The following is a 262451-nucleotide window of genomic DNA, read 5'->3' on the forward strand; positions in this document are numbered from 1 at the left end:
AAATACCATGGGGAAATAGTTTTACTTTGTGTAATGACGCATCCATTCCCAGTCTCTATTCAAGCCTAAGTTAATTGTATCCAGTTTGCAAATTAATTCCAATTCAGCAGTCTCTCGTTGGAGTCTGTTTTTGAAGCTTTTTTGTTGAAGGATAGCCACTCTTAGGTCTGTGATCGAGTGACCAGAGAGATTGAAGTGTTCTCCGACTGGTTTTTGAATGTTATAATTCTTGACATCTGATTTGTGTCCATTCATTCTTTTACGTAGAGACTGTCCAGTTTGACCAATGTACATGGCAGAGGGGCATTGCTGGCACATGATGGCATATATCACATTGGTAGATGCGCAGGTGAACGAGCCTCTGATAGTGTCCCCTCAATAGATATGTGGGCAGAGTTGCCAACGGGCTTTGTTGCAAGGATAGGTTCCTGGGTTAGTGGTTCTGTTGTGTGGTGTGTGGTTGCTGGTGAGTATTTGCTTCAGACTGGGGGGCTGTCTGTAAGCAAGGACTGGTCTGTCTCCCAAGACATAAGCTCACGAAAGCTTATGCTCTAATAAATTTGTTACTCTAAGGTGCCACAAGTACTCCTTTTCTTTTTCCGAATACAGACTAACATGGCTGCTACTCTGAAACCTAGTGGTATGAAAATCACATTATGAAGACTTCAACTCTCCAGCAACTCATCCTTCTCAACCAAGGTCATCTTATATACTGCCCGATTGCAGTTAAAACAAAAACACGAATTAGGCTTCACCCTTAGAGTTCAAAGTAAATGTCAAAGCTTTATTGAATAAAAATGTTTCATACTTAGCAAGATTGGAAGAAAGAATATTTTACACCTCTATAAAAATATAGTTGACTAATTCTCAAGTGAATACAGTACAGAGAATAAACTACTGTAGGAGTAAACCCTTCCCCCCATTCAAATTATTTGTAAAATAAATCCTGTCAAATTTTAAAATGTACTAAAAGCTTTGCTAGAAACCAGTCCCAAGAAAGAATCCCACTGTTTGTCTAGTTCTCTTAGATTTTGTATGTGTAAGTCTCACAGTTGTAACTATTAAAAAAAGATCTCTAGCAGTTTGGTACAAGTACGGTTTAATAACGGTCAAAAGGCCTTACAAAAGTTATTTGCATTTTTAAGTGAATCAGAAGAGGGAATAAAATCTAAAAAAGTAGAAAAAAAAGTCACCTCAGAAAATGCACATGGAATGGAAGAGTAATGCCCTGCAGACTCCTGTGAAAGGGGTGGCTTGTCTTCAAGAGTACCATCAGTCATCATTGGCTTTGATCTGCACTACTGTTCCAGCAAGGGGCACACTGGTGCATTAGCCAGCCAAAGGGCTGTATTACCTCTTAATTCCAGTTTAAAATTAAATTAGTCGTGTATACAGGAGAGCAGAGTGCAAAGACAGACGTTTTCCACTCATCAAGAGCAAGCAAATAAAAAGAATTACATTGCATTCTGTGTACTTAATATATTGTAGTTGCTAGATACGAAGCACAAAGACAATTAGCGTTTTCATGAGGAAAAACATCCCAGATGTGCCCTTTACATGTATTAAAGTGCATTCAGTCACCATTTTTGAAGCAGGCCTGCAAGTCCCTTTGGAATTGGTCCCTAAGCACTGCAGTAGCATTCATAGTGGTAATAATAGTGTATTACAGAAAGTGTTTAATACCACCTTTGGGAGTACAGTGGAATCCTGCAAACTACTATTACTGGAATAAGTGCCAAAGCACAAAAAGATAAAATACAACAATGACCAGGGTATAGAATAGAGCTATGTTCTCATGCTGTAAATTGTGATTACCTGATGTAGGAACAGCTGTCCCACACCAAGGGATCAAACATGTTTCCATACAGCTAGATATGATCTTTGCAGGTTTCTAGTGTACTTTTCTACCTCATATCTGTACATTCTATTGTTCCCTAATGTGTCAATGTGCAGTATAGCATCACTTTCACAGAGAGCAGCTGCTTGTTAAAAACTAATACACCAATTTAAGGCCCAGCACCTTGCAGCAAGTTTTCTAGTGAAAGACCAATTTATTCTTCATCTTCATCCTCTTCCTCATAGTAACGATTCCTCTTGATCTGTTCTTCCACAGACAAATCTTCCACATTTTCACCTTCCCAGAACACATCATCTTTGGATTTGCTGTTCTGGCTAGGGGATAATTCCTTAGCAGTGACCATGTTCGATAAGCTGATACGTTTAGGAGAGCTGGAGTCAAATATTTCTTCATTTGGAGATGGCTGCTGCACTGTGGCATTTTCTTCATCGTCTGTCTCCATACCCACCTGACCATTCTGTATCAAGTTTTCTTCCCTATCTGCCTTGATATCAGGTACTTCCCTTCCTCTTTCTTCATCTAGTTCTTTATTCTTCTCTTCAGTGTTCTGGATGTTCCCATTCTCAGCTTTTTTTTCCTTTTGCTTTCTTTCCATTACTGCCTCACTCTCTAGTTCTTCACTTTGTTTGAATGTGACCCGGTCTGCTTTGGAAGGAGAAGATACATTCTCTGTTTTATGGCCCTTAACAGACATTGTTCTAAATGAGGCTGCTACTGTAAATGGACGACTTCTTTCCTTCAGTGAGGATGTTCTTCGTAGCTTTCTGAGATCCAGGTCCACATCCTCCTGCACATCTGGCTTTGACACCTCATCTTCTGGGGGCCACTTTGGCTTAAATACTTTGATACCCTCTTCCAATGCACTTCCTTGACTACCTAGCTCTGATGGAGGTGGCCATGCAATCCTCAGTTTTTTTGTTTCTGCTGGTTTCTCTTCCCTTCCAGGCAAAGCTGCAACTTTTGCTTCCATGCTAGCTGCAAGAACTCCCACCTTTGCAATTGGGGCATCCTCTACTCCTGGACTTCGAGGGTCTTCTATTGTATTTTCAGTGTGGACATATTTCTCCAGGGACTCTTCGTTCTCAGTTTTGCTTACCCATAGTTCCTTGTGCTGTTTGTGCCCAAAACCTTCATCATAGTTGCCTTTGGCTTTAAAGAGCTGATTGAAGTGAGGCTTGCAATAAATATTCCCACGTAGAGATGCATATGTTCCAAGACTGTTCAAGAAAACAAGATGTTAGCACTCCGTATGTCTCTCAATCAGTTGCAGATTAAAGGCCCTAATTTTAGCTAGGTCACTGAAAAACGTGGAATTAAACATCTCTTCAGAGTATTTAGAAAAGCAAGTTTTACAGTGTGTTGACCCCGTGTCACCAGAGGAAAGGTCCTAACCAATATAAAAAGGCATTTCTATGGGTTTTCCTCCTAAGTGCTTAAAGATCTTTACAGCAGGTAGGAATTATCCCCATTTTACAGATAGGAAAACTAGTACAGAAAATTCAAGTGACAAGTCTAAGGTCATGTAGCAAGTTAGCAGCAGAGCTGGGAGTAGAATCTGACTCCCAGGATCCTTGCTCAATCAACTAGACTACAGCTGCCTTCCTCACAGTAGATGAATATTTGCACAGTATCGTATTCTGCTTCCTGTTATGTTTTAGGAAGGTTGAATTTCCTTCTAAAAGACAGACACTCATATACCACACCCCCTGCACAGATTACCTGAGTTTGCTATTGCAATGTGAACAGCGGAAGCAGCCGATATGGAACACCTGCTGGTTGGCAAAGAGACGTTCCATGGGGTACACTGTCTTCTGACATGCAACACAGGTTTCCTTCACTGGCAACTGAAACTTCTAAGGGAAAAAAAGAGGGCTTGTTAACTGGATAAGAACTAGTGGGTGAGGAGACTTTACTTGGGTTTTGTTCAAGACTTCCAGAGTTCTCAGAAACAGCTTACTTAAATATTTAATGATTAGCAGCTCTGAGGTTAGTTCCTAGAGTGACCCCCTGTACCCTACTTGAGTGAAGCAGACCTATTACAGGCTCATCCCCTTGGTTTGATAGCAAGAGCCTATCCTGCATTCTCCCTCTCTGCTGCCTTATCACCTAAACCTCTGAGATAAAACAATAGTCAAGAATGGACAGTGGATGTGTTAAGAATTCTCACGTGGGTCATAAAGAAAGCTCTATCAAGCCATTCCCAAGAGACTGAGTACATCTACACTGAAACTGAACACCTGCAACTGGCCTGGGTCAGCTGACTTGGGCTCAAGGGCTATAAATTTTTAGTGTAGACATTCAGGTTCAGGCTGGAATCCAAGCTTTGGGATCTCATGAGAGGGGAAAGGTCCCAGAGCCTGGGCTTCTGCTTGAGCCCAAATGCCTACACTGAAATTTTACAGCTCTGTAGCCCGAGCCCTGCAAGCTAGAGTCAGGTGACACAGGCCAGCCACGGGTGTTTAATTGCAGCGTAAACCATACCTTGTATATCCTGTCCTATCCTCTCTGCCTCAAGCCTGCTGATAGGGAAAGATGAAGTGGGGAAAATACAAAAGGGGATACGTTTAAAAGAAACAGTGGGATGAACAGCAATACAAGAAGCTCAGTGGGGGGAACAAGAATGAGAAGGCCAAACAAGTGGGGGAGGGAGGGGGGTGGAGACAGAAAAAGAGAAGAGGGTGACAGGAGGGGAACAATTTGCTCAAAGGTTTAGGCTGAATAAGTTTTACTAAATGCTTATGGCTTTAGGAATGAAGGCGGCTCACTTGGGCAACTTTCAATACAAACTCTGATTAAGCCAGCAATTTATTCCTACAGCCTGCTTTTAGAAAGTTAGTCTCAGTAGTTCAGGGCAGCAAGAAATGTATCTAATCCCATATGAAAAATTTCAGAGCTCTAGCAAAGGCACTAGTTAGACTCAGCTTTTAGGGATTTGCAGTTTCACTAAAATTAAAGTTACACAACAGATAACTAAAGTTAACCCTGATGTTGACATACTAGTAACAATGCGTATACTGCATAAGAGGCAACATCCCATAAGTTAAGAAATGTCGTAAGGATAAACCCAAAACTAGTAAATATTAAGTGTCAGCATTGTGCTACTTGGGAATAACCTCAGAACACGTGTCCTGACAGCATCAGGGAGATGATATTCTATGTCCACCAAAGAGGTTACCTGATGCTCCTTACTCCTTAACACACGTGCTAGCGGTGACTTAACATGGAAGCTTAATAAAGAGGAAATGGCATATTGACTATCCAGACAAAAAGCTGGCCCTTCTGGACTGACCCAATTGCAACAGCTTTTCTAGCAATAGAATAGAAAGTTACCTAGGTCCTGTGTCAAAGGGGTACAGAAAATCATATTTAGATACTGTCAACTTTGTTGCAAAGGCATGTTCTACTACAAGTTTACTAAAAGCCTTTAAGAGAAGGATATGATGGTTAAGGGATACGGAAGCAGGAAGTGCAACATCATAGGAGACAGTTACAGGGGTTGGTGTCTAGTTTGTATTTTAAATAAAATGTGACATGGTTAAGAACTGAAGGTTATGACAGATGAGGATCAGGTTGCTGAACAGAGCCTGCTGATTTAAACTGGTTTGTCACAACTTCAATGTTGCACAAAATTAGGCAGTTTGCTATATATTATTTCTAGTCTAATGCACTTAGATTGTAGAGAGATGAGAACTTTAAAAATAAAGTTTGATATTAGGTATTTGAAATGACACTAAGGGCCTAATCCATACTGAGAGCTTGATAGAAAACCTCAAAAAACTCCCAGAGCCTTAAGTGATTTATTTATTTTTGAAAGGGAACTTCAAGGCACTGACCTTTTGCACTAATGTTCTCTCCTCTGCGTGAGTGAGTCAGTGCAATCTCTAACACACACCATTGAAGTTTACTAGCCCAGACAAAGATTTACTCACCCACCCTTGCCACAAAGAAACAACTTGCTTACCAATTAAAAAAAAAAAAAAGTTACCCTCCTTCCAAAGACAGCATAAGTGCAAGGCTGCACTGCATAGTGCTAGCATGTGTTATTGCAATACATGTCCCCATCTAAGAGGAGGAACTTACATCGGTATACAGTGACCCCTGTTTGTCTGCTGTAGTGATGGTTTTTGGGGTGCACAGAGAAAAGTTTCCTTTCTGGGCATTACTATACATAGCTACTACAGGAGGAGGGTGAAGCCCAGTTAAAAAAAAAAAAAAAAAAAAAAAAAAGAGAACTGGAGAAATAGCCAAGAGTTGAGCTCACATTAGAAGGGAGGCAGAAGGCAGGAGTAGAGATTAAGAACCAGGAACAGGAAACAGAAGCTGGAAGAGAAATAGGAACCTTACATGAAATCAGCAGCATCTGGGCTGTTCTCTAAAAACTGCAGCAACAACTATTAATGAAGGTAGAGATCCAAGCTGGGTTTTATCATGTGAACAGGATGCAGATTCTTTTGAAATAAGCACAAAGAACCATAAACTTAAAGGATAAGTAGCTTACATATGAACACACATACTGGAATACCTTCTAAATTATACAATCCTAAAGGCATTTTTGCCATCTCAAATTTTGCACATACAGCACCTTTCAGAAGAGATGCTCACAGCACTGTGATAAATCTTGCTATCTTCTTAAATACAATAAATATTATACCTACCCCTCTTTTACAGATGGGGAAAAATGCAGAGTGGTGAAGTGATGTGCCCAAGAGTCTGTGGTAGAGCAGGGATAAGACTTCCTATTTCAGATAGCATGTGTGAAGAGGATGCACCTCACATCACGTTATGAGATATCATTAAAGTGCCCATCATGTATCTGCGTGCCTCGAAGTGAGAAAATAATCCCTGTCCAAAAATTCTCCATTGCTTCCTCAGCTACAGTTATATTGGGGTTGTTCTTGCCTGTTTATATCCCAGAAAGTCACGAGCAGGTCTACAGCCATCATTACTGAAGGAAGGCTTGGGTAAAGAGAGGAGTAGCATACTGGGCTCTAAAGGTGATAAAACTTGGACTCATCGTGATCTCCAGTGGAAGGGAATTTCACATCTAAGGGCTTGCCTCTGAGAATGCCAGGACTCCAGCTCCTAGGAGTTGTAGACTGAGATCCCTCAACTATGAATACCTTCTTGATTGCAGCTGCTATCATGGTTGATGAGAGGAAGGCAGACAGCCAGGCCCCAGGGTGGGCTTTAAAGATTAGCATCAAAACCTAGATGAAAATCTCTAGGAACTCCGACTTAAGAAAAGCCCAGATCTTGTCAATGCAAGATCTACATCCAGACTTCTGTACTCAGAACTTCACCTCTCATCAAGAAGCAAAATTAGTAGTCCCATACTGTCATTAGAACAGTGCCCCTTTAACAGTATGGCAGCTGTCAGCAGGCAACTCACAAACTCCATCTTTGAAGAACTAAATTACAATTGTGTTGAGATGCTTTTCCATTCAGAACTCAAAACCCTGTGCCGAGCACTGGGCAAAGTTCTTTTATATCCAGTCTCTTTTCTGTCAGGAGTTAGTTCCAACATGAGTTTTTTGAGAAGATGTCAAAATAAAGACTTTACCATAGAGCAAAGCTGTGAATTTAAGAGCTCTCTGCTGAAGAAAGTTTGGATATTGGTGGATCAATAGCATAAAATCCCCTGGCAGTGCAAACACAGATTCATAGGCTAGACTGAGTCTATGTTACAATCAGATTTACTGAAGTATTAACTGTTGCTAGTGCTTAGGAAATAAATAGCTATTGTACCTTTACTACTTTTGGTGAAGAGGTGTCAGTCTGGTTGGCTGGTTTGGAATCGGAGCTCTGCTGTTTTGTGTAGACACATCTCTTGGCTTCAGTCTCACTCTGCGAGTTTAGTTCAACTGGGAGGGGAAGGAAAGTTCTATTAAACTCATTTTTAAAAACCATGAGAAGCTCCAAGGAGTTCAGTCTGGTAAGACCACGTAGCAATTATGTCAAAGAAAGGCTTAAAGGTCTGTCTGTTCCTAAACATGTATGACTAAACCATTAGTGCCAGAGCAAGCAAATATATTTACTCATCTTTTTCCTGCACTGAAATTATCAAATGATTGGAGTGGCTGTGTTGAGGGAATGAGATAGATGCCAGCTTCTCAGTATGCACTAACTGAGTTTCTGGGAAATATGGCTCCAGTTTAATAAATATGTTAAGCACATGCCTAAAGTTAAGCTTGAAGTCAATGGGCTATAAACGTGCTTAAGTACCTTTGGAAGGCACTTTAGTCAATAAATATATTAGAAGTAGCTGATTGTAGCCACAGATTAGCCACTGCTTGCTGTATTTGGCCCTGGAACAGTAGATCCAAATGGTGGGAGAACTGCACTGCTGGGGTTAAATTTAAACCCGTTATAAAGCAAGCATTAGAGCAACCTCAGTACTACAGTTACAAACCAGTTTATAAATCTGAAAAAAATTCCCAGATCTTGAGCTGGGCTGAGATTTTAGCACAAGATTTTTATCGGAAAAATCCCAAGAATCTGAAGGGGTTGCAAGTGTTGAATTAGGATTGTTATTTTGAATACAGTAATCTTTACAAACATTTTAAAAAACAAGAGTCCCTGTTTTATTCAAATTTTATGAAGATGATCTGTTTCTTTTGCGCTATAATATGACAAGTTTCATAATCAGCAAATTCTACCGTCAATTTCTATACCACTGGTAATGGGAGTTTATAAGACAAGGCTGACCATTACAGGGCCATGAACAATGTCCATTTTAAACCAAACAACTGGCTTATATGTGCTACAAAATTACAAGAAGGTGCCTAGATAACGTAAGTAGGCTTCCATTATGTGTGTTAGGATCCGAGTTCTTATGCTCAGATTGGATTTCATCTAACTTTAGCTGTATGAAGCAGTCATAACCAGCATATACCTTTGATTAAATGGGAAGCTTGACGCTTCCTCCAGAAGCTATGGGTTCTAAGGGCAAACTGATCTTGACATAAGCATGGCATACAAGTAGACAGTGCCAACACATCCTGCCATCCACTTGCCCACTCTATATTTATTGGGCTAGGAGAATGAGTGCTTACTGGTGTCATCTTCAGAAAGATTGGAGTGGAAACCCAGACTCTTCTCACTGAAGGAAACCTGCAAAAGAAATGTTATACTGTGAACCATATGAAAGTCAGCTGGGCTCACCAGCTAACAGCCTCAAATTTATAAATGGATAATCCCGGCATGAGTAGAAAAATAATGGGCAATTAATAGAACAATAAAACAGAAAAGCTGTTTTACTAGCCAGTATCCACCCTAAGCTAAGAATTTAGCAACGATGCTAGCACTGGCTACAAAACATTTTTCTGGATTTCTCACCTTCAAGGTCTCCATTGCTGCCACTTCTTGAGTAGTCAAGGATACATAGGAGCCTAAGTGACTCTTGATTTTGAAAATTTCCCCCTAAAACTACAAGCTGTGATGTAGAAGAAACATTCTTGGTCTGTATTCTACATCGTTCTTTAGAAAAGGATTTACAAATTTCACTGTTTTATGCCTTCTGCTCAGCTCACACATACTAATACTCTGAAGTACAGTATTCTTTCATTAACAGAACTGTTGACACAGCCTATTATAAACTTGGTTCAGGTACAGAATAATTTATGTACCAGGTGAAATGCCCAATGCAGGTTCTAGAAGGCTATTTTAACCTGGTTCTATCTATATATTAAATAAAATATAGCTTAAATATATTTAAACATTGAGGAACTAAAATGCCATAATGAGATTAACAGCAGAACTTCACTAATTCACACTAATGACTGAAAGACCCATTGCAAAGGATTGCACTTTGGAAATTAATGAGGAAGCAAACAAACAAGTCCAGATAACATACTTTGTTCATTTGACTAGTTTAATTTTATTGATGATACTTCCTAATAAGCATTCCACAGTTTACTTTGTACCCATAACAAAGATCACTTTTAACCACTGTTACTGAATCTTTGGGATATGCAGGATGAGGGCAGTGTTTTTTTTGCACTTGAAGTATGAGTGTACAAGTAAGCGAGGTTCTATTAACATTTCTCTTTTTCCAGAAATTTCTGCCATTTAATAGGTGTGCCCTGGACAGGGACACTAAATTTATCCTGCAGTGATGTCAAAGTGACCATCCTACTAACACACAACAGTCTATTCAATTAGGTTCTTACACTGTGTGCTTATTACACATCAAGTCAGTCACTAAAGGAGTGATTATAAATTAAAGTAACTTCACTCTATGAGCTAGCAGAGAGAGGGTTTTATTCAAACCTTCCGTTCATCAGTAGAAAGGTGAACTGAAGGAGAGAAACTGCTTTTATTTAATAGGTTTCCTTTTAAGAGGCTTCCCTTGATGGCTGCTTTCCCACCCCATAACAAGCTAAAATATGAAGACTCAGTTCCCAGCAAGAAGCTGAAAGCAACAGTCTGGCTGCCTGCGGAGGGAGAAAGCTTTAAAAGCCCACCCAGCATTAGGCTGCCACGTGGACAGAAAGCTTGTAATGCACAGTATTTGAATTATTATTGTTTGGCTAATTTTATTCCCTTCTGCCATCCCCCAGTTTAAGTCAGATGCCCTGAGACTTCGTTTTATTGTGTGAATAAGGGGACAGTAGTTATATGTTTAATTTTAAACTAAGTTTAAACAGCAGGAACAAAAAAGCTAATCAGGTTGCCAGTTACATTAACCAAGATCTGGCAACTCTGTGGCAGTGACCCACTTTCAATTCATCCGATGAAGTGAGCTGTAGCTCACGAAAGCTTATGCTCTAATAAATTTGTTAGTCTCTAAGGTGCCACAAGTACTCCTTTTCTTTTTACTTTCAATTCATCGTCACCTAGTACTTTGCACTTACACATCTTCTCATCTGAGGCTCCCCAAGCACATTACCAGAAATTTAAGTTCGCAAGCAAAGCACTTGCAAGGTGTTTTCCACCCATTTTATAGATAGGGAAAATGGCACAGAAGAGTATAGTGGCTTGACCAAAGGTCACTCAGGGAATGGCAGCATCAGAAATAAGACTCAGGAGGCTCCACTTCTTCCTCCCATGTTCTTAATATGCCATCATTATGAAATTCAAGGATTCTGCCACACCAAGAACATTTACCACATCTGACAGACTACAAGTGCAACCCCCTTTAGATAAAAAAGTTATAAAAATAGCGAGATATTCTGCATACAAAAGGTTTCAGAGTAGCAGCCGTGTTAGTCTGTATTCGCAAAAAGAAAAGGAGTACTTAGTGAGCTGTAGCTCACGAAAGCTTATGCTGTAATAAATTTGTTAGTCTCTAAGGTGCCACAAGTACTCCTTTTCTTTTTGCATACAAAAGGACTTTTTAGATTCTTATAAAAATTAAGATTTCTCTTGCCTGTCTGTAATTACCATCCTAAATTCTGATCTCAAAATCATGAGTCCCACAGCATGCAGATAATTTGCATCAGCCAATACAGCTCAATTTCCAGATGCCTGTTGTATGTCTTCAAGCAGTTCCATTTCAAGGAGAGTTCTTGATCCTCAATCAATATGAGCGCATCTTACCTTATCCCCATCCTGATGGGAAATGGAGTCCTCAGGACTTGGAGGCACATTCTCCTTCTGCTCAGATTTGTAACTCTTGATTTCACCGTCATTGGCTTGAATCTCATTCTATAGAGCAACAAAGAAATTGAGTGTTGACATTCTTTTTCTCTTAAAGAGAGAGAGCTTTCTATGTTTCTTCTTAAAGAAGTCTTGTGAATACTATATCCTGTAACACACAGCTGATGACTAAAGGGAAGAGGACAAAGGAGTCTACAAATATTTGATGGGTGAAATACACCACGGAGGGAGAGGAAATACAGGATAATAAAAAGAGAGTATAAAACTTCTATTCCATGCCATCATCACAGTATCAAAAATACCTTTCCACCAAGAACCAACCAAGTCTTTGCTTAAAACCAAACTTCTTTTTCTCTTTTTCTTGTTGTCACTGAATAATTCCACACCTTTCCTTACCTGAAATGCTGCCCCATGTTTTATTTTATTTAGGTCATAAGAACTTCAGGGCAAGGAACATGTATTATTCTCTAATGCTCTATGAAAGTGAGTTCTACCCTAGCTTCAATACATGTCAACCAACCAGGTGACAAACTGGAACTTCATCTTTCTCAAAGTTTGTCCCATTTCAGGAATGTTTTATAGAAAAAAAGTCTTGAAAATTTTCATCTAAAAAACCAAGGAGAAACCTCATGTTTCTTTTGCCGATCAGTCTGTAGACTCTGTGGCAATGCAAGGCTCATGCCTTTCATGAGACAGCCTTTCTGTAGCAGGTGAAAGAAGCTGTCAAGCATCAGCAGCATATTGGACATCAAAAGGCCTTAAAAAAAATAGGGACCAATTTGGAGGTAAGGATAGCTCAGTGGTTTGAACATTGGCCTGCTAAACCCAGTGTTGTGAGCTCAATCCCTGAGGGGGCCATTTAGGGATGTGGGGCAAAAATTGGGGATTGGTCCTGCTTTGAGCAGGAGGTTGGACTAGATGACTTCCCGAGTTCCCTTCCAACCCTGATATTCTATGATATGCTAGTACCTATCTTTTTGAACCTTGTGTTTAATATGACAGATCTTTAAATATAATGTAAAGTAATTTTTCCAAGTATTCCTTGCAGTGTTCTGAAGGGATTATACTATCACACTTACAACAGAAGAAAACATACAGCATACTTAGGGCACGTCTACACTGGCACTTTACAGTGCTGCAACTTTCTCACTCAGGGGTGTAAAAAACATCCTGCTGAGCGCAGCAAGTTTCAGCGCTGTTAAAGCGCCAGTATAGACAGTGTACAGTGCTGGTAGCTGTGCCCCTCATGGAGGCATTTTGTTTAAGGGTGCTGGGAGAGCTCTCTCCCAGCCCTCTGCCGTGACTGCACAAGCCATGTTAAAGTGCTGCTGCGGCAGTGCTTTAATGTTGCCAGTGTAGACAAGCCCTTAGTCCTGATCAGGTGCTGTCTACACAACGGACAACTCTCAAAAGAGTTCTCTCCAAAAAGATTAATAGTTCTGTTTTATAGCATATATGGGCCTGGACCTTACTTTAAGATTTTACTGGTATTTCAGCTGGATACCTACAGGATGAAGCAGGAAAGTACAAATTGCACACTTCCACACCAGCAAGATCCATTGTGCCCCCTCGACAGTGGGGAGTACAAGGAATTCATAGGGAGAGGATAGCTCTCAATGATTCTGCCAAGGAATAAGAGCCATAGCTTCCACTGGCTTACTTGAAAACTATTGCAAACATTGCTGTAGCCGTAGCCATTTGCATCCACACTTAGCTACAATCAATGTTAAGAGGCCATGATAGAATCCTGCTGGGAGTGACTGAGGGTGATAATCTATATAGCATAGGCTCAGCCAGAAGAGGCATTCAAAGAAGCTCTGCTCACAATGGCAAAAAAGAAAAGGAGTACTTGTGGCACCTTAGAGACTAACACATTTATTTGAGCATAAGCTTTCGTGAGCTACAGCTCACTTCATCGGATCTGATGAAGTGAGCTGTAGCTCATGAAAGCGTATGCTCAAATAAACGTGTTAGTCTCTAAGGTGCCACAAGTACTCCTTTTCTTTTTTGCGAATACAAACTAACACGGCTGCTACTCTGAAACCTGCTCACAATGGGACACCAAGCCAGGCTACTGTTCCAGCTGGTGTGGTTTGGACTTCACTGTGAACAAAACCTAAAGGAGCTCATTTGTTAAACTGATTGGCTGCTGACTTCTCGGGAATGGTTTAGTCAGTGAACTCGAGCCATCTCGGTTACAAACTGGAAAAGGCAATTTAGCAAACTGAATGTAACACAGGGAAGCATGATCTAAAATCTGCTCTTAGCAGTTAAGCAGATTTGTTACATTGGCTGCAATTACTTTCAGTTCATGCCGTTAAGTTTACTTCAATTACTGCCCAAGGGCTTGAGAATTAGACCCACACTGCATATGGCAGAGAGAAATCCCTTCAGCTTGCGCCGGGGTGTTCCAGCAGCAAGATTCAAAATGCATCTCTAGATACAGACATTTCTAAGAACCACAAGCACTTCCCAAGCTTAACTTGGAGACTCTTCAACTCTGGGGGCCAAAATCACCAGTCTAGTTTCTCTACCTAGAATATGGTCATCCACTTGGAATGTATAGCTAGAAAGGACACAAGATCAACAAAACATTAAACAAAGCTGATGGTTCCAATTGACACACCCCTTCTTTCTGGAGCATAAGCTTAGACTCTTGCTGTTTTTTTTAGCTACAATGCAGTTTGCTGTGGTTCAGTAGCTTCTTGTTTCTGTTCAGTTATCTGGCCAACCAGGACAGCTCAGATCTTTGTAATAGCACAGGTAAGAAAAAACAGGCTGAGTTCATACAAATAGATGAGAAAAGGGATGTGAAGAGGAATGGTTGCAAAGGGGAAGATGGCTGGTTATAAAGCACAGGACTGTGTGTCAGGAGATCTGAACTCTATTGTATCACCTTGGGTAAGTCACTTCATCTCACTGTGCCTCACTTTCCCCTTCCCCTAAATCACAGGGGGATCATAAGATTACATTTCAGTAGTGTTTTTAAAGCATGCAGAGATCCTCAGATACAGAGTGATACAGACATGCAGAAAAATTAAAGATGCCAGTTGCATTTCAAAGGAAGGTCTACAGATAGAAAGTATCAAGATTATTTCAGGAAGGGGCAAGTACACATCTGTTGCTGCAGTTCTCAATTCTTCAGAGCAGAAGACAGCTTTTAATTCCAAGTGAGACAATGAATACTGTTCTCATCAAACATGAGAACATTACATTTTAATAGCCTAGTTTCCATCAGAACCATTTACTAGCCTCAGGGCTACACCAATATGACACCCGCTACTTCACAGATAGAACAGACAGACGTACCATGTGGCCTTTGGAGCTGCCTTGCTTGGAAACAGCTGCCTGGTATTTTGCCATTCTATCCTTTATTGAAGTTTCGGTTAGGTGAGGCATCTCCAGGTTTCTTCTAATCTCTGGCTTGTCTGGGCTGAATGTTGGAGAGCTACACACCAGGTGATCTGGAACAAGGAGGTTATATGGTTAGAGTAACCTTATAAGTGAAGCACTGAACAGTAAAAATCTTCTGTTCAAAGAGATTCAGGTCTTTTCGTCCTCCATTCTCAAAACACACAGGAATCCCAAACTTGAGAGGTGTTCTACCCCATGGCTTATGCTATACCTGGAGGACCAGTCTACCCCAGCAAATACAACTGAATATTAAAAGCAGCACCTCAAAAAGTGCAGTTAACATCTGCTTTGGCACAATCCAGCCAGTAAACTCCTCAGCAGTAAAGACAGTAAAAACAATCTGTACTTGGAAGAACATATCAGCATTATCAAGCAGATAGCAGGTGAGAAGTGCTGAGGAGAACAAATGGGTTCAATTATATTTAACCCAGAGAAGAATGGTAAAGCAAGACTATTCATTACACCAATAATGTACCCAGGCTTTTTTTGGGAAGGTGCTGGAGGAAGAGAAGGGAAGGCACATAGGGTTAAGTAAAAAAGTAAAAGCTTAACCCTATACTACTAATAAAACCCCAAATATACCAGTCACATGGTGTCTTCCATCTGAAGATCTCAAAACAAAACACTTCATAAACAACTAAACCTAATTTCATATCATGCTGGCAAGATGGGCAGGAACTATCCATTTTACAGAGCAGGAGATGGAAGAACAGAGATTAGGCATTTTGTCCAAAGCGACAGTGGTAGATCTGTTAACTCCCAGTGCTCTGTCACTGATTACCAAGTCATCCTTTCTGCACATCAGTTCACCACCATCTTACAGCCTTTATTTTAGACAGGGAAAAGATTTAAGGGCCCAGCACCTCTGATTATTCGACTACCTCACTTCCCAGTTACATAATAGTTTTGACCACAATGTGGAGAACTAGAAATGAAGAGACCTTTCACTAACTAACCCAGCCTCAAATGAAAATTTCATTTTAATTTAGAAGGCACATTGTTTCAATAGGGTGTACAATGGTAAGAATTGGTACCTTTCATTGCTGTCTCTAGCCTGGCTCAGATAAGGGTATTGTTTGCAGCATTAGGAAGTAAAGTTTAATGCTAGCCATAGGCTGGAAACATAGGTGTTGCATTTAAAGCTATTGTTCTAACAAAAGCTGTTTGAAGATACCTGTACAATACAAGGTAGTGCTCATCAGTCAAGAATTCCATAGCAGGTGTATAACTTTTGGAGGGATTTAAAGCAACGAAGAATTTCGCACTACTGGGTCACAAGGGAAATACTGGCAGGCAGGGAATTAGGGAGAGGAGTGTTTATTTCTCCAGTTTCTAAATTAAGCTGCTTCTTGTAGAAAATAAAAAAAAGTACCATCTAATAGAACATGGGACTAGGAATCAAGAGATATGGCTTCTATTAGCTCTGCTATGAAGTTTTTTCCCCTATGCCTCAGTTTCTCTGAAGGATCCCAGAGAAAGATACAGGGTGCAAGGATATTATGTTAAAAAAAGTTTTAGTGTTCATAAATATCATCAATAATTCCTAGTTCTTATCTAGCACTTATCAGTAGATGTTAAAGCACTTTACAAAGGAGGTCAGTCTTGCATTTTACAATCTTGCAACTTGCCCAAGGTAACCCAGCCGGTGAGTAGCAGAGTAGGGAATAAGAACCCAGCTCCTTTTAGTCCCAGTCCTGTGCTCAAGGACCACACTGCCTTGAGCCTCAGATAGAAGCTGTTCTATTATTCCCCTCCTGTTACATCCACAAAAGGGAGTTCTTTTAATGCACAGGCCCAAATGGCTCGAGACTAAATCAACCTGAAGCATTATGACTCCTCTCTCCAGAGCAGATGTCAAGGTCCTCTGAAGAGAAGCTGTTTTCAGAGATTCTCCTGCTACCTGCAGTCCTACTCTGGTCCCGAAAAATCTGTAAGACAAAAACCCACCTATGAAGTGTTTGGACAAGGCAGAGATTGTTGTGCATAATCATTTAAGATGCATAGGTGTCTCTAGCAAATCTCCTTTACTGGACTAAACAAATCTAGCACATGATGTCCTATTTAAACAATCTCAAGTTTGGTCACAGGATACCTACCTCTCCAGACACATCCACAGATGCCTTCTGATTGTGAAAGACAACTGGAATGCCACATGTTAGATATCCTCTACATATCCTACAAGCTAGATGTCCAGGGAAAGAGATATGAGCACTCATACCAGTTTATAAATTAACAATTTACAAGCTCAGTAACAATCATTTCATCAAGATATGAAATAAAAAAAAAAAAAAAAAAAAAGAGAGAGAAATAGGTGTTAAGATACCAATACATCAGCATTACCATTCAGTAACTACAAAGGAGAACAAAAACTTTAGCTTATGGACTACTGTTACATTTGATAGCAGTCAATAAGTACAACCTATCAGAGTCAGACTGACCCCCAAATTAGGTCTGGTATTCAGGCTGACACTTCAATAGGTTGGTGCTAGACAGAAATAGCCTCAGATCTCCAGGATAAACCACCAACCACATGGTTGAGATGCTGGATGTAATGCCTCTATATAAATCCATGGTACAACCTTGAATACCATGTGCAGATCTGGTTGCTCAGTCTCAAAAAAGTTATTAGAATTGAAAAAGGTACAGAGAAGGGCAACAAAAAAAAATGAGGGGTATGAAACAAGTTCCATTTAAGGAGAGATTAAAAAGACTGGGACTTTTTTTTTTTTTTTTTAAACTGAAGAGACTGCTAAGGGGGGATACGATAGAGGTCTATAAAAATCATGAATGGTGTGGAGAAAGCGAATAAGAAAGTGTTATTTACCCTTTCACATAACACAAGAACCAGGGGTCACCCGATGACATTAATAGGCAACAGGTTTAAAACAAACAAAAGGAAGTACTTAGTCACACAACTCAGTGTCTGCCTGCGAAACTCACTGCCATGGGATGTTGTGAAGGCCAAAACTATAACTGGGTTCAAAAATAAATAAAGTTCCTGGAGGATAGGTCCATCAATGACAATTAGCCAAGATGGTCAAGGATGCAACCCCATGCTCTGGCTGTCCCTAAGCCTGACTGCCAGACGCTGGGATAGGATGACGAGATGGATCATTCAGTTACTTACTGCCTTGTTCATTCTGATGCATCCAACATTGACCACTGTTAGAAGACAGATACTGAGCTAGATGGACCATCGATCTGACCCAGTATGGCCATTCTTATGCCAGGGTCCCTATACAACTTTTTAGTGCACAATAAAAAAAAAATCCAACAATTATAGAAATACGTTTCAACAGCTCCTCTGAATGCTCTATCATGTGCAGAGTTTAGTTTGCCTACACCAAGATTGGATGTTTTCACAACTGAAAGTCGACCTATAAAAACAGCATGAGGTGATGAGAGCTCTCTTCTCCCCAGGAAGAGTTAAGTCTCAGAGCCCACTGGAAATTAAGGAGGTGCGGGGGCAGGGATTTGGCAAGACACTCCAACCACACATTTCTTTTTCTGCTTACAACACGTTTCTCATTTTGCTGGTCACCAAACCGATAGAAATTCCAGTTTTATACTAACAGAGCTGTACTGTAAGATATTCACTGTGAATAATCAGGCCTCTTTAGCACATAGAGCAGAGGAACTTTACCAGGAAAGGAAAACGCAGTTGGAAAAATCCCTTGTTTTCCATTAGCAAGGTTAGAAATATAAAATTTCTATAGTTTAGGAAATTGGTAATGTTTCTTACTGGAAAAGCATTTTACTGAGAAATCTTCTCCTTCTGGTGAAAGTACTGATAGATGCACCCAAGTGGAGCCTATGCACTTCTAGGAATCTGCAGACTCCACAATCATCTCCAAGATTTGCTTGCACATTCCTGTTGAGTTCCACCACCACACTGAGCCAACACTCTGAAGTGCCTGAAACCCTACAGTTTGGGATTTAAGTACAGACAACAGTTTCTCTTTTCTCCCAGTACATGGAACAGAGTATGTTAGGCTGAGATTTTTGGGAGAGTGCTGCTAAAGAAACAGTGCTAAAGATGGGGTGGTAAGGGAGAAAGTGAACTTCAGATGCATTAGCCCATAGAAAGATCCTAATAGCATAAATCTGGAGACATATCTGACATCTAGTCTGCAATGTTAAACACAAAGTTCATGCTTCTTTATACTGGGTGTGGTTGGCAGAAAGGAAGGTGGAACAAACAAGTTCTTACAACAGCACAATATGACCCAGGAAGAAAGTTTAATTGGTCAGTTAAGTGCATCTGGAAATATGAAAGAAGAAGCTCTCAGCTATATAACTAAATCTTGTGAGTATCTGGATTCCATTCTCATTTAGATGACAAACAATCCTTTTTAAGAACAGAGATGCATAAGTCTAGAAGCTTGCTTGAGTTCCTTAAGGAGTGGTTTCCTCCTCCTCTCCCCTCCCCACATCCCCGATCCTCCTTCCTGCCAGCAGACTGGAACCAATCTGAACAAACTTTCCCTGAAATCTTCATTCAGAGATTATGTAGACTAAACACATCAACAGAAATAAAATAAAATAAAAAGCAAAGGTTTCTTGAAGCTTAAAGGTAAAATTCTTTCATGATGCTTTTAAACCAGATTGGGCAAAATACTCCCAAAGTGTTGTAATTAATTCCATGATGCGTGAAAGCACACTGTACTGGCTATCCTATCAACCAGAGCAAAACCTGGTCACAGCCCACAAGAATCTTACAATCTAGAGACAGGTTCTAAAGAAACTATGGTTCTGGTTAGCAGGGAGTTAAGGGATTCAAAGTTTGAGAGGTACAGTCCTTGCTTTTGTTCATCTTATGTTATTATGAGAACAAATGGACACTAGTTATAGGGCAGTAAGTTTAGAATAGAGGGAAATACCGCTTTACTCAGTACATTGTCAAACTGGAATTCACTGCAGCAGGAAATCAGACTCAAATACTGGAAGTAGACCGTGTCATGACTGTAGCTATGCAGTAAAATAATAAGCGTACTAAAGTCTCAAGCCAATCATCTCTTCAGCCCTCCCCAACAATTGCACATATGCATTGGGGGGGGGGGGAAGGACTGGGGAGGAAGACCTTCACCTGAAGGATCAAGTATTGACTACTTGGAGGGAAGATACCTAACTGATAGCTAATGATCTGATTCTGTAAGGCACTTGCCACAAACTCGCTGTGACACCTTGGGCAAAGTACTATACTTTGCTGCACCTCAGTTTCCCCATCTATAAAATGGGGTATGCAAAACCCCCTCCCCCCACAAAAAAAAAAACCACACGAAACCCACCAATCTCTGGGAAGCTGCAAGGTTCTTGGATGAAAGATGCTGTAAGTGCAGCGCTGCCATTCCATTTGGTCTTTTGCCAAACAACTCATCTTGCTTTAGGCAAACCAAGTTTGCTAGTTTATATAGCACCATAAGAATAAAAGTCACTGCATAGTAGATTAACAGTGCCAAAAAGAACAAGTTCCTGCCTCAAAACAGAAAGGGACAATCGTATCTTAATGCTTAGATGGAATGTTTTAGGTTATGCTCCCCCGACTTTCTTCTACTACTTGCGCTTGTGTGCCTTATTTGATGTGAGTCACTGTGACATTCTGAAGTATCTTTCAGAGTAGCAGCCGTGTTAGTCTGTATTTGCAAAAAGAAAAGGAGTACTTGTGGCACCTTAGAGATTAACAAATTTATTAGAGCATAAGCTTTCGTGATCTACAGCTCACTGTATCTTTGAAATTACCAAAGACTTGAGACATAAGAACCAATAAGTAATAAAGGAAAGCTGGTCTTTTGCTTCAGGCACCACTTGGAGTCCCACACCGTCTTCTCAGGCAGGCCGCTACTGATGTGCTAGGAAGTACTTTCTTCCCAAAAATGCAATAAAAATTTGTCTTGCTTCTGAGATTCAGAAGCTGGATCAAAATCTGAATAGAAAAGAAGAAGAACTGGGCTCGTACAGGCAGTGCGGCATCCCTGGGCAAAATTTAATCCAGCCTTTTTTTGGTTCAGTTTTGAGAGTCTGGATAGTTTTGTTTCTACAAACAGATGCAGGTGAGGACATAAGGGGGCAGAGACAGTCAGGAGCATCAGTTTAGGAGCCATCCATGTTGAATTACAGAACTGAGCACATTGCACTTTGTAACTACCTAGACTTAGATTCATAGATACTAAGGTCAGAAGGGACCATTATGATCATCTAGTCTGACCTCCTGCACAGCAGGCCACAGAATCTCACCTACCCACTCCTGCAAAAAAACCTCACCCATGTCTGAGCTATTGAAGTCCTCAAATCATGGTTTAAAGACTTCAAGGAGCAGAGAAGCCTCCAGCAAGTGACCTGTGCCCCATGCTACAGAGGAAGGCGAAAAACCTCCAGGGCCTCTTCCAATCTGCCCTGGAGGAAAATTCTTTCCCGACCCCAAATATGGCAATCAGCTAAACCCTGAGCATATGGGCAAGATTCACCAGCCAGATACTACAGAAAATTCTTTCCTGGGTAACTCAGATCCCACCCATCTAATATCCCATCACAGGCCATTAGGCCTATTTACCATGAATATTTAAAGATCAATTAGTTACCAGAATCACGTTATCCCATCATACCATCTCCTCCATAAACTTATCAAGTTTAATCTTAAAGCCAGATAGATCTTTTGCCCCCACTGCTTCCTTTGGAAGGCTATTCCAAAACTTCACTCCTCTGATGGTTAGAAACCTTCATCTAATTTCAAGTCTAAACTTCCCGATGGCCAGTTTATATCCATTTGTTCTTGTGTCCACATTGGTACTGAGCTTAAATAATTCCTCTCCCTCTCCGGTATTTATCCCTCCGATATATTTATAGACAGCAATCATATCTCCCCTCAACCTTCTTTTAGTTAGGCTAAATAACCCAAGCTCCTTGAGTCTCTTTTCATAAGGCAAGTTTTCCATTCCTCGGATTATTCTAGTAGCCTTCTCTGTACCTGTTCCAGTTTGAATTCATCCTTTTTAAACATGGGAGACCAGAACTGCACACAGTATTCTAGGTGAGGTCTCACCAGTGCCTTGTATAACAGTACTAAAGCCTCCTTATCCCTACTGGAAATACCTCTCCTGATGCATCCCAAGACCGCATAAGCTTTTTGCGCAGCCATATCACATTGGCAGCTCATAGTCATCCTATGATCAACCAATACTCCAAGGTCCTTCTCCTCTTCTGTTACTTCTAATTGATGCGTCCCCAACTTATAACTAAAATTCTTGTTATTAATCCCTAAATGCATAACCTTACACTTCTCACTATTAAATTTCATCCTATTACTATTACTCCAGTTTACAAGGTCATCCAGATCCTCCTGTAGGATATCCCGATCTTTCTCTGAATTGGTAATACCTCCCAGCTTTGTATCATCCGCAGACTTTATTAGCACACTCCCACTTTTTGTGCCGAGGTCAGTAATAAGAAAAAAAAAAAAAAAGATTAAAATAAGATTGGTCCCAAAACTGATCCTTAAGGAACTCCACTGGTAACCTCCCTCCAGCCTGACAGTTCACCTTTGAGTAGGACCCGTTGTAGTCTCCCCTTTAACCAATTCTTTATCCACCTTTCAGTGTTCATATTGATCCCCATCTTTTCCAATTTAACTAATAATTCCCCATGTGGCATGGTATCAAATGCCTTACTGAAATCTAAATAAATTAGATCCACTGCATTTCCTTTGTCTAAAAAAAATCTGTTACTTTCTCAAAGGCGGCCATCAGGTTGGTTTGGCACGATCTACCTTTTGTAAAACCATGTTGTATTTTGTCCCATTTACCATTGACTTCAATGTCCTTAACTAATTTCTCCTTCAAAATTTTTTCTAAGACCTTGCATACTACAGATGTCAAACTAACAGGCCTGTAGTCAACCGGATCACTTTTTTTTCCCCCCTTTCTTAAAAATAGGAACTATGTTAACAATTCTCCAATTATCGGTACAACTCCTGAGTTTACAGACTCATTAAAAATTCTTGCTAATGGGCTTGCAATTTCAGGTGCCAATTCCTTTAATATTCTTGGATGAAGATTATCTGAGCCCCCCGATTGAGTCCCATTAAGCTGTTTGAGTTTCGCTTCTACCTCAGATATGGTAATATCTACCTCCGTATCCTCATTCCCATTTGTCATGCTACCATTATCCCTAAGATCCTCTTTAGCCTTATTAAAGACTGAAGCAAAGTATTTTAGATATTGGGCCATGCCTAGATGATCCTTAACCTCCACTCCATTCTCCGTGTTTAGCGGTCTCACTTCTTTCTTAGTTTTCTTCTTATTTATATGGCTATAGAACCTTTTACTATTGGTTTTAATTCCCTTTGCAAGGTCCAAGTCTACTTGACTTTTAGCCTGTCTCACTTTATCCCTACATGTTCTGACCTCAATTAGGTAACTTTCCTTGCTGATCCCTCCCATCTTCTACTCCCTGTATGCTTTCTGCTTTTTCTTCAATCACCTCTCTGAGATGCTTGCTCATCCAGCTTGGTCTACAACTCCTGCCTATGAATTTTTTCCTCTTTCTTGGATGCAGGCTTCCGATAGCTTCTGCAGCTTTGATTTAAGGTAATCCCAGGCCTCCTCTACCTTTAGATCCATAAATTCTTCAGGCCAATCCACTTCCCTAACTAATTTCCTTAATTTTTGAAAGTAAGCCCTTTTGAAATCAAAAACCCTAATTGCAGATTTATTTTTGTTAATCCTTCCGTTCTCCAATTGTTCCCTACTTGAATGCAACTAAAGTATATTCTATGCTGCATGACAGAATCTGCATATCATCACCCTCATATCCCTTAAAATTTCCAGGGCCAGAAAATTTATAGTAGTGCTTTTTAGTTGCAACAAAGGCCTTTCCCCTTCATTTAAAAAAAAAAAAAAAAAAAAAACACACACACACCTTAGGCATTTTACTTGATAAATTGGATTGAGGGGGAAAAAATGCATGTGCAAAATGAATTCTGAGTGGGCAGAGTTGGAATGTAAGGGAATGACAGGTTTCAGAGTAGCAGCCGTGTTAGTCTGTATTCGCAAAAAGAAAAGGAGGACTTGTGGCACCTTAGACTAAAATTTATTTGAGCATAAGCTTTCGTGAGCTATAGCATCCGATGAAGTGAGCTGTAGCTCACGAAAGCTTATGCTCAAATAAATGTGTTAGTCTCTAAGGTGCCACAAGTACTCCTTTTCTTTTTGTAATTTAAGGGAAGAATCCCTCAAAGTTTCAGGACTTGCTATGACAGTATTTCAAATAACGACTTATCTATGACATACAGTTACCAATTCCAGCTGTTAAAGATGAGTAGTTTGGTCAGCTCAAAAACACTTCCTCCCCCCCCCCCCCCCCCCATACTCAGATACAGTTACTCAAGTTTGCCTGGAAAACTGGTACTTTCCTGTGGAGTTTTCATGTGCTCTGGGAACTTGTGCCCAAGTCAATCTCCTAAGTCACACCTTGCTACTGCTCCTTGTAATTAGCACCATAGGGATGGAGTCAATAGCAAAGGCAGCTCTTAAAAAATATTAATGAAGACTAAGAACTCAGATTTAAACAGTTACTGTGAGAAACCGTTTTAATGCCTATATTCAGCCTAACCCAAAGATTCTGTCCCCCAAGATCCCCATTTATTTCATATCTAAAGTAAATATCTTCCCTGTCCAAGATTTTGCTTTGTTTTACTGAATGATCTAATAAAACCATCCCGAGTAAAACAAAGCCAGAAATATAAGGAATTATGGGAAAACTGGAGAATCCACCAGCATCAAGGCCCCAGGACTCTGTTGTAAGTCACTGGCATATGCAACTCATTTTCTAGTTAAGCAATTCTCCCTGGGGACAAAATCTGCAGTCCACATGCAGGATCAAATTTCATGAGCAATTGTACGAAAATGCAAGCCCTGTGCGTTTGCAAGTCAAAACTAGCAAAGGCATGAGCTCGTCTAGCTATTTTCCCTGTGAGAGGATTTTCTTTGATAGGAAACATTTATTAAGATACACACGAGAGGATAGCAAAAAGGAGATGGAGTTTCAGCTCAGTACACTATACAGTGAGCCATTAGATTTTTCCTATAGCTTTGGCACACCTTCCTGTCCCATAGCAGTGGGTGTTAACCTATTCACAAAGGGAGCTTAATAGTTTTTTTTTTTTTTTTTTTTTTTTTAAACAACTCACGTTTAAATGACTCACTGCTCAGTGCCCACAGGAGAAATTAAGAAGCAGTCAGCCCCACCTTGCTTAAAAAAAAAATTTTACTCAAATACCAGTCCATTCTGTGTTTTCAATTGGATCCAACCAAAAATGATAGAAATAATCTATCCATCCCAGATTAACATGTTAAAGAATTCACTGCTATTGTGGAACTGCAACGCAGAGTCACAAAAAGAAATGAGTAGTTGTGGCACCTTAGAGACTAACCAATTTATCTGAGCATAAGCTTTCGTGAGCTACAGCTCACTTCATCGGATACTGTAGCTCACGAAAGCTTATGCTCAGATAAATTGGTTAGTCTCTAAGGTGCCACAAGTACTCCTTTTCTTTTTGCAGATACAGACTAACACGGCTGCTACTCTGAAACAGAGTCAGTGAGCCGAGGTGAGTGAGGTAATATATTTTATTGGCCGAACTTCTGTTGGTGAGACAAGCTTTGAAGCCCTGTGTAAGCTCAAAAGCTTGTCTCCCTCAGCAACAGAAGTTGGTCCAATAATAAAAAAAAATAAAAAAGATTACCTAATCCATTATCTTGTCTCTCTAATATCCTAGGACCAACACAGTTACAAGATTGCATACATGGAGAGTCAGTGACAACCATAGAGTGTTCAGCTCTTTAGCACCAATCACTTCAAGATACATTTTTCAGCTTCAATAATAGAACAAAACTGCCATTTGTACAGTTAATAGCTCTGAACCACCCCATGCAGAGAGTTTTCAGATGCCCAGGAGGCAGTTAATTTTTAGCCTCTTAAGGTCTGAAGTTATACAATCCTTACCTTTGTTTGAGTTGCATCGCCCTTCTCAAACATCATCTTTAGTTTGTTTAGTGGGATGCTATATTTCTCTATCTTCCCTGAAGAGTCTGGGTTTTCTCTGGCCTCAGGTTTGCCTACTTGTCTGGATTCTCTTACACAATTTTCCATTTTATCACTCTCCAATGAGTGGATCTTAGACTCCTTGCTGTCAACACTTGGATATTTCAATTGGCCAAAGGCTCCAGAAGGCGATTGGAGTTGAGATCTATTATAGATCCTTGATGTTTGGTCAGTTTCTGCTTCAGAAGCAGTTTTGGTTTCTACTCCAACACTGGGGCTGGCGACCTTCTGCCTAACCTCAGTACAGTTGCTTTGTAGGGTTTCCGTTCCAGATTCTGTTCCCAATATTGGATTCTCCCACTTCTTCTTTAACACACTCAGAGTCCCCCTTTTAAAATGAGGAAGATTTTCTGTGTTCTAAAAACAACAAGAAGTTAATGCCAGTCAAACTGCCTGATGAAGCACTAAAGCACTTCTTTTCTGTACAAAAGGAAGTAAAGACTCAGTGCTGATCTTAGCCTGCTGCTCTTTCAGACAGCTGTGAATAGTTACAACTGTGCCACATGGAGAAAGCATCTAAGATAGGGGAGGGGGGAGAAGAGAAAAAGCTAGGAGCCGAAGCAGGAAGTGATCAAACAGGATGGCCTTATAAGGAGAAAAAAAAAGAATCAAGGTCTAATGAGAGTTAAGACAGACACAAAACGCTTGAATCCACACACTAAGGAAATCTAATAGAATCAACACTAGCAGACTTTAGAATGAGAGACTTGTTAACAATAGGAAAAGCAGCCACATGTGGAGGGGTGCTATGCCAAACCTTGCAATGTTTCCATCTGCTCTAAGGGAAGCAGGGAGAACAATTAACTATCTATTCCAAGAACTAAAGATTATCTTCCAGAAACAACTATTACTTTGGATTTATGCATTTCTACTTTCAGTTAGCGGCAGCATTTCAGTGCCAACAGGGCTCTAAACACTGTATTTTAGACTACCCAATACAAGTTACACATTACAATTCTTTTGCATCCATTTATAAAATCTGATCATACACTGGAATATCTAATTCTTCTACTAAAGGTAACATTGTGATCACTGAACGGCACATACTCATGCACATAAATTATGTCCTACAAGCATTGCCACACCACCGCCATAAGCCAACAGAACATATTCTGGGTTAGCTGATAGTGACCCACAGCAATACTACCCCTCAGATTCAAGTACCTTCAGACTACTTCTGCTCAACAGTGACTACCCCACATACGAACAACAGAACCCCGCATTTAGCAAATTCACATCCAACACCTGCCAGCGCTGCGTTTTTGTGGTCTGCTCTTTATGGATCCTACCATCAGTGAAACTAACTGCAAGTAGAACAGGTCTGCAAGGCTTTAAGGAATTAAACAGGATTAGCAGCTATATTGGGATTTAAGTCTCTCACCCCATTACTCTTCTAGTGACATTCTGAATGCTTCTTTACAAACTAACTAGAATTCACCTAATCTTCAGGAAAAGATCAGTTTATTTGCTCGCTGTATTTAAAGCAAGTACCAAAGTTGTAGGGAAAATGGCACAATGTATTAAAGAGGTAAAAAAGGTCCCCCGCATGAAGGGTTTTCAGAACAGAATTAGACACTGAAGTTCCTGCATCTAGAGTTTCCTTGAATCCCAGGTGCACTGCTGCATATGGAGTTCTGGCATGCCTCATACCATGAGTCATTCTGTGCTTAGGCTCTGCTTTGCCCTGCCCATACAAGTGATGCAATGGCTTCCAGTAGTGAGCTGGCATTCTTCCCTATTAACGCTGAGAGATGACATCCTACAAAGCATCCCACAACTTGCTCTTATAAATAGGTTTAAATATAAATGTTTTAACAAAGAATTATTGTCCTACATGATCATCCAAAGACTTACTGAGAACTGACAATATGGGAATGAAGGAGCACTTAAACAGGCTCCTGCCTGGTCTCTCTTTCCCTGGCTAGAGTGACCCAGAGACAAGACATGCAATGCTTACTAAGTGTGCTATCAAATTGCTCATCTATGACTGAGGAAGCACGTTCAGAGAGGGAATTGCTCATTCCTTCTGGGCATCGTAGTTAACCCTGTACATTTTAAATGAAGAATAAGCAGAGATTCTGCTTGTAAATGCAGACTTGCCTTCTTAGTGCATTCTCACCCACTAGAGTCCCCTGATCCCAAAACAGTGGGAGGAAGTGAAACTATAATAGCAGAGCCAAACAGAATGGCTCTCTCCTCTCCTGAGTGAAGTAAGTACAAATGATTTAAAATCTACTTCAGAGAAGGGTCCCCTAAATGGATTCTGCAGTTAGAAAGGAAAATAAATTAGAACTATTGGAAGCTGACAGCATCCCTTTAAGCTTCAAAATATAGGTAAGAAATGAGCAAACAAGAATAGAAACCATATAGCTGCCTACAGCTCAGAACACAGAGGTGGCCATTCATGTTTTGTGATTAGAACAGAGGACTCAGAGCCAGCTGCATCTTGGCTTCTACTTAGAACTGAACCAATAATTCAGTGTGTGACCTCGGGCAAATCACTTGACTTTTTTGTGCTTCAGTCAACCCAGTGCGAGAAGACAGGCCAAAAGCAAGCCCTTAGTGAAAAAAGGCAAACACTGCATCCGAGCCAAGTTTTCTTGCAAACACAAGGTACAAAATAGCCACAGAGCACATATGGGTTGTCCAGCTTCCCTCAAGAGCAGCAGTCTCTGGAAAGGTGTAACATAGCTAGTCATCCTAATTTACATGATGCTTCTCATTCCAGAAAGATCATAAATACTTACATTTCTTTTTTTCTCAGCAGTAGCTTCTTCAGCTGCTTTCTGATACCTTTTGGGAAGGGGAGGGGCGAGGAAATTAAAAAGAAAAAAAAAAGATTTAACTAGATTACAAAGTTCCAAATACTTTGGTGGGAGCACATTCACCCTGCAACAAGGATATTACATGCGTTCCAGACTCATGAACAAAAAAAATGGAGATCTCGAACACTTATCGGTATGGCTGATTAGTTGTCATGGAAAAAGTGGTAAGAGACAGAAAATTGTATGAACAAGGTACAGGGACATGTTCTTTTGAGCGATACAACTCTTACAGACAAATAAGGTATTTTAAAGCCATTAAAAAAACCAGCATCCACTCCACACTTCATTACCCTGGACAGAGAGAACCAAAGCTAAGAGATCGTGGAAGACCTTGCTCAGTTGGTTGCAAAGACTAAAAGAGAGAGCCCAAATATACTGTAAAAAAGCCCTAGGTTTTCCCACCAAAATGTTGTAGCGACAACTTTATTTATGGTCATTAAAGTTCTACTTTTCAGAAGCAATGGATGGTAGCCTGTTCCCTATTTGAGTACATTTATATTCTGCCTCAGAATTCCCCAGTGTACCATTCAGGAGCCTTACAACTCCAGCTGTCTTGCAGTCACATCCATGTCATCATATCACTGGAATCAAACACACCACTTAGATTTCTCTTGCCTGCTTGGGGCCTGATGCTGAAAGATGCTTAAGTAACCTAAGAACAGATTGCATATTTCATCCTTATTATTCTCTAGCCTCTGAACAGGTCATATTAGTGTTTTTAAAAAAGTTAAATCACAAAACTGTTTGGAGGTTTAATTTTAAAGCCAAATTGTCAGCAAGTTAAGGCCAGTTAGTGACATATTAGCAGATTTGAAAGGACATTATAAACTCACAGCTCTTGAAATATCTGCTGGTGCTACCCCCATGACTAAATCTTATCTGGTGGCCTAATCCACTAGAAGAAAATCTCTTACCACCCTGCCTATATTTGTACACTATAACTGATTTTTGTATCAGGCCATTTGTTACCCTGTGTGCTGGATTTGTGCATCTTACATGGAAGGTTTCTCCCTCTCTCTCTCCTTTGTTAGTCTAAAGAAGCAGAAAGCCTGTGCTTTCCCACCCCATGAGCTGCACAAGCAGCTTCCATTCTGAAGGACAGAAGAAAACCACACAAGCGCCTGCACTTGATGGATGTAGTTATGCTGGTCCAAGCCTTTGAGGATCTAGGATGTACCGTGCTACAAAGCTTCCAAGTTTGGCTTCCCAACCCGGTTTCTCCATGGCAAGGCACGGAACTGAAGTGAGCAACAAACGGGGGGAGTCCCTTGCTGCTCTGCCTCTTCCTGGCTAGAGACACAAAGATGCACTGGAGAAAACAGACTGAAGGTGTGTCAGAGGGTGGGGTGGCCCTTTAAAGGAGCTGGCTTACCCCTACCTCTAATTAGATGCATCCCAGGTGATTGATTGGATGTCAGGCATCAAGTGATCATCAGCAGGTCACCTGATCCTCAGATAAAAGGCCAACAAACAGCTCAGTTGGGGACAGAAAGACTGGCAGGGAACAGTTAGGCTGGTCCCCGAAGGCTATTTTATTTGGCTGCTGAAATGAAGTGTGTGCAGAGTAAAAGCCACTGCAAACACCTGATTCTGGGAAAGACTGACAGCCCCAGGTAGCTAACTTCCATGACAATGGAGCATGTGGCAGAAATACGTTTGTGTAACCAGGAGCTCAGGCTTGTGCAGAGCCAAGACTTAACTCAAAACCTTAATTGATTTTTCAAAATAAGGAAATGCCTGTAGAAGGAATGTGATCAGTTTATGGAAACATGGGCCAAGATTATCAGCTCTGCATATCTGAGTGTAACTTCACTGGAGTCAGGGGAGCTGCAGCCACTGGTAGCATGGCAGAATTTGGACCTACTCTATCAATAGCAGCTCATTGGGGGAGGGGGACAATTATATTCCCCAAATTTAGTGTTTAATTTCTAGGAGAGTAAATTTTGTCTCATCTCTTTGCTGATTCTTTTGCCCATTACAACCCCTGAACACTAGCAATACCCAAAGAGTATCCATCACTGAAGCAAAGTACTGATTTCAGTGTGTCTGGTAACAAGTCTGGGTCTCTGCTGTTCAAAGGAGTGCAATACAGTTGTAGCCTAAAAGGTAAGACGAGATGGTGAGGTTCTAGCATATTGGATTTATGTATTAGTTTTGCACCTTTTGAAAGCTTTTGCTCAAATCCTGATTGGCCACTTGCAACAATTAACATGGTGATCTCATCCTAATCTATGAAAAATCTCTCTATTTTTGTACAACTGACTACCATTGCTGGATAAGCCCAGGTCTGTAAATGGCAGGGCAACTGCATGGGTGGAACAATGTTCACTGGCAGAGTTGTGCATGAGACCCAGCAATGGAACAGCAATGGCATTAGAGGCAAAGAGTGAGCTGCATTGGAAAAAATATCAGAAGACTGAAGAAGGCGGCAGCATGGAAAGCCATGGATGTTAAAGGCAGGGATTGATGTTGTGCCAGTATCGGAAAGGAGTCTGCACAATGCATGGTTTAAGTCTACACTAACAGCCCCTCAATTTCACTAATAGTCAGTCACAAACTTAATCACAAGTTGAGAAGAGCCAGGCAGTTTGCATGGTATTTGGGGATATAAAAATGGTTTTAAAAGCAGCAGATTTAGCTGAAAGAGCTGTAGTAGGATTAGGTTTCCTGATGTGGATTTCAAGATTGGTGAATCTAGTGGGAACTGAAGTGTCCTTTTCTAAATAGCCCTGCCATTGCTTTCATGAGGTTAGGGAATCCCTGCTTGGTTAAAGTATAGCGTGGTGAATTACTCCAGTAAATGCCATTTTAAAGGATTATTAAAGTTTAGCAAATTGACCAGGCTCAATTTCAAAATCACAGCTAGAGGCAATTGAATCACTGACTATTGCCATAACAAGCATTTTCTTCCTTGCGCTCAACACTTCTAAAGAACAAAATAGCATGTTCCAGGAATGGACTAGAGATCAGGAATTTAAAAAATAATTCAGAGGAACCACCTCTCATGAGAGGCTTCCACACATCCTATTACTAATTACAAAAGTTGATACCAGCCTATATTATTAAAAATAGGCTGGGATTTTCAAAGCAGACTAAGGGAGTTAGGTGCCCAATTTACACTGAAGGTCCCACCTGTGGTCTGCACATTTCTCAAGTACCAATGACATGCATTTCCAGCAAGCACACTTAAAGTGTTTGCTGAGTGGGACTGCCTTCTTTCTTGGTTACAAGAAAGCGTTGTTAGAATGGGAAACAAATCTAAGATTCCACAATCTATCTTGCCTCTCTGCAAGTGAACACTCCCCCAATAAACAAAGATTACCACAGGCTAAGGGGGAGATCTATAAAGAACACTTTGTTAAAATACTGTTTCTAGATTAGCCCTTTTAACCGCTTGGGTTTCGTATCAGGAAATCCATCATTGGCAACTGTCAGTACTGGGCTTCAAACTGGAATTATGCTGTAGTTGTGAGAAGAGATCCTGCTCGCCACCATGCCTTGCAGAAAGTGTAGGACTGGTAAACTTCATCTCATACAAAGGATGCAAAGATCTGTTTCTGATCTTTGAGTAAATCCATGGGTGGCAGCTACTAAGCCCCAACTATGGATGCCTAATAGAATATCATGAATCAATTGCCAAGGTTGCACCTTCTCTTCCAGCAGGAGGGGGTGCTAGTGCTCACAATGGCAGCCAGAAAGGGGTATTGTAATTCTATGGCTAATGCATCAGGATTTGCCAATTGCCTGAAGCACATTCTATGAGTATTTTATTGCACAGAGGATGGGGTTTAACTGAATTTTAAAAAGGTAAGCAGTGCAGACAGGGAATGGCCACCATCAGCTCGCAAGGTGTCAGCTGCTAGGCTACACACCTGTTTTTGCACTAAAGTCTCACAGCACTTACTTGGAGAATCTCTCAAGGAGAGCTGATGACTTATTCTTGTTCACTAGAGAAAGCTCTTTGGCAGTGATTCTCAGAGAGTGTGAAGTCCATTGTCTTCTGTTAAATGGAGATGGCTCCATCTTGTGAAAGCAGAAATATCTATGGAAAAACAAAGCAAAGAAGCAATCAATATGAAATAGTGATCCAAAAAGGATTTGGACTGAATGGCTACAAATTGTCAGTCTTTATTTGGGCACTACAAGCATGTCTCATATCATTGTTGCCAAGTAACAGTCACTGCAGGCTCCTTGGATCAAGTGGATAAAAACTAAATCAATAGCTCTAGATTAAAAATCATATTCAAGGAATCTATTTTACTGGTAAAAAACACTGACCATTGCAACAGAATAGAAAGAGAAGACAAGCTCAGAGTGAAAAGGATGCTAACAGGAGACCCCCCCATAGGCTCGATGGTACGAAAAGCTCCAGGAAGCCCTGCCTGCCCTTTCCCACTCTGGCTTCTAAAACAAACTTTTAGACATTTATGTAAGAAGGTTAGAGTTATGAAACTTAGGAGGATGTAATTCATATGCAAACATTACTCATTTATTGTCATGGTCTTCAGATTTAATGCAGCAGCCGCTTGCTTTGTGAGTTGGAAAAAGCCCTCTGCTCACGGACAGGCCAGCAAATTTGATATTACAATAGCTCTCAGTTACCTAAAGGAATGGCTTTGAACATACTGTACTGCTGTAAACTGGGATATGGTTTTGAACAGCTCTTTAGCATGGAAGCTGTCAGAAAGCGAAGCCAGAATTTACGCATATCCAATTATTATTATTTTATTTTATTTTTATTTTTTTTAAGAACAGTTTTGAGGGCCCCAGGATAACTCCATAAGTGATTTGGCTCCTAATGGGCATGTTTCTTGTTCCTCCTTTCTGTGATATTGGGGAGCAGAATATCAGTTGATCACGCCAGAGACACTGCAAGGTGACACTGTTTTTAAAGGTAACATCTCTTCTCACATGTCTGAAGATTGCTCCCATAAGATACGGGAGCATAAATTGATAGAGGGATCCTTATAGTGTTACAGTAAAGAAATGCAACCTAGACTGATTTTTTCAGTTTCCTGTATTTAATTTGCTCTATTCACAAGTGAAAAAAAAGATTTACTTACTAGATGCTGACGAGCCCTCAGAATATAGCTCCACAGATCCTCTCTTGGAGTAAAAAAAAATCACACCTGAAATGGAAGCACTAAGAAAATTTGACAGTGTCACCACAGTTAAAGGCGGAGAACTAGTATACTTCTCTAGGGGCACTTTTCTAACCTATGCAAAAAAGGACCCAGAATACGGAAAAAGTGTATATAAGGATAACCTATTTTATGATACAATGCACTCATGATTACTTCCTGGTTTGGAAGCAGACAGACACTTTGCAAGCACAGCAAATCCAGGCTGTACTACCATTAGACAGATTTCAGATCAGTCCTTTCAGGCTACACTCCTGAGACAGTTTGAGCACAAGTCTTAAAAATCTGTAGGTGGACAAGTCAATACATTCTAACTTTTTCCAACTTCAGGTACTAGAGATGGTAACCACTGCACACCAGGAACCATCCATGGATGTGTCTCCACCAAGGACAGGGTTCTTCAGAACAGCCCATTTCACTGGCACAATGTTCTGAAAGGACAACAAGACTATTGTACTATCCAAGACAGCACATATTGACAAACCAGTGCCAAAACTAGAGTTTACATAGGAAGTTTTGCTTTCATATTAGCCACAATATCAAACAGTAAAAACAAAACACATACTACTGGGCCCTCAAATGGTAAGGGGGGGGGCGCAAAGGGAGGAGGGAAACAAACAAGGAACTACTGTGCTAAACCTCAGAGACTTTCTATGCCCAGCTGAAATTTTCAAGGGCCAAGTTTCAAATCCCTGAAAAGAGTCATAAAGGGGACTAGGACTGTAATTTCAGTTCTGGATGGATTTGATATTACTGATGTCAGTCTCTTGACACTTTCCAAACTATGTACTCTGAAATATTTTTGCATAGTTAGGGCAGACAGTGCATGTGTTCAAGTACTTTGAGTAACTTTTCATCTTGTGCTTATAAAGTCTTGTCCATGACACACTGAAAATCCAGTAAGATCCTTTTCTAGCACGGAAAGGAAGCATATAGTGAAGCCCACGTGATCACAAATCACTGAGCAGCAAGATTATTCCATACACAAATAATTTTGCACTAAATGTCTACAGACATTAAGGCCTTGCTACTGCAAGGCTGCTGAGCTCCAGTGTAAGTGAAGGTTAAAAGGTGCACAAATTCTAGATACATTCCTCCACATTAACAAGGCCTTGTCTACACTAAGGGATTTTCCTCAATTACAGCCATCACTAATATAGCTACTTTTGTGCAAACTGCAGCATAGGCAGACAAGGCCACTATTTGCACAGGAATAATGCCTGTTTATGTATGGCTATAACCAAAGAAAATTCCATTGTAGAAGAGTCTCTAGTCACCAGTTAGTTCACTCCTTTTCTTCCAAGAAGCCAAGGGACAGTGAATAGGCGTAGCTGAGATTTGTGGGTAAGTGTAATCCATGTGCTAATAGATCCTGTTCTTAACTACACAGAAATGCTCGTTAAAATAGGATCAGTTTTTCCATGCTTTGTACCTTGCACTTTTACATGTAATGCTCCATACCTGTGCTTTACAGGATTAAGCCTGCTGTTTAACGTTAACTGAAAGTGACTGACATGCTCTAAACAGGGCGCATGTAACAAAGCTGTATTTCACTTTCAGTTACCTCTATTATGTGATTTTGCATTTTCACCCTGGTTTGGGTGTACAACTTGGTGGAATAATGACAGGAGTGGAATTAGTTCATTTTGTAAGCAATTAAGATGTATACAAGAAGATTTTTCTTTTGTAATTTTTAATTTGTTGATGGTCAGATCATTTACAGGAAAATCCTGTTACCAAGATGAGGTGGCCAGCTGATACGGATATTAAAATGCTGCACTGTTGTAACAGAAAGAATATGCAGAGGAAGGTGAAAGTAAACAGGAATGTTTAAACACCACACCTTGTTTTAAACACTAACATTCTGTTCATTTACCTTTGACAGTAATAATTTTGACTTCCAGCAGATACCACTCCTTTACCTACAGGCACATCTGTGTTAAAACAATCATGACTCATTCCAGCAAACATCTCTTCCATAACAGGAGCAATCGCGGTTACGTTTTTCAAAATTGAAGCAAAGTAGCTTGCTTAATCTTGAATGGTTACAGGGTGCATGCATGCATGCACGCACGCATGCACGCGCGCGCGCGCACACACACACACACACACAAAATGAAAGTTGTCAGGAAGATGTTTACAAACCTGTGTTCCATATTCTTAACACCTTCCAATATCTAACTTTGTTTAAAGATTTGTCATGTTTCTAAAGCATCCATGCTACTTCCTAACCCCTTCTGGGTAATTCATTCCAGACCACTTCTAGAAAGCAATATTCATTGACTACTATGAGCATTAGTTTACTATCCGTTTTGTACAAACATGCTCTGTACTGCACAACACAAAGACATTCTCTGCCCCAGAGATTCACAATCTAAAGGACACAGACAAGACACCCAGAGAAATGCAGAAGTGTAGATAATAAAAGGGTTACTTGCCAACAGCAATGTCTGTACTTCAAATGTATTTACCTCCACAGTCCCACTGTAGAAGTCATATGCCTCGCTACATTGTTATGGAACCTTTTTGAGCAGTATTTGCCTGATGAGGGAATTTCTCATTTCCCCCTAAGCTACACATTCCATAGGGAGAGTACATAAATAACCTGCCTCATCAACTCCTTTCTATCTGCCTGACGAGTCATGGAACCAACTTCTTCCCTGCTCCATTCAAATCTGGCTGTAAATTATTTACATTGTTAGCATTAAAAAAAGTTTTAAAAATTGTTTTTATTTTAGCTTTTCAACTGTTTTGTTGTATTTTTGGTAGTGTAGTTCTGAGTTTTCTTGAGTTTTGCCCAACATGGTTGACTAGTCTTATAAAAAGAGTTGCAACAGCAAGAACGAGGATTTAAGAAACGTTCCTCTTGGACAATAAACTGTATTCTGCCTCAGACCACAATGAGAAATTCCTCTTGCATGTTGTGGAAAGGCACTCAAATAAAACCTGTAACAACTGCAAGGCCTTCTTTAAAAGGGCTCCAAAGGACCATAAGACTAACCCATTAGCCTAGGCCAGTAAGAGATTCTCTACAAAAGGAGTCTCCCAAGCATGACTAGCTGTGCCAATGGGGTTATCACCTTGTAACGGTATCCCATTAAAATAATCAAAACAGATTTTAGGGGTTACAGAACCATGTTCCTGGGATGAAGGCAAGGAAAGCACCCCAATTACTGTCTCTTTGGATCTGTTGGAGGAGATCTGGAGTATTCTCCATGTGGATAATGAGCCCTCACTGGCATGGAAGCCACAGTTCTGGAATAAAACGATACCATATATGGAACCAGGTGGGTGTATGGTTCTTGTCAGATCCAAGCGTGGTACCATAGACTTCTCTGAACTGAGAAAAGCAGGTTCTCTGCCATGCCACTGCAATTCCACCTCAAGAGGAAACTAGTTCAGACACAGGAACATCTGACTTGAATATGACTACTCATTGTACATGAATTTAAGAACATAAACGTCTCTACAAGATTACAGGTTTAGTGAATATTTTAGTTTGTTTTATGTAATGATACCTAAAACTCAAATAGCATTATAACTGTCTAATACACTAATCACTCAAACTCAGATAACCTATTAAAACAGCCTTGCAAAATTCAATTTGAGCTGAGTTAGTGTTGGGGGGGGCATGCTGGGTTAAATGGGTTAGTAAACTAGCATTTTTATCATCATGCTGGAAGGGTGGATGAGAATATTTGGAGCCTGGCAAGTTTTCTACTCCACCTTTTGTAAATTGTCATGAAAATGGTACATCAGCCATAACTAAACTTCACCATTGCATCACAGCCACTGTAAATTAAAACTTTACATCTACCATAGTAGAGTAAAACCTAGATATAGATATATTGGAAGATCTAGAGAAAAATATTTATACACAGATTTGACTCCCTATTATTTAGATGCCTCCAGGTAGGGCCGAGTGGTTTGTTTTTAAAGACATTTATATTGAGGTGTCTGCAAAAAGAAGCATCTGCTGTAACAGCTCATTAGTTAATAGCAAAAGGGACATCAGAACTGAGCAGTTGGACCAACAAAGTAAAATCAACTGAAGCAGAGCAGAGGTATACATTGATCACAGAATCAGAAGTTTAGGGTTGGAAGAGACCTCAGGAGGTCATCTAGTCCAACTCCCTGCTCAAAGCAGGACCAACACCAACTAAATCATCCCATTGATGACCCATTAATCCACCAATTCATTACCCAAGATCTTTTTTTTTTTAATCTAAATAAAATAGAGGTGTATACATTTTTCTGGTGATAACCTACAATAGTTACATGCAGTGTTGTTGTAACCATGTTGATCCCAGGATATTAGGGAGATGATGTGGGTGAAGTATCTTTTATTGGATCTATTGGATCAACTTCTGTTGGAGAGAGTGACGAGTTCTGTGTAAGCACGAAAGCTTTTCAGGTCAACAGTTAATAGGCATTATATGCACTTTCAGGTTTTATGTATATTGCTCAGTATTGTATCTTTTTGCACTCACGGGAAGGTCCTAGGATTTTTAGAAGTTCATTTGTTTGTCATCTAAATAGTAATTTATCAGGACTACTACTCATTAGGTCATCGTATGAGGAAAAATCTTCAGTAGCTGGGCATATAACAAACAAGAGATACAAAAACACCAGACCACTTTGCTGAATTTTAACTTTGGTACCATAGAATACAGAAACAAACATCTCCCTGCCAGTTTTCTGATCTATAGAGACTTTGGAGCCATTTTCTCAGAAATAATAGCACCTAAGTCCCAGATATTTACTGCTCAGAATGACAACTTTCTGGGAAATGACATTCACAATTCTTGTTTTAAACATTATGTAAAAACCTAGATTTAAGACTCAGCGGTAGTACAAGCATTTGCTGTCAAGACCAGACAAGTGATCTGATAAATATCTGTGTTAAATCAGTGGGAACATATTCAAATATGAGCGGTCATTTAACATACTAAATAATGGACTTATTTTCATATAAAGTGATGAAGTGAGCTGTAGCTCACGAAAGCTTGCTTTAATAATTTGTTAGTCTCTAAGGTGCCACAAGTACTCCTTTTCTTTTTGCGAATACAGACTAACACGGCTGCTACTCTGAAACCTTTGGTAAAAGGCTCAGACATCTGCATCAACACAAATACCTGATTCTACCTGGGGCTCAGAGACACTTAACTGTCTAGCTACCAAGCTATTGGCTTCAGTGCCAACAGAACACTGAAGTAGCAGTAGCTACCACAACCTCTCATTAAGCTTCTTCACATTTGCTAAGGGAAGGTCTACACTACAGCCGGGATTGAGGCTCTGAGATCGATCCACCAGTGGCCAATTTAGCGGGTCTAGTGAAGACCCGCCAAATCGACAGCAGATCGCTCTCCAGTCAACCCCTGTACTCTATCCCCAACAACAACTTACCCCAGCAAGGTAAGTCCCCTGCTGTAACTTGACCTAAGGTGCGTCGACTCCAGCTATGCTATTCACGTAGCTGGAGTTGCGTACCGTACGTCGACTTACCGCAGTAGCGTAGACATAGCCTAAGATTCAACCTCCTTTAGGAATAGGCTTTGCCTGTACAATTCAAATATTCAAGATGTTCAGTTAAAAGTTGAACATGTAAAAATTACATTTTTACCCGATACTGTCACCCTAAGAAATATCAGATCAATATATTTCTGTCACATTCTACTGAACCACTGGGGGCACTGCACACCACAAAAAAAAAAAACAAAAACAGAAGACCATCCTCTAAAAAAAATTAATGTTTAATTTCATTAGTTGAATGCTAGTTTACAAGTTGGTCAAGCTAAAAATACAGAAAGATACACCTATTGAATCACTGACTTTCTAACAGAAGTTTATTAAAGCAGATACAGTAGGAATTGTAGCAATATTCCTACTGCCCAAGGAAGAACAATGGAAGTACAGGTGCTCCTAAGTTGATAAAGGTACCAGCTATGATACTGTTTATAGAAGACAAATTAAGATTCTATACCACAACAGCAGAATTCTCTCTCTATAGAACGTACTTTAAAAATTATTTGCAGGTAATCAACATAAAAGAGAACGTGCACTGCTCAAGAAGTTCACAGATCCTATTAATATCTGTGTACTACCATAACAGTACCTTGAACTAAACGTTACCTCCCACTTGAGAAATTCGGAAAGAATAAGGCTCTTTGGGTTCACTATATAGTCTAATCTTTCAATTAATAGAATAAGATCAGATCTAATTGTCTGACTGCAGACTTTGAAGACACCACAACCATAATATTCCAGAATAGGACAAAATGCTAACTGCACTATTTCCTGGGATTGTGGCAGGAAAATCTGAATGTTTTCTTGTTTAATCATTTTTTAAGATAAGTTTTCAGTTTCCTAACCGCTCAATTCAAAATTGAGAACTATTCCTGGATTTCTTACCCCAAACAAATAAGTCCACACTTGAGGAGGAAAGGTGGCCATGAACAAATCACTTGAGACAACCTTACACAGTAACTACAAGGTGGTTATCAAATTAGGGTGTGATCTACAACCATAACACTGTAGCACATGAAGATACTGTGGTCCAGATTTGTACCAAAGCTGGAAAAGGGAGGATAACCCTAAACATTTTTCCTCTGTAATGGTACGAGAGGCTTTTGTAACAGCAAAATAATTATTACTGGGGCTTTTTTCTTAAATCGCATTTCAAAGAGTTTACCTAATATTTAGGGCATATCCTGAAAGAACGTGAAGACTGTACCATGCCCTTGACTAAACATTTGTTAGCAGCCCATATAAAACAGGCTCTCCACAAATGTAACAAGATGCCATCAGACACCTTTCATTTCTTTGAAAGATGGGAGCAGACAACTTTCATTGCTGAATTTTCAATACTGCACAGCACAGAAGAGAGAAAACAAACACAAATGATCAGACAATTTATATTATCAGCTCAATGAAACCTTGTTATGGATTGAGTCTCATTAAGACTGATAATTGAATGGTGAGGTCATGCCTACCATTACTGTAAGGATAAACCCCCACCTAAGACAAAAGAAATATGCAAAAAGAAAAGGAGTACTTGTGGCACCTTAGAGACTAAAAAATTTATTAGAGCATAAGCTTTCGTGAGCTACAGCTCACAAATTTGTTAGTCTCTAAGGTGCCACGGGTACTCCTTTTCTTTTTGCGAATACAGACTAACACGGCTGCTACTCTGAAACCTATCAGGTATTTCTGTAATGCACTCTTCTTTATTTACAAAGAACATATAAAGCCCTGTGTCTCTGAATGCAGAAAGAATCAAGAAGCAGAAGACAGTTTTTTGTTTTTGTAACTCACAGCCCCAAGCAGTCTGTACCCCCAACCCAAAATCTTCTCCCCAGGTTTCTTCTGGGGTCAGCTACATTCTTTCAACTGCTCTTTCCCAGCTGTCTTTCGCTCTCTCTTTTCCAGTTTCTGTTTTGCCTTCCCATACACGTACCACCTACCTAAAACAGTACTCGGCAAAAGTTCCTTGATGGGTTCACATATTTCATGCATCCGATGAAGCGAGCTGTAGCTCACGAAAGCTTATGCTCTAATAAATTTGTTAGTCTCTAAGGTGCCACGGGTACTCCTTTTCTTTTTTAGAAATACCTGACTATCACCAATTTCTACACCCCATTAGAACCATCCACTAGACTCCAGTTTTTTGTTAAACTAGCCACTAAGGCCAAACAGGATAACAATATGAAGAAACCATTTCTGTTCCGTTTCGTTTGGAACATGGAGGTGGCAAATCTATCCCAGAGTTATGCAGTTATGAGAACCTTATACAGCAAAAGCTCCTAAGGGCATTGGTTTGATTTACTGTAACAGCACAGCTTTAGAGCGGTACAATCTTTCAGTTTTTTAAACTAGCTAAAGCAAGCGAAGAGTCACATATCCAGCTTTCATTCCAGAGAAAATTCCCACTGTGGGCATGAACAGCGGCTTCCTCCTCCCGTGGTTTACCGAGGAGATTTCCAGGACTCAGGAGGGGCAGGAAGCGAATCCAGGGCACAGAGGCTTGACCCAGCCCGTCCCAAGCGCAGCACGGTGGACAAGGGCTCATCTCAGCGCGGATCCGTGCGCCTCTGGCAGGTGCAGCGGCGCGCTGACGTCTCACCTCTGGCCGCCCGGTCCTACCCGCCGGCCCCAGGGGCTCCCTCCCACAGCCCTGGGGGCACACGGAGAGCGGGCCCCAGCGACGGCTGCTTGCGGGACGGGACCGAGCCAGGCCCCCGCCCCGCGATGCGGGCAGGGGGAGCGGAGCTTCAGCCCGGCAGGTCGCTCCGGGCGCGGGGCAGCTCGGCCCGCCGGGGCCCGGGGGTAGCAGCCGGGGCCGGGCCGCCGACCGGGGGCGGGGCGGGGCAAGGCAAGGCCTGGGGGCGCCCGGCCCCGGCGCCACCGCTCCTCAGGAGCTGCGCGGGGAGGCGGCCTGGGCCCGAACCTCGGCGGGAATCCGGGCTCCGACGGGCCAGGGGCGTCCGGGCGGGGCGGGCCCAGCTACTGCGCCGGACCCGACCCAGGCGCAGCAGCAAGCCGGGGACCGGCGCCCGCAACAACCCACCTGTGCCGGGCGGCGAGCCGGGACCAGCGCCGCGCACCTGTCGCTGCTGCGGAGACGGCGGCGGCACCTACAGAGCGGAGGCGGCTTTGGCCCCGCCCCCTCCTGCCGCCAGCCACGCCCCGCCCCGCCCCGCCCCAGCCGTAGCCTCCCCCGGGTCCTCCTGCGCGCCTGCTCGGTGCGCGTGCGCACGATTCTTCCTCGCCCCTCCGTGGCACAGCTTCTGTGCACATGCGCACTAATCTCTCCCTGTTCTGGTCCCTTCCCCTTGCAGAGGACTGAGTGTCCCCCCTGGCGGCGTGCAGCCTGGGGCCCGAGGCCAGAGCGAGCTTTCAAAGAGGGTGGGTCACCAGGGTTAACAGGGCAGCAGGAGGGTTTCTGGATGCATGGATTGTGTCCTTAGCCTAGCCCTGCTCACGATGGCCCCAGTCGGCCCTAGCATGTTGGATGGTCTTGCACCAAAATGCAGGAAGTCGCACAGACCCACCCAGAGTCACCAACACCAGGAGGCAGAGGAGGCCCTGCCTGCACCAGGGAATTTTTGTACCTTTGTAGCTGCCCCCATGCAAGTCCCTCATATAAACAACTGGGTTTGGGGAAATTGATACACAGTTCCCAGTTCTGCCACAGATTCCCTGTTGTGATCTTGGGCCAAGGTGGGTGAGGTAATACTTTTTATTGGACCAACTTCTGTTGGTGAGCAAGAAAAACTTTTGAGCTACACAGCTCTTTTCCAGTCACACAAGCTCTACCTCCATTTCCCCACCTGTAAAATGGGGATAATTATATTTCCTTTTTCCCATTCTTTGTTTGTCTTGCCTATTTAGATCGTAAACTCTTCTGCACAGAAACTGTGTGGGGGGCAGCATCTAGCACCATTATTTATAAAACAAATAATAATAGTAATACTATAAACCACAAGGAATGCTGCTGTAATGCCAGATAGTAGTAACTGTGAATAAAGACAATCTCCCACCTTTTATTTATTGGTTCATTAGCTTCAAGGAGGTAGCATTCAGAGTGGAAAAAAGAACTGCACATCAGAGAAAACTGAGGCTGAGTGATTGTTTAGCCAGCTGGGTGCCCTTCATTTTTTGCTTGTAAGTAGATAGTTCTCCAGCAGCCAAACAAGATAATCTGCATTCCTCTCCCTATACTAAATACTGAGATGTTGGCAGTTTTGTGTATCTTCATTAGCATGGTATGTGTGTGCTCTCTCTTCAGCCAGTAGAGTGGCTCCTCGAGATGTTTATCTATATAAAAACCTTGGCATAGCTTTGGCTGCTCTTTTGCTCTAGTTCTTCATACTCTGTGGGTTATAAATAGAAAGGTCCAAATCAATACTAAAAATAAAGTTTAGTATACCCTGCTCCAAATCTCCCCAACATAGGCATCCTGGTTGGGAGTCTAAGGTGGCCTTCCTCATGCAGAAATTCTGGGTCCATTGCTGGTTGTCCCAGGTCTGCGTGACAATGTGATTCCATCACTCTATGCTTGTGGCCCTGCTCCAGAACTACCATTCAGCACAGGAGGATTTACAGCTATTAAAACTTGCATCAGTTGTCTTCACTGCTCCATGTCTGCATGCAGCCTGCATGATCTCCTTAGCAAGGCACACCACCACTTTCTCAGGGGAACAGGGTGCTGCCAAAATGACCCCACGTCTCATGCCCTGTGTCTGCCTCCTGGTTCCAAAATGAGAATTACATTAATTCCAAAAGTTGGAACAGGTCACTATTCTGAGTTGGATTTATGCCTTACCATTGGTTGGAACAGAGGCCATGGACAGAAGTCTAGACTAGAGCATGCCAAGCTGGAAGTGGTTCACCTTTCTGGATTGGTGAGCTAAAGGCACTTCCACAGAGAAGCTCACGAAGGACAGACAAGTTCTCCCACAATACACTTCAAAATAATTTATAGAGTGATACAGCTTAGTGAATGCTAAGAAGCAGAGAACATGATTGCAGGAGTCTGAATGCCTCAGACAGGTGTATGCAGCACCAATATGGATGCAACAACTCCAGTGTGCTTTGCAGTGGGGTTGCTCACATCAGGACCATGCTAACCCAGGTGCTAATCACCTGGGTTAAATCTGCAGACTGCAGTGGAGACATACCCTAAGAGAAGAAACCAAGGGATGAATGTGGACAGGGAGAGGAAAGTCCCCTCCCCTACTTAGATGTGGTCCTGCCAGGGTGGTGCTGAGGACAAGAGGCAGTGCGGGGGGGAGGGGGAGAAGCTTGCCTTGCTGTGTTTCATGCATGATCCTGCGGATAAAGAGACAAACTTGTCTCCAGGGCTGTTAATTTGGCATCTTTCACTAGCATTATATTCTCACACATTGATTCTCTAACTCTCATCTACACACATATTTCAACTGGTTTAGATAAATTGATCCAAACCCATGTGGATGCTCTTATTTCATCCTAAGAGCAGGTTCTTTCAGTTTAGCTTAAACCTGTTCCTAACCAACTTAAACTAAATTGATATAAGCCTGGTTAAGACAAAATAAGAGCATTATCAGAGCCTTTTGCATCAGTTTAATCAAATGGGCTTAAAATCACATCTTTGGTTGAACTGGTGCAACTCTGAGTGTGGAAAAGTCATCAGGCTCCTTTGAAAATCCCACCTCAAATTATTATTATTTCTGTAGCACCAGTGGGAGCTGGATGGAGCAAATGTTTCCTGTGCCAACCCACCTGAAGCTTTCAAGCATCCTTATATTTATTTTACAAACACAAGGAAATTCCCCCACACAAAAATCTTTGTTAACTTAGACTTAAGGTTGTTGAAGAAATGAATGTAACTCAAACACAATACAGACCATTACACACCTGAATCACTAAGAAGACAGGAAATTACTAGCTAGTTTACATTAATTACAGTAATATCAGTATTGATATGTGCACCTTACATAGTCCAATAACAACCTGAACTCTGAAACAGAAGATAGACAAAAAGAAAAGGAGTACTTGTGGCACCTTAGAGACTAACAAATTTATTAGAGCATAAGCTTTCGTGAGCTACAGCTCACTTCATCGGATGCATCCGATGAAGTGAGCTGTAGCTCACGAAAGCTTATGCTCTAATAAATTTGTTAGTCTCTAAGGTGCCACAAGTACTCCTTTTCTTTTTGCGAATACAGACTAACACGGCTGCTACTCTGAAACAGAAGATAGACACATCACCAATTACACACACACACACAGACGGGTGACCTATATGTTGAAAGCATTTGTAAGAATGTCTTGATGGAGGAAGGTTGCAACTGTTATCAGAATCTGTAAGGTAAACTTGCTCAAGTCAATCTTATTAATTAAATGTATGAAATGTAAAGGAAATAGTATGTTTATGTAAGTTACCTTAGTTGGTCATTTCCTGTCTTTCTAATGTATACATTCGTCAATGGTAATGCTGTAGTTATGCATTTTAATTAAAGGTTACATTAATAATAATAGGTTTCAGAGTAGCAGCCGTGTTAGTCTGAAACTGCAAAAAGAAAAGGAGAACTTGTGGCACCTTAGAGACTAAAAATTTTATTGAGCATAAGCTTAGGCTCTAAGATGCCACAAGTTCTCCTTTTCTTTTTATTAATAATAATATAATATTAATATTAATTACTTCAACAAACAACTCCAATTTAAGAAAAAATTTTCCATGGGGATTGCATCTATCTGTGCATCCATCTTCTATTATTATTATTAATAATAATAATAATAATAATTAATAATAATCAATAATGTATATTATGGTAGTGTTTAAGGGTCAACCAAGAGTGGGGCCCCCTTGTGCTAGGTGCTTTATGAACACACAGTAACAGGCAGTTGCTATTTCATATTCCAAATTGACAAGACAGACACAGGATAAGGGGATGGGTAGAACACTCCGGCAGAGTGAAAAATGTGATGTCAGCAAATGGCATATTAATTCCATCACTGTTTTGGGGCGGGGGAGTTTATTGAGGAGGGATCAGCTAAACAGAAAGAAACGGGAAGAGGTGAGGGGGACAGGGCAGGGGAGAAGATGGTAATAGGGTCAGGTCTAGAGTAAAGCTGAAGTGAAGAGACTGAAGGTGTAGGGGAGTTGGAGCACAGGACAGAGAAAGTCCAGTCAAAACTGTAGAAACTTCTCCACATGTCCCCAGGACCAAAGATCCCTGCTTTGGCTGCTTCTGTCCCTATTGGTTGGAGTCTCTGGCTGACTCCTCTCTGCCGTTTTCTCCAAGGCCCACATGGAGGGAGGGGTAGTACCATCTGGGTCCCAGTGCCCCAAGAATGGGGGGGTCTCCCCTGCACAGTTCTGGATCCAGTGGGATGCTGGGAGGTGGGGTGGCTCCCACTGGATCCCATTTTACCCCCTCCTCTGAGAGCAGTAGTCTGTGCTTCTCCTTAAATATACAAATGTAAAACTTATTATTTTTAAGCATTGTAATTAAAATAATTCTCTTTTATTTAAGGAGTCCCCTGCAATGTTGGGAATCCAAACGGAAGGTACTTGGGATAGTGCACAAGAACCATAAAGTGAAATTGGCGAGTTTAGTTTCACTGCTCAAATAGCAAAAGATAAACAGCCTTTTTAGCACATTACTTATTTAGCATTTATAGTATCATTCAGAGGCCATAATCAGAATTAGGACCACAGGCCATTATATAAACATCTAGTAAAAGTCAGTCCCTGTTCCAAAGAATTTACAGTTTAAAGCCCCAATCCTGATGATAGTACTACATGTGTAGACTTCTCCATCCATGTGGAGGCCTTTGGACTTCAAGAGAGCTCCATGAGGGTGCAGAGATCTGCCCAGAGCTGCTTGCAGAATCAGGACCTAAATCAGGACAAGATGTGACAAGGGACGTGGCACACAACAAGAAGGAGGTGCAAGGAGGCAGCCATAACAAGACACAAGGTTGACTAGATCTAATTTGCATTGCATGCTTTAATGTAATTGAATGTAAAGTGTCTGTCACATGTATTTGTTTTAATAAATTATTTTAATTAATCTCTAACAGGCCATCTATTTATGACATCATCAGAAATGGTGAAATGGTGAAAACTCAGTGAGATTTTAACTATTCTTTCTGGATTAATAATCTCAGGTATAGTCAGTAACATAGGAACAGGGTTTTGTTTTTTTTAATGGGCTGGATTCTCCTTTTACATTACTCTTAGAGCAGTGGAACTCAATTGACTTCAGTAGAGTTTTTCCTAATTGGCATGGGAAAGTAGAATCAAGACCAATATTTATTTTTGTCTCTACAGTCTGTTTAATATTTCACCTAGGATCAATCCTGACATATGCTGCTACTCTGTGATGGAGGCTGAGTTCTTTCATTGATTCCCAATCAGTTGTTGAGGCTGCTCAGCTTCCTATCGGATGGTCTTAGCATGCTGCAAAATTGGGCAGCTATTATTTGAGGGCAGCATTCAGTGATATGGCCAGTGCTAACACCCAGATGCCTTTTCTGTTTCTTAGAGCTACACCCAGTTGATTAAGTTAATAGAAGTCCCCTCCCAACAACACTAGTTTAATCAGTGACTAAACTGGAATTTTACTTTATTTCCAAGCAGTCTCTATCAGTATGTACATTCAGCTTTTTTTGGAGCCAAGGCAACAGAAAAACAAGCACAACAACAATACAGTGGCAATCAGGAAGGCTGTATAAAAAGTCCCAGGAGAGATCTCACACAGCTTATATGTCAGAAAAGCATGTGCAAATTTGGGACTGAAGATCAGAGGTTCTAGGCAGGATGGAAACATAGCGCTCCAGAAAACGTGTAAGAAGTTAGAACTGACTCTTTATGGAGCATAGATAAAAGAGCAAGCACAGGATCAGATCCTAGTGTCCTTAGTCAGTCCACACTCAGGCAAATAGGGTATGCCCCCGCCCATCATTCCTTACCCCTAATGACAAAAATGCAATCTCAAACAATTAACCAAAATCTTAATTTTACCAGATAAAATCATTTGGGGAAAAGTTCAGTGGCATCTTACAGTCAAACCAGTTAACTGATTGCAATACATACAGAACTCATTGTATATTATCACAAGCCAGATTCTTGACTGCAGCAGAGCTGCTCAGGCATAACAGAGAGTAGAAAGCTGGCCTCGTATCTGCCACAATCATCTTGATCCCATATTTACCCTGCAAATCTAGAATAACATTAGAGTTACTCCAGATTTACATGGGTATAACTCAAGGCAGATTTTAGGAGGTTTGATTGAATAAATACAAATTAGGAGCTGATTCTCATTTACACTAAGTCCCCTTTACAACTTCTCTAGCTGTATGGGGCAGGGCCTTAAAATGGGTTTAAATTATGATTATACTGGTAGAGCAGGGTAAAGAGCCTCAGAATTAGGCCTTCAAATGAAGGATTTGGTCTGAGATATCCAGTCACGTCAGAGGTTAATAAAGCAAAAGCCATCATTACATCCTGGTGAAAGAATTCCAGCCTCCCTCAGACACAGAACATTTCAGAGCCGCAGTGCAAGGATGGTTGGATAGATCCCCTGGTCTGTTCCAATCACCTTAATCATGTGCTTTCTCGCTATGGGCTCCTTAACTCTAAGACATTTACTGTCATTTTCACAGGATGAATTACAGAATTCTTTCCCACTCAGCCCTCCTGAGGGATTGAGAAAGAGGCTGACAAGCATAGCTTTTCATTTCGTTCCCAGTGTGTGCATTTCATTTTATAGTGGAGGCTGAAGTAGATCTCTAATAAACTACTACTTCCTTAATGCCACTGGTCTCAAGTCACTGTTAATGGCTATTGGATCTCCATTTAACCCAGTAGTTCATTGTATCCCTCTGTGCTCTGCTTTTAATCCCTTGTCCATATGCACAATATGCAGCGCAGGATGAGGGGAGGGGACCAAATTGGGAGGAGGCTCAAGTGAATGGTGCAAACACCTTAATGGAGGGGTGCTCATCTGAAATTTGTGGTTTATGCAAATACAAAGGAAATATAGAAACACCCTGCAAGGACTTGGTTGGTGTGTGGCCTCTATTTGAAAAGATAAACAACAGAAGTGCTGAAGAGTGCCCTCATAGGCAGTATTCTGCTATCAGCTAATGGTGATTCTTCTGTAGTTCATTTGGTAGGGGCTCTTGCTTTTGGAGAAGGGGAATTTGAGTTCCATTTCTGTCATTACAAAGTTCCAAGAGGCTGTTTCAAGCAGCACTGTGACACACAGGAGAATCATAGAAATGTAGGACTGGAAGGGATCCCAATAAGTCATCCAGTCCAGTCCCCTGCATTGAGGCAGGACTAAGTAATATCTATACCATCCCTGAGAAGGTGTTTGTCTAACCTAGAATGATGGAGATTCCACAACCTCCTTAGGTAATTTGTTCCAGTGATTAACTATTCTTACAACTAGGAAGATTTTCCTAATGTCTAATTTAAATCTCCCTTGCTGCAATTTAAGCCCATTACTTTTTGTCCTGTCCTCAATGGATAAAAAGAATTATTTACCACTCGCCTCTTTATAACAACCTTTTACGTACTTGAACACTGTTATCATATCCCCCCTCAGTCTTCTCTTCTTCAGACTAAACAAACTCATTTTTTTCAATCTTTCCTCATTGGTCATATTTTCTAGACCTTTAACCATTTGTGTTGCTCTCCTCTGGATTTTTTCTAATTTGCCCACATCTTTCCCAGAGTGTGGTGCCCAGCAGAGGGCTCCTAGCTAGCCACGGATTTATTACAATCCTGCGCTAGTGATTTGCCTCTGCACTTCCACCTATGGATCTCAGAGTGCTTTGTTAACAATCATTGACTGAGAGGCAGGTCAACATTATCCCCATTTTACAAATGGGCGTTCTGATGGACAGGAAGGGGAAGTGACTTGCCAAAGGTTATACAGTAAGTCAGTGTTAGAGTTAGGAACAGAACTCAGAGTTCTCCCAATCCTGAGCTTTATCTACTAGATCTGCTTTCTGACTGAGGCTGTCAGGTGAAGATTTCATTCACCTTGTGAAGAATTCAAGGTGGAGAAAAAGTGACCGACAACCCAAAAAATCAGGGTGATGTTGGTTAGACACTATGTTATCACCTCCACCCCCTCTCTCTCCCCCACTCCATGGACCTCGCCTACTGCATTGAACACATCCTTGACTTTCCCTGTCCTCCTCGTCCCTCTGATGGAATGAAAATCAGCACTTCCCAATTACCACTTTCTAGCTGCAGCACAACGAGAACTATTTTCCAGAGACACACATTATTGAAGAAAGCCACACAGAAATGGGTCCTGCAGCAGAGCCTGTGAGACCTGCTCTGATCTCCACACTATAAATGCTACAAGCCAGAGAAGGCTGGGTTGCAGGTGGCTCTGGGGGTCCTGTTTCTGAATGGATCATTGATAATGTAGGTTGCTGGCAAGTGAAGAGAGCTTTTCCTTACTTTTCTTTTGTACAGTGTTTGTCTGTCTGTCCTCCAGCTTCATTTGTGTGGCCAGTAAACCGTGGAAATGGAGGCCAAAGTGTTAATGCTGTTGATTTCCTCCCTTTCCTTCTGAAGCTTATCAATTAGATTGTGCTCTTTGGATTATGTTGTATGACAAAGTCCATGCAGCCACCAGGGCCTCATGTAGGGTGACCAGATGTCCCGATTTTATAGGGACAGTCCCGATTTTGGGGTCTATTTCTTATATAGGCTCCTATTACCCCCCACCCTGTCCTGATTTTTCACACTTGCTGTCTAGTCATTCTAGCCTCATATATGTGGTACAAGCAGCACAGTGGCTCCAGGGAGAGAAATACTCTTCACCTTCCCCTCATCAAATCAGCATTAAATGGAGTTAAACATTAATGTCCCTCCTGTCTGCTCACTGTGCAAGGTCCAAGAGGAAAAGCATGCTGAGTCAGCATCTGGTAACTGCAGTTCCTGTCCCTCCTGCCCCCAACTCCTCCCTCTCGATATGATTCACTACTTTCTTCCCCCCCTCCCCTCCCTCAGTGTTCTCAGACCTGGATGAAACTTAAGTAGAAGGCAGAGGGGTGCTGTAGCTGCCTGGACTCCTGAGCCTTGGAGAGCTAGCTGCTCCTGATGTGTTTGATACTGAAAAACTCCCACTGGCTGTACTAGTTAGTGGACTGAGGGGGAACCCACTCTCTCTAAATGTCTTGCTTTTTCTGTTTTAGTGCCAGTGCTGAATTAACAGCCTCAGAGACTGAAGTATGTCAGAGGCCGAACTTGGTACAGCACGGGCAGCAACAGAGCATGCTTCCTGTCATGCTGCCCCTGCCATTCGGCCTTTGTCCCCGCACTCCATAGCCAGTGTTAACACTGTAACACACCCATGGTAGAAATCAGTTGCCATTTTCATGTTCAAGCTGCAGCCATTTTGCCATCTGGATTATTGATGAGATCATTATAACTCTGCCATAGATACAGGGGGTCAATTAGACCCACTGAACAACAAGCACTTCACTGTTGTCATGGTTGTGCACACTGGGACCATCTGGAACTTCACAACAGCAGTGGGGACAGAGCTCAGCTCCTTCTGCTCCAAAAGCCCAGCTTGAGCTAAGGGAGAATCTCCATCAGCTGCTAGGGGCCGGGGCCTATGCCACAGGATGGAACTGTTCTGATTCTGTCCAGCAAAGACCAATAGGGAACATACACACCAGCCAGTTCATTACTCTCCCTCTCCTTCTCCATTCAGACTTTTTATACAGATATCTTTTACATGGATAAAGAGACTCCTTAATACATCTGTGGTGGTTTCAGGTGGGTGGACCAGAGGCATGGGAGGAGAGTGAGCAGAAGATGAGAAAATCCATTAAATTTAATTTATCTGCCACAGAATATACAGTTCAGCACTGCCAGGTTGCTGGATGTACCCAGAGCCTGACAAAGTAGATAGATTGCTCAATGCTGTTGCCTGGGTGTCTCTCAGAGCCAGACCTCTGTACTGTTTGCCTTGTACCAAATTATGTTGGAATAAAACTATAATTCCTGCTAATCAGCTTGAAGGCTGCCAGGGTTACTTATCTCACAACAGCGGGACTGGTTTTGCCTGGGAAGTGAACCATTTATTCCAGCAGTAATAGAGGTTTGTGAAAATACAACTGTATGATTTGTCAGGAGCTCTGGTCCAGAAGCAGAACTGACATTCCCACAGACTTTGTGCAAACCTTTGCTACAATTATGACCCTTGTGGGGTTGTGTGATGGTACGGCTTCTCTCTACAACAGCCCACGCCCCCTTGCCTCAGCTCCCCTCTACAGTATAATCACACTTTGTACAGCTCCACACAGTCCCCCCATCCAGGGTCTTATTTATTAATATTGGAAGTGGAGTTCAAGTCTGATATAGGCAACACTTCCATTCTGAGCCTTCACCTTTGGCTTGAGTTCCCTCGGGGCTCCTTCCCACCAAATCAGTCCACTCCCAAAGTCTTAAACCTTCCCAATCAGTTCCTGCTTCTCCCCAGCAGGGACCCACTGCTGGTCCTTCCCTAGACTCCAGTTACAAGACACGCCAGACACAAGAGACTCCAGCACATGGACACTCCTTCCAGCTCCCTCTCCCACTGAGAACAAACTGCTGTTTGTATCTCTCATCAACCCTGACTCTCATGCACTCAATTCTCTAAGTCCCATGAATTAGGAGGAAAACCAAGCACAGGTTTGAGCTGGGTTCTGAACCTCTTAAAGGCCCTTTGACAGGTTGGAAATGGGTCTGTGACCAAGTGGGGGAGTATCTTGTTTTCCTTGTTTCCTATGGGGGATTTTCTTGGTTTTCCTATGGTTTGCATGCAGAGGGGGTGGGACTCAGTTTCCCTAGGTGCTACGGTTTAATGAGGTGATGGGAGAGAGAGTTTGTTATTACAGAGGACTGGCGAGGGAACTTGGGACCCCAACCACTGGCAAGGAGAATGGAGACCCCAGCGACTGGTGACCCAGAGGCCCAGCTCAGGAGTCACAGCCAGTTCTGGCCAGTGGGAGGACAATGGGCTGCGAAGAGAGGAGAAGAGGCCCAGGTGACCCTGTTTACGACCCTGTTTACCTGGAGAGAAGACAATGGACAGAGGCGGGGCTTGGGGCTGGTGATATCAGATGCCCAGCTGGGAAGCGGGGGAGGGGAGGGGGTCTGGGCTGAAGAGAGGGAGCAGGCAGAGCCCTCCTGGATGCAGGGGAGACTTGGATGTGCTGTACTGAGGGAGGACAGGCCTGAGGCCCAGCCTGAGGCCCTGAGAGTTTCCTGTGCTGTGTTCAACGCTCAATAAACCCTCCTGTTTTACGCTGGCTGAGAGTCACTCTGGTCTAGAGAACAGGGTGGCATCATCCCCTTCGGGGGGTGGAGGCCCTGGGGGTCCAGAGTGAGTGGACTCCCTGAGGAGGCCCACAGCAAGAAAAAGGTGTGCTAAGGCTCAGAGAAGTGCAGCTTCAGGAGGTAGAGGGGCTTAACTCCGAGAGAGAAGGGCTGTCTCACTGAAAGGGGCACCCCGCATGGTCCACACGGGGCCAAGAGTGGGAATGATCTATGAGTCCGTGACAGGGTCTCATGTAAGAACCTGGAAAAAGGAGAATTTAAGGGTGAGGGAAGAGCAATAAGAAGTGTTGGCTGTAAATTGCTCCCACTCCTTTTCATTAAGTTGCATTGTGGGCAGTGAGGGTATCCCTGGATTTTCCATGACCTCTTTCTCTCCTCTCTGCAATTTAATGAAAATCAGCATTTCCCAGATACTGCTCTCCAGCTGTCGTGCCACCAGAGTTGCTCTCTATAGAGATGAAAGGAAATGGCTTAACATCCAAATTAATTTCCTGCCTTAAAATGAGATTTCAAGCCAGATGTTTCTGATAAGCTTGTGGACCCCAGCCTTTTCTGGGAATTGTACCCATATACCAGGCGGAGACATCCAGTGTCCACTGCCTCTAACAACCAACAGCTCCATGCTTGTCTTGTGTTCACCAGAGAAGCTCTAGCTGCTTAATTGGTAACACTAGCACACACAACTGAGTGGGGGATGAGGAGAGACAATGCTCTCCAGTGCACAGTGCAGGCTATGTCATGTCATTCATACTGCACAGCATGACTACATGCATCCCACAGGTGTGATCGGGGACAGAACTCGGACCCTTCTGTTCCAAGAACAATGGACCTGACCACTGCAGCTAAAGGAGTGCTTAGCTGTGCAGCTATCAGGTCTTTCCTCCTCTCGGGGCTGTAGGCACAAACCCACATAGTAGACTGTTATTATTATTACCTTTATGTTGCAGTAACATCTAGAGGCCCCTGTACAGCGAGGTGCTGCACACACACATAACAAACAGTCCCCATCCCAAAGCCACTTACACACTTGAGTAGATCTGACATTTCATCCAACAGGAGAGACTGGATAAGCTGCCCTTCTGTGGAGGTATTTATACTGCACTCTCAGCCCATGTACCTGAGCTTATCATCAGAGGCAGGGAGAACACATCTGGAACCTCAGCTCACACAGTGACCCACGTTAGACTCAGCTGCATAGTTTAAGATGGGGAGAGACTCCTGGAAGAGCTTGCAGCCCAGATGCCAGAGCTTGGTTGCACTTCGCAGGTGTAGGCGGAACAGATGTGAAATATGAGGAAAAGGGATGTACATGAATAGCTGCAGGGTTGGGAGGGATGCATTTCCCATTGTGTTTGGGAGCTGCCAAAACTTCAGGGCTGCTTGGAGTGTGATTCTATCTCACACCCAGCAGTAATTTATCTTGATTCCATCTCAGCTACTCCAGGCCTCCTGACTACAGTAGTTATTAGTAATCTGCATTTGTCAGAGTGCCTGGTAGTTACAGTATTTAACTTTTGGCCTCTTTTGGAAGCAAATTCCTGATGCCCCCAGCGCTCCTTTGAGGTGGAGTTTCCTCTTGCAAAATGAATGTGAGGGGTGCTGAAAAAGCTATGTGTGGCCTAAGTCACTCGGTTCTGATGACTGTGAAAGATTTTGCTTTTGGTTGAAACACGTAGGTCACAAGCCTTATCTCCATACTTCCCCAGTGCAGTAGTCAGGATGTTCTGAAGATGCTATTGTTCCAGGTTCTCTATATTAAGGAATACATGACACAACCCCACACCTCTATGCAAATTAGTGCAACTCTGATAGAGTGGCCAAGCAGGGCTAGGAGGTCAGAACTTCTCCCCTCATCAGTCACCTCAGCCCACCAAAATGACATAATGCTTGCCATAGTCCAGCCCAAATCCATATCAAGCTAATGCTTGCCTGAAAAGAACAGCTTTTCACTTTGCCATTCAGTCCCTTTCACTATATAACCTCTTGATTTCAGTATATAGGGCACATGAATTTTGCTCTGTAACACACACGGGCAGAAGGTGCAATTGTTTCTGTTGCTGCCCCTTATTAAGATAATAAGAGAAGGCCCAGGGGAATGGAGGGGCACATTCCTGAGCAGGAACAGAAATTAAGTGGAAGGACTGGAGTTCAACAGAAGTTGAGAATTCAATGGAACTCCCTTAGGACCCTTTGACAATCCCAGCCTCAACAGACTGGAACATAAACTGCAGGCTTTACAGTAAAGGCACAAGGCCATGAAATAAACACAAAAATAAACTTTATTTGCTTTACATAAATTTCTGTTGTGCATTAAACTGCATCTGGACTATTCTATATTTACTGGGTTTTTACTTGTGTCCATATGTTTTCCATCTGGGAAAGTTCTGGACTCTAAAAAAATAAGACAGGCTTATTGTTACAAAATACTAATGATTTAATAAAAAGAAAAGGAGTACTTGTGGCACCTTAGAGACTAACAAATTTATAATAATTTAACTAATAAATTTGTTAGTCTCTAAGGTGCCACAAGTACTCCTTTTCTTTTTGCGAATACAGACTAACACGGCTGCTACTCTGAAACCAATGATTTAATAGTTATAAAGAGCCCAGTCTTGCACACCTGCTGCATCTAAAGTCAATGGGGTTGTACGTATGTAAGAACTAGGGACATTAGTGACTGATATCTACAAACAAAAGGAGCAATCCTGCAAAGTGCTGCTTAAGTGCAACACCCACTGATTTATTTGGGTGCTAAGAACACTCGGCGCCTTACAGGGTCAGCTCTTTAAATAGTATGGGATGGTCTAATGGTCAGAGAGCAGGCCTGGAAGTTAGGAGAGGGTGACTTCTAATCCTAGTGCTGACATCAATTCCCTTAGATACTTAAGGGTTGATTTTCAGAAATGCTGAGCACTGGCAGTTTCAGCTGGAGTTATGGGTGCTCAGCATTTCTGAAAATCAGGCTGTAACCTCTCTTGATTCTGTTTCTTCATTATTTTGATACCTTGACACTGTGGTAGGGGGTGCACTAGAAATTCATGAACAGATTTTGTGGATAAAGACAGATCTGCAAAACGGGAATAATCCTTAACTACCACACAGCAGGTGTGTGAGGATTAATAGGTTAATGTTTGCAAAGCACCTTGAAAATAAAAAGTGATAAGCCTTATTACATCTGGTGTGCAGAGTAAATGAGAACATAGAACAGGATCCTGATCCTAGGCTGTAGCTATTAGATACACAGCATCATTGAGGATATGTCTACACAGCCTGTGGAAGCGAGCCTCCCAGCCCAAGTCAACAGACATGGGCTAAAGGGGCTCAAAATAGTGAGTGCTTTAAAACTGTGGCTTGGGCAGGAGCTAAGGCTCTGAAGCCTAGGGAGAGAGGTCAGCTTCAGAGCCTGAGCCACAACTTCAAAGTGCTGTTGTCTATAGAGCTTTTTTTAGCGCTAGCATGAGACCTGGGCTGGGAGGCTCACTGCTGCGGGCTGTATAGACACACCTCGAATGTCACAGCAAATCAAGCTCTGAAAGGTATTTTAATCTCACAGAGCCAAATCTTACAGTTCATCAGAAATGGTCCCTTAGAACATGTGCTAACTACTTATACTAAACTATCTGTTCAATCTTGTATTTAGCTTGCACACTCTTAGTACCTTCCCCAGACTTGAAGAAGAGCGCTATGTAGCTTGAAAGCTTGACTCTTTCATCAATAGAAGTTGGTCCAATAAAAGATCTAAGGTCACACTCAATCAGAAATCCCCTTGATGTCCACTGGATGCCATGACAGAGCCCACAGATGGTAACATTTTACGTGGGCTGCATATTTTGCTATAATTTCTTGTGCTGTTTTTATTCCACTTAAATTTGCTTCTCTCTCATTCTTATGCACACGTCTTAGAGACACTGGTCTGTGAAACTTCCACTGGACTGTGCCAGCTGGAGTCTACAGCCTGTGCAGGAACCTAATCTCTCAAATGGATTTTGATTACTCAACTCACTGTAACTCAGGTCCTGACCCCACTGAGAATTTATGATAATTGCAGGCAACATTCACAGACAGGGCGAGCACTGAGGGGCAGGACAGGAGGATGTGTGTGTGTGTAAGTAACCTGGTCCTGACATGCCTATTCAGCCTCCAGAGCTACAAATCTGCATCTTTCACCAGCACAAAACCCACTGGATCCCAAACTCCTCAGTCCCTCCCAGTTTGCCCTCCAGTTTGTGCAATCCTTTCCTGCTCTATCAGTGTGTGAACTTCTACAGGAGAAAAGCCTCAGAATTCTTGCCCTGTAAACCCCACCTAAGAAGCACCACTTTCCCCTGCCCCTCCAGCTTGGTATGCAGAATGTCAGTGAGAACTGGGCGTATCTGTTTTTCTATTGTGTTTGCTTCTTGCAGCTGATAAGACTCATTCCCAGTCCCACCAAACTAGTAGTCTCATTACCCTCAGAAGGTTTATTCACAGGCTTTGTAGTATGAGCATCAATATTGAAATAACTAGAACGATGGATTCCAATACCAAAGGACTCTGCAGGGCCCTTCCAAGGCAGGAGACCTGGCTATCATACACTTTACTATGTGGGGAGCTTTCAGAGGAAGCCTTGAATCTATGGATACTGCCTGTCTGTGTGGACATTATAGATTCATAGATTCCAAGGCCAAAAGGGACCATTTTGGTCATCTAGTCTGATCTCCTGTATAACACAGGCCAGAGAACTGCCCCAAAATAATGTCTACAGCATATCTCTTAGAAGAACATCTAGTCTTGATTGAAAAATTATCAGTGATGGAGAATTCATCACAAACATTCGTAAATTGTTCCAATTACTTTGACTGTTAAAAATTTACAGTTTATTTCCAGTCTGAATTTATCTAGCTTCAACTTCCAACCATTGGAACTTTTTATAAATTTCTCTGATAGACTGAAGAGCCGATTATTAAATATTTGTTCCCCATGTAGGTACTTACAGACTGTGATCAAGTCACCTCTTAAGCTTCTCTTTGTTAAGCTAAACAGATTGAGCTCCTGGAGTCTATCACTATAAAGCATGTTTTCTAATCCTTTAATAATTCTTGTGACACTTCTCTAAACCCACTCCAATTTATCAACATCCTCTTGTATTGCTGGCACCAGAACTGAACACAGTATTCCAGCAGTGGTCACACCAATGTCATGTTAGAGGCAAAATAACCTGTTTACTGCCACTTGAGAGTGCCCTGGTTATGCACCCAATGAGCACATTAGTTCTTTTGGCCACAGAGTCACACGGAAGCTCATGTTCAGCTGATCATCTCCACTACGAACCCCAAATCTTCTTCAGAGTCACTGCTTCTCAGGATAGAGTCCTTCATCATGTAAGTATGGCCTACATTCTTTGTTCCTACATGTATACATTTACATTTAGCCATATTAAAAGGCATATTGTTTGCTTGAGCCCAGCTTGATCTCTCTATATCAGTGACCTGTCCCCTGCATTACTTACCACTCCCCCGATTTTGGTGTAATCTGCAAACTTGATCAATGATGATTTAATGTTTTCTTTCAGGTTATTGGTAAAAATGTTAAATGGAGTAGAGCCAGGAAGATCCCACAGCACTTTTCACAAGAGTCAGGGTTTCCCAAACACTTCCCAAGCCCCGCACCCGATGCAACACAGCCTGATTGCTGCCCTCTACCCGCACGGTGACTGGATTCTATGGGTACAGTCGCCGTATGGTTTGTAAACAATGTTTGGATAAAAGGCACTCAGTGAATGTTGGAGAAGGTGAGCAGAATTCTGCTGTTCTCTTCCGGAGGTTCTTCCCACTCAACTCCCCTGCATCCTTGAATCCAGATCAGTTTAAATGAGTAAATGTAATGAGATTCCATGCGTGTGTATAACAATTAAACAAACTTAAAGGCTGGGGATACAAATTCAATGCAGGTTTCAGAGTAGCAGCCGTGTTAGTCTGTATTCGCAAAAAGAAAAGGAGTACTTGTGGCACCTTAGAGACTAACAAATTTATTAGAGCATAAGCTTTCGTGAGCTACAGCTCACTTCATCGATTCATTCATCAATTCAATGCAGGCAGTGTCATTCTGAACACAAGAATGCTGTTGAGTGACTAAACAGTGACACCTACAGGCCACTCATGAAGAGAGACAGGAAGGGAGATTAACTCAACTCTCTAGCCCAGACAAAGGTGGCAGCAATGTGAGCACAAATCATGAGAGATAAGGGTCACATTTTCACCCCATATCATCTGCTGCCTCGGCCCTGGATTCAATGAGCATCTCTACCTGCCTTTGAGCGCAGAAAGGGTTTTTTATCATTGCCTAGGCTTAGGGGTTTGCCCTGTGGTCTTTGGCTTGCTATGGGGAGGGGCAGAAGTGCCATGGAAGCCGAAGTGGCGTTGACCAGACAGAAGGAGACAGAGAGGCCAGGTTGGCTGTAGAGGAGACAGTTCTGGAGCCCAGAGCCCCACAACTGTCTGGATTTGCATGAGCATAGCTCAGGGGCGGGCAAACTTTTTGGCCTGAGGGCCATATTGGGTTTCCAAAATTGCATGGAGCCAAACAGCCAGGCATGGCTCAGTCCCTGATCCCTATCCAACCCCCTCTGCTTCTCGTCCCCTGACGGCCCCCCTGGGACTCCTGCCCCATCCAGCACCCCCTGCTCCCTGTCCCCTGACCCCCCCCAGACCCCCTGCCCCTGATTGCCCCCCACCACCCCATCCAACCCCTCCTCTCATTCCTGACTGCCCCCCAGGACCCCTGCCCCATCCAACCGCCCCTTATCCCTGCCTCTGACTGCCCTCCCAGGATCCCTGTCCCAATTCAATCCCCTTATTTCCTGCCCTCTGACCGTCCCAACCCTATCCACATCCCTGGCCCCGACCACCCCCTCGAACTTCCCTGACCTCTATCCAACCCCCCCACTCCCTGCCCCCTTACTGTGCTGCCTGGAGCACCAGTGGCTGGCAGTGCTACAACCGCGCAGCACAGAGCACCAGGGCAGGCTGGGCTCTGCAGCTGCACTGCCCCAGGAGCTCACAGCCCCCCGCCCAGAGCACTGCGCCGGCGCAGTGAGCTGAGGCTGCACGGGAGGGGGAACAGTGGGGGAGGGGCTGGGGGCTAGACTCCCGGGCCAGGAGTTCAGGGGCCGGGCAGGAGGGGCCTGCGGGCCGTAGTTTGCCCACCTCTGGCATAGCTGGTCCTTTTAATCCATGCAAACTTTTTAGATCTTGGGGGTCATGGGGAACAAATGGCTTGCCTTTCTCAGTTGAAAAAATGTGGCAATTCATCACATTTTGGGGTGCTCCTCCCACATTCACAGGAATGAGCCTTGTCCCCTGCTCAGGTATCTTTGAGCACCACCAGCAGGAGTCAGGACCAGCAGCATGTGAACCTGCAGCAACAGGCTGTTGCAGAAATTCTAAGAAGTTCCGGGAAGAAGGAAACATCAGCACTCTGCCAAAGCTTTTGGCAAGCAGGAGAAACACACACACCAAGCTAGCAGGGCAGAGCGACATCTGGCTGTGGGGGAACACAAGCAGTGTGGTGTGGATGGGAGGTGGACACAAAGCCCATGTGGTGGGGAGCTAGCTGGGCTGTTATTAATATGTAATGCTAAGGTATTTGTTAGCTCAGTGTGCACCCATTACTCCCAGTTACTCTGATACGTGTATCCATGTGCAAGTATCAAGGGGACTCTTACATCTCTAATGTCGTGTCTGAAAATAATATTTTGGCCTTCCTCTTGGCCTCCACTCATAGCACATTTGCATCCTGCCTCCCTCTTCTCCTCCACAGGCCCTCTCTCACCTTCCTTTGCCCGCCCCCTGCTCAAATACAGCTCTTTCTGCAGCATAAAACCAAAGAGACAGGGTGACTTCAGTCAAAAAAGAAATCCCATTCAGCATGTAGAGAGGTGTAGGATGGTCTAATGGTTAGAGCACCTGGATGGGAGTCACAAGAGCTGGGTTCTATTTCAGGCTCTGATACTGACTTGCTTTTCCCTCTGTGCCTCATTTTGCCCATCTGTAAAATGGGAATACAGATGTTTCCCTAACTCACCTGGAAGTTTAACTCATTAATAATTGCAAAGCTTGGTGAGATCTTTGGAAAGAGGGAATTAGAGATTGACACAGTCATATTATTATAACATGGTTCCTCCTGCAGATTAAGGTAAAATAAAATGTAAGGCTGTTTACCGTGCCTGTAGAGTTCTAAAGGGTTTGCTCCTAACTGAACTCACATCCAGTTCCAAAAATCTAGGGATATCTGGGAAGCCACGAGCCTGGGACCAGAGTAGTGACACAGGGGGTTTTGGAACAATAGGAAAACTGTGAGAGATGACTTCGGTCCTCCATACTGACTCTATCTGGTCACAAAGCTGCTCACTGCAGGAGCACAAGAACACAGTCATTTGCAAGCAATAAAAACTACTCAGCTACAAACCTATTAACATGGTAACGTGATGGGCCAAGCCATGGGCTCCTGACTCAACCCACAATGTACAAACAAGTGCTAAAGCTAGGCATTTAAGCCCATATTTAAGCACCTACATAAGTGGCCCAGTGTTCAAAGGACTTCAGTGGGAGATGGAGGTGAGAAGTGCCTCTCAGGATTAGACTCCAAAGGGAGTTTACCTGAGTCAATGACAGGACTTGGCTCAGTAGCAATTGAGGGTGCTCAGCAGGATTGGGCTTCAAATGTGGTTGGCAGCCCTAGAGATTGAAGTCCTCTGCTTAGCCACAGAGCAAGTACAGAGAGGAAGGGAAAAAACTGAAACAGCCAAGATGGGAACACAGGGTATGTCTTACTCTGGCTGGAGGTCTTGAAAGAGTGGGACAGTGAAAATGAGGAGAGGCCAAATGGAATGCTGAGGCTCTCGGGGCTTGATCCTGATAGAAGTTGAGAAGTTGACCTCAAAAGTCAGTGAGAGTTGTAGATGCTCAGCCTCTTAGAGGAGGCAACAAGCACCTTACAGGATCAGGCCCACAATGTGGACCTGAGCATCAGATCACTATTTGGGGCTGTAGCAAAGCAGGGTGTATTAATAAGGGCTGCCTTGAACATTTCCAGACCCCCATATACCTGACTCCAGCTGGATGCATAAAGTCTCTGACTTTCTTCACACTTGCCAGGGGGTTTGGATAGCCAGGGGATTTGGATCCGGCATGGGCTGAGGACGGGAACTCCTTCTTCATTTCATCCACTGCTTTGATCATGAGTGGGGATGGGCTGCTGAGGTGGAGTTCAGTGCTCAGGCGGAGCTAATGGAACAACAAAGAAAAGGAGCTGTCCTCCTGCTGCCAGTGCTTCCCCTTTCCCTTCTCTCACTCACATTCAGAAATAACCTGACTGAAATCAAAAGGGCTACAATGGGTAAAACTGGGTATGGGGAGAGGAGAATCTGGTCCAATTAATCTGTTCACTGGTAATAATAAATAATAATAATATCTAAATCCTTGGCCAGTAGGAGTTTGTCTGAGTAAGAACATAATAAAGACTAACACGGCTGCTACTCTGAAACATAAGGATTGGAAAAAGAAAAGGAGTACTTGTGGCACCTTAGAGACTAACAAATTTATTAGAGCATAAGCTTTCGTGAGCTACAGCTCACTTCATCAGATGCATTTGGTGGTTCGTAATCATTAGTAAAAGAATAATAGAGATATTATGGTAATTATAGGCAAGTATAGCAAAGAGACAGATCCTGCCCCAGAGAGCTCACAATCTAGATGTTAGGACGCAACAGGTGAACACAGTAGACAAATGGAGTGGGGAGAGGATCTGATGGGATGAGGGAACAATAAAACAAAGGTTAGCATAAAATAAAAACAGAAGCCTCAGTTCGCCACTTGTCTAACCAATGCCAGATGACAGTGATGTTTAGGTATCATGGCAGAGGTAGGTTTTATGGAGGGATTTAAAAGAGGAGAAGGTGGTACTTTAAATTTTTTTACAGGAATTTATTAATTATTTCAAATCCCAGAATGCTGCCAAGCACCCACAACTCCTGTTGGCTTTTCTGGAGACTACAGGCAGTTAAGCATGCTACTCAGTATCGGGCACAGTAACATTTTGCCTTTCTCCAGCTCCTTTCAATTGAAGGCAAAGTATTTATCTGGCCTCCATTACCATTACCTGAACACCTAGCAATCTTTAATGTATTCGTCCTCTGAGCACCCCTGTGCAGTGGTTATTATCCCATTTGCAGATGGGTATCTGAGGCACAGCGATGCTAAGTGACTTGCCGAAGGTCACCCACGAAGTCTGTGGCCGAGCAGGGACTTGAACCAAGTCCTAAACTAGTACCCTAATCTCTGGACCAGCCCTCTTCTTTGCAACCACAATTGATCCTCAACACCCTTCCCACTCCCTGGAAGACTAGGATTCAAGAATAGATGGGAAATATCAGTAAAGGTGACATCTACTCCTGTGCAGACAGCCAGAGCAAGGCTGATGCACTACTTACGTCCCACTTATGCTCTTCGGGCTTTGGGCATAGGCCTTGTGCTGGCATTTCTGCACAGGGGGAAATTTCACCCTAACCCCTTACATGCTGTTTTTTTGTCTTGTTATCCCATTGGCTATTTCTAAGTTTAGAAACAAAAATGAACCATAAAAACCAAGGGACATACTCTTCTCTTGGTTATGCCAATGATGTTAGCAGGATTATCTGTGGGAACCAAGAAGAGAACTTCTCCCCAAAAGCTCACCTGGGCAAATAAGGAAATCATCTTGCCAAGGCAGTGTTGACGTGTCTGCTCTGCTGTTTTCTGCTTGGCCACCCAGCACTGTAGCACCTTTTTCCGGTAAGCATCCACCCTCTCCACATATGTGTACAAGTTCCAGACCTCAGCACCATCATTTACAGCTCTGGCAGCTTCCAATCGGAACATTAAGGTTTGTCTTGGAATAGAAAGAAAAGGAATTAAATTGTGAGAAATATTTCTTCTCCACAGTAGAAGAGAAACCAAACAACCTATTTACATAGTTTGGTGTGTGTTGTGTTAGCAGGGGAGTGGGGAAGGATATGCAAACTGAGGGGTGCTTGGGTTTAGGGTTCTGTCTAGCCATACATCCAGCCATCTCAGTTTTTCTAATGCCCTATCATCTTAATTTCTAGGTATTGCAGTACCTCGTTTGCATCTCTTTTAATTAGAGATGGTCCAGACCACAACCCTGGATCCAAGACCTTTGACCTTTGGGGTGTTTGAAATCCAAACCCAAGGGCTGTGGCTTGAGTTCATCACTACCTTTTTGCCTAAAATTCACGGTTGGGGGTGGGATAAATTGTTCTGGCTTTGACCCATCTGTAATTTTGAGGCCAGGTTTTTCTGTCAGATCTGTACAATGGATCTCAGCGCTGATATTTCGGAGCATGGAAAACCCGCTCATATCACTAGGTGATGAGACCATGTGGAGTTTCCTTTGTGCTGCTTTGAGCCTTTATCTTCCAACCATCCAAAAAAAAGTATAGAGTTGATAGGCTAATCTGATTGATTTAGGGACAAATCCCAAGAGGCACCAACTACCCAGAACTACCAGTAAAGGAAATGGTCTTATTGCTGAGCTAGGGCCAAATCCTGAGAGATGCTGAGCACACTTTGCACAATCCTGTTCTGATGAGATCAGTGAGAGTTTGACCACTGAGCTCAATAGAAGCAGACTTTAATGGGTGCTACACATGCTCAGCACCTCTCAGGATCTGATCCACTGGACCCCATCCTGGTTGCCCTGAGGAACAGCCAAACAAAGAGGCAGCTGTCCTTTGGAGAATACCCTGGTGCAAGACACTATTTGAGCCCTTTCACAAGAGCCCCAAGTGGAGGGAAATTCCAGGGTATGTTTGTGTGTGTGGCATGTCAGGGAAGGGAGGGGACATGAACTAGGTGTGTCTGCACCTTACTTATTCCCCAGCTGCCACAAGGCCTGTGGTCTGAGTAAGGCCTTAGTAAGCACCTCAAGATTTGTTCCATTGGCTTCAATAGGAATTTTGCCTGTGTAAAGACTGAGCAAAGTCCTGCTCCCATTGAACTCAATGGACAGGCTCACATTGGCTTTGATGGCAGCAGGAGCAGGTCCTTAGCAAGGATTTGGCCCCACATGGATACCAGTAGTCTGCATATGTTGGTACCTGACATGCTGAAGGTGGCAGAAGTAGATGTATTTGTGGAAGAGGAGAGCCAGCCTCTCAACATCAGTGTGCAGGGTCTCAGTGATAACTTCCTTCGCCTGCATGTGCAGATGTGGGGGTAGTCTGCTTCTGCCACTGCTGCTGCCATAGCCTCTCCTGCTCCCGCTGCTTCACCTCCTGCTGCTGCCACTTCCTCAGCTGAAGGTCATGTTCCTCCTGCTCCTGCTGCCACAGCTCCTCATGCTCCTCCACCTGCTGCTGCCAGTGCCTCGCCTGCTCCTCATGCTCTTTCTCCTCCTGCTGCCAGTTTCAGCTGCTCCCACTGCTGCTGCCACGGCCTCTGACGCTCTTTCTCCTGCTGTTGCCATAGTTTCTGCACCTCCTCCTGCTCCTCCTCCTGCAGCCGCCACAGCCTCTGATGCTCTTCCTCCTGCTGCCGCCACAGTCTCTGCACCTCCTCCTGCTGCCGCCACAGTCTCTGCACCTCCTCCTGCTGCTGCCACAGCCTCTGACGCTCTTCCTCCTGCTGCCGCCACAGCCTCTGCACCTCCTCCTGCTCCTCCTCCTGCTGCCGCCAGTCTCTGCACCTCCTCCTGCTCCCGCTACAGTCTCTGCACCTTCTCCTGCTGCCGCCACAGCCTCTGCTGCTCCTCATGCTTTTCCTGCTGCTCTTCCTGACACTGCTGACATAGCCTCTGATGCTGCTTCAGCTGCTGCTGCCTCAGCCTCTGCTCCTCCGCTTGCTCCTCCAGCCACTTCTTCCACTGCTTTTGCTTCTCTTCCTGCCGCTCCTTCTGCCCTTCCTGCAGTGGCTCCTGCCGTGGCTGCAGCTCCTCAAACTGATGTTCTTCCTGCTGCAGCTACTCCTCCTCCAGCTGCTCCACCTCCACCTTCTCCTTTACCCCTTGCAGCTGCTGCTGGAGCTGCTCCTCAGGCTGTGGTGACTGCATCTGATATTGCTGCTCCTTCTGTATCTTCTTAAACCATTCCTGCTCCTCCTCCTGCCATTGCTCCTGCTGCTGTTGCCACCATTGCTGCTGCCATTGCTTGGGAAACTGAAAATGTGCTGAGACGTTAGGTTCCTTCCACAGGGCTGCAGGGAGTCCCCATCGTGAGATCACAGGAACTTTGGACTCCAAAAAGGGACTGTCAGGATCACTCAACTTTACCTCCTCATCATGCTCTTCAGTCAGCTCCAGGCTCCTTGGAAGTTTCTGTTCCTCTAAGCTGCTGGAATATTTTATCTTCATTTTTGAGATGCATTCTTTCAGTTTCCTCTCCAAGGCCATGTAGAGCCTTTGGGCTTCTGGGTCGTTGGGCAGCATCCTCTCTGCTTGTCTCTTCCCGGGAGAGGGACATTTCCATAGCTTCTCCATCTTCTGCTCCAGATAAGCCAGGGTAGCTGAATTAAACCCACACAGTTCAGTGGATGGTTCAAGCTTGCTTCTGCTGATAGGGCTCTGAGGCATTTCTGTATGTGTCTCCTCAGTGTACAGGCTTTCCTTCTTCCTCCTCTGCTTTCCTTTCCCAGAGATCCCTTGGTATGGGAGCTCTGTTGGGGATGGGAGCATTTCAATTTCTTCTTCACTGTCAGCCTTGAGCTCATGTTCATCAGGCAGGATCTCATGCCATTCACCAGTGACATCTTCAACAGCTTCTTGGGTTCCACCCAGGAGGCTCACATCCCATTTGTCAGCAGCCTCTGTTTGCTCACTGTCCAGAGGTGGTTCATGCCGTCTTCCAACCAGGTCTCCTGAAGTCTCTTCTTGTTTTCCCACTGGGATGACTGCATCTCATTTGACAACAGTGTCTTGAGTTCTCTCTACTGGGGCTTTCTGTTTGTCACTGATGTCTTCACCTCTCTCTGTCGAGGCTGTCAGTGCTGGCTTTTTATCTAGAAGCTCTGTATCCCATTTGTCACTGGTGCCTTCACCTCCCTCTACCAAGACTTACCTTAAAGGGTTTTTATCTAGAAGCTTTACATCCTATTCGTCACTGGTCTCTTCACCTCTCTCTATTGAGGCTTTCAGTGCTGGCTTTTTATCTAGAAGCTTTGTATCCTGTTTGTCACTGGTGTCTTCTGTTCTCTCTACCAATGGTCTCTGAAGCTGCTTTTTATCTGGTACCTTTGCCTCCCTTTTCCTACAGGGGGATTTACCAAGGTCTGCCTGGGATTTCCATGACAGCTTTTCAGCTGACAGAACCGCATCCTTTTTCCTACTAAGATCTTTATCATCATCTTCCTGGGATTTTCTTTCAAAAGAAGCCCTGGCCCCAAATTTCATGTCTCTTAAAGATGGTTCTATCTTTATTACTGCTTTTTCCTTCACCTTGTGCAGTTCTTTTTGCATTGCCTCATTTGCTACAAGAAGCATCTTGTATTTGTCTTCAATGCTTTGGACTCGAGCCTCCAAAGATGCCGTTTTCTCATTAAGCATCTGTACTTCCTTTTGAAGGTTCACATACTGAACTTCCTGCTTCCTGGACTCCTGGGATGCTAAGGTATCATACTTTGCTTGCAGGCCACGGCACTGTTTGGTTAGCAGAGTGAAGGCTTTGGTGAGATTGGCCACCATTGTCACTATATATTTAACAACAACAGCTTCTGCTTTGTTGAACAGTGTGGACCCTACAAATTCCTGTAACATGGTAAGGAGCTCAGAAGTCCTGGAGAAAATTACAGATTCATCTTCTAGCATCTGTTCAGGGCTCAAGGGCTGGGCTTCCTGAGGTTTCTATGCAACTTTCTCTCGCCATGCTCTCCACATGCCGGTTTTGGGAACAACTGGGAAAGTTAGACACACAAAGAGAAAGAATTAGGGTCTATAATGAAAGGAGGGATGGTCATATGGCTCTGGGATAAAACTCAGAAGATCTGGTTCAATTTATGGCTCTGTCACAAACTCTCTGTGTGACATTAGGTAAGATTCTTCACTGCTCAGTCCCCCATATTTAAAATGGGGATAATAATCCTTTCTGTATCTAGCTTGTCTACTTAGTTTGCCTCTGATTGGGAAAACACTTTGGGGTGCTCTCAATAAAGATGTACAGTAGGCTGGAAAGCATATTGAAATGCCTCATGCTTGAAGGTCATTTTTTAAAATCTGGCTGCATATGCATCAGATCGTTGTTCCTCCAAATTAATCAGAAATATTAATTTCTCCCCTTTTCTCATTCCAAGATGTTTGAAAAAAATACTTGATTTTCCCCTCTTTTTTCTCCTGTGTTCTACAAGACTTGTGTAGAGATCGAATAGCTGCATTATACATCCTTCTGTATAATCAAGGGAGGTCAGCAACTTGGTCTCCATATCACTGACCCACTGGACAGTGAGGGTGTCTCCTACTTGTTCTTTGCCTTCTGACAACATTTCACCTTGAAAAGAGCCAAAGCAAAAAGGGGAATGAAGCGCACGTTAATTACCTTCCAAAAAATCAAACCCTTATTAAATGATACAAAAGATCTTGGCCTGATGATTAGCAATTTATATGTGACATGTCTACAGTCAGGTGTGGTCACAGAAAGGTCTCAAAACTGCACAAGGAGGTTAGATGAATATTGTAACATATCACACAAACACAGGAAAATACATAGGGAGGTGGGGACAGCAATGCTGTAGGGTAGGCAGGGAGCAGGAATCTGTGAGATGGAGTCTTAGGACATTCAGTAAGGGCCTCTGAGAGTGCTAAGGAGGTGGGCAAGCAGGTGTCTCCCCTTGTTGGTGAGAAGGAGGTAGGAATCATGTTTGGGGACAAAGAGTGTGACAGGTATTAAAAACTAATATAACTCATCTTAGATCCCTCAGTGGGGAACCACGAGGGCAAATCATCTAATTCCTGGTATTCTAAAGGTTAAATTCAAGACGGTCCTGTAAATCAGACCCCCCACTATATAGCTGCAGGGTTTGAGCAGAGATGAGTATGATAACTTGGGGTCCAGACAACCCATAGGGAGAACAAGAGGCTTAAACCCTCAAAATAAGCAGTTCAATCAACTGATTGCAGAATATATCTTGGTACTATAAAAATATACCAAGTAAGGTTTTGAATAAACTTGTAATGTTCTGAACTTGATGGTCATTATGAGATCTGTATATAGACCATGATCATTAATGTATGTATGTGTATACATAAAAAATTGTAAATTGTAATTGTGGGGCAACTTTAGCATCACCTCAAAACAGGGCATTGAAGCAATTAGGCAGGGATAGGCTACCTCCCAAGACAGTTGCTTACATTATACCAGCTTCAAGTACCTATCCATTGTTCAGCCCAGGAAAGGATAATGGTAGACCATTAAAGTTAATGGAAAGACATTGAGACAACTGGGAATTTCCCTAGTCTGAATAACCAGGAATCACCATAGTCTGAGAGAAAAAAAAAGGGTAAAAATATATTTTTTTAAAGGAGTCTTGAAGCTGACGTTTTCATCCAGAAACTGAGGGACCGCCTCCAAGTGGGAAGCTGTCTGTGAAACACTGGATCCCCCAACAGTTAGGAGGTACACTGGGAAACTGTTTAAAGGCAATAGGTAACTTGTATTAGAAAAAATATTTTAACTAATACAGAAGACATCTGAAGCTGTGTCTTTATGTTTATTTACTGTGTAACTTGTATATGTTTGCTCTCCCTTACTATTTCATCTTTGAATCTGTGGTTTTTCTATTAAATAAACAATTTGTTTGTTTTTACCCAAGCAGTTTTCGGGTGTGCAAATTGTGAGGAGTGTGTATGGCAAAGTGAGATGATAATTGGAAGGCTACTTTCATGCCTTTAGGGATCACAAACTAGAGGGGGAAAATCAGTCTGTCTTGGGAAAGGAATGGATTTGGGGACAACTAGGCCTATAAGAACTGTTGGTGTTACCCTGGAAGGAGGAGGCCAGTGAAAGCCAGGGTAAGACTTTGTGCTTGCGAGCAAGCTACTGGTGTCTGGGATCTGAGCCATAGCAGCATAGCATTAAAGCACCCCAAGGTTATAACAGAAGGTGGTGACTGCACCCCTTACCAGCCTGGGTGATCACCCAAACATCACAATGGGATCAAACTATGAAGTTGGAATCCAGCTCAAAACTTCCCCAAAGTTCAGAGGCTTTTGGATCCAGGTTTTTGACTGACCCCGTGATAGAGATATAGAATCATAGAATCATAGAATATCAGGGTTGGAAGGGACCTCGGGAGGTCATCTGGTCCAACTCCCTGCTCAAAGCAGGGGTCAGGTGGAGAGCATGGTTCCAGACATCCCTAAAGTTTAGGGCTATGGCTCTAGAGCTACCTGTACTTTGGAGCATCCCAGAGGCCAACCGTCTCCATTAGCTTACCCCATTCTTTTAATGATTCCAGAACGAACTTTAAATCTTTCCCTTGAACTGTGCTGGCTTTGAGCAAGATGGCTACTTTGTCCAGAAGAAGTGCCCTCCGTTTCCTCTCAGCCCAAGTGCTGGAGAGGAAGAACTATTCTTCTGTCTCTGGGTCCATCCCTTCATCCCCTTTGAAGCAGTTACATACCCGGTTCACATTGTCCAGAATTACAAACAATTGCTTAAAAACCTCCTAAAGAGAGAGGATGGGGCCTTAATAAAACTGTTTCTAGAACACCCTGCATGCAAGGAGCTCAAGCCCAGGTAAGTAAATCCACTGGACTGGGATTCAGGAGAGCTAGGTTTCATTCTGCCACAGACTCCTTGTTTGAGTTTGGGCACGTCACTTAATTTCTATGTGAGATAATACTTCCTTTCTCCCACCTTTGTTTGACTTCTCTATTCAGATTGTAAACTTTTTGAGGCAGGAGCTGCCTCTCATTATGTGCTGCCTAGCACAATGAGGCTCTGATCTCAGTTAGGAGATCTGGGTGCTACAGTAACATATAACAGAGGATGAGCTAGGAATAGAACCTAGCTAGGGTGGGTCTCAGCACTGCAAATGGGAATGCTTAACACTTTTCAGGATCATGTCCCTTCATTTCTAAATGACAAATATCAGGAATTAAATATTCTGCTTCTCAAATTGCTGATAAAGCCAACTGGCAGCGGACATGAGCCTTTCACTAAAAATGCAAAAAGAAAAGGAGTACTTGTGGCACCTTATAGACTAACAAATTTATTAGAGCATAGCTTTCGTGAGCTACAGGAAGTGAGCTGTAGCTCACGAAAGCTTATGCTCTAATAAATTTGTTAGTCTCTAAGGTGCCACAAGTACTCCATTTCTTTTTGCGAATACAGACTAACACGGCTGCTACTCTGAAACCTGTCACTAAAAATGGAAAGCAATTCAAGACCCCTAATGGGCATATTTAGTGGGGCATAAAATCTGAGACCTCCACCTATCTCTGGTGCTGCTCCTACAAAGGGCTAACCTCCCTTGCACCCTACTCACAGGAGGCATTCAGCTGCCCCAAAGATCAGGTGCTCAGAGTCAACATGTACCTTCCTTGCTCTGTTGAGCTGGGTAGCATCAATTTTGTCCAGTATGTTCTTCACTGAGGGGGGGATTTCAGTGAGAGGACTGATAGTGAGTTCAAATGTAGAGGCTGCAGCTTCAGGCTCGGGTTCTGAGTTTGTTTCAGATTCATATGAGCTTCCTGATGACAATGATGAAGATGATGATTCCTGCACTGCCATGTTTAGGACCTGGTAGTTTTCCTGCACTAAGAATAAACTTCTGACAATTCCAAGCTGAATCACAGGGTAAGCCTGTTTAGTTTCCTCATTCTAGAGGTGTAGTTGGAGGTCCAGTTTCTCTGGCTGTTAGCTCAACATCAGAGGGGCAAATGGACATGTCAACCAAGAGATGAGAATATTCCATTTGTCTGGGTGATGTCATAATAACCCTTCCTGTGGTTCTATCCTGAAATCATCAGGCACAGTGAATGGAATGTACATAGATAGACACCTACGAAATAGGATTTACTAATTAAATAACCCGTAGGGAGATTTCAACAGGAGTGCTTAACATAGGGTGACCAGATAGCAACTGTGAAAAAAGAGGACAGGGGTTGGGGGGTAATAGGCACCTATATAAAAAATGTCCTTATAAAAACGGGACATCTAGTCACCCTAGCTTAACAAGAAGGTTCTAGAACAGAACACTTATATCCCAGTCAGTACAGCTTTCTAGTAGAAGGTGACATTGCTGGCTGTACTACAAAAGTTCAGAGCTGCAGTTGTCCAATAATCTTTCTATCATTTATGTACTGCAAGCACAAGTAGTCCTCAGCGGGACACATCTGAGTGTTTGCAAGGACAAGTCTCTAGTGGTGCTGGACATTTTAAAAATAGAATTTCTTGTCAGAGTAATTACAAATGAAGCCATTCCTGAAGAGGAGCTGCAGGGATTCCCTAACATAACTGGTGCTCAAGCTTTTAATGCTTTGTAAGGCTATTTATGAAAAAGCTTTTCATGGATTCACTTCCCCTCCCAACTCCCAATTTCCTACCATTTGCCTATAAAATATTTCAGTCTGCAGACCACCAGGAAAGGTGATCACAGGTGGCCCGTGGACCATACTTTGATTATCAGTGCAATATTGTGGCTGGAAATCATTGTTCTTGGATCCTTTTTGTACTCATTGGAGATTTTTCTTTATTTAGCAGAAATCACTGCCTGCCAAGCTGGCAAATTGAAATGTTGTATGCAGTGTTGTTGTAGCTATGATGGTCCCAGGATATTAGAGAGACATGATGGGTGATGTAATATCTTTTATTGGACCAACTTCTCTTGGTGAGAGAGACATGCTTTTGTGCTTACACAGAGCTCTTCAGACCTAAAGAGCTCTGTGTAAGCTTGAAAACTTGTATCTCTCACAAACAGAAGTTGGTCCAGTATGATTTTACCTCACTAACCTTGTCTTTCTAAATTGAAATGTTGGCATTCCTTCTCCCCTGACCCACTTTCAGGACTCCATGCAGTGAATTACTCCATTTCCCACTCCAAAGTTTCAGCTGTTTCTGCTCTTGATCTTATCCTCTACAAGTACAAAGAATTAAACCTTATGGTTTGAGTGGGGAAAGCAGAGAATCCTTGGAATACAGGCCTCTGATTGCCTGTGAGTTATGGGAAAAGAGCATTAGGAACCTACGAATTGCCAGACAAGATCAGGAGTCCACCTACTGCAGTATCCTGTCTCCGATAGTGGCCAATACCAGATACTCAGAGATAGGGTCCTAAATGAGTCCTAAAATGGATAGCTCTGGTATAACTTGCCTTAGGGAGTATCTTCCTGAATGCCTTGATTAGAAGTTGGCTTTGCTGAGGGCTGGACAAAAATGTACATAATTTTGTTGAATTTTTCATTGTGCAATTTTCAAAAATCAACAATTTTTTGTATATTAAATGTTTTTCACAAATGTTTGTTTTACATTTTGGGGTTTGTTTTCAGTTTTTCTCCCCTGACATTCTTTCCCCTTTTTCTTTTCTCTCCTCCCTCCCTTTTACCCCCCCTTTTGTATTTTGCCACTGAAAAGGGGAGGAAAAAAGGGAGAGAAAGTTTGGGAAAAAAAAGAAAAATGATAAAATAAAAACAGACTAAGTGTTTTGTCTTCAAAGTTTTTTTTAAAGGAAACAAAGAAAAATTGTTCAAGAAAATGTCACGTTTTGAAAAAAGGCAATTTTTTTGGGGAAAAAAAAGTATTACAAAATTTCAACTAGCACTGCTTATGCTAATGGTCACCCTCTTCTACCCAAAAACCCCAACCAATACCCCTCCACATCACAAAAAAGGCAAATTAATAAAATTTAATTAATAAACACTACCCCGAGCTTTGACCCCATAAAGGGTGAAATGCCAGAGCCTTCACAAAGTGCACTGGGAATTTTACAGTTTAGTACTGATTTTATGTGGAAGGCACTCAGATATTAAGGTGGCAGTGGCAGTATAGAACTATCCCAAAATAGACAGGAGAGATAACTGAGTGTGTGTATGTGTGTGCAAGCATGTGTGTATGAGTGAGTGTTTATTATTACAAATTATTTGTACTGATGGATCAGAGATCCCCATGATGCTAGGTGATATACAAGCATATACACAAGCATAGTTTGACTTCTATATATGGGGGGCAGCTCCAGTCAGGCAAATGAAGCTGCATGTGGTGAGGTGTGTGCTTATGTAAATTCTGTGACTGCCCGAAACTTGGAGTTGGGGGAGCAATGCCCGCTCCTCAATTATACCCATGAACTAATAACAAAAAGTAGGTCCCTGCCCCAAAGACCTTAGTCTGAATGAGTCTATTTCTTTCAGAATTGGAGATTCATGTTGGTCTTTTTCACAAGTTACCTGTTATTCTGGGTAGATTAATTTTCTCCTCCTGAGGGTGGGGGACAGTTCCTCCGTCTCTGATAGAAAGGGTGACAAAACGTCCGTTGGGGCCTGTGAAACAGAGCCACATTTCAGCATCTTGTGGGTCAGAGTGATATTTGAGCACAACATTACCCAGCTTCCTTACCATCTCATTGCTCTGGTTGAGGCTCAGCAGGATCTTGATGTGATGCAGTCTTGCAACTCTTGTGATTTGTCACAGGTATCACAATATTTGGTAATCTTCTTGAAGCCTCAGATCCTGGAGTCCTGAGATTATTGTGAGACTCTCGGCCTTTATCTCATGGTTGTGGAGAAAAACGGGCAAACATGAACCAGAAGAGCCCCAAGTGTATTGTTTTTAATTCAGTCTCATGATTTTGAAGGCCTGATTCATGGTTTTGAAGGCTTGTGGTTGGTGATACTTGAAATCCACTTCCAGAGCCTCAGGGCTCAGCATGCTGTGGGGTCATGATGGCGTCTCAATGGGGCATGATCCCACTTTGGGGCCCTCTCATTGCTCTAGGCAGCCTTGACGTGAAGTCACCCTGTTTGGATGCTGCATCATGGGTCTGTGCTGGGCACATCCTGAGGTGTCCCAATGGCAATGGTACATTCCCCGCGCACCCCCACTGCACCGAAAATGGCACGTTCCCCCCAACAGACAAACAAGGAGAGGTTTCAGAGTAGCAGCCGTGTTAGTCTGTATTCGCACAAAGAACAGGAGGACTTGTGGCACCTTAGAGACTAACCAATTTATCTGAGCATAAGATTCCGTGAGCTACAGCTCAAATGCATCCCATGAAGTGAGCTGTAGCTCAGGAAAGCTTATGCTCTAATAAATTGGTTAGTCTCTAAGGTGCCACAAGTCCTCCTTTTCTTTTTGCGAATACAGACTAACACGGCTGCTACGCTGAAACCTTAGTCTCTAAGGTGCCACAAGTAAACAAGGAGAGGACTCCAACTGATCCCCCCTCCGAGATTGGTACACGACCTCTGAACAACAATGCCAATAGCGGAGAGCATGGTGCACCCCCTCGGACATCTCGTCCCATACCACGCAGAATGGTTCATTCCCCTAGTTGGCGCCCCCCACCCCAGGCAATAGTACGTTCCCAATAGGACCCGGGCTAGTTTCTTCCAGCTGCCTTCGATGACCCGGAAGGGCTTCTCGGTGGTGACCCGGCAGAGGCGGTGGCGGGCGGGGGACCTGGAAGGGGCGGGGGCCCGGGCCCTGGCTGGCGGCAGCAGCCGGAGGCGGAGCCCGAGTGTCCTTATCGCTGGCGCTGCCGGAGCCCGCCTGGGAGCGGGGAGCTGTCGGAGCCGGGATCCCAGGCCCGCTGGCCTCGGGGGGAGGCGGGAGAAGGAGGATGCTGCTCTTCGTGGAGGTGAGGAGGGGGCCCGGATGGGGGGTGCGGCGGGGCCGGCCGGCAGGCCAGCCGCGTTGCGGGGCCATGTGACTTTCCAGGCCGCACGCGCTGCTGCCGCGGCTGAGCCGGCCGGGCCCGGCGGGGGAGGGGTCGGGCCTGACACAGCAAATCCGTCCCGGGGGAAGGGGTTGTGGAGTCCCCTCGAGGAGGGTGAGTGGGGAGGGGGCGGGGAGAGCCTGGGGGCCCAGGAGGCCGCACGCGTGGGCTCTGCGGGGTGACAGGAGCGAGGGGGCTGAGGTGAGAGCGGCGGTTTGAGAGCGAAGGTGAACGATGAGGGGAGGGGGCGGCTATGGGGCGGGGGGTTAAGAAAACCTCGCCCCCTCTCTTCGTCCCCGGGAGGTTCTGTCAGTGGCCCGGCCCTCGGTGGCATGGTAGAGAGAAGGAAAGCGGGGGAGGGGAAGCCTTGAAAGGCACCGCATTGACCTTTTGTAAAAGTTGCTCTGGTGGCTGCTTGGTGCATGGCGCGGCGCGTGTGAAGGTTATTCGGTGGGGGGTGGGCGAGAGAAACCACCGGGAGGCTTTTTTTTAATTTTAAAATCTCGTAGATCTTTTTTCCTCGTTCGTTTCTCCCCCCCCCCCTCTTTTTTTTTTTTAAAGCAGAGGCTGCCGTGGCATGTGTGCAATATAATCAGCTGATCCTTTTCTTTCTCTTCCTGGCTAATGAGTAGATTCCAGAGCATATTGTTCTTTGCATTGTATAAACATCAAACTAGCAAAGCTGCAACTTAGCAACTTGGCACTGGGTAACCGTGCCCATAAATAGAGTCTGTTTTCAATGAGGAAGGATTGTATCTTACAGGTTGTAAGGCAACTGTGGTGAAAAAGAGAATCAAATCTATCAGGATCTCTTAATTGTTTGCATATTTTGCTGTAATGAGTTCTTATTAAACCATATCAAGTTGAAACATTTATTTTTAATCAGAGCTTCTCTTTTTTTCTCTAATGTTTTCAAAGCATTTTGAAGACTAAAGGAATTGTGGAAGTGCCTTTGTAAAGTAACATATGGGAAACTTTTAATTCTCCACAAAAGAAAAAAAAAACACTATTCCTTTTCTACTCTCTATATAAACTATTAACTCTCTTTAAGATTAGAATTTGTACTCTCAGACTTGCACTCTTTCTAATTTTTCTGAAGATTACATAAAGTCAGCAATGTAGTTAATTGCCGCTAAGAAACTGGCTGCTTTCTTGTTTCAATGGACTTCCGGGTCTTCCTTAATTCAGCTGCTGTGGTTAGTTTTTCAGTTAAGTAAACTGAATTGAAAAAAATGGAAGCAGTGCATTTTTTGGTAAACTCAAAGACTATATATTTTCATCAACTAAACCTAGTATATACAAGTGTATAGTGCCTCTGTACTTTGAACCTAAATACACATGGCACATTAAGGAACATTTATTTTGAATCTGAGAACTTACAGCTATGCTTTTTTTTTTTTAGTTGTGGTTTGTAGCCTTAATGGACAAGGTAGACTGCTTCGTTATTGCACCAGTAAATAAATTAGACCCACACTTTTAGGTAAAGTGTTTCTTCACCCTTGGCTGTGTAGGAAGTCCTTCGATTGTTTATTTGGATGTGCTACCTGTAAGATCCAAATGATCTCTCATCTACTATTACTGAAAGATCAAAGGAACTCCTTGCCAGAGGGTGTTGTGAAGGTCAGTACTATAATGGGATTCAAAAGGGAGCTAAATGGATTCATGGAAGATAGGTCCATTGATGGCTATTAGCCAGGATGGGCAGGGATGGTGTCCTTAGCCTCTGTTTGTCAGAAGCTGGAATTGAGTGACAGGGCATGGATCACTTGATGATAACCTGTCTGTTCATTCCCTTTGGGGCACCTGCCATTGGCCACTGTCAGAGGACAGGATACTGGGCTTGGTGGACTTTTGGTATGACCCAGTATGGCCGCTGTTATGTTCAATGTGTTTAAAAAACACTTTCTGCATCACTTCAGTGAAACTTAATTCCCTTCTTTAGATTTCATAGTCTGTAGTGCACTTTTTGTTTAAATGTTCCAAATTGATTTGACTTAATTTACAGTGAGACAAATCAACGTAATTGTCAATCAGTTTGTAAACACTTAAAATACAATAAGGTGATAAGTAACAGTTAAGAACAAATCATGTCAAACCAACCTAATATCATTATTTGACAGGGTAACAAGCCTTCTGAATGGGGGGAACCAGTAGATGTGATATATCTTGACTTCAGTAAGGCTTTTGATACTATCTCGCATGACAGTCTCATAAACTAGAGAAACGTAGCCTAGATCAGTGCTGCTCAAAGTGGTGGTCTGCGGACCGGCACCGATCTGCGAGTCGGCTGCCAGTCTGCACGCACATTGAGGGGAAAAAAATGGCCAGTCCCCCACATCAGATAGCAGGTTCATCTAGGCCAGTGCTTTTCAAGCTATCTGTTGGATGTGGAATTGGTTTGAAAACTGTACTCGGTAGTTATCGGAGGTTCACAGCCAAGATGAAAGGGCATATTGAGTGGGTTCCCACAGGGATTTGTCTTGGGTCTGGTTCTATTCAATATCTTCATAAATGATTTGGTAATGGAGAGAATACACTTCTAAAGTTTGCTGGTGATACCATACTGGTAGGGGTTGCAAGCTCTTTAGAGGACAGGATTAGAATTCAAAATGATCTTGACAAACTGGAGAAATGGTGTGACATCAGTAGAATTAAATTAAAAGTACTGCACTTAGAAAGGAATAATCAATTGCACAAATACAAAATGGGAAATGATTCTAGGAAGGAATACTGCAAAAAAGGATCTGGAGGTTATAGTAGATCACAGACTGATTCAGATTAAATGTAATACTGTTGGGGGGGCGAGGGGATCAAATATTATTCTGGAATATATTAGCAAGAGTGTTATAAGCAAGACACCAGAAGTCATTCTTCCACTCTATTCAGCACTGATAAGTCTGATGAGTTCACTTGTGAGCACCACGTTTCAGGAAAGATTTGGACAAATTTGAGAAAGTCCAGAGGATAGCAACAAAAATGGTTAAAGGTCTTGAAAACATAACCTATGAGGAAAGGTTGGAAAAAAATGGGCTTAAGTCTGGAGAAAAGAAGATTGAGGGGGGACATAAGTCTTCAAGTACATAAAAGGTTGTTATAAAGAGGAGGGTGATAAACTGTTCTCCTTAATCACTGAAGACAGGACAAGAAGTAATGGGCTTAAATTGTGACAAGGGAGGTTTATTTTAGATCTTAAGAAATGCTTCCTAACTGTAAGGGTAGTTAATCACTGGACCAAATTTGGAATCTCCATCATTAGAGGGTTTTGAGAGCAGATTAGACAAACACCTTTCAGGGATGGTCTGATAATATTTAGTTCTCTCTCAGTGCAGGGGACTGCACTAGATGATCTATCAAGGTCCCTTGCAGTCCTACTGGTCTGTGATTTCTATGTTCATGTTAATTATAGAATTGAACATACTAGGGTTGGGAATAATTGACCTAAGGTTAATTAATAGGTCATGTACTTTTAATGTATAATATGGTAGTTTTGTTAATATTTCAGATGAGTAGTTAAATTTGTACTGTGGTTAAGAATGTTTAAAGAAAGGGACTGGGGAACCCCCTAACTTTCTTGAAAAAAGCCATTTAAGTTTTGGAATGACTATTATTTGAATCACGTTGAAAAAATCATCTTACCACAGAGCCATAGTGCTTTGATTTAGTTTCCCACCCCCATTTTTGGTTATTTTGCAGAGTTGCTTTTTAAATCCACAGGCTGATAATTAACACTGTTTAAAGTTGTGAACAGTTGTCTACACCTGTAACTGACCACAAGGTAAAAAAGTGAAATTTATAGGCAAGGAGCTAGTTATTTCTGAGCAGCAAATGCTTTGAGGTGGATCCTAGAATTAAAATAATTTGACAGAAATGAGGCATCATAGTAGGAATAGGTCTTAGACTTTAAATTAGCTTGATCAAGTAGGAATCTGTGTAGCCAAGGAATGACTGTCTGAAGATTCAGCAAGCCTTATGGTATAACTTGGTTAATATTAGTTGCTTTGTTTGATCTACTCCTTTCCCTTCTGCTGATAGGCTATCCCTGATTAACTTCTGTCGTTATCTTCATATGACTGGTCAAATTCTACTGCCACACTGGGGTTCAAGGCAGTTATTCCAGTTTGGGACTGGTGTACCTCAGTAGTATTTGGCCCAGCGGCTTTATACCACTCTGTCATACACTGTTTAATTGTCACACACACCATCTATACAAAACAAGGTCGTATTTGAGATCAAGATGCTCATGGGGAAGGTTAGCTAGTAACTCGAAACTGTTTTTTATTAAAATACAACTGAAATTCATCATTCATGCACACAGTGCTAATTGGTAATAGGAGTTACACTTTTAAAAAAATGCTATCTTGGTATGAAATGTAACTTGAAAAATTATTGGTGCTAAATATATTACCTTTCCAACCTGGTGTGGGATTAGAGCTGTTGATAGAATGGACTATGGGCATGTAATAGTATGTCCTCTGTGCAGAAGTACATCCCGTGTCTCTTCGTTACAGAGCCTGTATTTGTGTGGATCATGCAGGGCCAGGCGTATTGTTCATGTTAAATAAACAATGTTAGTACATTGGAAGAATGCTTTGAGTTTCTCACAGTACAATCACAACTGTGATTTGATATTTCTCATCTGAATTTCAGCAGCTTTACTTCAGAATTATAGACTGTAATGAACATTGAGGTAGTTACCACATTACTCCCTTACTGGGAAATATTAGAGTTGTGTATTTTTAGTTGTTTAAACTGTTGGGGAAACTTAAATGTAATAAGGCAATCTCTCCTAGTTGCTGCCTCATTGGTGTTTCATAGCTGTAAAGCCATGGCAGCATGAAGGGGATATGCCTGAGTAGCACCATTCAGTGTGTAAGAGCTTCCTCCTTCCCTTTTTGTATCAATAAGACAAAACTCATGCAGGCTCATACAAGGGTTGTGACACAAACAGCTAAAAATGCTCATACTCCAAGCAGAGTATAATCAATCCGTAGCTCTGCTCATTGTCCTAAAAACTGCAGCATACATAGTGTGCATTATCCTGCATGCCCCTCTCCTGGAAAACCTTGTCGTCATACAGATAAGTTAATAAAAACGGAATCTGGTTTTATCTAGCATCTCTTAAAAGAGCTTTACAAAAGTAACAAATGAGCCAAATTTTGGTAGTGGGGAGCCATCTTGACTAATGGAGAAGCCATTGTGTTCAGTCAAATCAGCTTTCACACAACTATTAATATTATACTTTGTTTTCTGAGAGTTTCCTGGGATGTTCAGGGTACTTGCTTATTTCTGATTCCTCCTTAGTTGACAGCAAGATGGCAGCTAACAGTGAGCAGAAAGGAGCTCTGTTTGGGAATATCAGCCATGGTTTATCTGCTTCAATGCTGCCTTACTCTCTTATATTTCCAAATCTTAAAAGACGTGTGCATTAGATTAAACTCGGAAAAAGGCAACGCTATTCCAGAAAGTAACTTGATTTGCCGGCATCTTCTCTCTTCCCCACCCCCCACAATAAATGTTTCACATTATTCTGCTGGGGAGACCTGGGTTTTATTCCCAGCTCTGCCATAGATTTATCATGTGACCTTTGTCAAGTCACTCTGGTTTTTCTCAGCCTCAGTTTTCCTAGCTGTAAAATGATTTGACATTCTCAGATTAAAAGATCTGCTATATAAGTACAAAATATTTATTCCTAAAGGGGAGCCCCAATCTTGCACACAGTCTGTTGCCAAGGAAAACACTGATGTCATAAATTCAGCATTATGACTTCACTGCAGGATAAAGTAGGATGAGCAAATATCTGTTAAACAAATTTTTTTTGAAGAGGATACCTAGCAGTAGAAATTATTAAACACATAGGAAAATGACCAGAGGTTTAAGTAAAACTAGTTTGACTTAATTGCGAAAGCCAGCGTTTAGAGAATTTATTGAAATCCAAAAGAAATACAGTGCTTACATTCCAGGATACCATAAGTGATGTCTGTCGATTTCTAATATCTCCTAAGGAGAATTTACTAGTTTTAACTCTGAAAAGGACCATAGACTGAAACACAAAGCTTGAGTGCTCATGTTTAGATTTTTGTCAGATTAACTGCAAAACCATTCCATAAGATAAGGTTTTTATATCAAGCTGAAATGCTAACCGAATATGCTGGTATCTGATTCCCTCTGAATTTCTCATGTCCAAAGCCGAACAAGTCTACTCCTTGGAGAGTTAGAACAAACAAAAGGTTAGTGAGCAGGCGAAACTGGATGCAAAGCTTCTTAGTGTTGTCAGAGGCGTCCCCTGTAACTGACCCTGGCTGATATTTCTCTACATCAGTCTAGGGAAAAGACAGATGTAATACCTAACATTCAAAGTATCCCTAACTATTAACAATCTGTCTCCAGATCGGAGGGAATTCCTGGAATGACATATTGGCTGCTATCCAGAACATGCCTGCTGGGAATTCTCTGGCTCTGGATAGCTTCCTGGTAGACTCCATGTTCTGTTGAGCAGAGCTTTCAAGCAGGCCAGCTCTGTCATTTTGTAAATATTAGTTTTACTGATCGTTGTCTCTCTGCGGTGTTGTTGTAACTGCTTTGTGAAAATACTTCAGTGGACTGAAACAAAAAGGCTTCATGTGGTAATTGAGCCCTGTAGTGTTTAAAAAACATTACTATTTGTCTATCAAGCTCAGTTGAATAAGTAAGAAACCATACTGTAAACTCTGTTCTAAAAAGGCATTTGATGGGGGTGAAATGAGAGTTCTTGCATTCCACACTCTGGCTTCAGAAAAATTGCATACACTAGGATCTTGATCGTGACCCTTCAAAGTCAACGTTAGTCTTGAGACTGAGTTCAGTGGACATAGGATTGGGTCAGAGTACAAGATAGTACCGCAATTAGTTGTCTTTCGGATGTGGATAGATCTGTTTGCAGACCTCCTTTATTAGCACAGCCTGTCTCCTGGTAGGAAGCCCCATATAAAAGAAGACAAGATCTGATTCCTTCATCATTTTACTATCTATCATTTGCTCCAAGGCCTTTTAGTTGGAAATGGACATTCAGGTAGCGTCCCAGTTTAAAAATTAAACTTGTCTGCTGCTTTGTTCCTCCACAGCATTAACATCTGAAGTCTTGCATCATGGCAGTGAGATGAATGAGGCCCTCTTTTAGCAAGACCTCATCCTTGGAAATTAGGGAGATAGCTTGTTGAGTATAATATCTGATGATCCAGTTACCTGCCTAAAAAAAGTGTCCTCTAGATTAAATTTTGGCATATTTGAGGATTATAGAATAATCCCAGACATGTTCACTATTCTGGCAAATAGTTTCTTTCCACTTCTGAAATGACCAAAGAACATGTAATTGGTAGCATGCATGACCAAATATATCTGATCCAAATCAACATAGGTGAGAGATTAGACATTTGCAGTCCTGGCTCTAGGAAGGTCAGAGTATCTATGTGTCCTGAGCAGCGTGGGTATACTTGAAACAGATCCGTTTCAAGACTGGTGGTATTCTTATACAAGTCCATCTAACTGTATGGGGGAGAAATCATTCCCCATGCTGGCAGCTTGTTCTATTTTTTTGGTGCCTGAACTCTGGATGCTACAGTAAGCATCAACTTTTAGAGCCTTTGTCTGACCTGGAAATACTCCTTATAATTTGCAAGCTTCTAAAAACATTCCTTGCAAAGTGATCTATCTGACTGACTTCAAGTACGACTGTTTAGCATGTTGACTATAGAAGCTTCATCCTCTTTACAATCAGCAGCATTCATGTGGCTGGTTATTTCTGTGAGGTTCTCAGAGTGTTATCTCCTACTAGGGAAACAGTTCATCCCAGTTTCTCTCTCGAGATGCACAGCACTTAAGTAGCTATTCTAACTTTGGGGGTTTTTTTTTGTTTTTTGTTTTGTTTTGGTTTTTTTTGTCTCACAGTATCAAAATTTAACTCATGGGAGTTGTGGCAGGCTGTGGCTGAGCAGAAAACTTTTCCGGTGCCACAATAAATTTCTCCCTTTGTTTCATACTTTGTGTGGGGGAGATGTGCTAACTGTGATTAAGGTGCAGAAATGCTTGCAGGAAACAACTTTATTCTTGCCTACCTGACAGGTGGTGCTTTGTCAGGGCTGAGCACTTCTCTCACTCCACACATACCACATGTTCCCTGTCTCCAGAGCACAGTGCAGTATAATGGGCTGTCTTCCAACCCTTTTTAGGAAGAGGTTGAAATGGGAAGATTTCCCCCTTCTTTTGCCAAGGGGGTGGAGGATTATGGATGAGTCAGACATTTTGTGTAAAACTGTGACTTGTCAATCTCATGCATCTGGCCCCTTCCCTCTGCTTGCAAAAAATCCCCATGCTAATGCCATTGCCCTAGTCACTGCATGGCTAAACACTGCTCGTAAAAAAGGGAGAAGAGGGACATCACATCTGTTATGGAATGGGGAAACAAGATACTTTAAAGTGTCAAGGGATTTAATTTTCCCATTAGTCTGACGTTTGTCTAAGAACCTATTATCTTTTGGAAAGTGAAAGTCTGTATTCTGCCTCTTTGGTCATTTAGATGCTTCTAAGCTGTGAAACTGTCTTAAAGAATGTACTACACTAAACTGTAATAACTTCCCTAATTACTTTCTAATCCTTTTTTTGAATTATTTTTGCAAATAATTTACTTTTGTCTCTTCAGCAGGTAACATCAAAAGGTACTGGCTTAAATCCAAATGCAAAAGTGTGGCAAGAAGATCCACAGGGAAGCACTGAAGCTGCACCAGTGACCAATGGCACTGAGCATTTGTGGCAAGAAACAGCTGCTGCACCAGGATCTCATAGTGAGGGTGAGACGTCTGAACCCAAATGATAACTTAATTCCTTGCTTAGTTCAGATTGTGTGTATTCTGTATAAACCTAAACCCAGCAGTAAGAAGCAACCAATGTTCTTGTCCTTGAAAGAACAGCTCTAGAGGCTGATGTAGGAACCAATATAGGTTGAATATGACAAGTTTTCTGAAGCAGTTTACTGCCGGTTAACTGCATCAGTAAACAGTAGGGACTGCAGAAAGGTCTGATCTGAATGAACTTTAGTTTAAGACCTAAAGCTGTACTGAGGAAGAACAGGCAGGATATGAAAAGTAATCCAATAAGGGACAGTGTGTTATGGCCCTCTATAACACTTAAGAGGCCCGATGATGACCAAGTATCGCGCTACGAGGGAAACAAGCTGCTAAATGTGCGGAAATGGATTCTATACTCTGTCTCCTTTTTTTCTCCCTTCTTGATGACTTCTTCCTTTCTCACTTTGTCTCTGTTGCTTTTTCTCACCATTGCTGCACTTTAGTATATACTTGACCCTGTGAACAGAAAGATTATGAGATCTGAGGGCCACACACAATCCAGATACATTATTGAGCTATTCCAAAGTTACACTTGTACTGGAATGTATGCTGCAGAGCAATTAAAAGGCTTGCTTAAAGCTTAGACTGTACTTGTGTAAATCTTTACTAACTTTATTAAATCTACTTGTCCATAAGGTTTTTTTTTAATTTTTTTTATTTATTTACTTACTTTTAAGTTCAGGTGGTAAAACACTTCTGGGTAATTCTTTGTGTCCATATACAAACGAAGGGCTGGTCTACACTGGGAACTTACATTGGCATAGTTGTATCTCTCGGGTGTGAAAAATCCACACCCTCTGAGAGATGCAGATATGCCAACCTAACCTCCTAGACCAGAGGTGGGCAAACTATGGCCCGCGGAGGCTAGCCCCTGGCCCCTCCCCTACTGTTCCCCCTCCCCACAGCCTCCACTCACTGCACCGCTGGCGCAATGCTCTGGGTGGGGGGGGGGCCTGCACGCTCCTGGGGCAGCACAGCTGCAGAGCCTTGCCTGACCCGGTCTCTGTACCTGCACGGCACGGCTGCCTGTCCTGGGGGCGTGGTGTTGGATAGAGGGCAAGGGAGTTTGTGGGGTGGTCTGTCGGTGGGGCGGTCAGGTCAGAGGATGGCGAACGGGGGGTTGGATGGGAGCGGGGGTCCCGGGAGGGCAGTCAGGAAGGAGAGGGGAGGGGAGGTTGGATGGGGCAGGGGTCACCGGGGAGCTGTCAGGGGGTGAGAAGCAGGAGGGATCAGATAGGGGGCGGGGGCCAGGCCACACCTGGCTGTTTGGGGAGGCACAGCGTCCCCTAACCGTCCCTCCATACAATTTCAGAAACCTGGTGCGGTCCTCAGGCCAAAAAGTTTGCCCGCCCCATCCTAGACAGTGCTAGGTTGATGGAAGAATTCTTCTGTCGACCTATCTACCACTTCTTGAGGAGGTGGATTACCTACGCCAGCAGGAGGTGTAGTTAGTGTCTACAGTGAAGCACTACAGCAGCACAGCTGCAGTGATGTAAGTGTAGACACACACTAGCAAATGCCTTTAAAAAACTTAGGATAAGCGAAGGAATCATCTGGTGAAAGAGGAATCTTACTCCTCTACAAATCAGTAGTTCTTCCAGCATGGGTCCTTTACAGAGCAAAAAATTCCATTCATGGCAATCGGTCATTTTGCCTTGACGAATTGCACTGTACTCTTGAGTGCTGCTACTGCATGTAAATTGGGTGTGATATAATCCTATAAACTGAACACCAGCTCTTTGGTGCTGAGAAATGAATAACCATGATTTACTTCATATTTTTTTCTGTTCTGACACTACTTAATTAGCAGTTATCTATGCCACCATCTTCTCTTTAAACAGCTTTGAATATTGGCCTGTTCCTGTGATGTAAATGTCTTGTGTAAACACACACAATCATCCTGCTTAAGCTATACTGGCATAGTTATAGCTGTGCAACACCTATATTGTGAAAGTGGTTATAATGATGAAAGTACATTTAAACTAGTGTAACTTCACTCAGATTAGGAGTTTTAATGGTATAATTCTTTTTTAAAAATACATCTGGAACCACTATAGTTATGCCCTATAGACCAGGGTTGTGATGGGGAGTAAGATGGAAGAGCTCTAAGAAAACAATGCTCATGTTCAGCTTTTCAGAAATTAAAATATATTCCCATCAAATATCTGGTGAAAGGAGAATAGGAAGGTTATGAATCAGCCTCCATATCAGCTGCTGTGTATCGGTACCTTGTGGGAATGCCAAGCTTAAAGACATCTGCCCAACTGTGAGAGCACGTGAGAATATCCCTGGGAAAGAGTGGCTTTGCTTTTGGTGTATTAGCAAGGTCTAGCTTTGCTCTGGCATCATGGAGTCTCTTGACAGCTGCAAGAGAAGAATAAACACCACCTCTCCTTAGTCTAAAATTGTCCATTTGCTGTCAGTTATTTGAAGTTCTCAGTCTGAGTGTAGCTAAGTATCAAGTGACTAAGTCCTGCAGAGGAACTCTACCAACCCTTATGGGATGGATGGGCAAAGGTCTCAAGCCAGGACTTCCAGGTAAGTGGTAATAACTGGTGAGATCACTTCTCCTGCCAAAGGAGGCACATAGTAACGGAACATTGAGGTTTCCTTCACTGCATTTCCGCAACATTACTTTGTCAGAGTCCTGGAGATCAGAATACACTTTGGGTATATGCTCAAGGCCCTGTGCTTCTGTTATCTCTCCTGATTCCCTGTGCCCCCACTTTCTATCATTTCTGTCAGAGCCATTCAGACAGATTCTTCAGATGGCCACAGCATAGGAGTCTTTCTGGTGCAGAGGGATTCTGTAGGAGAAGGTAATGTAGGGTGGATTAACACTGCATTTGATTTCATGCCCTACTGTGAGTAGGGGAAAAATATATGCAATTCCCTAGTCCTTCTAGCACTACCTGCTCCTTACCCTGCTTTAGGTGTCTCTGCAAATGTGAGTGGCCCCATCCACTTCTCCAAATCCCAGGTCCAAAAAAGCTAAAATTCAGGTGAAAATGGGTTTAAAAACCCACATGCTTTTCCCACCCAAAAACTGGGAAATCATGGGGGCAGATTGGTAAATAACAATAATAACAACATGCCTCTGAGGTTAATTGTAGCAACAGTTTAAAAAAAAAAATCTGATAAGGGTTTTTTAAAATGATGCTCCAAAAACAGATGCATTCATTCTTTAGCTCAGTGCAAGAACCATGTCTTTAATTTTTGTAAATGTATAGTGAAAAGGTTTATATATAAACATTCAATATCACAGGAAAACTAGCGTATTTTTATTTTCCGGTGGAAGCAAAGTATAGTTGGCTATGTAAATTTATGCCAATCATAAGCAAATATTTGCTTGGCAATAATAATCCCAAGGTTAACTCAGATTTGCTGTTCTGTAGCATTAGATTTCTAGGTTTCAGAGTAGCAGCCGTGTTAGTCTGTATTCGATGAAGTGAGCTGTAGCTCACGAAAGCTTATGCTCTAATAAATTTGTTAGTCTCTAAGGTGCCACAAGTACTCCTTTTCTTTTTTTTAGATTTCTAGGCAGTTGAAACAATTAGGAAGTAGAAGGTTGCTATCTTGCTACATCAAGGAACTTAATCTAATGAGCTCATCCTGTGAGATGCTTAGCACCTCCAACTCCCACATATGTCACTGAGAGTTGAATGAATTCTGCCTATAGCAGAATTAGCTATTGAACTTGCAGTTAAAGTTGCAGTATCCAAAGCTCACAGAAGCCAATGGACTTTGGATCAGGTCACTGTTTCACATAGTTCAGGAGTATCTAACTTTAGATTCATTAGCTGGCATGCTGTGTGAATTTGTTTGAAGCCTATTTTGTCTTACCTTGGATAAAAGATCACGTCTTTGTTATATGGAATGTCAGACTTGCTTGACACTAGAATCCACCTCATGAGTCCAAATCTAAACAGCATTAAAGGTTATCAAATTGATATTTAAATTATAGGTTGGTAAAGGATACAGACTGTGATCTTCAAATAATTATGAGACTGGCTAAATTCCTGAAAAATGGTTTGTATAAGCTCAAAAGCTTGTCTCTCTCACCAATAGAAGTTGGTCCAATAAAAGATATTACTACAGCCACCTTTTTCTTAAAATAATAATAATCTTGGTGTTTTCATGTTTATTTTTCAAATGGCTAAAAATATTTCCTAAATATTTAGGATATGCTAAAGTATATTTTTCCAAATGTTCCCTTTACTTGTGTTCATGCTGTTTCTTGTGTACTTGGGTGCATTTCACCAATAATGTCCTTTACCGCTAACGTGACTTTGAATTGATTAATGAAAGTTATGGTAGACCTGGAAAAGACCTATTTGATCAGAATCAGTCCTTCTGCAAGTAAACTTTCCCCCATTCCACCCCAACCACATCAGATACTAAACTGAAACTACACTCCATTCTATCCCAAATAGCTTGTGGAAAAGACTGATAAATTCTCTAATATCCACATCCTTCCAGTGTGTTTTATAATCACATTAAGTTGACAGTCCTGAGTATTTATTATATATAAGGATCAGATAATACATGCAGCTTTTTCTGTGGCATAAGTGCTGCATGTTTAAGGACTCAACTTGATGCTTATTTGAAGAAAAATATTTGTTTCAGATGCTACAGTAGTTCTGGGATCCCTGCCTTGGTTTGATTTTACTATTTTCCTGTTTTCCAAAAATGTTGTTGGGAGACCAGGACAAACAAGGGAAACAAAGAGAAACTGCCTAAACACAGTGCTATTAAATACAAAGAAACAAACTAAAAAATGAGTTTTTCAGTTACAGTATTCTTCGGTGTTCTTTGTAACAATGGCAGATAATAAATTTTTCAGATGTGTCCTTTCTATTGACTGGGCATATTCTCTTGCCAGGTAATGTAGAGAATGTGGAGGATAGCTGTAAGCAGTATGAAGTGATGTATTCTCCATCCTGTGAAGCTACAAGAAATGGCACTGGTGTTGAGGAAGCAGCTGCTAATGGAATGGCTCTGGCAACTGAGGATCTTGGATACCAAATTTATGATGTTTCTGGTGAGTGTTCAAGCTACAGTAGCATGTTATGTTCTATGTTATCTTCAACTCCTGTAGTCTTAAGGGATTTCTTGCTGTTAATGTTCACACACCCAAAATGTGATCTGCCTTTTTTTTTCTAGACTATTAAAGTCCACCGGTTAATGCAATTGCTTGTGATGTAAATGCACAAATGCTGTCTTCTCTTCACCAGTTATCACTTATAGCATAAATAGCTGAGGCACTTAACAAAGCAGAAGATGGCTTCTCTGTAGAGCTTACAAGTGGAATAATTAACATGAACAGCCCTGGGATAACAATCTAATACATAATATACAAGAGAAACAAAGTTATGTAAGCAAAGATTAATAGAGCCTCTTAAGCTCAAAATGCAGGGGCAGTAGGAGACCTGAAGCGTTAGAAAATTACTTTAACTAACAGCATTGCCAAAGACATTGCTAGGGAGTAGTATTGGAGGGCAAAGGGTATGTGATGTAGTTGGGACAAACGTGAAGAACCCTTCACAGTGGGACTTCAGGGTGTAGCTGCAGGGAGGGAAGAAGGGAAGCAACAGGTATCTGAGGTCCAGAAGACAGTGTTCATTCACTCATCAAATAGCAGTGTTAAGAAACTCTTCTGTGATACTATCCTGTGAGCAGTGTGTTGCTTTTAATAAACTTAGCCTTTGCAGTAAATAGGATTTTGTAAGATTTCTCAACCTTCTTCATCTAGCATCTAACCTCTTTCTGCAGGATAAGAGTTTTGTATGCGCTCCCCCTGCAATGAACAGAACATGTCAAAGATCTTGCTTTCCTTTTGCTTACAATACCCTCTTAGGACAACTTCTCATGTAAAGATGTTTTTTTGCATGCATAGAAACTTTTTTTCCTGCCATCATCTAACCCAGAGGAGTTGGTTTCAGTGGTGGGTGGAGTGTAATGTATGTATACGCTAATTCATGCACCCTTTTTGGTATGATAAGACTTCTGTGAACGCAAGGAAGCAGTTCTGTTGGGAAGCAGAAATAAACATTGCTTTACTTGTTTCCTTGGATTTGTATTTTTCATGCTGGGAGGAATGTGCGCAGCTCTGAGAACAGTGTTAATTACATGCTGCAGTGTAACAGGTGAGGGATAGCTCAGTGGTTTGAGCATTGGCCTGTTAAACCCAGGGTTGTGAGCTTAATTCTTGAGGAGACCATTTAGGGATCTGGGGCAAAAATTGGGGATTGATCCTACTTTGAGCAGGGGGTTGGACTAGATGACCTCCTGAGGTCCCTTCCAACCCTGATATTCTATGTTTCTATTTTCGTGTCTCAAAAGGAAGGCTTTCTCTAACTTTGGTGATCTACAGGGATTGGGACAGGGACTTTTGGACCACGTTCTGAATGGATTCTAGTGTTCTGGTCACCAAGACAGCAAAGTTAGTGTGTGTCTCCCCAATAACCTGCTGCAGGAAGTCTGTAACATGGGGAGAAAGTTTACTAAAATTGTATACGAATAGTCCCACTTTCTCCTGCATTTTCACTAATTGACTTTAAGATTGTCAGTTGCTGCTATGGTGGGAAAAGGGCGCGCGCGTGCGCGTGTGTGTGAGAAACTTAGTTTAGGTTTTTCTAGTGAAATCTAGCATGTTCATATCCCTTTGCTGATGATGATGTAAAAATGAGTGTGGAGATTAGTCCAGTCCTTGTGTCTGTCTTGAAGCCTTTTAACATTTGAGCCACAATCATAGAACTGCAATTGTATGTGCTCAAATGTCTGAGCAAGTACTATGTTTGTATGCGCAATCAGTATTCCTTAACACAAAGGGTTTAACTAGTTACTTGCATAAACATCAGAGTGGTAATTTATGCATATAAACCTTTGTCCACGTAGTTATAAAAATATGGTCCTTGGCTTTTAAAGTCCTCTTTTGAACAGTATCTGGTCTTTAAGAGAGCATTTTAAAATTAAGTTTTCCTGTACTTTGAATCCTCTCTTGAAGGCTTCTGTTGTCAGGGAAAGGGATCCAAATGGGCAAAAATACATGGACTAATAGGTCAAAACGATAAAACAACTGGAGAGCTGTATGTCTCAGACTTCCATTCCTCTCATGTTATACTGGAGGATATTTAATTTTTTCACTTTTTGCACAACTAAAATTCACTTTTGAATTATATTCTGGGTTACATATGATTGGGATCCAGTGGGGATATACTAATTTAATGCCTCTTTCAGGTGAAGGCAGCTCTGCCGTGTCTACAGAAGACCTGAAAGAATGTTTGAAGAAACAACTCGAATTCTGCTTCTCACGGTATTGTATGAAGAATTCATTCAGCATCTATTAAATGCTTTGTGAAAGTTGCAGCTAAATGACCCTGTGTTTTGGTTACATATGTCCTATGCTCTGGGTCTTGGTTTCTTTTTACCATGAAAAGGGGGTTATAAGCCAGGAGATCAGAGGTCAAATCCTGATATCACTTGCTGTTGGGGTAGCGGGCAGTACCTGAGTAATGTATTCAGCTCCAGGGAAGATGGTATTTTTTTCATGATGTCTCCTTGGGTCAACTTGTGTTGGATGTGGGGTATATATATGCATCTCCAGGAGTTCCTTTTAGCATGAAAGATGCAGTTACTGTGTTTTGCCTTGAAGCCACAGGGTTAAAGTTTCAGATCTTGATCCTCTGCTGAACTTGTCCAGCTCAAAGACCTAGATGGATAAAATGAAGTACTTCTGTGGAGTTAGAAGCTAGGGAAGAATGTTATTCTCTCTCTAAAGAGGGTTATGGAATTAACTGCTAGTTGTCAGGGCTGGTAGGATGGGTGTTTCCATCCTCTAGGACATAATCCTTTGAGTAACTGATGGCATAAGTGCAAGTGCAACTGTCAGGTCAGCTCCGCTAGTAAATGTGGTTATGCCAGGTTTAATTCTGGCCCAGAGCCTGGTGGAAAAGCTAACTTGAACAGTCTACACTCTGTGGAAAGCTGTTAACAGAGACCACTGACAGGAATGCGCTCAGTTTACAGAGCATGTACAGCCTTTAATGTTCACACAGTGGCTGTAAGCATTGGTTCCGTTGGTCATTTGTAATGCCTAAGGTGAGATCCTCTAGTTCTACTGCAGCTTGTCTTTTCTCCCTAATTTTGGACAAGAAGCTAGAAGTGTTGGAGCTGAACCAGTTTAGCTGGCCCTGCCAACTCTATCTGACAATGTACACCTGCAGCTCGTATCTGGAAACTACTCAACCACTACTTCTTCCAACAAAGTGCTGGGTGCTGTGGGAGGGGCTCCAGAATGCAGTAGTCCAGAAAGACCTGTAAGCGGTGCTGTGTGGATGTGCCACAATCATTCTGTTGGTGCTGATTGGAACCTCTGAAACATTGCAAGGGCAAAGAAGCCAGCCATCCATATCCTACAGAGCCTGAACCTGCAATGTTGTCCTTGTTTAGTGAAGACTAATTTTCTGTATTTCACAAATTTAGGAGGTTGAGGTTATTTAATTGCATACTGGTAAGTAGCTCCTTGGGATGGATGTTGTATGGGCAGGATAATATGCCAGCAATTTAGCCTTGGATACCTTTCAGCTGCCCTTTCACTTTATGTTCATTGCCTTGATTCTGCTTTGTTTGCATTTATTCCCAAGAGTGAAAACCCGTGGGAGCATGTGCAACTTGATTAGAATGGCAGTTATTTTGTTTTTTAAATCTTAAACCAGTAGTTGTCCTAACACCTAGAATTTGCCTAAACTGTATATTTTATTCTCTTCTAGTGAGAACCTTTCTAAGGATCTTTACTTGATGTCTCAAATGGACAGTGATCAGTTTGTTCCAATATGGACAATTGCCAACATGGAAGGAATTAAGAAGCTGACCACCAATATGGACCTTATTCTTGAAGTATTGAGATGTATGTGTCTTTTTTTGTTGTTGTTAAAACCTTTTCTAGATCAGTAGAACAAATGTGTTGCTAAAAGCTCTAATGCAAGGAGCTCTCAGTTTTAAAGAAACCAGTTGTATTGTTTTTCTTTCTGTGGGACTGGTCTCTGGCCTATAGCTACAGATTTCGTTCATGGAAAAATCAGGTTGTGATTAATCCTTCTTGGAGGAAACCAAGCTGTCCAAAGCAGATCCATGTAAGACAAGAGACTGAGGTAGCTACTATCTTGTATTTAGTAAACTTCCTCAAATTTGTTTTGAAAGAAATAGCTTTCAGGAGGACTGAGTTTTGTTAACCAAAAGCAAAAATCGTACTCCCTAAATGTAAAGAATGACAAGTCTGCTCTTTTGACTTAATGTAGAAAGTTCAGTAGGAAGGGTAGTTCTCCTGTGGTGCTGACTCTGCACACCACCTCTTCTGTAAAACAGTTTGAATCAACTGCTTTGCAATGTTTACTTTGAATCCATAAATGTTTTTCCCTGTTCCCATCTGAATTTCTCAATAGGACTCTGCTTAAGAATTTCAAAAAATGAACTCCCTTCCCTGAGTTCAAACCAGCCCCTTAGTCTAATTTTTTGTTGTTTTTAGCTTTGTAGGCAGAGAAACACTGAGTTGGGATGGGAGGCAGTATCCATTTCCCTTTGATGGATCCATGTAACATTGAGCTATGTTCACATTGATGGAATGATAGATCATTTAAGCTCTTCCACCTTCTCCACCCACTCACAAGTGGAGAAATGCCTACACTTAAGATTTCTCTCTTATTATTGATTGGTAATTCAAACATCAGTCTATTGTTACCCGCCAAAGAAACAAATCTTGTAAAATCTGTGTATCACTCTCCTGGAATTCTCTCCCTTCACATTTTAAATGTAAAATTCAAAAACGTCAACTCCTCCTGGTGCATGTCTGATGCCAAGAAAAACCCCCAAAATTGATTTCTGTTCAGTTGGGAGCATGTGTGTGCTGATTCTTTCAGAGGTACTGAGCATCCACAACTCACATTGATCTGGGGAGCTGCAAGTGCTTAGTGCCTTTTGAATATTAGGAGAATATGTGTAGTGCATTGTATAAATGAGTTCATGACTCCAGATAATTCAAGAACTCCTCATTCAGTTATTCAAACTATCCACCAATATCTGCCCAGGAGCAGGGTTGATATATGGTTGCTATTTAAAAAAAATAGGTGCATAGCATTTTTTTAGTCACCGTTCATAGTATGGTAGAAGATGAATTACATGATTGCCACTCTTAATATTAAGAAAACACCCTGATTACCCATATCTAGTCAATACAGACCTTGTGGTGTCAAAAGTCACGCTGACTTCACTGTGCGAGAAGTGCAGATTTGTTCCCTTAGTGGTATTTGTTTCTGAACTGAACAACATGAATGGAGACAGGCAGCTACTGTAAAAATAAAAAGTGCAATGCCAATTGGGGGAAAATGCTATTTTTGGTGAAAGCTTAAACGCCTCACTACCAAATATGATTTGAAAAATTAGGTTTTACTTTGACTTTTCAGACACTTCTGCCTCTCACCTATTAAGATTGAGCTCTGTCACAGTTGGTTTTGTCTCTAATCTCTACAGGTAACTAAAGAGATGTTAGGATCTCTAATGGTATATGTGGGCAATGAAACAGTCATGTTTCTTCCCAAATTCAAAGCACGTTTTACAGTCAGTCTCACGCTCATTTGCCACTGTCATGTTTTCTGATATTTGAATTCTGAACAATTTCAGAATTTGAAACGTTCTCCCTTTTGTCTCTTACTTGGCTACTCTGAAAGATAGGCTTCTGAATTGTTGGTCCAATATGTATATGTGGACAGAGTTGTGAAAAATTAGATACTAACCAAAGGAGATCCCTAATACCTACAGATAGGTCAAAATATTAATCTATTTGAATCTTGTTGCTGACTGTTCTGTGTATATTGTAGAGAGTCTTACAGCTACTAATGTCCATTTGTATCTTAATTTTAGCTTCCCCTATGGTACAAGTAGATGAGAGAGGGGAGAAAGTAAGACCAAACCATAAGCGATGCATTATTATTCTTCGCGAGATCCCTGAAACAACGCCTGTAGAGGTAAAAAATAATCCCATGGTTCCCAGTAAGTATACTGGGACTTGAAAACATTGCTTCAAGCTGCAACCAAAAGAGCTATGTGCTTTTTAGAAAACTGATTGGCAACTTAAGTTATAGATCAAATTTAATTCAACTGAGTGATATTTCTTGTAAACCGCTTCTAGGTATTTTTTTCTTGAAGCAATGTGAAATCCAAAGACCATATCTCATTCCACTGATATTCTTTTCCATTATGTTGTTAACACAGTAAAATGCTCTTTGTTACATGAAATCTCTTCTATTCCACTGAAGACTATGGCACGACCTGGGATCTTCTGGAAGGCAGGTTGAATTGGTTTCCTTTCAGATCCAAAAGTGAGAAATAAATCCAGAGAATAACTTGGATTTCAGGCAAAAATTTTCACAGCAGGCACTTTGCATTAAGTCAGAGGGTTGTTTTGGCAGATACAAACATTAATAAACATTTCTTATTCATTGTGGCCCAGTTTGAGCCAAGCTCATTATGGTGATAGAAAGAGGATAAGAAAATGCCTGCTGATATTTGGCTGACAGAGCTGTTAGTTAATGAATTTTTTTTAGAAGATTTTAGAGCTGTAATGCGAGGCATTTCTATGGTGGCACTTTAAATTAGCAATATTAATGCAATGCTAGATGAACAGATCTGTCCTTGTAAATCTCTGAACTCTGTTGCTCCTTTTAAAAGCTGTAACCCATTGTGACATGAGCAACTTCTTGCAAAACCGTTACTTTTCTGGAAGTTAAGAATCTTGCATCAGAAGGACCTCTGTCAAGGTAACTTGGCTAACTTGAAGCCACAGTGGGTGAGGTAATGTCTTTTATTGGATCAGCTACTGTTGGTGAGTTAGACAAGCTTGTAAGCCACACAAAGTTGTTCTTCAGGTCAGGAAAAGGTACTCTGACTGAGCATCAGAGCTAAATGCAAGGTGGAAAAGATGCTACTTATTTAGCATAAGTAGTTAGCACATATTCTAATGGACTATTCAAGGTAGAGTACGTTGCATGCAATTTGAAGCCAGTTATTCATAATGCTTCCTTGCCAGCTTAATGCTGCAATATCTTCCTTTATCCCATGGTCCCCCTCACCAAAAACGCCCACTATTTTTTGTTTTTTGTTGATTTTTAATCTGGGTAGCTCATGCGTGCAAGACTGATGTCTTTCTCTTACAGAACTCCACAGATGTATTTGTCCTGTAGGTAGAAATCTGAAAGAATTAAACTTTCTAAAGTCACTTTTGGGCATCTTATTCTCATTACAAATGTACTTGTATGCATGTCTGATATTGAAGAAAACTCAATGTTGCATAACAAAACCTAAGGTTGTGTTGTGCTCGGACATATAGGAGACCTGCCTGCTTCCAGTTCCCTTCCTACGCAGGTTGGCAAGGCTTGAGTGCTGCAGCAGCAGCTGCATATTCGGCCCCTGGGATGGGTGATAGGATCCTTGTAAGAGACACTTTCTGCTGATTTAAGAGCAGTTCTGAAGGGCATTAGCGGGGATCTCAGGGTTTGGAAGTGGAAAATGTTATATGGGAGAATGTGTGAATCTTCAGCTGGACCAGTGCCAGTCTAGTATTGAGAGATACGACATGGCAGTTATATGCTTCTACTAGGAGGTTGGACATATTCCTGGCTACAGGATGAGCCTTTAGTAACTCAGGATGTAGAACAAAAACTTCCCCTGGTGGGGAGTGGACGTTAAATTTCCTAGTTGGTTTGCAATGATAGTTTTGGGGACCCAGTCCTAACAGGTTTCCTTTTCTTTAGGAGGTTAAGGCGCTGTTTAAAAACGAAAACTGTCCCAGAGTGATAAGCTGTGAGTTTGCTCACAATAACAACTGGTACATTACATTCCAGTCAGATACTGATGCACAACAGGTAAGACTCCATTCGATTTGAATGCAATCTCTATCCTTTAATTGAACCTTCCCTGTTATTCTTGGGAACTGCACGTATGGTGCATGATAAAATATGTGCCACAAGGGAGAGTTAGTTTAATTTATTAATGTATGCAGCACCTATTGCCTGGGGAGCTAGGAGTTTATTTACAAAGTTGAATTCAGTTTAACTGAGAGAAATTCAGGAGATTAGGGATGACTGCTGTTCTTGGACTACATTTCTACTGTCTGCCTCTCTTACCATATGTGCTGCTTCTGTTTGGTCTCTTTTGCTACTCTTGACAATTAATAGCTTCTAGTTAATGGAAATGTTGTTGGATACTAGATTCAGTATCCTGTATCTGAAATGCTGGCTTTGTTTAAATAGAGCTAGTTAAAAGGGAGAACAGCCTACACAGGCATCACAATAATTTCTGTAGTTCTTACAGGATAAGAGGGAAGATCCTTTCATGGATTGAGAACTGGTTAAAAGACAGGGAACAAAAGGGTAGGAATAATTGGTAAATTTTCAGAATGGAAAGGGGTAACTAGTGGTGGTCCCCAAGGGTCAGTCCTAGGACCAGTCCTATTCAACCTATTTATAAATGATCTGGAGAAAGAGGTAAACAGTGAGGTGGCAAAGTTTGCAGATGATACTAAACTGCTCAAGATAGTTCAGACCAAAGCAGACTGTGAAGAACTTCAAAAAGATCTCACAAAACGAAGTGATTGGGCAACAAAATGGCAAATGAAATTTAATGTGGATAAATGTAAAGTAATGCACATTGGAAAAAATATCCCCAACTATACATACAATATGATGGGGGGGCAGGGGGGCTAATTTAGCTACAACTAATCCAGAGAAAGATCTTGGAGTCATCGTGGATAGTTCTCTAAAGATGTCCATGCAGTGTGCAGCGGCAGTCAAAAAAGCAAACGGGATGTTAAGAATCATTAAAAAAGGGATAGAGAATAAGACGGAGAATATCTTATTGCCCTTATATAAATCCATGGTATGCCCACATCTTGAATACTGCATACAGATGTGGTCCCCTCATCTCAAAAAAGATGTACTGGCATTAGAAAAGGTTCAGAAAAGGGCAACTAAAATGATTCAGGGTTTGGAACTGGTCCCATATGAGGAGAGATTTAAAAACCTAGGACTTTTTAGCTTGGAAAAGAGGAGACTAAGGGGGGATATGATAGAGGTCTATAAAATCATGAATGGTGTGAGAAAGTGAATAAGGAAAAGCTATTTACTTGCTCCCATAATATAAGAACTAGGGCCACCAAATGAAATTAGGTAGCAGGTTTAAAACAAAGAAAAGGAAATTCTTCACTCAGCGCGCAGTCAGCTTGTGGAACTCCTTGCCTGAGAAGGTTGCGAAGGTTAGAACTATAACAGGGTTTAAAAGAGAACTGGATAAATTCATGGAGGTTAAATCCAGTAATGGCTATTAGCCAGGATGGGTAAGAAATGGTGTCCCTAGCCTCTGTCATAGGGTGGAGATGGTTGGCAGGAGAGAGATCACTAGATCATTACCTGTTAGGTTCACTCCCTCTGGGGCACCTGGCATTGGCCATTGTCGGTAGACAGGATACCGGGCTGGATGGATCTTTGATCTGACCCAGTATGGCCATTCTTAGGTTCTTATGTTATGTTCTTACAGATGCAACGTTGGGACAAATGGGTACAATTGGGCTTTTATACAAAGCTTAAGAGTCATAGTTCTATGAATTCTTTCTGTTGGAAACTCTTCTCAAATGCACATTCTGCTGCAGTCACAACAACTAAACCTTGCAGTTTTGTGCTATTGTCTGAGAATCTGAAAGCAAAACTGTATAGAAATTGACTGGACAGGAAAATTAAACTGAAGCTTTTTTTCATTGAACAAGCAGAGAAGTGGGTGGTTTTAAAAAAAAAAAAAAAAAGGCAGATTAAGTATCCCTGTAAATAACTGGATGGGCAATGATATTTTTTTGCTGCCATAGGAAAAAAATAGGTGCTTTGCGGTAAAGGAAACGTAATACTACAAACCAGAGTTTGACCTAGTACAAATTCTCCCTTTGGTGTGGCTTTTCAATGTCACACACAAATATTGAAATGCTATTGCAGTGGCATACTTAAGGCAAGCACTCTTCTGTTTAACCCTTGCAACAGAGATTAAATACTTACTCTTTGATAGCAACATGATATGGTCATGTCTGTGTTAGGATTTAAGAAAGATGGATGAAGGCAGGAAGGCATGTGTACTAACGCATTACAGCTTGGTCTGCATGAGGAACCAGGAACTGTTGATGCTTTGAATAACAAAATGGCTTTTCCTCTTGTAAAATTGTCATAAACTTATCAAAATATAATGTAACTTGAATTCAGGCCTAGGTATGTTTATATTAGTTTTCTAAAGACTGTCTTTGAATAGCAGTTTTACCAAAATGATCTTTCAATAAATGTCTTTTTATATACACAGGCATTTAAATACTTAAGGGAAGAAGTAAAAACCTTTCAGGGCAAGCCAATAATGGTAAGACTTTGTTTAATGTGGGTATGAGGAGATTTCAGGACAAAATCTTGGATGTCTTTCTTTGGCTAGCATTGTAAACTTACTAAAAATTAGTTTTGGGATGCAAAGCCTTTCCTCTATAGGACACTAGCTTGAACCCAATTTAAGAGTGTGTGGTGGGTGATCCCAAGTGCAGTTTCTACTGGAGATATGTCATGTATAGATACTTTAAGCTTCCAAATTGGCATCCTTGTTTGTAAGACTCAGCAGAGGGATTAAAGACTTCGATTCTCTTCATTTTGTAGAGCTCGCTCCTCTAGAATGACATTTAGACAACCTGGCTGTGCAGTGTGAGGGTAGCTTGCCCTGCCTGCTGCTCCTTGTCCTGTACCTAATCTGCTGAGAAGTAGACTTCAGTTTCTATGGTTGTCAATCTGGCATCTTTCACAGCACTGACTTTTGCTTATATTCTGAGTTAGTCTCAAATTATAGGGCAGTTATTGTCACAGAAGGCAACGTAAAGTTTAAAGCTTTGAGTGATCCATTGGTTTAAGATACCCACCCTCCATTTTAACACTTTATTGTAAGAAGGGATAACCAACACTGCAACATAGTATGTCACACAAGGTTTATGCTTGTAGTCAGCAGTTAACCTAGTTTTTCCTTACTTACATTATAATAAAAATAAGGGAAAGAAAAAACTTGTCTTTCCCCTTGCACTTCCCTCCTCACATGTGGCACACGTATCTTGGTTTGATCTCTCTTACAGGCAAGGATAAAAGCCATCAACACATTTTTTGCTAAAAATGGCTACCGGGTAGTGGATTCCAGTGTGTATACTCAGCCAGTTCAAACACAAGCACAGTTTGCCTCACCACTGTTTATGCAGCCTGTATATAGTCCTCAGCAGTACTCTATTTACAGTATTGTGCCTCAGACTTGGTCTCCAAACCCTGCACCTTACTTTGAAACACCACTGGTAAGTAACTGCTGCCAATTTTCATAAAATGGGAGGGTTTTTGTTATCAACACTGATGGGCAATAAATTTTGAATATTGTCCCAAAAATCTACTCTTGAGAGCTTGAGTAACAAATTGGCCTGTGTTGATTGGGTTGACCTCTCACTATCTTGCAAGAGACATGGGTCTGGTCACCTCTTCCATATGTTGTTGGTTACTGACCATTGGCTTCAGCTGGGGATGGTCCAGACCCAATAAGATAAGCCTCTAAAAGGCACCAATCCGATCACGAGTGTCAGTTAAATCCCAGGAGCTTCTGGTGTAAAGTCAGTTTATCCCAAGCAAGCCTGGGGAGGTGGGAAGGGATTTTCTTGGCTCTTCATGGACAGAAAGATCATGAGACTGTAGTGGCTTTACAAACTATAGACCAATGGAGAATTATTATTATTATTATTATTATTATTATTATTATTATTATTTTTTGAATGAGGGATTGTAATAATGGAATGTGATGTTACGGGGTTGAGGTGTAAAATATTCTGGATAAAGCGGCAAGTTTTAAGTTGATGTCAGCAGTGCAGGAAAGGGCCAAACAACCATGAACATCTTTCCTTTTATCTTTTGACTTAGTTGAACTCTTAACAGCCTGATATTTTTGTCTCTGCATTGCAGGCCCCTTTTCCTAATGGTGGATTCGTGAATGGCTTTAATTCACCAGGATCATATAAAACGAATGCTGCTTCCTTGAGCATAGGTCGCCCATTCCATAGAAACCGGTAAGAGAAAATCGGGAAGCTGGCTGTGCTGTTAGAATTTGCAGCTTCCAGAATTTTAATGAGCCATCGAGGAATGCTTATTACTAAGGGCATAAGGCCTTGTAGTTCTTGTTTGCTAAATCTATGTGGAATTTTTTTGGAAACTAAATTTAGCATAAAATCCAGGCCAATGTTCATGAGGCCCTACAATAACAAATCTGTGTGTGCTAGAGAGAAAAAAGGTAAGGACTCGTTTGAAAGCTTCAAAGGGGTTACCATTAAGAGACATGTGTTTTAAGTCTGAAACCAAGATAGCTTCCTCTTAGAAAATGTTGCTTCTAACTCATGGCTGCCTTATTTCCTAAACAGAAACTCCCACAAGACAAATTCAGCTTCTGTAGTGAGACTAACATTGTAGAGCCACTCACCTTATACAAGTTCAGAGATACAGGCTCTTACTATTGTTCGATAAATTCAGCATTCAGCAATTTTATCACTGTAATTCATTTACCATGTCAGTCTCTCTCCTGATATAATTTTAGAGAGTGAGCTCAAATACATTCATTTGCATAGGAGGAAAACAACCTTGTGTGTCGTTGGAGCAATGCTCTGTAATTACAAAAGACTATAGTATTCTTGCCTTGTGTGGGTGGAAACTTTTATTTACAGGCTTTCCTACTGAATGCAGCAAGCAGGCTGATTAGCACAGTAATTGCTTTTATGTTTGAGACTTCACTTGACAACTGCCTGTGCTGTAAACATTTGGTAATGAAGTTAAAGTTCATGGCCATAAATTGACGTGATCAGTGGAGGATGGACTTCGAAATTGGGTCTTCAGGAGCAGAGTGAAGTGTTTATTGCTTCATTTGGGACAAGTGAGGCAGCTGAATTTAGAAAGAGAATTATTTCTAATGGGGGCAGATCCTGCACAACTGCCACTGAGCTGTGTTAGAGCTGTGCCTGTTTATCAGTGTCCCGTTGGTTATTAAAACTTAAATGGAGCATTTTTATAGGATTTCTTGTGTTTGTAGACCTAGATTTTTGACTGTGTTGTCCAGCCCAGCTGGTATGTACAGTAAGAGTAAAAACCGTCTAGATGGGCAAATATATCCACTTCCTAATTATCAGATAGAAGTAATCAACATAATTTTTGCCTTTTGAAACTCTGCTCTTTCTCTAGCAGTCTTGACTCGGCCTCCATTTTAGACTGGGAGCCAAAGCAATCTTTTCAGATTCTCTTGGGGCAAGGCCCCCCATGATTCCTTGCAGGAAGGATTTAAGTGTACTTGCCATCAGCACTGTACAATCATAATCACATAGAATCATAGAAATATAGAACTGGAAGGGACCTCAAGAGTCCATCTAGTCCAGTCCCCTGCACTCAAGGCAGGACTGCATAATAACTAGACCACTCCTGATACACATTTCTCTATCCTGTCCTTAAAAACCTCCAATGAGAGAGATTCCACAACCTCCCTAGACAGTTTTGTTCCAGTGCTTAACTACCATGACAATTAAGAAGTTTTTCCTAATGTACAACCTAAACCTCCTTTGCTGCAATTTAAGCTCATTGCTCCTTGACCTGTCCTCTGAGGTTAATGAAAACAATTTTTCACCCTCCTCCTTGTAACAATCTTTGATATACTTGAAAACTTTTATGTCCTCCCCTTCTCTTCTCCAGGCTAAATAAACTCAATTTCAATCTTTCCTCAAAGGTAATGTTTTCTCTGACTTAGACAGCTCCTATAAAAGCTAGTTATCCAGCCCTCAGAGGAGGAGAGGGATATCTCAAGAGGGCAAGTGCTTCCCTCTCTCATTTTGACTGTTGACCAAAGGGACTAGTCCATATAGTTGAAGGAGACACATCTCCTTGTGTAGAACTTCTCATTCTAATCATCAGAAGTTCCTTAAGTTCACCATGGACCCCTATTCTTAAGGCTTTTGAGACAGAGATTCTGTCCTGAACCTTGGCAAAGCATAATGTAAACTTTTACTATTAGATAAGTCATCTCATTTCATACAAAGTCCAGAGTTGGCAGAAACCATACCAAATAATTAATGGCTCTAGATAAGAGCTCCATATCCATTGGTGACAAGAGATTATAACACGTGCTTTCTCCTAGGTAGCTCCTGCTTTATTGTGGGAATTATATTGCATAATGCAGTTTCTGAAGGGAGTTTCTTCCAGAACAGGAATTTTAAAGGGTTAGGACTCTTAAATGAGAATCTCTACTGTAATAAGCTTTTTCTTTAGTAGAGAAACATAAAGTTGAGTTATTTGAGCTCCTTCCTTCTCCACAAATGGAGCTCTGATCTTTCCAGGTAGTAGAAAGATAGAGGTAGCTTCATTACACGCAATATGGTGTAATCTGGTTCCAAACGCATGTTTTATCTAGGATGTGCTCTAGCCTTCCCTACCTCAGTGTTAGCTTAGTGTGAAGCTTTCCTTATGCCATTGCAACTTTAAAGCTTGTTTCCAGGATTTGAAATGTTATATTTAAGGAGGATAGTGGAAGCCTCTGAGAGACATTCCCTCTCTGCTGTGGTGCTAGCAAGATGAGCGAGATGTAGGCTCAGAGGGTTGGCCCAGTGATGATCAAGTATCGCGCTCAGAGAGAACAGGTCTAACATTCAAAAGTCTGGGCATTTCTCTGTTTCATGCACACTCTCTCCTTGCTCGCTTTCTTACTGCTTCCTTCCTTCTCTTTGCTTTCCCCTGTCTTCTGCACTTTTCTCCTGTACTTTTCGTTCTTCTGCCCAGACCAAGATTGTGTGGCCTTCTCAATGACAGGTGAGATTATGAGATCTGAGGGCTGAATCATACAGCTAGAAAACTTTTCCTTCGCTTTGAATGGATTCAAAAATGGCAAACTTAAGAGACTTAACTAAAATCTGCTTTCCCTGCCTATTGTAGATGCTAAAGCCTATTAAGTGCTCTAGCAACCTCCCCGCTAATGAACAATTGTTTCACATTGTCCACATACCAGTCTAATTTTACATGTTCCAAGCTGCAGGGATTCCTCCATTTCCCTGGATTGTCCCTAACTGGGTGTGTAAAGGATGCTCTGTATACTTGTTTGTTTAAATGAGACATGTTAAAGGAGTTTCTTAAAGTCTCAGCTCTCCTTGGTAATTGGTATGCTTTTTAAAATTCACATTCCTTTTTGTCTCTTCAGCATGGGCCTGTGAAATCTGTTGGCATAGAGCAGATGGATTAGCAAATTGTGGGAGACTTTTTTTTTTTTTTCTCCTTGTTGTAATATGGATTCCAGTCTGGAAAGGACTGAGATCCACTGATGCATTAGGTTTAAATTTTTCAATCTTCTATATTTAATACCGTTTTTGCAAGGTGGGTTTCTCTCTCTCCCCCTGTTCAGTTTGGGCAATAAATAACTTTCACTCTTTCTAGGCTGCTTCATGAATTCTTGTGCTAGCACAATGTAGTAGTGTTTGGGTTGTCGGAGAATCTTTAGAATTGAAGGTAATAGAATTTAGCTTTTGCACAGGAATCCATATTAAATTATCACAGTGGTTTCTTCTGGGCTTCAATTTTATGAATCTGACCAACCAATGTTTAATCATTTAATCAAAAAATGATAAACTCTTCTGTTATGTTCAAAAATATATATTTTAAAAAATCTAAATAAATAAAATAATTGAGCCTAAACTGATTGTCACTTTAAGTCTCTTTGCCTCTGCCTTATTTTGTTGATGGAGAAAAGCTACTTACTGGGTAGCTGAGGATTGTTTCATAAAGTTTGTTGGAGGTAAGTAGTACTAGGCCATCTCTTTTCAACATAACTTTGTTTCTCCTTCAATCCCAGAAAACTTCCTCCACGGAGAAGGTTTACATGCTGCTTCCCCTGTAAAGCTTTTTGTCCTGTGGGCTAAGCTTAATTTATCTCATCATGTGGGTAGTCACTAGTCTAATATTAAATATTGGCTGTTTTGTCTTTAAAAGTAAACACACCAACATTTTTTTAAACCGATCACATTTATGTGGGCCTGAAATATTGCAACATGCCTGCATGTGCGCAGGAGTGAAAGGTTCACGCCCTGTGACAAACTCCAAAATTGTTGTTTCAGACTTAATCACCTTCCTTGTTTTGTGGATGTTAGGACAGTAGCGTGAGGATGACATTGGCGAGATAGCTTGGGCTTCAAAACAATCAGAAAATGGTTCTTCAGCACGTGGGTTCCTGAGATTTAAAATGTAGGGTGGATGACTTTCCTGATATACTTTCTGCATTTGAGAGCCAAAGAGGCACCTTCCTAGCCATTAGATCAATCAAGCTGTGCAGGAGCCACCCAAAGGAAGTAGTGGCAAAATTGTCATTTGTCACTTAAAATGGCTTTGGAAGATACAGTATAGAGCACAGGGAAGAATCTTGCACTGTCAACTCAAGATTAGATTAGATTACTAATCTGTCTCTCATTTCTGGTTCCATGGTTTGCTATTAGCAGATGGTAACTTGCTGAAGACATGCAGTTCCCCTCAGCTGAAGAGAAAGGAAAATAGTAGAAGGGAATCTACCTCTTTACTAGCCAGTCTAGAATTCCTGGCATTTGGAGACTGCCCTTGGACATTCTGTTTGTCACAGGGATGTATAGATTTTTTTTTTTTTTTTTTTTTTTTTGAAAATACATAAAATCCTGTGCTCCAAACTGGTGGTGGTTCTTGAGATTTGCTGGGGTTGGGGGGGGACAACACTGGAAGAAGCCAAAGTGTGTAGGAGAGTTGGAGGAGGATTGCAAGAAGGGAATCCAGTCTGTTTAGATAGTGTGAGGTAGGATAAATATTTAGTACTTATTAAAGTTATATTACTTGTCATTCAAGCTGCTGTCCAAAGGGAAACTTTCTCTTAGCTGTGAATTGGATGCTCCTGTGTTGTCTGAAATACTTTGTTTGGAATCATCTGCTTGTATTTTGCAGAGGATATGTGCAACTGTCATTAGATAGACACTGAAGTAACAAATTGGGTACACTGAGTGTGGTGGAATTAAGCGTCTGTATTTGTTCTTGCTCTCACATAGGCAAATCTCACTTTTTTTTTTTTTTTTTTTTTTTGGTACTCCTTTATTGCTATAGACTAATCACTGCCCATCTCCCTCTGTTTCAGCTGTATGTTACTGATAGTGTTAATTGCCTAACTCTTGAGCTTTTGCAGGATTTTCTGTTTTCTTTATTATCACAATTATTTAAAATCAGGTGGGACTTCTGGATGCATCTGATGAAGTGAGCTGTAGCTCACGAAAGCTTATGCCTAATTATATGGTTTGGGAGCTGGACAATGGAGCATTTTGTCCTTGGACCATAAAGTCATGGCAAGGGTGTATGGTACCACATGGGATATTGTTTTAACAATGGAGGAGTAACGTTTATTTATTGTCTCATTTTAATTACTTCAGACCATATTATTGAAAGTGTTCTAGTTTGTTTGGGAGAGAACTTTGCTTATTGGTCCTTATGTTGTGGTGTTGACAACTTCTTATTGTATCTCACACAGTGTGAAGCCTCATTTCCGATCATCAAGCAGCTCTGAACACTGTGCAGAGGGTACAGCTGTGGTTGGTACAGTGTCGATGGGGGATGGACCACTGAACAGAAGCAACTTGAGGAATTTTGGTATGGAACGACATACCAATACATTAACAGGACACCAGGAACAAGGCTGTTCTCAGAAGGATTATTCCATCTCGCAGATGGAGCAGAATGGAGACTACAGTATTGGCAGGGGCAGGTAAAAATTTGCAGCAATGAGAGCCATATGTTACAGTGAAGGCAGTGTGTGGTTGGAGAAACACTGGGCTACAGGGTTGGGAAAAGATTGCCGAACGAGCTTTAGATTAATTTTCATAAGCCAAAATAACTTCAGGTGCTGAACACAACTGTTCAGTTATCTGTGGAATGGTCTAGGGAGCAAATTGATATTCAATTAAACAAGCAAATTGAGCATAATACATTTTGACCTTTTTCTAAGTGAGATTGAAAATGTTTTGACTCTCCATTCATTTTTACAGGCTCTAATGGTAGGAAATCCATACAGCTGGTAGTAAATAGGGATGTCCTTATAGAAGTAAAACAGATTTATTAAAGAGAAACATGTTTCTGTACAAACTCCGTTCTACATAACGCTTACAATCTGAGTGTAGTGTTAAAACTTTAAGGCTTATATTTATTTCATTTTTGTAAAACATGCTGCAAGTCTCTTCTGGCTCATAGTATGAACGTGGGGGGAGCTCATGCATGTTAGCAATTGCCTTCAGTTAGTAGTTAAAGCAAAAAGTTAGAAACAAATTCTCATGTAAAGCAAATGGAGAGTATTTCCCCCCTCCCCTACCGCTCACTTGCACATCTTTGTTTCTCTCTTTTTTTTTAAAGCAGCTGTGCTAACTCTGGGTTTTTTGTTCTAAGATTCAAATAGCTTGTAGGTAGTGTAAAGACAGGTTTCACTACTTTGTAAGGACTAGATTGTGACCACAACTCTGTTTATGACTGGCCTATAGAATACAAACAATTCATTAAGTAAAACTGGCCTTTGGGGTTACATTAAATTTTAAACAAGTACCAAAATCCTCTGGGCTCAGTGGCTGGGAGCTTCAAACATTTATCTTCTGAGATAAAGCCAGTTGATTTTTGGTGTCTGTTAGTAGTGGGGTTCTGGCCCTCTCTAAACAACTTGCTGACCAAAAATTCCCAATCACAGCTGTTGCTACAGTATAGGTTTTTAAAGAGAACCAAAGTAACAGTTGTTCACTGTAGTAAAGTCTAATCCCCAGCAGGCACGTTGTGTCCTAAAAAAGTAGGTCTAAAGACCTTTCCTTGTAACAGAAAGGACACCAGTTGAGTCTGCAAAACAAGTTAATGCACTGAGAAACAAAGTTAGACCCCAAAGAATGGAGAAGCAGCCTGTCTTGGGTCTGATCAATAGGCACTATTATAGTTCTACTTTTATATCAGCCGTATGAAGAAGGATGGGCATTTAGGTGCATGCTCCCCTTTATGGGGGATATAATTAGGAGTTAGACTAATACGCTTGCTGAGGTTTGTCTTCACTTCTCTCCTTTTTCCTTTAAAGGAGGAACTTTTTCAGAGGTCGGAGAAGACGAGAAGATGACCGTCTTTCAGTAAGTTCCATTTTCATTATTTCATGGGGGAGGGAGACATATAGAGGGGAGGGACCTAGGCAGTGAAATGGGCTCTGCCTTACCACTTCATGTACCTCCCTCTCCCCCTAGTGTTGACCTGAATTTGATGGGTTCGTTGCTATGGCTTGCCACTGATTGCATCCGACCAGAAGATTTATAGGTTCTTGTCCAATTCAGACCACAGGGTTCAAGAACTCAGAGAGCTCTGTATCTGGAGAGGACTCCCAGGGTGCTTGGCAAAAACACTCACACTGAGGACAATACCAAATTGATAATTCTTTATTGAGATTAACAAAAGAATAATAGATGCTATGAAACTTATGACTGCAAAACAGTAAAAGAATTACAAAACTCCTGGTGGTAACATTTATATTATAAGTACCTTAACTTAATATATGCTCACCCTTCCTTGAGGATCCGGTAATAGGAGGAGAAGGACCAGCCGTACTCCTAGCAAGCCCGATAACACGATGGTGCTGGCTTACCCAATAGTTAGGAATGTTGAGTAGTTATACTGTATTGCACAAGCTGAGCTGATAGCTTGACAGAAGATAGAATGGTAGTCTATAGCAGTGGTCTCCGGGGTGCGCCAGAGGATTCCAGGGGGTGCACGGCAGGAGGAGCGCCCCCGGATGGCACTCCGCTGTTTTACTTTTCCTTCGGCGGCAGCTCTGCATGCCTGCAGCAGGTCTTCCCTTTCGGCGGCACGCCTGTGGCAGGTCTTCCCATCTCCTTTCTTCAACGGCACCGTGGGGGTGCATGATCCAAAAACTTTGGAGACCACTGGTGTATAGAATATAGAAGAACAAAGAAAAGAAAGAGCTAAAGACTAAAAGAGCTTAAAGAGTTAGAGCTAAAAGCTTTAAAAAAAAAAAAAAAAAAAAAAAGCCCCAAAAGAACTAAAAGAAGCGCTCCCTATGATATCCTTACAAGGTATATTATAGGATCCTGACACTATGTACTTCAGGTTCAACCTACTATACCCAGATCTTATTTCTGTACCCTAAGAAATTTATGGGTACCCTTATCCTATATGTTAGTGGATTATGACACTTACTCTATATATATTAATAAGGATTATCTCACTCCAAAAACTGCCAATCTAGGCTCTCTAGGTGACTTCCAGGTTGTGGTATACCCTGCGGTTAGCAACCGGTTGTAGATGCCAGATAAGCCTGCTCAGTGTTGTGTATAGTTTCTCCCTTTGGTTCCCCAAAGTTCAGGGACCATTCCCATCTATGCCAAAAGTTACCAGCTTTTAGGCTGATTTACTCTTAATTGATGATACTTTTAGCTATTAAGTGGATCTTACCGGATACAAGCCAGTAGGCTTCTTGCGTTTCAGCAAAACTTACTTTATGTATATTAGGAAACGCGTATCATATGCCTCAACACACCCTAAATTCATAGGAATTAATATTAATAAAATGTAAGAATAAAATGGATTAATTCCGAAAGAGAAACACATTTGATACGGCTGGCTGGATTAATAGGATATAATAGCTAGCAAAGTAATCCTATGGGCTACACTAGCTCCTGTGTGAGGCTGTGAAGATAGAATGTGTATGCGTGCCTGACAAGTGAAAATACATCAGTCTCTTGGTTCCAGCCATTACTTACGGTTTCTTTTTTTTTTTTTTTTTTTTTAAAGAGCCTGTCTTATCTCTTTAGTAACAGGTGTATCCTATAGGAAACCTTGTTGCTGAGTGCTCTTCCAAAAGTGTGCTGCTTCACATTGACCACTAGGTGGAACTCAGTGCAACTTGCTCCTATTATCTCTCCCTTATAATAGGATGCTGAAGACCTGATCCTCTTCCCATAGAAGTAATTGTCAAAAGTCTGGCTGGCTTCAATGGAAGCCTGACTGGGACCTGAGATGACATTCAAAGGGGGTGCAAGAAGTTAGACTTATGGGCAGTTAGTTATTTAGCATTTATGGTCAGACCCTGGTTTGTGGCTTCTTACTTTTATGGGGACAGAAAATATTGAATAGTCTGATCAGCACCTGCCTTAGCAATGCCTTATTCAGGCCAATGCTCTTGTTTCAAGATTGCTAAAATAATGCATGTAAAAGAAATGCATAATTAACCTGTGGGAGGCCCAGCCACAAGGCAAAGATTTTGGTAGGGTTCATACATGTGGCAGTTCATTCATTTGTAACATTTTTACTAAGAAAAGATGCATCTTGTTCCTCTTCCAAAAAGATGTTTTCTTGGGCTGAGACCGGAGCACTATAGCACACGACTCTGCAGAGCTCGCCAACAGGCAGCCGTTGCTGCTTAATGTTACTGCTCTCATGCTATTCGGGGCTCATCTCGCTTACTATGAAGATGCTACCGCTTCTCATGTTATAACTTGGCAACCCTTTTGTTTCTCTGCAGGCTGCATTAGATGGTAGACTCATTGGCTTGTGTGATAGCAACTGGTATCGCTATGTGCCGTGCTTCATGACTGCAGGTATCTTGCATACCTGTCAAAATGCAGCACACAATAGAGGACTGAGTTACACCTTGCAGTTCAATTCTATCCCCTTTTCTGATGCGCTGTCCCTTTTCAGGGATCATTTTCACAAGGCTGTGTTTAATTCAAGAAGTTCAGTCTGTTACCACTAGGGGCTGTAGAAGATGTACGGTCTCAATATTGGGGGAAGGGATTTTATTCCTGATACTTTCTCAAATCAGTCTTCAGACTTATTCTAGAGCTGTGAAATCTCAACCAATACATAAAGAAAATCAAGTTTTGTATAGTTAATCTGTCTGCTGTTATCCTCTCCCTTTCTCTGACTTTCTTGCTACCATCTACTTAAAGGATGCATACTTCTATGTAGCTATGTTCCAGAGCCACACAAAGTTCTTAAGGTTTGTCATAGCAATTGTTTCTTATCAGTTCATGGTCCCTTGATTTAGTCAGGCTGTGGCCACCTCAAATTTCCATGGAGTGCAAGGCATTGGTAGCAGGTTTCTGAAAGGTGGGAGTCCAGGTGTATTCATACCTGGACAATTGATTGGTCCATAGTCAGTAAGGCTTCTATCAGGTACACTTTCCTTATGAAGTAGAGGAGGTTCTCTGTTTGGTCCTGACATAAACATAAATCCATGAAGGAAGTGTATTCTCTTTATTCTGTATTATCTGCTTGGCCTAAAAGAGAGAAGTCTCTCAAGTACAGTAGTTCACTGAGGGTCCACCTGGCTGCAATCTCAACATTTCACACACCTGTAGATGGCAGGTCCATGTTTTCCAACTCTGTCAAATTCTTAAATGGTTTGGATGGACTTTCCCCCACTTACTTAAAGAGCCTACTCTGTCCTAGGATTTAAACTTGGTTCTCACAGGATTGAAGAGACCTCTTTTTGAATCCATGGCCACATGTTCATTGTCTCCTCGCTCGATTAAATGTAGCATTTCTAATAGCCATTACTTAAGCTAGGAAGTTTGCTGAGCTTTGATGGCTCACCCTCTTTGTATGATTTTTTTACAAAGACAATGTTGCCTTGCATCCATACCCCAAATTTTTCACTAAAGTGGTTTCAGAATTTCATTTGACTCAAACTGTTGTTTGCCAGTCTTTCCCTAGCCTTACTCTCACACAGATAGAGGCTACATATCTTAAAGGTTCATGACGGATTAGCTTTTTACTTGGCAGGTCTAAGGAGTTTAGTTTTATCTCCTCCATTGTTCATTTCCTTTGCTGAGCAAATGAAAGGGAAACTTGTTTGCTCTGAGAGCATCTCGTCCTGGATTTCCTTCTGCGTTTGTGTCTACTACAACATTGCAAACATTCTCTACGTCAGAGAATTTTAGCATATTCTATACGGACTCTATATGCATCAGCAGCTTTCCTGGGTCATGTTCCCATCAGTAATGTTTGCAGAGCTGTTACCTGGTCTTCAGTTTGGTTCAGTTGCTTACCACTCGTGTTCTCTCTCCCAAATTTAGCATTGTTGTTGGAGGCCTGGGAGAGAAGTACTGAGATCCTTGTTCGGGTAGACTCAATACCCTCCTCCACTGGGAACTGCTTGTGAGTCACCTAAAGTGGAATGGACACTTGCAAGCACTTGAAGATGGAAAAAATGGTTACATACCTGTTCTTTGAGATGTTACTCATGTACATTCCACAACCTACCCCCCTTCCCCTCTCCATCAGAATCACTTCAGATGCAGGCTTTCAGTGTGAAAGAACTGAGGTGGGGGAGGGTCAGGGGCTCTACACCTTATCTTTGCTTAGAAGAAGGAGTGTGTGGAGGCAGCATGTGCTGCCCTTGCAGGTACAGTTATGGGAAAAAGTTATCTGGCTTTGATGCACTGGCACACAGACACCTAAAGTGGAATGCGTGTGTACAACGTGTCTTGAGGAACAAGAGTTACAGAGTAGGTATGTAATTATTTTATGCTCTAGGTGGGCAGTAACATACACTTCACTGAACTGAAGCTGCAAAACAAGTATAGGGAGGCAAAATGAAACCACTGCAGTTGGAATTTGGCTAGGAAACATCCCAATTATTAAAGCGATTTGGAGTTTCTAATATTGTTTCTCTTCTGAAAGATGTCACTGCATTGACACCCATCATCAGGTGTGGGCTGCATACTGACTCTGAGGGAAGGATACAATCCCTGAATCTTCAAGATTTCATCATGCAGGATGTGGTGTTTGATAGACTTCCATTCAGGAACTGTCTTAACATTACTTAGCTTGAGACCTCTATAGGCTCACAACACAAGGTGGTATGGTTACATAGTGTATGTTTACAGACCTCTTTTCTTCTAGCGACCTCAGCCTTCAGCAGAAACAAAGACTCAGACACCAAAGTTTGACTTACTAGCATCAAATTTCCCTCCTCTACCTGGCAGTACTGCAAAAATACAAGGAGAACCAGTGTTGGAAAGCAGAATGTCTGACATTGTTAAAGGAACTGGCAAAGAGAAGGTACTTGTTTCTACTTCTGGAGTGCACATCAAGATGGTTTACTTCCCTCCTCCATATGTCCTTAAAATTATTCAGGCTTATTGTGGTAGAGCTGTAAACTGCACTGTCCCCAAGCAGGTCTAAATATATAATACTCTAGCCTTTTCTGTTTCTGTTCTTGGGCTCGCTGATTTCCATGTGGTGTCTAATGGAACCTGTGCAATTACCACTCCTCTTTCCAGACTTAGTGTTGGACTCTGTATTTCAAAATAAAGCAGCCAGATCAGCAGTGGTGGCTTCTGAAGTACAGATCAGTTAAAGGGAGTTTGGGGTAGGGGTGGTTTTGGAAGAATCTGTTTACCTGCAGTGGTGTTGCTGCTCTCTGCAGTTGTACAGAAGACCATAGTCTTGTTTGTTCTCTGTCCCATGTTTTTTCACCTGATGTAAAATTGGCAGCTCTGTATAGAAGACTTGCACATGGCACTTATTTCAGTGCATATTCTATATAACAACAAAATAAATCTTAACTCTTACTGTACTTGGGATCTGATTTACTATAGAAAATTCTTTCCTGGGTATCTGGCTGGTGAATCTTGCCCATGTGCTCAGGGTTTAGCTGATTGCCATATTTGGGGTCGGGAAGGAATTTTCCTCCAGGGCAGATTGGAGAGACCCTGGAGGTTTTTTTGCCTTCCTCTGTAGCATGTGGCATGGTTGACTGGAGGGAGGCTTCTCTGCTCCTTGAAGTTTTGAACCATGATTTAAGGACTTCAATAGCTCAGACATGGGTGAGGTTTTTCATAGGAGTGGGTGGGTGAGATTCTGTGGCCTGCGCTGTGCAGGAGGTCGGACTAGATGATCAGAATGGTCCCTTCTGACCTTAGTATCTATGAATCTAGTATCTATGAATCTACATATATATATTTAACTTTAAATTCTTGATGTCTGGTGACTTAAATTTTGTGGTGACTAAAACACAAGTACTGGCATAATGACTATTGTACTTCTGCAGTTTTACAATTCCTTTTCTCTTCAGGAGAGCAAAGACTTGGCGGTCAGTTGTCCTGCATCTGCTCAAGAAGAGCAGGCACACAGTCCAGTCCAGCAACCTATCACAAGTGTGAGCTCACCAAGCAGTGCTGAGGTTCCAGCACCAAGGTATATAATTTGCGTGGCTAATTTGAGAAATGTTTTTAAAAATAAGCTGCTGTGTAGTGTGAAGGATAGTCTTGGTTACTTCTACTCTAAGGAAGCATTCTCTCCAGTCCTCCCTCTATACTATACTAGTAACTAGGCCTCTGTTACTCTGAAAAGCTGATTGCTGTTCAGAACCTGGTGGTAATGGCCTTGGGAATCCTACTTGGTTAAAACTGCTGCAGTGATTTGAAAGAAAGGAAAAAAGCATTTCTGAAATTGAACTAACTCTTAAACAGATTCTAATGTTGAACTGTCTTGTCTAATCTGTCAGCACAACTCAGCCAGACAAGAAGCCAGAGGAGGTCTCTGCTCAGAAAGATGTTAATAGCCACACTTCCCCATCTGTGTCTGTACATCCCCTCAGTGCTGCAAAGCCATCAAGGACAAATACCACTTCATCCTCTACCAATGCAAATGCAGCGCTTACTGTGACAATACAGGTAAGATCAGCTGCCTTGGTGTGATCTCAGTGCTTTCTCGAAAACTGACTTCCACACACTGGAGGTTGTTGGCTAGGGAAAGTGGCTACTTTCCTCTCTGCTCCACCCCCAGGGCAGATAATGGTACTCCCCAGTCCCAAGGGTGCTGCTTTCCGCATCTTCTCCCCCCCCCCCCACCGAACAGATCATGGTATGGTACCTTCATACAGATTCCGATTTTTGAGCTGCCACTGGGTATTAAACCAGCCTAGCTCACTATACAGAGCATGTTCTGGCATTGTGTTCTTTTAACAATGTGCCTGGGGTGTTCTTGAAGAGCCCTTTCCTGATATAGGTTGTTCTTAGCAGAATGCATAAACTTTACTTTTTTTCTACCCTTGAAACCAAAGGAGCCACGCAAGCTAAGTTACGCTGAAGTCTGCCAGAAACCCCCAAAGGAGCCAGCTCCAGTTCCTGTTCAGCCACTTAGGGAGCTTCGTACCAATATAGGTCCCCCTGCCAAAAACGAAGAAAACAATACTTCTGAAAAGGCTTCAGAGAGGGCCCATGAGAAGCTCGAAGGCCGGGCAAAGGATCTTTCTGGGTTCAGAGGCAACGGGCCTCCCAGGGGAGCTGCTGGAAAAATCAGGGAACAGAGACGCCAGTTTGGACGCAGATCTTCACCTCAGGGAGCACCTCGGCGTATCGGCAAGGAGCAGTATGTGCCACCCCGATCACCAAAGTAGAACTCATCCAACTCTTCTCTATTTAATTTGAGCTGTGGACTAAAGAGCAGCAAAGGAGATGGACTATAAGGAGGAGGTATTCAGGGAACACGAATACTGAATCGAAGTATATGGTTTGAGTGTGGAGAAGGTGGGGAGGGTCCCAAAATTCATCTCTAAAAGTGATTTCACAAATGCTGGAGGATTCCAATCAATATAAATATATAGAGATTATAATTTTTGTATCTTTTTGTTTTTTAATTTGCAGAGGGTTTCCTGCCTGAAATCAACTTTGAGGTTGTGAATTAGTGTTTTGACCAGATGAAAAAATGAAATGACATAATAACATGTCCCTCAGTGTAGAAGGAAGAGGGCAAGAGAATATTATTTTTGGGGAAGAAAAAAAAAGCATTTCTGTAAAATTAGAACTTACTTTTTTAAACCTATTTAACGTTTGGCTTGTAGGATGATATGTATGCCATTAATGGCCTTGCATTGCAAAGCAGATCCACAACTGAGATGCTTGGTCGGCATGCTTGAGTTGCGTGAGTGCAGCCAGATACTGTTATGTCATGACTTAGTCACTGATGGTAAAAACGGAATGCACTATTGTAGTAGAACTTTTGTGTTTCCAGCTTGAAATTTAGTCTTTTGACCTTACTAATATTTCATTGAGCAAACGTTTTTTAAACTGATTTTACTGGAGAACTGATTGTAGATCAGACCATAAGGACAGTAAGAATAGTCAGTATCCTAGACACAAGAAGGGGGGGCTGGGGCATGTTTGGGATTTTTAATTTTCCCTTTTTTCCTGCCAATTGAGGGCAGCATTTTAATTTTTTTAATTTTTTTTTTTTTTGCTTAAGTGCTACTTTCTCTAACCCCTTTATTACAGACTTGTGTGCATTTATCTGGTATGTTTTCCTGAGGCAGGCCCAATTAATGGAAGATTAATTAATGGAATTAATCTACTGCACAGTAGATGGTGGTAATTTCACATGTGAAGAGCCTGAGCTTTCAGTTCCACTCATGGAATTCTGCTTTGCAAGGGAGTCTTGAGGGCAGGTTCAAAGCCCCAAATGGGTCTAAAATTGAGGCTTTTTATTTCCTTTGAGACATTCAGCAGTTTGGGGGCATGCCCAGGTTTCCATATAGTGTCTCACATTGGTTCTCTGGACTGGTGTCAAGCACTGCTTTATAGTATCTGTACTAGCTCCTGACTTTTTTTCAGTTGCTTGAAACAAAGGCCATGAGGTTTTAACTTTATTTCAAAGAGGTTACTTTGACTAAATTCACAACACTATTGTGTAGTAGGTAGTTAAGTTTTTAAAAGCTAGTAATTACCATAAATGACGGAAGGAAACAGGAAAAATATAATGCGTTAATCTGCCAAAATAAGCATGCCCACATTCTAAGTTCTGTATAAAGTGTTAAGAAAAGTAGCTCGCAGCAGTAAGAATTGTACCTGGTGGTGTGTGGTTTTTTTTGTTTTGTTTTTGTTTTTTGTTTTTAAAGTGATTAGGATGTGTACAAATTTAAAGCTGTAAGTTGTGAACACTGGAATATTCAGTTGTGATACATTGATTCTAATGGCATCACTAGCATATATTACTAAGATGTTTACGGTATGTAAGTGGCAGTTAAAAATGAGGTTAACTGTGAAATTTTCATCTTTTGATTTCTTAGCCAGGTAATCCTTGCTGATTGCTTACTCATTAGGCATTCTCCATCAACTGCTTTGAGAACTCTTATATCTATTTTTATAAATATAAAAGCCAGAGTTGTCATTTCTTTAACTTATTATTTAGTTTGGCAGTTGCTTTTGATTTGATTTATGAGTCATATTTATGCAGTTAACTGTTCATTTTGTGCATGTTACATATATAAAAAATCATTACTCACTTTTTAATCTGCCTGTACTGGGTTTTGGAGTTTAATTTACCAAAATCATGGATCAAATCTATAGTTTAAGAATGCTTACAAACCTGTTTCAGTTTACTTGGATAATGCTACATTTGATGGAAATGATACAGAGAAGTTTAAATATTTAAACTGTCAAGAGCTCTGTGAAATGCATCAAATTTCAAAGAAGCTATTTTTTATAAATAATTTTATAAACTTAATTACTGCACTCAGACTGGAAAATAGCATGTATTCTGTATGATAGTCACCAACATTAGGGTAATGTGCACTGTCATTACAGAGTGAACATGTATTGGAATTCTAATAGCAGCCATAAACTGGCTGCAGTTAAGAGGAAGAGCTCTTTGGGAAGAGGCTTTTGCAAATGTACAGTCTCTGGCCTAGCTTGGCTGTACTGGCATGTTAATTTTGACCTATGTGGGCATCTGCTTTTAAATCAGTGCATAGAGCTTGTTGAGCTGAAAGATAGAATTTGAGTATTTCCGACAGTTGTAAAGTGTAGCTTTTTCCTTTATTAGATGTACACAAAATCCTTACAGCTCAATCTTTTTTCTTGTAAGGTGATTGGAAAAACTTGACGTGTGGAAAGAATGTTTTATGTCTTTAAATGTGCATTTTCCAGCAACAAGATTATGGTCTTGTATAGTGTATGCAAATAAGTCTGTAAACTTGTTGGCTTTTTCCAGCATATCTATCAGATTAGGGAGCTCACCATAACTAAACTAATTGATATTGGTGTGCAAAGATTTAACATTAGGATTCCCCTCCTTTCCCCACCGCCATGGATACTTTTTGTCTTTTTGGGGGGACTTGGGGTGGGGAATAATAAAGTAAATATAAAGGTTGTGAAAACAATAGTTGTGTGCAAGTCCTCCTGCAGTACTTGTATTGCATGGCAAATACATAACATAGATGGGCTAGCTGCTACTTCTCATTCTCCAGATATAGTCTCAGGCAGATTCTTGTGTCTGTACCCACCAAGTTTTCCTGTTTGACAGACAATTGGAAACAAGGACAAAATGACCATTTGGGAACCAGATTCGCTGCTGGTGCAACTCCATTGACTTCGGTTAAGGTGCATCATCTTATTACCAGAGGTAAAACTGGCTCTTGTTCCACAAAAGGTCATTGAGCTATTGAAGATGATGGATTCTCAGTGGCTGTCTCCTTAATAGCTCACCACATCAAGCAAACATGCATTCTTCTACCCTGCTGACTGTATTTAAAAAGAAAAACCAATGAAACGCGCACACAAGTGCAGATCTCAAATAACTTTTAGTTTCACAATCTGTCACTTGTTTACAAAATTAGTCTGTTTTATTTTGTTAGCTACAAAGGTGTATTCCCCTAGCTAAACTTCTTTCACTTCATTTGTGGAAAAGATTGGGCCATTTTTTTTTATTTCTATTTCTGGGGAGGAGAAGGAGGGACTACTTGCATGTGATTGTAAAATTAAAAAGTGCAAAAGATTAATTTCTAAAATTAAGTTAGTTTTATAGCATCTTACATTCCTGCTATCTTTGTTTAAAAAAAAATAAATAACCAAGTTAGCTTGGTACAGTATGATGGTGCAGTTTTAGCAGTAGGTAAAATTAAAGTAACCCATCCTATTAACCAGAAGAGAACAAGGATGATATTGTGGCAGATCAGTAGCAATTAAGTGACTTAATCAATGCTTTACTGTAGTTAAATAGCTATGGCCTTACTACTTTATCAATATCCACTTAAATATCTTGAAACTGTCCCCTGTTTTTACTGTTACCCAAGTGAACGTTCACTTGGGATAAAATCTGTGTACAGGCAATATTTTAAACTGGTAAAATGAACCATTGTATTACAGATAAGATACAACAGAAATGCACTTAGGAGGAAAACTTGCTTCTGATGTGTTTATTTTGTAAATCCTTGATTGCAACAGATATGCAAATAAACTTTTGGTTTCTAATTTTTGATATTTCCTTCTGAAATAAGATTGTTGCCATTAATCTGAATGATTTATCATGCTCTTGTTTGTATATATACTACATATAGTCTGAGCTTCCTTTAGGATGGTACATGATTTTGTTTTAGGTTTTTTTTTTTTTTTAGTTGGCTCTTCTCTTAAGTGTTCCCAGCATAGACACTTCAAGAGGTCAAATGAGTCTGTTTTTAATATACTGTTGGGAGGACTTGAAAGGAGTTAAAGATTATTTCTGAAAAATCCATCTGCAAACTAACCTGTAACAACTTTCAATTTTATATTTAAGAACCAGAGGTTTATTTTTATGGAGCTTCAGTTATGGGTACAATATCAAAAAAATGCAACTTCACATGTAAACAGATTTGTGCACAAATGGCTTTTGTTCTAATTTTTATAAAATACAAAATATGCAGATAATATATTGAGTTTAAGTGACTATTGACATCTTGCTCCTCCCAGACAATTCTGACATTCCCTTGGCATGTATGATCTCTCTCCAAAGTGGTCGGGCTTCAGTGAAAGAAGAGAAAAAGCAACTTATCTGGCTTCTATATTCTGTCCATTGTCAAAATTGTCCAAAACAATTTCTGTAAAGTAGGTTCATGCTTTAAATGTTAAAATGATAATACATGTATTTGTATTTCTGTTTTTGACATTGCCAAGGTGCTATGGGAAATTGAAATAACAGTTAGAAAAATAAAGCTGATTTAAAGAAGCAATCCTTCTGTCTTTGATTTCACAGTGAGATGCTGTTCAATGTTAAACGGCTTCTAATACTACTTTCCATACATGCCTGAAAACATTGCATAATGTCTCCTATCCTTGCTGTCTTGAGATAGTGTTGTTTCATGTTACAGGAAAGAAGATGGATTTCTTTCTTAAGATGGAAAGGTTGAAGGAAAATAATAAAGGCACGGTAGTTCAGATTTATTCTGGAAAGGAAAGTTAGTGAGGACTTGACTCCAGAATGATGTGTCGACTACAGATGGACCAGTTCTTCCTTGCCCATATTTGAGAGCAAGAGGTCATTAATGGCAGGTAAAACAAAAGTGCAAATAAGCTCCTATCTGTGTATTTCTAGCATACTGATTAATGTGGTAGCTCTTGCTAGTCCCTCCTTCAGTCTTCATGAGCCTCCCTCAGAGAGAGGAACCCAAGGAAGAAAATCTGTTTCACCTATTTTGGGAAGGCCTCTCAAATGTGGCATGACCTGTGTTGTGCTCTAGAACAAGACATGGGTGCAGTAGGGTATTCCACAGCTGTGTGCCCTTCAGCGGAAACAAGTCTTGTTCCTCAAGATGGGTTCTGTCAGCTTCATGTGCTTTGAAGGCCCACTTCACCATGTGTACAGGCAGGTTACATGCCATAGCTGTGTGACAGGGTAATCAATGTGTCATCCATAATTCAGTTCAGCCATCTTAATGGCCTGACTTTCAATAGTACTTGGAACCTGTAGCTTCATTGGCCTGTTTACATTGTCCTGGGAATGCACAGCCATGGATGGAGTGGTAATTGACCCAAGACCCTACAGAATGGAAATTTTAAGTAGAGTGAACTAGAAGAAAGGTGCCTATGACTAAAGTAGGGATTCCTATATTGTAATACATGAGCTTGATATTCCATCAGTTAATTTCACAACCATTTTTAAGGTGGTATATGAACCAATACAGTTTGGGAGCTGCTGAACTAATCTTACTGTCCATCAATGCTAGATGTGGAGGACAGTGTTGGCATGCTGCAGCTACAAACCTTAATCTCCTCTTTGAATAGATTCTCTGTTGGCTGGCCTGTGCAGGAATAGACTACTCCTATTTATTTCCTATCAATCACAAGAGGCCTAAGCAGCACAATTCTACAGCTACAGAGGCCCCCCTGAGTTTCAATTACTGATGCCACAGAAAGTGGTTGCAGACCAATGTCTAGTGAATCGATACTCCATTGTAACTAGCACCAATGTCTCCAGCTTTTAGTACTATCAGCTGTGGTGCCACAGTCTGAATGTGCTGTGGGAACATACGAACAGCCATAGTGGGTCAGACCAATGATCCAGCTAGCCCAGTATTCTGTCTTCCAACGGTGGCCAGTGCCATATGGTTCAGGGATAGTGAACAGAACGGCAATTTTGAGTGCTCCACCCCTGTTTCAAAGTAGCAGCTGAGTTAGTCTGTATCTGCAAAAAGAAAAGGAGTACTTGTAGCACCTTAGAGGCTAACAAATTTATTTGAGCATAAGCTTTCGTGAGCTACAGCTCACTTCATCGCCCGTTGTTCAGTACCAGCTTCTGGAATTTGGAAGTTTAGAGACACTTGGAGCATGGGCGTGTCCCCCGACCATGTTGGCTAATAAACATTGGTGGATCTAGCCTCTCTGAATTCACTGGATTTAAAAAAAAAAATTAGGTTATTCTTTTGGCCTTTACAACATTCCATGGCAACAAGTTCCTTAGGTTGACTGTACATTGTGTGAAGTAGTATTTCCTTTTTTTAACCTGCCTACTGATTTCATCAGGTCCTCTCTAATTCTCGTGTTCTTTCTCCACACTATTCATTATTTTATAGATCGCTATCCTATCCTCCCTTTAGTCCTCTCTTTTCCAATCTGAACAGGCCCAGTCTTGTAATCTATATGGCAGCTGTTCTGTACCCCTTAATCATTTTTTGTTGCCCTTCCTTATGCCTTTTCCAATTCTAATGACTTTTGAGACAGGGCAATGAAACTGCATGCAGTATTCAAGGTGTGACATACCATGGATTTATAGTGTTATGACATTTTCTTATCTATCCCTTTCCTAATGAGGCCTAACATTGTTAGCTTTTTTGACTGCTATGGGATATTGAGCAGATGTTTTCAGAGAACTAACTACAAGATCTTTATCGGGTGGTAACAGCTTGATGACTCACTGTTGCAGGTCCAAGGGGGAAGGGCGCAGTCAAGTCAGCATCCCTCTCCAGGCACACATCTTCAAAATTTAACAAATGGAAGCTGCTGCACTTGAAGCAGCTTGCCCCCTGCTCTATTGCTCCTCATTGTGGTGGGGAGGGGCCAATACTGAGCAGGAAAGGAAGGAAATAGGTAGCTGCTAGGAGCAGTTGCTGGACACTCAGCATTGGTAACAGCCATAGTGCAGTAATGTCACAGGCCGGTTCCCAAAAAATGGCTGCCATGTCCACACTCTTGTCCTGGCCCTTATTGCTTATTCTGTAAAGGACCAGGTCCAGGGTTGCAAACAGGACAGAGGTTGCTACAGCTGCAACTGGTGTGTGGGACTCGGCAGGGGAAAGGGATGTCAAAGCTGTTTGTTGCAGTTGAGGTGTAGCCATGTTGGTCCCAGGTATCAGAAAGATGGTGTGTGAGATATCTTTTATTGGACCAACATTAATGGGTGAAAGAGACAAACATTTGTGCTACAGTGAGCTCTGCTTCAGGTCTGGGAAAGATATTCCATGTATCACAGCTACATATGAAGTCAAACAGCACATATTAACATAAGAATGGCCATACTGGGTCAGACCAATGATCCATCTAGCCCAGTATCCTGTCTTCCAACAGTGGCCAGTGCCATGTGCTTCAGAGGGAATGAACAGAACGGGTAATCATCAAGTGATCTATCCCCTGCTGCCCATTCCCAGCTTCTGGCAAACAGAGGTTAGGGACATTTCAGAGCATGATTTTGCATCCCTGCCCATCCTGGCTAATAGCCATTGATGGACCTATCCTCCATTAACTTATCTAGTTCTTTTTTGAACCCTGTTAGTCTTGCCCTTCACAACATCCACTGGCAAAGAGTTTCACAAGTTGACTGTATATTGTGTGAAGAAATACTTTCTTTGGTTTGTTTTAAACCTGCTGCCTATTAATTTTCATTTTATGACCCCTAGTTCTTTGTGTTATGAGGAGTAAATAACACTTCCTCACTTACTTTCTCCACACCAGTCATGATTTTGTAGACCTCTATCATATCCCCCCTTAGTTGTCTCTCTTCCAATCTGTAAAGTCCCAGTCTTGCCTCATATGGAAGTTATTCCATACTCCTAATCAATTTTTGTTGCCCTTTCCTGTACCTTTTCCAATTCCAATATATCTTTTTTGAGATGGGACAATCAGATCTGCACACAGTAGTCAAGATGTGGGCGTACCATAGATTTATATAGAGGCAAGATGATATTTCTGTCTTATCTATGCCTTTCTTAATGATTCCCAATGTTAGCTTTTTGTGACTGCTGCTGCATGTTGAATGGATGTTTTCAGAGAACTAGTCATCATGATTCTAAGCTCTTTCTTGAATGGGAATAGCTAATTTAGACCCCCATCATTGTGTGTGTGTGTGTGTGTGTGTGTGTGTGTGTGTGTGTGTGTGTAGACACACACACACACACACACACTCACAGGGGGAGAGAGAGAGATTATAAATGAATGAATTTCCAATGTGCATTATTTTGCATTTATCAACACTGAAATTAAACTGCCTGCACTTAGGTCCTGCACTTAGGATGGAAGAATCCAATGCACCGCTACAGACTAGGGACCGAATGGCTCGGCAGCAGTTCTGCGGAAAAGGACCTAGGGGTGACAGTGGACGAGAAGCTGGATATGAGTCAGCAGTGTGCCCTTGTTGCCAAGAAGGCCAATGGCATTTTGGGATGTATAAGTAGGGGCATAGCGAGCAGATCGAGGGACGTGATCGTTCCCCTCTATTCGACCCTGGTGAGGCCTCATCTGGAGTACTGTGTCCAGTTTTGGGCCCCACACTACAAGAAGGATGTGGATAAATTGGAAAGAGTACAGCGAAGGGCAACAAAAATGATTAGGGGTCTAGAGCACATGACTTATGAGGAGAGGCTGAGGGAGCTGGGATTGTTTAGTCTGCAGAAGAGAAGAATGAGGGGGGATTTGATAGCTGCTTTCAACTACCTGAAAGGGGGTTTCAAAGAGGATGGCTCTAGACTGTTCTCAATGGTAGCAGATGACAGAACGAGGAGTAATGGTCTCAAGTTGCAATGGGGGAGGTTTAGATTGGATATTAGGAAAAACTTTTTCACTAAGAGGGTGGTGAAACACTGGAATGCGTTACCTAGGGAGGTGGTAGAATCTCCTTCCTTAGAGGTTTTTAAGGTCAGGCTTGACAAAGCCCTGGCTAGGATGATTTAACTGGGACTTGGTCCTGCTTTGAGCAGGGGGTTTGGACTAGATGACCTTCTGGGGTCCCTTCCAACCCTGATATTCTATGATTCTATGATTCTATGCCTTTTTGTTGCCCAGTCACCCAGTTTTGTGCGATCCTTTGTAACTCTTCACAGTCTGCTTTGGATGTAACTATTGAATAGTTTTGTATCGTCTTCAAATTTTGCTACTTCACTGTTTTCCTGATCATTTATGAATATGTTGAGCAGTACTGGTCCTACTACAGATGCGTGCGTGACACCACTATTTACTACTCTCCATTCTGAGAACTGATCATTTATTCCTGCCCTTTGTTTCTTATCTTTTAACAAGTTACTGATCCATGAGAGGACCATCCCTTTTATCCCATGACAGCTTATTTGCTTAAGAGCCTTTGGTGAGGGACCTTGTTTTAGCTTTCTGAAAATCTAAGTTTACTATATCCACTAGATCGCCATTGTCTACATGCTTGTTGACTACCTCCAAGAATGATGATAGAGGGGTCAGACATGATTTCCCTTTAACAAAAACCATGTTGACTCTTTCCCAACAAATCATGTTCATCATGTGTATGATTAAATCTGTTCTTTATTATAGTTTCTACCACTTTGCCTGGTACTGACATTAGGCTTACTGACCTGTAAGTGCCAGGATGGCGGCGGGAGCATTTTTTTTTTATTTAAAGTGGAAGATGGCTAATATGACACCAGTCATCCTGTACAAAAGCTGATTTAAATGATAGGTTACATATCATAGTTAGTAGTTCAGAAGGAACTCAAATGTGAAATTGTAGAATTTGTGGGTGGATACCCTTGGGTCTTGGTGATTTATGGCTGTTTAATTCATCAGTGTTCCAAAATCACCTCTAATGACGCTTTAGTCTGGGACAGTTTTGTCACCTGAAAAGAATGGCTGCAGTTTGGGAATCTCCCTCACATCCTCAGCTAAACGAAGTTATGCTAACTTCACCTTGAATGGCCCCTTAGTTTATCAGACAAAAAAAGGGGGAGGGGGTATAGAGTGTTGTAGTAAATAAGGACACAGAGATCAGATGGTATACCTAAGGAACCTTCCTGATGTCTTTAGCTTCAGCCCCTCCTAAAGCAGTGGAGCTCAGTTTATCAGCCTCCCCCCCCCCCCATCAGTCCTCCCTGATGTTTTTAGAAATCAAGGATAGGTCCTAGGCTTCTGTGAATTTTTGTTTATTGCTAACGACCTGCCTCTGTGTTTTACTGAAAATAACCCAAACAAAATCTTAACCTTAGTAATAAGCCATAAACCTAGTGGCTCTGGTAAACCCAGGGTTCCCTCCACTCTACCTTCTGCACCCTGGGGAGGTGGGAGAAGAGCTCCCTGGCGCTCCCCAGTAGAAGTTGGTGCAATGAACCCAGTTACCTTCCCATCTTGCGGCTCTGGGGCGGCAGGCGTAGTTGCTGGGGGTGCATGGGCACGGGTGGCTTGAGGGGGCAGGGCACCCTGGGGTGTAAGGCAGGTCAAGAGCTTTCAAAGCAAAAAAGGACCACGAGGTGGGGCTCCGGGGCGGTGAGCGGCGCGGTTCCCGGCCTGGCCGCCGGGTGCAGTTCCGGGCCTGGCCGGCCGGGGGCAGCGCGGCGCAGTCGTCGGCCGGGCCGCCGGGTGCAGTTCCGGGCCTGGCCGGCTGGGGGCAGCGCGGCGCAGTAGCCCGCCGGGTGCAGTTCCGGGCCTGGCCGGCTGGGGGCAACGCGGTGCAGTCCCCGGACGGGCCGCCGGGTGCAGTTCCGGGCCTGGCCGGCTGGGGGCAGCGCGGCGCAGTCGCCCGCCGGGTGCAGTTCCGGGCCTGGCCGGCCGGGGGCAGCGCGGCGCAGTCGCCGGCCGGGCCGCCGGGTGCAGTTCCGGGCCTGGCCGGCTGGGGGCAGCGCGGCGCAGTCGCGGGCCGGGTGCAGTTCCGGGCCTGGCCGGCTGGGGGCAGCGCGGCGCAGTCGCGGGCCGGGTGCAGTTCCGGGCCTGGCCGGCTGGGGGCAGCGCGGCGCAGTCGCCGGCCGGGTGCAGTTCCGGGCCTGGCCGGCTGGGGGCAGCGCGGCGCAGTCGCCGGCCGGGTGCAGTTCCGGGCCTGGCCGGCTGGGGGCAGCGCGGCGCAGTCGCCCGCCGGGTGCAGTTCCGGGCCTGGCCGGCCGGGGGCAGCGCGGCGCAGTCGCCGGCCGGGCCGCCGGGTGCAGTTCCGGGCCTGGCCGGCTGGGGGGCAGCGCGGCGCAGTCGCCGGCCGGGTGCAGTTCCGGGCCTGGCCGGCCGGGGGCAGCGCGGCGCAGTCGCCGGCCGGATGCAGTTCCGGGCCTGGCCGGCTGGGGGCAACGCGGTGCAGTCCCCGGACGGGCCGCCGGGTGCAGTTCCGGGCCTGGCCGGCCGGGGGCAGCGCGGCGCAGTCGCCGGCCGGGCCGCCGGGTGCAGTTCCGGGCCTGGCCGGCTGGGGGCAGCACGGCGCAGTCGCCGGCCGGGTGCAGTTCCGGGCCTGGCCGGCTGGGGGCAGCGCGGCGCAGTCGCCGGCCGGGTGCAGTTCCGGGCCTGGCCGGCCGGGGGCAGCGCGGCGCAGTCGCCGGCCGGGCCGCCGGGTGCAGTTCCGGGCCTGGCCGGCTGGGGGCAGCGCGGCGCAGTCGCCGGCCGGGTGCAGTTCCGGGCCTGGCCGGCTGGGGGCAGCGCGGCGCAGTCGCCGGCCGGGTGCAGTTCCGGGCCTGGCCGGCTGGGGGCAGCGCGGCGCAGGTGCCGGCCGGGTGCAGTTCCGGGCCTGGCCGGCTGGGGGCAGCGCGGCGCAGTCGCCGGCCGGGTGCAGTTCCGGGCCTGGCCGGCTGGGGCAGCGCGGCGCAGTCGCCGGCCGGGTGCAGTTCCGGGCCTGGCCGGCTGGGGGCAGCGCGGCGCAGGTGCCGGCCGGGTGCAGTTCCGGGCCTGGCCGGCTGGGGGCAGCGCGGCGCAGGTGCCGGCCGGGTGCAGTTCCGGGCCTGGCCGGCTGGGGGCAGCGCGGCGCAGTCGCCGGCCGGGTGCAGTTCCGGGCCTGGCCGGCTGGGGGCAGCGCGGCGCAGTCGCCGGCCGGGTGCAGTTCCGGGCCTGGCCGGCCGGGGGCAGCGCGGCGCAGTCGCCGGCCGGGCCGCCGGGTGCAGTTCCGGGCCTGGCCGGCTGGGGGCAGCACGGCGCAGTCGCCGGCCGGGTGCAGTTCCGGGCCTGGCCGGCTGGGGGCAGCGCGGCGCAGTCGCCGGCCGGGTGCAGTTCCGGGCCTGGCCGGCCGGGGGCAGCGCGGCGCAGTCGCCGGCCGGGTGCAGTTCCGGGCCTGGCCGGCTGGGGGCAACGCGGTGCAGTCCCCGGACGGGCCGCCGGGTGCAGTTCTGGGCCTGGCCGGCCGGGGGCAGCGCGGCGCAGTCGCCGGCCGGGCCGCCGGGTGCAGTTCCGGGCCTGGCCGGCTGGGGGCAGCACGGCGCAGTCGCCGGCCGGGTGCAGTTCCGGGCCTGGCCGGCTGGGGGCAGCGCGGCGCAGTCGCGGGCCGGGTGCAGTTCCGGGCCTGGCCGGCCGGGGGCAGCGCGGCGCAGTCGCCGGCCGGGCCGCCGGGTGCAGTTCCGGGCCTGGCCGGCTGGGGGCAGCACGGCGCAGTCGCCGGCCGGGTGCAGTTCCGGGCCTGGCCGGCTGGGGGCAGCGCGGCGCAGTCGCCGGCCGGGTGCAGTTCCGGGCCTGGCCGGCTGGGGGCAGCGCGGCGCCGTCGCCGGCCGGGTGCAGTTCCGGGCCTGGCCGGCTGGGGGCAGCGCGGCGCAGGTGCCGGCCGGGTGCAGTTCCGGGCCTGGCCGGCTGGGGGCAGCGCGGCGCAGTCGCCGGCCGGGTGCAGTTCCGGGCCTGGCCGGCTGGGGGCAGCGCGGCGCAGGTCGCCGGCCGGGTGCAGTTCCGGGCCTGGCCGGCTGGGGGGCAGCGCGGCGCAGGTGCCGGCCGGGTGCAGTTCCGGGCCTGCCGGCTGGGGGCAGCGCGGCGCAGGTGCCGGCCGGGTGCAGTTCCGGGCCTGGCCGGCTGGGGCAGCGCGGCGCAGTCGCCGGCCGGGTGCAGTTCCGGGCCTGGCCGGCTGGGGGCAGCGCGGCGCAGTCGCCGGCCGGGTGCAGTTCCGGGCCTGGCCGGCTGGGGGCAGCGCGGCGCAGTCGCCGGCCGGGTGCAGTTCCGGGCCTGGCCGGCTGGGGGCAGCGCGGCGCAGGTGCCGGCCGGGTGCAATTCCGGGCCTGGCCGGCTGGGGGCAGCGCGGCGCAGTCGCCGGCCGGGTGCAGTTCCGGGCCTGGCCGGCTGGGGGCAGCGCGGCGCAGTCGCCGGCCGGGTGCAGTTCCGGGCCTGGCCGGCTGGGGGCAGCGCGGCGCAGTCGCCGGCCGGGTGCAGTTCCGGGCCTGGCCGGCTGGGGGCAGCGCGGCGCAGGTGCCGGCCGGGTGCAGTTCCGGGCCTGGCCGGCTGGGGGCAGCGCGGCGCAGTCGCCGGCCGGGTGCAGTTCCGGGCCTGGCCGGCTGGGGGCAGCGCGGCGCAGGTGCCGGCCGGGTGCAATTCCGGGCCTGGCCGGCTGGGGGCAGCGCGGCGCAGTCGCCGGCCGGGTGCAGTTCCGGGCCTGGCCGCTGGGGGCAGCGCGGCGCAGTCGCCGGCCGGGTGCAGTTCCGGGCCTGGCCGGCTGGGGGCAGCGCGGCGCAGTCGCCGGCCGGGTGCAGTTCCGGGCCTGGCCGGCTGGGGGAAGCGCGGCGCAGGTGCCGGCCGGGTGCAGTTCCGGGCCTGGCCGGCTGGGGGCAGCGCGGCGCAGGTGCCGGCCGGGTGCAGTTCCGGGCCTGGCCGGCTGGGGGCAGCGCGGCGCAGTCGCCGGCCGGGTGCAGTTCCGGGCCTGGCCGGCTGGGGGCAGCGCGGCGCAGGTGCCGGCCGGGTGCAATTCCGGGCCTGGCCGGCTGGGGGCAAGCGCGGCGCAGTCGCCGGCCGGGTGCAGTTCCGGGCCTGGCCGGCTGGGGGCAGCGCATCGCAGGTGCCGGCCGGGTGCAATTCCGGGCCTGGCCGGCTGGGGGCAGCGCGGCGCAGTCGCCGCCGGGTGCAGTTCCGGGCCTGGCCGGCTGGGGGGAGCGCGGCGCAGTCGCCGGCCGGGTGCAGTTCCGGGCCTGGCCGGCTGGGGGGAGCGCGGCGCAGTCGCCGGCCGGGTGCAGTTCCGGGCCTGGCCGGCTGGGGGCAGCGCGGCGCAGTCGCCGGCCGGGTGCAATTCCGGGCCTGGCCGGCTGGGGGCAGCGCGGCGCAGTCGCCGGCCGGGTGCAGTTCCGGGCCTGGCCGGCTGGGGGCAGCGCGGCGCAGTCGCCGGCCGGGTGCAGTTCCGGGCCTGGCCGGCTGGGGGCAGCGCGGCGCAGTCGCCGGCCGGGTGCAGTTCCGGGCCTGGCCGGCTGGGGGCAGCGCGGCGCAGGTGCCGGCCGGGTGCAGTTCCGGGCCTGGCCGGCTGGGGGCAGCGCGGCGCAGGTGCCGGCCGGGTGCAGTTCCGGGCCTGGCCGGCTGGGGGCAGCGCGGCGCAGTCGCCGGCCGGGTGCAGTTCCGGGCCTGGCCGGCTGGGGGCAGCGCGGCGCAGGTGCCGGCCGGGTGCAATTCCGGGCCTGGCCGGCTGGGGGCAGCGCGGCGCAGTCGCCGGCCGGGTGCAGTTCCGGGCCTGGCCGGCTGGGGGGAGCGCGGCGCAGTCGCCGGCCGGGTGCAGTTCCGGGCCTGGCCGGCTGGGGGCAGCGCGGCGCAGTCGCCGGCCGGGTGCAGTTCCGGGCCTGGCCGGCTGGGGGCAGCGCGGCGCAGTCGCCGGCCGGGTGCAGTTCCGGGCCTGGCCGGCTGGGGGGAACGCGGCGCAGTCGCCGGCCGGGTGCAGTTCCGGGCCTGGCCGGCTGGGGGCAGCGCGGCGCAGTCGCCGGCCGGGTGCAGTTCCGGGCCTGGCCGGCTGGGGGCAGCGCGGCGCAGGTGCCGGCCGGGTGCAGTTCCGGGCCTGGCCGGCTGGGGGCAGCGCGGCGCAGTCGCCGGCCGGGTGCAGTTCCGGGCCTGGCCGGCCGGGGGCAGCGCGGCGCAGTCGCCGGCCGGGTGCAGTTCCGGGCCTGGCCGGCCGGGGGCAGCGCGGCGCAGTCGCCGGCCGGGTGCAGTTCCGGGCCTGGCCGGCTGGGGGGCAGCGCGGCGCAGGTGCCGGCCGGGTGCAGTTCCGGGCCTGGCCGGCTGGGGGCAGCGCGGCGCAGTCGCCGGCCGGGTGCAGTTCCGGGCCTGGCCGGCCGGGGGCAGCGCGGCGCAGTCGCCGGCCGGGTGCAGTTCCGGGCCTGGCCGGCCGGGGGCAGCGCGGCGCAGTCGCCGGCCGGGTGCAGTTCCGGGCCTGGCCGGCCGGGGGCAGCGCGGCGCAGTCGCCGGCCTGGTGCAGGTTCCGGGCCTGGCCGGCTGGGGGCAGCGCGGCGCAGGTGCCGGCCGGGTGCAGTTCCGGGCCTGGCCGGCTGGGGGCAGCGCGGCGCAGTCGCCGGCCGGGTGCAGTTCCGGGCCTGGCCGGCCGGGGGCAGCGCGGCGCAGTCGCCGGCCGGGTGCAGTTCCGGGCCTGGCCGGCCGGGGGCAGCGCGGCGCAGTCGCCGGCCGGGTGCAGTTCCGGGCCTGGCCGGCTGGGGGCAGCGCGGCGCAGGTGCCGGCCGGGTGCAGTTCCGGGCCTGGCCGGCTGGGGGCAGCGCGGCGCAGTCGCCGGCCGGGTGCAGTTCCGGGCCTGGCCGGCCGGGGGCAGCGCGGCGCAGTCGCCGGCCGGGTGCAGTTCCGGGCCTGGCCGGCCGGGGGCAGCGCGGCGCAGTCGCCGGCCGGGTGCAGTTCCGGGCCTGGCCGGCTGGGGGCAGCGCGGCGCAGTCGCCGGCCGGGTGCAGTTCCGGGCCTGGCCGGCTGGGGGCAGCGCGGCGCCGCAGCCGGGCCCAGCCGGGCGGTGGCGCGGCCCCTCCCCCTCATGTGACCGCGGCGCTGGGGCTCAGCATGGCGGAGGCGGCGGCGGCGGCGGCTCCTGCTGCGCCCGGGATCCGGAGCCCCCAGCGCTGAGCCGAGCCCGGCCGGGCCTCCCCGTCCCCGACATGGCCGAGCCGGCAGGCGGGGGAGCCTGCTCCCTGCCCCGGGAGATCCGCGAGCAGCTGGCCGAGCTGGAGCTGGAGCTCTCCGAAGGTGGGGGTCGGTGTGGGGCTGGGAGGGGCTCGCGGCAGGGGTGGGGCTGAGTGGTGGGGTTGGGGGGATAGGTGTGGGGTAGGGGTATGGCTGGGGGGGTGGAAGTTGGGGGTTGGGCTGTGGCTGGTGGTGGGGGGGAGGTAGGTGTGGGGCAGGAGTCTTCTCTGGTCCCTTGCTTGGGATGGGGAGGCTGGAGGCTCCCCTTACTGGCCCTTCGGTGTCTTCATCCTTTTCCTTTCGTCCTCTCACGGGACATTTAGAGGATTTCTTTGCTCCCCTCAATCTCCTTGCCATGCTCTTCCTGGCTGCGGAAGGAGCCGGTGGAGGGTAATTGGTCTGGGTTTTGGGGAGCCCCAGGCTGTGGAGGCAGTGGGTGGAAGTGTTGGGGGAGCCCCCAGGTGGCTAGGGATTGTGGGGGGTTAATTGGGATAAATCCCTTTCACATGCTAAAACCTGCTTATGTCTGTTTTGGTGGGGTGGGCAAATATTTGTGAGCCTCCCTTCTGCCTTCTTACAGACAGGCCCAGCTAACCCTCCCCCCTCCTCCCTGCGCAACCTTGTCTATCTCCTTTATAGTGGGATGACCCAATGTTTCCTTTTTTCTGGTGTTTGAATGTGCTCCTCTTGGTACTCTCAAGCTGGATTTAATGGGGTGAATCCCAGTTGTACGCCCATCCTGCATGCATCTTTTTAGATTTCACTGCCCAGGCTCCCCATGCTTGTAGCCTGTCTGTCCCCTAATTTCTCCCATGTACACAGCCAGCATGTGTGTTGTGGCCAGTCTTTGCAACATCCTCACCTTTGAGATGTAGTCTAGCATCCCTTAAATGTTAGTCTCTTAGAGTCTGTGTCTAATGTTCCTGACTTACAGTGCTCTGCTGATTTTCCTGCAAAAGTCTGAGGGGAGCTGTGGGTAGCTTAGAAGATGATTTCTTCCTTCCAAAGCCCTGGAGAGAAAACTTTAGGGAACAATCATGTGCAAGCCTCCAAGGGTGCATACGTGGAGTGCCCCATGGGTCTTCTCTAAGCCCTAACTGATGATTGTTTATAGTTTGGGAGTGACAATTCTCAGGTGTTCTTACAGATGTTTTCTTCTTTGTTTGCTGCCCTCATGAATTTTAAAAGCTGTTTTAAGGATTTTCAGGGGAGGGGAGAGGAGACTGGAGAAAATCAATGGTGGGGGAGGGGGAGAGAAGCTTTGGATAACAATGGAAAAAATACAGCATAATGTTGTCTCCGTATGACCTGAGCAAGTTGTTTCATGCAGCCATAATCAGTTCACACAAAGTTCCTGTTTATATTGAAAACAAAACCTTAACTTGTGTTTGAGACATGAATGTGAGATTTCCTCTTCCCTTTAAATGTACACAGGGTGTTTTCTGTGCCCTAGTATCTAGGTTGTTACCATCAGTATGGCTGTGTTGTAAATTTCTTCTTCTAGAGCTGTATGTTAATAATTCTGTCAGGCAAGAGAAATGTGTTGCAATCTGGGGTGGGTAGATGAATCTCGTGAAGGAAATGGCTATATTTTACAGATTGAAATGCTCTATCCATTGCAAGTTACTGGGTTCAATTCAGGAATTTCTAAGTAATGTTTCTCGGCTGGCAGGAGGACTGACTAGATAGTCATAACGGTCCCTTCTGGCTTAAAGGTGCTGATCACCTTAATTTCACATAGACTTGGATGAGTGTTGGCACTCAGCATCTTGCAGGATGAAAAGAGTCCCCTAGCAGCATGAAGATAGCACTTCTTAGTAGAAGCCATTTGTTAGAAGCCTTTTAATGCTGATTTTTGTTTTGCCAGGTACTGTTCAGAAACACTTTATTTAAGCATTTAACTAGAGCGGTAATCCCATCTGGTGTTAACCTTTATGGACTGTTTGACAGTGTGAAGTACTGAGGAATTGTCCTTTTTGATGCCCTTGGATATCTCATGTAGAAGAACTCTTAATTGCAGAATTTACTGGAACATTCTGCTGCTGGGAAAGCATTAGTGTTTTGTAGTGTGTGTAACTTATTTCTCATGATATTAAAGAAAAGGCTAACCCTCTGCATAGTTTAACTTTTTGATGCATACTATCATGCTCTTTGAAAATCTTGTCCTGTTACTGTACTTTCTGGTCTTGAGGCTGTTTAAACTGCAACACAAAGCAGCATGAAGCCTTAAGCTGCTTGAATTGTTTGCATACATTTTTTTATGGTTCTGCATACTTTGAATATGGGGTGTCTCTTTGCAGAATCTTTTGCTTGCCACTTACATCTTTGCGGCTGGCATTTAACTCGTATTATATTTTGCTTGAAAATCTTCCTAAGGAGCACTTGCTTGCTGCCTTTTTTTTTTTTTTTTTTTTTTTAAGAATGAGAGTCTTATGTCTAAACAGTATATGTAAAGAAATAACATTCTGCGTAAAGGGACATGGTCAGACTAAAAACTGAGTCTTGGTTCAGTTACAATAGTACATTAAATTAAAGCCTATCTCCTATGTAACTCCCCCTTGCTCCCGCCCCCAAATTGTGGAACTAACATGTTTGATATTGCATTGTTCCCTCTGCGAGTGTTATACCCCCTCCCCCACCCTGTGTCTGTCTTGTCGTTTAGGTTGTCAATGCTTTGAGGCAGGGACTGTTTACTGTTGTGTTTGTACAGTGCCTAGCACATTGGGGCTCTATTCTTGGCCATTAGGCTTTAGTGTAATAAACATGATTATTAATAAGAATAACGCTAAATTTTAAGGAAGGAATTTTCAAAGAAGTCTAAAGGAGTTAGGTGCTTTGTCATTATGCACTAGACCAGTGCTGCATACATTGCTGTTTAATGTGAGATTTGGCTTAATCACCACCTTTTTAAACAGACTTTAAGGTCTTGATCATGCAAACTTCTCCCCTCTCTGAAGCCAACAGGTGCAGTGGTCTGCCTGACACAGCAGCCTAAAGCTTCTTGAAAATGTCCCTTAACTGATATCTTGTTTCTGAGACAATTGGGGCCTGGCTTATACTGCCTATTGACTTGCTCAGCACTTTTGAAAGTGCTCAGCATCTCTTGAAAATAAGTCCCTCTGCTGAGTTAAGATTAGAGACTTTAATATGAGCTTTTCTGTTTTTTTGATCCGCATAATCCTGGGTCTGTGTGCATAGTGAACACCATTGCATGTGAGAGTTGTATTAAAAAGGCAGCATTCATAACTTTTGAGGGTAACCAGTCTGTGGTTGTGTAAACAAAAGGAATCCAGTTCTTTCTCCTTGCATCTGCTTTTATCTCTGCGTTTCACTGTGAGGTAGTGGTTGTTTACCTTCTGGGTGTTTCTAGTGGGGATTCTGAATAGGCACACAACAGGTTAACTCTCCCCATTTCTGAAAGGGGAGAGGAGCAGAACCTGTGGGGAGAGTGCATATGAACATCAAGTGATGCATAGGGGATGCGCAGCATTGTTTAATTCCTGGTATAATGTGTCATGGAGAGGTGTAGGGCAATGTTGTGCTGTTGTCACTGGGTTTCTTCAGGTCACCTCTTATGGCTTGTTTTAGCACACAGTGTTAGATAACTGTTAGCCAACCATGGTATGGGGTATTTATAACTGACAAAGAAAATGCAATATTAAACCGAATCTGGCACCATGCATGGAAGAGATGCTGCATCAGCATGTGAGCTGCAAAATGGAACAGAAGGATTATTTTAAATGCATACAGAAAAGGAAAATTGTGGGCTTCCTTAAGGAACAGTCTGTGTGGCAAAAGCAATAGGACTAATTAAGCCTCTGTTCTCTGCAGATCATTTCTGACCAAACCTTGTGGTCAAAATGGAAATGTCAGAAGCCCAATCCCTCAGTACACACTACAACTTCTGGGCAAAGCACTAGAAGACATTTTAGAGAGTAGCGCTGCGGTTGCCCTTTGCCTTGTTGCATAAGTATCTTCAAATATGTCATCAATCCTTCTGATCTGCTTGTGGCAGTATGAACTGCTGGTAGATCTGTTGTTGCTATGAATGTTACTAGAAATACTCTCCTTGTTAATAACGGGAGCAGCTTCTTTTGCCTTTTTTCATTTATTTAGTATTCCATTGCACATCTCCTCTATCTTATTCCAGTGACAGGTCTTATTCTATCTCTCAGATTCTAAGTTCCTTGGAGAAGGGACCTGGTCTCCCCGCATGTTAACCCACTATGTTATAAACAATAAATGAACCATTATAAACGTATCGGTGACTGATGGGTACTTACATCTTGTTCTTCCCTCTCCTCTAACTCCTTTCTGGTATTTTTATCCGCCTCTTACACCAGATTTATACTACAGACCTATATGTGTATAACTACATTGCTCGGATGTGAAAAATCCACACCGTTGAGTGATGTAGTTATACTGACCTAACCCTTTGTGTAGACAGTGCTATACCAATGGGAGAAGCTCTCCCATCAGCGTAGGAGTGTCTTCCATAAAGCGCCACAGCAGTGCATGGCTGTACGTGAAGACAAGCCCTCAGTAACACCCATATTATACATCAGTAATGATGTGAAGTACTACTTTGAATTTTCATCTACTGCTCTTTAATGAGATAATATCCTCAGCACTTTAACTTAGACAAAAAGTATCAATCTGCTACCCCACCCTTGACTGAAGCTCAAAAGGATGAACAGTTTAATGTTTCCATTAGAAATTGGCACACTGTTTTACACCTCTGCCAGTTGAGGTGCTGCACCTGGAATGTGTTTTTGGGCCACTCGGGATGCTTGTACTTAAAATCTTCTCCTGGATTTTTGTGGAAAGTGCTCCCACTTCATCCCCTAATTAAGATCTCTTGCCCTCTGTAGATTTGGCCTCAGTCAAATACAATGTTAGCAGAATTGTCTTTCTTGGCACTCAATTAGAATGTGTTCAGTAGAAGAATACATCCTGAAAGAGCTCTAACAAATTATTAGAGCATAAGCTTTCGTGAGCTACAGCTCACTTCATCGGATGCATTTTTGCATCCGATGAAGTGAGCTGTAGCTCACGAAAGCTTATGCTCTAATAAATTTGTTAGTCTCTAAGGTGCCACGGGTACTCCTTTTCTTTTTGCGAATACAGACTAACACGGCTGCTACTCTGAAACCTGAAAGAGCTCTGTATATCTTAGGGTTTCTACAGTATCATTTGTTCCCTTAGCTCAGAGAATTGATAAAGGTGAAAGGCTCCATATGCCATTAAGCTTGACCTGATCTCAGTAGCTGGAAATGGTTACTTTCTATGGCTATGTGCATTACCTGATCTATTGACTGTGTATTGATTATTTGAGACTTCCCAATTGACAAATTAACACTCTGAGGTTTGACAAGCTTCAGTTCCAAAAGTAGGCCCAGAACTGTTAGAATTATGATAAAATTGGAAACTCCAACGTGCATGGTTGGAACATATTTAGGAAAAAAGCTTTTGAATTTGCAATCGTTTTATTTGCACAATCATTGAACACACAAAGTAATGCAATATTAGCTTTACATCCAGTGTCGTGCCATACATGTTCTCCCTCAGTTCTGAACTAGGAGTAGAGAGACAGGTGGAGTTCTATGAGAGTCCTGTCCTATCCCTGGCATGCCAAATGGCCAAAGTCTCAATGGACTAAGCTGTGGTTTGGCCTCATAGTATCCAATGACTTCCATGGATATTCATAGGAGTATTTGGCCTGCTTTGCCCATAACTAACTTCCTCACCCTAATAATATTGGGGTGTCCTTATCCTATCGGTTAGTATATTAATTATCTCAAATGTATTGGCATATATGTCAGTTGGTTACTATAGCACTTTTGTGGCTGTCTGCTGATACGCCTATCCCAAAATACCCTAACCGGCATCAGCTGACTTCTTGAGGGTACCTGTCAGCATTTTATGCTAGACATCAGCAGAATTATGTATTGCAAAATTATATCGTATGCTGCTATCTTGTGATTTCGGGTCACTATTGGTCAGCTTTCTTTTGCTAAGGCTTATAGGCCTAACTTCCTATGCTAACTGCTTAAGCTACTATCTTCCATGTCTGTAGGCTTTGTACCTGTATCTTACTATATCTTAGCTTTATGCTTAAAATCTGACTTTAAACCTGTAATTAACCCATAAACTACATCTGTGTGGACTGAGTTGGTGCAGGGGTGGCAGAGAGGAGCCCATTTTAGAAAGTTTCTCACACCCTTAGGCCCTCATATCTTTGCTCTGCAGTGGTCCAGCCATATAGGATGGAGAGCCTGTCATGGACTCCCAGGTCTTATGGAAAGAGGGGATATCTTTTTCTCCCCAAAAGATGCCTCTCTGCAGAATTCCAGAGTCCGGACTGGCTAATTTGCTCAGTTGCTGGTACGGTAGAACCTCAGAATTACGAACACCTCGGGGATGGAGGTTGTTCGTAACTCCGAACAAAACATGATGGTGGTTCTTTCAAAAGTTTACAACTGAACGTTGACTTAATACAGCCGTGAAACTTTACTATGAAGAAGGAAAACGCTACTTTAACCATCTTTATTTAAATGAAACAAGCGTAGAAACAGTTTTCTTACCTTGTCAAATCTTTTTTAAACTTCCCCCTTATTTTTTTAGTAGTCTACATTTAACACTGTACTGTATTGGTTTTTGTGTCTGCTGCTGCCTGATTTCGTACTTCTGGCTCCAGATGAGGTGTGTGGTTGACTGGTCAGTTCGTATCTCTGGTGTTCATAACTCTGACATTCTGCTGTATGTTCAGGAGCAGGTTGATGTATGACTTAAGAGGGAGAAGAATATATGGTGCGTTAATTCCATTTTTAGCTAAAAATGTTAGTGTTAAAACACTCTAACATTGAGGCTGGGGCTGTTCTTTCGAGGCAAAATTCTCTCGCGCAACTTTTCATTCAAGCTCCATCCCAGCTGTGTTAGAGGGACAAAGGGGGCAAGATCTGAAGAGGCTAGGGCAGGGAAGAGGACACATTTTCAAATGATCAGTGAGACGTAGTTACAGGGAAGCAGCTTCTTCCATCTGGAGCTCCAGAGGAGTTGGGTCAGCTGGAGAGGGAGGCCTGTGCTAGGCCTGTAATTATCATGTGCGTCAAGTGGATTCATGTTATATAATACAAGCTGCGAGGCTGTCGACTGTTCCGTAATGTGGTTATAACATAGGTGAGGCTGAACTGTTAAACACCCCCGTGTGACATGACACTACTTGTAGCGTTTAAGTGCAGGCCCCGAGTTCTCCGGCTTGCATATCTGACGTTAGATGCTTCAGAATGTGGCCTGATATTCAGTGATGCTGTACGCTTGCTGTGGGCGCTCAGCACCACTGAGAATCTTATTTAGGCCCCCAACTTCGCAAATGATGCCTAGTGCTTTTGTTCTGGGTGACCATGCCAAGTCACAACTGTACTAGCTACAATTTTGTTGTAATACAGTTGCTGTTAACCAAGCTTCCCTGACTAGTGTGGACAAGACAACGCTAGCCCAAACTGCACACCAGCCCTCCTAGGCCTTGTCACATTCTTCTTCATGCTTCCCAATGGTGGGAATGCTAGTGTAGACAGACAGCGGGTGTTTTAACCACTATGATAGCTACACCTGCTCGGTACAGGGGTAGATGATGTAGTGGCGAATGTGCCAATGACTGGTCTACATTCGCACTCCCACTGTGTAAAATTCTAAGGAAAATGTAGTGTAGAGACAGCCCTAGCAGTGCGAGGTGTGGTATATAGCAGTTTTAAAACAAGACTTGAGCAACAAGAAACCCCATCATCTTGGTCACTGGTAGAACCTTGCTAGCAATAATGGTGTCTAAGCGTGAGTGTGGCCATTGCAGACTGTGATTGCCAGTGCTACAAAACTGACCAGGTTTAAAGAACAGTAATTTGTCACTGTGGACTTTACCGAATGGGTGGGATTCATTTGTGTTACAGCTAGGCTTAAACCCCCTGTGCTCTTGGTTCAGTCATGGTCACATAGCAGTTCTCTCCCCATGCCCCTTAGACTTGGCCATCCACTGCAAACTGAAATATGTGGCGAGCGCCTTTCTGCTAAGTGGGTGGATTTGGAGATATTCATTCCAGAGGCTGTCTTCAGCCTCTTCCTCTGTGAACTGTTGCATTCAGCTGGCATTGCCATACGCCATTCCATATGGCTAGACAGAAGAGGGGTGCTGGTAGGAGCAGGGAGGGTCTCTGTTGGATAAGGCAGATCTCTGTAAGACCTCAGGAAGGTGGTGTGGTCATCAGCATGCTAAGGAATTCTGGGTTAGGGCTTCAGAGAGCACGTAGGAGTAGGCGTTCAAGAGGCTGTAGGGGTATTTCCCTCTCGGTCTCTGAAGGGCTCTCACAATTGAGTGCTCCTTTGTACAGTGCCCATCACAAATAAATGGAAAATGACAGTCTCTGCCCCAAAGAGCTTGAAGTTTAAAAGGTGAGGTAACAGGTGGAGGAGACCAGCAAGAGGCTCTGGGTGGGGCTTGGAGAGAAGGGGTCATGCATAATAGTGCGCGTAGTTCTAAGCCAATCAGGGCAGTAGTCACAACTCACCACCTAGTCATTATTCTTTGATTTCCTGGTTTCTTTAACCTCCCTTCCTTTCACCTCCCTGCCCCCTTCCCCAATTGAGCCACAGGTGAGACTGTGTTTAGCACTATGGGTTGACCTCTTTCCTAGAAGATTAAATGGTCAAGTCTAATAATGATAAATAGCCTTAATTGGCTGCCAGTTGCTGTTGGACCTTGGTTTCTGTCATCTCTGTTGTTTTTAACTAGTAAATGGATGTCTGTGTAGTGAATTTCATCTTGTGCAATCTAGGAAGGAATTGGGGTGTGGCTGGGGGGGACCTGTCTCTCCTTAGGAACAGGCAGGAATTCCCCTGGTAGAGATTCAGTGTGTGTCACTTTAATCTGATCTCATACTTGCTCTGAGCTGAGTGCTGCAGGGTGATTGTTTCTTTGTGCTTGCTTCTCGCTGTTGAAGGCGTTCAGGTTTCTGTTTACTTTTCTGGTTAAACATACTTTTTGCTGTCTGATCTGTAACTTCCAGTGTGGGTGTTTCTGTGAATGACTTCATGCACCTTTGTTTATTCCTCTTAGGGAGGGCTGTATCTTCTTGAGGAATCAAGAATGTATTTTTGCAGAGAAAGGCTTCATGTTAAGTTTTTAGAGAGCAAGGAATAACAAGTGGTGCTGCAGGCCAAGATTGAGAGGTGTCAGGAGAGTGGTGGGGTTAGCCAGGGATGAGTTCTGCAGGGCGAGATGGAGATGTATTGGTAGAACTACATGGGAAACATAGGATGACTGTAGTTAATGGGATAGGGTCATCATTTCCATTAGAATCAAAATTTACTGCAAAATCTTGATTTTGTATTTAGCAATTTTCATCCCTCGGTCTGAAAGGTGGGTGAGAATTATTACCTGCATTTTACAGCTGGAGAAACTGTGGCATGGAGATTAAGTGATTTAGGCAAAGTCACACAGCGAGGCTCTGGTAGGGCTTGCAATAACTCAGATTTCCTGAATAATCTGTGTCCTAGCTATGGGGCCATACTGCTTTTATAATAAGTGTAACTGTGCAGTAACTGTGACCATAGGTCTTGGGTTAGACAGAACTGGTTCAGTGGCGATTGTGATTACCCCGTTTCTTTAATTTACTTGCAAGACTGACAATTGCTACTGAGTCTGCTGAGAACTCTGCATGCCGCTTTGACGTGTTCATCCTGTCTGCAGCCTACAAAGAGACAGTTGTGAAGCAGTGGTTTCAAATGCATAAACATCCTGTTTGAGTATGACATGGGGGGTGTTATGCAAATCCAGAGAGCAGTATTCGTGCCTTTGTTGATTTAAAGAAGATTCTGATAAGAGCCTGCAGTTCTGATTGTACTTTATTCTCTTGGGCCTTATAACCTGGGAAAGAGTGACACAGACATGGTTACACGTGGTTCTTAGCCAGTGTCCGTGGCTCAGTTGGAAAAAGGAAATACAGACCAGAAATAATGCACAACGGAGAAGCAAAGAAACAAAGGGTATGTGTACATTGCGAAGTTGTCGACAAAACTTTTGTCTTTCACAGGTACTTTAAAAAGCCCCCCATGAAAGACAAAAGTTTTGCTGACACAAGTGGCAGTGTGAACGCAGCTTTCTGCCGACAAAGCTAACGCCGCTCGTGGGGCTGGAAGTATTTTGTCAGCAAAAGTGCCGACAAAGAGCATTTACACATGCTGACTTTTGGCAACAAGGCCATGTCGACACAGCCTTGTTGCTAAAATCTGTGTGGTGTAGACAAGCCCAAATAGTCCCCATCACCAATGAATCAAACAAGGCCTGAAAGATCCCCTGAAAGTTATGCCTTGCAGATGAGCAGAGCAATGAAAACCATTAAAGGACTGGAGAGATTGATTTAAGAGTACAGATTGTAGACTGAAAACTAAATACATATAGCTTGGCCGGACTGTGGTTGTGGGGGGAAATATTACTACCAACACATGTCTGGAAGGTGTAAACACCAAGGAGGGAAAGGGGGATCCAAGCTAGGGTGGCTGAGGGTGGTGGGAGAAAATAAAGAATTCACCAGGTCTTTTAAATACTCAGCTGTACTGAAATAGGGGAGGGAAGACTATTAATTGAAACCTTTTGCGAGGAGATTTTATGCAGCTCTCAAGTTTAAGGGGAAATCCTGCTCAGGCTGAGAGAACGGGGCTGAGGGACTTAATAGGTCCCTTCTCCTTCTATGAACTCGACACATTTAATGTCTTCTGGCACAGAAGAGGAGCCTGTCTGTAACCAAGCTTCTGACAGTCCCCTACAATAACTTTCTGTGCTAGGTCCTGGTCCCTACATCAACACAAGCTCGCTTAATACCCCTTTCTAAATGCTTCACACTTGAAGTACCTTTCATCTGAGCATCTCTTAGTGCTCTGCGAACATTAAGTAATCCTCACAACATCTTTGTGAGGCCCTGGCTTATGCATGCGGGGATATGAGTCGCAGAGAGATGGATGATGTGAGTTTCCAAAGGTTATGCAGTGAGTCAGTGGCAGAGTTGGTTATGGAAATAAGGAGTTCTTACTGCCCATTCCCTGAAGACTAAATAATCCCAGGCAGTGACTTCATTACTAAATTGCACAAGTTCAGTTTCTTCTTTTTGGTTTCACTTTTCTTTGTAGTGAACATCAGCTCTATGACCTTAAGCTGTGAATCTTGAGCTGATGAAAGTTGCCAAAATGTCAGCCCTGGGGACTGAATCTTTCCTTCCCTCACCCCCGAAAACGTACAGCAATGGCTGGACAAGCCTCCCCAAAATTTACCCAGCATGCCTCACTCCCTGACCTGGGGGAGAGGGGAGTTTAGTCTCTATGGTCCATTCAATCCTTCTTGTGTCCTAGACTGCCAGCCGGGGGGCCGATTTGTGGTGATATCCTTTGGCGATGTGGACACCTTCCCACTAAGAAATGGGCAGAGAGCACAGATTCACTCCAGGTAGGAGCCAGCAAGCGGTCATCAGATAACATCTCATGCTGGAAGTGGAAGGCATGATATCCCATTCCCATAGGTTTAGTAACTCGATCAGTTTGGGGGCGGGCGTGGGAATGTCTGGCTGTCTTCTCTATCCAGCACACTTGTTTGCTGTTTCTTAGTTCTATATGTAGGGGGGTTTTTTAGGTTGGATAAAGGGGAAAATGACTTTTGTTTAGGCTGCCGCTCTGACCATTTCCTCTGAGGAGTGGGAGGCTTTAGGGGGAGACTTCTCTCCATGCCCCTCCTTTCTGGTGTGTTTAATTTATAAATCCTTTCATTTTAGCAGCTTCAGATGATGTGAGTCAGGACTTCACTGGAGCCATATTGTAGCTAGAGCCAATATCTCTCTCGAGAGGGGGGGACATCTGATAGCACTGATTCCTGGTTTGCCTCACTTGCCTCTAGCATGACTGGTACTTGCAGCTCATCAGGATGCTCAGGCTGCATAGATGTGCTTGGAAGACTTGCTAACTTGACTCACCTCTGTGTTTAAAGCCTGTCCCAGGGATGGCTGCCCTAGATAGCTGGGGTTTCAGTATCGGGGTTTCAAGAGTTCATCAATTTGCTGTTTTAAATTCTGTCCCACTGAGACTTTGAGAGACAAGTGTGGTGGATGTTAAAATTGTCATACGGGTCAGACTGCTGGTCTGTTGAACCCCATATCCTTCCTGTAGTCATGGACAATATCCAGAATTTCATGAAAAGGTGTGTGTGTGTATATAGAGAGGACCCATAGTGTTTCTAACTCGCATGTAATGAGATAGAAAGGTTGAGGTTTCTTCCTGACCCCCTGTATCTGATTAGTTTATGCCCTGAAGTTTGCCATTTGATTGGATTATCATGTTTGTTCAGAGTGACAGAGTTCCAGAAGTCTGATTCAGATCACAGTGAAAAGTCCGAGGGGTGTGAATAAAAGCTGAAGTGAACCAAGTTTCTTGTTTGGCTTATGTCAAACTATTATATTCATAGATATTGTCTTAACATGATTTTCTTTAAACTATCTCTGAAGGTTATAAAGAACATTCTCTGAAACTGCCGGTAAATGGGCAATTGGCTATCAAATGCACAGGCACAAATATAAAATCCCATTTTAAATTTGACTTTAATATTTAATAACAAAACCACCTACAAAAACATCAAGTTAATGTGCATAATTATTAAGTGACTATGATAGTAATCTTACAGGTTTCAAAGTAGAAGCCATTAGTCTGTATTCGCAAAAAGAAAAGTAGTACTTGTGGCACCTTAGAGACAAACAAATTTATTTGAGCTACAGCTCACTTCATTGGATGCATTCAGTGGAAAATACAGTGGGGAGATTTATATACACAGAGAACATGAAACAATGGGTGTTACCATACACACTGTAAGGAGAGTGATCACTTAAGATGAGCTATTACCAGCAGGAGAGGGGTGGGAGGAAACCTTTTGTAGTGATAATCAAGGTGGGCCATTTCCAGAGTTGACAAGAACGTCTGAGAAACAGTGGAGGGTGGAGGGGGGGGGAATAAACATGGGGAAATAGTTTTACTTTGTGTAATGACCCATCTACTCGCAGTCTCTATTCAAGCCTAAGTTAATTGTATCCAGTTTGCAAATTAATTCCATTTCAGCAGTCTCTTATTGGAGTCTGTTTTTGAAGTTTTTTTGTTGAAGAATAGCCACTCTTAGGTCTGTAATGGAGTGACCGGAGAGATTGAAGTGTTCTCCCACTGGTTTTTTGAATGTTATAATTCTTGATGTCTGATTTGTGTCCATTTATCCTTTTACGTAGAGAGGATAGGTTTCTGGGTTAGTGGTTGTGTTGTGTGGTTGCTGATGAGTATTTGCTTCAGGTTAGGGGGCTGTCTGTAAGCAAGGACTGGCCTGTCTCCCAAGATCTGTGAGAGTGATGGGTCGTCCTTCAGGTTAGGTTGTAGATCCTTGATGATGTGTTGGAGAGGTTTTAGTTGGGGCTGAAGGTGATGGCTAGTGGCGTTTTGTTATTTTCTTTGTTGGGCCAGTCCTGTAATAGGTGACTTCTGGGTACTCTTCTGGCTCTGTCAATCTGTTTCTTCACTTCAGCAGGTGGGTATTGTAGTTGTAAGAATGCTTGATAGAGATCTTGTAGGTGTTTTTGTCTCTGTCTGAGGGGTTGGAGCAAATGCGGTTGTATCATAGACTACAGCCAAGCTCTACTAGCCATCACCTTCATCTGGGTATTGGCAATAGGCTTGTCACCTCTGGCTGCCAGTTTGAACCCAGGTCAGGTTGGCAGTGACTTACAGGGTTGGTCTTCACGGCACAGTTAACCTTGAGTTACAACTCGAGTGTTGCCTGTAACTTGAGGCCTGACTGCACACAGAAGCTTTTGGACTAATTGTCTGAATTGGGTCAGTTAAAGCAATTCCTAATTAGGGCTGACTGGAAATCCCAAATTGTTGGTAGGGTACATGGAATTAAGGAGGAGCCATCAATCTAGGATAATGTGTGTCATTATAGTTGTATAATTAGAACAGAAAAATCTCCCTCCTATATGCACCATGTGTGAGGGAAGCACTGAATTACAGCTAATGGATGCTCTGCAGAGAGCAGCCTTCCATCTGCTACATGTTTTTTGCCACTACATTTTAATAAAGCAACATCAGTAGTGGTTCAAACTCCATGCCTGTAGTCCTCACTCTGAATAAAAGTCTGCAACTCCTGAGTATTCTCTGAGAAACTAATCTGCTTCCACTCTTGAATATTTCCTATTTGAATAAAAAAGGCCTATTAATACATGCGCATAATGCTTTTCCAAACTTAAAAGATCTGAGTTTCTGAGATGATTAGATCTCTATCTTTCTGCAAAGACAATCAGCAGGATAATAAATTTGGCGCGTCCTTATTTTTGCAAGGTTCTAGCCAGTGGGCACTTTTTTTTGTTCACTGTTACCTTAGACTGTCCGTTTAAAAAAACAAAACAAAACTACTCATTGTTCAATGCTGGCATGAGTCCATGGGATTTTTCACTTGCTGGAAATTTTTCTAATTTTTTTTCCTGCTAATTGGGGATTATACACACTGGCATCAGGATCAGCAAATATCTTCTCTTTGAACTCTTGTGGGGGTGAGTGGGAGACTTGGGCAGCTTGGCATGCAGCCTTGCATTATGGAAACCCAGCATATAAGTCACTGCATCAGTGATCAATGTGGAGGCTTTCAGAAGAGTTCCCCAGCAATCAAGCAACCTGCTTTCCCCAGTCCATGTCCCTGGGGAGGTGGGGAAAACAACTAAAATAATTGTATCCCTGTTTGATAAAATTAGGCCCTCTGTAATCTCACTATCAGAATAGCTGGATGGCTAGCTGCCTTGAAAAACATGTATTTTAATGCAGGAATAATGCATTCCATTTAGGATGGCCATAGCTATAGGGGCTGGGTGACTTAGTGGGTAAAGTGCGCCCATTTTGCCTCTGGGATCAGGGCTAATATCAAGCATAGGGTCTATAGTGCAGCAATAAAAAGGCACTGGCTGGGACATTGTTCCCATCTGCTGTTCCTAAGGAGGATTCTGTCCCTGTACTTCAGTCCTAGCAGCTTTCAAAAACTTTGGTCTGTCCTGTTGGAAAGAAACTTGGAGAGCAAAGGGAAGATTTACAACAGAAGTTCCCAAATTGTGGCTCTGTCTATCTAAAGGAAACGTGTGCTAGTGTAACTATATCAGTGTTAGGTTTCAGAGTAGCAGCCGTGTTAGTCTGTATTCGCAAAAAGAAAAGGAGTACTTGTGGCACCTTAGAGACTAACCAATTTATTAGAGCATAAGCTTTCGTGAGCTTTAGTCTCTAAGGTGCCACAAGTACTCCTTTTCTTTTTATATCAGTGTTGTTGCATTAGTGTAATCCCTCAACGTAGACCTTCTGCTCTGGTGCAGCTTAATCTGATAACAAACCTAAGTTGACTGCACTGGTGTCAGCCCCACTTCATGCCCATGCAGCGTTTTTCCATTAAGGGTTTGTACTTGAGAATGACATAAAATATCCTTTAAACAGCAAAACTTTTCTTAGTGCAGACGGAACCTCTGGTGTATGGGGAGCTGGCTGGTCCAAGGCTGTGGACGGCTCCTCAGTTCCAGCTGCTAAATTTCATTACAAGGAGCTAAAAATGCACAAGTATTTTCTCAGTGTAACTTTTCCATGTGTAGTTGTGGTAGTTGCCATGAAGGTGTTCTGGGGCTGAGTAGGTGCAGAGGTGGAAGGTGCTGCTGTGAATAGGAAGGGAGGCGACCATGGGGACAAGCTCTCTATTATGATGTGGTGCATACAATGGAAACGTATGAGGAGTGATGAGTTTAGAGCATGCACCCAGGATAAATTGTGGCACAGCACCCTGCTGACCTTAAAGACTCTGGACTCAGTGGATGTGGTCTGGAGGATAAAACACTGGATTGGGAGTTGGGAGATTTGGATTTGGTTTCTGACTGTGTTACTGATGTCACTGTGTGGAACCACAGACAAATTGCTTCTCTTCTTTGCTCAGTTTTGCTGTCTGTAAAAGGGGGATAATGGCGCTTATCCTGCTTTGAGCCTGTGATTGAGAGTGCTATGTAAATGGTAAGTGTTGGTGGTAAGCGCATTTACTTGAATGCAGAGTTTACTGGTAAGAGGTTGTACAAAATTCATTGGGCTAAAATACACCTTTAATTGGGGAAGCAACTGTGACAGCGATGTCCTAGGGTTCTGAACATATTCTCCCACAATGTTTCCATGTCAAATTGGATCAGTTGACAGGTCAGGATTTTTCTGCCAATGCTGCAAACTCCACCTGAGATTTGAAGCATCAAACTGTTCTGCCTCCCTGTCTCTGGCGCCATCCATGTCAAAGCTTCTATAGCCAGAAGTTTCCTGGGCCACATCAGAAAGGACCTGTCACTCACTCCCCATAGGAATTTGGATGTTGGGGAGAGGGAAACAAGAATTATATTTTAACAAAGCAATTCAACCACCTCTTCTTTCCCACATCTTAGAGTAGGGTGAGGGAGCCCAAACAGGCACATGCTGTTTTTTCATCTAGATTTCACACTGTCTTCCCTGGGATGGTTGGTTTCATCCTTTGCTCTGTCCCTTTTTTCCTTCAACTCTCTCTCGTGTCCCTGGCACTATTAGTCTCTCCAGCTTCACCTGGCTTCTTACTGCCATTTCTCTATGCCTGTTCCCTGTGTGTTATCTCCTCCTTGAGGGTTCTGCCACAGTCACTGCACTTTTTTTAGACACCTTTTTTTCCCCATTGTCTAACTCTATAACTCAAATCTTAGGGATCCTTCAGATTTCTGTATTTTTCTCTTGCTTAAACAGACCCATTCACCCTGTATGCTGCTGCTTGTTTAAACAGAGGAAGCTCACTGCGTATAAAACTGCAATACTAGTGAACCCTGCACAAGTAACACCTCCCAATCTACCTGTAGTTGGCAACCAATCTGCTGTAAGCAACTGTCTTCAAGTATCTCTGGATTTTCATTGTATCCCTTTATCTTTAAATAAAGATCACCTCTGCCATGCAACTGGTTTTTGCAAGTTCCTTGAGTGGCCACTTAAAGACTAGTTTTACTGTATATTTACTGCAGTGGATAACATATGGGACCTTGCATTGATGGAATATAAATTATTGGACACTAACAGGAAACTTTTCCTTTCTGTCTCCACTATAATCAGACCTGTATGGAGCGATTGGGACAGGAGTAGTAGCCCACAATGCTCTTAGCCTCTGCTCCCTTTGGATATTATGGGATCTCTTCACTTGTCTTGTAGATGAACATCTTTGAGGATTTTTTTTTTTTTAAAGTCTGGTTTTACACTAGAGCTCAGGACAGACTCATATTAACTTTAAAGATGCTAAAAGGTGCTGACTTTTTCAGATCCCAAGTAGACAGGGCCAAGCCTTATGTTAGGTTAAGTATGGAAATAGTCTATTGCATGGTTTTGCAAGTCATTTCGTTACATGTGTAGGCCCTACCTATGTTGACATTTGAAGTTGCATTCTAGCATGAGGCTGCCAACACATTTTCTGACCAACACATTTCGAGCTCCACAGCAGGCAGGGCTGTAGGGACTCTCATTCCCATCCTCAGCTGTGTCTCCATTAGCAGGTTTAGACAACCCAGTGGTGAAAGCACCAGTGTGTTGCTTGTACTAGCATATTCCCACCAATGCAGTGCTGTATCAGAGTGTGAGATTTCCCAAAGAGGCCAGTGTACTGGAGGCCCTAGCTCCTGATGGCAGTATATCCAGAAAGCCACTAAGAACATGGTTTGGTCTGTCTGGTAGCCACCATGCTTGAAAATGGTGGGTCCAGACTGACTGTATGAAAGGTTCCATAGGCCCCATCTATGCTGTTAATGCAGCCAGCCCTTCACTTCTGAGAGTGCCAAATTAACTGCACTTTGAAGTATTTTCCTAATTGGAGACCATTTGGGTAAGAAACTAGTGGCTTTTTTAAACAAACAGACTTAACTTGCCCATTGGGACAGAAGAAAATGCATGCAATATGGACATCCTGATAAGACTGTTTTCTTTGCCTAGTCATTGTGTCCTTATTAGTACACTTCACTGTAATTCCCACTAGAAGCTTTGTATTCCTGTCTCACTGCTCTGGAAACAGGGAGCATTTTGATAAACTACTCTTACCAGCCAATAAAAATCCAAAAAGCATTGTGGGAGGCGGGGATGGCATGAACATTGCTGCTTACATCTGAGCAAATTTTGCACAGAACAATTGTCATAGTTATGTATGCTGTCTGATGGGAAAGCAAAATCTGTAACTAGCACAGTCTTGTGTTGACTAGCAATGCTGAAATTCCTGTTTACAGTGTGCTTTGTCACTGTTGAGAGAAGAGCATGTAAGAGTTGCTCCTAAGGGTTGGGAAATAATCTTGATGTCTTCCAGTACATGTTTATACGCTGTGCAATGGTGAGCGGATGGACAGAATGAGAGATAAGATTGTTAATTTAGAAGGAGTGAGGAGCAGGGATCTGAGTGAAAGCATGAACTGGGACCTCTTGCTTACTCAGTACATTTACAGTAGAACCCTTATTTTATGAATGAATTGGGGATTGATGAGTTCATAAAATGGAACATCTCAAAATTAAAGTACAGTGCATAAGTTGCCGTATGGTGCACTGCATTGCTTTCTTCTTGCCCTTCAAACCACTGCAGAGTGATTTCCAGTTCAGTGAAGGCCTCAGAATATGAAGGGACATCAACTTATTCTTAACATTACTTTCACTGTGATTCCCTCCTCTCCCCCCCCGTTGGGAAAAATAGTTCATATAACTATATAAGGTCAGTGTTCATAAAATTGAGGTTCTACTGTACAAAGTTTAGTTTAACTGAATATAGAAGGTAAGTACATCTTCAAAAGGCATTGTGTCTGGGGTTATCAAACATGCCCTGTCACATTAATGATATATATGCTTACATCCTTGGCTCGTAAAAAATCATTTTGGAAAAAAAAATTCCATTTTACAGTTGGGAAAATGGAGGGGCACACAGGTGAGGTGACTTGCTCAAAGTTACACAAGTCAGTGGCAGAGCTGGGAATAGAATCCAAAACTTCTGATTCAGGCCTGTGTTCTGTATGGCGGACAACACTCTCTCTTTAATAAAACAGCTGACATGTAATACATAATTTGACCAATTATCAAACAGGTGTGTGTGTTTAGGCTGTATGTGCCATGGCTGTCTTACACAACAATTTTCAAGCTAACTGTATCAGCTGCATTAAATTTTAAGGTGGAACAAAGTTTGATTATAAAGCTAAACATATAGTTAGAATTCCACAAAGGGAGGCCTTCCAGATGGAATTGCCACTGAGGGTAATTTTTGTCTAGTCTGTTTTTAAATTCTTAAGTGAGTCCCTTTTTATACTTCATGAAAGGCCATGTATTGCGTGCAGAAAATGAAAGACAAAGCAAGTGAGATAATCTTTTATTGGACCAGCTTCTGTTGGTGAGAGAGACAGAACTTTTCTTCAGGTTTGGGCAGATAAATAAATTACCTCACTCACCTTGTTTCTCTAATATTGTGGGGTGGACACAGCTACAACTACACTGCATACATTCAGAAAATGGTTAGGTTTTGAGCATCAAGGTGGATGAGGACAAAGCAAGTGAGTCAGATGTAAATGATCCTATATTATGTCCTTGCGGGAACCACACCTAGAAACGTTAAACTAAACATTGGAGCAGTGTTTGTTATGCTTGCATTTGATACACTTCGCTTGTTAAATCCTGTTTAAGTTTGCAGCACATCACAATGTTGTGTGGTTCATTTGCAAAGTAAGCTGTGAGTTGAACCACTGTTAAACATTTCATCAGAGTTGTGATTATCATCTTTGACCAGAGAGAGAGAGAAGTCAGTGGTAGTACGTGATCAATGAGTTAATTTGCTGGTACTTTCTTCTAGATTAGATTAATATAAACTTTCAGAGTTAATGCTGTTTTAAAATGCCAATAGTGGGGAAACAGACTACAGAAGAAACATGAAAATATAATTGTGACCTGAGGCTTGTGTATCAAAAGATCTTTCACTTAAGTCCCTGTGCATTTATGTATGAGGTTGTGTGTGTGATTTTTATGAGTACTTGGACAAAATATGGAGGGTGCAAGTAATGAGTTCCTAGGTTTTTGATCTCACCCAAAGTCCGATTTGATGCCCTAATGTATCAGATTTGAAACATCATGATTCCTGTCAGAATGTATCTGTCCCTTTACTATTTCAAGATGGATAAGCTGAGTTCCAAGAAACTTGAATGTGGGTGTTATTCAAATGAGGCCTTAAAAACAGATTTTTCAGATGTGCTGAGCAGTCAAGCTTCCATTAAATAGGGCATTGAGGCCCTGCCTAGTCAGCTGGGGTGTTACTGTCTCCTTGTCCAAGCACCCCTTTCTCCTGGGCCCCCCTAAATTGCTCTGCAGTATGGTTTTGTTCTGTCTGCTGCACTCTGGGCTTTGTGCATGGCTTGTGAAGTGTGATCTTCTAGCATGGAATGAGCTGTAGAGATTTCTCTTGTACGGACACTCCCCGGGTTACGCAAGACCCGACTTACGCAAATCCGCACTTACGGAAAAAGTAAGCTAGAAAGAGGAGGGTTTGTTTTTTTTGTTTTTTTTTGTGTAACCATCAGGTATACGTTTCTGACGTACGCAAAATTCGAGTTACGCAAGGTGTTCCAGAGCGGTTGCCAAAGTCGGGGAGTGTCTGTATGCACATTTACCTGCAGTAGTAATTCTTGTGCAGTTTAATCCTGCTCAGTCTTTTGATGCCATAGCATAATAGCGATGGTGCTGATAGCTCATGAAAATAGAGATGTGGGCAGCCTGGGCTGAGAAGAGGACTTCTTGTATTACACCTGGGTAGAGCAGCCAGTTATAAATAAAGGTTCATGCTCTGGCAGGTCTTTTGGAGCTTATTTCTACAGGCTCCCTCTGGTCTGTGTTGAGCCTGTAGCAAAGATAGCTCTTTTTTCACATCTTAAAAATGGACACAACAGAGCATGGCATTCCCTCTTCTACCAGGAACAATAGTTTATTTTTATATTGCATCCTTTTAGCGGGAGCGGTACAGAAGGCTTTATGATGAAAGATAGAATTGTGTGAGAGAGATGGACAATCCTGGTATACAGATTCCTATACGAACGGAGGAAAAGCTATGTAGCAGAGAAGTAAAAGGAGAGAGTTAGAAATTTAAACTGGGGAAGGAGCAAGTAGCCTTAGAACAGGCTGGATAAATGTTCCAGGGATGGAAAAATGGAAAGAGGCAGTAATGTAGAGGATGGATTGTCTGTCAACTAAACTAAAGAGTCATGAGAACTGGGTTCCTCATTCTGCCACTGATTTGCAGTGTGTGGCCTTGGGCAAGTCATTTCCCCTGTCAGTCAGCTTCTCCATCTGTAAAAGGTGGATAATGCTAACATGCATGTTTGAGTTTGTAAAGTGCCTTGGAATGCTTTGCTTGCAGGCGCTATATATATAGAAGACCAAAGTACTATGAGGATAGAATGGGGAGGGGAAGCTGAGAGGCATTTCTTTTTTAGAAAGGAGAAACAATTTTGTCTCCCAGGACAAGACCTTAGCATCAGTGCAGCAACCTGCCCATCAAAGCTGCTCTACAGGAGTTGGGGATTGCAATGATCTTCTGTTTATATAGCACTGCTTCTCCGGAAGGCTCTGAAAGTGCTATGCTAATTGCACACGGGAATTGCCTAAGCCACCTCTGGGTGAAATGTGACAGCTGTTCTCAGAGTAAGTCCCCAAGAGCTCATCATACAAGTGAATCAGTAGTGTTTAAAGCAGTTGCATAGGGTTCAAGGTGGGTCTCTGCTCCCTCAATACATCCTGTCCCAGGCAATCCTAGGCAGCATCGCTCCTCATGACTCACTAAGCCAGTTAATGTTTGACTATACTTTGAACATGCCCAGTGCTATACTGTTAAATAAGCAGGAATGAAAGGGTCTCTTGGTATGTTGACTGTTCCAGGGAGTCACCATCATGAAGGAGAGAGGCTATGTTCGATTCCCTGTGATATTCTTCTATACCTTGTGAAGGGTACAGATTCAAAGTCATTTAACTTTATCTGTGCATGGAGAAACCTGTGAAAAGGAAAAAGGCAGCTAGGCTAGGGCAACTGGCTGGTTATGTAAAACCTTTAAGAGACTTGTTCAAGCCTAAAGGAAACTTGTGATCTAAAGGCTAGATTGTCAGGCTCAACGGGTAGTGACCATGTCTAGTTGGCAGACGGTATCAAGCAGAGTTCCCCAAGGTCGGTCCTGGGGTCTGAAGGATGGCGTGGACTGCACCCTCAGCAAGTTTGCAGATGACAGTAAACTAGGAGGAGAGGTAGATACGCTGGAGGGTAGGGATAGGATACAGAGGGACCTAGACAAATTAGAGGATTGGGCCAAAAGAAATCTGATGAGATTCAACAAGGACAAGTGCAGAGTCCTGCACTTAGGACGGAAGAATCCCATGAACTGCTACAGACTAGGGACTGAGTGGCTCAGCAGCAGTTCTGCAGAAAAGGTCCTAGGGGTTACAGTGGACAAGAAGCTGGATATGAGTCAACAGTGTGCCCTTGTTGCCAAGAAGGCTAACTGCATTTTGGGCTGTATAAGTAAGAGCATTGCCAGCAGATCGGGGGACGTGATCATTCCCCTCTATTCGACATTGGTGTGGCCTCATCTGGAGTACTGTGTCCAGTTTTGGGCTCCACACTACAAGAAGGATGTGGAAAAATTGGAAAGAGTCCAGTGAAGGGCAAAAAAATGATTAGGGGGCTGGAGCACTTGATTTATGAGGAGAGGCTGAGGGGACTGGGATTATTTAGTCTGTAGAAGAGAAGAAGGAAGGGTGATTTGGTAGCTGCTTTAAACTACCTGAAAGGGGGTTCCGAAGAGTATGGATTGATAACATTCTCAGTGGTACCAGATCAATAACAAGGAGTAATGGTCTCAAGTTGCAGTGGGGGAGGTTTAGATTGGATATTAGGAAAAACTTTTTCACTAGGAGAGTGGTGAAGCACTGGAATGGATTAACTCGGGAGGTGGTGGAATCTCCTTCCTTTGAGGTTTTTAAGGTCAGGCTTGACAAATCCCTGGCTGGGATGATTTAGTTGGGGATTGGTCCTGCTTTGAGCAGGGGGGTTGGACTAGATGACCTCCTGAGGTCCCTTCCAACCCTGATAGTCTATGAAACCTGTGCCCATTGTAGGTACTAGCACAGCCCCGGGGCTTTCTTGGCCCTGTAAAAAAGAAGACAAAGGCAATCATATGGAAATTATTGCACGCTTTTTTGTCAGTCTAGGTTAAATCTACAGGCCTTGGTTGCTGCTGCTGTGTTTGAGTGTTCAGATCTTGGGCTCAGTTTTCAGTATCTTCATCTTCCAGGGCTCTTAGATGGGCACTTTCTCCAGTACTAAACTCTAAGTCAAAAATAAAGCACCAGGAAAGTTAAGTCTGTGGGAAGGTGAACAAAACAGCTCTGTCTTCACTGATCTCTGGAGTACTGTCTCTGTCCCCTGCTTCCTTACTGAGGTTGTATACATCTATTATGTTTATATACACAGAAATCATTAATTGAAACTGGGCCCCAAATTAAGGTACTTTACAAACTTTTACAAAATCTAAGACTAATGAAAATGTTTAATGACTTAATTCCAATGGAAAATGGTTTTAAAAGAAATAATTCTCTACAGGTCTAACGCACCATTGCAACACTAAAAATCTGAAAATGAGACCTAAAAATAGAAAAGTAGCTTTGGCTTCACTGACTTTCATTGTTCAAGTTCAGTTGTGTATAGCATAAAAACTGCCATACAGGGTCAGACCAAAGGTCCATTTAGCCCAGTATCCTGTCTTCTGACAGTGGCCAGTGCTGGGTGACTCAGGGGGAATGAACAGAACAGGTAATCATCAAGTGATCCATCCCCTTTTGCCCATTCTCAGCTTTGGCAAACAGAGGCTAGAGTCACCATCCCTGCCTAATGATGGACCTATCCTGTATGAATTTATCTAGTTCTTTTTTTAAACCTTGTTATAGTCTTGGCCTTCACAACATCCTCTGGCAAAGAGTTCCATAGGTTGATTGTATGTGGTGTGAAGAAGTACTTCCTTTTGTTTGTTTTAAACCTGCTGCCTATTAATTTCATTTGGTGATCCTTAGTTCTTGCGTTATGAGAAGGGGTAAATAACCCTTCCTTATTTACTTTCTCCACGTCAGTCATGATTTTATAGACCTGTATCATACCCCCCCCTTAATTGTCTCTTTTCCAAGCTGAAAATCCCCAATCTTATTAATCTCTCCTATATGGAAGCTGTTGGATACCCCCTAATCATTTTTGTTGCCCTTTCCTGAACCTTTTTCAATTCCAATATATCTTTTTTTAGATGGGGTGACCACATCTGCCCTCTGTAGTCAAGATGTGGACATACTATGGATTTATATAGGGGCAATATGATATTTTTTGTCTTATCTATCCCTTTCATAATGAATCCCAACATTGTTTGCTTTTTTAACTGCTGCTGTACATTGAGTGGATGTTTTCAGAGAACTATTTATAATGACTATAAGCTCTTTTTCTTGAATGAGAATAACTACTTTAGATCCCATCATTTTGTATTTATAGTTGGGATTGTTTTCCAATGTGCATTACCTTGCATTTATCCACATTGAATTTCATCTGCCATTTTGTTGCCCAATCACCCAGTTTTCTGAGATCCCTTTGTAGCTCTTTGAAGTCTGCTTTGGACTTAACTATCTTGAGTAGTTTTGTATCATCTGCAAATTCTGCCACCTCACTGTTTACCCCTTTTTCCAGATCATTTATGAATACGTTGAACAGTACTGGTCCCGGTACAGACACCTGTGGGACACCACTATTTACCTCTCTCCATTCTGAAAATTGACCATTTATTCCTACCATTTTTCTTTTTAACCAGTTACCAATCCATGAGAGGACCATCCGTTTTACCTCATGACAGTTTACTTTGCTTAAGAGCCTTTGGTGCGGGACCTTGTCAAAGGCTTTCTGAAAATCTAAGTACGCTTATCCATTGAATCCCCCTTGTCCATGTGCTTGTTGACCCCCTCAAAGAATTCTAGTAGATTAGTGAGGCATGATTTCCCTTTACATAAGGCATAAATGATTAAAAAGGTGGATAATGTTGCCCAGCTTTCTAAAGTGCTCTAAGATCTGTGGATGAAAGTGCCAGATTATTGCTGTTAAAGCAAGGTGACACCTTTTTTTTTTTTTTCTTGTATGGGATAAATGGGGTGGGGTGCATTGTTTTGTTTCCTTCATGTATGTGTATCTCCTATTGGGGGGAGAGTTATAGGACTATCTTAATAAATAGGTTATACTAATGAGCGTTATGTAAGTAAGCAAACTGCTTAATTACAGATAAGGCAGGTGGTTTTTTGCAGCATTTTGTGAACCAAAGTTTAACAGAAGAAACGATTTTATATGAGGTGAACAAAGATGCTCTGCCAACACTATATTAAGTAAAGCAAACGGATACAAACTAAATGCATTAATGATCTCTGTCTAGCACGTGCTGGGGCCTGAAGTAGGTTGGGTAGTGAATGATTTGTCCATTGCTAAGGAGGGCTGCTACTCAAGCCCTGGTGGAGTGATTTGGGGAAGGAGAGGAGATATAGGTAGTAATTCTCTGCTGCTGATTACTAACAGGCACACCATGAGAAAAGAAAAATGAGGAAGCAGGTAAGATAAAGCTACAGACTAAAGCACCAGTGTCTCTGTTATGCAGAGGGAATTCTCAGGTGTCCTCTAGTTTGTTTAAAAAAAAAAAAAAAAAGCGCTGCCATTTAAGCAGAATGATGCGAGCGATGCGCATGAAACTTCCAAGGATTTCTGTAACCCTACAGAACAATGTTTGCCTGGTTATTAAATGCATGTCATTGCTTGCTCTCCACGTTGAGCTGAAGTGAGAGTTCTTTGGGAAGCTGCTAGCAGTTTGACCTATGAATGGAGTGCAGTGTCACTTGGCTTGGACAAGAGTGTGTGGCGCATCGGAGACTACTGCAACTTTGAGTGTATAGTGTCTTGTTGCAGAAGCCCTTTTTAGGTAAGTGTGTAACTTTGCTCTTGTAGTACTATATTAGAGGAAAACCTTGGTGTTTAGCATGAAATAATCCTAGTTCATACAACAAATGATGCATTGTTGGAGGACTCAGTTGCAACCTGGTTGTCCTCGGGTATGGTTAGAATTGTTCCTTTTTGGGGTGCAGAAATGACCAGACAGTATAAATTGTACTAGAGCTGTTGACTTCTGCAATATTTGGGAACGTGCTTAAAACATGTTTAAATCTAGTATACTCTGCAAGATTGAATCTTGCATTAACCATTGTATAGGATTACTGTGCAATCACTGGGCAAAAATTAATGTAAACTGGTGGGACTTTGCACTATGGCTCCTGTAGTGAGAAACTATAACTTGTAGATTACATTTCCACTTTAGGGCCCATCTCTGCTGGTTTCTTACTGTATTTCTAATATGGTTAGATGCACACATGGTCTATGTCCATGCACAATGCTGTTAACATGAATTCCAGCTCTCTGTGCATGGTACTACAATTATTAGGTTGGAACCAGGTTCCACATTGGTTCTGCCATGAAGATGTAACCACCAAACATCCTAACTCCAGCTGCCATGTGAAAATTGCTCTCCTCTTTGCCTTTGCAGAGGCAGCTGAGGTGGGATAGAACATCTGCAGAGGTTTTCCCAGAAGGGACTGATACAAAACATTGTGCAAGGTTGTAGTTGTGGGCGGGCTGAGGTGGTTTTGTTGTTGAGAAAAGCCGCACTGCGAATGTGCTGCACCATATTGGCTAAGAGCATCTGAGTCTGATTCCCCTGAACATAATTCTAAATGGAATACAGTTTATTTGTTCTATGGTAGTACCTAGTTCTGGATCAGGGCCCTGTTGTGTAAGATGCAGCACAGGGCTGTATAAAGAGGGATTCCTGTAATAATTAGGAGCCTCTTAAGTGGCTTGTCCAATCTGAAGGCAGCATAAACCCATACCCATCCTCCACATTCTGCCTTTTCCAGGACTTCAGCTAAATTGCAGGCTTCCAATTTGGATTTTACTTCTCTAATTTATCTCTCTTGGCAGAGTGTCTCATCTTTAGTTAATGCTGTCAAAACTGCCTTAAACCCCCCTAAAAATTGTCTAGAGCTGTCTCTAGTATTTCAGATTACTATAAAAAGACAATTTAAAAACATCTATAGTTGAAAGCAAGCGCTGTAGTTTATATAATATTGTATGAAGAAGATTGAATCATCTCTCAGTCAGTATCTATTACACTGATGCACTGGTTTTATAAACATGTAGTTTCTAGAATGGCTAATTTCCAGCAATTATGGCTCATTAAGTATAGTTAATGGATGGCTAATACAATACATCTTTATTTTCTAGCATATCTGTTTTGGAATGCAGAAGTACCTTGAGTTAAACAAAGCAAGAGGGTGGGTTTTCAGCTGAACTCTGAAAAGGCACTTGAATGAATCTCAGGGAGGCGGAGTCAGATGCAGGAGGTGCAGAGAAGAAGGCTCTGTGACCAAGGAGAGGAATCCCCTGCTAAAAGAACAAAGGGAGACAGGAAGGGAAGGGAGCAATGAAACAGAATGGAGCAAGTCCATGGAGACAGTATATTCAAACAAGGGAATTTTTCAACTGAATCCTAAAACGAATGGGAATCCAGTGAAGTTGTTCTACAATTGAGTGGCTGGCAACCATATTCTGTAGATCAGGGCTCCAGAGGAGACCACAGACTTGCAATAGTCAGATAAAAGGAGATGAAGGCCTGGAAGAGAGTTTCAGTAGACATTGAAATGAGTCAGTGTTGCTGTTGGACAAGATCATCAATCCAGTTGCTGCTGTAGGAAGGATATTCCCTGTACCACCTGTTTATCCTGGAAGCATTTTTCCAGAACTTTGTGCCCGGTTATTTTTACTTGATGGTTGCTAGATATTCTGCCTTCAGCAAAGGCAACAGATATACATCTCGTATACAAATAGGGAGAGTTAATACCTTGTTCATCAAGCTCTGACTGAGTGACTTAATGACTGAGTAGGCTCATGTCAGTAATGATTTATCTTGAGTGTAAATAACCTTAAACATAGCTTGTTTCTATTCACTTATCTATTGTGTTTTCTGATTGGGGGTGTAAATATTTTCCCAGAAGGCTTTTGGTTCAGTTAGTACCTTCAGTGTGCCATCCTTCTTATTGCTAGCATCTTTAAGCTCTCAGTTGCATGATAAGATAATGGTTTAATTAATTAGTGCAAAATTACTGTGGTAATCTTATCAGAGTACCTGTGACTAAGGCTTTGTTAGTCACAGCTAGCGCTGGAGTGTCAGATTCTGTCACTGTTTCTGGGCAGTTTTGACACAGGTTGGAATCCAGTTTATGCAGACCCCAAGAATGAGAGTGAGGCCCTTGGCTCCTCCATCAATTTACGTCTTTTATGCTCCTACATTTTAATTAATTCTGCATAAACAGTGCTTAATAGTTAAAAATTGTAACAGATTTGCTATGACAATTGCACAGTTCTCCCTTACACACTCCCAATTTTATATGGATAACTTAAAAGAATTCCTGCAAATCCAAGTAATAAAAACTGGAGTTCATCATGATTAATGTTGTTACAATTAAATACCAACAGGAAATATGGGTATAAAGATTAGACCGTTCTGAGGTAAGATATTGTAAGAAGAAATTGCACAGTAACAGTAACTCAAACCACCCCTGCATTAATTTCTTTATATAAGGAAGTGCAAGTGTGATTTTATGGTCAATAAGGTGTCTAGTCACTGATGTTAACTAATAAAAGGTTTCCTTTGGAGTTTTCAGTTGTCTTAAATTGACAAGTCATTTCAGGTGTTGGTTTAGCCTTGTACCAGCCAATCTTTGTAGTTATAACTTTGGGGTTCTCCTGGAAGCGAATAGGAGGACAGTTAAAAATAAAATAAAAAAATGTAGCAGTAGTGTTAGTAATGCAATTTCAAAAACAAAATTTCCATGACGGAAACATAAAGTTCAGATCAGTCAAGGCACAAGTACATCCATCTATCTTGATGTGTTTTATCTTCCCTGCTATTGATCTGAAGAAAAGTATTCTCTTGGATATTTTAAGGAAAAGAAGAAAATGCATCCTACTTCTGTGTCTGCAAAAAAGCCCAGTACACTTGTAACCAGAATGATGGAAATGCCCTTGATGGAAAATGGGACTTCGAAAACATGGCTCCAGACAGCACATGCTCCCAGGTTTTTCAGCTTGTAATACTAAATATTGGTGCTAAGCCTGTTCTGTGGTGTTTGCCTTTCTGGCTGCTCCAGTTTTCATTAGCCAGTGTTACAACAATTAGCCATTGAAGAATGGATTTTGCAACGGTTTCCCAGCAACCTATACTGCCGTAATTTTTTTTCCTATTTATTCACAATAGTATCTAGAATGTTTGTAGGTTAAAAATGCGTGCATGTGTGAGAAAAACCTTTCATCTCTAGCTTTGGGCACTTAGAGCTTGAGTTTCATGTGAGTTTCTGCAAGCCTAATCATTTTTGAGAAAATATGAATTTTTAATTTAGGCTTTTTAAAGCTTTTAACATGTTTGACAGGCTGTTCCTTCCTCCATTGTGGTGGTGTATGTGAGGACAGCTTGGAGTGAACACAGCTTAACTTAGTCTCTGGCATGGGGTTTTATTTATTTTATTTTGATTTACAATGGATGTAACTTTTAAGAAGCCTATCGTGGGCTCTAAGTGCCTTTGTCATGAGTTAATCATAAAATAAAACCAGCAGCTTTGTGCTCCAAAGACTAACCAAGCAGAGATCAATTCAGACCCAAACAAGACCCCTTTTTATCCACAAATAACAGTTCATATCGTGCCCTTCCCTCACCAAAAGCCTTGGTAAATAGAAGGCAGTGGGCCCTGGAGGTCAACAGATTTGTGTCTATTTTGTGGGGTGGGGGGGTGAAGCAGAGGAGGAAGCAGTTTTCAAAGCAGCTGTATTGCCAGCCACTTCTCTATTCACTGCTTGCAGTGTAGCAGCAGAGGCAGACACCCTAAGTCTGGAAAAGCTTTGCCTTTGATCGAATCAATTCAAACTTGATTTAAATCTCCAGTGAGGACGACATGGATCTCTGTAAGCACGCGTATGAGAACGATTGCTGCTGCAGGTCTTTCAGTATACATGATGCAATTAGCTTTCGCATGTCTGGGCTAAACTATGCTGGTTTATTTATATTGCTATTTTTTAGCAGTTTTATAAGTAATAAAGTGTATTCTGATCCTTAAGGTTTTCATAAAATTGTCTTCCTGAAGATTACAGCTGTTTGCACCAAAATGCCATAAATGTTTACCAGCTGTGGAAGGAAAGAAAAGTTCCCATTCTTCCACAATAAAGGTGCATGTCTTAGCTCAGATGGAAAACACAGAACAACAATGGGCCAGAGCAATTTCAATTAGTTGTCTTTAAAATAGATTTAAATACATGGAGTAACTAGGGAAAATTCTTGAGGACTGATCAAGCAAATACTTACTTCCGTGAGTAGGCCCATTGCCTTCGATTGGACAGCTTGCAGTAGTAAGTGTTACACCCAGGTAGTAAGTTCAGGATCAGACCCTGAATTTGAGAAGTTTATACCTTTCATTCAGTTTGACTTTAACAACCTGTCTTGTTCTAAGACACTTAAATATGCATCACCAGGTGTTTTGTAAAACCAGGCTACTGGGCTTGCATGAATCAAGATGGCAACAAAGGGGAAATGCATTCAATGTTTTGTTCCTGACAGAAGCCATGTTTGTTTTCCAACTGACGTTAGTTTTTAAATGAAGAGCATCTATGCTGGAGCAGTTGATGCACTTTTTTAAAGCATATCTTGTGGTCCTTGAACATGGAATTTAGTAACAGGAGTTTCACTTGGTGAAATAAAAAGCATAACTTATGCTTTATTTTTATAAGTAAAAAGACTGTATAACTTAAACTGAAGGGAGTTTTTTCCTGCTATATTAAGAACCTGTGGGACTTGGTGTCAAAGAAACTCAGCAGAAACACCAGGATCAAATGGAGCATATGATCAAATGGAGTAAATATGGCAGGCGACCAGCTTGGCTTAATGGTGAAATCCTAGCGGATCTTAAACATAAAAAAGAAGCTTACAAGAAGTGGAAGGTTGGACATATGACCAGGGAAGAGTATAAAAATATTGCTCGGGCATGTAGGAAAGATATCAGGAGGGCCAAATCGCACCTGGAGCTGCAGCTAGCAAGAGATGTCAAGAGTAACAAGAAGGGTTTCTTCAGGTATGTTGGCAACAAGAAGAAAGCCAAGGAAAGTGTGGGCCCCTTACTGAATGAGGGAGGCAAGCTAGTGACAGAGGATGTGGAAAAAGCTAATGTACTCAATGCTTTTTTTGCCTCTGTTTTCACTAACAAGGTCAGCTCCCAGACTGCTGTGCTGGGCAACACAAAATGGGGAAGAGATGGCCAGCCCTCTGTAGAGATAGAGGTGGTTAGGGACTATTTAGAAAAGCTGGACGTGCACAAGTCCATGGGGCCGGACGAATTGCATCCGAGAGTGCTGAAGGAATTGGCGGCTGTGATTGCAGAGCCCTTGGCCATTATCTTTGAAAACTCGTGGCGAACGGGGGAAGTCCCGGATGACTGGAAAAAGGCTAATGTAGTGCCCATCTTTAAAAAAGGGAAGAAGGAGGATCCTGGGAACTACAGGCCGGTCAGCCTCACCTCAGTCCCTGGAAAAATCATGGAGCAGGTCCTCAAAGAATCAATCCTGAAGCACTTAGAGGAGAGGAAAGTGATCAGGAACAGTCAGCATGGATTCACCAAGGGAAGGTCATGCCTGACTAATCTAATCGCCTTTTATGATGAGATTACTGGTTCTGTGGATGAAGGGAAAGCAGTGGATGTATTGTTTCTTGACTTTAGCAAAGCTTTTGACACGGTCTCCCACAGCATTCTTGTCAGCAAGTTAAGGAAGTATGGGCTGGATGAATGCACTATAAGGTGGGTAGAAAGCTGGCTAGATTGTCGGGCTCAACGGGTAGTGATCAATGGCTCCATGTCTAGTTGGCAGCCGGTGTCAAGTGGAGTGCCCCAGGGGTCGGTCCTGGGGCCCGTTTTGTTCAATATCTTCATAAATGATCTGGAGGATGGTGTGGATTGCACTCTCAGCAAATTTGCGGATGATACTAAACTGGGAGGAGTGGTAGATACGCTGGAGGGGAGGGATAGGATACAGAAGGACCTAGACAAATTGGAGGATTGGGCCAAAAGAAATCTAATGAGGTTCAATAAGGATAAGTGCAGGGTCCTGCACTTAGGATGGAAGAATCCAATGCACCGCTACAGACTAGGGACCGAATGGCTCGGCAGCAGTTCTGCGGAAAAGGACCTAGGGGTGACAGTGGACGAGAAGCTGGATATGAGTCAGCAGTGTGCCCTTGTTGCCAAGAAGGCCAATGGCATTTTGGGATGTATAAGTAGGGGCATAGCGAGCAGATCGAGGGACGTGATCGTTCCCCTCTATTCGACACTGGTGAGGCCTCATCTGGAGTACTGTGTCCAGTTTTGGGCCCCACACTACAGGAAGGATGTGGATAAATTGGAAAGAGTACAACGAAGGGCAACGAAAATGATTAGGGGTCTAGAGCACATGACTTATGAGGAGAGGCTGAGGGAGCTGGGATTGTTTAGTCTGCAGAAGAGAAGAATGAGGGGGGATTTGATAGCTGCTTTCAACTACCTGAAAGGGGGTTTCAAAGAGGATGGCTCTAGACTGTTCTCAATGGTAGCAGATGACAGAACGAGGAGTAATGGTCTCAAGTTGCAATGGGGGAGGTTTAGATTGGATATTAGGAAAAACTTTTTCACTAAGAAGGTGGTGAAACACTGGAATGCGTTACCTAGGGAGGTGGTAGAATCTCCTTCCTTAGAGGTTTTTAAGGTCAGGCTTGACAAAGCCCTGGCTGGGATGATTTAACTGGGACTTGGTCCTGCTTTGAGCAGGGGGTTGGACTAGATGACCTTCTGGGGTCCCTTCCAACCCTGATATTCTATGATTCTATGATTCTATATTTGAAGCACAATTATATTTAAGAATCTGATAATTCAATAAAGCAATATTTACTTGCTGTCCTTATAGTGACCAAGTCCAAATGTAAAATCTGCTTCCTGGTCCATTGATGTTCGGTTGTTCTGTGTAGTTAGAAGGTTGCTTAACACTGTTGTATGTATTGCTTTTGTGTAAATCTCTTTTTCACCCTCTCCTGAGCAGGAGACAGTTTAGTTGGAACCTGCCCGAATGGAAGCTTCATGAGGTCTCTGCTAATGGGGTTGTTGGTTAGGCCTTAATCTTTATCATGCCAGTTGCTTGGCTTTTCCAGATGTGGTCCTTTCTTTGGGTATATAGGCTAGACTGTACTGGAACACATCACTGGTCCATCAAGATAGTATCCTGCCTTCTGTACCGGGCAACATCTGATGCAACAAAGAAAAGTAACGTACCCTGTGCTTCTCAGCTGTGCAGTTCTGAAAATTAAAGAACTTGATTATAGAAATACTGGTCCGTGTAGACCAGATCCTGGAGGGAGGAGTACGAGGAATTCAGATGAGATGTTTCTGCAGCTGTTCTGCTATGTAAACTGCTTCAAAGCCTTTAGTCATTACTTTTGTAAACAAAGCAGAGACTGTCCACATTAAAGTTTTGGCTGAATTGTCCTGTTGTCTTATTGAATCTCTGTCCCCAACTTCCTATTAATATTGCAGGAAGAAAGGTGTGTTGGAATAATTTGATCTGTTGTTCATCTTGTGCCCTGCATCACAAAGGGTATGTATTCTATTTGATTTTTGGCTGGTGAAAAATAAACAGGATGTAAGTTATATTTTGCAGGTTTTGTACATGTGAATTTTTTTAGGTTGAGAAGCTTGCTTTCTAAATCATTAGGTTGACTTTTTAAAAGTTTGTAAAAAGAAAAGGAGTACCCGTGGCACCTTAGAGACTAACAAATTTATTAGAGCATAAGCTTTCGTGAGCTACAGCTCACTTCATCGGATGCATTTGGTGGAAAAAAAGTTTGTAGTGCCATATTTTAAAGTCCATTCAGAACACTGTTCCATTGCAGGTGTTCTTTCTGCTAATTAATCTGCTGTCAAAAATTTAACAATCAAACTAATCCCTGTCTTTAAATGGGTGGAACTTTTTTGTATCCCTTCTGTATACTTGTTTTTTTTTTCTTCTATTGGCAAATTGCTGACACACTGTATTCTCAAATAATTTAATTGTAACTTCCCCAAACTGCTTCCCCTCTACCGTAAGGTGGACACTTCTCCTGAGAAGTCAGTGTATTTAAATCCCCAAAGAGGCCATGTTGCTTCTTATATTGCAGACTACAGCAGGAAAGCCAATATGCCCAAAGTAATAGTCATGTTCCTTGTAGAATTTGTTAAACAGGAATTAAATACACTTGTTTTTAGTTCAGGACCATTGGTGTTGGTGGAGCAAGGGTAATTGGTCCATTCATCACAGTGTGTGACAGTAGTGACCTACTGATGGCAACAGAGGAGAAATGAATTCCCCCAGTGTCCAGTTAAGTGTGGGAGGCACAGGGATATCTAAACCAGACAAGCATTTATTCTGTGTATTAAAAGGGTAGGTTACTTCTATTTTAGGGCAGGCAAAATAAGAACTAATTGGTAGCAACAGCTTTATTAGACCATTTATTAAAGTATTTAAAAATTAGTGGAGACTTGCTGCTTTTGCATCAGATGCAGAATCTTCCTGTGAAGTAACCATATGGCATTTCTTCTGTAGTTGTTAGCATAGCCCCATGTGAAGATCTGGAATGTGTACCCAGCAACACATGTGGGCAGATCCACACTATGACTTTGTTACATTTTAAGTTGTTTGTAGCTTAACGAAGGCTCAAGTAGTTTCCTGTAACAGTAATGTTCGTCGTCTAATGAAGAACCAATGCATACTCTACATGCCTAGGTGGTCATTGCTACTAAACTGTATATGAAATTAACTTGCTTATTCTCTGCCTCTCCTTCTCCTGTTGTGGGCATTGTCATTATTAGGTTATTAGTAAGGTGTGTTTCAGACTCTTTCAGTTGAATGGCATGTCATGCAGGAAATGTTGACTAGCATGTGCTTTCACTTTTGCATCCAAGATGTGTCTTACTAGTTGCAGGGTTTCAGGGCATTGAACTGGTTACATATGGTAAGTGTACATATTGTAAGGCTGTGCATTGATCCTGACCTAGAGAAGTTTGGGGATTTGTTTTGTTGGCTTTTTTAAAATATTGATCTGGGATTAGCTATTGCAAAATAGCAAGGTGGACAAGGTCAGACAGAGTTGCCTGCTTCCAAAATATCTTTTGATTTTGAGTAAAGTCTTCAATTTTACATGCTTTAATTGTGCTGAAAACTCAGATTTTTTTAAAAGAAACAAGCCAGCATACATATGATTCCATAAAGCCACAATGGAAGGTTAGCAGATACCGTAAATAGACCCCTCCCCCTTAGAAAAAATTTCAGTGCTTGACTCAAAACCGCATGAATTAGAAACTCTCCTTCCCAGTCTTAACATAGAAGAACCATCAACATGTCAGTTTCACCAAGCAGTCACTCAGCATGACTGAGTATGACTAAGCTCAAGTGTATCCAGTTTCAGGGCTCACTACATAATCTCTCAGATGTCATTTCCCAGGCACTTTCCCTTTGGGGGGGGTTGTGTCAGTGGGCACAGGGTGAATGGGACAGGGTTTTAATATGCTTTTTTGTTATCAAATTTAATTGTATCTGCCCCTTGAGCAGTGAAGACCTCTTGTTTTTATCTTTACTTGTTTCTCTACTTTATTTAGACCCACCTGTAAACAAGGGGAGGGAGGCAAATCCATGAAGTAGACTGTGGTGTTTTTTTCCAAATTGTGCCCTGCTTCCAGTGATTTGCAAAAGAGACAAAGGTACATTCAGTCTTGTATTAAGTAACTGTAGTAATGAGTAATGCACTTTTAAAATGGGGTTTCTATGCATTTCTCATGATTTCTGTCTCAAACAGCTTTTTTTCTTAAAAAATGTATCCTGCAGTCCCGATGTGGGGCCTGGGACATAGATGCAGAATTTTGATCTGCTGGGGGGGAGGGGCTCCGCCCAGGCCCCACTCCTACTCCACCCTTTCACCCAAGGCCCCACTTCCATCCCCTCCCCGCCCAGTTCCGCCCCATCCCCCGAGCATGCTGTGCCCTCACTCCTCCCTCTCCTCCCCCCTCCCGACCAGTGCCTCCAGATGCTGGGAAACAGCTGATTGGTGCTGGGAGGCAGTGGGAGGTGCTGATCAGTGGAACCCGCTGGTGAGCAGGAGGCGCTGGGAGGTGGGGGGAGGTTGGTGGGGGGCTCCTCCTTCCCCCCCACGAGCCTCCCCACCTGCCTCACCTCTCCACCTGCCTCCTCATGGAGCACAGGGCTCTCCAGAGCGCAGGGCCCCATTTGCTGTACCCTAGGGACGGCCCTGTGTCCATGTGCTAGGTCTACAACCCACAGCTAAATTACTGAGTAATGTGTAGTTCTTTTAATGTTTACTGATATCATTTCTCTTGCCCATTGTCTTGATCTTAGCTTGCAGCTTAAAGGCCTTCACAAAACAAGGCTCTGCCACATCATGTCATACAGCATTTAAACAAAGTGCTCCTGAAACTTTGAGACTTTGACTCTTCTCCAGTGTTCCAAAAAAGGCCCAGAACAGAAATCCTTCCTCTTGTGATCTTCTTGTAAAGAACAGAGTAGCTGACAGAATAATAGGGTTTTTTAGCTTTGTTGGTTACATGCCAGTATGGTTTCCTTAGCAGTGAAATTCCTCAAGAAGCAGCGGTTGCTGATGTAAACATCACTGAAAGCTTAATACTGGCTGCCCTGAGCATTGAGCCTGAAATCTGCTGCTTGTGAATACTGTATGCTCAAGCTGTGTTATGTGATGCATTGGGGCATATTGGATTACGTTTTCTCCTGCTTATTTGATTTAAACCAAACTTACACTTTTTAGTGATTAAAGGTATGTTGAGTACTTTGTACGCCAAATAGAAATACATGATCCATGCCCGGAAGAGATTGCAGAAATAAGGGACCAGTCCTATGGTGTCCTATGCAGCAAGGACTTTGCTACTACCAAGCATCCCATTGACTTCAGTGGGGTTCTCTGTTGATGCAGGGAACTGCATGAGCAGATCTGCCTGCAGGACTGGGGGCTAATTGTGGACTGACTTGATGGCGGAGAGGTGAGAGGTTGGTGTGGTAACATGTAGTTATCCATTAGGCCTGCACTCATCTTGGTGGTTAAGTTTCAAAAACAATTATTCACTTCTTATGGATACTGTCAAAGTGGGGGCGAGTTTTAAGGAGGGATTTGAATGAGGGAGAGTGATGGCTTATGGGATCAGAATTGGGACAGTATTCCTGTGTATCCGCAAAAAGAAAAGGAGTACCCGTGGCACCTTAGAGACTAACAAATTTATTAGAGCATAAGCTTTCGTGAGCTACAGCTCACTAATAAATTTGTTAGTCTCTAAGGTGCCACGGGTACTCCTTTTCTTTTTGCGAATACAGACTAACACGGCTGCTACTCTGAAACCTATTCCTGTGTGTGTGTGTGTGTGTGTGTGAGAGAGAGAGAGAGAGAGAGAGAGAGACACCATGGTGCTGGTTTCGGGAGCAGTAAACACACAATGCCCTAAAACTGGCATCATTGGCTGAAAGACTGAGATCAAGTACATCTGGCTTCAAGTACATCGAGTATATTTGCCTTCAGATTCCTTAGAAACTCAAACTATTTTCAAAACCTTCTCTTTGCACTATACATGTTTGCCATTGTCTGGTGTCTTGTATTTGTCTGGATCAGACAGTGAGCTGCCCAGGCCAGAGACAAGACCTTCTTGTCTGTCAGGTAACATGTGTACTTGTCACTTAGGGTATGTCTACATTGCAGTTGAAGGTGTGATTGCAGCTTGGGTAGACATACCTGTGCTAGTTTGTAATCTAGCTATCTTGGGTACCAAGTCATGGCAGTTTGGGCTGTACCAAGGTACCGTGGTATGAACTTGTGTTCCTAGCTCATGCTGAAGCCTGTGCTGCCATGGTTGCATTGCTATTTTTAGCCACACTGGGTAGATTAGCGCTAGCACAGGTGTGTCTATGAACTGTAATCACACCTCCGATTGTAGTGTAGACATACACTGCCAGTGCACTGAGGGTAACAGGGTCACTCCAGAGTGATTCCTGTTTTTGAGGTAATTGTGTCTAAACAAGCTCTGAGATAGAAGTGATAGGGGAGATGTGTGCTTTTCAAATAATGTCCTTTGTTAGTCCACCCTGAGCAGTGAGAGGGTAGGGATCAGCAGTGTTTCAGTCCTTGAGGTGAAGGTGGATGAGACTATGAGGTGGCTATGTTAGTTGTGTTCTTAACAGTAGGTTGATCCGAAGGCTGTAGCAAATAGGAGTGGGATGCTTTGAATACTATATAGTTACTGAGATTGCAAGGCATCATTATCCTAATGCTTAAAATGGGACTGGGAGTCAAGACTCCTTGATAGCATTCCCAACTCCAGAGGGACTTGTCAAAGAACACCTTGAGTATGTCTACACTCTGATAAAATACCTGCAGCATGGCCATGGTTTGCCATGGGACAGCTGGGACAGCTGACTCTGGCTGGGGGGCTATAAAATTGAAGTGTAGATGTTCAGGCATGAGCTGGAGTCCAGGCTCTGAGACTTTGTGAGGGGTAGGGTCTCAGAGCCCAGGCTCCAGCCCGAGCCCGAACATCTACACTTCAATTTTATAGCCCTCCATGTGAGTCCTGCAAGCCTGAGTCAGTTGACCTGGGCTCTGAGACTCAGCGCCGCGGGTGTTTTATCAGAATATAGACGTAGCTCATGAGTCAGCAGCAGAATCAGGAATAAAACCCAGGTCTCATGTCTCGCAATTCCATGTTTAGTCTGCTGAACCACAGCTTCTCCATCAGACTTGTGTTCAGGATATGTAATACAGAGAATCTCCTCCCACCACCATCATATTTTAAACGGTAAGATCATCACAGTTCGGTGTTTTTCTCCTCAATGTTAGCTGTGCCTGAAACCCAGGTCCCTCCGGTGATGGCAGTTGGCTTTGTGGACTGACGTGATGGATGCGTTTGTACAGTGCCTGGTGCAATGTGGTCCTGGCATGGGGCTCCCTGGACTGAGCTCAGTACAAATATCAGTTGAATTCCTCTTTTGACAGGGGGAGAACTTAAACCGCTTCTCAATACGATATACTGAAGAATACTGAATATCGGTCTTCTGATAGTTAGAACCGGCAGGACCACCTTGGGCAATGGTGCATGTAGAAGTGTACTTTGTTGTCCATTCCCTCACACAGTCTCACCCCACCACCATACCCCTGAACCCCTGGGGTATGGTGCCAAATGTCTGCTTTCCCTTTTCTTGCAGTAACTTCATCTCTTCTGCCACGATGCCTTAATTTCACAATCTTGATATTGCATAATGTGATCATACTTGTTGCACTTGCCTCTCCGCTTTGGAAGAGTTATTATTTTAAAATCTCCAGCAGTTATCTGTAATTATGATTCCTTAATTATTTTATGGAATGAACATCAGTTGCCATTCCCTTTTTATTAACTAGCAAGGACTGGTGGCCTCAGACACTGAAGCATTAGTTCTCAGTTATCCTCCCTTATTAGCCATCTCCCGGTCAGAAGAAGCAGGAGGGAGGTGAGTCCCCAGGGGTAGATGGGTTAATTCTGAGCTGCTCTGCCTCACTCTGCACTCCTGGCGCTTTTCCCAAGACACCCAAGGCACATTCTTGATGCTAGTAACATGTCTAATGAGGAGTGCACTGCCAGCTGAATGCAGGGTGTGCAAACGAGGCTTTTTTGCCCCAAATTTTCCACTGTTGTTTCTACCAGCTCAGCTCCACCATTGGTAGCTACAGTGGAGAAACTAGTGTAGACCATGGCTCAGGTGACTGCCAGTATTTTAAATCCCCTGTTGTCTAACTGTTCAGAGCAGATTTAAGACACTGGGCTTAAAATACCCAGTAGCTGTTAGTGCCTGTTGACGCAAGAGCTCTCACCAGTGGAGCTGAACCAGCAGAAGCAGTAATGGGACAACAGAGGCGTAGGGGCTATCAACCCAGGAGTTAATGTGGAGTAAACTAGGGTGTGATTTAAAGTGCACTAGCTATTCTGCACTAACTCCCTCAGTGGACACACTTACTGCATGATGAAAGTGCCTTTGTGTGCTTTAGCTTAATACACTTCAAAGTATGCTACTTTAAACTACTTGGAGAGCATTTTTAATGTATAGCTTGTTTCAATAGTATTATTGGATTGAATACTTCCTTTTCCCTTGATTGGTGGATAACAACATATTTTTAATTTCTCTGACACTTAAACTAACAAAAATAATTGCACATTTAATGTGTTCTCTTATGCTTTGAAATAGTCTCAATTTTCTGTCCACCAAGCATGCTTCTTCAAATAGTTCATTAAATGTACTTCTTGCTTAAAATCCTCCTATGAAGATCTCCCTGGCTATCTTCTCCGTGTAGTTTCCCATGTCTTGTACTGTTCACCTTCATGAGACTGAGTGCTCTGCAGGGCAGAAACCATGCTTGGTGACTGAAAAGCACCATATAAAGATACAGTGTTTCCTAAATGTATTTACTTTTGTTTTTCACCAGTATCATCTTTTTGTTACCACTGTATTGATTTTGTAATTTATCATTGCTGATAAATCTGTTTTCACTCTGGGCCAACCAGTGAAATTTACCAACTTCATCGATGCCTACAAGTCACCATTATGGTGGTCCCTCCCTCACTGTATAGTTAGAACCCCTGTGGAATTTTTGTGGCTTTCACAGCTTGTCCTCAGTATGATACAATCTAACTGCAATAAGGGCATCCCCTAAGATTACCGCATCTGCTTCCTCCAATTGGAATTCCATCATCATCATATGAAAAGCAGTACTGTTTCACTATAAAGATGTAACAGATGTGATGACATAATGTAGCGTTGTCAAGCTCTTCCTGATGATTTAAAACTCATTCTGTTATGTTGCTAGATCTGACGGTGCCTTTCTGAGCATGATAGAGAGATCAGGAAGATTGAACACGTGTGGGAAAACTAATTTCTTAGAGTGGTCCAAAATCTAGTTCCACACCCTGTCTTTTAATATTGGCACTAAAGTGCATTTGTTTGTTCTTTTGCTTTTTCAATAAACTAAGAATAGGGTGAGTGTCTCCTTTCATTTTCCAATAGCTAGCCTGTAGTTTTTGTTCCAGTGCCCCTTCAGCTACTCCTATTTTCTTTCTGTACCATGAGGAGCACAACTTTTATAAGAATAGCATAATTGTTCAATGAGTTTCACAGTTTAAGGGGATGCAAAGTTAGGGGGCAGATCCTATTTGAAGGTGGTAGGCATTTCAGCTTCCCCTAATTCTGCAGCTCTTAGCCTTTGTGCACTAGCAGTCTTAAATTTTGTTCCCTAACTGACTTTTTTCCCCCTTTGTGAATAGAGGAGGGAATTGAATTTTAATTCACTGGCCTGGCAAAGACTTGAATTGCAAAGAAAGCAGTTTGCACATCACAAGTAGATAAGACCCCATATTGGCAGCCTTTTACCAGGTGTTGTGCTAGGTGGAGCAGTAGCTTCGAAATTTTATTTAAAAACAGTTTTCAGAAGGTTGAATCTGACACCCAAGTGACTTCATGTTGTCCAGGATTTGACAAGAATTCCTGACATTGCGCTTGGCTTCCAAACAAATTAAGAAAAGGAGTACTTGTGGCACCTTAGAGACTAACAAATTTATTAGAGCATAAGCTTTCGTGAGCTACAGCTCACTTCATCGGATGCATTCGTAGCTCACGAAAGCTTATGCTCAAATAAATTTGTCTCTAAGGTGCCACAAGTACTCCGTTTCTTTTTGCGAATACAGACTAACAGGGCTGCTACTCTGAAACAAATTAAGCTGAGAGATTGGGAAATGTAAAGCCGTGAAAAGACAAACCTTCAGCACGTTTTTTGGGGGCCATTTATTTACTTAGGTCCTGGTTTGTGTGACTCTAAATATCAACCCTATGCACCTTTCAAGTATCAAATGGACTAGGAAAGATGAAACTTACGCCTTAAAGGCACAGCGACCTAGGTGGTGATTGGGGGTGGGGGGAAGGGGAAGGATTTTCAGAGAGTGTGAGTGAGTTCTGATGTAATTGAGTAGGTAGGATTTTCATAGGAGCTGAAGAGTTGCTAGTAAGTAAATTTTGACAGGAGCCAACTAATCAATATCTGTCTTAAATCTCAAACAGGAAGAATAGAAATTCTGCTAGTGTTGCTCAGAGGTGAACTTAACGCATCCGATGAAGTGAGCTGTAGCTCACGAAAGCTTATGCTCAAATAAATTTGTTAGTCTCTAAGGTGCCACAAGTACTCCTTTTCTTTTTAATGTAACTGGCATTATAAAACGATGCCTTGCTCTTTATATAGTTGACTAAAGGAAACAAGCCTCTGGTAAACAAGATTTGTTTGTTCACTTGAAAACAGAGTGAGGCTGCTGCAGAGCCCATGGGAGGGGTAAAATGGAGATCTGGAAGATTGTCTCTATCCTAGAATGAGCAGCAAGTGATATTCCTAAGTCCTCTTAGTTTATGTTTAGCTGCCAGGAGACTGCTGCTGAGGAAATCCCCAACTTCCCTTAGAGTAAAGAACAATTCTGGACATTTGAGAAAGTATTTTTTTGGCCACCAGGCTCTGAATAAGTGGCAAGATCAGGGAAGGTAGAGGTTTGTTTGGACTACATACTAGCATTCCTTTAAAAAAACAAAAAAACCTAAATTCAATGGGGGTTTCCAGGAATTGGTCACTGATCCTTCTTCCTCTCTTCTTGCCAAGTTACTGGTGGAATTTGGTAGGAATTTCTGAGTTGATTCAGTGCTGCGGATTTCATATGGGACTTGATTTGCTATAATTTTCAGGATAATCATGCTATGAGTATTAGTGTCCTAAAATAAGCATTTGCTTGTGCTGTAGAATGACTAGTCTAATTTTGATAGTTTGCTTTTAATATCTTTGAATGCGGAGAGGTTAAATGCTGTGTTTGTGCTGTCTCAGGCCTCCAGTTTCTTCTCATGCCCTTTTCTGTGACTCTGGAGTGATGTCCTTGGCTGAACAATCTGGATGGAAGTCTGTGACAACCACTTTGTTTCTTCTGTTAATTGGGAGGCAAGGGGGTATTGTGGAAGGGAGCAGATATCGCACCTTTTTAGCTTACCAAATGTATTCTTAGGACTTGTTTTGTCTTTGATTACCTTGGCTTTTTGGTGCCACTGCTTTTGTCTCGTAACTTTCCAGTGTTTGCCAGTATTGGATCATGCTTGGCTGATTCAGCTGTGGTTGAACAGCATTTTCCCTCTGTAAATATTGTAATTATCTCAAGATATGTTCTGGTACCTCATCTGAGGGTACTACCCCATCATCTCAGGCATTGGCACCCTGACAGCAGGATTGTCTGGCTATGTAGACTCCCTCCTCAGGCGCTACGCTACCAGCACTCCCAGCTATCTTCGAGACACCACTGACTTCCTGAGGAAACTACAATCCATCAGTGATCTTCCTAAAAACGCCATCCTGGCCACTATGGATGTAGAAGCCTCTACACCAACATTCCACACACAGATGGACTACAAGTCGTCAGGAATAGTATCCCCGATAATGTCACAGCTAACCTGGTGGCTGAACTTTGTGACTTTGTCCTCACCCATAACTATTTCACATTTGGGGACAATGTATACCTTCAAATCAGCGGCACTGCGATGGGTACCCGCGTGGCCCCACAGTATGCCAACATTTTTATGGCTGACTTAGAACAACGCTTCCTCAGCTCTCGTCCTCTAATGCCCCTACTCTACTTGCGCTACATTGATGACATCTTCATCATCTGGACCCGTGGAAAAGAAGCCCTTGAGGAATTCCACCATGATTTCAACAATTTCCATCCCACCATCAACCTCAGCCTGGACCAGTCCACACAAGAAATCCACTTCCTGGATGGCGCTAATACGCGATGGTCACACAAACACCACCCTATATTGGAAACCTACTGACCACTATTCCTACCTATATGCCTCTTGCTTTCATCCTGATCACACCACACAATCCATTGTCTACAGCCAATCTCTACGATGTAATCGCATTTGCTCCAACCCCTCAGACAGAGACAAACACCTATAAGATCTCTATCATGCATTCTTACAACTACAATACCCACCTGCTGAAGTGAAGAAACAGATTGACAGAGCCAGAAGAGTACCCAGAAGTCACCTACTACAGGACAGGCCCAACAAAGAAAATAACAGAAGGCCACTAGCCATCACCTTCAGCCCCCAACTAAAACCTCTCCAACGCATCATCAAGGATCTACAACCTATCCTGAACCTATCCTACCCATCATTCTCACAGATCTTGGCAGGCAGGCCAGTCCTTGCTTACAGACAGCCTCCCAACCTGAAGCAAATACTCACCAGCAACCACACACCAGAACCACTACCCAGGAACCTAACCTTGCAACAAAGCCCATTGCCAACTGTGTCCACATATCTATTGAGGGGATACCATCATAGGGCCTAATCACATCAGCCCCACTATCAGAGGCTCGTTCACCTGCGCATCTACCAATGTGATATATGCCATCATATGCCAGCAATGCCCCTCTGCCATGTACATTGGTCAAACTGGACAGTCCCTATGTAAAAGAATAAATGGACACAAATCAGACATCAAGAATTATAACATTCAAAAAACCAGTGGGAGAACACTTCAATCTCTGTGATCACTCGATTACAGGCCTAAAAGTGGCAATACTTGAACCAAAAAACTTCAAAAACAGACCCAATGAGAGACTGCTGAATTGGAATTAATTTGCAAACTGGATACAATTAATTTAGGTTTGAATAGAGACTGGGACTGGATGGGTCATTACATAAAGTAAAACTATTTCCCCGTGTAATTTCTCCCCTCACCTGACCCCTCACTGTTCCTCAGATGTTCTTGTTAACTGCTGGAAATGGCGCACCTTGATTATCACCACCAAAGGTTTTCCTCCTTCCCCCCCACCTCCTTCCTGCTGGTAATAGCTCATCTTAAGTGATCACTCTTACAGTGTGTATGATAAAACCCATTGTTCCATGTTCTCTGTGTGTGTATGTAAATCTCCCCACTGTATTTTCCACCGAATGCATCCAGTGAAGTGAGCTGTAGCTCACGAAAGCTTATGCTCAAATAAATTTGTTAGTCTCTAAGGTGCCACAAGTACTCCTTTTCTTTTTTGAGGGTATTGCCACTCTCCGCCCTGTGAAAGAAGGTGGAATGCCTGAACTTCTGAACAGCATGTTTCCACATCTGGGTACTTCGCAGTGAGAAAAAGCTTAGTTGCACAGTGTTTCAGGTTGACTTTCTTTTGGTAGACTGGAGAATAAGTGCTGTGTAAGTTCTGTCTTCTACCACTCTATCCCCTTGCTGAAGGGTCTCCAGATATTGATAAGTGTTTTAGCTATTTGTAGCCTAGCAGGACTGAAAGGAGTTAAACATCCAAGTTGCCTCCCTGTGGGTGATGAGCAGTTGGACAAATGTTGTCTGCCTCGCTCAGATTTCCTTTACAAAAGGGAAACAGAAGTCAAAAGCGACATCAGGTAATAGCTATTTAGAGTGCTGATAGGATGGGAGGAAGTCTTATTGCTGTTAATAAGGGCATTCCCCTTTCCACCCTAAAACATCAGGATACCTTAGGGGGGGTTTCCCATTCCCCCTTTCCAAATGTAGTTATCCTGCCCTCCTCTTCTAGCCACTTGGGTGGTAGAATCCAGGGCTTCTCGAAAAGCCTCCATCCATATTGCTTTTCATTGCTGGTTGGGGTTTGTATACAGTGATGTGGCCTGATCTCTAGCCATTGCATGAGGGAGGGAGCATGAGTACAGCAATGGTCTCCCCAGACTCTCAGAAACAGCAGCTGGCCACTCCCAAGCACAAAGCTATTCATAGCCTGAACCACCTTCTACCAAAGACTGGATGACTGGAATTGAAGTCACACTTTGACTTGCGCACCTCAGGTGAAGAGCCTGTCGTCCTGTTCCCACTCCTTGAGTGCCTCACATTCTTGTTATATGGGCACCACCCTGATTTAGGCCCTGTGCAGTGATATAGTCCCCTCAAGGAAAGCATTAGGTAAGAGCTCGTTGCTAATATGATTTTTCTGGAAGTTTCTTGCCAGGTCTAAGAAGCCTAGTGGCAAAAGCACTGAAACGGTGTACTGCATTACCTCTCTCCCCAGGCAAGAATTAACTCTTCCTATTCTTCTTCTTCTCATCACTTGGACCCTCCCCAGGCTTTCCAGTCTTTCAGCAGCTGACTCCTCAGCTATAGCCATATTACTGATAGAGTTAAATAATATTGCTAGTTTTGCTCTCGGAATATAAAAAATCAAATGCATACCAAGGATTTTTAAAAAGAATGACAGGTTTCAGAGTAGCAGCCGTGTTAGTCTGTATTCGCAAAAAGAAAAGGAGTACCCGTGGCACCTTAGAGACTAACAAATTTATTAGAGCATAAGCTTTCGTGAGCTACAGCTCACTTCATCGGATGCATTTGGTGGGAAAAAAACTTTTTTTTAAAAAGAATGCTAATTTTCTTTCTTGCTGGGTTAGCTGCAATCCTTTTAAAAACCACAGGAGAGGCACAGTTTGGAATGCCAGCACAAAGGTAGGTTGAAGCAGGTCCCTTTGTGTCCTTTGCCTTGTGACGACAGCTCTAAAGCCCACTTCAGCATTGGAACGCCACGGAGTCTGTTGGAAGTTTTGCAAACATGCCTGATGTTGGATCTGCAGAGTGCAGGCTACTAAACAAAGGACACCTTTGGCATCTGGCCTGTGTTGGAAACATTAAAACACTCTTGAGAGAGCTCTATTAATATTGCAAGTCCTAAACCCTGAAAGAGTGAGTGATAGAAGTCTCACAAAAGATGACAGCCATAGTCACTCCTTTGTTACTCTCTTCATAGGCTGATTTCTCTAGCTATAGTACAGACCTTGTTTCCACAGAGTGAAATGTCAGCTGAGCTGTAGAATAGAAGAATTCAAGAACTTGATCAGGCTTCTATTTGAGTCAATTAAGAGAGGAGAAGCTAAACTGAGGGAAGAAACAACCTTGTCTTGAATTGAAGATGGATTACCTACTACGATGGGAGACCGTCAGCAAAGGTAGTGTTTATTGTGAAGTGCTACAACTGCACCCCTGTAGCATTTCAAGTGTAGACAAGACTTTTTTCTTTTAATCTGGGGTGCAACCTCTTGAGGAAGAAATACTTGTGCTTCAGTCAAACTGCGCCCTCCTGTAAATGGTACATGAGGCACAAAAGTTTTTGATTTATCAGCAAGCCTTCAGACTACAAGCTGTTGTCAGGTAGTTGAGATGCTTGTAGCTAGTCTCCTTTCTTTTTAGCATTTTCATCAACTATTTGACTAGAACCTTACTCATCCAGTGAGTTTTCTTGGAAACGTGTGAATTGAAAACCTTGCTCATTTGTTATGCTGTAAATTCCTCCATTGTGAGAGTCATGAAATCAGGGTTTCCCACCACAATAGAGTGATATCCTTGTGTTTCTGTCCCACTGGATGTAGGAGTTCTTAAAGCATCATCAGAAATGAAGGATTTCTGGGGAGGGTTTGTGGTGTGTGTGGTTTTTTTTTTTTTTTTTTTTGTTTGCATACTGGTATCTCTGAAATTTTGGGGGCAAACCCCATGTTTAATTTCCTTGCATACTGGCTGTTCAACACACTCTTTTTTATGAGACTATTTAAATATTTGAAACAAACTTCAAAATTATTTTAATATTTTCATAATCATTAGGTTATTAAAGTTTAACCCACCCATATGTTCTTAGTGTGTAATTTTTTCCAGAGTTACTAAGAAATGCTTCACTTTAAACACTTCATCCTGTTTTAACTTTTAAGGCCCCACTGTGTTTATCTAGCTTTAGTTATTTCTTGGCACTCTTGTATCCTGTTTTAATGTATGTGAAGGTGAAAGCAACAAATATTCAGCATGTTCACAGAGGAAGAATGGTCTTGTAGGTAAGACACTGCATTTGGGACTTTCAGGAACTGAACCCAGTCTTGTTTCTGCCACAGGGTCCCAGCGCTTCTATGCTTTAATTCCCAGCCATAAAGGAAAAATACTACTTCCTTTTTCCTACCCTTTGTCTTATCTATTTTGATTGTAAGGCCTTCAGGGCAGGGGGACTGTCTCTTACTTTGTATGTATACAGCTTCCTGATCTGGGTTTGGCGTGAAGGTGCTACCATAATACAAATTAACTAATGCCTCAGGAATAAACCAAAGGCTGAAGCCTGCATGTGTCAAAGGAGGAACAAAGAAAAATGCTATGATTCCAAGGTCAGTCTGTATATCTGTCCTGTAGAGTTTCCTCAGGAAGTGTGAGGGAACTAACCATAGATGAGAAAAATAGAACCTAAAAGTTACTGTATGAACTCCAGTCGATTCTGGTATTTTGCTAAGAAAGGGTCTTGGGGGAAGGCAAAGCCTAGTAATTTAAAAGATATCACGGGATTGCTTCTTGTTACACATGGATAAATTGTAGGGATGATTTAATTGACTAGGTACCGATCTGAATAACTTGCCCGGGAGATCTGTCAAGGAAACTGACTTTTGAGAACATGGAACCTCCTCTCCTCCTGCAGTATGTTGTTTGCAAAATGATCTAGAGCTGTTTAAAACAGGCATGCTCTTATGGATAAGAACGTTACTGTCATAATGGTGCCTGCTCACAGGAGCTCTGTCACTTCCATTGAGAATCCCCATTTCCTGTAAGAAATTTGCTCTCAGCTGCAACCTGGCCTCAGTTTGAGCCTTGTTTTTGTTTTTTAAATCTCTAGGTGGTGGTGGTGTTTTTAAAGTAGCACAAAGGAACCCAACCTTTCTGACTTATGCCATAAGCGCACTACAGAAATACTAAAAATTTGGAATCTGCAAAATTATAGAATATATATATATGAAACCTGATATGACAGGCACATGCTGTTTTGAGATATAAAAAACCCCAGTGGTTAACATAACATATTGGCTGCTCTGCAAACATAGGAATTTTCATATAGATGAGAATTTATGGAATAAAAGACAAATTGGGAATTCATCAAAATAATAATTTCTTGTATGGTGCTTTTCATACATAGTTCTTGAGCACAATGAGGTGAAGTCACTTGCCCAGCACTCAATAGGCCCATAGGAGACCCAGAAATTTTGCACTAGGCCACACTGCCTAGTGTGAATCAGGTACACATCTTTTATTCTTTATCGGGAGAAGGGGCGGACATTGAAATGATCAAAAATATTATTTTGTTGTGATAAATAAAATGAGCATATGGTATTGTGTAGGTGACTATATAGATATTACACATGTTTATCTATATCTATATATTTTTTAAACTGTCTTAGGAGACTGCGACTTTTGTAAAATGGTGGGTGCAATAATTAGGATTATTCCCCTCATTTCAGTAGAGAGAGCCAGGCACTTCTGCAATCAAGTCGAGGAGAGAGCTGTGTGTGCTTCCTGAGGAATTAGTCTACAGTTAGTGACATTTTGGAGCAAACTAGTCTGAGTTAACAGAGGCTCAGTAAATGAGGGTTGCATAACGGTTATTTAATGTCTCTGTATTTCCTTTATATTGGGAAGTCCGTTTCCTTTATCTCCAGTTGTTATACTGTAATTTTATTCATGTTTTTGGTAAGTGCAGAGAATTTCTCTAACAGTTTACAGGTACCTTCAGTAATCCAGACATCCAATATGGGAGCTTGGGAGCTTTAATGTAGTGGTTAAAACTGAAGCAAAGGTTGTTAACGTGCCTTGAGTTATTTCTAGTTAAACTAGAAATAATTACATTTTAAATCTAATTTTTCAATCCATCCACTGACACCATCATTTCTACCTCACTCTCAGACACTAAAATAAAGCAACTCTGAGGTTAATTTAGAACCCTGTTGTTAGTTCACCAAATTGGATGATTCAGCACATATGGCTTCTAAGATTACTACCCATAATACCTAGGCATAATGGGGTGAATTAAGGACAGAATGTCAGCTGAGACTCTGAAATGCTTTTGTGGGATTAAGACCCTCTTACTCTACAGCATAGTTTTTAGTAGGTGAATTCATTGTAAGATAACTAAACACTATTTAAGACAGTGTAATCTACTAAGGTAAAGTACACCCTCTGGCCTTAGTTATGACCTTGATAGATCCAGTCAAGTACAACAGTTTGTGAAACACTGAACATTTAGTAGATTAAATTTTGTGGCATAATCTAATTTTGAACTGCATACTTTTAAAATGGAAACGTGATTAGAATAGTTTAAATTTGTTTATTACAAATCTCTAAATGTTCCATCTTATTTGTAGGGATTTCCATTATGTTTGCTATGCAGTGCTACAGATGCTTTCGTAAGTATGCACTGAGGATGCATGGCTGTGGCTCTGCTGAATTAAAATAGTTTGGTCATAATCTTCTTATGCTTTTAATACTGATAACACGGTCAATATAATGCTAATACTTAATGAGCAGGCCCTTGTAAGACTGCTGCTGCACTCATTGACATCCATGAGAGCTTTCCCATGGAATTCAATGGGAACAGGATGATGCTTTTTAAAAGAAAACTGCAAAGTAAAACTGATTTGTTTCTGCACTTCACTGTTTCTTTAGGATCTATATAGAGAGCCTCATTTTAAAAGAATGAAATATCAGGGTCTTTTACTGGAGGACTCTCATCAGAATTGGAGGACCTTGATGGTGACACAGCTCAAACCTGCAGGTCTCCCAGATGAGAAGTGTGGGAGTTCTAAGGCTGGATCAACAGTGGGCCTTTAACAGAGTTAAGGAATGATGTAAACTTGTTTTTAACACTGTTTGGCTGCTGTAGACCAGGACATGCTATGTTAGAGCACTGTCTGATGTTGTTAAACATGCCTGTAGTTATAATGCTGTCGTGGTTCTGGACATGATGCCCAGCAACATTGTGTTAGAAACAGAGTTTAAGTGTGGTCCCCGAATTTGGTTAAACGCTCATTGTTGATGGAAGTGGAGACTCTTTCCCTTTCTGTCCTCAGTTGGGGACTGTGGGAACTGCAGCTCAGGTCTGAGCTTTGAGCTGTGATGTTGGCATCCAGGACTTCCAAAGGTAGCTGACGTTCTCCAGTAAAAAGAAGGAAGTAGAGACCTGTGTGTTTTAATCGTAAAAAAAATACAAAATAAATAAATACACTAAAACACAGTAAAGAAGAATGAGGCTATTATTCTGAATCATAAAGAAATAGTAAAGGTCACAAGCACAAGACTTTTAATATGCAGTTTACCTGCTGGGGACCATACCTAGCCCTGGAGGCCTTGTTTAGGCTAGATAAAAGGTATGGTGTTAGAGCCTGTTAACCAACATGTTCTAACTAATGTGTAAAAAATCTAGTGCAAACAAAGTACGCTGCCTTTAACACATGCTAAGCTGGTTGAGTTGAAGCCTAAGCCTGAGGCTTTAACTCAACCAATTTAGCACGTGTTAAAGACAGTATTCCTTCTTTACATTCAGCTTCTCATGTGTGTTAGCTAAATGTATTCTGTAAATCCTAAACTAGGCAAGGCCTAGAACTATTGGTTGCCTGCCAGATATGTGTTTGGGCTTTAGCTTTGCCATTTGATTCAGCATCTTTCCTACCAAGGACAAGAAACTCGGTGTCCAATTGCAGCAAAACCAGACTTTATTTTGTATAGCCTCTTTGAAACAGACTGTGTCCCCAAAGTGTTTAGAACTAAATGACATCGTTTCAGGAGTGGTCGTAGAACATTACAGAGATACCTTGCAGGGCAAGAGTTAGATAGGAGTGAAAAGCAGGGCCAGGTGCAGGAAAACAGAAATACGGTATGTCAAGATAACTTACAAACAAGGGAGACCCCTGAGATATTGGTGCAATGGTGTTAATAGCGTAAGTGATTCCTTCCTTTTTTTTATGGTAAGCCATTATGATATTTACTGTTAGATGAGAACAATTAAATTATCCTCATGGGCTCACAGATTCCTCAGACTGACTACAGTAACAAAGCATCTACAGAAATATACTTCACTGGAATCTGTAAATAAGCACTTAATATTGACATTTCTAAAATGCAGGCAAGCCCATTGGAAGATTTAATATGTTACTGGATACATTTAAGTGTTTGGAGTCTTTGTCTAGGGATCTTCCGCCCTACGTGATTATTTTCCTTAATTTTGCCATTGTAGTGATTATGATATTGTTAGACAGTGAATGATTCAGTGTTCTGATTCCATGGGGGGGAAGGGGAACGAGGATGTTGAAAGAAGCATTGTGTGAGCATAGCTGGATTAGCTGGTGTTACCACCTTGCACTGTTTGAGGGCTGCTGTTTAGAATGGATCATCGAATCCCATTGCTAAAAAGTGGCCTTGAGTTACAGGGTTGTGTTAGTCAGGAAGTTGCAGGCTCCTCTGTTTGCAGGATTTTGGTGTTGGTGTAACATTCAGACTAATCACTTGTGACTCATTGGGCCAATCTCCACCCCGGTGTAAGTTCGTGCAGTTAAATTTTGATCCACAGAGTTGTGCACCTGCTCACATCCAATGCTGAATTTGGTCTATCTTTTTATCACAACCCTTCCCTGCTGTGCCCTAAATTTAGCCAGATCGTGCAGATGGATTTGTATAATGAAGGTTAATACCATTTTTCCTTGAAGGAATAGAAGAAAAATCCTATCAAAAGGAATTTTAAAAGCTGTTCTGCTTTAAAAGGATCCTTTAAAATCTATTTATAAATACTGTAAAAAGCAAAGTAAATGTGCGTCAGCTATTATATGATTATAACGAAGTGTATTCTAACAACTAAGAAATAAGGCTTAATGTTAAACCAGTTGTTTTATAGCTATTAAGTTTTTCTTTCAGTTTTCAGTTAATTTCAATTAGACTTTATTGGCATGACAAGCTATGCAAGATACATACCCACTTTTGCTAGACATCTGAGGGGTATCATTGATACCAATATAATTTTGATGAGAATATTTTTTTCTTGATCGTGTTCTTTTCCATATGATAAATATTGATTCCCCAAACCTAATCCAAATGCCCACTGTTCCAATATTATAATATGCTTAATTTTTATTCCGGCAATAATTTAAATGTATGTAGCTCGCTGTCATGCCAAATGCTGTGTTGTGATACTGTCAGCATCGGTGATGTCAACACGCACAGTGTTAGCAAGTCTCTTGCTGCAAAGTCAGCACAGCATTTATTTTTGAGGGTCCCACCATAATGGTGGTGGTTATTAAAAATCTTGGATATACAGAGAGTTGGATTTTTAAAAGCCCCAACTTTTAACACACACAGAATCCAGAGTCTTCTCTCATTAAATTGTAACTCCGACATTGGTCTAAATTATTTATTTCCTTTTAGTTTATTACAATTTATAATCAAGGATTTTCAACTCTAGAACCATAAACCCTTGAATAAACTTGAAATTTCCTTATATATTTACGGATAGGCTTTGCTCTAGGAAGGAAAGAAAACAGACTTTCTGAATTCAGATGCTTAACTTGTGTCAGTGGTAGTGTATTTATCCCGCAAGTTTAACATTTTACTAGGGAGTCCTAGGTTGTTTAAATTTATGCGTGCCTAGTGGCACAATTTTAACAGATTAGCACCTCTTGGGTTATGTGATGGGAATGACTGAACTCTCAGGAGACCAGCACGGAGCAAAGTTCTTTCTCACTTTGACTAGATTAGAGGCAACCCTTACATATACAAGTAGACCCTGCTCACCCAGGTAATCTCATAATGGGGCAGTGCTTAAAAGTATTTGCAGGATCATTTTTTTTTCTCCTGGAAAATGGAGATTTTTAACTTTTTAAGAAACAGCACTTATCTAGAGAGAGACCACCTGCAAGTCTTCTCGCATCAGTAAATCACCAGCTGGTGATATTACCTGTTTTAGGTAGGTGATGGAACAATTAAGCATTTGTTCATTTGGGATTTACTGGCTAGCTGTTGGGGTGGAAGAACATAGTACAGCTTCCATATATAACTGTTTTGTGTCCTACAAACCTTATGATGAGATGCTTTGAAAAGTTTCATTTAAAACAAGGAAGTTGGCAGAGGGGGAAAGAACGGGTGCATGAACAAAGGGAGAACAGTGGTATCAAGAGATTTGGAATGTTAGAAGTAGATAAGAGGGGGAAATGCAGAAAGAAGCTGCACAGGAAAAGGCTGTTTCTCCTGCACTGGTGACAGTGCAGAGGGAAAGCGGTGCCAGAGACCCAATTCTGTGGGACCCACAAATCAGCTATAAAAACAAGGAGGCCAATTTTGACTTGGCTGCTGAAATGTCTAGGGGTTCCTGAGGAGTTGAGGTCGGGGGAAGGATGCGGTTGAGTTTTTTTTGTGTATGTAAAGGTGGCCAGCAGCATTCTGCACATGGATGGAATGTGCAGAGCCGAAAGCCTTGGCATCAGGGATTGATGACAGTGCATGGGAATCTAGGGGGACTCTTTTCGCTCAAGGTCTAGTGTTGTGCTTAAAGAGCCTGGATCCATAACTCATTGGAGTGAATAAAAGTTTTTCTAGAGGCCTCAATGTTATTTGGATTAGGCCTAGAGAGGGGAGGAGAAATCGTGAGACGGATAAGAAAAGAACATTGTATATGTGAATCCAGGAACCGTTTGATTCTGGGGCTATGATTAGAGGCAAATGAAATACTACTTACTGTAATGGATTTGTTATGGATGGTTTGCTTTCTCCTGAGAAGGAAGGAAGGACTTTTCCCATCAGAGATAGCATGTCCCTTAGCGCATGGAGGAAGCAAGGCTGTTGCTGACATGGAATATAAATAAATAGTAAGTGTTGTAGTTGGGAGGAAGGCCAAACATATGCCTCAGCATTAAGGATTATTGTTGAATTTGTTTCCTAGGGATGAATGAGCATTTTTAAAGCTAAATTGTTTGTATTTATTTTTGTAAATACTTCCTCCTGAGTCTGTCTTGTTCTTGTGCAGATGGGAAAAGGGGTGGGGTTATTGAGGGCATCTAAATCATGTGAAAGAACTCCATGCTGTAAAAGGTTCAAAGCTTTGCAGTTATTACCAGTTCCCTTTGCATAAATCGCTGTCTTTCTGTGATGGAAGGGAACAGTTCTTGAGATTGCAATCTTATTGTCTTGCTCTCTTCCTGTTGCTGCAATTTATGACACATTCTGTGAGGAAATCCTTATTTATGTTCAAATCCAACTGTTTCCATTTCCTGCAGATCAGCAGAATGGGCAGGAGGGAGAAGGAGCACTTCTCTATTTAATTATTGTATCTTCAGTTTTGAATAGGTTCAGATCCAGTTTGGATGTTTTAGGACTGAAGACGAGATTTCAGACAGTTGTAGGTAAATTGCTCCCATGTGATTTATCAAAGGGACTCTCACCCTGAGAACTAGTAACATCAATGCAGGCACAGTTCTTGTGTGGCTACAATAATTAAATCATAGTTCTATATCCAAACTCATGTTGCTTTTAGGAGCAGTTCTTTATTGGATTTACAGACTTGCTCAGCTTTACAGAATTATTTGGGTGGGAAGCAAATGCTGTTAGAGGGCTTTCCCAGGCAGCAAAAGACCAGAAGTCCGAAGTGCAGATAATGTGATGTTTATTGGGGTTAGTTTCCAAGCAAGCATATTCAGAAGCCCTTCACACCAGTTGGGCTTATCTCTACCCTGCTTCCCCCTTCCCAGCTCTGATGCCGCGGAGCGTTTACCCTGCATCCCCCATCCCGGATCTGACGCCGCAGAGCCTTGCTTGTGTCCCCCTAACATATTGTAACATAATTCTCTAACCAATTATATCCCACTACCCTAATTAACTTACATCCAGCAAAATTAATTATACAGCACACAGGAACAATTAGAGAACCAGACAGATTAACAATAGAAAAGTGGGGACCATAAAGATGAAACAATACAGAAATGAGGGTTTCACAGCCACTGATAAGGGATTTCTTGCCAGACCGGATGCTATCAAACTAAGTTTCTTTAACCATTTTAAGATCTGTTTCTTTATCTGGTGGTGATGGGCACTATCAGGACAAGATCGTCTTCCTAAACGCCCAATACTACCTTATTTCAGTGTGAAATAATGCCCATATACTGCTGGACTGATTTTGAGTCTTTGTTTTTATACCCTTGTAACTAGCTAAGTGATAAAAATACACCTAAGTTCTTAAAGTATAGGCCTTTACAGGCAGGCCTGAATATCTGTATTCTTAAAAAAAGGAGAACTTGTGGCACCTTAGAGACTAACAAATTTATTTGAGCGTAAGCTTTTGTGAGCTACAGCTCACTTCATTGGAGGCTTATGCTCAAATAAATTTGTTAGTCTCTAAGGTGCCACAAGTACTCCTTTTCTTTTTGTGTATACAGACTAACATGGCTGCTACTCTGAAACCTGTATTCTAAAAGATGCTTGTGGGTCTATCGCCCCCTATATACCATGACACTGAATCCTGTCTTATTCTGGAAGTTACTTGAAAGGGATCTTGATCACCTGTGGTAAATTGGTTCTGCACCTCTTTTTTAAGGCATTGCCCCAGTATTGTGTCCAGATTCCTGTTTGGGTTCATGACATTCTGCCCCTCTATATTCTCCTTGTAGCTTCAATTGCATACAGAATTGTTCTTCACTGCCTGTCCTAAACTCTTGTATAACGTTCCTGTGTGGTGTTAAACAGCTGCTGCATGCATGTATCGCTAAAGTGATTTATGAAATATCCATTGTGGTGTTCAGTGCCGGTCACCATAGAGTCTAGTTGCTGAAACGATGTGGTTTATTGAGTGCAGTGAGGTGAACAGCATAATAGAACTTTAATATCACTCCAATGCTTTTTCTGTCTTTTCCCTTGAAACTTTTTTAATTATGCATTTCTCAGATTCCTTAAACTTACTCATGTTTCAAATCTGCAAATTGTGACATGATTGTATTTGTAGTTATGATGATGTTTATGATGTGTGCAGTGGAACACAGGAGTTTTCTGTTTCAGTCTGGTAAAACATGTGGCTCCCATTGTCATCTTCACTGTTTTAAGGCAATGAATTAATTGCTGTAGCTCATGTTCAGCAAACAAAAGGATTTTCATAAAGTACCAAAAAATAAACTGCAAACAAAAGAGCTAATTTTAGTGGGGTTTTTTAAATAAAATCAAAATTTATTTAATTCCAGATAATAAATCTGGAGCAATTTTTAAAGTAATTTCTTAAATATTTAATTTCCCCAGTATCTCTTTACTGATCCTTGGTTTGCCTACATGGTGTCTGTTAGGGACATAAGCTGAAATGAGGCCAAAATGCTATTGGAATCTTTCTGTGGTATTTCAGAAAGCTGCAAGATCAATCGAATGTCTTTTGTTGCTTTGCCCTCCCTTCCCCAGAGAGCATCATTCCAGAGCTTGACATTAACCTTTATGCATGTACTGATATGGCAGCATTGAGTGTCGGTTGGATTTAAAATAAAAATAAGTCTGGCTAGCAGCTCGCTTCAGAAAGGCAAACACTGTTGCCACAGCACAGAGGTGAGTAAAATGCAGCCCAGAGTTCTGGAAAATGGCCCCCAGCTATTCTCTGTCTTGCATACAGAGGCGCACAGTCTGCTGAGATTCTTGGTTGCAGCAGGCAGTGCTCCATCAGAGAGGTTCCACTTGGACAGTGGCTGCACTAGAGAGCTTACAGCGGCACAGCTGTGCCGTTATAAGGTCTCTAGTGTAGATATGGCCTTAGTCTCAGCTTCAAAAGACAAGGGAATGAGATTTTCCTTGGGGAATTTCTTTCCCTCTGGAGTACTATCCCCATTGCCTAGATCTGCTTCTGGGGTCCTGGTCTGAAAGTCTCACTAGGCACCAAGGATTTTTGATCTCATAAGGATACAAGGAGAGGAAATCAAGATTTTCATTTCATCCCATTTGCCAGGGCACTTGGTTATTTAAAGCTCCCTGCTTGGAGACCCCGTAGTAGTACCAAGTTACAGCACCACAGGACAAGAATGGAGCGTCTCAGCCTTATTTCTGCTTCCTAAATTTGATCAAGTTGGAACTTTTTTCCACTGTTTTAAACCTGCCTTGCAAGAACCTACACAGCTCTTCATTAGAGTTATTCTGTGACGGGCAAGTAAAATAAAATCTTTCTCATGCTAGAGGTCAAGTTCATTTTGTACCTAGGATAGATAGATTTTTGACAGTTTCTGCAGTGCTGGTTTAGATTTTTTATTTTGTATGTTAGTCTGTTCTCAGCACTATCCAATCACCAAATAACCATATAGGTCCTCCAGATTGGTTGGTAATTAAACTTGCAGTTGGTTAATGCTGATGCCTATCTTGAGTTACTTTCATGTTTTTCAGTAGACGTTCCCACCGTCTTATTTTTTAGGCTGGTTTATTAACTGGAACTCTTACGTGTTTCAGTGAACATGGTGAGAATTCCACTGACTCACCATTAGTGAGAGTGAGCGATAATGCAAGCATCTTTTCGTGCCCAGATTTTAACAAGAAATTTGATCATTACAAATTGCCAAGCCTTAAATCAGGAGTGTTGGTATCAGAAAGTGTGCTGGTTGCTCTGTGCTGCCCCCTCACCATAGTAATTCCTGCAATCTGCAGTGGTGTTTTGTTACATGCAGTGTAAAACCTCTAACACAAAGGATACCCGTTAAATCTGGAATAGAAAAAACACCCTATTGCCAAATAGTGAATTACAAGCAAAAGCAAATGGGTTAGGTTTGGAGGGAAAAGATCTCTGCCCCTCTCTGTGCAGGAGTCCTGGTCTTCCAGTTAAGATAGGAATGTCAGCCTCTTCAGTCTCTCTTCCACCCAACAGATCCGGTAGGGGAGTCCCACAGTCACACACAGGCTGGCCTCGAAAAATGTATAGATAAGAATCTCCTGGAAAACCTACAGTTGATTTCTTGTACTTGTAAAGTGGATGTTAACACAGTGCTTTGGACAGACCAGAATCCTGTAGCTGCATTTAAGCTCATTAGTCTCTGCTTCTGTTTTTGAAAGTGTAGTTTTGTTATACTAACATACCTTTCCCATGAGCTGGGTTAATTTAACCAGCTCCATATTGCAATCGCACTTATAAACTTGTACTTTGGTTGGCCTCCGTTTCATGAACATTTTAGTTCTCTGTTGCTTGATTTGTTTGGACTTGTCGAGGCCTAGCTCAAATGCTATAAAAGAGAGAAGTTGAGATAAAATTTATTTTGTGTGTATGTACCAGGCAGCATAAAGCACTGTGTTCAGCACTTAGGCCTGAGTCCAGGTGCTTTTAAAAAAATGCACCTAGTATTGAGATTAACCCTCCAATGTAAATGAAGTGATCTTGTTCCATTTCATAGTGAACAGGTGCCCATGCCACAAAATCACCTTCCCAATTGATACTGAATGGCCTCTTTGGCTGCAATTTCAGCAGAGAAGACAGGGCCACAGAGACTGAACTTCTTTCATCACCTCTAAGGTGAGACCTTCCAAGTCAGAGCTGAAGGACATTGGTGGGAAAATGTTGGGGAACCTTGCAGTACTGCTGCCTGTGTTCTCCCTGTCCTATTGACAGTGTCTGATATGCTGTTTTTGCAACAACAAATCACTGTAAAAAGAAAATGCTATAAGTGATCAGTGGTTTCTCAATATGATATAATATTGGCCTTAGTTCTGGCTATACTCCATAGTACCAAAGAATTCTGTTTTTCTTCCTGCTGTGTGTTTGATCACTTCCAACCTTTTGGCTCCTGAAAGATAAGGTTACAAGTATGGGCCAAACTACAAAGAGGCTTGTAATGCTACAGGGCTTTTTTGTTTTAATCCCTTCAAGGTTTCAGTCTCTTTTCTGCGGTTCAGATGTAATGCTAGAAATTAAAGTAAAAGACAGCAGCCAGATGGTACTTCTCATGGGTCAGACAGATTAGTATTTTTAGAAAAAGGTTTCTTATTTCTTTGCTCTCTGTATGGGGCCTTCTTTTTGTGAACCTTTAAGCATGCACTTAGTACAGCACTCCTGAGAGGCAAGTAGAGGTATTATACCCATTAAATAGATAGGTAAATAGAGACCCTGTGCCTGTGTGAACTGCATTAGATATCAGTAAGGCAGAAGACACAATATAGTGTTGGTATATAAGATCCTAATTACTGAGCTGTTGCCATTCACAATAAATGCTTGGTGATCTGCCCATCCTTGCTGGACAGTTCAGTCACCTGAGGTGGGTCTGTCTCTAAGTTTACTTTTGGATCAGGGTGAAGCATTTCCTTCTGGAGTGGGCTCATCATAGTCCCTCATCGGCTCTCTTTAAGGTCTGCTGCAAGCCTCTCTTTCGTTGGTTGGTTTATTATAACTAAGCTCTGCATTTGCTATTGCCTTTCCCCCAGTTCCCTTTAGCGGAGGGGAATTGTTCCCTTTTGTTGGTATCTGGTTGGTTGTGTTTGTCCTTGGGCCTTGTCCTGTGGTGCCTGAGCTAGTTGGTTTTCATTGTAGGTTTTTACAGTGTCGATATCCTGCTAAGACAATTGTTCTGATTCAAATCACCGCATTAAAGGGGTATATATTAAACAGTTGCTTCCACGGAAGAGGTGAAAGCCCCATTGTTTAGCTGAATTAAAATTAAACCTGAGACCCTTGGAAAAATGCACAGTAGGGAACATTGGCTGAGGGTGTTGATCTAGCAGGGATCTAGTAGTCTGCTTCCATCTTTCACTTCTGTGAGTAAATCATAAGACTGCAATACCTTGACTAATACTTGGTTCTTATAAGTCATTCCTGCTGCCCATATGGTGACACCTCACAAGCCCATTATTGTGCGGCAAGGCCATGCAGCTAAAATCCTCTTGCAACAGAGCACATCAAGGACAAGGTAACGTGACTTTCCTGTTTGATTTTAGGGGACATCACACAGAAGGGGTATGAGAAGAAAAGGGCAAAGCTGCTGGCTCCATACATCCCACAGACACATGGTAAGTACTGTCTCTCAGTCCAGATTAAGAGCTTTGATTTACTGCATCAGCCTTATCATTAAAGGGGTCTTATAAAGTGAAGACGGGAGTTGAGGGCTTGGATCTCTAACCTATCAATTCCAAATTGCCCTTGCCTCAGTTTAGTTTTCTTTAATTGTTTTACAATTCCATTGTATGGGGCCAGATGGCAGCAGTAGAGTCATAGGCAATAGAGCCTTTCACCTCTAGGTTGCAGGTTCATATACAGGTCAGAAGTTCCTGAATGTTCCCACCAGGTGGGTGTTTAGCCTGTATAAAGTTTCATGCGCCTCAGAGCATTTCCCAGTTGGGGCATGTGATCTCATTGAAAAACAGAACATCAGCACAGGCAGCTCTTGCTCCCTTATCAACTGAAAAGTCAAGGGCTTGAACTGGCCATGAAGTCCAAGCTCCCCTCTGATCCTTAGTGTGTCCCTCTGGAGCAATGTGGAGGAAGCTTGCAGTGATGCCGCTTGTGCCGTACGTGTTCTGCAGATATGTACGGCACTTCTGTCTCCATGGCTGTTAATTCAACATGTTCAGCAGCGTAAGCTTCGCAGCAAATCCACTTTTCTGGGTAGGAGCTGGGCACCTTCCTGTTTTCCCCTCTGCTTGTATCAGGGGTGCGTGCGTGCGAGGGGTGGTGTGCGTGGGGGGGCACTCTTGCATAAGAGAGCTAGAGCTACTTAGCCTGGGCTATTTCATCTCTCTTCCTAAATTTGAGAGCTAAGAAACCTACTGTGGAAATGCTGGAATGGCATCTTGTCTACCTCAGAATCAAAATGGACACTGGCTCGCTTGGAGGTTGACCCTTATGGGAAACTGATCTTCAGAGCTCACTGGCTTGGCCTTGAATTATGAAATGTGCGATTCCTTTTTAAAACGTACAGGGCCAAATTTAACATACAAGCCTCAAACCTGCAGCTGGACCCTTTACATCCACGTGGAGGCCCACTATTGTCCATGAGGTTCTGTATCAGTGCTAGGTTCTGCCTGCGTAGGTGGGATCAGGGCCATAATTAGCACATTAGTATCTGAGCACCCCACAACTGTGCTGATGAGCACCATAGAAACACTTACCCTTATGATTTTGCTGCTTCACCAGACTAGGCTGTGGGTTTCTAGCTTCATCTGCTTTTATGATCTGAGATGGTTATGTTCAAGTGAAGTAAAACATTATTTGGAGAAAAAAGGAAGTTTCCAAATGCAGAAGCTTTCACGAGGCCTTTGTCAAAAGGTGGACTATAAAGAATGGTCTAAAATTGTTTAAGTTAATTTGCCAGTTCATAAGTCCTGCCCTACAAATGCTCTCTGAAGCCGTTCCTCATCTTTGCTAAAGAGGTATTGGTATCTTCATAATTGGCCGTGTTACCTTATTTACCAGACTTGCTGAATTCACTTGTCATTTTGTTGACATTCATTTTCTTTTATTCAAAGATCCTTAGTGGGGCTGGCTATGAATGTAGGATAATTAGAGATGGATAATTGTAAACTCCTCTCTAGGGCAAGGCCTAAAGCAACTCCAATAATTAATAGCAGGATACTTGTGCAAAAATAATTGCACTATTGATACACTGGAAAGTCTTTAACTATTAAAAAAAATCAATTAAAGTTTCTTGGTTTTTGCTGTTGATCAGAAGTGAATCAGTATGACAGAGAGCTCCATGACTTAACTGTTACTGTAATTGACTGATACTGAACTAATGCCAAAAAGGGTAGAGGTTAAAGGGCTTTGATTTAATGTCAACTTGTCAGCACTGTTTTGAGCAGATTGTGAATGTGCATGTGTTCATTTATTTATTTATTTATTTATTTATTTATTTTGAAATGTCATTGATTCTTTTCACTTCCGGTGGTATTCATCTGGAGCTCAAAACAAAAGAACTCTGTCATTGTCATGTGTAACATCTCTTTTGTATAGAATCTGCTATCTCTCGCTTAGATTCTCACCTTTTCTTAGTTCATACAATAGCTCAAATATGCTCTCATCTGAAGGTCTGCTTCCCAGGATTAGTCACTGGAGTGACTTACTGCTACAGTAAATATTTTAAATACAAAGGCTATGGAAATGGACACTGTGCTGTTACCAACCTAATACTTTGACGCAAGCAATATAAGCAAAAATTCTATTTTGGCCTTAAGAAAAGGAGTACCCGTGGCACCTTAGAGACTAACAAATTTATTAGAGCATAAGCTTTCGTGAGCTACAGCTCACTTCATCGGATGCATTTGGTGGAAAAAGCAGAGGAGAGATTTTTACACACACACACACACACACACACACACACACACACACACACACACACACACACACACACACACACACACACACACACACACACACACACACACAGAGAGAGAGAGAGAACATGAAACAATGGGTTTATCATACACACTGTAAGGAGAGTGATAAGCCATCACCCGTATTTTGGCCTTGCATTTTGAAACTGTCATAGGCAGCTGAGGGGTGCCTGACTAGACAGCTGTTTGATAGAAATTTCTCTTAGATTTGATGAGGTGACAGTCAACTCTTATCATTATTGTATTAATGAAGAAATATAGAATGACATGTCTGGGTTTAACCCAGACTAATCCTTATAAGCAGGGATCCATTAAGCAAGCTCTGTTGACTCAAGGCATATTCTGGTGAAGTCTTTGGCCCTGAGGAAGTTGGGGTATGTGGGCTCCTTTCACACCTTCAAGCCACTTCTCTTCACAGATTTGCTCTTGGCTTGGAGTTCAATATGTGGCAACCAGGACCAATAGCAGTAATTCCATAAGCAGCTCCGTATGCATTGATGTGGCCCTTTGCCCCTTGTGCCTGTCACTTTACATGCATGTTTATTTTGGAAAATGTTTAATTGGGGGGAAAATGTCTGGAGAGACTGTGCATGGTCCTGCTGCACTAATTGACGTGCTTCTCAAGGTAGGGGAGCGAGCCAGAGTATTGGGTGAACCTATGGCCAGATACCATGTCATTAATTAAGGTGGAATTCACTACTGCCATTCTGACAGTCTTGTGGCTCTTTTTGGGCCCAGTCCAGCAGTCCCTACTCTGGCAAATCAGTGAGATTTGCACATGCATAAGCAATGCAGGATCAGTCCCTTAGTTTAAAAGGGTCTAATGTTTTCCCCCTCTTATGGCATGAAGAGAATTGATTTTTCGTCTTCAGAAGAAAATTATAACAACCCTCAGCACTTAATTAGTTCATTACATTCTTAAAGCACTTTTCAAATGTTAACTAATGCTCAGGCACATCACTCTGTAAGATTTCAGAGTAGCACAGAGGTGGGGGAAATGAGGCACAGAGAAATACAATGATGTGCTGCAGCAAGTCAGTGGCAAAGTCAAAATCAGAATTTGGGATACGCTTTCTCCTATCCTTGTGCCCAGTCCACTATGCCACACGGCCTCTGGGAGTTGCCGTCCTGTTTGAGGTAGGACAACAATGTTAGTCCTTTGAGAAATTCATTTTCCTAGTGTAACATCCGTTTTTGCAAAAATTAACATACTGGAGCTATGATCCTGGGCTTACTCGCTGTTCTACATTTGCTGACAGCTGCTAAGTAGGCTATGCAGAATCTTATTGCAACAGACATCACAGTTCATACATATTAAAGGCTTGTCCACATGGGGCTATTTGGGAAAGTTAAGGCAGATCAACTAAAGTTATGAAGTCACCTTTAGTAGGATTGGCCTTAGCTTTCCTGACTCTGCCTGTGTAGACATGACCTCAGAAATGTTATCTGTGAATGCTGCATGGACCAAGAGGGAAGGGGGACAGCTCAATTCATATTTATACCACAGTTTGTGACTTAAAAAGGAACAGCTAGCCTGAGCCACAAACAGCCCTGTGAAATGAAAAGGGGCCTAACTGCTTTGTGGGTGTAGGGCTGACACTTGGACCTCCCATTGCTGAGGCAGAGCTGAGCTTTTGGCAGTGGCTGAATGCTTCTGTAGGACATTTAAAAAGTACGTTGCAGCTATGATAAACATTCACCATAGGGGATAAGAGAACAACTGTGTCTTTCAGTTCCACTTCCATCTGTGGAGACAAGTATCACCCAGAAGGCTCCAAGCCACCAAGTGAGCCTTGTTTGGCTTGATTTGGACCTTCATCTTTATAGGAGCTTGCTAATTGCTTGGATTGCTTGTCTTATTGGCATTAACCACCTCCTGCTTGGTAGATTCTGGAAAGAGAAAGGTTGTCAGGGATGTCATTTGCGAAGTGTGTACTCTTGCAGGAAGGGTAAAAGAGGCAGTTCAGATAGGGGACATTGACAATTCTCTTAGAGAACAGGAAGCACATGTTCACTTGAGGGTAGAATGAACACAGCTGAATTTAGGTTGGCATGGTGGTAAGAAATTGGGGCCTAGTGGGGTGTGTCCTGATGCCCATTATTCTAGATGGGGTCAAGTGAGATGCATTGTCAGAAGTGCACAGGACACAAGAAAAACTGGTGTGATATCCTAGTAATCTGTATGTCGGAAAGTCACTTCTGCTGGGAGGATAACTGGAAGCCTCTGGATCCACGTGATGACCCAGTGGTATTGGATTTATTTCCATTAGTGGGTGACATGGATTTCTAAATACACATTATAAGCAAGGCAAATCCATTACATGGCTTAATGGGGTTTTCCTCTAGTATTATCCCTGTCAATTGCAATATTTTGCAGAGTTCTTTAATAACAATGCTTATTGTTAGCATTGGGAGACCTGTAGATGACACACGTAGAACCTCCCTTGAGTTTGATTCTCATTGCTTCCTCACTTAATTTAATGAGCTGTTGTCCTCAGATCGCTGCAAACCTGGCAAAACATATACAGCTCTTCGGCTCAGGGAGTGCAAATGCAAGAAAACCTTGTTTCCAAAATTACCAACTCTTGCAGCCAGACACAGTTAGCTGACACTGTTTTCTTGCTATTTGAGATGATGCATTATGTAATAAGTTCCTAAGGTTAGGACAAAAGAATCCTCTCCTTATGTATAAAGGAAATGATATTCACCAAGCCCTGATTTACTGTCAGAACCTTTGTCTGCATCACGTAGAGTTCTTACCCCCTCCTCACGTTAATAAGAAACTACATTATTGGGAATTGTCATGAAGACTTCCATTAAACATGCATTAAAGTCTTGCAGATCTTTCATTGGCAGTTTTTTTGGGGAACAAGGAATTCTGCAAACAAAACAGATGTCTGAATCTACCAGAATTTTTGCTGCCTTCATGTTTCAAAATAATCCTTGTGCTGTAACGCTGCTGATCTTTATTTTTGACTTCTCTCCCTTCCCCTTGCACATGCTTTCCTTTAGGATTCTGACTTGATCCCAGATTTCTACATCATCTCTTAGTGAGAGAGAACACAGAGTGCATATTGGTTTGCATGCAGTTAATATTCCTTCTGATAGTCCTTGAAGCACATAAAAATCTGAAAGTTAATGAACTAGTCCAAAATATTCCTTGTGAAAATTGCTGGAGGATTGGGCATGCAGGAATAACGTTTAATGAACATAGATCCTGTTGTTTTATGGCCATGGATTATAGTGTTTGTATATTTTTGTTTGTGTTTGCCAGATTAGGAGCAAGGCAGAGTTTATCAAAGCTCTAAAATGCAAAACAGAAAGAAAAAGGAATTGCTCTAAAATTTGGAAGGTATTTTAAAATGCAAACTACTTTGTTTCAGGGGGAAAATAATCTTTGACTGTTCTGCACAAAGACTTTACTTTCTCACTCTCTGAAGAATACAAGAACATAGTCAAATTTCCCTGGGTTTAGCTGACACAAACCACCTGTAGGTAAACAGCAAACAAATGAGGAAAGCCCTTATTATGGGCCCAGTGCTGAAAGAAGTTACATGAGTTGGGTGTGTAGCATCTCAGAGCCTGAGGCCTCTGGGAAGAACAATGTAATGATGAGTACAGAACACTGGTTTGGAGGGGTCGGAAAGCATATGAAATGGAGTCTTGAGTGAGCTAAAATACCCATCCCTTCCTCCCTCTTTACCAAAGATAGACTTGGCTTTCCATTGCCTACCATTACAAGAATCACCACTAGATAGGCACAGAAAAGACCAGTTAGGAATCAATCTCCTCTCACTGGCAGGGTGGGACATAGTATCCTCTAGGATATTAATAATATCCTGTATTATTAATAATTAGCATGGGAGATGTGGTCTGTGCACAAGATGTAAGGAGACAGTTCCTCCCCCAAGGAGCTTATACTCCAGATACACAGACAATATGAGATGCAATGGGACACAAAGACAGTACTCGCCTAGTATCCTTTTATGCCTATAGTGGTGACAACTTTTGCTGGGCTCTGCTTTTTGTTAGCTTTATGGAAGAAGTAAATTTCCCAGAGGATTATGAATGGAGGGTGGGATAGGTAGGGTGTTTGACATATAGGGTAGAATGGAAGAAGGAATGGGTATAGAAGGAGATTTAAACTGATACTACACAGCATTATCAACGTGGTATGAGCCTCCGGGATTTCTCTCCATTGACGGTGTCCCCACCAACAACCATACATCATTTATAAGCGTATATGAGGAAGGGTCACTCACGCAGGATAAATGCATGTATTCATCGGTATTAAATTAATGACAAACAAAAAGTTTAATCCATAAAAATAAAGTGCTTTAGCTTCTTTCTGTTAATTGCCTGAAACAGCATCTTAAAGTCACTGTCCCGTCAGCGTAGACCAGCCTTGCAGTGACTCCCATACTGATGGCCCTAAGCAAAAAATGTAAATATCCTGAAACATGCAACTAAAATGGTGTTTCAGACCTAATCCCCTCTCCTCTGTTCATGCTGATCAGTCTTCTTTAATTCTGTGCAGTGATTCCTCAGCAGATTTGATAGCAAAAGTTTGACAGATTGCAAAAATAAACCTGAGCTCAGTTATTTGTGTGGGTCTGTGTTACAACAGTGTGTGTGTGTGTGTGTGTGTGTGTGGAACAACACTTTTCTTTCTCTCTTTTTTTTTTTTTTTAAAGGGTAACGTGACTTAATCTACAGAAATTGGCACGGGTAGGAGCTGAAACTACTTTTAGCTGATTCTTTAGATTGACTAAATTTCAAGTGATCAGTGTCCTAATTCTCTTAACCATTATAGGACCAATCCAGATCACAAATGCTCATAATTCCGTTAGTGTGTATTATCATTTGGTCCAACAAGTTTCTGTACTTTTCACCCTAAAATTTTCCTTGGTCTTAGACCAGGGTCTATGGCCCAGGGGCCGCATCCGGCTGTTCAGATGTTTTAATCCGGCCCTCGAGCTCCCGCTGGGGAGCAGGGTACAGGGCTTGCCCTGCTCTGGCGCTACAGCTGGGGAGCAGGATCGGGGCTTGCCCCACTCTGCACATGCTATGGCACCGCATGGCTTCCAGAAGCAGCGGCATGTCTCCCTCCAGCTCTTACACGTAGGGGCAGCCAGGGGGCTCCACGTACTGCTGCTGCCCCAAGCACCACCCCTGCAGCTCCCATTGGCCTAGAACTGCGGCCAATGGGAATTGCAGGGGTGACACCTGTGGACGGGGTGGCGCATAGAACCACCTGGCTGCCCCTCTGTGTAGGAGCTGGAGGGGGACATGCCACTGCTTGAGAGAAGCGCTGCCCAGAGCCTGCACCCCGACCCTCTCCTGTACCCCAACCCCCTGCCCCAGCCCTGATCCCCCTCCTGCCCTCCGAACCCCTCACGTCCCAGCCGGAGCACCTGCCTGCACCCCTGACCCCCTCCCACCGTTTGAACCCCCCCGGTCACAGCCCGGAGCACCCTCCCACACCCCCAACCCCTCATCCCCAGTGCCACCCCATAGCCCGCACCCCCAGCCAGATCCCCCTCCCTGTACCTCAACCCGCTACCCCAGCCTAGAGCCCCCTCCCATACTGTGACCACCTCACTTTTTGCCCTACCCCAGAGCCCACGCCCCCAGCTGGAGCCCTCACCCCCTCCTGCACCCCAACCCCCATTTTGTTAGCATTCATGGCCTGCCATACAATTTCCATACCCAGATTTTGCGCTCAGGCCAAAAAGTTTTCCCACCCCTGTCTTAGACTATTCAAGTTCTTGCTTTACTAAGCATTATTTCCCCTGCCCCCATTCCCCGTGTATGTGTGTTATAGACTCACCTCTGTCTATGGTTTGTTCTGTTACAAGTCCCACATTGGCTTTTTTTTTTTTTTAAAGTTTTATATAAGATTCGGCTTTTCTACTTGTCACTTATTTCCTGTCTGAGTTCACAGGGCTCTCCCTCTCCATCCTGTGTCATGTGCCACCCATCATTCAGCAGGTCTGTGCTATAGGTTTTTTTAACTAATCTTTTCCTTCAAATCTGCCACCATTGCACTGTTCCAAGTGGGAGCTTCTGTACTAGACCAGTGATTTAAGCACTGCTTTGTCTAACCACATAAATTAGACACATGCACCAGGTTACAACATTGGTTTAAGGAGTTTCACCTGTTTATAAGATCTGACTGCAGCTGCCATAAATGGGGAATTATTTGCTCCCCGTTAAGTTGGAGTGAGTTACAAAGGAAAAGCCAAAATTCTAATCCAGGACATGTGATTTTTTTTTTTTTTTTAAACCCGGGCATGGCATCAGAATCTCACCCAGATGTAGATCAGCTAGCTTTCCCCATTAGGTCAAATAATTTTGTCCCTATGCATAAGTTGAGATTATTCTGATTGATGGCTCCTGCAGAAAGGCCAAAATGTTATGTCCAGTGAGTTCTTAGTCTTCCAGATATGGAGGGGAAGGAGCAATAATCACAGACTGAACCTGATGCAACATGTCTGCTACTGAAAAAGGGCTCTCACCCTGCTCAGGAAATGGTGCCCAAACTGACCTGCAGACCCCTCATACAGGCATTTGCTTTTCACGCTGTTTTTATAGGTTTATAGCTGGACAATACTGCATCATTTTAACGAATAGCCAGTCAAACATTAACACTTGTTCAATTCCTTACACAGACTAGCAGGCTAACCTGCTTTTCTCCTCCTCAGTTTGTTCTTTTGTCAAATGAATCCTATCCTGTCTTTGGCTTTATTGCTAATGTAAGTATCCCTCATGGCTGCTGCTGTGTCGTTATTCATCGTATATGAATTTTTTATTGTCTTTTATGTAAAATCACTTTAAAGTGTCCCTTCCCCTTACTGAGAGGGAGGGATTGGGAGAGCAGCATGTTCAGCTAGAATCAAATGGCAATTAAAACATCAACTGCATCCTATAAAACCCATATAAAATACAACCATCATGGTGCTTGTGTGTATCCAGGTCCTGCCAGCAGAAACTGCAGCTTGTAGCGGGATTATTCTGAAGGGAATGCTAAATAAAGTCATCTAACATCTGCCAAGCTTAGCTCACTTCTGCTGCTTTGTCAGAGAGCTATGTAACTGTATGTGATGCACTATAAATATGTGCTTCTTCCCAGATCTCTGAATCCTGCTTATGTGCTTTATATTAATTTGTACTCGTACACCTTATTATATAACAATATTTAAACAAAGAGCTAGTTCTTGAGGTTTCATGTGAGTTAGGGATACATTTGATCCATATGTAAATGAACGATCATGACTACACTATGATGTCCTGTGGAATAAACAAAGCTTTTGCATCTTGGAAGCAAGAAATTAAGTGTATTCAATAGTTCATTTTAAAGAACAGTGTTTAACTGTGCTGCTGACATCTAATGGTTACTTACGGTTCTAAATAAAAAAGAAAAGGAGTACTTGTGGCACCTTAGAGACGAACAAATTTATTTGAGCATAAGCTTTCGTGAGCTACAGCTCTGTAGCTCACGAAAGCTTATGCTCAAATTTTAGTCTCTAAGGTGCCACAAGTACTCCTTTTCTTTTTTGCGAATACAGACTAACACGGCTGCTACTCTGAAACCAGTCCTAAATAAATTGTCAAGTGAACAGGAAGCTTTAAGCTGCTTTGTTAGTTATTGAAGTTGTCTCTCCATTGGCTCTGAATAAAACCTCCCTGTTCATGACGAAGACACAAACATGGATAAGTTTTAAGCAAAAATGCAGTTCTTCAGTGTGTCATTTAATGTAATTTGTATCTTGGACAAGAGGAGCTTGTTCAGATGGGTACACAAGGAAGATTTAAATTGCTTATTAATTTCTTTAAGACCAGATGATGTGCTTGGCACTGTACAAAGCATAAAAAGACAGTCTGTGCCTGAGGAGCTTACAATTGAAGACTCTGGGTCTGTATTTATAATGGTCCACATCACAGATCCTTCTATGACTGCAGAGTCCCAATGGGGCTTCCCAGGGGTGTAAAAATCTAACACATAGATCCAGTTTCAGGACTGGGCACTGTGAAAAGGCTGGTAATGCACAGGTACATGTGCTGCTTTGGTGCTAATAAGGTTTACAGCATAATCTAATGACTTGTTCTAATCGATTGATTAAATTTTCTACAGTAATTATTCTCCCACTGATATTCCAGGTTTTTCAATATTTTCAGTGTTTAAATGTTTTTAAATCCATAACCTTTGCAGCTGGTGCTTTGTGAAAGATACCAAAGTAACAGCGCAGAAGGGTTTAAAAATCCTCCAAAGCAATTCAGCACAAGCAGCAATAGTGCAAGCTTCCTTGCCAGTGTATCTCCAAATTGAGATGGAGAGTCCACTTTTAGGACTATGAGGGGTGAGTTCAGTCTTGATGGTACCCTTAGTGAAACAAGTTGTATAGGTTTCAGAGTAGCAGCCGTGTTAGTCTGTATTCGCAAAAAGAAAAGGAGTACTTGTGGCACCTTAGAGACTAACAAATTTATTTGAGCATAAGCATTCGTGAGCTACAGCTCACTTCATTGGATGCATTTGGTGGACTTGCCATGTACAATGTACAATGCCATGTACATTGGTCAAACTGGACAATCTCTACGTAAAAGAATAAATGGACACAAATCAGACGTCAAGAATTATAACATTCAAAAACCAGTTGGAGAACACTTCAATCTCTCTGGTCACTCGATCACAGACCTAAGAGTGGCTATACTTCAACAAAAAAGCTTCAAAAACAGACTCCAACGAGAGACTGCTGAATTGGAATTAATTTGCAAACTGGATACAATTAACTTAGGCTTGAATAGAGACTGGGAATGGATGAGTCATTACACAAAGTAAAACTATTTCCCCATGTTTCAGAGTAGCAGCCGTGTTAGTCTGTATTCGCAAAAAGAAAAGGAGTACTTGTGGCACAAGTACTCCTTTTCTATTTCCCCATGTTATTTCTCCCCCCCACCCCATCCCCCACTGTTCCTCAGATGTTCTTGTTAACTGCTGGAAATAGCCTACCTTGCTTGTCAGCATGAAACGTTTTCCTCCTTTCTCCCCCCCCTGCTGCTGGTGATGGCTCATTTTAAGTGATAACTCTCATTACAGTGTGTACGATAAAACCCATTGTTTCATGTTCTCTGTGTGTGTATATAAATCTCCCCTCTGTATTTTCCACCAAATGCATCTGATGAAGTGAGCTGTAGCTCACGGAAGCTTATGCTCAAATAAATTTGTTCGTCTCTAAGGTGCCACAAGTACTCCTTTTCTTTAAGCTGTATAGGGACAATTATTACTAGCTGGGAGTGTCTGGTGTGTACCACCTGGGAACTGAGAACTAGGCAAACCACTAGGCTTATTATATACCACTGAAAACTCATCAGATGATAAAAACTTTTGAAGGCTATCAGCCTGGGCTGGAAAGTAACAGACTTGGGTCACTGTCCCTGTTAAGTAACATTCAGCTATGTTTTCAAAATGGTGAAATTCTTGTTTGGTGACAATGCTGATGTACACACACACACACACAGTCCACTGTTGCAGCTATTTTGTTACTTGTTTTGAATTGTAAATTATCTAAACATTTTTAATCAAGAATCTCCCAGTTTACAAACACAGATGTTAATTAAAGTAGCCTTGTTATCCCTGAGATACAGCTGAATGCTCTGACCCCCTTTTGCAAATAGGTAGACTTGAAGCACGTTAAGTACAGAAATTGCACAAATCCACATTTAAATCCAGCTCTCTTGGCTCCCAGTCCTGTACCTTTACCCCAAATCCATACCTCCTCCGTTTCCAGTCTGCTTATTGTATATTGATGCTCTTAACCACTTGCTGGGTGTAAAGCTAAGTGAAAATAAGACTTGCCCCTTCAGTTAACTCTTTCATTTGAGATGCTCAGGATGCCTCATGCACTTTTTTAAGTCTCCTGCCACTCCTCTTATTTGGGAATATGAGTGTCCACACAAGGAGTTATACCAGTATGACTAGAGCGATATAGTTCTGCCGGTAAACTTTTCTGTATAGACAAGCTCTAGATTCATACCACATCTTTAACCATGGTATTGAAGTGCCTGTGAAGGGATACACAAATATACTGTCACTGACGTGCTGGTCTGCAAAATGGCAGGTAATAAGTGTCTTGGCTGCCTCATCAATTTCATCACTGCCACTAACTAGTTTGTGAAATTGGACCAGTCACTTACCCTCTGTCTCGTTTTTCCCCAGCTGTACATTGAAAACTTGTCTACCTCATGGTGGGTGGGTGGGGTGTGTGTGTGGGGGGAGGGAGTTGAAGCTTTGTTTGTAAATTGCTTCAAAATCCTAAGATGAAAGGCATTACTGAAGTATGATCTGTTATGGTACTCATTTGGTAACTGTTTTATTTCTGGTTAACATAAATTCCTCGATGGAGGCTCTACCTGAGTCCTTATTTTAACTTATATAAAACTTATATTATTCGTTTAGTAACAAAAATTGAAGTTGTGGATGAGTGACCCCCAACATTTTGCTGCTCCTTAACTTTGATTCTTCCCAAAACTTTCACATCCAAATTCTGCAGACACTGACTGAACAACCATGTTACAAATCAAAGTTATCTTTTGGGATTTCAGCTAATTTTGGAATCATGTTATTTACTTACTAAAGCAGTTTGATCTATTCTTGTAAAGCCTCTTCAGTTCATGCAACATTGATCTGATACCTTCTCTGACTATTAATTAGTAGTTAAAATGACAGAAGAAAACTGTAATTACAGCACTGCATTCATGGACTGTTCATTCTTGAGTAATTATGTTGGCACATTCATGAGCAATATTTGCTTGACATGCAAATTATATACCCTGATTGTAGTTCTGGGCAAGAGGGGTCAAATAAGGAACTTCTATTGAAATGTACTGTCTTGCACTTACATATGATTCTTTATTATCCCCGTTGTACACATGGGGGAACCAAGGCACACAGAAGTGAGGCGACGTGCCTGTGATCTCACAGTGGGTCAATGGCAGGAAAAGGACTAAAACCCAGGATTCCTGATTCTCTGGGTGAAATTCTAGCCTCGTTAAAAATCAATGGCAAAGCTCTCATTGACTTCAGTGGAACCAGAATTTCTCCCCAAGTTTCATTCTGTAAACACCGAACTATATTTTCAAGTCCTTCATGTTAATTCAAACAGTTTGGCTCTTTTTTAGCTCTACAACACAAGCTGTCTTTGTGAAAGAATCAATTTCCTTCCTGTTTACTGTATGTGACCTATCAATAAAAATAGCTTACTTCAATCGCTTGTTCTTCACTCAGACTGCGTTCAGCTATTTTTAAAGAGGCAAGGAAGTGTTGTGCTTAAAGCTCTTTTGTGACACATTTGCTTGTAGTGGAAAGTTTTTCTCTCTTGTAAAATTGCAGGACTTATGCTGGAGAATTTCATGAATTATAGATAACATGCTATAATTAGGACTTTTTAGCTAGTTTCATCACTAATAACTGACAACTTTTCCTTTAAGTGTTATGAAAATTATGATGATAAAATGGTTGCAGTAGATCAGACTATCTTGTATATAATTCTTTTCCAAAATTCATTCTTTAGATATCTGTCTTGGTGGAGAACTGTGGGGTTTTTTTGTTTTTTGTTTCCCCTAAGAAGCAGGTTTCAATCTCGAGAGAGATGTATAATTTTTTAAAAAGCACCATGATATAGTGCTGCTGGAACCAGGCTAAACTGCTCTGTTACAGATCACCCTACACCAGTGTAACTCATGGCTAGAGGTTTGCACCAGCTATACTAGAGGTTTGCACCAGTGGCTAAATCCCAGTTTAGACAAGACCTTAAACATGATTATTGAACAGCTCAGCAGGCAGTCTTTAATTTCACCAGCACACTGTGCTAAACCTCTTTGTTCCCTGTGGATAATTTAGCTGGTAGCCAGGGATTTTTAATGTTGTCCAAAAGCAGGTTGCTTTGGTTTTGTTTTTTTAATCTCTGAAAGAGTTGTGGATTTGTTTTCCAGGGGTTGACCCAGCATTACAAAAGGAACCCAGAAATCAGACACCTGCTCCAGCAGCAACTTCAGCACCATCCTCATCCAAGTATCACCGAGCTCGATCTGGAGGAGCCAGAGATGAACGCTATCGGTCTGGTAAGGATATAACAAAGACCTTTGTCAGTGGGAGAATACAGGTCACGTGTTCCGAGTGGTTCAGCCAGTTAGTAGTCTAATTGCTGAAAGTCCTGTCTTGCTTATAGTTTGTCTAGAAACCAGGAGTGCTCAGGGGCCTACGGTTCCTAATGAAAATAAAGGAACAAAGGATGCTGATCAGGGAGAGTAAATGACTCCTTTACCTCTTAGGTTCCTGGGATGAGTTTAGCTGGTCGTGGAAGAGAACTTCACTTGGCGCCAATCCATTGTAGTGAGTGACAAGAGGCAGATAAGCACACTATAGACAAGGAGTGGGCGAACTATGGCCCGCGGGCTGGATCCGGCCCACGGGATTACCCACTGTGGTGGTGCAGGCCCTGCGCCACTCTCAGAAGCGGCCGACACCATGTCCCTGTTGGCCGGGTGGGGGTGACGGAGGGCTCTGTGTGTTGCCCTTGCCTCCAGGCACCGCCCTCTGCAGCTCCTACTGGCTGGGAACGGGGAACCGTGGCCAGTGGGAGCTTTGGGGGAGGTACCTGGAGGCGTGGCAAGGGCAGCATGGTGCTGGCTGCTTCCTGGCCCCAGTGCGCGCCGCTGCCACGCCTGCACCCCACCCCCCAACTCCCTGCCCTAAGCCCCCTACCTGCACCTTGCATCCCTCCTGCACTCCAACCCCCTTCCCTGAGCCCCCTCATACACTCTACACTCCTCTTCTGCCCCAATCCCTTGCCCTGAGCCTGTTCCTGCACACCACATCCCCTCCCACACCCCGCATTCCCTCTCACACCCCAATCCCCTGCCCCGGCCCTGCATACAATTTCCCCACCCAGATGTGGCCCTCGGCACGAAAAGCTTGCCCACCGCTGCTATAGAAAGATAAATTAACGGAAATGTCCAGTGCCTCCTCCTGAAGGGAGCTCTTGAGTAGCCAGTTTCTCTTCTTCAGCTAGAGGGGTTCCAGCTCACCAACAGGTTCACTGATAGATCACCAATGATTGGATAATGCCAGAGTTTAGTTTATCTGTAGTGACTGGTGGTCCCAGGACAGAGCTCCCTTAGGGTATGTCTCCTCTGTGAGTAGACATCAGCGGTTGGCCCGTGCCAGCTGACTCAGGCTCATGGGACTTTGGCTAGGAATCTATCAGGCTTGGGCTGCAGTCCAAACTCTGGGACCCTCCCAGCTCGCAGGGCTTTAGAGCCTGGGCTCTATCCCAAGCCCACTCCTTAACAGCCCTGTGAGCCCAAGTCTATTGGCAAAGGCCAGCTGTAGGATTTTAATTGTAGTGTAGATATATCCATAGAGCTCCTCAGAGAGGTGGCTAGTGATCGGAGTTAGCATTGAAATAATTGGCAAAATAGTGTTGGGATCATAGGTGCTGACTCTGGGTGCTCCAGCCCTGGAGCACCCACAGAAAAAATTAGTATGTGCTTAGCACTAACTGGCAGCCAGCTCCCCTCTGCCCCCTGCGCCTCCTGCCCACCACAATCAGCTGTTTTCTGGTGTGCAGGAGGCTCCGGGGGGAAGGAGGAGGAGCGGGGATGGGGCATGCTCAAGGGAGGGGGTGGGGCAGGAGTGGGGACTTGGGGGAAGGGGCGGTATGGGGGCGGAGCCTGAGGTGGGATGGGTGTAGGAGCTTAGGAGGAAGGTGGGGGGGCGGGGCCTGGGGCGGAGCTGGTGGTTGAACGTGCCCACGCACGCGCACCCTCCCCCTCCCCCCCCCGGCTGGTGCCTATGGTTGGGATTAATTTAGCTGTAGCTGCCTACCAGCCTAGGACAAAATTTGTGTTCAGCAGCGCAGGGCAACCAAAGCCCAGTTCAGATCAATGACGTTTAGTTACCTGTTGCTCCCCAGACGAGCTGCATTCCACACTCCTGGAATCACAGACTGACAGGCACATCTGCCCAGGAGGCTAAGAACTGGTCTCATTTGTGCTCACATGCTCTGAACGCCTCTAAGGGGCTGGAAAAGTCAGACTCCTGTCCTGCTGATTTCCTCCACTGCTCAGGAGGGAGACGATTGGCAGTGGGGTGTGTGTAGAAGCAGGAGGCAAGTTCCCACTCTCAGTCTGAAGCTGGACTTGTTGCTCAGGAAAATGCACACCCTTGAGCACCATAGCTATGCCCACCTAACCCCCAGTGTAGACGCAGCTAGGTCAATGGAACAATGCTTCTGTAGACCTAGCTACCATCACATGGGGAGGTAAGAGTTCCTGCAGCAACAGAAAAACCCTTTCCCTTGCTGTAGTCTGCGTCTGTGCTGCAGGACTAAACAACATAGCTACAGCTCTGTAGTTATGCCTCTGTGGCACCCATCATGTAGACATGGTCTAAGTCACTTCACCATCTGTGTGAGGGGAACATATTTACCTCGGGGGATTGTGAAACTTAATTCACTTTTGTAAACTGCTTTGAGCTCCTTGGATGGAAAGCCCTATAAAAGCGAAAAAATAGCCAGCAGCAGCAGCAGTATTTTTTGTGCAGTATTGTGCTGTGATTTATTTAGGTTTCTTAAGGGCTGGTGCCAACACCTAAATCCACTGATTCAATTGACTGTGTCCCCCACTGAAGGCTTTCCTCTCCCATAATACAGTTCTGATTACCACTCCAGTGATGTGTGCCAAGAGTGTTGGCTCCGGAGTCCCAAGGTCACTTTGGAACCATGCATGTCTCCAGGATTCCAAAATTATTTTCCCTGCTACTTTTCTGAAATTATTCCCATAAAAGTACCCCCAAAAGAGTGAAGAATCTCTGACCTCCATCAGAGGATGGGTGAAAACAGTATTTCTCTGTTTTTTGTTTTGTATTTAGATTGATTTGTAGAAAAATAAATGCAAATAAACATTTTTCTTTTTAAAAAAATAGGTGAAGCTCTGACAGCTTCTTCTGACCGACGTGTCTCTAATTTCCCTTTTATTTTCCTCTGAGGGCAACAAATTCTACTAGGTTTTATTTCTTCTTCTTGTGTTGTGGTAAAATATTTGATTCCTAAACTTATGTTTACTTTGTGGCACTGGGGCGTGGACTGTTCCCTTGAATCCATAGGTTTGTTCCCTGGCCCTGTCATTGAATGACTGCAGTAATTCTTCTGAAGTTCTGTGTTAAAACTTTGGGCAGGCTGCTACTGAATGTGCAAAGCAGGGCAGGCTTGTTAAGTTAAAGGATTCACTGTATTCTAATGTTTAAAATTAAATGACTGTTTTGTTTTCAGCTGCCTTTGGTAGGATTTTTCTAACATAGCACAGTGGAAAATATTAAACTACATCAGATTTTTTTTTTTTAAAGGCTAAATGTGTCAGATCTTTTAAAATACTTCAAAGCTGATTAGTTCTATGGAGCATTGGCACCTGTGCATTTTTATTATTTATTAACCAGTTATGGTATTGCTTGGTGGCCAAACAGTTTGGTAACCTACTGTGCCAAGTGCTGTACTAAGATGATATAGAAAAACACAGCACACTACACCAAAGCTTGTAGTCTGAAAGACGAGATGTAACAGTTGGTTAAGACAGACAAGCAGGTTGGGATGGGAGGTTGGGGGGGGAAAGATTACAGAAATGCCATTTTCTACGAAATAGTTTCTAGAGAGACAAAGGGGTCTAATGGTTAGTGCAGGATACTTGGAAACAAAGTTCCTGACTCTTCCACCTGTTTACTCTGGATTGACAAATCACTTAACCACTGTTTTCAATTTTACTGTTGGGGAAAATACATTTCATAGGTGGGGTGGCAAAGCTTAATTCATTGTTTTTGAAGGTGCTGTGCGGTCTTGGCTAGAAGGCACGATGGCAGGGCGGTATTGTGGCTATAATATATGTAAATAAATCCTTTTTAAACTACATTTTATATAAATATAAATAGGTTTTTTCCTAATAGGATTTTACTTTTGCAAAACTAAGGGTGGTAATTTTCCATTTTGCAGATATTCACACAGAGGCAGTTCAAGCAGCACTGGCAAAGCATAAAGAACAGAAGATGGCCCTGCCCATGCCAACTAAAAGACGGTCCACATTTGTACAATCGCCAGCTGATGCCTGCACGCCCCCAGGTTAGCAACACTCTTTCCAGTTGTGGTTCTGAGAGGGGTTGAAAAATATCCTAACAGATTCCAAGCCAGGAGGCTGAAGTTAAATACCATGTTGCACTTTTATCTGGTATATAATTTCTACGGTTCCCTTGTCACATCCAAGTGGCTGATAATTTGCATGTTCAGGGAATGTGTGTTGAGTAACCCTCCTTTGCAAAGCTGATATCTCAGCAGTGCTTTACAATAGGGGAAAATAATTCATCCTCTGAGGCCTTTTAAAGTTCCAGGTGCGGAAGCTGAGGCACCTTCTTGGACTGAGAATTTCTCTTTTGCTTCCTGGATCCCTATTTCAGTCTCTTGATCCGTAAGAAGTTAAAACAACATTGTGGGCTTGTGTTTTCCTAAGGATAACACGCAGCATTCAAAAGCAGCCACTGGTTTTCCAAAGCTTAGTAATTTACAATTACTCTGAGTCCATGCATCTTTTTGAGGCATGGACTCAGAGACTTTCTGTGATCCCAGAATACTCAGTGCCTCTTCACTCCCTGCCTACTCACATGAAGTGGCTATCCTGAGCCTCAGCAATAAAGCTATTCACATAATTTGTTGCAGGTCCTGGTAGGTTTTCATCAAATATTAATGAATAAACTTTTTTCCATTTTTCAAGCAGCTTTGTGCACAAGGTTATGGATTGTAAATACAGTTGCACAACCTCAGACCATTTGTGCTGATGGCAACAATACCATAACCTCTGGGTGTTAGTTTCACACATTGTTATGTAATCTCTGCTCATTCTATTTTTTATATTTACATCAGTGCAATAAACCTGTTAGTATTTAAAAAAAACAAAACTCTCTTTGAGCCTGCAATTTATATAATCATGTAAGAATTATCCCAAGTTTATTATTGACTTGGTACATTCCAACTGTGTGTTCATCACTATACAGAACATAGAATAAGAAACTGGTGTTGCACCAGGTGGCCTACAAATGAATGGATGCTGAGTGCCTGATCTAACTGGGGGAATCCTTTCATTGACTTCTGCCCTTTGGATCTGTCCTTAATACTGATCATTATTTTCACTCTGCAAAGTCAGTAGGACAAGCCAAAATAATAAACACAAGCCTGCTGCCTCTTTGCACCATCAGATTTTAAAGGAAGGATCCTATATAACATTCAAGAGGCTCTTGTATAAAATGAGCCCATTGGCCCTGGGTAAAAGTCTGTAACTTCAAAATAATCTTACACTTGGTGCCCTGTAGTGAATATAATTTCAACTCCTTAAGAAAGTGAGTGTTCAGAGCCTCAGTGTGAGAGTAGGTTTGGGGAGTGGATGCATCTTTTTCCACAGGTGGTGTTGCTTTGTACATGCTCCCTTTCTCGGTTTGCTTTTTTTAATGCTGTGTGGCTTGCTCTTGTTTGTGAATCTCATCTGGAGGAGTTTGCCTGTAGTTAATCTCTGGATAGGTATTACCCTTCATTAAACCTGTCACGCTCCTGCTGCTATGCCTGTGAAATTCAGTCTTTAAACCCCCAAAAACCTAACCAGGGCATGGCAACTGGGAGCAGTTAACGAACCTTCCTTTTAATATTTTTGGTCAAATGCATAAATTGTACTTTGTGCGGCAGGGGAATTTAAATGTTTAGCTTGGTCGAAGGCTTCTAAGCTCTTTGTCAGTTTGTGACCTAATTATGTGGATATTCAGATTCTTTTAGACAACTTGAATTACTGCCATCTAGTTTCTCTTTATGGCCTGAAATTATTCACTAATGTCATGAGGTTATTACCTCAGTTTCCCCTTTTTAGGGGTTCTTTGTGCATAGATATTACTCATTCATGTGGATCAACGCACTATCAAAACCAGCAGTATGCACAGCAGGGATTAAAATTCAGCGGGCTTTCCTCTCTGCATTGAACCTTGCTGCACCTGGCACATGCAGCGAGTGCTGCACTACGCTCCCGCACCATGCATGGACAAAAGGAGTGGAATGACCTGGGAAAAAGGAGTGACCATCTAACTCTAGCTGGTCTGATGGCAACGCTTGGTGCTCAATGTCAGGGATCTGTATTTGTGGGCCAGAGCTCAGGAGCTGACTCACAGGTAGCTGGGTGTGAAGCAGAAGCAGCGTGTTCACAGCCTCTGGAAGGAAGGGGGACGTGTGTCTGCAGTCAGTGACCTCTTCTGACTGAACTACTCTGGGGTTTAGCTCTTCTGAAAGAGGCCATGTTGCAGGCCACTGGAGAGAATGAAAAGGAGAGAGTCTAAGGAGCTCAATGGTCCCCTTCCAATTTCTCTTTTGGAGAGAAAGGAATAGAAGAAACAGTGTGCTCACTCACAAATTGACAGATTTTTGATGGGCTGTATGAAATTAGTAGGAACTCAGTCCAGTTCCTGGTAGGTACAGTTATCCATATTGTCAAAAGCTACCACTGCTGTCTCTAACTGGCCCCCTGTAGTCAAAGCAGAAGTATCAAGGACTGAGGATGGATCTCCTCTCTTGCCCCTGCAGAGTGGGGTTTACACACAGGTGTCATCAGCTTGTGGGTGAAGCTTCTCAGCTCTGCCCATGCTGAACCTGTGGTATGACTAGCTGGAAGAAATTAGTCTGCTGGGCTCCATCACTTTTCATCATCAGCAAGTTAATAGGCTTTAGTCTTCTCTGCTAGTTCAGATGCTTGTGTAAGAGTTCCTCCTCCCAACAAGCAGATGGAGACAGTGCAGTCTCCTCCTGCTCATTTAAGGGTTTAGCAGCATAATAATTTAGGTGAATACTTCCATTACATAGACATTAGACCAGCGACCTTATTTAGCAAGCCACCAAATTTAATGATAACCACTACATCAACTAGAACCTTTCAAAAAACTGCAGAAGTCAACATGAAGATGATACTTATGTGCACAGGAAGGAAGGCAGTCTGAGCTGGTGTAGAGGTTCTCAAAACAATATTAAGAGGGAATATTTTTCCACGTAACTTTTTGTATAGCATCAGCAGTTACTTATACTTCTGAAAACACATTTTCCATATGGTACTAGGGACACTAATCTCTTTTGTAGAAAACGACAAGATTCTAAGTGCTCACCATTAAGAAACTTAACATGGAGACTGATAAACCAAACGTTCTCTAAGTTTACAGAGGTCACTGGGCTGTCACAGAATTCATGGCATTCAGCGCTTAAGCACCTGCTTAGAGTTTTTGCAAGAAAGTATCTACCATGCGCTTGTTTTGGACAGTGCTGTGTTTGATTTTGAGTTTAAATGTGTTTTTTAGCAGAACAGGTTACATACTCTTGTAAAAGATGCATATAAAGTTAACTTTGCCAATGCCTCAAATTATTTAAGCATAATTTTCATATCACTTGTGACTTTTGCATGGTGAAAACAAACAGGAAGTGTTTTGTTTTTGCAGTAAGTCTGTTCAGTTAAACACCAATCTTTGCTGTAAGTGCTGGCTGGAAGAAATCTATTGAATCACATGGCTGGAAAATGTGTATTGGACACTGGTGCAAATGTCAAATCCAGTGATGATGGTGCAAAGCATTCTGGGCTTTAAATGCTTCCTGCTTGATTTTTACATTCAGAGGTTGCTTCTAAACCTTCTGGAGGATGGTCGCTTCCCCAGAATCAAATTGACTTAACATGAAGCTTGTATGAACACTTGTGTATTTGGCAAATGTTGGGGTTTTGCACTGTTCAGAAATTTTTGCATGAGATTGTACCAGTGGACCATCACTGATTGCTTTAGATTGGGCCTGACAAATGCTTCCCTGCACATCACTGATAAATGGGTTACAGTATGCTTATAGATCTCACATATTGCACTGTCAGAGCACATAGGCATATTTAAAACATTCTTCCTGATCTGGGAAAATTCTTTCTGGAGTTGAAGCAGCAAAACACTCCCTACACTATAAAATATGTACTAATGCATATCGTATGTATTTTGTGGTATAGTGACCTTTGTATTGTATTCAGTGCAAACTCTACACTTGTTGAAATACCTACTTTGCAGTATCTAGTAGTATCATGAGCAAAGGGAGACACTGAATTCCTCACTGATGACAGGTCTCCTAAGAACCAATTTTAACTCATTAAAAACTCTTTTTTAAGACTGGCAAATTGGGTAATTGAATTGAAACAATATACCTAATTGCATAATTGATCCCATGGGGAAAAATAGTTAAACAAATTGGCTACAAACCCAATAACCCAAAACCAGTTTTGCTGCCTTTCTCAAATCAAGTTATTTTAATTTCAGACATATGCATATTAAGTTAAAACAAATTAAAATGGATTCATGGAATCTATTTACAACTGCAAGGGAGACTGTTCAATGTAGAACCTTGAGCTATATATTTCTTTTGAAAAAACTTATTCCTTCAGCAGGTCCAAAGGCCTCCACTGTTTAGTGAGTTGTATTTTAGTTTTATTATACTGAATGTATTGTTTTTGGCAGGTGAATTTCCAATTGCAGCGTTTCCTGTGGATAGCAAGATACACCTGCCATATGGCAGGACACGGACTAGCTGCTCCTTTGGATCTCTCTAGTTTATACATTTGATGTTTATATACTCTGTTTTATTCTGAGATTGAATTTTTACCTTTAAATGATTTGTTCTTTTATCAATTATCTGTTGAGAGTTACTCAGTAACTGTTGGCACTTGTGCCAGTGCTCACTGCATGGACCCAAAAGTGAACCATGTTCCCTAATCGGGGTATGATTCAAAGCCCAATGAGAGAGGTTTGACATCAATGAGCTTTGGATCAAGATCTCAATTACATATCCTATATAATCCCATGTTGAGATTCTGACTTGTTGCCTCATCTTGTCCCTGTTCTTGTCTCTTTAAATTTGATGTTGACCTCCTAATTTTGTGGTGATCTTTAAATTGGCAGTATGTAATACAAACCCAACAGCTGCCCACTTGCACCTTGGTATAAGGGTGGGGAATTGGCGCTAACCACTCCGTGGGTGTTGCCAGTGAACAAATGGATTCATGGTCTTGCTGATAGGTACCCTAAAGCCCTTAATAATCTGGCCCCTATTTACCCTACACCTCTTTAAGGCTGTGGAGGTAGACTGGTTTATCACTTGTGGTTTTGAGATTCCATCTGGATTGGGAGGGCAGCAGGATCCTTTTGACTGAGGGACTCAATCTGTGGAATCCCCCCCCCCCCCCCCCCGTATCTGTGGAGTTCACAAGAAGTTTTTTCTGTTAGACTAACTCCAACTTTGGCCATTTTTGACCTCTCTTTTGTTAGTCATTCCTGGTTTTTTCCTCTTCCCATTGGTTGACTGGCTGCTTCCCTTGTCTGCATGGCTTCCTGCTTTATTTCAATTGTCCTGACTTTTGTACACGACCATGGGCCCATTGTGAGTGAATACATTAGAACTTGATATTGATTTGCCTCTTAACTGCAGCCTCTTTCTCTAGTTGGGGGTTGTATCTTGCCTTGGCAAAGAAGTGGGCTATGATAAAAGTCTGACTCGTGGCTTTAGAGACTACTAAGGAGCAGGATTATTTCAGAACACTAAAATATTTAAAGTCAAAGTATAAACTATGTTTATATGTAGCACCATGCGTATTTATGGCACTAAATAAATAATGCAAGATCTTATGATATCTATATTCTTAGTTCATGGGATCATAATAGAGGAAATACAGTCTCCTTGCACATGCAGGATGCACACCCCCTGTTGTATGATTTTTTTCGAGGTACTGTTCAAATATGTACAGCAGCAAAGAGAATGCTATTCACACATGAATAGCTTTATGTGCTGGGGAGCATAAAGTTGCTGCTGTCTGCATGTATCCCTGCAAAATAGTTATTGCATTATAGACATTTGTCCATGACTTCAAACAAAGTTGCCCCTCCCAAAGGCTCAGCAATGACACAGGCTGATCCTCTGACACTTGGGTTTCCATTTCAGAATGACTGCTGCTGAGCAACACAGCAGACGGCTTAATAGAGAGTTTGAATGGTACAGTTATGAGGGGCGAGGGAATGCACTAACGGGTCTCCCTATGACGGGTATAACTGTCTGACTAGTGTTAGATTATCTTTGTAAGTTTTTCTTTACAGGAGTAAATTGGTTCAAACTGGGGATGTTTGCTGCTTTAACAAATTTTATATCCGTTTTGGCCTATGTAACCTTGTTGACTCCAAGTGTCTAAAGAGCATCCTCCATGTTGGGAATGTGAAGCCTTTGTCAATAGTAGGTCAATTGCCAAGGAGCATGCTAAGCGCAATGTGCTTTCCAAAGAGGCTAGATTCTCTGTTTTGATTCCACACAGACACGTCTTCTGCGTCCGAGGATGAGGGGTCGCTAAGGCGCCAGGCTGCTCTTTCTGCTGCATTGCATCAGAGCTTACAGAATGCTGAGTCCTGGATCAACCGATCTATTCAGGGCTCATCCACATCTTCATCAGCATCTTCTACACTATCCCATGGAGAAGGCAAAGGGACCAGTGGGACACTAGCTGATGTATTTGCCAATACTCGAATAGGTAGGAGCTGGGTATGAACAGCAAAACTAAAACTGCTTCAAGTTTAGATTGTTTTCACAAAGTTAGAATCCCCCATTGTATACAGAAAATTTGTAGTAAGGCATCATTCTGTCTCCGTGGAACCCCCTGGACTTCAGTAGACTCACCTCCACTGAGCTTGGCACAGGAGTTTGGAAAAGTGCAGTTGGTCAGAGGGAAATAGGAGCCTGCTGGTGTAGAAACGATCTCAGGGATGCACTTACAATGTTGACATGCTCAGCTGCAGAGCTTTCTTTTTGCACATAGGTGTTGCTAATGCTTGCGACTACCTGAAGCTATTTGCATAAACAATGCTGCCAAATGTAGGGGAGTGACTTCGGCCTTCATGTTCTGAGGCATGTCACAGCTGTATCTTTTCCTAAAGCAAGTCGGGGGGGTTGGAATACTTTGCTTTTTAAAAATTCTACTTGCACTATTAGACTTTAATAATGTTATCTTAGTATTTATTGTTTAAAAAAACAAAACCCCAGTGCATGCAGCCATTCATGAGGGAATTGCAACATCACAAATAAAGTTCTGACACAGATTTGAAGCCTTGACTATTTTCCAAGCTAGCTGTCCATGTTGCTGAGAAGGGGTGGGGGGAATTACAGATCTGGATACCCCAGGCTCAGTTTTTTTGATGCTCTGAGGTGCTGCTGCTGTATGAAATTTCAGGGTTTGTTTTGCTCCATTGCTCATCTTTTCCTTTTATATGCTCTTAAGGTTGTTACTGCAACCCAAGGGGATAGCTGTATCTGTGTGCTCTGTGCTTTGGCTTAATTGGTTTGGAGCAAGCAATGCATAGAAGAGTTGGTGATTTTACCAGCTTCACTTTACTCTGTTCCTTTGACATTTATATTGCTGATGGTTTTATTTCTGTTTACTGGGATGCAAGTGGTTTTTTGAAATGGAAAACTGCACATAAAATGTAGTCAGTATAATTAATGCTTTATTGATGCACAGCGGCAATTTAAAAACTGGGGAATGCAAAAAAAATTACAGTTGTGGAATCAGCATTCTGATAATGAATGAGCACTGCTCGCTGTTCAGTATCTGTTTAGTTGCTGTCAAATTAATACCTAATTTTCATAGCACTAGTTTTCAAATGATGCCCAATAAAATCTTGTACACGAGTTAGTTTAAAATAAATAACAGCAATCTTTTCATCATAACTCTTTGCATTGGCAACATGAAATAGATATGTTCATCAGATGTCAACATCTAAAATTGTATGCGTTAGAACTCGTGCATAAACAATTTTATATGAGAACCCTTTGGAGAGAGGAGTTAAAAAGTTCCTCCCTGGTCACCATTGCACAAAGCACTACAGAACCAAGGTGCTTGTTCCCACGGAGCTTAGGAGAGCCATAGGGTGGGTACATCCCCCACCAGCATAGTTCCCAAGATGCACAGGAGTGATGCTCCTTTCCTGTATGCCTCCTTCCTTGCATGCCATAGGAGAGGCACAGGTGTGGAGCTCCTCTCCTGCTATCCTTAGGAAGTGGGTGACAGAATTCCCTCCTCTGCACTGCTGAGATCTATAGGAAAGGATCCCAGTGCCCCAGATCTGCTGGTACTATAGAAAATGCCATGCACCAGCTGCATGGAAACTGCTGCTGTGTGCCTGGTGCAGTAGTAAGCTTTGTGCTTCTGTGCCAATCCAGTGCAAACCTGCAGGGCTCTTGATTTTTCTTTTTAAGAAAAACAATGTTTGTTGTTTGTTTCAGTTAGAAGCTGAAATAATTAATATAACCCTTTATGCAAAATGCATAACTTATAGCATTACCATCAATGAAATGTGAAACTGTAAGCATTAAAGAAACAGGAAATAACTGGTCAAAATAATTTTCGTTAATATTCTGATGCCCTTACAGATCACATTTGCTTAATAACCACATCGGTGTGTGAAAAATCCATATTTCCCATCATCTTAAACACAGGGATCCCTGTTCATGCTTAGAACTTTCAACTCATCTGTCTTATAGCTTTCATCACCCAGAATATTAGAGAAGTTGTGTGAGTTGTTTTACAGGCCAGTGTTAAGGTTGTTCCGTGAATCTTCATACGTCAGTATTGACAAAGTGTGAATTACAAAAATAATGAAATATTTATGAAAATTACCTTAATTTGGTTATTTCCAGTGTGTTCAATGCCTATATTCTTTTATAGTCATGCTCTAGTTGCTTTACATAAGTTATATATCTTCAGTAATATTAAACCTGGTTTAACAAGGCATTTGTGTAGGACAGTAAATATTGCGAATATAATGTAGCCATTTCTGAACTTTAACAATGCACTGCAACACAACGTGGCAGCTTAGGATAAAGTGAAAAATACCATATCCAATTAAACCCACAGAGGAGACTTAGCTAGACAAAACGTACTTAAGTGGAGCAGAGCGAGATTTAGCACTCCTGCTATTGCCCAAAGGATCTTGGAGTTTTGAAGCAATGCGAGTGGATTTCTATTTGACATCTCATCTGAAAGCTAGGACCTCCAACAGCAAAATGCCCCCTAACTCAAGGCTCTCAGTACTGACAAACGGAAGGCCAACATCACTTCATTGAAGCCTAGGTTTTTCTTGCAGGTCTATTATCAAATACTGTCCAGGTTCCACCCTGCTTAGCTATTGAAACTGAAGGGTACCACAACCCAGCATGTTTGTTTTCCAATCTCCTTGTAAGGATTACATCTATAACCAATGTTTTCCCTCTTGTTTAGTTTACAAATCTGTAACTCAGGAGGAAGTCATGCCTTGTGAGACATTATTATAGCTCAGGTTCTAGCAGGAGATAACACAGCAGCTTTCTGTTCTAGGAGTTTGACCATCAGAAGGCAAATTTTCATCTAAAAGTACTTTTTTTTAAAAAGTATCTAGTGTCTAGAGTTTGCATTTAGAAATCACCCTAAGATGCTTTCACAAAAGCCAGGGTAGCAGGGCAAAGCATTGTTGTTTTGTTATAGAGGACAGTAGCTGATGGGTAATTGACACCTTGCTTGGCCATTGGATAGTGGAAGGTGCACATTAAATTGAATATCAGTTTTCTCCCTTTTCAAGAGAATTTCTCCGTTCCCCCTGATGTCACTGCAACTACCTCCTCATCCTCTTCCTCAGCACGCCCAGCAACTATTGACCTTCCTCCATCAGAAATCGTGAAAGGCACACACAAGGGATCCAATCGATCAAGTCTCATGGACACTGCTGATGGTATGGAACCTTTCTGAGTACCCACAAATGAGAGCATGGCGTGGGAGGAGCTGAACTTGGGGGTGGCGGGTCAGTGACGTGTATGACTTTCAGAATGTGCTTATACTTGCTGTAGGTTCCTGAACCAATTCAGACTCGCTACAAACACACTGTTAAGTTTAAGTGGCTGCAGTGTCAGCTGTAATATACCCCCAGATTGTGGACACACCCTTTGCTGCCTACCCACTCAGGAAAAAAAATCCTGGAGAGCTGAATAGACTTCACCGCACACCCCAATCTCAACACACGTAGCTCTGTTGATTCCAGAAGTCCAAGACTTTTGGTGCCAAGATTTTTTTGTAAGTCACTGGCTCAGAGTTCTCAAGAGCCTACCTTCAACAGCTATTTTAGAGAATAACCGTTGCTTGGTGGGATGAAGCAGTTTTAATACTTCCCCAAATGTGCCTGAAACTAGGTTATAATTGCCTTTCAGGGAGACTGAATGTCTCAGAGGATGGGAGCTCAGAAGCTTTCTCGTCTAGATTGCTGAACCTAGATTGCTGACTCAGTTCCTGCCCTGTGATTTACATTCAGTGCCATCAGATGGCCTCTGAAGGGAATTTTCTTGTAGGAGGTTTCTTGGTCTAGTTCCTGATGGAAAAACAAATGAAAACAACAAACACCAAGGGCAATCTGAACAGTAGCTAAGAATTGAATGGGCCCTTCCCACTACTTCGTCAGATTGCTAGTGAGACAGATGCCGTGAGGGGACGTGTGGGGAGCTTGCACTGCTGATGTACTCTCAGGGCAGAATAGTTCAGTCCCCGGGGTGCTGACAGAAAAATGACCTGGCACCTTCCAGTGCTAAATTTACTGATATTGTGGTGGGTAAATGTCAAGCATCAGGTACAGAGCTGAAGTTATGAATAGTATACAGAGAAGGAAAGGAAGGCCTGGGTAAAACTTTGTGAGGAGGGGATTGATTTTTAAATGAACCCAATAAAAATTAGTCATGCTTAGGAAAACTGTTACTCTTTGGGTTGGGTTTTCAAAGGAGCCTTTATCTCCCTGCAACATCTAACTTCATGTTGAAGGTGCAGCTAGTAAGTGAGGGTAGCATTTTAAAAAGCTCTGCTGTCTTTCTCTTCAGCTTCTTGACTTTTGGTAACAAAGTCCAGAATTTATATGTGGGTTTGTTGCTTTTAAAATGCTGTTGTATTGGAATCCACACAAACTGAGGAGAGACTAATGAAAATACAACTCTTAACTACAGTTTTGGTACTATAAAGCTGGTGATACTGATCATAAACTGTTTGGTCTAAGTCTCTGAGGTAAAAGTGAAAAGAAAAGGAGTACTTGTGGCACCTTAGAGACTAACAAATTTATTTGAGCATAAGCTTTCGTGAGCTACAGCTCACTTCATCGGATGATCCGATGAAGTGAGCTGTAGCTCACGAAAGCTTATGCTCAAATAAATTTGTTAGTCTCTAAGGTGCCACAAGTACTCCTTTTCTTTTTGCGAATACAGATTAACACAGCTGCTACTCTGCAACCTGAGGTAAAAGTGGTGTCAGTGCTTGTAATTCTTACAACACCCTCTGCTGATCAAGTCATGCAATGGCACTGGTAGTTATTCTGAAGACATGCTAAGTTGCGTGCCACGTTTCACAGCACATGTAATGTACCAAAGACAGATGGCAATGAGACTTCAGAAAGGGAGGAGATAAGTTACTAACAATTTCTGCCCTCTTGGTTAAAATAGAACCAAGCCCAATAGTGTCTGTCTTAATTGGCCTTGGTGGTTAAGATTGTGCCTCTTGACAGGACAAGTGGGCACATCAGGAGAAAATAATTCCTTGCGAAGGGAGGTAGGAAATTAATGTTGCTAGAGACGACAAGCTCATTGATTAGCTGAATTCTTTCCCCTCCCCATTAGGTGTCCCTGTAAGTAGCAGAGTCTCCACAAAAATTCAACAGCTGCTCAACACCCTGAAACGACCAAAAAGGCCACCCCTGAAGGAATTTTTTGTGGATGATTTTGAAGAAATTGTGGAAGGTAACAACCAGCAAGAAATGCTCTTATTGCTCATGTGTTGTGAGCACAAACGCATGATGTTTATGCTGTTGTACAGAGTTGACTTAGAAATCGACTTCCTCTTTAAAGGTGATATGAGCACCCGTGGACTGTCCGTGGCCAAGCTCCAGTGGTAGAATGTAGTGATTAAAGTTAATCCATTGCCCAGTGGATGGATGGATGGTGTAACTCTCCGGGGCTGTCAGTCCAGCCCCTTACACCTGCACTATATTAATGCAAACTGCTTAGACTTTTTTACAAAAAGCTTAAATTGATTTTGAAAGCCTAATTTCTAAGGTCACCTGAACCCTAATAATTTCCCACAGGAAAAGTGGGTTGTTGGTTTTGGGGTTTTTTTGCATCAGTGACTTCAAAGCAACTTGTGGCTTGTTGGTTCAATACGGTGGAATTCCATTCTATTTCATACAAGTTTTTACTGCCCTCATTACTGCAGTTTCTGAGCCCCTTTCAATCATGCATTAAGCAGCCTGACTATTGTCACATGTAGTTTGTTCTCTCTCTCATCCTCTCCCCAGGGGGATTGTTGTTTGTGCAGGGCAGTGTTTTGATTTTGGCAGGGTTTCGTTTGGGGTTTATAAAAGTACAGGCTGCCTTGTGTTCTGTGTGGAACAGCATTTGTTTTCAGTTCTCTTCCCTGCTTGTATGTGAGCGGGGACTAACTGGATGTGGGGGGATTTAATTTTCTTTCAGTCCCGCAGCCTGACCCAAACCAGCCCAAACCAGAGGGGCGCCACATGACACCTGTGAAGGGAGAGCCGCTGGGAGTCATTTGTAATTGGCCTCCTGCCTTAGAAGCAGCACTGCAGCGCTGGGGGACCACACAGGCCAAATGCCCCTGTCTGACCGCACTGGATGTTACAGGAAAACCAGTCTATACCCTGACCTATGGTGAGTGGTGTATTTCTGCTGCTGCATCGTTCTTACAGTGCTGGGGTGTGGTAGAGCACAAATTGACAGCTGGCAGCCAGATTGGAAAAGCGTTTGCCCAAATTCCTGGGGTGTGAGAGGTTTGTAGACAAAACATTGTAAATCCAGCATGAGAGGTGAGATTCTGCAGGCTTCTTGTTGTAATGCGTTGCCCTGTTTCTGGTGGTCAGGCCCCTCCTTATACTGACTTCACACTGGTACAGCACCGTAAATGTGCAGGCACTTTACAGCACATGACAAGGTCCCTTCCCTCAAATAGACCAGGGGAGGGAATGTGAACACAGGAAGAGGGATTCCTGGAAGCAGCGGATTTGAAGGAAGATATTGGAGGTGGCATGTGACCCCGTTGGAGGCCAGGTTGGAGACTATTCTGAGTACAGGGGGAGCGTGAAAGGTGGAGCCAAGCCAAGAGTGGAGTTAACACTGATTGGCGCTGTGAGGAGCACAGGGGGACATGGAGCAGATACTGATGAAGTTTTCATTGATTCTAGAAATAGTTGTCGATTAAACATCCACTTTTGCTCTTTGTTGCCACTTAATTAAGAATCTAATTTGAGAGTCTGTGTAAAAATAGGAGACAGTGTTGCCTTCATGTCACTCTTAGATTTACCCAGTTTCTCTTTGTGATGATTAGCATAGCCAGGCAATAGCAAAACAGCTACTTGTGTCCTTTTTAAAGGGAAGCCTTAAATTTAATTTTTCTGAATCAAACCTGCATAAGGATTAAGTCCTGGGTATATATAAAGGATTCTCGCAGGTTGGGTTTGCCTTTGCACTTTCTTATTGTTTCATGAAATACTGCAGAGGACCGGGCATTGGATTTCCGGGTCCGTTTCCATTTCTGTCACTCATTGTCACCATGGGCAAATCACTGAATCTCTTTGTGCCTCCACTTCTGCAAAATCAGGCTTAGGATCCTTTAACTGTTAATACTACTTAAGCTATGATTGATTGATTGTGGAGTTGGCAAACTTCTTCTCTTTGTGTTTTAGGTAAATTGTGGAGCAGAAGCCTTAAGCTGGCCTACACGCTGCTTAATAAACTGGGGACTAAAAATGAACCCGTGTTAAAGCCTGGAGACAGGGTAATGAGCTTGGGAATGTTTGGTTCTTCCTGTGAAATGGGAAGAGGGTTTTTTGCATTGTCACTTGCCATGAATATTACAGTCTTGCCCTTTTAATAAGGGCGAGTGCATGACTCTTATCCTAGGGGCCCAGCTGTGTTTTAAAGAAACGTTTCCAAGCTGCATGGAAAGACTCCTGTCCAGCCCTCAGGAAGAGAACTCCTGGGCTGAGATTTTTAAGTGTCTGGAGGAGTCACTGGTGTGTGTGCCCCTAACTCCCCTATGTGTCTTTGAAAATCTCTCCTACACGATCCTCTCTCCCTAGGAGCAATGCCTGCAAAATGTCAGCGGTCTTATCACACTGCTTTTGATATTAGTGAAAAGGTTCAGTTCTCTCTCCTTCCCATTGTATGCATGTGTATATCTACAGAGAGATTAACTACAGCTGTATATGTATAGGAATATAAAAACACACACAGCCTTGTACACTGTGCAGAGCTTCCAAAGAGAAGACCTGTATGGGATGCTGTGCTAGAATCTGAACATGCATGACCTCCTTTTAAAAATGCCTGAACAGCTATAAAAGTTTATCTTTGTCCCTTTCCCACCTCTGAAACTAAAATGCCAAAATTCCTCACTGGACCCTGATTGGAGGGTTGATGATCATGCCAGCATCATGCTAAAGAGGATACTTTACGATGGACAAGTTGGTATTACATTGTTCATTTTAATGGACCCCACTTAAAAAAGAACCTATAAAGAGAATTTGTCCTAATAACCTACTCTGGAATATCGTTACGGCCCCTTTGAATCCATACCCATGGGAGGATCACACTAAAAAGTAAACTTCTCACATGCAAAAATACAATGCAGTAGGAATAGGTCTGTCAGAGGGGAAAGCTGTGAAATGAGCACATTTTAATAATAATCTTGGGTTGGTTTTGTAGGAATAACATTGCAAGGAAGTAAACGCTTTATTGAAAGAGGTTCTGCATTAAACACGTTTCTACCATCTACAAATTTGCTCTAAACCGAGAATTTGATTTTCATAAATTCTTAATTGCTAACCATGGTTTAATGTTTCATGTGTTAGGACAAAAGGGAGTTCAATGGATTTTTTGGGAACATTTTCACTTCATGGGCTGTAGATGGGAACAGCCATTGAGATTACCTTAATTCTTTTTGTTGAATTAAACAGAGTAATCACTGGGAATGTAACAAATCCAACTTTAATGTTGCACATCATATCTTCTCTAACCAAATACTTCTGTGAATTGTAGGTAGCCCTTGTTTACCCCAACAATGACCCGGTCATGTTCATGGTGGCGTTTTATGGCTGTCTGCTAGCAGAAGTGATCCCAGTGCCTATAGAGGTACCTCTTACCAGAAAGGTAACGTTGATGCATTTTAGAGGAGTGATCGGCTGATGTGGGATGAAAACCAAGTCAGACCATCAGCCTCTGATTTGATAGCGTTTCATAATGATCCACTGCGCCTTTAGCAGTTCTTCTGTACCAGCTCAGTGTGTAAGAATTATAGGCACGTGCCATTGCAGAGTCTAAAACTGAAAATTCTTTGGCTGCCTAGAAGAATTTTGCTGAACAGCTGAGAGAACAATGGATTTCCTTAGATACTGTGATGGACACATGTCTATAACATGTCCTTGTTAATCTCCCTGCAGCTCCCTACAGACTTCAGTGGGAGTTGTGAGTGCTCAGCACATCAGAAGAACAGTCCCTTATTCCCAGTCACTTCTTGCTGTATAATCCCTGCTCCCAGAAGAGGTTTTTCCTAATGTTGCTACATTATTGCCATTCTAAAAGCTGAGAAACAATAGAATTTCGTGAGAGAAAACCATGGTAGCATAATAATGGCAACCATACATCAAGAGTGGTGATAATGAAATGGTCGGTAATGCTGTGGGTTTCTAGAGCTTTGCTTTGCAGCCTCAACATGACAACTGCTTTGGTAACCAAATGAAATTAAAGCTTCTACCAATATTTGGCCAGTCAGGTCACTTGATCAGCTACTCATTCCAGTGCTTTTATCTTTGTGCAGTAGGGTTAGTCAGTTACGGGGGGACAGAGAGGGCATGTTTATTATTTTGATGTATTATTTCCATTTTCATTTTTTGATGCTTGTTTGAAGATTTAGTGCTTTCCCTAGTGAAAATAAACCATGTGAGTGCAATGGCTATATGCTGACATCCATATAAGTAGGCCTGTCTCACCACTGAAATGATCTGCCTTTCACCTCTGGCCATTTATGGTTATGCCAGTGCAACATTGTTTTTTCCCTTGAGAACCAGAAACTTTTCCCAGTATTCCCACTTGCATCCCTGGACTTCAGAATTAAGTGAAGGGAACAGACTTGCTAGGCAGAACATAAAGTTATCTTCCATATTTTTACAATAGGTTCTCATTTTTCTGTGGACTTTTATTTGCTCACAGAAATACATCTGTCACAGCTGCTCAACCTAGGGAACAAGTTCTGTCAGTGTGAGAGTCCCCATTACACCCAGCATACCTTCATAATGCATATATTGTTTTCTAGAGCATGTTAATATATGACTGTATCCATATCATCACTGCCAGACTGTGGTTGTCATTTGAGTTTCAAACCATTGCCAGATGTCCATGGGACAAATCAGATGAAACAATGTTTTTTCCCAATGTGGTCCATAAAGTTACCATCCAGTTACCAGAGCATTACCGTGCCTTGATTTTTGGTAAGGGTAAAGTTGGCTTCATACTCTCCCATCATCTGGAACTCTGTGGTTATTTTCTTTTCCTTCAGGATGCTGGGGGTCAGCAGATTGGCTTCCTCTTGGGGAGCTGTGGCATCACTTTGGCTCTCACCACTGAGGTTTGTCTAAAGGGGCTGCCAAAAACCCAGAATGGGGAGATTGTGCAGTTTAAAGGTTAGTTCAGTCACACTTTGGTTTTGACCCGTTCGCCCCAGGGCTGAACTCTAAAACTAGCCGTTAGAAGTCAAAAGCCATGTGCTGTTTTGCTCTTCTTTTGGTTGAGTGAGCAAGGTTTGCAGTGGGGTCGTTGCCTTGCTTGGGACTATGATTGCATGCACCACTGAGGCACAAACTTATGCCTGTCTCTGACAGAGCCAGTGCATTGCAGTGGAGATTTGGATGAGGCCACTTTAGAAACCAACGTTCTGCTGGAACCAGTTCAGCAGTGTTTGGAGAGATAAAAATCATGGTCTCTTTAATGCTACATCAGAGCTATATTTATAAACACCGCAGGATCAATTTGAGAGTCGGCAAAAGAGCCCACCACTCCTTGCAAGACTTAGATGCACTGGTTCATGGGAAGAGGGATGAGTTTGTCTAGCTAGTGATCTGCCTTGGGTTGATTTGTATGTTTGCAGTCATCTGATAATCCTAAACCAAGCATAGCTGCTCCCCTTGTCAAATTACATCAAATTATCAGTGCAAATTACACAGCACGTCATTTTCTATCAAATGATCCTTGTGGTTCTGTCGGAAGTAAACCCAATCAAGTCCAAATCACGTTTGGTTTTAAAGCTATGCATTTCCTTCAAATGAATTTGCATTTTGCTCATTTAACTTTGCTGCTGGGAAAACAAGCCCTAAGTGAAATGGGCAAATAATCACTTCTATATTTCAGATGAATATAAAATCTTTCAACAGATACAGGTCTTAAGATTGCCTTTGATTTCGGCTCTAGGTTGGCCCAGACTCAAATGGGTTGTGACAGACTCAAAGTATCTCTCCAAGTCACCAAAGGACTGGCAGCCCAACATCTCAACTGCAGGAACTGAGCCAGCATATATTGAGGTGGGTAGTGAATGAAGGTCAGAAATGAGCTTCCCTGGATTGAATTTAATGCACAGAAGCCATCAAAATGGTAGCACTTTTATGTGAGGTGTTTCAAACTTACCAATTTCTTGCCAAATCAATACACTTCCATCATGTACAACTTGCTATGATGCTTGTTTTTAGTCATATACCAGTCTGTGATTTTATTTGTTTGCTGTTCAAATGCAAAGGAAGACGCAATCTCTGCTCCAAAGACAAGTGAAACAATTCAGATACAGTGTGTGGGATGACTAGAGAGTGGCTTAATCTGACAGTGCTGTAGGGTTGCTCATAGGAGTGTATCAGCACATCTTAGCTAAGGCTTAATGCTGGGAGACTTGGTACAGTCCAACCTTTAGCTCAGGGGGCTCCCCTGTGCTCACCTTTTCATTCGGTCTGTTTAATTCTGTTAGTACTTGGTAACGCTCAGATTTCTGCTTTGTTTCACATGGCAACACTTTGGATTGTTCACTTCTCACGGTATGGCCTGTCTTCCTCTGTGCATCCCAGTAATACTAACTGGGAACTACTGCATCCTAAATAATATCAGTGTTTGGGTGACATCTACCCTACACGCTGCTTTTTCAGTTTGCCTTTTGTATTGATAGGGCATGTGCTCAGAAGTTACAATAATGCATTAAGCATGAGCAACTTTAAACAAGTGTCTTCATCTTCTCTCTCTTTGGATTTACCTGTACACGTTTAGGGATTGGGACTAGGCTATCTCCATGTCTACACATGCCCACCTTTACTTTCCATAGGATAGTCTTTCTCTCCTCCAGTGAATCCTGCTGATGCATCTGCATAGTTCCTTTTTAAATGTGACCTCATTCATTAAGGAGAAAACTTGCTCTGATTGATAAGGGCTTAGGCACACTGCAGCCTCCTTTATGTGCAGGGTCCAGAGTAATCAGTTTGATCCCAACTACACATATAAAATGATGGGGTCTAAATTAGCTGTTACCACTCAAGAAAGAGATCTTGGAGTCATTGTGGATAGTTCTCTGAAAACATCCACTCAATGTGCAGCGGCTGTCAAAAAAGCAAACAGAATGTTGGGAATCACTAAGAAAGGGATAGATAATAAGACAAAAAATATCATATTACCCCTATATAAATCCATGGTACACCCACATCTTGAATACTGCGTGCAGATGGGGTCACCCCATCTCAAAAAAGGTGTATTGGAATTGGAAAAGGTTCAGAAAAGGGCAATAAAAATGATTCAGGGTTTGGAAGGGCTACCATATGAGGAGAGATTAATAAGAGTGGGACTTTTCAGCTTGGAAAAGAGACGACTGGGGTGGATATGACAGAGGTCTATAAAATCATGACTGGTGTGGAGAAAATAAATAAGGAAGTGTTATTTACTACTTCTTATAACACAAAAACTAGGTTTCAGAGTAGCAGCCGTGTTACTCTGTATTCGCAAAAAGAAAAGGAGTACCCGTGGCACCTTAGAGACTAACAAATTTGTTAGTCTCTAAGGTGCCACGGGTACTCTTTTTTTTTACAAAAATTAGGGGTCACCAAATGAAATTAATAGGCAGCAGGTTTAAAACAAATAAAAGGAAGTATATCTTCACACAATGCACATTCAACCTGTGGAACTCCTTGCCAGAGGATGTTGTGAAGGCCAAGACTATAACAGCGTTCAAAAAGAACTAGATAAGTTCATGGAGGATAGGTCCATCAATGGCTATTAGCCAGGATGGGCAGGGATGGTGTCCTTAGCCTTTGTTTGCCAGAAGCTGGGAATGGGTGACGGGATGGATCACTTGGTGAGTACCTGTTCTGTTCATTCCCTCTGAGGCACCTGGCATTTGCCACTGTCGGAAAACAGGATACCGAGCTAGTATGGCTGTTCTTATGTTCTTATGTTTGTTGCTTTCCAGTACAAGACTAGTAAGGAAGGCAGCGTGATGGGGGTGACAGTGTCTCGTATTGCCATGCTGTCTCATTGTCAGGCTCTGTCTCAGGCTTGCAACTACTCTGAAGGTGAGTAGTGTCACATGGTGGATATGTGCATGAAGGGGTGAAAGCTCTGCTCGCTGCAAGATCATTCTTTCCAGTGCTCGGTTAGATGGATTTTAAAAGTTTAAACTATCTCAGAAATTAAAAATCTTAGCTTAAACGTAGACAGAGGTCAACCCATAATTATCTCCACCTCAGCCCATGCCCTGCCCAACAGGCTTAACAGAGAGGGACAAAAGGTGGGCTTTGCGGTGTGCATAGAGGTTTACAGATTCATGTCTTGGTGAACTGGGGGATGGGAGGGGCAAAATTGCACAAGCTTGCATAGAATATCAGGGTTGGAAGGGACCTCAGGAGATCATCTAGTCCAACCCCTCTAAACTTGAGGATCCTTTTTCAAAGAACATCATTTTGACATGCAACTGTATTCCTTTTGGGAGCCATTCCATTAATTTCCACTGCTCCTGAGGGTCAGTCTTCCAAGGCATTTGAATGATGGCTCTATAACCTCTTTCCACTCAACACCTCATGTGTAAGGAGGCTAGGACACTCCAATATTACAGTGATGAATGTGGTATAAAAGCCTAGAGATGCCAGACGTTATATTCTTGCAGCTGTCTGTAAGGGGTTCCTTCCCTTAAATTCATATTTTGTTTTAAGTAGGTCTTCTGTGTCTTGTCTTATTCTTTTTATTGTGCTCTGTGTATGCACCTGTGTGTACCAGTTTTGTATTTTCCATAACAAGGAGCTTGGAATCTATTTAATAATGTATAAGAGGGCAAACGGACTAGGCTAAACACTTGCTGTTTGCATAATGCCGCCAGTATGTGCTGCCATGGAGAGGTGTTTGCATGGTGTCTAAGTATATGTATGAAACGCTTAAGAAATAATTGGCACTTTGAGTTTGCCAAGCTTAAGGGAAACAGTGATCTTTAAATGTTTGTAAAGAAAATGCCAAGGTGAAAAAACAAGATTTGTGTCCTCCTCAGCTTCAAAGTTCCTGGCATCTGCCTGAAGGGAGCCACTTAGCCTGCTGGTTTGGGAGCCCAGCAGGAGCTGCCTCAGGGAGCTAACTTGACTTTGCATTGGGAAAGGGGCAAGTTCCAGTATCGGTAATACAGCCGCATCTTCCCAGTTATCTGCCAAATTTCTTATTGGTATCACAACTTTCCTCTTCCAGGTGAAACCATAGTGAATGTTCTGGATTTCAAGAAGGATGCAGGGCTCTGGCATGGCATGTTAACGGTAAGCTGGTGCTTCAGGGAGAAAACTGGCAGGATGGTTGTTCTGGGTATTTTACAGCCCTTCCTGATTACAATGTGAAGTAGTGTTTGAGGAGGAGAGTTGGGCCCAGTCTGCTCTCAGATCCAACTTTATGCACTTCCTTTGGAGTTAGTGCAGATCTGCTGGCAGGAGCAATGATGTCTTCTGCCTAGTCATCATACTCTCTGTTCATTCAAATGATGCTTTGAGATACTAACTGCAGGAAGTGCACAAGCTTTACTAGGCATTGGGGAGGGAAAAGGGGACTCCCATCTGTGATTTATATTGGATATATTTTGTTGGCCCTTTCCCACAAATCTCTCTGCTTTCCAGAATGTAATGAACAAGCTGCACACCCTCAGCGTGCCCTACTCCGTGATGAAAACCTGCCCACTCTCCTGGGTGCAGAGAATTCATACCCACAAAGGTAATGCTGGCATTCCTTAAGATTCTAGCATCTGGCTTTCCAGATGAACATTTGTGGGGCAGTGCACTTCTATTTAAAGCTTGGGAACCTGCCTGATTGCTAGTCAGAATCCTATCAAGTGGCCCAAAACGCTGGATTCTCTTTGATGTGTGCATAGGACAGGCCACAGAGAGCTTGATGCGGAATCCACAGGTTTGTATGTTGCAAGATGGTGCTGGTAGGCCAGGGGAACAGCATCAGCATGCAGGGGCCACTAACCCCAAGCCCTAGCTGAAACACAGGGAGGGCCACAGTCACTCTTCCTAGTATGTAGTAGTAGTTTTGACCTGGCAGTGTAGGTGCCCTACCTGCACCTCCCGTCTCAGAGGAGAATTCCATCCCTGCAACCTCTTTTACTTAACCTTCAAATGGGCAAAAGGATTTGGATCCCTGAGATGAAGATACTTGCCGTAATGGGAGGCTACTGGTGTTAGGCCCCTGCAGCTTCACTGAAAGAAGCATTCAGCGAATGGTTTTATTTGTACTAACTTTGTTTGCTCCCTTCGTTTGCAGCGAAGGTGGCTTTAGTGAAGTGTCGAGACCTGCACTGGGCCATGATGGCTCATCGCGACCAAAGAGATGTCAGCCTGAGTTCTCTGCGGATGCTGATTGTAACTGATGGTGCTAATCCCTGTGAGTATTCCCTCACACGGCTGCCATGAGAGAGGTTCCTCTGATCATGTTTTCAGTCACTTCCATGCACAGGCGGCAGGTGAACCCCTGCTTTGGGGAGGCAAGCCCGTTGGTGCCACCCCTTCTGCCCAGGGCCCCACCACCACACCCACACGCCGGAGCCCTGAAACCCCCCTCCCACGCTGTAAAAGGAGAAGCCCTGACCCGGGGGGGGGGGCCCCGAGACCGGAGGAACCCCAGCCTACCCGCCCCAGCCACACTGGGCCGAGCCGCCAACCTCCCCAAGCACTGGGCTGGCGAGCCACTGGCTCCCTCACCCGCCAGGCGGGGCCGAGCTGCCAGCCTCTCCCAGCGCCAGGCGGGGCAGAGTCTGCTGGCCCCCTGTATGCCAACCCCTAGCACCAGCTCCTCCTGCCTCTGAAGGCCCCGCCAAGCCGCCGGACCCAGCATCTGAGGAGGAGGGACATGGCGAGCAGTGGGGATAGGGGGGTGTGGAGCGCAGGAGGCAGTGGGGGTCTTGGGGAAGGGCTGGGGCTACCTTGGCCCAGGTATCTGGCAGCAGGTCGGCGGCAGTGCCAGGGAAGGCAAGGCCTTCTCTGGCTTATTTTACCTGCCACTCACGCTTCCGTGTACTGACTTCTATTAGAAGTAAACTGAAGCAGCTGTCTTGACAGTCCAAAAAGGCAGGCCTCAGTGCCCCGAGCACAAGAGTAAAGGATTTCAGGTTCCACACCCAACCCAGAGTCCCCCTGCCAGTTCAGGCTTGTACAGTCACATTTTCCTATTTTTAAAATGCTTCTCTCCAAGACCCACTCAAACAAGGGAAACTACCTGACGCTACAAGGCAAACAGTGCAATTCATGATGCCAAGAGCCCTCAAATCTTACCAACTCTCTCTCTCTCAAATACACAAACTGGGAATGTATACAGGGAATCCTTTTCCCTAAACTTTCAATTACAGTGTAACTATAGCTGAAACATATTCAGACAGAAGGGTAATTTGTGTTAAGTTGTTGGTATCCCTTCAAGTGTGAATCTTAAGGATGGTATTGCAAGAGGTGATAGGAACAGAGGACTTGGCCAGGCAACGGGGGCAGCTGGATGCTCTGGTATGTAATATAGAGTGTTCTGGCAGAAAAAGATTAAAAAGTTAGTGCAGTGATTTGTCTAGTAGGCAAGAGAACAGGAAAAGGCCCATTAGCTGGCAATGTAGGTGGGGGTGTGAATGGTTCTAAATTGCACACAGGGGATGTGGGTTTTTAAAATGGGGTTGAAAGAAATGAGCAACAGATCTTCATGGCATGCTGGTGATTATGGGGCTTAATGAATGTCTGTCCAGATGGCACTGACTGGAAGAGTGAGATTTGAATACAATTAGGACTGTTTTGGATTTGTGCGGTGGAAGGAAATGGAGCCAGTGGACATGCGTTAGTATGGGGGAGACGGGGAAGATGTTTGTATCTATACGTACAAACTCTGGAACAGACTGGGAGGAAGATTGTTTGGGCCTTAGCCAGCAAGGCGTGCGTTTGAAATATGAATGTCTTTCTGATTTGGTCAGTTCTGTACCAAAACTGATCCTCTTATGGTAGGGTTAGGTGCATAAAAGCATTAGCTTTCAAAAAAGCAAACCTGGAAGTTGTTTAAAAGAATGTAGATGGAAAGTTGCTGTCTTTTTTTTACCCATGCAGCAGTTGAGCCCCTTAAATCACAGCCTCCACTGATGAAGTGAGCTGTAGCTCACGAAAGCTTATGCTCAAATAAATTTGTTAGTCTCTAAGGTGCCACAAGTATTCATTTTCTTTTTTGCGAATACAGACTAACACGGCTGCTACTCTGAAGCCTCCATTCTGAGGCTTTCCCGAATAGTAGTATTTGTTGTCTTGTACATAATCTTTTGTACAATACTTCCCCCCCAAAATTTTTTTTAGGGATGTCCAGGATTACAGAAATACAGTACAACATTATAATGAAATAAAGTGGTTGCTCTGAGAAAGATGTACTGGTGTATTATTACTGTTATAGGTGACTGAAGTCTTAGGCCTTTTAAAAATTCTACTGTAATGACTTAGAACCCAAGTTCCATTGGCTTTCAGTGACTCACTTAGGCTCCTTAGTGCCTAAATTACTTTTGAAAAATGTGCCCTTAGTTAGAAATTGCCATTCACAAGATCTCTAAATAAAAATGTACTACTTATTTCCAGATCATTTCTAAGCATAATTTTTTTTTCAATTTCAAAAACTGTGTAAAATGTCTTGTCTTCCAGGGTCTGTTTCCTCATGCGATGCTTTCCTGAGCTTGTTTCAGAGCCATGGGCTTAAACCTGAGGCAATTTGTCCATGTGCCACATCTCCAGAAGCAATGACTGTAGCAATACGGAGGTACTGCGATGTATTGCATCCCGCTAACCTATGTCCATATTTAAAGGGACATGTTAAAAATGTTTAATTTCCTTTCCTATATTATAAGTAATTCCTGAGACTACTGAAACTGAGATAAATTTGAACTTGTTACTGTTTGTTTACTCTTTGCATTTTCAGCTGAGGGCAGGAAATAAGGAAGAGTCTGTTTCCATTTGTTGACAGTTTTTAGTTTCACTTTCAGGCCCTTGCAGGGCTTGAGCTGGAGGAATGTTTGAGGGTTTTTTTCATTTGTTTTGTTTAACTATTCCCACTGGAATAAATTTAAAAAAAAAAGACTAGCTTTTACTTTATTCAGCCTAAATATTTGGGTCATATAAGACCTGCCAGTGTCCCTTTAAATAATAGTGTGTGTTTCCTTGTGTTGTGAATTGTGCTATATTAGGTGATCCCAGCTAATGTTTGTTCACGTGCATCCAGTGGGGCTTCTTACGTGCTTGTGGTGATACACGAATTGTAGTGCTTGATTGAATCAGGGCCTTGAAGAATTTTCTCTCAAAGCTGAGTCTTTGCTTTTCTTTGTCTAGTAGTTAAAAGCCAGTAGCAGAGCAGCTCCTGGGAGAAGCAGGCATTTATTTTCTCACTTTTGCCAGCAGTAGCTGGTCTGGGGCTGTGCTTCTCTGCGATAATGTCTCACGTTGTTTTGGGGAAAGAAGTCATTTTCATACTCTGTTCCTGTCCATTGCCCCTCCCTGCAGTAAACAAAGCAAGAATCAGCCAGCCCAGGAGGTGGCTCCTAAAGTAGATTACCCTGAAGGCCAGATGGAAGAGCTGCTCCACAGGGCTTTTGGCTGGTTTTTCCAGTGCTTGTACTGGCCTAGGATTAAGCTTTTCCAACTCACTTATCAGCATGGCTCTCTCAGCTGGTATCCCTTACTTTTCCCCAAATTAATTCAGTTGTGAAATGGGATTTCAGTATACGTCGCAAAATGATACATAGAAGAACCCAGAAAAGCATCCTTGTGTCACAGTGAGTATGTGTTCCCTGTCAAGGCTTAATGATGTCATGTGTTTACTGATGTTTCAGCATGTTGGTTTGTTTCCTTCAAGGCCTGGTGTCCCTGGGGCACCCTTGCCCGGAAGAGCCATCTTGTCCATGAATGGGCTAAGTTACGGTGTCATTCGTGTGAACACTGAAGACAAAAACTCTGCTCTCACGGTACAGGATGTTGGCCATGTGATGCCGGGAGGTGAGAGTGCATAGGGCCTTGTATTTCCATAAACACCCTTTGGCAGATGGCATGGCTGTAGCAGTTAGAGTCAGGGCTGAGAGTGAACTTCTGGGGCTGAGACTTTCAAACCACCTAATGGGTTCTGGACATGCAATGCTCATTTAAAAGAAACAGCAACTGGGCATTGAGATCCCCAAGACAGCTCTGAAAATCTCAACCTTGGCTTCTGTTATTGCCTCTGCTGCTGACTTGTGAGTTGCTGGGACAGCTGCTTAGTTTTTCCTCACTTCATCTTACCCATCTGTGAAATGGACAGAATACTTAGCTCCTTTGCAGGGGGCTGGAGGGTCTAGTGTTTGTAAAGTACTGTAAGATCCTTGCATGGAAGTCCTGTCCCTGTGGAAGTCCTGATCTTTAGTAAGTTATTGCCAGGGGCTCAGGCAAATTCAGTAGCATATTCCTTTGTGTTATGCTCTATGGCAATGCAAACTTTGAAGCTGATCTACGTGGCACACAGGTTGGTAGTGAAGCATTTAATTTAAGGAGCAGTACCCTGATGAAATGTCCATGCATGTTCAGCTCCAGGATTCACAACTTTTTCCTGCTTGCCACTACTTAATAAAAAGTTAACCGTTCTTCACGCTTAAATGTGTCAAGTGGTTTTAAAAAAAAAAGGCCCCTGAGTACTGCTTGCTAAGCTGTGTAATGGTGTGTGCTTTGCTCTAGGAATGATGTGCATCGTGAAACCCGATGGATCTCCTCAGCTCTGTAAAACAGATGAGATCGGTGAAATCTGTGTTAGCTCCAAAACAGGAGGGATGATGTATTATGGGCTGGCTGGGGTGACAAAGAATACATTTGAGGTCTGTATCATACGGTAGATTTTTGCCTTCTCTTGTGTCGCTGACTTTCACCTACTGCCTTCAGTGTGGAATTGATTTTCCTGCGGAGGCTTTTGACTTCTATAACAACTAATAGTGTTAATATTTGGGCTTTATATATGGGGAAACTTTCCCTAGAAGGCTTGTTACAATTAGGAATCACCTGCACTCCTTTTTTGCTAAGATTTCCTGCCATGCAGCAACAATGACAACAGTAAGAGCTTCTATTGCAGATAAATTTACTAGCTTCCTGCAAAAATGGGAGCATCAGACATCCAGTGTTTGCTCTACTCCAGTTCATGGTATCAGATAGTTTGCAAATAGTCCTCATCTGCATGTCAGAGAGAAATCGGTGTTTTATCTGGGTTTCTGGCCGCATAGTAATTTTTCTATCCCAGTTAAAGTCAGAGGTAGGATTCAGTAAATGAAGTTCACTCCGGGGGACACCATGCTATAGCTGGTCATTTGAGACTTTACTGAGGAAAACCCAGTAGCAGGAGAGGATTTATTTTTCAAAATTCACTTGCATCTAGTGTGATGCACTTGCACTGGCATCTTACTGCAGCACACTGATGTGGGAGGGTGTGTAGGGGTGTATATCCCAGGATGAGAGAATCAGCTCCCTCAGTTACCTGTCTTCTGTTTCAGGTTATTCCTGTCAACTCGGCTGGTTCTCCAGTGGGCGACCTGCCATTCGTCCGCTCAGGCTTGCTGGGGTTTGTTGGACCTGTACGTCATATAACTTTTGTGCTTGGATTGATGGTTTTATCTTGATGTTAAAACTAATGGCTTGAAATGCCAAAAAGAAAAGCAGTTGGTGACCAAAGCAAACTGTTAACCTGCTGTGACTGTTAGGGCAGGTGACTGCTTGCCCCAGTAGTAACTTGTTTTTCCAATACATTACCCTAATACAACCTCACTATAGGCGTTGTGTGCCAAACCACTGAGCTTTACTGAGCCGGAGCAGGCAAAGTTCTTTCAAGTTTTTCACAATCCCATAGTTGTATCACTCAACTTCATGGCTCTGATTTTGGCCATGCCCACACTATTCAAGAGGGAATTTCAAAATAAATTGTAAATACCTGTGATATGATTCTGTTTGTTTAAAAAAAAAAAAAATTCAAAATGTAATGTGTTGTCATCTTGCAAGATAGAAATCAGCCCATAGTTCTTCATAAGCTAAACCAGACAAAACTTAGTTTCCCAATTCTAGCACAAAAGTGCTATAATTGGGCTCTATAATTGATTCATACTTGTGCAGTTTTAGAATAATGTAGATGATTTTATCCAAATTCTCTCTCATAGAAGCCAATCTAAAAAGAAAGTGCTGTTAAATCTATTTATAACACATGCGTTTGAGCTAACAGTGCACAAAAGATGCATGAACTAGCAAAGGCATCCAAGTATTTGTGTTCTTTACCTTTCAGGGTAGCTTGGTGTTTGTGGTTGGAAAAATGGATGGCTTGCTGACAGTTAGTGGGCGCAGACACAATGCTGATGACATCGTTGCAACCGGATTAGCAGTTGAATCAATAAAGACAGTCTACAGAGGAAGGTTAGTGGTAATGAAACCCAGCTCTTTTTTCAGGCTTTGTCTGTATCTCTTAATAAAACATGACAGGGTGGTTATGTTCTGTGCTGCCTGTTTTTTCTTAACTGGATTACTTTTTTGACCTCAGTCATAGAAAATGTTTCCTTGACTGTTCAGTCTCCATAGCAGTGGCAACATTGGATCAGGCCTGGGGTCTGCTTAATTCAGTATCCTTTCTCTTACAATGTTCAGCACAAGCTACTTCAGAGGGAGGTGCAAGAAACCCTGCAGTGGGGAGTTCTGGGATAACAGCCCCTAAGGAATGTTTCCTCCAGATCCCCAATAGTTAGTGGTTGGCTCATGGCCTGCAACCAGTTGGTTTGTATCTCCTTCCCAGAGATCTTGGATTTTATTTAATATTTCCTGTGGATAGTTTTCAAAAGGATGTCACATCCCAGTGACAGCCAGTGGGAGTTAGGCTGCTAATTCACTTAAGTACTTTGGAAAATTTTACTTTCTCTATCCTGGCATGTTTAACATTTAGCAGAGGCTGGAATGGGAACATGATGGCTGGAGCAGGAGAATAGAGTGCTGGTGTGCATGTAGGAAGCTTCTCTGCGGAGTGGGAGTACTCGCTTACCTGGCCAATATGATCTTTATCTTCCCTGTTCGCTGTGGTTTCAACTTCACCGTCTCCTTTCTCCCCTGCCCCTGGAGCTTTGAAGTTGTTCCCTAGCTAGTGCATAGCATCAGTCTCTTTCCTTGGATCTCCAGGACTTCAGTGTTCCCAGGGAAGTGGGATGGTAATTCTTACCGATCCACATTCTCTTTCCCTCAGGATTGCTGTGTTTTCAGTCTCTGTATTTTACGATGAGAGGATCGTGGTGGTGGCAGAGCAGCGGCCAGATGCTTCTGAAGAGGACAGTTTTCAGTGGATGAGCCGAGTGCTGCAGGTAAGAGCGCAGCTACCTGGGTGAGAGATTTGGGCTTGTGTGTGCATACCTCCTCCCTTCCCCACCTCCCTTCAGCATGTGGATAACTCGGATGATATTAGCGTGCCTCAGACGGATGCCACTTTCTGGCCATCATCGTGATTCCTCTTGGCAGAAGGTGGCAAGTTGGGTGTGTAATGTGCATTGGCTGTCCTGACCATGCGTCTTGGAGGTCCTGGAAAGGCAGCAGAGGCTCAAACTAATGCAATCCTTAATGAGGTACATCAGCATTACCTTTGTTACACAGGCAGGGCACAGAAAAGTGAAACTTTTTTCTCAGTGCCCCAAAGCAGAACCTGGATTAGAACTTAGGGGTCTCTGGCTCCTAGCCCCATAGATCATGCTGGCGCTCTAAGAACAATTCTTCTTTAAAGATGAACTTGTTATCAGCTGAGAAGCAATTGCAGCGGTAAGGTGTTGGGAACCATTTGATAACTGAAAATAGGTAAAAACATCCAAAACAGTTGGGTCTTAAGAAAATGGTGTGTGCAGGATGAGTGGCAAATCCTGGTTTTGGAGTTTTTGCTTGTGAGAGTAATTTCAGGATGTTTGCTATATTCACTGATGGGAGAACATACACTGATCTGAGTAATATGTTAAAATGTGTGAATACTGGTGAGAGGCAGAGGCTGATGGTTAATTCCAGGGCTGAAGAGTCTGCAAAATAAACCCTAAACTCACTAGAAACAGATGAGTCACCAGCTTTTGACAGATTGAGATTTGAGTCATTCATGACCAAAAGTTGGTTCCATGGTTGGGATGGATTGTAAAGGAGGAGACATTAACATGCTCTTACTCATTTCCTAGTATTCCACCGTGCCCATGTTTATAGTCTGGCTAGAGTAGTGTGCTCTTCCTGCCTTGTTGGTTTTGGGACCAGGGAAGGCACCCAGATATTAGCCTGTTGCCTGCTCCATTCTGCCACCCTCTCCATGGGCTAGTTACACTACAGCTATAGTACTTACCCTCCAGGTAATGTATTCAAGGCGTATTGCTGAAGGCAGAGGGCAGTGACTCCCTCCAGGTAACCAGGAATTTGTCTTTAAAGCTCTGAGGGGCAGCAAGAAAACTTCTTTCAAACATCCATTTTACAGGTACTTGGTAAATCAGGCAAGCAGGCCCACACTGCTGCTCTGAACAGCCATACACTGCCTTTGCCTGACATTTGCTTATGGCCCATAAGTGAGTGACACATTATGTTCTGATTTGTTTTTTACAAACAAGATGATGTTTGTATGTATTGCAGTAGATACTAGGATTCCCAGTCATGGCCCAGAACCCCTTTGTGCCAAGCACTGTACAAATGCAGAACAAAGTGATGGTCACTGCAGCCAATGAGCTTACAAATACAGAAAAAGCGCCTGGAATTTGTCAGGACACCCAATAATACTAGTTTCTGCCCAGTTGAGCAACTTCTTCTTTTCCTTCTCTAGGCAATTGACAGCATTCACCAAGTGGGCGTGTATTGTCTTGCTCTGGTACCAGCCAACACTTTGCCAAAAACTCCTCTCGGAGGGATCCATATCTCTCAAACCAAACAGCACTTTTTGGAGGGCTCGCTGCACCCGTGTAACATCCTCATGTGCCCGCACACATGTGTGACCAACTTGCCAAAACCCAGGCAGAAACAACCAGGTAACTCGGAGTGTTTCTTTCCTGGCGAATGCTGGCAAGTGCTTGAATGCAAGGGGTAGACTCGGAACCTTTTTGCCTCAGGCCTAGAAAATTAGGCTAATGGCTTCACTTGCGTTCCCCTTGCTAAGATGTGTTCTAGCCGCTGGGGTTTGCAGTGAGACTCTTGCACCAATGGCAGGCCTGGTAGGGTATCAGTTTGTCAGGAACTCATTTCAAACGTCATCCTAGGTAAGGCTCAATGCCCTGACGAGCAGGAGGCCTCTGAAGCAGAGACTGGTAGCCCAGCAAGAAATCCCTTCTGCACTTCCAGGGTTCTCTTCAACCACCCTTGTGGCTGCCATGCTTCAAGAGGAGCCTGGTCATGGGGGACAGCTTCCACTCCGCTCACTCATCCTCATTCCACTTGAGTGCATGCCACATGCTCTACAGGAGGCTAAGGCTAGCATCACCTCCTTGTAGGTCAAGTTATATGCTGTAATTCTGGGCTGTTGGTGCAGCATTTAGCCTGTCTCACAGGGTCACCTAAAGCAAGGTAGCCCATGCCCTTTCCTTTTTTCCCCAATTATGCAGGCCTATTATAGTCTAAAATGCATGTGACTCACTAGGATGTTTCCAGTTTCTGCATTCCTCCTTCCCCCAGCAGTTTGACTCTGTAATGAAATCACTTGGCATCTCCCCATGGGGGAAACCTGTGAGGTGGCGGTAGTTTTGTTAGCTCCGATTCTCAGGCGGGAGAAAATGAGTTTGTCCCAGGGTGAAGTGACTTGCCCAAGGTCATGCATTGAGTCATTGCCAGAGCTGGGAGCTCTGATGTCTTTTCCCTGCTTTAACCATTAGCCTGCACTGCACCCGGCAGACTGTAAAATATATCCAGTGTGTCTGAACGTTTCCATCCTTTAACAAGTCTTTGCGGCTATTCTTTGCCAACAGGTGTTGGTCCTGCCTCTGTGATGGTGGGGAACCTGGTTGCTGGGAAGCGCATTGCTCAGGCTGCTGGGAGAGACCTTGGACAAATAGAAGACAACGATTTGGTTAGAAAGGTAAATCCCTACAGCCAGATGGTTATTGTGGTCAGCATGCGGGAAAGCATTTCACAACCCAGTTGAATAAAACACGGAGGAGTGATGTGAAATTGTCCTCTTCGGTGCACTTGTGCTGGCATTCACTACTGCCTCTCATTGCAGCACCAGTTCCTGACAGAGGTGTTACAATGGAGAGCTCAAGCAACCCCTGATCACATGCTCTTCCTTCTGCTAAATGCCAAGGTACGGATTAGTATGTTTTGTTTTGGTTTTTTTTGTTGGGCTCACATTATCATGCTTCTGGTTTGGCAGAGGCTATGATCCCCACTTTGATGTCTTCCATTCAGTCTTGGGACCTCTACAGCCATAACTGGAGTTTGCCACAGTCTAAGGCTGGGTTGGGCCTCAGGTGAGGGGGTGCATCTTGGTCATCAGGATGGAAGTGTTGTCATGGCCACTGTAACTACAGAGGTGACGTGACATTGATGTGGAAAATTTTCATTAACTTCACAGCATCATCTCTTCATGTTGTTTAGCATCATAAATGTGCCACCATTAAATGACCAGAGTCAAGGTGCTGCTCCTCCTATGTTTTAAAGAACTTTTTTCAGAGGATCATTCAGGAGCCATGCCAAATTCTTGGTCTCTTCTTCTCCCCGCTTCTTCCTCTTTGCATATATGCTGCAGAAATCTCTCCCTTTTCTGCCCCTGTGTAAGTAAAGTAGGGATTAGTCTGCTGCCTGAAGTGGGACTAGAAGGTCCACATTCATAAGGATGTTTCTATAAACTTTCCTGGCTCATGCTCCTTCACATAATTCCCAGTGCACGTGCGCACACACACTCTGTGTGTGTGTGTGTGTGTGTGTGTGTGTGTGTGTGTGTGTGTGTGTGTGTGTGTGTGTGTGTGTGTGTGTGTGTTGAGATCTCCAAGGTGAAGTGTATAAAACCTTAACATGCAGCCTAAGGCTTTGGGTTAATTTTAAAGTTTAACTCTTCAAAACTGGAAGCCTCTTCACCTGAAGATTTTAGAAGATACTGCTCATTCTTTAACAATTGCTGCACTTTGCTTTACAACTGCCTGGAGTCTGCCGGTCCCATCAGCCCTTGCATCACCTTAGAAGTTCGGTTTGTGTGTGTGTGTTGTCAGGGAGCTGCATAGCACAGTAGGTGCAGGAGGACTCTGCTGAATCAAGTCTCTGATAAATAACATTTCCTAGGAATAGGGTCAGTTCAAGGCATTTCGGTGACATTGAACACTGGATAAATGGCCCATCAGGAACCCACAGCCTATCCATGGTAGCTAATGGGTATGGATTGACTCTGACTGTATAAACTTCCATCTGTGTTGCCCTTTGTGCAGCTGACTTGTGCTGTGCCAGCTCTTATTCAGTACATTTCTCTCTCCTTTCAAGGGAACGCCTGTGTGCACAGCCACATGCCTCCAGCTGCACAAGAGAGCAGAGAGAATCGCATCAGTTCTGTATGACAAGGGACATCTGAATGCAGGAGACAATGTGGTGCTACTCTATCCTCCTGGTAAGGTCATGTTGGTGCTGGCCAGAATCCATACTGGGAAAATGCACGACAACCCATTATTCCGCACTGGGATTGTTGAATGGTGATACCCGGAGTCGACTATGTAACTGGTCTGGTTTTAACACCAAGTAGTTATGTTTCATAGGGACTGGGGTACGTTAGAGGTCTCAGCATCAGGCTTGGCATCCCTAGGCTGTATTGAATCCTGGAAAGGCTGACTCAGTTTGACTTCATACCGACAGATGCAGTGAGTTATGTGTATCTTACTGTGTCTTGGCCTTTCAGATGAAATCTTAGAATCTCAAGTCTTGTGCCTGTGGACATCAAAGATCCCACTGATACTCTAAGTTTTATTTGAAAATTTTTTTGTGGCCACATTGGATCTAATGGAGAACGGGGGTTGTCCGTTCTCCAAGGGACTTCTGGGTCCTGTCTATTCTGTGTGGACATTAGAGTATTAAGGCCTTGCTCCTGTGAGAATGTTTCTGCATGCCATTTGGTGGCTACTCTCTACCACAGAGATGGCTGTCTTTCAGTCGTCCCTAGCAGCACCCATGGAGTGGTGCCTTCATGGCTCTCAATATATGAACCTGCCGACCCAATGCGGGCCTCCTCAGTTCCTTCTTACCACCAGTGACAGTCATTGGAACTGCGGTGACTTGCTTAGCAAGCTCTCCTCATTTTCTCTAGCTTTCAGTTTAGTTTAGTTCAGTTATTCCTAGCCTCTGTGACAGGGTCAGGCCAGATGGCTGTAGGAAAGTAATAGAAGGCAGATATATTAGCCCCAGGTTAAATAGGTCCCTTTTCCCTGGGTAAGGTCACAGAACAATCAGGAACCTTCTGGAGACAATTAAGACAGAGAGGCTGATTAGAACACCTGCAGCCAATCAAGAAGCTGCTAGAATCAATTAAGGCAGGCTAATCAAGGCACCTGGGTTTTAAAAAGGAGCTAACCTCAGTTTGTGGTGTGCGTGTGAGGAGTTGGGAGCAAGAGGCACTAGGAGCTGAGAGTGAGAACATGGACTGTTGGAGGACTGAGGTGTACAAGCATTATCAGACACCAGGAGGAAGGTCCTATGGTGAGGATAAAGAAGGTGTTGGGAGGAGGTCAAGGGGACGTAGCCCAGGGAGCTGCAGCTGTCACACAGTTGTTCCAGGAGGCACTCTAGACAGCTGCATTCCACAGGGCCATGGGCTGGAACCCGGAGTAGAGGGTGGGCCCGGATTCCCCCCAAATCCTCCCAACTCCTGGTCAGACACAGGAGGAGTTGACCTGGATTGTGAATTCAGAAAAACAGCCAAGCTGAGGGCTGCCATGAAGCTCCAAGGCGAGCAAATCCGCCAATAAGCGCAAGACCCACCAACGTAGAGCAGGAACTTTTTCACACCTCATTAAGTTTAGTTTTAGTGTTTTCGGTTACAGGAGATAGCTGTTGGAACTGGGCGGTCTTCCCCTTCACTCCGACCGCATTCCCTGTTGGAACTCGGAATGCCTAAATCCCAAGGGTTCAAACCCTTCAAGTCCTTCAGTAAGCCCATGCCAACGGGCGACTCCCACAACACGTGCTTAAAGTGTCTGGGGGAAGCACGCCAAGTGGACAAGTGCAGCCTTTGTAAAGGGTTTCATCCCAGAACAAAAAAGGAGCAAGACTTTTGCCTCAAGGAATTCCTTATGGAGACAGCACTTAGACTGCAACCTACATCAGCACAGCAAGACTCGGCACCAAGCTCATCAGTGCGCAGTGCCCCGACGGCAGTAGTAGAAGCAGCACCACCACTTCCTGGCATCAGTCCCATTCTCTGACGCAGAAGCGGCACTGGAAACAGGGGAGGAGTGGATCTTTTACTCAGAGACCCTCCCCTTTGGAGCCGGCCAATGTGGTGCATCTCACAGAAGAGCACCCAGGGCTGAAGACTTTGGAACGGGGACTGCCGAGTCCAGTGCCGTTGGACTCTCTGAGCCAGGTCATTGAGGAGGTGGAATTGCCATCCACCCCAGGCACCTTTGAGGCTGTGAGGGACCTCATCGCCACGGTGGCACCGCAGTCCCCGGTCCTTCGAGCCAAGCCTCCGGTACCGCAAGATGTGTCACTGTCTCGAGGAAAACTGGCGAAGCTCCGTCCCTCAGCACCGCCAGTGAAGTCATGTCGCTGCTCCTGATCGCGATGCTGATCCCCATTGCGCAGCAGGTTCCACTCCCAGCACCGGTCAGCATCACCACACAGATTCCGATTGCGGCACCGCTCCAAATAGTGATGCCGCTCCCCAACCTTGCGGCGCTGCTCCACAACCCAGCTCTGTTCAGCATTGTCCTGGCCATTGCGGTCCCGGTCCCTGTCTTTGGACTCTGAGATGGGGTCTACGTACTCAGAGCGGGGCCGGCACCGGTTAGGCCTTGGAAGGCCTGACATGGGTCAGGGCCATGGCCTGCGCAGTGGCTGGAACCAGCTCGGTGGCCATTTTGAATCCTGTGGGCATACTACAAGGCCCAGGGCACCCAATCCAAAAGTTCCTGTTCAGCAACCTCTGAACCGCAGGTCCCAGAGGCATCAGCCAGTCGCCCTACCCCGAGGGGTGCCGATTACATACTGGTCGCACTACCTCCCCTGGAACCAATCCCAGCTCCTGAGCCTGATACAGATGTGGTTTCCCCTGACAAAGAGACAGAACAGGAGGCCAGTGGAGACCAAGAGGGTCAGGAGGACCCTGTTCCCCCATTGGCCTCCTCGTCGTCCTCCCCGGACGAGGTGGTTGCAGGCACTTCAGTCTCTGGACCGCCCCCCATAGACAGCCGTGCCCACCAGGACCTCCTTCGCAGGGTGGCGCAAAATATGGGCTTGCAGGCCAAGGAGGTGGTGGAGTCGGAGGACCTGGTGGTCAACTTCCTGGCCCCAGAGAGCCCGTTGGGGGTGGCTCTACCCCTCATCAAGACCATACAGGCCAATGCTAAGACCATTTGGCAGACCCCGGCCTCCATCACTCTCACCACGAAGGATGTGGAGAGGAAGTATTTCATCCCATCTAAGGGGGTACGAATACCACTTCACATGCCCACAGCCTTCCTCATTGGTGGTGACTGCAGTAAATGAAAAGGAGCAGCAGGGACAACAAGCCTTAGCAGCTGTGTGCAAGGACGCCAAGCGCCTAGATATATTTGGGCGCAAAGTGTATTCCATGGGGGGGGTTGCAGCTCAGGATTGCCAATCAGCAGGCAATTCTGAGTAGATACAGCTTCAGCTCCTGGAATTTGATGCTTAAGTTTAAGGAGCTGGTGCCAACAGAGTCCAGGGAGGAGTTTGGAGTGATAGTGGAGGAGGGCAAGGCGGTGGCATGGACCTCTTTACAGGCCTCACTGGATGCTGCGGACTCAGCAGCACGCACCTTGTTCTCCAGCATCGCCATGAGGTGTAGCTCATGGCTGCAGACCTTGGGACTCCCGCCCGAGGTTCAACAGACCATACAGGACCTGCCTTTTGATGGGGCAGATCTGTTTATTGGGCAGACTGACTCTCAGCTGCATAGCCTAAAGGACTCCACAGCTACCATGAAGTGTTTGGTATGTACACCCCGGCAACCCAACGCAAACATTTCAAGTCTCAGCAGCAGCGCTCCTGTCCTCCTCGGCTGAGGCAGGACTTTTATAGAAGGGGCAAGGATGGCAGATGAAAGCCTTCAAGCCCCTGGGCCAGGACCCGACTAAACCATCGTCAGTTTTCCAAGCAGACCTTTTGAAGCTGCGCCTGAGGACCATGCACCAGCCTCACTTCTGGATCCTTCCTCGTCTTTCTTGAATCGTCTGTCCCACTTCTGCGATGCTTGGTTCCAAATAACTTCGGATTGCTGGGTTCTCTGTACGGTAGAAGTGGGATATTCTCTCCAATTCTGCTCCTACCCTCCCTCCCACCTCCCTTCCCCGTCCCTCTTCATGGACTGTTCTCACGAGCAACTCTTTAGACAGGAGGTGCAGGCGCTCCTCGCCATGGGAGCAGTGGAGGAGGTTCCTTGGGCAAGGGGTTCTATTCCCGATACTTTCTAATCCCCAAAGCCAAGGGGAGGGGGTCTCAGACCCATTCTAGATCTGCAAGGACTCAACAAGTTTGTGGTAAAGTTGAAGTTCTGCATGGTCTCCCTGGGCACAATTATTCCCTCTGGATCCGGAGACTGGTACGCCGCCCTTGACCTGAAAGACTTGTACTTCCATATAGCTGTTCGGCCTGCATACAGGCGATTCCTACGCTTTGTGTTTGACCACAAACATTATCAATTCATGGTCCTTCCATTTGGCCTCTCAACAGCCCCCAAGTATTCATCAAGTGCACGTTGGTCATGGCTGCTTTCCTCCGTTGGAGGCAGGTGCAGGTATACCCCTACCTCAATGACTGGCTGCTCAGGGGTCAGGTGGGGTGTGAAGCCCAATTGGTCAGATCCACATTCGAGAGACTGGGTCTCCTTCTCAACTTGAACAAGTCAACCTTAGTATCAACCCAAAGAATAGAATTAATCAGGGCAGTTTCAGATTCTGTTCAGGCAAGAGCACTTTGGCCAGAGTCCCAATTCCAAGCCATGATGGATGTCCTTCAAGGCCTCAGGCAATACCCGACCGCCACAGTAAGGGGATGCCTGAGTCTCCTCGGCCACAGGGCAGCCTGCACTTATGTGACCTAGCACACCAGACTGAGGCTCGGGCTTCTACAGGCGAGGCTCACTTTGGCCTATCTCCCGGGACGCAACAGCCTGAATTCAGTGATCACGGTGCCAGGGCAGGTGCTTGAGTTCCTTCAATGATGGCTCGACCCTCGGACAGTGTGTGAAGGAGTCCCCTTCAGCAGCCCTCAGCCTTCCTTATCACTGGTAATAGACTTGTCGACTCTGGGAGGGGTTGCACATTTGGGGACCTCCAAATGCAGGGCTTGTGGTCGTGGGACAAGCTCTCTCTCGATATCAATATCAAGGAGCTGAGGGCGGTGCGACTAGCATGCCAGACCTTTCAGGCCTGACTACAAAGTCAGTACGTAGCAGTTCTGATGGACAACACCACGGCCGTGTTTTGCATCAACAAGCAGGGTGGAGGCCGGTCCTCTCCCCTATGTTGGGAAGCCCTCCAGTTATGGGAGTTCTTCATAGCCCACTCCATTCACCTGGAAGCATCCTACCTACCAGGGTTCAGAACACACTGCCGGACCGCCTCAGCAGGTCCTTCTGCAATCACAAGTGGTCCATCTTCCAAGGTGGGGCTTTCCCCCAGTTCAAGCTGTTCGCCACCCAGAGCAACAGAAGGTGCCCAATGTTGTGCTCCTTCCAGAGACATAACCCAGACTCAATCACAGACACATTCCTACTACCCTGGGGAAGCCGCTGGCTCTACGCCTTTCCCCGGTCCCTCTCGTGCACAAGGTCCTATTTAAGGTTTGCAGGGATGGGGCAGAGATAATTCTGGTGGCACTAATGTGGCCTCGACAACATTGGTACACTACGCTCCTGGAACTATCAGTGCATGCCCTGATCACGTTGCCTCTCCTCCCTGACCTGATCATTCAGGACCATGGTCATCTTCGTCACCTCCACCTGCAGTCCCTCCATCTCATGAACTCTATGAACCCCATGGAGCTTCCGTGCTCAGAACAGGTAAGGGAGGTCCTCCTCGGCAGCAGGAAGCCCTCCACTAGAGCCGCGTATCTGGCAAAGTGGAAAAGATGTACTTGTTGGTGTGATCAGTGTCATATACCCCCTCTCCAGGCACCTCTACCTCTCATCTTAGAGTACCTTCTATACCTGAAACAGCAAGGCCTGGCAGCGTCCTCCATAAGGTACACCTCGTTACTATCTCAGCCTTCCACCCGGGAGTGTCTGGATGCTCCAACTTCACCAATCCTATGGTTGGTCAGTTCCTCAAGAGTCTGGAACAGCTTCATCCCCAGATCAGACAGCCTGTCCCCATCTGGGACCTTAACCTGGTCCTCTCCAGACTGATAGGGCCCCCACTTGAACCGCTGGCAACTTGCTCCCTTCTCTATCTGTTGTGGAAGGTAGCCTTTCTGGTTGCCATTACATCAGCTAGGAGGGTGTCTGAGTTAAAGGCTCTTACCTCTAACCCACCCTGTACGGTTTTCCACAGGGATAAGGTGCCACTCAGACCTCACACGGCCTTTCTTCCTAAGGGTGTGTCACTTTCACACTAGTCAGGGTGTTTTCTTGCCTGTTTTTTATCCTAAGCTTCATGCCAGTAACAGTGAGCAGAGGCTGTGCTCTCTCGATGTTAGCCAGCACTAGCCTTTTACATCGAGCGCACTAAGCCATTCAGAAAGTCGAACCAGCTGTTTGTAATGGGGGCAGACCAGATGAAAGGACTGCCAGTCTCATCTCAAAGAATACCTTCTTGGATCATGCCATGCATCCATATGTGCTACAGGCTGGCCAACATACCAGACCTGGCTCTTACGGCGCACTCCACGAGGGCTCAGGCCTCATCAGTGGTGTTCCTGGCCCAGGTCCAGATAACAGAAATCTGCAGGGCAGCAACTTGGTCCTCGATACATACATTCACCTCTCACTACGCCATCATCCAGCATGCCAGAGATGATGCAGCTTTGAGCAGAGCGGTGCTCCAATCAGCGATTCCATAACTCTGACCCCACTGCCTAGGTAAGGCTTGGGAGTCACCTAATTGGAATTGATATGAGCAATCACTCGAAGAAGAAAAAAGTTACTCACCTTCTCGCAACTGTTCTTCGAGGTGTGTTGCTCTTTGAATCTGGATTATTTTGAGTACAGCAGTGGTGCCCAAACTTTTCCTGGCATGCCCCCCTTACCAGTAATGGAATCTGACCCCGTTCCCTCCCCCCTCCCCAACTGCTGCACAGCCAAGGCTTCTTCAGCAGAGGAGCTTGGGCTGAAGGCAGAGCTCTGGGGTCAGAACTGGGGATGGGGGAGGAGCTGGGGCTAGAGGTAGAGTGGCCTGGAGACAGAGCAGCAGGTGGAGTGGAGCTGAGGCTGGGGGTGTGTCTGGACTGGGAGCAGAGTGGGCTGTGTGGCACTCCCTTCTGGAACCCCCTTTGGGGGCTGACCCGGACTCTGTCATGCACACACCCCAAGAATTCTTCCATGCCCCACTAGGGGTCATGCCCCAAGGTTTGGGAACCACTGGAGTAGAGGATACTGTCATGAGGACATCAGTCAGCACTTGTGTGACAGCCTCTTGTGTTCTTGCAGGCATTGAACTAATCGCTGCGTTCTATGGCTGTTTGTATGCTGGCTGCATTCCTGTGACTGTTCGACCGCCTCATGCTCAGAACCTCACTGCGACTCTGCCCACTGTGCGAATGATCGTAGATGTGAGTAATGGGAAGCTGCAATCTATAGGCCTGGCATGGGGCACCATTATTCTGATGTTTGGATCTGGAGAGCAGTAAGAATGAAATCTCTTACGCTATCTTTCATGGCTGCAGTATATTAGAACACCCTCTTGGGTCAGAATGAACTGTTTCTAGCTGTATAACTTTTTTTTAATAAATGAGAATTCAGTATAACAAAGCGCTTCTTCTGGCTGTAACGGGTGACACAAGTTGCTGCAAAATACATGGTAACAGGAATAGGCTAACTTACGTGACCCACAGTCTTGTTACCACCTAATAACTCATAAGAACGCCCATACTGGATCAGATCAAAGGCAAAGCCCTGGCTGGGATGATTTAGTTGGGGATTGGTCCTGCTTTGAACAGGGGGTTGGACTAGATGATGACCTGAGGTCCCTTCCAACCCTGATATTCTATGATTCCATCTAGCCCAGTATTCTGTCTTCCACCAGTGGCCAATGCCAGGTGCTTCAGAGGAAATGAACAGAATAGGTAATCAAGTGATCCATTCCCTGTTGCCCATTCCCAGTTTCTGGCAAACATAGGCTTATAGCCATTGATGGACCTATCTTCCATGAACTTATCTAGTTCTTTTATGAACTCTGTTATAGTCTTGGCCTTCACAACATCCTCTGGCAAGGAGTTTCACAGGTTGACTGTGCATTGTGTGAAGAAATACTTCTTGTTTGTTTTTAAACCCACTGCCTATTAATTTCATTTGGTGACCCCTAGCTCTTGTGTTATGAGAAGGAGTAAATAACACTTCCTTAGTGCAACACTGTACCTTTAAGTGACTACTAGGCATGTGCCAGTCTACCAATTACCTACTAACTACAGTAACTGGCCTAGGCTGATTCTGTAGGTATGGAAGGAGAGCTACTGTCCCGTTGCCACCTGACATAATATCCCTACTCAGCCTGTCCAAAGATCTTGCCACATTGCATTTTAGTCTGAATTTGGGGTCTTGGCTGAGCAAGGTGGTGTATTTTGGAATAGCAAACAACTCCCAGGTGGGGAAAGTGCATTGAACAAGCATACCCACAGTCTCCACTAGTTATGGGGCTTGAAAAGCCACGTTTCTCTTTCACTTTCTAGCAATAATTGGTTGGTTATTTTTTTAGGTCAGCAAAGCTGCCTGCATTCTCACAACTCAGACCTTAATGAGACTACTGAAATCCAGAGAGGCAGCTGCTGCTGTGGATGTGAAAACCTGGCCAACCATCATTGACACAGGTGAGAGCTTCTCTTTGCCAAGTTTCAGAGTAGCAGCCGTGTTAGTCTGTATTCGCAAAAAGAAAAGGAGTACTTGTGGCACCTTAGAGACTAACAAATTTATTAGAGCATAAGCTTTCGTGAGCTACAGCTCACTTCATCGGATGCATTTGGTGGAAAAAACAGAGTAGAGATTTATATACACACACACAGAGAACATGAAACAATGGGTTTATCATACACACTGTAAGGAGAGTGATCACTTAAGATAAGCCATCACCAACAGCAGGGGGGGGAAGGAGGAAAACCTTTCATGGTGACAAGCAGGTAGGCTAATTCTAGCAGTTAACAAGAATATCAGAGGAACAGTGGGGGGTGGGGTGGGAGGGAGAAATACCATGGGGAAATAGTTTTACTTTGTGTAATGACTCATCCATTCCCAGTCTCTATTCAAGCCTAAGTTAATTGTATCCAGTTTGCAAATTAATTCCAATTCAGCAGTCTCTCGTTGGAGTCTGTTTTTGAAGCTTTTTTGTTGAAGTATAGCCACTCTTAGGTCTGTGATCGAGTGACCAGAGAGATTGAAGTGTTCTCCAACTGGTTTTTGAATGTTATAATTCTTGACGTCTGATTTGTGTCCATTCATTCTTTTACGTAGAGACTGTCCAGTTTGGCCAATGTACATGGCAGAGGGGCATTGCTGGCACATGATGGCATATATCACATTGGTAGATGCGCAGGTGAACGAGCCTCTGATAGTGTGGCTGATGTGATTAGGCCCTATGATGGTATCCCCTGAATAGATATGTGGACAGAGTTGGCAACGGGCTTTGTTGCAAGGATAGGTTCCTGGGTTAGTGGTTCTGTTGTGTGGTGTGTGGTTGCTGGTGAGTATTTGCTTCAGATTGGGGGGCTGTCTGTAAGCAAGGACTGGTCTGTCTCCCAAGATCTGAGAGAGAGATGGCTCGTCCTTCAGGATAGGTTGTAGATCCTTGATGATGCGTTGGAGGGGTTTTAGTTGGGGGCTGAAGGTGATGGCTAGTGGCGTTCTGTTGTTTTCTTTGTTGGGCCTGTCCTGTAGTAGGTGACTTCTGGGTACTCTTCTGGCTCTGTCAATCTGTTTCTTCACTTCAGCAGGTGGGTACTGTAGTTGTAGGAATGCATGATAGAGATCTTGTAGGTGTTTGTCTCTGTCTGAGGGGTTGGAGCAAATGCGGTTATATCGTAGCGCTTGGCTGTAGACAATGGATCGAGTGGTATGATCTGGATGAAAGCTAGAGGCATGTAGGTAGGAATAGCGGTCAGTAGGTTTCCGATATAGGGTGGTGTTTATGTGACCATCGCTTATTAGCACCGTAGTGTCCAGGAAGTGGATCTCTTGTGTGGACTGGTCCAGGCTGAGGTTGATGGTGGGATGGAAATTGTTGAAATCATGGTGGAATTCCTCAAGAGCTTCTTTTCCATGGGTCCAGATGATGAAGATGTCATCAATGTAGCGCAAGTAGAGTAGGGGCATTAGGGAACGAGAGCTGAGGAAGCGTTGTTCTAAGTCAGCCATAAAAATGTTGGCATACTGTGGGGCCATGCGGGTACCCATCGCAGTGCCGCTGATTTGAAGGTATACATTGTCACCAAATGTGAAATAGTATGGGTCAGGACAAAGTCACAAAGTTCTGCCACCAGGTTAGCCGTGACAGTATCGGGGATACTGTTCCTGACGGCTTGTAGTCCATCTTTGTGTGGAATGTTGGTGTAGAGGCTTCTACATCCATAGTGGCTAGGATGGTGTTTTTAAGAAGATCACCAATGGACTGTAGTTTCCTCAGGAAATCGGTGGTGTCTCGAAGATAGCTGGGAGTGCTGGTAACGAAGGGCCTGAGGAGGGAGTCTACATAGCCAGACAATCCTGCTGTCAGGGTACCAATGCCTGAGATGATGGGGCGTCCAGGATTTCCAGGTTTATGGATCTTGGGTAGCAGATAGAATACCCCAGGTCCTGGCTCCAGGGGTGTGTCTGTGCGGATTCGTTCTTGTGCTTTTTCAGGGAGTTTCTTGAGCAAATGCTGTAGTTTCTTTTGGTAACTCTCAGTGGGATCAGAGGGTAATGGCTTGTAGAAAGTGGTGTTGGAGAGCTGCCTAGTAGCCTCTTGTTCATACTCTGACCTATTCATGATGACGACAGCACCTCCTTTGTCAGCCTTTTTGATTATGATGTCAGAGTTGTTTCTGAGGCTGTGGATGGCACTGTGTTCTGCATGGCTGAGGTTATGGGGTAAGCGATGCTGCTTTTCCACAATTTCAGCTCGTGCACGTCGGCGGAAGCAGTCTATGTAGAAATCCAGGCTGCTGTTTCGACCTTCAGGAGGAGTCCACCCAGAATCCTTCTTTTTGTAGTGTTGGCAGGAAGGTCTCTGTGGGTTAATATGTTGGTCAGAGGTGTGTTGGAAATATTCCTTGAGTCTGAGACGTCGAAAATAGGATTCTAGGTCACCACAGAACTGTATCATGTTCGTGGGGGTGGAGGGGCAAATTTCAAAGATTTTCAAAGCTGTGTGTGGGGATTCTGATTGACTCTGTAAGAGGTTCTGGCATTGCCAATACAGGTGCTATCTGACTGGCTGCTCTGGGGGCTTAAATGCTCAGAAAAAACATCTCGGAGAGACTGGTTCAGCAGCTCATAGCTTTTACACTTTTATACATAGAATTAAAAAAAAAGGGGAGGAGGTGGGGCTGTGCAGACAGTCTCCTATTATGAGATTTGACGTTTGTGAATGAGGAAAGCAATTTGTGGGAAGGATACAACTCCAGATGGAGCAGGGAGGGTGTCGCAAGACTTTCTAGCCCCTAGACTAAAAATGTTGAATGTTCTTGAATTAATTTGAACAAAGAGTGTTTAGAGACAAGGCTGGGATTTCCTTGTAATCTGAACCATGGTTGACTCTGGAAACTCTAATTGTTCCTTGTGCAGAGCTGAGCCCCATGTAGAATTATAGCATGGGGGTAAAATTTAAAGTTCAGTTGATGTTAGTGGCCTCAGAACAGATATCCATGTCATAGTTAGCACTGACTGACCCCCTATCTGGCAGTTTCAGAAGAAGAGAGGACAAGCACTGAATGGCACATGACAAGTGTAATATCTTGATACATTTACGTATTCGATTCAGTGCCTCTCAACATCGATTGAATCTCCCCACCCTTTACTCCTCAGAGTGGTATCAGAGCACCTTACATCCAAATGAATAGGGTTCACACACACAGCTAGATTCTCTTTTCTCCTCCTTTCCAAGAGCAGACAGATTTTTTTAATGGGAAAGCTTTTACCTAGAAATGGCCCTTGCACTTTCTCCTGAAAGCAGCAAGACATGTTGGTCACTCTCTTGTGGAAGATAATTCCACAGCTAATTATAAAGAAGGCTTGCTTTTCTCCTGCATTCATATCATCCTAGTCATTGAAAATTCCATCATCCCTAAGAATTCCAATTCAGAAAGAACAGAATCATAAGACTGTTTTTACCCACACAGATGACTTGCCCAGGAAGCGGCTACCTCAGCTCTATAAACCACCCACACCAGAGATGTTGGCATACCTAGATTTTAGTGTGTCCACAACAGGCATGCTTACGGGAGTGAAGGTACAGTAACACCTGCTGGGAAAGAAGGTCTCGTATAGTTTTTGTTTGGCTGAATCTTTTTTTTCTTTTTAAGTGGTTCTTGTGATTTAATTTAAAGATCACTTGTCCCAGTTAATAAACTGGGAGAGTAAAGCTATGTATTGGCAGATCCAAAAAATGCAGTGTGGCTTCAGGTTGGTAAAGCAGCTCTGCATTGTGCTGCCATGCAGGAAGACTGAGGTCAGAAGCAGCCTCGGGATTTCAGGTGCCTAGGCTGATGGAGAATCGCATATTTAGGTGAACAGGGAATGATGATGGTATCACTCTGCAGTCTCAGCTAACAGTGAACTATTGGAACAGCATTCACTGGCCTCCACTGAAAGCAGAGAGTAGCTCTGGCAATTAGTAAGAGAGAAGAAGGTGTGAAAAGAATAGGAGTAAAAACTTAGCCCTTAGGCTCTGGTGTGGGGTGCTGGCTGGGCTCAGATGCTGTGGGAGGTGTACAGTGAGAAACTGAAGCTGCTGCTCCTTTTATAACATGCTTTAATGATCTAAGATAAGCAGAGCTTTGTGTGGAAGATTCTACAATGTTTTGCACTCACCATGTGCGATAAGTGTAGTTAATTTGGGGAGTAGCATTGTTAGGAAACCAAGCCCATATCTCACCATACCAGCTGACTTGCAGAAATCCTGTTCCTATGTTCTTGTATTTCAACACTGTATCTCTCCCTTTCGTTTGTTACAGATGTCCCACGCAGCAGTGAATGCTCTTTGCAGGGCGATAAAGCTCCAGTGTGAGCTCTACTCCTCTCGGCAGGTTGCCATTTGTCTTGATCCATACTGCGGACTTGGCTTTACGCTCTGGTGCCTTTGCAGGTATGAGTTGGAATGAAAACAAAAGGGTAAGATATTGATTGGTTTTAAAACTGGAAATGGAGGGCTAGATGTTCAACTGGTATAAATTGACACAGCTCCATTGTCTTCAGTGGAATGATTCCAGTTTATACCAGCTCAGGATCTGGCTCTGGATGCTCAATAACATGACCCCCTTCCTTTCCGGTTTTAAGATCTATCTAGTGTGACTGTTTTTCTCTTAGTAACATATAGATGCACTGCAAGAGATTATTAGCTCTAGAAAGTTTCTCCCATTTTTCTTTGTTGGTTTCATATTATGATGGAATGTATTTCGCAGAGCCTGCGTTTCTCCTTCACATTGGCAATGGGAAGTGTGTGCACCACTTCTCAGTTACAAGGCTTTTTATTATGAATAGAATGTTGCTGCACATCATAAAGGAGGTGGGCACTAGTGTTGTCATCAAATTATCTCGGACATGGAATCCCATTACCTACATTTGGTCCTAACATCACTATGTATCGGTGACCAAAAATAACAAAAAACAGACTTAATGCTAACCAGCTTTTAGAGTAAAATCTTTCTCTCTAATCTTCTGTGGCAGCGTGTATTCTGGTCACCAGTCCATCTTAATTCCTCCTATGGAGTTGGAATCCAATCTTTTCCTCTGGCTTTCCACTGTCAGTCAGTACAAAATAAGGGACACTTTCTGTTCCTATTCAGTCATGGAGTTGTGCACAAAGGGACTTGGAAATCAGGTCGAAATGTTAAAGGTAAGAACCTTTGTCAGTATCTTACACTGATTTTAAAAGTTGGTATGCAGTCTTGTGCTAAAGCAAATGGAGAGGACTGTTAGAACAAACCTTAGAAGGGTGAGGCAGTAGCAGCAGCATCATGCTGCATGAATAGTCAGCTATATACCATCCGCCTGCTGCAGGGCTCTAAGCCAGCTGAAGATGCAGCGTATCTGCTGGACAATCCATTAAGCAGCAGCACAACTCTCTGGAAGAGCAGGAGGAAAAAATAAATATGCTAAAGGTTTACGATTACTTCTTGCATCTGTTTTCCTAAAACTGGCTTTGTGCTTCCATCTACAAAGTCCCCACTCAATCGTGCACCACTGACAGTACAAAATGTTCTGAAGTTTTATACCTTGCATGATATCCCCAGTCACATAGATTACTTTGAAGCTCTGCAAAGCTGGTAGTGCTGTCCATTGTTCTTTAATTATGGGGCAGCAGTGATGTCTTCCAGTGGTTAGAGCACATAACTGAGGGGTCTGTGCCCAGCTCTGCTGTAGCCTCAGTGTCACCTTCAGCAAGTCGCTTCATCCTTTTGTGCCTCCCATTTCCTCATCTTCTAAAATGGGAGTGATGATCCTGAGCTACCCAGCAGGGATGTGGTGAGGCTTAGTTAAATTCAGGGATGAGGTACTACAGAAATGCAGAAAGCTATATTCCTTATAGCTGGATAGAAAGCAGAATTGAAAATGCCATTATTCCATTTATGCTTTTTGGGCTGCCTGATCAGAGTCGCATTTGATAGTCTGCCAACAGGGACACAGTAAGATACATTTATCATGAGTGGAGTAATAGGGGGTATCCTTCACTTCTGGAGCTGTTGTCTCCCACTGTTTAAGTGTGGAGGAGGAGGCAAACAGTCTTCTGTGGGACTCTGCTTCAATTGTCATAGGCAGAGCAGCAATTGTTTGCATTTATCTGTATCTGTACCATGTTTCTGCAGGCAAGAGGAATTAATCTGTCCTGTGTCCGGACCTGTGTGGTTGTTGCAGAAGAGCGGCCACGAATTTCTCTCACTCAGTCCTTCTCCAAGCTTTTCAAAGACATTGGCCTGTCATCTCGTGCTGTGAGCACCACCTTTGGGTCAAGAGTCAACGTAGCTATCTGTTTACAGGTATCAAAGGGTTATTTAATGTGGAAGACCATTATGTTGTCAGTGGCACCAGGTTTCCAGATTGCATTGAGCTCTGAATTGGCAAACTCTTCATAACCAACACTTGCTGCTAAATTGTTAACTTTGCTTCTCAGACCAGAGTTTGAGCTCTCACTGGTACTCTGTGGAGAGCAGCAAGGCACATAGTGCAGGCAGTGCCTCCTTGTTTCCAGTTGCCAGACTGCATTAAAGAATCTAAAAACGCCTGATATTCTTCCAAACTTCCACATTTCCCTGTAAGCAATAACTGCAGTTGCCACAGGGATGTTTGTCATGAATGCAAGGGGTAGTGCCATGGGATAATTTCTCTCAAGGTGTGGCCTACTGTAAGGTTGTATCTATTCCAGCATTTTTTTTCTAGTTTCCCAGCATTGCCATTCCACAGGTAGGAGCGATGGTTGGAGCATTCAGAATAGATGTATCGGCTGGCAGCCTATCTATGCTAGCACTCTCTCTGGTGCAGCTGCCGGGGTGGGAAATGTGAAGATGAATTCTGGCATCTGTATGAGGCATAAGGAAACATTTGAGAGCTCCTGCCTTGGCATGGGCATGGATTAGCTTGTCTTTGTCAATGCAATGGCTTTGAGCACCAGCCTTGTCATTGTTTGATAATTTTATTTTTTTTTAAAGCGAGACTTGAAACAGTTTGGTATTTTCTGAGTTTTTTCTTTGAAGAGTTACTATAAAACAGAGTAAAGAGAAACAAACCCTAAAAGGAAGGGCCTGTGTGTGAGATTCTTTGAGCAGGAGATGGAGAGACTAACATGGGTGGGTGAGAAGTGAGGGCACTTCTCTAGATAGCCCAAACACACACAGTGCATTTGTATAATCAAACAGCCCAGCTTGGACAATTCCCAGAATATCTCATGGAAGTCTGTGTCCAAAAAGTAATGCTCTTTGTGTGTGGGGAGTGGGGTGGGGAGGAGGGTGGTTGGTTGGTTGTCTGTTTGTTTGTGGGGGGTTTCATTCATATAATTGTCTGCTCTTCTGTATAGTTCTTACACTTTATATTAATTACCAGTGACTGTCATATAATTAGAAACAGAAAATATTAATATGTTCTTTAATGTTAACTTTTAGGGAACATCTGGGCCTGACCCTACCACAGTGTATGTAGATCTGAAATCCTTAAGACATGACAGGTACATTGTATTTACATTTATTTATTATTCATCCTCTACATAACCTTCTGGAAAATACTGTGTTGGCCATGAGATTCCTTCCTGGTAGATGGTAAATGAAGTTCTTGCTTTTCATCATCATGTTTTTTCCCTTCAGAGTGCGTTTGGTAGAGAGGGGAGCTCCACAGAGCCTGCTGCTTTCAGAATCTGGGAAGGTAATTTCACATCCCCTTCCTAATGGCTTGGCACACAGAGCATGTGATCAAGTGTGTTTGTCCTTCAGAAATGTTTTATATGTGAACTTGTA

The 262451-nt window shown here is 43.4% G+C and overlaps 4 protein-coding genes across 20 annotated transcripts in view; 2 read left to right on the plus strand and 2 right to left on the minus strand.

Moving 5' to 3' along the window:
• Positions 1–763: 763 nt before the first annotated feature.
• Positions 764–42623, minus strand: LIMA1 (LIM domain and actin binding 1). Of its 7 annotated transcripts, XM_043506404.1 has the most exons (13): positions 42499–42566; positions 34290–34363; positions 33855–33920; positions 32696–32833; positions 28714–28759; positions 25868–26323; positions 16689–16797; positions 14765–14919; positions 11396–11503; positions 8911–8968; positions 7604–7719; positions 3578–3711; positions 764–3075 (listed from the first exon to the last, which is right to left on the minus strand). In XM_043506404.1, the coding sequence occupies exons 4-13, from the start codon at positions 32812–32814 to the stop codon at positions 2052–2054; spliced, it is 2325 nt and encodes a 774-aa protein (XP_043362339.1). In that variant the 5' UTR covers positions 32815–32833; positions 33855–33920; positions 34290–34363; positions 42499–42566; the 3' UTR covers positions 764–2051. The 7 variants fall into 7 exon arrangements, with proteins under 7 accessions (XP_043362339.1, XP_038234885.1, XP_043362340.1 ...); XM_038378957.2 differs by lacking the exon at positions 34290–34363 and having other exon boundaries at positions 42499–42623; XM_043506405.1 differs by lacking the exon at positions 34290–34363 and having other exon boundaries at positions 33855–33934; positions 42499–42623.
• Positions 42624–43476: 853 nt separating this feature from the next.
• On the minus strand, positions 43477–75972 carry LOC119845605 (protein FAM186A). Of its 9 annotated transcripts, XR_006278323.1 has the most exons (8): positions 75181–75972; positions 71231–71462; positions 69110–69286; positions 65912–68696; positions 64491–64683; positions 62863–63041; positions 61977–62165; positions 56040–56169 (listed from the first exon to the last, which is right to left on the minus strand). XR_006278323.1 is itself a non-coding variant. In XM_043506413.1 (7 exons), the coding sequence occupies exons 3-7, from the start codon at positions 66013–66015 to the stop codon at positions 43798–43800; spliced, it is 672 nt and encodes a 223-aa protein (XP_043362348.1). In that variant the 5' UTR covers positions 66016–69286; positions 71231–71462; positions 75181–75972; the 3' UTR covers positions 43477–43797. The 9 variants fall into 9 exon arrangements, 4 of the variants coding, with proteins under 4 accessions (XP_043362348.1, XP_043362349.1, XP_043362346.1 ...); XM_043506413.1 differs by lacking the exon at positions 56040–56169 and adding an exon at positions 43477–43804 and having other exon boundaries at positions 65912–69286; XM_043506414.1 differs by lacking the exon at positions 56040–56169 and adding an exon at positions 46906–47317 and having other exon boundaries at positions 65912–69286.
• Positions 75973–76395: 423 nt separating this feature from the next.
• On the plus strand, positions 76396–121675 carry LARP4 (La ribonucleoprotein 4). Of its 3 annotated transcripts, none has more exons than XM_038378747.1 (16): positions 76396–76589; positions 85342–85489; positions 90429–90587; positions 92786–92861; positions 94318–94454; positions 96464–96567; positions 98353–98463; positions 100934–100987; positions 101736–101945; positions 102598–102701; positions 108188–108421; positions 109760–109808; positions 114595–114753; positions 115769–115890; positions 116201–116369; positions 116759–121675. In XM_038378747.1, the coding sequence occupies exons 1-16, from the start codon at positions 76572–76574 to the stop codon at positions 117092–117094; spliced, it is 2190 nt and encodes a 729-aa protein (XP_038234675.1). In that variant the 5' UTR covers positions 76396–76571; the 3' UTR covers positions 117095–121675. The 3 variants fall into 3 exon arrangements, with proteins under 3 accessions (XP_038234675.1, XP_038234676.1, XP_038234678.1); XM_038378748.2 differs by having other exon boundaries at positions 76421–76589; positions 85345–85489; XM_038378750.2 differs by lacking the exons at positions 109760–109808; positions 114595–114753; positions 115769–115890; positions 116201–116369; positions 116759–121675 and having other exon boundaries at positions 76432–76589; positions 108188–108425.
• An 11366-nt stretch (positions 121676–133041) lies between these two features.
• DIP2B (disco interacting protein 2 homolog B) overlaps positions 133042–262451 on the plus strand; it is a 135765-nt gene continuing 6355 nt past the window's right edge. Inside the window, exons 1-34 of the mRNA XM_038378167.2 lie at positions 133042–133265; positions 194342–194413; positions 208724–208852; positions 212773–212898; positions 219176–219388; positions 222468–222617; positions 224533–224652; positions 225382–225579; positions 226611–226702; positions 227962–228072; positions 229478–229601; positions 230386–230495; positions 232412–232514; positions 233671–233735; positions 234087–234180; positions 234733–234852; positions 237120–237234; positions 238324–238463; positions 239172–239308; positions 239975–240055; positions 240754–240881; positions 241696–241810; positions 243283–243484; positions 244415–244524; positions 244669–244749; positions 245919–246042; positions 253252–253373; positions 254516–254627; positions 258129–258238; positions 258963–259093; positions 259675–259843; positions 260814–260984; positions 262104–262165; positions 262302–262448. Coding sequence (XP_038234095.1) covers positions 133178–133265; positions 194342–194413; positions 208724–208852; positions 212773–212898; positions 219176–219388; positions 222468–222617; positions 224533–224652; positions 225382–225579; positions 226611–226702; positions 227962–228072; positions 229478–229601; positions 230386–230495; positions 232412–232514; positions 233671–233735; positions 234087–234180; positions 234733–234852; positions 237120–237234; positions 238324–238463; positions 239172–239308; positions 239975–240055; positions 240754–240881; positions 241696–241810; positions 243283–243484; positions 244415–244524; positions 244669–244749; positions 245919–246042; positions 253252–253373; positions 254516–254627; positions 258129–258238; positions 258963–259093; positions 259675–259843; positions 260814–260984; positions 262104–262165; positions 262302–262448 — 4172 coding nt within the window. The 5' untranslated portion in view covers positions 133042–133177. The remainder of the gene's footprint in view (positions 133266–194341; positions 194414–208723; positions 208853–212772; positions 212899–219175; positions 219389–222467; positions 222618–224532; positions 224653–225381; positions 225580–226610; positions 226703–227961; positions 228073–229477; positions 229602–230385; positions 230496–232411; positions 232515–233670; positions 233736–234086; positions 234181–234732; positions 234853–237119; positions 237235–238323; positions 238464–239171; positions 239309–239974; positions 240056–240753; positions 240882–241695; positions 241811–243282; positions 243485–244414; positions 244525–244668; positions 244750–245918; positions 246043–253251; positions 253374–254515; positions 254628–258128; positions 258239–258962; positions 259094–259674; positions 259844–260813; positions 260985–262103; positions 262166–262301; positions 262449–262451) is intronic.

Source organism: Dermochelys coriacea, chromosome 20 (genome assembly GCF_009764565.3).
Source record: "Dermochelys coriacea isolate rDerCor1 chromosome 20, rDerCor1.pri.v4, whole genome shotgun sequence".
NCBI classification, from domain to species: Eukaryota; Metazoa; Chordata; order Testudines; family Dermochelyidae; genus Dermochelys; species Dermochelys coriacea.

Coding starts and splice junctions, on each gene's coding strand:
- LOC119845605 (XM_043506411.1), bottom strand. CDS start 66,015: ATGCAGGCGAAGGAAGTTATCACTGAGACCCTGCACACTGATGTTGAG. Junction 64,684..65,911: donor TGCCACCTTCAGCATGTCAG/GTACCAACATAT, acceptor TTCTATTCCAAG/ACAAACCTTAATGTTCCGAT. Junction 56,170..61,976: donor TTTAGAACTCTACAGGCACG/GTAAACAGCCTT, acceptor TTATTTTTTTAG/AGTCCAGAACTTTCCCAGAT.
- LARP4 (XM_038378747.1), top strand. Junction 101,946..102,597: donor CTTACTTTGAAACACCACTG/GTAAGTAACTGC, acceptor TCTGCATTGCAG/GCCCCTTTTCCTAATGGTGG. Junction 116,370..116,758: donor CGCTTACTGTGACAATACAG/GTAAGATCAGCT, acceptor TTGAAACCAAAG/GAGCCACGCAAGCTAAGTTA.
- LIMA1 (XM_038378957.2), bottom strand. CDS start 32,814: ATGGAGCCATCTCCATTTAACAGAAGACAATGGACTTCACACTCTCTG. Junction 7,720..8,910: donor TCTTTCTGAAGATGACACCA/GTAAGCACTCAT, acceptor TTCCCCTCCCAG/TTGAACTAAACTCGCAGAGT. Junction 3,076..3,577: donor CATTGCAATAGCAAACTCAG/GTAATCTGTGCA, acceptor TTTCTTGAACAG/TCTTGGAACATATGCATCTC.